General features: G+C 41.1%; 1 protein-coding gene and 1 long non-coding RNA gene across 2 annotated transcripts; both read right to left on the minus strand.

Moving 5' to 3' along the window:
- Positions 1–5029: 5029 nt before the first annotated feature.
- On the minus strand, positions 5030–167356 carry LOC307174848. The gene is made up of 5 exons (XR_013824182.1): positions 165577–167356; positions 162516–162592; positions 161115–161280; positions 28549–28697; positions 5030–5417 (listed from the first exon to the last, which is right to left on the minus strand). It is a non-coding gene; the product is annotated as an uncharacterized lncRNA (long non-coding RNA).
- A 20467-nt stretch (positions 167357–187823) lies between these two features.
- LOC307175489 (uncharacterized protein) lies at positions 187824–220261 on the minus strand (the record flags this gene model as incomplete). Its single annotated transcript, XM_079900597.1, has 5 exons — positions 187824–188381; positions 218333–218430; positions 219590–219927; positions 220064–220124; positions 220254–220261. 4 exons carry the CDS (start codon positions 220259–220261, stop codon positions 218364–218366), a joined length of 474 nt encoding a protein of 157 aa, XP_079756723.1. The 3' UTR covers positions 187824–188381; positions 218333–218363.
- Between the last annotated feature and the right edge of the window lie 68097 nt (positions 220262–288358).

The raw sequence follows: 288358 nt of genomic DNA on the forward strand, positions 1-288358 counted from the left end.
GTTCATGGGAGATAGGAGCATCTTTTATTCTAATAAGAAGACTCTTGGCGGGCTCCTGGCTGGCCACCAGAAAAACTAAGCCATGATGAGAAGCTTGGAACTTACAGCCCCACCCAATCCCATCCTCCAGGGAAGGGAGACCGGCTGGAGATTCAGTTAATAATCAATCCTGCCTCCATGAAAAACTCTAAACTATGGGGTTCAGAGAGCTTCCAGGTTGGTGAACATATGCACATGCTGGGAGGGTGGTGCATTCCAACTACACAGGAACAGAAGCTCTTGGGCTCAGGACCATTGTGGACTCAGCCTATGTACCCCTTCATCTGGCTGTTCCTCTGTATCCTTTGTCATATCCATTATAATAAACTGGTAAACATAAGTGTTTCCCTGAGTTCTGTGAGCCATTACAGCAAATTACTGAACCTGAGGAGGGAGTTGTAGAAACCCCCAAGTTGTAGCCACATCAGACAAAAGTGTAGGTAACCTGGGGACCTACTACTTGTGGCTGGTGTCTGTAGTGGGGGGCAGTCTTCTAGTACTGAGCCCTTAACCTATGGGTTCTGACACAAACTCCAGGTTGGTAGTGTCAGAGCTGAATTAAATTGTTGGACACCCAGTTGGTGTCTGCAGAAACCTGGAAATTTCCTTGGCGTGGAAAACCCACACATTTGGTGTCATAAGTATTGCAAGTAAAGGAACAATTCTCCTTTATTTGCTCTGATAACGTTAATATTTTCAGATGGTTGAGGCACTGCCTGGCTTTAAATAGGTCTTACATCTTAAGATCTCTTACAAGACATGACATTGACTGGGACTCCTTTATATGCTGTTTTCCAAGTAATACTTTTATTCTGAGAGTACAGAATTTGGGCTCTGGCTCTTTTTTTTTTTTTCCTGAACTAATATCAGATTCTCTCCACCCCCTGGTGAAACAGACACTACAACTGATTCAGTTGGGTGCCACGGTTTCTCTTCAAGAAAGCCCATTATGTGGTGATCAACTGGCCAAGTCAATTCATGAAACGTTATGTAGAAGAGGCAAGTCATATATTATTGACCCATTTTCTTACTGAGAAAATAGAGGGAGTCTCAACAGTGGCTTTTTAAAGTTTGTCTCACTCACCTCACAGTTTCAGTTTTCAACTGAAGTTCTCTAGTTTATGCATTAGGCGAAGGTTCTAAAATTATTGCACTCAGCCTAACCAAAGGCATCTGAGCTTATATTTACTGTTGTAAATAGCAATTTAGCAGGGTGATGGTATTTGTTACACACAAGTAATCTGAATTCAGTCAATTTTCTTTGCAAAATTCAGATTACAGTCGGTATTAAATTCTCCACAAGAAATCAAACAAACAGAAGCAATATGTGCTATGAAATGAAAGAAACGCAAACAAGCTCAGAGGCAGTTTGGCTCCGCCAGGTGATGTTATTGAATCTGGCATTGTGAGAAAAGGGTTCAAAGAATACAGACATCCAAGACTATTGGATTTCAACAGAGTGAAGCTGGAAGGATTAAGAGATCTAGCCAACAAGAGACAGAGGGGCAGCCCACAATTATTCTCCCGCACAAGTCGTAAGTGCTATTCCCAGCACGCTGTAGAGGGCCCCCTGAGTAAAACTTCTTTGGATTGGAATTTCTCTAAAAGGAACATCAGTTTTTAGATGGATTTACCAAAGGGGGTGTTATTCAAAGACCTGGGCAGAATATTGTGCTAGCTAAAAAGAGAAATAAAGGCGGGGGAAGAGAGAGGGAGATGGAAGTGTTACAGTGAGAAAACAGGCAGGCAGAATACATTCTGGGAAGACAGATTACAGTCTGTATTCTGTATTCTAGGGCTGAATACATTATGGGAAGCCAGACAAGTTCTTACAGATTTACCAGGGAAATGGGGAAAACGAACACAGGATGCGGGAGTAGGAAGCCCAGTAAATGAGTAAGAAGGTGAGGAAAATATCCAAATGAATCATACACTAAAGCTGGTCTTCATTTCCCTGTGTTTTCTGTATTCTATTCCTAATGGCCTTCCCTTGGTTCCTGAATATGACACAGTTTCTCAGCGCATGGCTGAGCCTTTACTGTTTCCTCAGCCTACAGAATTCTCCCATTCCTACTTATGAGACCAGCAAATGTTATATTCTCATTCACTGGATTTTCGTTTAAATATCATTTCCTCCAGAAAACATTCTTTGATCCACAAGCCCACATTATCCAACAACACTTTCATTTTTTGATACACTTAACACACGTGTAATAATTATTCAATAGCTGAGTTTTCTGAGAGAAAATCTGTGAGTGTAAGGTCCATGTCTACTTTACTGACCACTCTGTCCTCAGTACCTAGAAGGTGCCTGGGTGGTGTTTCGTATTTTCTGGATGACTATACATGAGACTTCATTTGACAACTGTAGTGTATTCAGGTGTATGGTAGCTAGGCTCACAGCAATGCTGCGGTAGTCCTGTCTCTGCTATGCATTCCTTCACTCCCCACTTCACTCTTAACACCTGGTTTAATTAATTAATGGTCGAACCTTGGCAGTCACTGTAAGGTGGCTCACATATTACCTATTTCCAAACCTCTTTTCCTTTCCCTTGCTTTCTATATTAGTCAGCATAGTTAGGTTATGCTGCAATAACAAATAACTCCAAATTTCAGTGATTTAAATAAAAAAGCTTTATTTCCCACCTATGCACGTGTACTACACTGCCAAGCAACTGTGCAGGGCAGCTGTTCCCCATGCTAGGGCTCAGTGACGCAGGGATGCTTTGGTCTTGTGGCAGCCCCAGAGTAAGAAGCAATTCCATGCTCGCAGTGATGTGGGAGGGAGCATAGAGACTCACACGAAAGCCCTTGAGTGCTTTGGCCTGAAAATGACTCATGTTGTATATGCCATGTCGGGAAAAACTATCCACAGGACCACACTTAACTTCACAGGGTAGGGAAGTGTTCCTGGAGGAAGAGGAGAACTGGGTAACAGCAGACATTGGTAACATCAACATCTTCTGCCCAAGAGGCTGGAAAGCTAAATACTCATTTCGCAGCCTCTCCTGCAGCTAAGTGCAACCATGTGACATGGAATAAATTTCTTTCTTGACACCTCACTTTCAAAAGTCCCTGGAGGACTCTAACCTGACTTGGATCAAGTACCCATGCCTGGACAAATTACTACAGTCCTTCAGTTGATCAGCTTGAGTCAGAGGCAACATCATTTCAGCTCCAAGAGGAAAACTATTATCAGCTCAAACAAATTTAGGAATGAATCATCAAAATGCTTTCCCTGACATCCTAGAGCTACTGTGTCAACTTTAGCAGTTGCCTATTAGCTGTAGTTCTTGTCAAGTGAGACAAATCAGCATCTAAATTCCTTTAAGCCTATTCTTCTGTAAGGAAAGTTGAGAAGGTTGGAGTCCAGGATTTACTGGCTAATATAGTACCAGTCTCACTGAGATAACCAGTCCCAAAGAAAGAAAAAAGCCCACAGAAAGAAGCAAAGACTAATGATGATGATGGAGAGAAAAAAGAGAGAAAGAGACCTGAGAGCTTTCAAGCTCAGGGTTCTAAATGATATTGTACAGCACACTATACCCTTCAAATCACATTCCTAGCCATCGTCTGATTTCAAACAATAATTTCAATGAAACAGGCAGGGCAGATATCATTAGTAGAGTATATGGAGGTCTGGAAACATGAGGGCTAGTACCAGATTTGTCACCCATTCATTGTTCAGGCTGAAGCATGTCTGTAAAATAAGGAGTTTGAACTGGACTTGTATGGTGAATATGAATTCAACCTTTGACCTCAAGAACAACTTTCAAAGCCTAGCTCATCCATTCATAGGCTGTAAAACTTCTGGTAAATTTAATTAACTTGCCTAAGTTTCCATTGCCTCATCCAAAAAACTGGGATGAAAACATGTTTTGCACTTTAACAATTAAACAAAACAAAGATAAAGCATCTATTACAATGCTTGACCCACAGTAGATGCTCAATAAACGTTATTTCCCTGCCACTACATTTTTCTTCTCTCAAAGTTTCCTTTCAACCATGAAATTACATTCCCATTTTACAAATGGTTTTATTGAGTCACCAATGGGTTAAGGACTGCTCAAATTAATCTAGCTAGCCAAGGTTTAAAATGGGACCCAGTTCTGAAATGGAATCAGAATCTATGCTTCGAGACTAACAGCCTGGTGTTATTTCCAGAATGCCAAAATCCCCACAATCCCTTCAATTCATCTAGCATTTAACAAGCATGTACTTTGCAAATGCAGATTACTCACCATCCCCAGAGGCACTACAATCCTCCCATTGCCATAATCTCCCCATAGACATGGGATGTTTATAGTATCATATAATTTGAGGATTGAAAGAGATCTTAACAGTAATTTACTTTAACTTCCAACTCAGAGCTGGAATTCCCTTTATAGCATCCCCAATCTGTGGCCAAGCTTCTGTTAGAACATTCCAACACATATGCCATTGATGATGAAAATGCAGTGGCTCTGGTGCCATGGTTTTAGAAGTCAGTCCTCTTTTGGTTGCTGGTATCAGAAATTTAACTCAAACTACCCACATGCCAAACAAACATATCTTCTCATCTACTAATTTCTGGATTTGGACTAGGCTTCAGGTATTTCTCAATCAAGGGGCTTGACTACTGCCATCAGGATCTGATCTGTTTCTTGTCCTATCTCTGAACCAGTTACAATGTCACTGGGATGCAAACCTATGATTTGCCAAGCCCAAGACGCATATCCAATCCTGTTATCAGGGGTAGGCTCAGTGCTTCTAAACCCTAAGATCTGAGGGTGAGAGAGGGGCAGCTCCTCAGGAGAAATCAGGATAATATCACCAAGAACAAGGAGAAATGGAAATTGAGCACGCAAAAACAACAAATTTCACCACAGTGCCATCTAATTCCATACCCTGAGCCAGAAAAGGGAGTTAAGGACACTTTTTTCTAAAACCTTAAAGGTTAAAATAAAGCCAACAGCCGAAACATGCCTTGCATTATACTGTATCTGTTAGGAATTCTTTTGACTGCAAGTATCAAGTAACCAAATACTGGCTTAATATAAGATTCATTTTTCTTACAGAGAAGGTAGGCAATTTTTGGCCTTGATTCAGAAGTTTAGCAGTGTCAGGTCTCTGGGTTGGTGACTCTCAGGTTCTCTTGGTATTTCCTGATGGCAGCAAGGGACTCTAAGTCATACCAACTCTAAGTAACATATCCTTAAAGACAGGAAGCAGGAGCCAGTGTAGAGCAATTCATGTACTTCTTTCTGATCTAGAAGAGAACTCTCCTTCCCAGAAACCTTAAAAATAAAAAGAAATTTCTCTTTACCTCTCATTGTCCTGAACTGGGTCACGTGGCCATGTCCAGCAGCAGTAGATACTGACTTCTTCTTCTCTGGGCTCTAGAGTGGGAGGAAGACAACAAGAGGGGGTCATGGCTTTGAGTATCAACACTGTCTATCACAACTATGTTAGCAAATGTGTTTTTAATTCCTCTTCCTTCCACCCTAGCCAAATAAGGCAACTTCACCTATTCTATCTGAAGAGAATATTTCTTGACCCCATTATCTCAGGATCTCCATAATATTCCAAAAGAGTAATTAGACCTTTTCAAAATAGCAACTGAATTATAAACTCTACAAAAAGAGAAATCAAAACTTATGTTTATATTCCATAGAAACTAGAAAAGTTCCTGGCAAATTGCAGGCAACAAATATTTTAAACGAAACCAAAATGTCCTGCTCAGAGATAGCCATTTGTCGTTAATAGTCAGTATTAATCACAGATCAAAATGTATCTATTTGCTCTGCTAGTACTTTCCCTTTTAGTAGTAGCTGGTGTTAGTTCACACACAGGGAAACATTTTACTGGGTTTTGGTATGTTGGTTTGCTTGTTGTTTCTCTGTTCATCAATAAAGTGGTCTTTCACCAAAACAAATTTCATTAGCCACATGCTCTACTCCAGTGGTTCCCAAACTTTCCATGGACACACTGTGTCAGAATCACCCAGGTAGCTTTTACATACAGATTCCAACTCACTAGCCTCAGAATCTCTGATGCCAGGGGTCCCAGGTGGGGCGTGGTAACGGCATTTTTAAGAAGCTTCTGACTGCAGCTAAATTTGCAACTACTGGACAAACCAACCAAACTAATCAGATCAAACAGACAAAAAGGATTTCTTTTCAGTCACACTTAGCAGCCTGGTGGGCATTCTGTTGTCAATTGTGTGATCAGCAACCCAGTGAAGACTTTAACTATTAAGAGTCCTCAAACAGTTGAAATTCATCTAAAAAGATAGGGAATGTCTTATTACCGGGGCCTTCTTGAGAACGTAATTTTAATGCCTTCCCTGTAGACATTAAAATTTGCCAAGTTGTGTCTTCCCAGAAACCAGTCCAAAGACGATTTACAAACCAAAGTCAGTTACTTCTGGCTCCCCATCAGGAATCGCTCACTCCCACTCCCTATACACACATGATGCATATCAACAACGAGCACTAAAACATCACCTTGCCTCTATGCTCAGTCAGATACATGAAAATTCCTTTTTGGTCTTACTTATCCACTTAGATTTTATGTTTTACCCAATTTTCCTAGTTCAATGGTCTGCAAAATCTTTGAGGTTATCCATCCCTCACAATGCTTTACCCCACCTTAAACTGGAGACCTAGTGACGCAGGATGTCACAGTGAGCTCAGGATCACAATTTCATTCATTTATCCAGCTAACAGAAAGAATGATCTGCCTCAGGTTGCATTATTTTTTCCACCTGCCCAATAAACACAACAATGTACAGCAAAAAAAAAAAGCAAGTGTTTATTACAACATACCTCTAACCCCTTGGGCATTAAGACATAACATTTTTTGTTTTGTCCATTTGAATAAGGCTGTTTTAATCACAGCAGAATTGTCTGTATCGAACGTCTATCTCACTGAAAAGTCAGTATGTGACTCTTTCTATGAAACACACGGGATCTACTAAGAGGAACATCACCCAAGCAAGACAGGCAAATTCCCAGGTTGTCAGGGCAATAGTGTTTTCAGCCTTTGTTTCTTCCTCTTGAACGGGGAACGAAAAGCAGATTGATTTCCCCATTGAACAAATGGTAGGCCTCCACCCAGGGACCCATAGTTCTGGGGAGAAAGCGACTGTCGATAAGGAGGTAAATTCTGGCTCTAGAATGCTCTGTTCACTAGTTCTCCCCACTCCCTCCCACTTTCAATAACTGGAACATCAAAAATAATAATAATTCAGCAACACAATATGGTTAGCAAAATCCAATGTAAATACTTATCTGTCTCAGAGCAAGAAAATAATCTCCCCTCAGTATTTAATATTCCTCACATCTCCCTGGATATTCCTTTGGGCTACTTGTTGAAAGAATAAAGAATCTAGAGGTAAGTGAATGTAACAATTAGGGACCAGGATATATTAAGGAAAACGGGCTCACAGTTCCATGGTTTGAAGAATCTGGGAAGTTGGGCAGATGGGGGAGGGTGACAAAATAACACTTTCTAAATATGCGAAAAGCTACCAAAGTGACATACATGGAATTCTGAGCACAAGGAAATAAGCTGAGTTATAATAAGAGGTATGGAAATTATACATTAGGAAAAATATTACAATATTAATTCATGCTAGCACAGTTATAATTATCTGAGAAAACAGGCTCAGAGACTTGCCCGAGTTCTCACAGGCAGGTACGTGATAAACTTAGGATTTGAGCCCTGGTCTGGCAGACTCCAATATACAGATCCTGTACATAATTTCTCCTTAGAGGGCTGGGTTGGTTTGCAGAGAGACATGGAAAGAAAGAGTAAAAGGTGACCTCAGCTCATTCTCTTTAGTGAAATTGACACTGTGACTTTATTTTAGTCCCCACCCTCCCCCATTCAGGATGGCCATGACTTTGCCACTATTTATAACAATTAGGCTGGACTATCTAGGCCTGCTATGGCCAGGCAAAGGGAAAGTGTGATAGATTGTATTATTGTGAATGTATTATTGTGAAAAAACATTTGCTTCTGCGACCCTGAGGTTGACCTCCTTGCAGGAAGACTATGTATCTTACTCCACTGACATTAGGTTTGGTCATGTGACTTGTGTTATCCCTTCTTGCAGGAGGTCTGTACATCCCCACGCTGTTGAACTCAGGAGTGTCAATGTGAATTTCTTTGGTCAGTGAAATGTGGGCAAAAATAATGCACATCAATTCCAAGTAAGAACTTTTAGAGCTAGCTCATGTTTACCATGTCTCATTTCTTTCTGCCACTGCCTGTCAATGACCCAAAGAGAAGCTGCTCTGTCAGCCTGAGTAGAGAAATGATGACATCAAGTGGAATCAGAGCCAACCCATGATGGACATTCAGTGCAAGCACAAAGTAAATCTTTGTTGCTATAACCACTAAGATTTCATGGTCACTTGTTCCTGCGCCATAACTTCGTGTAACCTAATAAGAAAATATGGTCCCGATTTCTGCATTCCAAGGCTTCCTGAGGGACAGTCCCAAGACCTGAGTGTATGGAGTTAATACAGGATTGTTGGCTACTTCATCACGACTTCTTCACCCAAACCCCTTCTTCCCAGTCCCACAAAATGAGGTCAGGAATTAAAAACACAACTTTTTAATCCATATACAAATGTTTCCATAGGTTCTGTTAAAAAAAAAAACAAAAACCTAATGCAAACACTGCCTAGAATTAGACATAGTCCTAAAAAGCAAGCCCTTTGTAATCAATCAGACATGAATTCTAATCTACTGGTTATCAGATTTGAGATTTGCGGCATAATATTTCCTGTCTCATATTATTTCCTGTCTCTTAAACCATAGTATGCTTATTGGTAAAACAAGGACAATAACAGTATTGTGAGGAGAGGTACTGTGACAACATCACTCAGAATTAGAGAAATGCAAATCAAAACAACAATGAGTTATCACCTCACACCTGCTAGGATGTCTATTACCAAAAAACAAGTGTTGGTGAGGCTGCAGAGAAAAGGGAACCCTTATACACTGTTGATGGGAATGTAAATTGGTACAGCCATTATGGAGAACAGTATGGAGGTTCCTCAGAAAATTAAAAAGAGAACTACCATATGATCCAGCAATTCTACTTCTGGGTAATTATGCAAGGAAAACTAATTCTAAGAGACATCTGCACCCCCATGTTCACTGCAGTGTTATGCACAACGGCCAAGACACGGAAACAACCAAAGTGTCCACTGATGGATGAATGGATAAAGACAATGTGATACACACACACACACACACACACACACACACACACACACACACACACAACTGGATATTATTCAACCATAAAAAAGAAGGAAATCCTGCCATTTGCAACATGGATGGACCTTGAGGGCATTATGCTAAGTGAAATAAGTCAGAGAAGACAAATACTGTATGATCCCACTTACACATGGTATCTAAAAAAGACTGAACTCATAGAAACAGAACAGATTTGTGGTTGCCACTGACAGGCGGTGGGGAGTGGGGGAAGCGGGGGAAGAGGGTCAAAGACACAAACTCTGTTTCTAAGATAAAGAAATTCCGGTTTTCTTTTCTACAGAAAAGTAGGAGAGAAATCAAGAACTTACAGAAGACTGTGAGTAAGTGAAAACGCAAATGTTTTGCATTAACATATCCAGAACAAACACCAATTTCAGGATTCTTCTAAGGGGCATAATTAAATTGATTTTGCATCATCTAAGTAAAATAAGTAAGTCTGTAACATATAGATACTAAACCCCCATTAGCATTTTTGTCCGTTGATAGGAAAGCAATTCACATAAAAACATATCATCAGCAAAACAAGAACCCAACAAACCTAAAGGAAATGTCTAAGAGGCTTTTTAAATCTAAAATGGCCAACCTGCTAATCATATCTATCAGTAATCGTTAACAGAGTGGCAAAATAATACATCCTTGTCAGAATTAAACTGTCATTCAAAATAAGAAATAAAGAATTGCAGGGAAAGCTTCCTGTTTATTAAAACACAACATGTTTTCTGCATAACAAGAAATTGTTCTCTGGTAAAAAGAGGTTGGAAAACAGGTCACTGGTGACTTGTGGCTCAGTTTTTCAGAAATTTTTCTGGAAAATAGCACATCTTTCTCACATAACTTGAGATTTGCAGTATTATAGTGCCATGTCCATTTCATAATTCACCTTTGCTAATACTTGTTTATATAGACAAATAGAAAACAAAGGGGGAAATCATGAATATGCCTATCTCCCAAAGATAACTGCTGTTGACCTTTGGTTTATCATCCCTGGTTTATTATTATCATCGTACTGTTTTATAAGCTATTTAAACTATATTCACTAAAAAGTATTTTATGAACTGTTTCTATATCGATACATCATCATTTTCCATTACTATATGGAAATCTATTATTTAAGTTTAACATAATATATTCAATAAATCTTTTAAAAATATATTTTGGCCACTTCACTGGTTGCTGTGACTATTGTAGTACAGTTATCTTTCCATATATAACTGCTTCCTTCTGATAAGTTCCTCTAAGTGGAATTTTCTATGTCAAAGAGAAAGCACATTTTTAAGGCTTTTGATACAATTTACCAATAGTCCTAAAAAGGCTATACCCATTTACACCCTACAAGCAATATGAGAAATTACTGACATTCTCTCATGCTCTCCAGCACTGGATATTATCACTCCTTTTTAAATTTTGGTTCTTATAACACTTGGGTTTTAATTTCTGAGTAAGTATTTTTCACTTAAAGATTAGGGTGGATCCATACATAAGGTTCATCCCTAAATTCTCTCAGACTTAGTAGCTTATAGTGCAATCATAATTACACGTACTTTTCACAAGAGAGTGCAGTACCAGTCAATGCCCTTCATCATAAGCTTATCAACCTGACATTACTGCTAAGTTGCCTGACCCATTTCTGGGATATCTGACTACAAAGCATATCCCCTGCAGTTTGAATAGACTAGTAGCCAGATTTATGTTCTTCCAGGCCCCTAGGGTAAATTGCTGCTTCACAGAACTAAATGATACCCAGGTATCTATAATTTACTTAGCAGTACCCTGGTGTGTCAGAAGGGTTGAAGCACTCTCCAGCATAAAGTGCTGTAAAAGAAGAATCTCAATCACTCCTGAGATTTAGAAGAGAAGAACTTAACCTTTATGTTTAAGTACATCTGATGTATAAATTAAATGGAAACCAGTTGCAATTATAAATGAGCATTGTGAAATATAAATTGTGAATGTCAGGGCTGAATACCATTTAAATCAACTATGAATATTTCCCATACCTCTAAAGGTATTAACTAAACCCCTTCTTTTACCATGATTAGAGGTTATCAAGCAAAGTTATTACCTTGATTCTGTAATTCTGCAATATCAAAAAGCCCAACTAGGTTTTTGTGACAAAGAAAATAGGAAACGGGAAGCGTGCCCTTTAAATACCAACTCCTAATTGCAAAGATGTGACTATGCAAATCTAATTACATACATTTAAAGATTAGGTATTAATTGAATCTGCCTTGATATAAATTACACAATCAATTCTTTTATTAGAAGTGATCATCACTTTCCATTTTGGCATTTAGTAATAACTGACAAAATATCACAGGTTGTCCCTTGCTCTGAGATTTGCCAAGACGACAATACAGCATGCAGAGAGTAAATATCTTTGTCCTGAACTCTAGGGCCATCAGAATACGTGCTAATCCTTTACTTGAAAGGAATGAAAAAGTGATCATATTAATATGATCTCTTAGTCACTGGGCATTTAAATAGACTCAGAGCTACACATCCTAACTGGTTGACGAGCAGTAAGAAATGATCAGATGGCAGGAGAGGTTCTTTCATATACAACTTACAGAATGTTTTTTGGAGTCTTGTACATCTTTGCTTCTGCCTCATGGACAGCACACAAGCATTTGAGACTTCCTGGCATCCTTCTACATTCTCCTATACCTGTTCTTATAGTATATTTTTGATACCAACTGGGATGGTTAATTTTATGTGTCAACTTGACTGGGCTAAACGAAGCCCAGATAGCTGGGAAAACATTATTTCTGGGTGAGTGTAAAAGTGTTTCTAAAAGAGATAAGCATTTCAATGGTGAACTGAGGAAAGCAGATGGCCCTCCCAAATGTGGGTGGGCATCATCCAATCTATTGAGGGCCCAAAGAGAAAAAAACAGGAGGAGGAAGAACAAATTCACTTTCTCTCTGTTTGAACTAGAACATCCATTTTCTCTTGCCCTCGGACACTGGCAGTCCTGATTCTTGGTCCTTGGGACTTAGATTTAATTATACCAATAGCTTTCCTATTTCTCCAGCTTGCAAATATCAGGCTATAGGACTTCTTGGCGTCCACAGTCACATGAGCCAATTCCTATAGTAATTATCTCTCTTAGATGGATAGATAGATAGAGACATCCTATTGAGATACTGATATATACATATAGAGAGAGGATAGATATAGATACATAGTTACAGATATAGATCCTATTGGTTCTGTTTCTCTGGAATATCCTATCCTAATATACCAACTTACTCCCAGTTCAGCATAATATACTCTACCTTACAAGTAGAAAAGAGCACTCATTATACATACTCATTCTGTGGTGGAAGGTGCAGTGGAAGATACAAAAATGTACAGGCACGTCTGGAACTTGACAGATTTGAATTTTAATTCTGGCTCTGAAATATATTAGCTGTGTGAGACAGCTAAGTTACTTCACCTCTCTAGCTTCATGTTCTGGTCTGTGAAGTCATAAAGCAAACACCACACGATGGGGTGATCAAATAAGATATTTTATGTAAAATGTTTCAGGCACAAAAAAAGGTGTGCTAATGACACCTTCACATTTGTTATTCTCAAGGAGCTTTGATCTGGGGGAGGTTGGATGCTAGAGGGAAAAGCTGGGACATAAGACATGTTCTTAAGTCGAATATGATTGTACTTTAACTCAAATTACACTCAGATGCGCAAAGAGAAAAGATTCTTTGTTTTCTCTAACTGATGATCAGGGTAACATGGAAAAAAAAGGAAAATAAAAGCTAAACTGCCAGTGGTGTTCAGCCCTCTTTAAGGCATGTTGTATGTGGCCGATAGAAGGCTTCCCCTTGAATCTGGGAAGGAGTGCCAATAGCATATTCCCACTGATATGGTATTCATAAGGTTCTCAGGCATCTTCATAACCCCCTTTTGGATGTTATTACCCTCCCCCCCAGTACCTCTTACCCTCCCAGGGTTCCAACCTGAGAAAGAGAAAACAAGGTGACCTAAGTTTGACCTCACTGCCCTACCTCTACTCTGTCTTTTCTCTTTCCAAAATCAGGAGAGAGGAAACTAGCTTTTCTTGCATCATCCTGTCTAGTAGGTTCTCTTTTACATCATGTTCTCCTTTTCCCCTTTCTTTGGGAACTTAATGGTGGATGGCGTAAAGAGAGAGAAGCTGATTTGCCAATAAGGGAATGTAAACAGAAGATATTTAGAAAAGATTTTGGTGCTGCATTAGTAATAATAATAAAAAGTAAAGTGTGATAAGTGCAGTATGCTAAACAGAAATCCAGAGTGCAGAAATCAGTGGTAATTATAGGCACATTGCAAACACTACAAATACAATATCACAGGTATCTAGAACATAGAGACCATCTCTGTCCAGCTTTGAAGATATGTCCTATTCAGAAAGTCCCAAGCTCTAGATACTCATTTCCTATGCCTCTAAGCCCAAACATGCCCTGGCCCACATCCACTTCTTCTGGTAGTGCAGTTTCATTGTGCTTCGATTTATTGTGCTTCCCAAATACTGGGTTTCTTACAGATTGAAAGTTTGTGGCAAACCTGCACTATTTTCCCAACAGCCTTATTTTTTAAATAAGATAGGTACCTTTTTCAGACATAATGCTACTACACATTGAACAGACTACAGTATAGTGTAGACATAACTTTCATATGCACTGGGAAACCAAAAATCTTTGTGTGACTCGCTCTATTGCGATATTCGCTTTATTGCAGTAGTCTGGAACCAAACCCGCAATATCTCTGAAGTATGACTGTCGTTATGAACAATCTTACTTTGTCCCAATCTGCTTCCACCTCTGGTCAGGGTCTCCATTCCCTAGAGTTGCCCTGCAATTCCAGTTCAGGAAAGAGTAGCTCTTGTCTGGAAACTCAGATCCTACAGTTGTTAACAACCAAGTAACTGACTACAGAGATCAACAGCTCTTTTTCTTTCCATAAGATCCTTGACTCTGTTCCCTTTTCTCTTTACCCAGCTATCTTCCATCTCCAACAGATGCCTGTGTTCCCCTACATGTCTGTTAAGCTTGAATTTGCAATCATTCTCTCTACAATTAGATAAAGGTAGATATTGTTGTGAAACGAGAAAGTCAACAACAGCTACAATATTTCACCATTCATTCGTTCATTCAACAAATAGTTATTAAGAGCCTACTCTATGCCAGGCACTGTTTTAGGCAGTTAACAATGTCCTAACCTTCCTGGAGTTTACTTTCTAGGGAAGGAAACAGACAATAAATAAGCGATAAATGATTGATTTATTGACTGATTGATAGATGATTAAGCAGTGTTAAGTGCCATAATGAGAAATATAGGTTTAGGGGAAAGAGAATGCCAGGGTCAGGATGGAGGTGTTGTTTGGTTTTGGACAGAGTGGTCTTGGAAGACCTTTATGATAGGGGACATTGAGCAGAGGCCTGTAAAAGGTACGTAAACAAGTCATGTGGTTATCTTGGGGAACTAGATGCCAGGGAAGGAGGAGCAGTTGCCAAGAATCTCAGGAGGAACAAGTTTGGTTTGTTCTAGAAAGAGAAGGGATATCAATACATCTAGAGCATGTGGAAGAAGCAGGAAAAGTGGAAGGAAATACAGTCAGAGAGATAACTAGGGGGAAACCAGGTAGGTTCTCATAGGCTATGGTAAGGATGTTATTCCAAGTTATATGTCTATTTGGAAAGTTTTGAGCAGATTTGACTTATATTTTTTTTAAATTACTCTAGTTTCCAAATTGAGAGTAGAGAACCAAGAGGCTAATAGTGTAAACAAAAGACAGTTAAGAGGCAGAGCTGGAACTGTCCAGGCAAGAGATGCTTGGGCAGAAGCAGAGCACAGAGGCAACAGTATTTGTTGATCCAGAATGCGAAGGAAAGAGAGAAGTCAAGGTGACTTCTAGGTTTTTGGTCTGAGCAACTAGAAGAGGGAGTTGTCATTTACCAAAAGGGAAGGCTGAGAGAGAAGCAGCTTGGGAAATTCATTTTTTTTAGACATCTTAGTTTAAGATAATCATTTAATATGAAATGGAGACGTTGATGGGCAGGTTGCTGATGTGCAAAGTTCAGAGGTAAAGTCAAGCCACGATATATCTATTTGGGTGTCACAGATGGTATTTCAAGCATAAAAGTACATGAGATCACTGAAAGACTCAGTTATATATACAGAAGTAGAGATCAGAATTCTACATCCAGGGGCATTACAATATTTAGAGATCTGAAAGATGAGGAGAAATTAGCAGAGGACAATGATAAATAGTATCCAGTGAGCTATGAATAAGAGAGTGTCTTAGTATAAATAAAGAAGGTAGTATTATACCAAACATTAGTCATGTTTTTTACTATGGGTAATTACTCTGTCTGGGCTCTGTGACAACATGTAAATGAATTAGACAATGTTACTGTTCTCCAAGGCATTGAATAGATATACTAGTAAGCCCTCTAAAATGGCTACCCATGAGTCTTTCTTCCTAATATTTACATCCTGTGTAATCTCCCTCTCCTTGAGTATGGACTGGACCTAGTGACTTGCTTCTAATGAGTAAAATATGACAAAAGTAAATCTGAGATTAAGTTATAAAAGACAGAGACTTTTATCTTGCTAACCTTCTTTTTCTAGCACTCCTTACTGGCTTCTCCTAATGAAGAGGGCCACTTGGCAAAGAACTGAAGGTGACCTCCAGCCAACCAGCCAGTGAGGAACTAAGACCCTCAGTCCAACAGCCTCTGAGTAAACTGAATTCTTTCAGCAACTATGTGAGTGAACTTGAAAACGGATCCTTCCCTAGATGAATTTTCAGGTAAGACCATAAATTCGAGGTCAATACTTTGCTTGCAGTCTATGAGAGACTATGAAGCAGAGGACCCAGTTAAGCCATGACTAGGTTCCTGATCCCCAGAAACTATGAAATAATGTGTTGTTTTAAGCCACTAAATTCTGGGTGATTTGTTACTCAGCAATAGGTGACAAACACATTAAGGAAAATAAGATAGTACCAATCACTACAGTACAAAGCAACAATTATTGTCTCCCTTCCTCCATCCCTATTTCAGGCATCTATGGTAAACAGTCATAGTAATCTTAGTTTGAATTATATTGTCATTGAGTCAACTTTTCTCTGGTATAGCTGCAGTCTGAGTCCTATCTAAAATGGAAGTATGAAAACAATCAGTGAACAAGTCAGAAAAAAATTTTTTTTGGACAAAAAAGACTTTCTGGCACCTCTGAATTAACGCTGCAGACAATAGCCAAAGACTCTGGCTCTGGTTTAAACACTTTAAATCGTCTCATTTGTTTTGAAACTCCTCTTTTCTCTCCTGCTGACTTTTCAGCTATCCCATCCCCACCTTGGTGACATAACTCTAATTTAAGCTTCTTTCAAAACCCATTATGATTTCCACTTCACTGCCCTTGAATGCTGTTGAACTAAGATACTAGCATAATTAATGGACCACCTTGCTAACACTATTTCTTCTTCACATCACAGAGGAAATGTCCAGTCACATTTCCTTTGGAAATCAAGACTACTAACAGAATTCACTGTCAATTATAAATTAGTTAAGAAATAACAAATAGGCAGACATACAGAAACAGTTAAAAATATTTGTTCACATAATAGGTTTCTAAACAGTTTCCTTTAAAAAAATATTTAAAGGGACAGTGACGGTTAATTTTATGTGTCAACTTGACTGGGCTACGGGGTACCCAGATAGCTGATATTCCTGGGTGTGTCTGGGAGTGTACTTCCAGAAGAGATTAGCATTCTCATCTGTTGATGGGGCATCATCCAATCCACTGAGGATGTGAATAGAACAAAAAGGCAGAGGAAGCGTGAATTTGGTTTTTTGCTTGAGTGGGGACATTCACATTCTCCTGCCCTTGGACACTGGCACTCCAGATTCTCAGGCCTTCAGACTCAGACTAAGACTTAAGCCACTGACTCCCCTGGCTCTCAAATTTCAGACTTGAGCTGAATTACACCACTGGCTTTCCTGGTTCTCCAGTTTGCAGATGGTAGATCATGGGACTTCTAGGCAGATCGTGATTATGTTTCTCTGCGGAAACCTGGCTAATATTTCTTGTTTTTCCAAAACAGTAGACTGATTTAATGCAACTCAATTACTCACTGGAAATAACCATAGAAATTCTGCGTAAAATATAACCAGAAATTATCTTAAGCACACAGCTGAACGAATGACAAACTCCCTCCCCCACACCCTTGGTTAAAACAAGAAGGAACATAAATCCAGCCTGGAAGGGCAGCAGGTTGCTCAATTCCAGGGAGATTTTATTCTAGGTAAGTGGTACTTCTGGAATCAAACTGAGAGATAAGGGCAGAAGGGATACTGTGCCCGAAAATAGGCCCTAGAGACTGAGGGGCTGAGGTTTTAAAGCTCTAGAGAGAGCAAAAGCCATATATACTAGTTTCCTGTGGCTGCTATAACCACAAACTTGGTAGCTGAAAACAACAGAACTTTGTCCTCTCCCAATTCTGAAGGCCAGAAGTCTGAAATCAAGGTGTCAGCAGGGCCACACTGCACTCCCTCAGGAAGCTTTACGGGAGAATCTGTTCCTTGTTTCTTCCAGCGTCTGGTGACTGCAGACTTTCCTTAGCTTACAGACACGTCATTCCAGTCTCTGCTTCCATCTTCACATTTCCTTCTCCTCTGTGTGCCTAAGTCTACTTTTCTGTGTTTCAAATCTCCCTCTGCTTCTCTCATAAGGATACTAGTCAATCAATTTAGAGCCTACCCAGTAATCCAAGACGATCACCTCAAGATCCTAAATTTAACCACATCTGCGAAGACATTTTTCCAAAATAAGGTAATATTTACAGGTTCCAGGGATTAGGATATATACATATCTCTAGGGCCATCATTCAGCCCATTATACTATGGTCTTAACCTACTTGAGACAGGATCTGGAAAGACAACTCTGCTTAAAGTAAGGACCCTCAAAGCATGACCCAATCTTCAAAAAAGAAAAGAGGGATTAGAAAAATTCCCTCCAATAGGCCAAAAACTGACAAGAAAGTTTACTGTATTACTCCAGGCTCTGGGTGGGGAAGAAATAAAAGCTTTCTAAGAGAAATATGAAAAATAGAAATGCCAAAGGTACACCACATGTGGGTGAGATATCCAAATGTATGCTAAGCAGATGGCATGAATTTCAAGCTCAGAAGTTGACATAATTTTTCCAGAACCCATGAAAACCCTGGGTCAGTACTGAAGCAAGTGTAAAATCTCTCTATAAGGGCGTATCCACAACTCAGGGAACACAGAAATTATGTTACTTCAAGGAAACTGGAAGACCTAGGTTCCAGTAGCAAAGGTATGCCTGATCTATGACATTTCTAAGCAATGTGGGCCCTAATTCCCTACTTTTATAACAGAGGCTCTACCATTCCCCCAGGAAAGGCATTCCAGGAACACCATGAGAAATTGGAAGGCTATGGGTAGAAAGATCTCATTTACAGATATACAAACAAAGATACATAATACACATAATGAACAAATATCCCTGCACAGATTCCCTTTAGTCCAACATGTAAAATACAACTGTAAGAGTTGAAACATTCTTCTGAATAACTTAGCCGGTTTGGATACATTCAGACAAGAATGTTCTGTGCCAAAGGAAGCAAGGACAGCAATATAAATGTGAGCATTTGTCACCTTTAAACGTCAACTGAAAAGATTTTTAATATTTAGAAACTCACTGACATTCCCCCTAGAAAGTCATCTCAAAGTACCCTTTAAAAAGTGAATGTGTAATGGAAATTTTCAGTTTCCTATTCACTGCTTCATGCCACCTTGTTTCCTTACTTTTGAAAAATCAATAGAGCCTATTAATCATTTCTTTCAATACCCAGGAGCTTCAGATGCTTTAAAGGTGAACTGCAAAAGTTCAGGAGGGGTATTCAAGGAAGAACGTGCTTGCCATTGTAAAAAACTACCCCATGGGTTACAGATAACCATAGGCGTTGTTAGCTATTAAATGATTATGGCCGTGTTTCCTGCAGCTCCAGGTAGAGACCTCAGCCCTCAACGGTGTCACAATAAACCAAGATGACCCTCAAATAAGAGACAATGAAATAATTGCAAGCTGGATGCTTTAAATAAGGACCTTACTCTCTGAAGCACAGTCCAGGGACAGGAATATTTTAGGGTTTATTGCTGCTACCTTTAATGTTGCTCTCCTTTTTGTTTTGTTCAAGTATTTATAGGTAAGGTGGCACTGTCAGAGTCAGGAGGCAAGGAAAGCGCCACCAGCAGAAGAGTACTGAGTCACGAGAGGCACCCTGACTGGAATGACTTCTTTTCCCAGAGTGAGGGGCTCAGGAAGAACATCTAAGAAAATCTCTGCCGACAGTGCCCACTTTGCAAGGTCCCTGCCTTGCACATATTTATATTGCAATGTATTTAGAATCATTAAACACAGAAAGATCAACTGCAGCTGATGAAGTTACAGTTTTAGACCAGTGACTCTCAAACTTTAGTGTGCATCAGAATCCTCTGGAGGACTTGATAAAACACAGATTGCCGGACCCACGCCTAAAGTTTCCTGTTCAGTCTGTCTGGAGCAGGGCTTGATTCAGTAGGTCTGGGGTGGGGTAACGATTTACATTTCTTTCCGTTTCCCAGGTGGCGCTCCCGAGCCCAGGACCACACTTTGAGAGCCACTGGTTTAAAACAAGAAACTTATGACTAATTATAAATAATTCTTTAGAATATTCCATGTTTTTTCAATAAAACCACCATTTGAATAAAGACTTCAGTGGGGCTCAAGTACCAGGATACTGACGAATAAATGTAGGCAAGGATTATCAAGACAGTAATAACTAACACTGTTCTTATAAACGATGCATTTTCTCTAATCCTCACAGCAACACTTTGAAGTATATATTATTTATCCCATTTTTCAGCTAAAGAAACTGAAGCTCAGATCTTTCTGAGCACAAAACCCATATTTCTTCTACTCCACTTAACTAGTAAGAAATAGCAAGATTATGACCAGTGGCCCTAGCTAAACATTTTAAAAGTCAATTTCCTATTGACAAGGTATTGTTGGTTTCCCCAAGAATAGCACAAAAAGAAATACCAGTACTATATTATACTTAACACTGACTGTTGACAGGCTAAAACAAACAGTTTGCTACCCCTGTATAAAGTTACCCGCAATATGTTGTCTTTTTTCCCCCTCTTCCAATCCTTTTAGTTTTTAAACTTCTAAAACTCCAAGCTTAAAGAAGTCTCCTGGATAATACTAAAGACCCAAACAATATCACAGGCTCAGTCCTGGGGCCCTGTGAAGGATCAGCCTTGTTGGGATAGACCCGATAATTAAGTCTTTATAAAATCTGTGTCCTGCGGTGCTTAGTTCTATCTGAGTCAGTTACAAAAACCTTGCTTGTCTCTATTGGAAGCAGCATCTGCAGGTTCAGGAAGTGAAGTGAAGTCAGCTATAACCAAAGCTTAAAGCTTTTTCTTTCTTCTCACTTATGCTCATGGGCAGGAGCAATCAGAATTACTGACCTCAAGCCAGATTATGGCTAACAACAGCTGTCTTTCTGCAGTGCTAATCAGTAGACATAGATGCACTGTCAGCTCAGGATCGGATGGGGCAGTTGGACACATTCTGAAGAAAATGCGATGGCACAAGTTACACACAGCACAGTGTGGAGAAGGCAGGAAGGACCACAAAGAAAGTGCAAAAGGCACATGTAATAGAACTCCTGTTGGGTTGGAAATTCTCTTATTAGCCTGGGCTTTTGGGGGTAACCCTTAAGAAGTGGCCAGCACTGTAACAAAGCACCATCTTTTGGTAGACGAAGGAAAACAACATGAGAGCAGAAACAGACTCTCCAGTGTGAATTAAGTTATTCAACTGAGAGGGAAATATCACCTCCAACGAGGGCAACCTCAGGTTGTAATTAAGAGTAACTCTCCACGCTGTGGGCTGAGTGACATCTGGTGCCTGTCCTGGAATCCAAACAAGTCATCAGTAAGACACTTTAATTAGTATACAAACTCCACAATCTGTGGTGGTATTGCCTGATATCCAGAATAGGGCAAGAGGCCAGATTTTGAAGTTTGCCCCTTTCTCAAACTTAAAGAGCATGCTACTCCTCCAAAAAAAAAAAAAAAAAAAAAGTTGTAATATTCCCTTTTCTCTTTGGGTAGCATGCCAGATACAGGATTTCACGTCTCAAATAGTTGTTGATCCAATTGATTTCTTCATAAAAGGAGATAAAGGCAAATTATTAGATGGGTTTTCCTCCTGCTACTTATTTGATTTGAAAATGCTTTTGCATCTAAGCCAAAACAGCTCAAGCCTGCCCTCTAGAGCCAGTCTCTTCCTCCATTAAAAAAAACCACCAGTTCCCTCTGAGCCCCTATCACCCTATGCCAGAAAATGGAGACTCCGCCCTATGTCATCCACAGGTGAACAAATTAAGGGCAAAATAATACTTTTTAAATGGAGCTGAGACCCATTTCTAGGGAAATTTTCAGACTGAAGACTGAAGAGATACCATTGAGGAAAATTACACAGGCTAGGAGTCAAGGCACTTGGGTCCTAGGGGCAGCTCTGCCACTCACTATTTACTGTAAACTGATTTATACTAAACCTGCTTTGAAAAGGATTTGAGGCAGCAGCCAATAATTCACTAAATGTGTGTCTTGGACAATGCTTCTCAGCTCTCAGGCCTCAGGCTCCTTATCATTCCATGTGACCGGTTGGAGCATGCTATAAGGCATTTCCGACATTAAATCTCTATGATCATTTATCAGCATCACCAATGGTGATTTGCATATGCTCAGCAATTTGGAATTTAACTTTCACACACATCATCCCTCTGATTTGACCCTTACAACTATCCTAGGTGGCAGCCAGGACAGGTGAGAAAAGAGATAATCAAAAAAGTCAATAACAAGTTATTATTATTTGTTCTGGACTAAAATATTTTAGTGTCTCTTCCAGGTTTACCACTGTACAAATCTATGAAACACAGAGCTAGTTATTCAGCATTAAATCAACCTCTGATATGGTCCTTGCCTTGGTAACTTGTCTAGTGCAAAACTCCCAGTTCCTACAGATGCAGGGACCACTCTTTGCTATCAGCAGAACAGCTGTTACATCTCTCAGGGACAGACCTTCCATTGAGTCTGTGACTTACTCCTGTCACTGCAATCTCCTGAAACCAATTTGTGCCTTTTAGGAAAGAATTCTTCCATTTATCTACCTCTCTCCATCCCCTCTCCAAGTGTCTGTGCTATACTTTCTAAGTAGCTGCCCCTCCCACCCTGACCTCCAGGCTACCGTTCAAAGCCAACTGTTTGTTCCTCTACTCCTCCGCCATCTAAGTATCATTTTCCGCTTTTATAGCCTGTGAGCTTGGTAGAGGTGGCAAAGGCCGATTTTGCTATCACTATGGCAAATATGAAACCAGCAAATCCAGATGTGACCTGGCTGGTGGAACCACATAACAAATGATGGCGCTGACATTAAAGAATGCTTCTACTGGACTTCCCTGGTGGCACATTGGTTAAGAATCTGCCTGCCAATGCAGAGGACACGGGTTCGAGCCCTCGTCCGGGAAGATCCCACATGCCGTGGAGCAACTAAGCCCGAGCGCCAAAACTACTGAGCCTGCGCTCTAGAGCTCATGAGCCACAGCTACTGAGCCCACGTGCCACAACTGCTGAAGCCTGTGTGCCTAGAGCCCGTGCTCCGCAACAAAGAGAAGCCACCGCAATGAGAAACCCACACACCACAATGAAGAGTAGTCCCGGCTCGCCGCAACTAGAGAAAGCCCACGCGCAGCAACGAAGACCCAACACAGCCAAAAATTAATTAAAATAAATAAATAAATAAAAATTTTAAAATAGAAAAAGAATGCTTCTATCTAATGACTAAAACTTCAGAGACTTCAGTTGCTCCAGAGAGGTCCGAGGCCTCTTCTTCGCCAATTTCTCCATATTTCCAACAAAAGAACTTAGATAAGGTATCTGGAGGCAAGTCAAGTCATTCTGGGGTAAACAAAAGAGAAAAAAACAGGGTAACCAAGCCTTAAGCCCATCCCCTATCACAATGGTGTCCCAAATGCCTGGAGCTTTGGACTCAACTGACTCTCACCCCACGAGTTGTCTGATGTTGATAAAAACAAAGCAAATACTGGGACTCTGGATTACTAAAATATTCTTTGCCAGCATTTTAGTCCTCTGAGGAAGCCCCACATTTACCAACGAACAGGCCTACTCTTGGATATTCACCATATAGCTACACACACACATATACAACATTGACAGTTTTTCATCAAGCCCGCAGTATAAGTCACCAGCATGTGCCTCGTGCACATGCAGCCACATCCAGCCACATCCTGCTAGAAACTTAGCAAGAAGCCTGGGAACTGCTAGGATGTCAGGGTCTAACTTGCTCTGGCCAGGAGCAGCCCTTTCTCACCACCGGCACCTCACGTGTTCTTTGAACCTCTCCCAACGAGGGACTTAAACTAATACCAAGGTCTCAGGGTTCCTTTACAACCTGATTATAAAACCTGTACTAACGTTTCCCTGGTCCAACGCTGCTTACTTTCTGAGTGGCCAGCCACATGACTACAACCACCCTTTTTTAGTCCTACCTCCATAGCAATTACCTCTTCTCAAGAAAACCTGGTCCAAGCTAAGTCACAATTTTCGTGGTCTATGGGAGCAGCTTGGAGCCACAACACCCACACGTACGTTTAACATACTGCCGGCATGTTTCTAAAATTCAGTTCCAAGCTGCCACGTCCTGCCTCAAACACTGTCAGAATCCTGTAAAATACGCCCAACCACCTCAACCTGGTATCTAATTCTGTGATCTTCCCAAACCCATCTCATCTACCACTCAATGCCCTGCTGCTTCCCAAACTCTAAGCTTTGGTCATTACGGTTCTCCAGGCATAAGCTGCTCTTTCCTTGGCTCTGCTTGTAAAAGCTTCCTATTGTGAAGTCTCAGCTCAAATGCCTTCTCCTCTAGGAAACCTTTCATAACTGTCATCTACCACTCTTAGTTTATACAGAATTAATACCTCCCTCTTCTGTCCACCCACACCATTTTATCTCTACCATTTCTAAATCTCTTATCACCTGCTGCCCACGCTATAATTATTTGAGAACCTGCCATGTCACCTTTCACTAGATTTGATGATATAAGTGTTGATGTTCACATTTTCCATGGGGTCTAGGACCGTGCCTTACCTGTAGTCCACGTTAATAAACGTGTGCTGAGTTAGGCTATTCCTTCCTGGATATCCTGATTTCTACAAGTTGAGCCTTACTTTTTCTCATATTAATGATGAGTTCTTGAAGAAATGGGCAACATTTTTCAAAAACAGAGGGGAGTTTGGTGCTCTTTTCATTTTTCTAGGTCTTGCCAGGAAACCACTTTTATGAATGGCTCTGAAGGAAGCACTGATGGAAATGCTTAGCACCCAAATATTATTATTAGTCTCCTAGTCCAACCTCTAACATAGTAGAGAGGTTTCATTTCATCATCCCTTGATATTGTCAATGATGGGACACACTACCTTATGCTGCGACTTTAGAAAGTGAAGCTGTAAGTGACCTGAACAATTTTCCTTCATTGCAAGCAAAGGGTAAAAGTGGCTCCTCTCTGAACAGTTAGCCTGAGAATAATTTATGGCAGTTAATTAAACCCAAGCTGATATTTTCTGTTTTTAAAGGGGCAACCAATTATTTACTCATTCATTTCTCTTGATGTGCTTAGGAGCAGTTTTAAGTACACCGTCAAATGTCAAGCAGAGGAGAGTGGCAGCCTGGAATTAAAGCAGCCACTCTGTGCCTTGGGCTCAGATTCTCTTGGTCTGCTGGACACGACGACTTAAAAATGAAACTGTTATGCTCTAATGCTCTACATTTTTTTCAGATTTCATTTTAATAACTTTATTGACATGTCAAGGTAGACAAAGTTGTCAAAGGTGGTATCAAATGTCCAAATAAATCAAAGCTTGATCAATCCTCATTTCCCATTACTTTACTGTCTATTTCTAACACAACCAGGGTGCGTTCACAAATCTGATGCTTTGCAAATGTCAGACAGACTTCCAGTTTCTCCTTGAAGACTCTTTCTATCAAGTTACGGAACAGAAACCTCTGTAATTTTATATCTGGGAGCCTGACTGGTCTTTAAACGCTAGCCTGTAATGAAATTCATTCAATAGTTTGGCTTAGTTTCTCATGCAGTTGTGCATGGAAATTTTATAAAGTTTGGAAATGTGGATGGATGCTTTCCACTCCTACCATCATGGGACCCTGCTAATTAATCACAGCTCCTATATTAGTCAGTGTTCTCTAGAGAAACAGAACCAATAGGAGATATACATGTATAAAGAGATTTACTATAAGGAATTGGCTCACACAATTATGGAGGCAAAAAGTCCTAAGATCATAGGGTGAGACCCAGGGGAGCCAATGGTTTAGTCCCAGTATGAGTCCAAAGGCCTGAGAATCAGGAGAGGTGATGGTGTAGCTCGAGTACTAATCTCCAGACCCAGGAAGAGCCAATGTTTTGTTCGAGTCCAGAACCAGGAAAAAGCTGATGTCCCAATTCAAAGGCAATCAGGCAGGAGGAATTCTCTCTCACTCAGGGGAGGGTCAGCTTTTTTGTTCTACTCAGGCCTTCAACTAACTGAATGTGGTCCACTCACATTAGGGAGGACAATCCACTTTACTCAGTCTGCCAGTTTAAATGTTAATCTCATCCAAAAACACCCTCACAGAAACACCTGGAATAACGCTTGCCCACATATCCAGACACCCCACCGCCCAGTCAAGCTGACATATAAAATTAACCATCACGGCCCGCTTTCCCAAAGAGCCCAGACAGGCTTCGGCATTCATCAGGACTGTGCCCCAGTCAGTCACTCCCCATCCACCAGAGTTGGAACAAGAGCTAAAGCCTATTTGCTACCTAAGAGTCTAGTAAAAAGTCATATTAGGTCACCGTAAAGAATCATAAGAGTGCTGGAGATGGCCAGATCTGTGGTTCATTAAGCTCAATATCCTACTACACAGGCAACTGCCAAGGAAGGACTGAGGGAGGGATCCCTCTTTGACATCAACCTTAAAAGCTCTCTCCCCTTAGTATCTCTCATGGATCTGCAGGTCATTAAATTTACCCAAGGCCATTTTGAACTGTAGTTTTCAGATGAGCAATAACTAAGCCAGCAAAAGCCTTCAGGCATCTGAACGGGCAGGGCAGGCTCTTGGCAACTGACTGACAGACATTTCATTGAGATTTCTTAGCACTCTCAGTGGTCCAAGTTTGAGGCGAACGGTGCTTTCATTTTGTTTGTTTTGCATTTTTATTTACAAAGCCAGTCTCTCTGCATTCATAACTCCCCTTGCAGAGCCTGGACACACATATTTTTGTTCCTTCCTAGTTAACAAACAGGTATTGAGTACCTGCTAGGGGGTGACATACGTTATTTCATTTGTTACTCCCCTGTACACACCACACTCACACACGAAACATGTGAGGCTATCTCAGGATAGCCCCGTGACTCCCTGCCACAGTTACTCTGGTCTTTAATCTTCACTAAATTGTCACTCCCCAGTGAGGACTTCTGAGTCACCATGTCTAAAAGTGCAAATCATCCCACCCATCGCTAATCATTTTTTTCCCTTTCCTGCTTTATTTTTCTCTTCAGCACCATCTAACGTGGTCTCTATTCTACTTATTTTTCTTATTTCTTGTCTTCATCCATCACTAGAATGTAAGGGGGTAGGGATTTTTATCTGTTTTGTTCATTGCTGTATTTCCAGCATCTAAAAGAATGTCTAGCACATAGTAGGCATTTAGCGTAATTGTGGAATAAATGAATGGATAACCACTCTGAGGTAGGTATCATTATTACCATTTTACAGAGAAAGGCAAGTGCAGAGAGATCAAGTAACTTGCTCAAGGTCATAAACACTTCCCCTCATAAATGAAATGACAGGAAAAAAGAGAAGAAAATTACCCTAAAAATACTTCTATTAATTTGGGAACCATTTCAGTTAGTGGACCACAGGTGCCTTGTACTTTTCTTGTATCTAACAAGCAGGTGGAATCTCTGTCCCTGTGCTTAGCATGTGCTCCTGGGTCTGTGTTAAATCTTCAGTGACTAGCAGTGCTATCTCTAATAGCGTGCCTTAACCAAAGGGCACCAGCAAACATATTCCAGGCATGTAAAATCATGTTCATTCCATTCAATTCCATAACAACGACTTGCATTTGTAAAGCTCTTAACGCTTTCTCATCGTGCTTTCATATAGATTTAATTTAACATCACTCTTGTGAAGTCGATTGGCCTGGTGGTATTATCTCCAAGAGAAAACAGAAAATCAAAGCAGCCATGGCTCAAGATGACACATCAAATGACAGACAGCACTGAAGGTGGAATTGGGCAAAGCATGGACTTGAATCAGACAGGCCTGGCATCAAACCCATACCTTGCCTTTTCTAGCTGTGTGACTGAGGGAGGTTAGTTAACCTCTCTGAATCTCTATTTCTTTATCTACAAAATGGGGATCCTAACCCATCACAAGGGGGTGTGGGCAGTAAATGACCTGATGTATGTAATGCAGTGAGCCCAGTGACAGGGACATAAAAGGAATGTCTCAAATGTTCACCCTCATTCCTATCCCTGCCCTGATCCCCATTCTCCTCCTTGCCTCCTAGCCCAATGCTCTTCCAACCAGAACAATTATATAACTCTGGATGGAGATACATTTTTTATGGACTTAGTTTAAAGGCTGGTACACATTTCAGTAAATTTATTAGTAACTCAGAGAATTCAAGACCCATTAGGGTGTTTCACAGTCTACATGCCAGATGTACTTATAGGAGGCCAAAGCATGTGTGATTAGAGTCAGAAGCAGCTACTGACTTTCCCAAATAAAATCTAAGATACTGTGGTTTCACTGAAGGCCTCCTGTGAGAAGTATTTTTCACTATAAAAATGCAGTTCTTTAGTAGCAGGTTACAGTACACTTAATGTGCTCCAAAAGAACTGCATCGAACAGATTCAGTTTGATATTAATTGTTTTCTCATCTTTTACCTACAGTGTTTATATGCACAGTATACCCCTCAATAAAACATGCTTAACAGAGATTTGGTACTACTGCATTGGTGACGATGTTTAGTTAAAAGCATGAAGTTTAGGGCTTCCCTGGTGGTGCAGTGGTTGAGAGTCCGCTTACCGATGCGGGGGACACGGGTTTGTGCCCCGGTCCGGGAAGATCCCACATGCCGTGGAGCGGCTGGGCCCGTGAGCCATGGCCGCTGAGGCTGCATATCCGGAGCCTGTGCTCCGCAATGTGAGAAGCCACAGCAGTGAGAGGCCCGCGTACTGCAAAAAAAAAACAAAAAACATGAAGTTTATTATAAGCACATAATATTATTGGGTGGTAAAAACTGAGGCCATTTCAAAAAGCTCAAAGACTCCCCTGACAGTTTCCGAACTCCGATTCCACTGCTGAATTCCAGGGCATGCCTTTTGTTATCACTATGCACACCACTAGCTACCCACAGTGTATACCTGACATCCACTGACACCTTCGAAAGGGGCTTTGCTATAGTTGGTAACCTTGTGGTCAACAGACAGAACTAAGCTAGTATTTTTACTGTTTCTGGCCACTTTAATGCATCACTCTTAATACAGCAGCATATATAACCCCAAAGGGAACAATTATATTAAGAAAGGAAACAGAAGCCATCAATTGCTTTACGGTTAACCTTAACTTTTGCTTATGAACAGTGACAAGGCTAATCGAGCTTTGTGCTTGACATGACTTCAGGCTGGTTTGCCGAGCACAGCCTGGCTCAGAACACCCTCTCTGTCATTTCTGTGCTCCATCTCAGGTCCACACCCCACCCCATGTGCCTGACCACAACATTTCCTGCCATGACTTTCCCGTTGTTGAGCAGTTTGTTGAGCTTTAAGAACCCTCCTCTTCTCCTGGTCACCTTCCCCCAGGACCTGTCTCTGCTTATGAAAACTTACTCACCTACTTATTCCCTGGGACTTATCTGGCTGGGGCTTTGAGTGTCTTCTTATTGCAATAACCCCTTTAATACAAGTTTTCCTTACTAATGTCCAGACTCCTTTTTTTTTTTTTTTCCCGCTTTGACAACAGTAGTACCTGACTAGTGTCTCCATTCCTGATTGAAAATCTCAGATGGACAGCTTCCTCAAATATGAGCACAGAAGTGAGCAGGAAACACTCACTGCTCTGGTGTTTGGGTTTACATCTTGCATTCACCACCAGGCTCTAAGCTGCCCGAGCACAGAAGCCACACCTGACTTTCTTCATCATTTCACCTTAGCACCTAACACAATGCCAAGTACAGAGTAAATATTCAATTTGTGCTTGTCGAATGAATTAGCAAATTATTTTCAATCAATAATATTTATGTATTGTTTGTCATGTATCAGGCAATGTTCATTGTGCTTGAGATACATCATAAACCAAAGAAGCAAAAATGCCTGCCAGGGTAGAGCTCATACTGTAACAAATATAATAAAGAAAATCCTGTAGTATGGTAAATGATACATACTACGGGAGAGGAGAGAAAACAGAATGAGAAGGAACAGGAATTGGGGCATAGAGATGGAATGAGTTGCCACGTTAAACAGGGTAGCCTGGAGGGAAAAGTGACAATTAAACAAAGACTGGAAGGTGAAGCAGTTAGCTATCCAAAAATCTGGTGGAAAACTGCTCCAGAGAGGAGGAACTGCTGATACAAAGGTCCTAAGGCAAGAGTGTCCTTAATGTATTTGAAGAACAGGAAGGAGACTGGCTGGCACGGATGAAGCAGAGTGGGTGAGAGAGCAGTAGGAGGTGAGACGTAACAAAAGGGTGGCACCCAGAAGGCCTCTGAGATCATTGTAAGATGACAGCTTTTACTCTGAATGATATAGGGAGCTAGTGTAGGTTTTGTGCAGACCAGTGACGTGATCTGACTTGCATTTTCAAAGGATCACCCTGGGGGCTATGTTGAGAATGAACTGGAGGTCAAAAAAAAAAAAGGAAGTATCAGCAGGAAGACTGCTTCAGAGGCTCGCCCAAGCGAGATACGGTGTGGCTCTGGCCAAGGTAACAGCCGCAGAAGTGGAGAAATGTGGTTAGATTCTAGAAAGGGTCTGAAGACAGAAGTAGCATATTCTTAGATGCTCATACCCACATATTAATATGTATATTAACACTGATATTAATATTTATAGATTCATGCTTTTCTTTGTATTTCAACTCGAGAAGAGAAAGGGATAGCATTAATTGGAAATTGCCATAAAATCATGGCTATGCCGATGGGAATGTATTGAGCAGGTAAATATCATCCAAGATGCATGTCAGGGTGGGAGGAAAAGTTTTTACAAAGGTTGAGAACTTCACTACTGAACAATGCACTAAAGGCTCCAGGCATGTGGGCTGAGCTCAACTTCTGCTCTAGCAGCCCAGTTCGGTGAGTTCCTCTAGTTAATCTCCCCGTTTGGATAGGGGTCTCGGCAGTATCCACATTTTAACAAATCAGAGGCTTAACTCCTCCTCCTTTTCTCCTCCTCTCTTGGTAGCCTCCTCTTCCTTGGGGCCCCTCAATATGCTCTGAGCATTTATAATCCCTTATTTGGGATTCATGTGTTGACGTCATTTTCAGTGTTCTATATAAAGGGAGCTCCTCTTTGGAAAATCCAGCCATACATGTTTTAATTTAATAAATATCACAAGCAACTAGAAACACATTTGGGGTGGGGGAGTTCAATGAAATGGCCATGTGGAAGGGGAAAGTAGGAGGTTAGTACAGTAGGGAAAACGCCTTCTTTTTGATATCTCTTCAAAAGGTGCCTGTACCTGGGCTATTCTGTCTTAGGCTCTATTTTGATCCATGCTCAGACCTTTCTGGGCCGGGACGGATACTGGAGAACAGCCTCATGTAGTCTATACATGCAGGGTCTCTTCTTTAAGAAATGAGCTAAAGACACAGACGTAGAGAATGGACTTGAGGACACGGGGAGGGGGAAGGGTAAGCTGGGACGAAGTGAGAGAGTGGCAAGGACATATATACACCACCAAACATAAAACAGATAGCTAGTGGGAAGCAGCCACATAGCACAGGGAGAACAGCTCGGTGCTTTGTGACCACCTAGAGGGGTGGGATAGGGAGGGTGGGAGGGAGATGCAAGAGGGAGGAGATATGGGGATATATATATATATACGTATAGCTGATTCACTCTGTTGTAAAGCAGAAACTAACACACCATTATAAAGCAATTATACTCCAATAAAGATGTTTAAAAAAAAAGAAAGAAAGAAAGAAAGAAATGAGCCAACAGAAGATCTCCAGTTCTGAGATTTATGTTGGTGGGAAATAGTAATGCATTTCAATGAGGAATGAAATATTCCAAAACATCACTTTTTTCATTACACTGAGGTACAAAGTTACTATATTTATTAGATCTTTTAAAAGTCATAAACCATTTAGAGCCATTATCTTACAGACAGATTTAGAAATGTCATACAAGGCTTTCACAGGTATAAATTAATACACAGTCTTCACTTCAAATGAAACTTTTAGGCTACCCAATGAGAACCAAAGTCATATTTTACCAGAACACTACATAGATTTCAAAGTTTCTTAGTTTTTGCCCACTAGAATTGCAATTTTTCACCTAGAATAAAGCATAATTCTTTGACAACAGAGGGGCAGCCAGCTTAGTCTCTCTCTATACTCTTTTATAATGTATGTATGTAGTATGGCCATTTGAAACAAAAGTAAAATTGTATAAATTATAACATTTATACAATTTTATGGTTTATAAAATATTTTCACTTGTATTGTTTCATGGAATCTTTGTGACAACTCTATCATATAGGTATGATTACTCCCATTTTACAAGTTAAGAAACTGAGACTGAGAGAATCTGTGACTTGCTGAAGAGCACGTAAGAGATAATAAGGCACTCCAGTAGAGCCAGGGTAGAACCCAGGTCTGTTGCATTCTCAACCAGTGTCATCAAGTTCTGTAAGCTGATTCAGGATTCAATACACTTATTTTTGTAATAAATATCTTGCAATACATCACGTAAAATACCTCAGCACACTTACTGTGGCTACACTTGGAGCTGAGAGCCTCTAAGAGAGGGAGAAGAGTATTTTCTATTTGTCTCTCCAGGTTTACTCTCCACCCTTCTCCTCTCTGCTCTGCACCCTGGGACACTGAGCTGTGTAGACTGAATCATCAGCCTCCCTTGCCCTCTAGCTTTCCACTGGCTTTGGCCAGTGGGGAGCACAAGAAACCAGAGGGAGGAAAGAGGATGCGGCTGGGTTCCTTTAGCTCCTTCCCTGCAGAGATGCCAAAGATGGACTTTGTCCTTCAAATAGAGACTACAGCTCCTGTCAGGAAGCACTCACAGTCTCTATATACTGATAACCTCTTCAACTAATAACCTTTTCAAGGTTAGGGTAGGTAGAGTATTGGCAGTTACCAGTCCCAGGGTTCTGCATTACCCCTAGTAGATTCTCTACATCCTGGCCCCATTTTCTAAATAATTCCTTCATTAAACTCTCCATAAATTATCCAATTTGAGTGTGCCATCTGTTGCCTGCTGGGACCCTAACTGACACAGGGGGCTCAGCGATTTTGCTATCATAAAAGGGATTAGTGGCTAAATTCCTCTGGAAAATAATTCCTAAGCAAATCCTCCATTAATGAGAAAATCAGGCTGGTGTTGATACAGAGGAAATGAAGACAAACGGAGCACAGTAATATGAGCTTCACAAATGTGGTGGATCCTGCCAGGGTCAGACTGATGGGGCATGGTATTCACCTATGAGATAACCAACTTTAAGAAGAGCAGAGTGACCTGTAAATCCATATCTGCCTCTCTGTCTGGCCTCACTCACATGCCCAGGACAACTGGTCAATGTCTCCCATGAGGAGAGGCAGAGAACCACATGGTAATAATATTTTTAGGAGTAATAATTACAGTAGCTCTCTCACGTACCTCATAACTAACATAATTTATAGAGAGGGAATTTGAGGATCAGAGAGGTTGAGGAACTCAATCATAGTCACACAGCTAGTAGGTAGAAGAGCCAGGGTGTGAGCCTGCTATGAAGGTTATTAGATTGCTGACTGAGCCCGAGTGTACCGCAGAACTCTGGTTTCACAGCTTTGCTCCTGTTTAATGCTTGTTTCTAACACTGCTTCCCACTCTTGGTTGGGTTCTGGGCCCATATTCGCTACTTCCATTCCCCTTATCTCCCAATGTGGCTTCAATCCCTCTCCATTTCCATCATTAGGCCAATGATTAATCCATTAATCCACCATTTCCATCACTGGATACACTCCTCTCACTCTGCTCAGTTGTATTACAATGGCTCTGAAATACAGTACCTGCTTCCTATAGGTTTTGTTTTGGGTTTTGTTTTGTTTTGTTTTTTTTAAGTCTGCATTGTTGAAACTAAATCCCCAGGCTTGAATCATAGTCTTTGAAAATCCATTTTCTTTCCAGAAATTACCCAGGAAAGAATTATACCAAGTAGGAGTCATAGTTAACAAACAGCTTTTTTTTTTTAATTGGGGTATAGTTGCTTTACAATGTTGTGTTAGTTTCTGCTGTATAACAAAGTGAATCAGCTATATGTATATATATATCCCCTCCCTCTTGAACCTCCCTCCCACCCACCCCCATCCTACCCGTCTAGGTCACCACAGAGCACCGAGCAGAGCTCCCACAGCCCTTAATAGCAAAGGCCGAAGCCCTTAAAAAAGCCCAACTCAGTGGCCAGAATTTAGTTGAACTCCTTAAAAACCACCAGTCTTGAAAGTCATCTGCAATTGTTAAGTCCCAGAATTAACAGAGTCCTGAAGATTTAGGGAAGGGTTCATATAAAAAAACAAGGAAGTTCCATACTACTCAGCCATAAAAAAAGAATGAAATAATGCCACTTGCAGTGACATGGATGCAACTAAAGATTATCATACTAGGGGAAGTAAGTCAGAAAGAGAAAGACAAATACCTTATGATATCACTTATATGCGGAATCTAAAATATGGCACAAATGAACCTATCTATGAAACAGAAACAGACTCACAGACATAGAGAACAGACTTGTGGTTGCCAAGGGGGAGGGGGTTAGGAGATGTAAGCTTTTATATATAGAATGGATAAACAACAAGGTCCTACTATATAGCACATAGAACTATATTCAATATCCTATGGTAAACCATAATGGAAAAGAATATTTAAAAAAAGGATGCATGTGTGTACGTATATGTGTGTGTGTGTGTGTGTGTATATATATATATATATGTAACTGAATCACTTTGCTGTACAGCAGAAATTAACACAACATTGTAAATCAACTATACTTCAAAAAAAAATTAAGGAAATTCCAAAACCATCTAAATCTAAATTATTACTTTTCTCACTAGCCTGCTCATCTCTGAAAAAGTACCATTGCTGTTTTCTTTTTTCTTTACTATTTATTTATTAATTTAATTGATTTATAGTTTACATGCAATAATATATACAATCTGAAGTGTACAGATCTGCAAATGACAGATCAACTTTTTATTATGTAACAGAGCACCATTATTTATTTCATTTTATTGGTGGAATACCTCAGTTCAGCTCCTGCAGATTCAATTTTTTATGGAAGCATATATTTTGATTCATCAAGTTTATATAAGTATAAAATATTATTTTCCATAGAAACACACGAACTTGTTGGTTCTTTGTCTTAAGGAGTTTAAAACCTAGATGGAAAATTAAGGTTTATACACAAACATGAGGTTTTTGGAACTCATTTTTTCTTATGAATTACATCACCCAGGTATTAATTTTCTTCCTTGGACAAAGGATAATATGGTTGAAAAAACAAAGGCTCAGAGAGAGTTAAACAAACCTTGGATTTTGTCTTATGATTAGAATCTCAAAATGATTCTAGGGCAAGTTACTTAAACCCCAGTGGCCCTCTGTTTTTCCATTTTAATTTGAATGATATCTAGATTGTAGGATCATTGTGCAGATCACATAATGTATATAATGGTCTATCACAGTGTCCGCCATATGTTAGTGATATATTAATATTAGTCAACACTCATTTTATTCTCTTCTCAGGATTTTTCCACCAGCTGATATCTATTCCCTTGATTTCTCCTCCTTCTTTATTTTTTTTTAATTTTTGTTTTATATTCATTTTTATACAACTTTCAAATAACCACTGAAACTTCCAAAATTGGCAAATAATTTTCTGATATTTGTCAAATATCCTTACTGGGACCTAGAATCACTAGGACTTAGAAATTTGTAAGTGAATAATAAATCCCAGGCTCTGGGATAAATCATTGCAAAAGACACTGTCTTTCTCTATCTGGTTTATTTTACTTAGCAGATGCCCTCAAGATCCAGAGAGTACAAATGTGGTAACCAGGGACTGAGGGGCCAGGGAAATGGGGAGATGTTGGTTAAAAGGTACAAACTTTCATCTACAAGATGAATAAGATCTAAGGCTCTAATGTATAAAATGGTGACTGTAGTTGATAACACTATATTGTATAGTTGAAATGTGCTAAGAAAGTAAAACTTACATGTTCTCACCAAAATAAAAGCATAAATATGTGAGGTGAGGGATGTGCTAATAAACTAGATAGGAGGAATCCTTTCACAATGTATACATATATCAAATCATCACGATGTACACTTTAAATATCTTATAATTTCATTTGTTAATTATGCCTCAATAAAACTGAACAAAACAGACACTGTCTGCCGCAAAGACTGCACTCCTGCACTAGTTAGAGTGCGACATTAACCCAAAAAAGGGGGAAATAACTCTCAGGAGTTTCATACAAGAACTGTATTTTCTTATTTTGATGCTCATATAAACACACACACACAAATTTCCAGACTCCACTCCAGGCCCTTAATCAGAATCCTTCACAGGTTACTGTAATCCCAGTCCTCTAACAACAGAGACACGACCACCTAAAGACAAGGTGGCCATTCTCCCCAAAGATCTCCCATAATCCTTTTCACTGAGAGTTCTCATAGCCTTGTTTGGCAAATCAAGCCCTCGAAAGCAGACACAAAAACATTCCACCTTGCTCCATACACCAGGGGTCTGAAAGAGAAGGTATAGTCAAAAAGTCATTATTAACAGCAGCATCTTGCATCTATCTCTAGCTTTAACCTTTTCATGGATCTTTCATACCTGTTTTCTCACCTGCGCCTCACAATAACCCTAGCTGCCTGGGAGACATTTACACTGGAGTTTTTTCTTTGGGAATTAGAGGCTGAAGTCAGAGAAGAAGACAAAAGCCACCCATAGTCAAAATTACCCTGGAAGACACACTTGAAGACACTTTGTTGAAGACCAGCATACCATCTTTCAATAAATGCGACACAGCATTATGCTGAGCGGGAATGTGAGTGGAAACAACCACACTGTATAATTCTCTCTCCCCCATCCTTCCTCCCTCTTTCTCTCTGTAAAGTTTTAATAAACATGTATGACAGGACTCCACTATGACTCCACTTTACATGTGAGGAAACTGAGGTTATTAATGCCAAGTACTTAGCAGCTGACCTCTTACCACCAGAGAAGAGGGGTGACCATTGGTTAACAGGACCACTCCTTTACCGATCTGGAAAGAGAGGACTTAGCATGGAAGAGCACTCCTATGTGCCAGACATGTCGACATGGATTCATGTTATCTCCTGCTCATAGCAGCTATGTGAAAACAGTGTTATTACCACCATTTCAGAGAGGAGAAAAATGGGGGTATAGAAATATGAGTGGTAGAACCAGGAGTGGAGTCCATGTCTCCCTGAGCTCCTCTGCTACGGCTGTGAATTACTGAGCCAGGAGGACCTCTTAGAAACATACTACAGCATATCTAACACCCAGGCCACTGCCTGACAAGGGTGAGGATAGTTCTGGAACTGCCAATCGGCCAGCTGAGAAGAGTTCCACCACTATTCACTGATTAATAAAAGTCCCTCATGAAATTCTGGGAGATTCCCAGCCCAACACTAGCCATCCTCTCTATAGTTACCCCTACTGTTCAAGGAATTTAAAAATCATGCTCCAGTCCTTCCACCTAAAAAAATGAAATGGTAAATGGCCTAACCATGTCCCTTACTTTGAGAAGCTTCCATAGACGTACTCACTGAAGTTCATAAACTCATAAGTAAACCATACAGTTTTGCTCAAAGTGTGGTGTCCGTACTATACAACTCATAAATGGCATTTTGACACAGTGCCAGCTTCCCAATGCTTCTCATTTTATTCTTGTGACAAAACTAAGCCATGCTCAGTCCCCTCTGATGTATTACCCCATGAATAAAAGATGTTCCCTGACACTAATTCACCCTGCTTCTCTGACTGTCCACCATGCCCTCTGCATTTGTCTGGAGAGTGGGTAAGTTTCAGAGAAGCTATGGGGCCCCAACCCCCGAACTCTCTACTGGTCACACTGTACAGGGGCACCTCACTAAGCAGCTGGGGTTGCGTGCTAATGCAGTATCCCAGGTTCCAGCTAATGGTTGTAGACTTTTTCTTTCTTTTTTCTTTTTGAGAGTTTGCCAGCAGGGAATTCTGGCTTGGCTCTCCCTCAAGTGCAAAGCACCAAAACACCATCGCTAAGAACATTTATGTTACTAAATAAAGACTACTCATGTGAGTGAGAGAAATCCATGATTCCTTTTAAGAAGGTGATTTCCCAAAGCTTGCTAATGAACCAATTAACGAAGGAAGGTTGTCACCAACTTGATTGCTCTGCTTCCTCTACCAAGGCTGAAAGTTCAAAAGAAGTAGTAGAAGGAGAACTGGACTGACAGGACAACCTGGATTTCTACTCGGAGCTCCCCCCTCGAGCTGTATATCTGGGCCAAGATGCTTCATCTCTCTGGTCCTCAGTTTCCCATTTCTAAAAACAGATGGAATAATTTTCAAGTAGTCACAGAATTCTATGACTTATGCTCTCTCCTGGGCTTCATCTTTATGCCGTCCTTTATTCTTGTTAAGATGGTACTGGGGGTCAAATGATACTATATCAAAATACTCTTGGTTCAAGACATGTCATCTGTTCAACAACATATATTTCGAGTTGTTTAATTTCCACCTGCATTTAAATGCACCAAAAAGCCTTCCCATCACTACTGGGGCAAGATGTGGTCAGACTTTAGGTATTGACAGTTAGGGTCAGCAAGAGAATCGATTGGATGAGAAATACCTAAATACACAGAATTTTGCTAACCATCATAACTTATTCTATAACTGAAACATTGCTGTTTTTTTATTCACTGCACTGAAAAGAGTCTTGGGAATAGAGTAAGCAATCTGTGGCATCACTACATTGGGAGGATATCTGCCTTCAAAAGGTGACTCTCTATTCCCTCTCATGCATCTTCTTCATCTCATAATTCCTTCCTGTTTATTTCTCCCAATTTATAGCCAATTCACAAGAAAATTCACTGATAAGATATTTTTTTCAAGATGGCAGAGTCCCCAAATCACATAAGCAAGACATAGAATGTGCTGACAAGGCAACTAGTCCCATGCTGAGCCAAGAATGTACACTCCATAAATACTGATTGGTTGATTGACTGACCTAGTGCTGGGGATCTGCCTTTCATTCCCTGTACCACTGTTCTGAGAAGCCATGCACTTGATGTTTCCCATTCAAATGGCCTGTGTCTCTATCCCCCCAGGCAGTAAAATCCAGGTGACATCATCTGCCTCTAACACGTTCCCCAGAATTTTGCAGGAACTGAAGGGCTCAGGTCTGTGAACTGTTCTGAGCGCTTCAGAAAAAGCCACACCACCCACAGAAGGCCATGTGATTGGGAAATGTTTACGCATGTGAGAGGGCAGCAGTTCCCAGGGACAACCTTAGGAAATCGGAGCGCCAAACATGCACATGAGCAAGAGTGCACCAGAGGAGGTTCATACATTATGGATTTCTGGCCAGTCATTAATAATATATTGTTCAAATTTTAAAATGCAATAACTACTAGGTGCCGTTAGTATTATGCACATAAATATTTTAGAAGCTCCATGTAAATATCCCATAGTTACTTCAGTTAATTGTGATCCAAAGAATATCTGTTGTCAAATCTACACTAAACCAGAGCAGGAGGTCTGGGGAAACATAGGGCTGAATGAACTGAAGAGTAATTACAAGCCATACTTGGAGTATCCCAGATCGATTGCACTATTCTAATCTAGCACTGATTTGAATGACTGCAGAAGACACTGGCTACATTTAAATATTTTCAAAAGGAAGGAGAGAGATTATAAAAAAAGGAGAGGGCTAAATATATCAATTTAGACTCTTTAGCTTGCTCTAAACTGCTAAAGCAAGTAGGTAAAAATGTACTGTAGACCTTTAAGGGGAAAGGCCAGCAATTCCCAGAAAGCAGCCATCCAGAGAGTGCCAGGTGCCACCTCCTCCATGGGTCACCAAGGAGAGGCATGGGATTGATACATTCATCTCAGGCCTTGGTCTTACCCTCAACTTCTTGCTCAGAAACTTAGTTGTTAGTGTTCCAGAGATGATCAGACTCAAAGTTACCAACTCAGGCTAACAAAGCTCCCAAGAAATTATTGAACACAACCAGAATGGCAATTTATAGTTTTACAATAAGAAATATACCTATCAAGCAGACTGAACATTTGTATTGGCCTAGCCAGTACATTCTACTCTTGTATGAAAAGTCAAAATAATAGAAAGTTGCTTGATGATCTAGAACAGGGGTTGGAGAACTCTTTCTGTAAAGGGCCAGAGAGTAAATATATTAGCCTTTATGGGCTGTGACAATCTGTGTCACAGTTACTTAAATAAAAGCCAGATTTGGCCTGCAGTCAGGAGTTGGCAGACTCTTATCTAAAATAAGGAAAGTTGGGGTTTCCCTGGTGGCGCAGTGGTTGAGAGTCCGCCTGCCGATGCAGGGGACACGGGTTCGTGCCCCGGTCCGGGAAGATCCCACATGCCGCGGAGCGGCTGGGCGTGTGAGCCATGGCCGCTGAGTCTGTGCGTCCGGAGCCTGTGCTCCGCAATGGGACTGGCCACAACAGTGAGAGGCCCGCGTACCGCAAAAAATAAATTAATTAATTAATTAATTAAATTAAATAAGGAAAGTTGATGATATGATTTAATGTTAAAGAACAAAAGACTCAAATAGTTTTCTATAGGGATATTACTACTGTGTAGTTTCACTCTTGGAAAAATGTTCAGATAGGCCCTGAGATATTTCCCTGTTTTCCTCTTCTTGGAGATATACGTGGCTGGCAACTTCCTTTTGGAATGTTCTCTTCTTTCTTTAGCAACCTTAATATCACTTATGTTGAAAGTAAATTAAATAACGAACATACATTTTTTAATCTTACAAACAAAATTTTAAAACAAAGCACAAAATAAGAAATAGCTGTGATTCTCTTTACAGTTGTGATGGTATGGTACCTGGAGCCCAGGTAAACCCACACACAGGAAAATACAAAAGGCCCAAAGAAATCTACAAACAGTAAGTGCTGGAGAGGGTGTGGAGAAAAGAGAACCCTCCTACAGTGCTGGTGGGAATATAAATTGGTATAGCCACTATGGAGAACAGTATGGAGGTTCCTTAAAAAACTAAAAATATAGCTACCATGTGATCCTGCAATCCCACTCCTGGGCATGTATCCAGAGAAAACCATAATTCAAAATGATACATGCACCCCAATGTTCATTGCAGCACTATTTACAATAGCCAGGACATGGAACCAACCTAAATGTCCATCAACAGAGGAATGGATGAAAGATGTGGTACATGTATACAATGGAATATTACTCAGCCATAAAAAAGAATGATAATGCCATTTGCAGCAACATGGATGGACCTAGAGATTGTCATATGGTTACCGGGGGTTAAGAAGGGGGAGGGATAAATTGGAAGATTGGGATTGACACATATACACTACTATATATAAAATAGATAACTAATAAGGACCTACTGTATAGCACAGGGAACTCTACTCAATACTCTATAATGACCTATATGGGAAAAGAATCTAAGAAAGATGGGATATATGTATATGTACAACTGATTCACTTTGCTGTACAGCACTAACACAACACTGTAAATCAACTATACTCCAATAAAAGAAAAATGAAAAAGAAAATATCAAAGGCCCCAGTTATAATCTAGGAGGCGTTCACCTCAGGCTGTACCCAGCTTTACTAGGGCTCAGACAACTCATTCCCTCTCGTTTTACTGTGGCCCAAGTGCCAGGGAAATTCCTCCACGGTTTTCCTTCCCCCATGTGTCAGCGCAGTCTTGTGGCTATGAAAAAGGAACTTGGTGAATGACAAGTTACAGCAGTCTTTTATTTTGGTTTGGTTTTGGTTGCAGAAATGGGATCACTGCTCGATCGAGCTTGTCCAGACTTCCTGGGTTTCAGGTTCCCCAGCAGTTGTGGTCCCTGGCACTGTGCTGCCTCTTGGGTCTTTGGGTCTGCCACTGTGCTTTAACCCCTATTTCTCCAGCACTTCAGCATGTGTCATTGCTGAGGCACTCCATCTGCCCTCTACGCTCTCTCAGGGCTAAATGGAAGGAAGCTCTTCCTCTTTTGACATGACACCACTCTCAGTCTGGGAGTCTATAAATGGGCTATGGATGCCCTGACATTACATACCAGATTATGTTTATGTAGACGCATAAGTGCATTTTTCTTTGGAAAAGGTAAACAGCTTTCCACAAATTCTCAAAGGGGTAAATGGCCTCTGAAAACTTGAAATAACGACCACATTGTGATTGATTAAAGTGGAAATGAATCAAGTACAGATTTACTTGCACAAATTCAACTATATGCACTTAGCAGAGAGAGAGAGAGAAACCACAATTTAAATAATCCAGGTAATCCTCGGCCTTTGTACTCAGTGAGCATATACCCGAGGCGTGAGCCTGAGACGCCAACCTAAATCTGCAGTCCTCAATTGGGAATAAATGCTCAATGAAACCATAATATTTCTTCAAAGAACTACAAGAAGTGCATTAAAGAACATTATTCACATATTCTTTCCAAGACCACGATCATGACACTCCTGGAAAGAGGAAAATAATATACACTAGAAATATTAACTTGGCAATTCCATAGAAAACATCTATCATATCACTCCTGGCTGGAAAATACACAGGGTTTCTACTTTTTCTGGACTCAGGATTATTTTACAAACTACAACTAAAAAGTTGGAAGGGGGACAAGGAAGGATGGAAAGACAAGTAGCCTAAATCTGAATGTCAGCGCAAGCTCTCCATCTAGTTACCTCATACCCTTACAGAATCACCAACCCTGCCCTACAAGGTGGAGCCTTTCACAGAACACAAGGCATCCACTCAGGCAAAACCTAAGCTCCAGCAGCCTAATCAAAAATAACACTTGACTCCTGGGGGACCAGCAATGCTTAGTCACCAGAGGGAATAACTACTCTGCAATTTCTCTTCCTAGAGTCATGTCAAGGTTTTTAGATAAAAATCACTTATACTGTGATAGTTTTAATTTAAAGTAGCCTAGAATCCAAACCCTTCCATTCTCAAAGCCAAATCTAAGTCTAGTCTCTTCCATGCAGCCTTTCCTGAACCTTCTAGTCTAGACTGTTCTTTTTTTCTATTCTCTGAACTCCACCAACAGAGAAAATTGGAAGTGAACAGAAGTATTGTTCTCTGAAGAAATGTAAAATTAAATGGCACTAGCTTAGGATAAGCCAGTGGATTCCAAAGGCAAAGTGATGTACTCTAATATCAAATTTCTCTGTAATCTTCAAGCCTCACCTCCCAACCTGGGAGGTAGAGAATTGAATGAAAAGTCAGTTGGTAAAGAAACAAACAGAGCCCCTGTCAGCTGGTCTGCTGATAATACACACTAATAATATTCCAGAGTAAAAAAGGCATGGACATAAATTTTTAATTAAAAAATATATATATATGTAATCTAATGAATGCCTAAGAGTGAAAAGATAATGCATTTGGATGCAGAATAACAGGTGATAACTGACCAGGGGACATCTTGGTCCCCTAAAGGGTGAGGTGCAAACTCGGAAGGACCAGGCAAAGAGGAGGAGATGCTGAAAGGACCCAGGTCTATAGTATGAGGCAGTCCCAGCCACCCACGACAGTGATGGAAGACTCCGAGACAACTGATACAGCAATGAGAGCCACTGCCAGGGCAGTGAGTGGACCTTACCAAGAGGACCTCAGCTGCAGAGGTGGAAGAAGTAGCAGCATGGCTAGGTTGAGAAGGGGCATGGACTTCGATGCCTTGGCTGCAGGGGGCAACATGAATGAGGCTATGAAGCAGAGAACTGAGTACTCTAGTCTCACCCGCACACATGGCCAACAGAGCTCCAGGCGGAGTCTCGTATCTCCGGAATCGAGAACAATGTCTGGTTCATAGTAAGTGCTTAATAAATATTTGAGAAAGGGGAAAAGGGAGGGAGACAGACAGGGAAGGAAAGAAGGAGTTTCGCTAGTGGGGCTCAAAAATCAAAGAATTTGAGTGGTCATGATAGTTACCCATGAACTCTTATTTGCCCTTCCCATGACTGCTTCAGACCAAAATATGCCTATTATACTCCCATGGGATCATAGGACCAAAAGAATTACATCTAGAGAAATAAACAGCAAAATGATAAGTAAATACTGTCTTACTATGTGCAGTCATTAAAGACAGTTATCTATGTACAGTTCAACCTGATGTGGAAAATGTAGGCATAATGAATAGCAAGGAAACTGAACATCTTTGACTCAGCCCATGATGACTCACTTGATTTTTAGGAAAAATTTCTCTCCATTGAGGAGATAGTGTCAGCCTGTTTTGAAGTTCATAGATTAGGAAAGGAAGCAGGGAAGCAGGCATCAAATTATGTCACATGAGTCACCTAAGTTTTTTTTTTTTCAGTGTGAGGTTTACAAATGATAAAACTAATCCATAATGTTTACAAGGTAATACTATACAAAGTTCTATAAAGAGGTAACCATGTCCCCAGCACCTCCATCTAACTCTCACCACTTTTCCCAAAAAGCATAGTATTAATGCTGCTGCACACCTTTTCAGACCTTTATCTTCATTCATCTCAATGCATTCGAGTGTGTGTATGTACGTGTATGTATGTGTATGTGTATCTATCTATCTATCTGTTTGGATTTAGTCGTTTCCTTTTCCCTAAAGAGATTCATCCTCTTAATATACAATCTGTTTTTTTCAACAAACAGTAGATCATAAGCGACCTTACAGTTTAATTCTTTATCTTTCCTTCTAATTCTTTTATGTATCAATATAATCATAAGCGACCTTACGGTTTAATTCTTTATCTTTTCTTCTAATTCTTCTATGTATCAATATATGTATCAATCAACATACAGAGATACAATTTTACATTAATGGTAGTGGTATACAACATTTTCTCTCTTTTGTTCTTTTTATTCTTTTAACCCTTGCCTCTTCCTTCTTTCCTGTTCTCCCTCACCCCACCACCATTCATGAAGACATTCCCCACTGTCCCATGGCTCAAGGAGGAATACTTAGTGGGTGGAAAGTGGACTTTCATGTCCAGTTTGCCTCTTTCATGTCAATCCTGGAACTAGAGGCCAAGTTAAAAAGCCAACCTGTCCTTCTCAGACAGGGACAAAGTCACATGAGCTCTCTGATCCTGTGAGCTGTGAAGACTTTGGTCACTGCCTGCATCAAGGGGACACACCTGTGCACAAAGTACTCAAGGGCTAGGTCAAGTTCAGTACACTAGTCTACCATTAGCTTTAGGACACACTTCGAAGTTCCAAAGGAAGCTGGAAGCCACCCTGTGCATATATAAGCTATAAGGCAACATCAAAAGAAAAGGGGTTCCATGGGAGGGGGTGGTCTCCAATAATAGAAAAGGTTATTTATTTTGTTTACTCATTCAAGTGGACATTGGTGCTGCTTTCAGTGTTGGGTGATCATGAATACAACTGCTGTGAACGTTCAACTATAGAGTTTTGTGTGGATATGTGTATTTGGTTCTCTTGAATGAATACCTAAGAATGGGATTGTTGGGTCATATAGTTAGTATATGTTTTAACCATTTAAGAAACTGCCAATGTTTTCCCAACTGGATGTGCCATTTTGCATTCCTATCAGTAATGTACGAGCATTCCAGTTGTTCTGAATTCTTGTCAGCACTTGATGCTGTCAGTATTTTTTAAATTAACTGTAATAGTTCTGTAGTGGTATCCTATTGGGACTTTAATTTGCATCTCACTAAATACTTTGTACATTTAATCATGTGTTTACTTGCCATTAGGATATTTCTTTACTGAAATATATTCTATAGCTCTCAGTGTATAAGTCCTACAATTTTGATTAAATTTACTCTTAAGTATTTTATGTTCTTTGATGGTATTGTAAATGGAATTGTTCTCTTAATTTCATTTTCACATTGTTCATTGCTAGGGTATAGAAATACAATTGATTCTGTATGTTGAAAAAAAAAAAAGAAAAGGTTATTGGCCCCAAATCATGAATACCTGTTTAAAAGCCAACAGATCATTGAGGTTCCCAGACCACAGCCCGCTTTCACCACTTTTGGCCACAAAAATGAGATGAGAAACGATAAAGTAATGCCAATTGTAATTCAAAATGAAGATCCAATTTATTTATTACTTACTGCAATCATTCAATCATTTCCTTATCATTATATACCTCAAAAAGTCATTTGAATTTCACAGAAGGTATTTCCCAAGTCTCTGCTGCCACCCACAGTTTGAGGTGGAAACAGTGGGATAAAATCCTCAGCAGCGTGCATGAAAATTATGCTCTAAATTGAGCTCTATATGTATTGTCCTATATTTGCATAGCTTTTAATGTATTCATATTGATCCTTACATACACACATGCATACACACACAGCCATTTGGTAGGTGATGAATAAACAGGGTAACACTTGAATTCAATTAAACCCACTCCAGATTTGGCACTTTTCCCATAGCAAGTAAATCAGTATTGTCAAAATTGGACTTGTTGTTTAATTAAGCCTGGGCATTAGTAGTCCCATAGCCTTCAGAGACATCTTTGTGTCTCAGTGACCCAGTTTGTATTGTCAGGGTAAAGAGACAGTACTAAAGAGGATGGAGATGTTGCAAATGAGACCCAATTACAAAGGCTTCTATCTAGAATGAAAATGTTGCAATATTCTTCTCATTGTGGATGAAGATTCTTTTCAGTTGAAGATCAGACTGAAATTGAACACTCCCAATAATTCATGAGGGGGATATCATTACCACCATTTCACAGGTAGGAAATAAAGTTACTAGAAATTAATTACTCACTTTTCTAAATGCTTCCCTCAACTAGCATCAACAAGCAATCATTCAGAGCTTTGTAACTGAGGTTTATTTTTTAAAAATAATAATGCCGGGGGCTTCCCTGGTGGCGCAGTGGTTGAGAGTCCGCCTGCTGATGCAGGGGACACGGGTTCGTGCCCTGGTCTGGGAAGATCCCACATGACGCGGAGCGGCTGGGCCCGTGAGCCATGGCCGCTGAGCCTGCACGTCCAGAGCCTGTGCTCCACAACGGGAGAGGCCACAACAGTGAGAGTCCCGCATACGGAAATAATAATAGTAATAATAATAATGCTGTACATTTTGTCAAATGATAATACCAAGGAAAGATTCCTCTTACAGAATGTATTTTTATATAGAATAACGTTTTTGCAGGAATCTTCTTAACTCTAAGACCCTTAACTCTCTGATAGCAGGTTTCATGCAAACTAACTCATAGCAATTACTTAATGGTGAGTTCCAACTCAGTGACTGAGCAAGCTAAAGCCAACCACGTATCAGTGCACTTTTGTCACTCCCAAATCACTCCAGTGAAAGAAAGACTTGTGTACCCTGTACGTCCAGTTATCACTAGTTAGGAAAATAAACAGTGTCACCCTTATATCAATAGAAAATATTCTGGGATCTCAGTCTCTAACTTAGCAGTAAGTCCAATTCTCCCCTGGGCCTTCCACCCCTGACAGGTTCAGGAATCCCTAGGGTTGTTTACTAATATTCTAGACCCAGGCCTGATTGTCCTTGCTACTTCCGGTGGAGCAGGAACTCACCAAGAGAAGACTCCACCACGCCCACGGCCGCTTGGGGTGCTGGTTGCTCCAGACACTGGCTCCCACCAGGCTGCCACTGCCACTTCCCTCCTTCAGTGCCTGCAGAAAGGGGCTGCTTCACAAGGCAAGTGGTTCTCTGCCAGTGACCACAGCTGTTGCCATCACTTTGGCCTCGGGGCAATTATGTTTCCTGCTTATTTCACCCCATGTATGGCACAGGTTCCTACCCACTAGCTACCAACGACACAAAGAGAAAAACACACACAGGGAGCGTTTTACAATCACCACGCAGGTGCAGACTCATCCTGGAATCCCTCACTACACTTTCCTAAAAGCAGCTCAATCACCAACCTCAGAAATGCTCTAGGAGAACGGTTTTCTCATCCCTGTCTAAAGCCCCAGTGTTAACCTCGCCTTGGGCTGCCTAATACTGAGGATTTCTATTTTAGGCCAACTCCTACCTCCACCAAGGGGTATGAGGAGAAAGACAATGACAATAAGATACCTATGAGACAATCACACGGTAGTCTGACATCAGTTCTTCCCCCAAAACTGATTTATCTGGTCTTAAATGGCATCCTGTATGGGATATTTGCATCGCACACTGGGAGAGAATATACAAAACTCAGGCCAGGAATTTTTCATCCTGTCGTCATTAAGGTTTCAAAACACTGTGGAGTCCAGACTGACCCAGGCCACCAGGTTACAGCATGTCCTTAGCAAGAGAAGTCACACAATGACAGGACAATACCATGAGAGGTTCAACACAGAGGCTCCAGAGCCAGTCCACCTAGGTCTAAATCCTGGCTCTGCCACCTTCCTAGCTCTGTAACTTTAGGCAAATCACTTAATCTCTTTGTGGCTTAGTTAACCCAGTTGCTGAATGGAGAAAATAATGCCTACCTCATAGGGTAATTCTGAAGATTGAAATCAATTAACATGCTTTTTTTAATAGCCATGCCCAACACATAGTAAGCAATCTCTAGATGTCAGTTATTACTATTGTTACCCAAAGGCAGTAAATTAAAAAATAATAAATACATTTTTAAAACCAGTTCTAAAACTAAGCATGGGAAATTCAGGAGGGGGAAAGTCCATAGTATGAAATTGGCTGAAATAATTTCCTGCCTTACAATAATGGAACCCTTTGTATTATCAAGGTTACAAGCAGGGCATGCTGAAGATAGTTCTGCGGGAAGCCAGTGCGTGCAGAAGTTGTGAAAATTGGCTCCAGCCCTGAGGAACTTAGCTTGCCGCATTCCAAGCACTGAGATTCATTGCTGTTTTTCTCCTTTAAGTTAAAATTTTAAATTGGACCATGTCATGTTAACCTAAATCAGAACCTCCACTTTAAAGTTCAGGATTCAATTAGCAGGGACAAGTAATTACTTTTACCTCACTGGCAGGCAATATATTTCAGAGAGAGGAAGTTCATACTTCACCTCTGGCAATGATTCTATGATCTGTTGCTGTGGACCTTGACCCCTACACGCCTGGCCAGATGGCCAGACTGAGCCTTGGCTAGACTCCAGCTGATGCCACCTAGATGACATCTCTTTGGGGAACAGAAACACAGATCTGTTGTCCTCAGCTCTGGGAAGATCCCCCTTTGGAATGCTGGCTAGCAAGATGTACAGAATGTCTTGCTAAGAACTTCTCCATGCAATCCTCAGTAATGATCACCCACTAAACGTTCACATCAATACCTCTGAAGGGGTGTATATGTGTGTGTGTGTATGCGTGTGTGTGTAGATGGTTGTGTTTGACAGCTGAGCCCTGGAGCTGTTGCAAGTGCATCAGACCTGGAGTTAGGGGTCCTGAGTGTGAGTCCTGACTCTGCCACTCGTAACAGTGGAACCTGGAGTTACTCACTTCATTTGTGTTAGCTTTGATGTCCCCAAAGTGTGTATGATGCTCCCTCCTGGATGTGTTCAGTGATTAAACGAGATCAGGTATATGAGAACACTTGGGAAAGTATAAAGCTTGCTATTATTCTATAGGGTCCATTCCAAACAAATATCTAAAAGAATAATTTTTTAGACTCTGCTTATTCCCCCAACACATACACTATATTTCAGGCTATCTGATAACAAGTAGTGCCTTTCATCCCCACATGCCCAAATCTAGCACAGTAATTGAGACATAATAAGAGCTTGATACAAGTTTGCAGAATGAATGAAAAGGCAAACAACTGATCAGAGACAAGTCCAGTCTAGTGAGGGATACAAGCAATTACTTGCCTGTACCAAGATCTTGATTTGGCATCAACCAATACCTCACGCTGAAAGCACAGATAGGATGTGTCTGAGTGGAGATTAAAGAAAAATGAAAAAGGAGCCACAGAAATGCACAATATTGAGCAAACGGTTTAAATTTATATTTAAATCCCATTTTAATATAGCAGAGTACCTAAAGGCAGTGGGGACAATGAAAAAGAGAATGTCTTGTTTTTGTTTAATATCCATCTTAAGTATTTTAGGGACTCATTTGCCTCCCAACCCAAGGCCAACTCCATTAAAGGATAGAAACTGTGAGGCTAAGAGAGGTAAACTGCTTGTCTAATGTCACCCAACCAGATGTCTATCAGGCAGGTCTACCAGACATCAGGACTTTGGACTCTGTGCCAGTGCTCTGGGGCTAAGCGGTGCACCAGGGTGACCATGAAAGGACTCTCAGATTTAAGCTGGCACAAAGCAGCAGCTCTTCAGTCTGGCTTATCCCCAGCTCAGCCCAGTTGGAGACACTGATTCCTGTAGTCAGAGGACTCAAATGCCCTCAGTCTTAGGCTACTGAGAACAGAGCCTATAGTCATGGAGGGGCCCTAGTCCCACCAGCAGAGGCAGTATGGAATTCATCTACACTCCTAAGCCCAGATGACCTAAGAAATGTGGCAGCTGCATGGTCACGGAGCTGTATTCCTCCTTACGCCACCACTGACACTCACTGTCTTGGCTCCCAGAAACTTGGTCTTGACCAGCCCCATCTCCCCAACAGACTGGACCAGCTGTCCTCAGACTGCAAAGAGCACCAGAGATGTCATGGTCTTGCCAGCCCCCAAATCAGATCATAGGAGCCCAGCTCTGTCTTGGTATGTTACTGTGGGGGACTAGAATCAAGGTGCCTTGCTTCTTAATCGTGACTTTCCCACAGTTCAGTGCAGGGGTTCCCAAGCATAGGTGCACATTGGAATCACCTGGAGAGTATTAAAAGCATCTGATATCAGGTTCCTACTCCCAAAGATTCTGATTTAATCTATCTAGGGTGCCGCCAAGGCATCAGAAGTTTCAGAATCTCCCTGAGCTATTCTAATGAGCATCCAAGGATGTAAATGACTGGCTTAGTGCCTAACAAAAGCACCTCTTAGTGCTTGTTTTAAATGTAGATTTCTCAGACCCCATATAATATGATTCCGAAAGCTTTGGCTGGGGCTTGGGAAAATACGTATTTTGAACAAACACAAGCTTTCTAATGCAGGCACCAGGTACATACAAACTACTCAAAGGCCCTATTACACCAAGGGGCAGAAACTGAATTATTTGTAATACCATCTTTATAGAGAATAGGAAAATCTAGGTCAGTCTATGAGCTGAAGAGTACTTAACTGCCTGCAGAAAATTTCATTTGTGAAAGGCCCCACAGACTCTTTACCTGCTTTCTAAATTAAATGTTAAGTTACGTTTGTTTAAAAGCTAAATGTTTTGAGTAGCTATGACTACAGCAAGTCAGTACTTAAAACCTTTTTAACGCTCTTACCCAGCCTCGTGCCGAAATGTCCCATCTGGACCCCACTGCTTTCCGATTCCCAAGGAGGAGGGAGTCCCTCTGCAGCAGCATCATTCTCAGTTCACTCGGTGCACCTGCTGCAAAAAGCAGATAGGCCTCAGCTCCTCCTTCTGGAAGGCAGTGCTGTAGTTAAGGGGAAAATCTCAATTTCAAAGTAGCTGGGGGAAGAATCCTCTTGGTGCAGAATCTGTTCAAGAGAGATCTTCGAAAAGCTGCTGAATGTCCCCAGTTAACAAGGGGCATCATTTGGTGTAAAGCAATTGGTTAAATCTGTCTCTCTGTTTCCCAGTAATATGATAAATGTAGGAGAAGCAAATTTGTCTTGGTACTCCACAATGTGATAAATGACAGGAAACATAATTGTGTAATGCCAATAGCACCAGAAAATTGCAAATCTCCAAATGAAATGTTCCTTTCAATCACATAATCAAGTGACTGACAGGGCATTTGAGATATTACCTAAATTATAGTTAATTTTCTGTAGCGGTTTTTCTGCACCTTGCTTTGCAGCACTGGTGAAAATGTAGGCAGAAATGGAAGTCATTAATTGCATAAAAAGGAGCCTCAATGGCCTGGTTTCTTTCCTTACGCTTCCCACAGCATTAATTCAGCACACTGCACACGTCTGCGGCCATGGATGCCGTGTGGCCCTCACCAGGCAGGTATTATTGGGGACTCCTGGTCACCATGGAGACCGAGGCGGAGTTTGGAATGCTTTTTACCCTGAAAGCGAATAAGAGACAGTGGCATAGCTAGAAATTCTGGGCTTCTGATCAAAACTGCCAGAAAAAGACTGCCATTCCTTATTAATTTTAAAGTACAAAGATCTTCTCCTGTGAGGTAGAGGAGCACTTGGGCTATACTTAAACCTGTGGGAAAAAATTATTATATTAGAAAATGCATCACAAAACCCCTTAATGCTTTGATCGAAGGAAGCAAAAATCTAACTTGAGTTGGCTGAGGCACAAAATGAGAGTTTATTATGAGGATACAAGAATGTTTAAGATCCCCTAAAGGCAAAGATGCAGCAGGGTCTCTGGAACTCAGACAGCAATAGTGCATCGTTTTTACTCACTGATTCTTCTTACACATCTGTTTCTTCCTTATTTCTTAGAAGACCAACATTTTCTGCTACTCATTTGTTAATGTGGCTGGGAGAAAACTGTTGCCCTTACATCTTGGGTTTCCAAATTACACTCTCAGACAATGGAGACTGACTCTTTCATGTCCTTCTTCAAATTCCCAGGGCAGGGATTCTGAATGGTCCAGCTTCGGTTAAGTGGTTACTGTAGATCCGGTTCCTTATTTTCAAGTAGGTGTTGGGTCACATTAATCAAACATGACAGCCAGAGGCCCATTCCTGAGGATGGGGAGTTGGGGCCAGCAGTCAAGGGGGGTCATTTTGAGCTGGGAAAATATCCTCATTAGGGGATTATTACACAATTATCATGTCATCTGAGCCTCACAACCACCTCTGAAAGCTCAGCTCTTATCATGCACGTGTGACAGATAAGGAAATTGAGGCTCAGAGAGGGCACACAGCTAGTAACTATTAAAGCCATAGCTTGAATCTAGGTCTCCTGCTTCCAAATGTTGTGTGAAAAGAAAATAAACAAAGCCAACATTCTCTCTTCCTCTGACTTTACAGTTTGTTTATTGTACTTTTCCTGTCCAGAGTATATCCAAATCCATTCCTTCAACCAATTCTTAATAAACACATGCTTTATGCAAGGCATTAAGGGGAACACAGGGCCTGTCTTCAAGATGTTTAGAATCTATCAGATAGGACATTTAGCGAATTCATCTAAGACCCTCAGGGCTGCCATATAACACAACTCTAGGGGCTGCCGTTCACATTTGAGTCTTGGGAATGGCACCTCCTAGAGTAGTAGTGCATGACTGCACCCTAACCCACCATTTTCCACAGCTAGACTCACTTGTTCCTTTCAAAACGCCCCTTAGTACTTGGTTAATTTCTACAGTTTAGAGTCTAACTGAAATAGAAATTGTAATTTTAGCATTTTCCAGAACCTGGGAGGTCTCTAACACTAAGAATCCCTGGGTCAGTCTGTTCAGGCTGCTATTAAAAAAACCACAGAGTTGGTGGCTTATAAGCAATAGAAATGCATTCCTCACAGGTCTGGAGGCTGGAAGTCCAAGATCAAGTTGCCAGTATGATCACATTCTGGTAAAGGTCTCTCCCTGGTTCGTAACCAGTGCCTTCTTGCTGTGTCTTCGCAAGGTAGAAGAGGCTAGGGATCTCTCTGGAGCCTCTTTTATAAGCCACTAATCCCATTCCACCTTCATGACCTAATCACCCCCCCCCCCCCCCCCCCCGCCGCCCAAGGCCCCACCTCCTTATACCATCATCTTTGGGGATTAGGATTTCAACATATGAATTTGGAGGGACACAGACATTCAGACCATAGCAATCCCTCACTGAAGTAGCTACATTTCTAAGGGAAAAAAATAACCTGCAATAAAAGGGTGCAAGTCTCAGCTGTAATCTCTAGAATGAGTTCTGGGAAGCTCCAAATTCTGGGGGACATGTCCAGTCTTCCAGAAGTTTCCTGGACAATAACTAGTCCTATGGGGAGGAAATCATTAGAGTTGACTGGGATAGCTAGCTAGAGTTGTGGAAACGATGAAAAATTAGAACTGTCAGAGGATTATTTGCAGATCTAGGAGCTAAAGGAACCAGATACAGAGCAAGACAAGGAGGGCATGAGAGCAATAAAAGGCAAGAATGCAGCAGCAGACCGCTCCATAGGGCAGACCTGGGCAGAGGGTAGGGCCTGCGCTGCAGGTCAAATGGGGAAAGAGGACAGAAGAAGAGACTCCACCTTTTACTCCTTCTCTCAGTGTCTCATGGTCTGACCACTGATGTTTCAGTCTAGCATAAAGCAGACGGATCCTTGTGTTAACATCGCTTTCTCCAATGCCTTTTTCTCATTTTCTTAATAATCACCGTATGAGTAAATTACCTTAGTAAAAACTGTCCCAAAAGAACCGCTTTTACACAAGAAGCTTTGTGGAGCATTTGTCCAAGTACATCCCCAACCATATGATTATCCAGACACTAATGAAATCTCACAAACATTTCCCAGGTCGCAAGGGATTAACTGGTCTTTTCTACTACATGTTGAAAATCAGACTACAATTTGCACCTGTTCCACATACAACCCATACTACCAAGACTGACACTGAGTATCAAGGCAAGGAAAGGTCTCCTTGAGATTACATTTGAACTTCATATCAAACTGCCTGCAGACGCTCAAGGAGGAACAGCCTTCCTCAAGCAGAGCACAACAGCAAACCTCTCATTTTATAGTTTTCCCGTGAAAAAGGAAAACTGAAGGCACTTAACTCAAGCCCCGAAGTGCACAGCTAAGGAACACCTGGCACCGTGAATAAATTGCAAAATGTGTCTGTTTTCCTAAAAGAAGAAAAATTTCATTAGATGGTGCACTTCCGAATGTACTGCTGGTAGCGACTGCCTTGCTTAAGACCAACAGTGCTCATTACCAGGCAGTCTGAGAGCCTAAGGGAAGAGACTGAATTGGGTTTTCAAACCATTGACAGTCTCTAGAAAGTCTGCAATGTTTGCTATTTTAAAATTAAGCATCTGGTTGAAAGATCTGTTATTTTATGATTTTTATAACAATTCAAAACTCATGTTTAAATTCATTCTCTCTCCATTAGAGTTTCAAGTTAACTTTACTTTTGATCACAATAACTCCATAAGCCCTGGGCTCAGAAAGCAAAAGAAAAAAATTCCCCCTTAGAATATTCATGGGTCAGTTCAGCCCTTACTTTATAAAACTCCTCCTAGGAAGCAAAACAAACCAGTTATATGGTTTTCCTTTCTACAGTCTGTGGCAGTTGAGCATGACTGTGGGTTTACAGTGCCTCCAAAGATTAAAAACAATCCCACATAAAATGTTCAAATCAAAGTCACAAGCAACCTAATGAGCTGTGAATGTAAATGTCCATGCTTTACTAAGTGAGGTCCCATAAAAGAATTATGTGCCCTAAGTAATTACGTGCAGATGCCAGCTCTCAGAAGTTCGGTTTGGGATGTGTCTCAGCAATGGGGTGTATTATGTTTATCCCTTAATGTCAGATCCGATACTAAGAAGAGGCAACTATTTTATAGAGTAGATCACAAGCTGTTCAATGGGTGAAGCCCTTCATATCCCTGGTTCCCAACAGGGTCTTCACCACCCCATTCAGGACTCTTCCACAGAGAAAATAGTTCATCTGGGAATGCAAAGTTTAACCTCAGTGCACAGTTCCCACAGATTTGAACGGCATTGAAAACAGAGACCATCTACTGTTTCAGTATCACACAATGATGATGGGAAATAGTGTTCAAAACAGGAAAATTGTGACATCATCAGAGTCAGCAGCTCCAAACTTCACACTCAACCGCCAGTGATCCCCCATTGGAATCCCCTCTGCTCAACTGCCGATAGCCAGCCCTTTGCCCTCTTCAAGCAAGCAAGAATCTTCTGTCTACAAACTTCCGTGAAAACTCATTTTCCTTAGCGATGTCTCCTGGCACATCTATCTTTGTCAAATCTTTTAACTTTGATAAACTAAGTAATGTTTATCTCAATCAACATAATTTGCATCTCTTTGGCCAGTCTCAGGGAGACATTTGAGAGTAAAGGAGGGGCTTCTTGTTCCTTAGGTCAGTCTGCTCCTCAGCTTGGTCCTAAAGGTTGACAGGCCTTAGACCATTTAGGGACTGGGTGAGAAATTATGTTTGTGTGCCATTTTACAGGGGATTCCCCTACTCTTCCAAGCCTAATGAACTCCAACCTACAAGTACAGAAGACCTATTTCCTGGCTACTATGTCGATCAGACTTACCCAAGTATCACTGACTTTTTGTATGGTTCCTGCCAATGGACTTCCCAAACCCTGTCCATTAAGTCTAATTTCTCCCCACCAGTATCTTTACTCCAAGAATTTCGGACACTTGTTCATCAGAGCAATCACTGAGATATTCCTTTGGTACTGAATTCACATAATTTCTTCGTAGCAAGGATTTATATCTGTCCCTTGGATCATGCTGCTTTGGAAGCTTCAAGTGGTTACTTTAGTTGATACCTACACACACACACACACACACACACACACACACACACACACACACACACACACACACACACACACACACACACACACACACACACACACACACACACACACACACACACACACACACACACACACACACACACACACACACACACCACGGCCAGAAGTTCTCAATTTCAGCCTCCCCGCACCAGAAGTGGGATTATAGTCACTTCCATCATGCCCCACTGTTAGCTCATTTTTCTAAAGAGAACTAGGATGTTGCTATTCTTCCTCCCCAGGAGAAGTGAAAAAGGTGCGGGTGATCATTCTAGCTACCTGAGTGGTAAATTAACCCTAGGGACTTTCAAAAATTGGTATTCAAATTCTTAAAACAGCCCTCTTTCTTTCAAAACTGTTTTGGTCACTGACATAGAGCTGACTTGTCCACTCAACAACCTTTAGTATCCCCTCCTTATGACATTCAAATAATGCCCAAATCCTTAAACTTGTAGCCAAGGTGCAATAAAATCTAACTCCTGTCTCATCTACCTCTTCAATATTCCCTTTCCATTTCTCACCCACATGAATCCATTGGTCCAATGACTGATCTATGTCCCACAGTGACATCTTTTCCATCCCTTCATTAAACAAAAATTTATTCCTACTTTTGCTTACATTTGCCTTTCCATCAGAATGCCTTCCCCAAAGCATTCTACCTTCATTCAAAACACAGCCCTACTCTCACTTCCTTTCTGGAGCTTTCTTGAACATACCAACCCACAATGCTCATTCTACTAATTAAATCAGTGTGCAACGTAAAACTAAGAATTAGAAGACAGAAGGCCAAACTCAGCCACGTGCCAGCTACGTGAACCAGGGCAACTCACTTATCTTCTCTAAGCCTAAGTTCTCTTCATCTAAAATAAAGGGCTTAGAACTATCTCAAAGATCCATTCCAGTTGTAATCTCAATAAAATCTTTGAACCACATCAAAAACTTCTAGTTACCCATCCATGAATAAACTGCCAGATTCTAGCAAACAATAACCCAGGACACCCAACATGCCCCATGAAATATTTGGGACATGCCTATAATAAAAGAATTATTTGTTGTTTATCTTGGTATCTTGTATTTTATCTGGCAATCCTATGCATAAGTCCATGTTCAATAATCACCAATTGGGACTTCCATGGTACTCCAGTGGTTAAGACTCCGTACTTCCAATGCAAGGGGCGCGGGTTCGAGCCCTGGTTGGGGAACTAAGATCCCACATGCTATGCGGCATGGTCGAAGAAAAAAAAATCAATAATTTAAGCTACCTGGAGGTAGGGGTTTGTTTTACCTATGCCCCAGAGTTTCCGACGGCGTGCCATATACGAGTCTGCTCACAAGTGCTTTGTGATAAATGAGCAGCAACTCCCTCAAACTAAAACTGACTCAGTGAGCGAAAGCTCATAAACATTAAGTGCTTTACCCTCTTCTCAATTAATTTTTTTTAAGAAGAGCCTAAACTAAGCTGTTCCTTTCCAACGGACGTAGCCCTACCTGCTGCTGCCTTTCCTTACACAGATGCCCTGTAAACAAGCTTGTAAAGAAGCTCCAAAACCCGTCCACATAAACCCCTTACTGCTTCCCTTTCCCTCCAGCCATATATACACTGAGAGCAAAAGCAGCTTCTTTACTACCTGCGCTCAGTGTGTTTATGAGACTCTGTATACCTGGCACCTGTAAAAGCCTCCCTGTCCCCACTCCCACACTCTTCTCTCCACTTAGTCAAACGCCATGTCCTATTTCTGCTTCCCATAAAAAGAAGCACATCTCTCCTTCTCCATGGAAGGAAGAATAACACTGCTTTATTCTGTTGTGAGGGAGACCCTCTTATTTTTTAAAATTAAGTCTTGTAGGGTCCTTGTGAACATTAAATCAAAAGAGGACATCAGCAATATGTTGAGAAGGATGGCAGGTGCTGGGTGGCAAACAGAAGCTGGACCAGAAAGAACCCCACAGTAGGAGCTGGGAGGTGGGAGTTAGGCTTGGCTCTGCCACCGTGTCAGGACCTCAGTTTCCTCTTCTGAGAACAAGAAAGCCCAGCCTGATAACCTCTAAGTCCCCTTCAGCTTTAATGTTCTATGGCTTGAAGTAAGATGTACATGGATGCCGACTGAGGATTTAAACTCGGCTAGAGGAAATGAGATAAAGACACCATTTACAGCAAATTGCTCTGATACATAATGAATGCTGCTTCCTCTACAGTGTAACGGAAAAGTACTGCAGAGTCATCCAAATCATTTTACCTCGGCAACAGCCCTGCGTCAAGGAGCAGAGACTCTAATTGTATATTAATTTTTCTCTTGTTTTGATCCAAGGCTGAGGTGTGGCAATTTAAAAGACACAGACAGAAATAAGAGAAAGAGACTGAGGCAGAAAAGAGAGTAAACTCAGTTACTTGGTTGTAGCCTTGGCTGTTTCCCTTGAATTTTCCATTTCATGGTGTTAACTGGCTTCCTAGACAAGCCAACACCTAAGACTTATTTCAACCTGCCCTGAACCCCAGTATGTAGCTGCCACAGGAAAGCAATCCCAGACCAAGAGGTGAATGTAGTTTGACAAGTGCCAATAGAAGAGTGCTCATCAGGATCCTCTCTAGCCATAGGAAGGAAAAGAATTTTTAAAAAATTAGATGGAGGACATTGCACTGAGTTCAAAAAACAACAGCAAACCATCCATGTGCACATTTAAGGAGAGGACACGTGTAGTCAAAATAACTGGATAAATGATGAAAAATCCAACCTACTATCTAAATATCCAGTCTAAACTCAAATGTCTAGATATTTGGGGACATATAGATGTAGCACAAGTTTTTCCACTTTTCACTTGGGTGCTCTGGGAGAAACCACATTAATGGGACAGCACTTGGCAAATCTTACAGGTATTAGAGTTTTCAAATAAGCATTTTATGAAGTGAGAATCAACAGGTCTCACAGCTCTCCAGAGGAGCTGTATGTCATCATCAGCTAAATATCTATTGTTATTGTTTTCTCCACTGAGCATTTGGTAAAATACATTCAATTCTCTTGCAGTTATAATGCCATCATTGAATGGCAGACAGGGACCTCTGGGAGCTTACTATCCAACCCATTGCCCCCAGGCAAGTTCACACTTAAGCTATTTGCAAAAACAGTTATGTCAAATCCTAACCTAAAAGATCCCTCAGTAAAGAAACACAAATTCTCAGAAATATCCACATGAAAGTACTGTATGGACTCTAGGGTCATTTGCATGGATAAACTTCTTGGTGAAAAGTGCTCCATATATTCTGGAGTTCCTTTATGGCCAAGGACACCCTAGACTTGCATTTCCAAAAATGTGTTCCATGCATGTTAGTAGGTACCCAGCCCAAGAAGGTTTCTAAGGACAAATAGGTTTAGGAAACATTGGTTTAAGCAAAATCAAATACATTTCTTTTACTACTGGAACTTTTCAGAATCTTTAAAGGGTTGATGTTTCCCTTTTATCACCATAGATTCCCTTTTACTTGCCACACAATTGACAAACTGAAGTGGTTCTAGCCACTAGCCTCCACCACCATTAACACCACCACCACATTCCCCACCCTACCCAGATATCCTACTCAGATTTCAGATCTCACATCAAACACCTCTTCTTCAGGAAAGCCTTCCCTAACCCCTAGAGGAAGAGTTGACAAACTCCTTATAGCCCATGACCCAAATGCAGTCCACTGCCTGGTTTGTGTAGCCCACAAGCTAAGAATACTTTTTACATTTTTAAGTGGTTGAAAAATATCAAGTGAAGAATAATATTTTGTGACATATAAAAATTACATGGGATTCAAATTTCAGTATCCCTAAAATTGTCCTGGGACACAGCCATGCTCATTTGTTTACATGCTGTCTGTGACGGCTTTCAACTGCAACAGCAGAATTTCCTAGCTGGATTAAAGACCATTTGGCCCACAGAACCGAAAAGATTTACTGTCTGCCTCCTTACAGAAAAAAAGGTGCCAACCCCTACCCTCGACTATATGCTCTCCTAGCACTTTTCATGTATGAAACTTATCTCATATGAAAATTTCACATATAATTGTCTGATCACTTTATTAATAGCTGTCTCCTCATTAAATGGTGAGCTCCACAAGAGGGGGGACCATGACTGTTTTTTTTCCACCCTTTTATCCACAGTGGTTAGCACAGAACCCAGCACATAGTAAATGTTAATTATGTGTTGATGAATGAATAAATAAATACATCCTAAAATTGATATTCCACAAAACACATCTTGGGAAACACTATTCTAAGTACATATCCTCCAGCTGGTAGGCAGAGTAAAGAGACACAGACTTTGCTTGCAGAATATTTCAACAAAATGATGTTACGGAAGGGGTCGAAATTAGCAAAACAAAGGCTTTTTTTTTTTTTTTTGGGTCTTTGAGGCTGCTCCACCCTGAAGAATCTGAAGGAACTATATAGCAACACTCATTAGAGATCTGAATGAGTGGAGTCCTTCAGAATCAAGTGAAGAAACATACCCAGAATCTCAAGGGGGTTGGAACTATCCAGGAAAGAGCTCAGCCCCTCAGAGGCAGCTGAGGAATAGAAAGTATATGAGAATAGAAAGTATGTAAGAAGAGAAGACAAAGGAGAGATGAGTGAGATGAGACCCCCAGACACCCTTATGAGGTACAATCTATAAGGACTAAAAGGAAGTCAACGAGAAAAAGAGATGCGTTCCTCTGGACACCACAGGTATTTGTGATTGTCCAATAGTGAAACTGTTCTATGCGGCAGTGGTCTGCATTGCAGCCTGTCTAGACATAGCAGTCCTAACGGAAGAGCTATGTAATTTCCTTCACGTTCTAGAAGCTGCCCCCTGACTCCTTTCCTGTTTTGATCCAAATCACTGCTTTTCTCATCAGACACTAGTGATGAAGTTTAATGCATGGACTTAAGCATTACCAAGAGCTTAGAGACATGTGTCAGCAAGACGTTGTTTCCCTGAGTTTCAGACCAGCTGCATTCAATAGTTATCTGCTGGCCTGTCTCCCTGATTATAAATGAGAAGACAGGCCTTCCAAGGAAGTATGGAGTAAAACCACCAGTCCTTTCCTGGTTTCAGAAGAATCAGGCTCTTCTCTATTTCGTCACCAACAAAGAACATTTCTCTTCACTGATTCACTGTTGAACAAAACTGTAGTGAATGACTACTACGTACCCGACACCACTGAGCAGAATCACCCCTGAGCTGGTTGAGCTCACAGTGTAATGAAGAAAGCAGACCATAACCAGATAATCACACAAATCAATTACTATTTCCAAACTCTGATGGGAACTATAAAGGCACCCTGGCTGTGTGTAATAGGGCACATGACTTAATTGGGAGGTCAGATATGATATTAGAGCTGAGAGCTAAAGAAATCATTTCTCAAGGACCTGGCAAAAATAAAGTCTTGGGCATGAAACTCTGTGGGATTTTCACCTAGAAATCTTCAGTCATTGACATATGTCAAAGCGACTAAACTGGAAGTGAAGGCAAGCCCTGAAGTAGACTGGCAGCAATGCTCCACGTTGCTAACCCTGAGAACTGGGCTCTCTCACATGATGACATGGCCAGAAGTGATTGGTAGAAACTGTCCCAGTCTTCTTACAAACTTACCTAGGATCATTATGGTCCCCATTTTATAGATGGAAACGTCAAGAAAGAAAGAGGTCAGGTTTCACTAAAGGTTGTAATGAAATTCTTCCTTCTGAAAAGATCAGAGAGATGAGCTATTTGCTCTACAGCCATTTTAGCTGGACCTTGAATCTAGAGGAAATAGATTGGTGGATTAGTTACTTCATCATAAGGTATTAGCAAACAAAGAGGCATTCATTTGGCTTATCTGGAGCTCCCTCTGTGCATAAAGGTCTTCTCTGAGCATTAAGGGAGGAGAAAGTGTACATTTTAAGAGAGCCCTTTCTTTAAAGTCAACAGAATAGGACAGAGGGGAAATTATAAGTAATCAGGGAGGACAGCACTCCCCATTCCAATAAGTCACCAAGAACTAAGGGGTTTATGTGCTCGATGACAGACTGTGACCTCTGAAAGACCAAAAGTAAGTGCAAGCTTTCAGGGAATTTAATCTATTTGAGAAAATACAGCACATACACACAGACACGCGCACATACACACAGACACGCGCACACACACACACACACACACACACTGATCAATACGGCCACAGTGTGGATGAGACAGAAATCATAAATACCGTAAGAGAGGACAGAAAGGTACTAGAGTAGTCAGAAAAGGCTCCATGATAGCAGCTAACTTATTGGGTATTTTGTGTGCATGGTCCAATAACCGCTAACCTTTACTAAGCATAAACTCACAGAGATAATGAGGGAGGTGCTGTTTGAAAGATGAAGAAACCAGGGCTTGAGAAGTCAAGTAATTTGGCCTATGTTTCTCAGCAAGTGTGTGGCAGAGCTCAGAGTAGAAGCTGAGATCCATTCTTAACCCATTAAAGACCCTCCATACCTGTAAAACTGAGTCAAAGAGACTAGTGTGCATGGTTTCCATACCTCTCAAGAGAGCAAGCCTTCTTCATCTCAAGTATCACTGTAACTGTTATCAATAAAGATATTTTTCAGGGCAAAGCCTGGATTCAGTCTGAACTGATACCATGGCCTATGCTTTTAACTTTCATATTATTCTGTCTTTACAAGGAGCAGAGAGAACAGTTGATACTTCGAGAGGTGTAAGAACAAAGGGAAGACATTCTCTTATGTATTCATTCATTCAACAGATATTCTGTGCCTGGAACTGTTCTCAGTGCTGCAGACACATGTATGAACAAGTCTACCGTAGCTCATTTTCTTACAGAGCTTACATTCCGTTGAGGGAGATAGAAAACAAATATAAATAAATATGTAACTAAATTACACAAATAAATGACACCCCAGTGCATGACACATGCTAGATGATGAATAAAGCTGGATAAGGGAATGACAAATGTCAGGGGTAGGGGCATGATCATGCCATTTTAAATAGTGTAGAAATTTAAGCAAAATATAGACAGAAAGCCTCACTAATAAGAGGGGACACCTGCACGGTGTACTAAAGGAAGTAATGAAGTCATGTGGATATCCAGAGGTCACTCCAGGCAGAAGCATTGTCATCTATGGTATTTTAATCCCATTATTCACCTTACTGGGAATCTAAGGATGATCTTTCTCCACCCCTTGAAACTAGGAGAGGTCTTTGGTTGAATGTCCTGGGATGTTCCTTTTGAAGAGATGCATGTCTTTGTGACTCTGGGATAATTGGGTTGTCACTATTCTTTAGACTTGCCAGGAGGAACTCCTTATATGTTCCAGATCTCCAAGGCAGCCTTCAAAATTCTTTTTGCATTCTTCCCCCCAGTCACTTCAGTGCATTTTGGGAGTTCTTCTACATGACCTCCTTATAGAGCAATTTTTTGGCTCAGGGATCACTTTGAGAAGGTTTTAGAAACTATAGACTCTCTCCCCACACCTCCAAAAACATCATGTGACCTAGAAATTATGCATAATGCTACAGAAGGTAATTCTCTTAAACCTATCCGTGGATGCCTCCCAGGGTCTATGGACTTTAAGTTAAGAACCTCTATTACAGAACTTCTTTTGAGGGTCACTCAGCTACTCTTACTCCCAGAAAGAAAGCCCTGTGCTATCTGCAAAGTCCTCATCATTTATTAAAATGTCTTATGCCACAGGGAATTCCAGGTGGCATAGGGACACAGCAAAATAAATGCTAGCTGACATTCCTTACAGTCACATACTCAGACACCAGGCAACTCAGGAACCATCACAGACTAGAACTAAGAGCCCAGAGGTGGTGACCAGGTTAGGACAGTGGCTTTCATGGTGCAACTCGCTGTCCAGGACAAACTTTTGTTACTGAAACTGTGACTGCTTATGCTATTTATGCTTCTGCGTTCTCTGTAAAATGGAATTACTTGAGGGCAGGGGCTGTGCTTCATTTATCCTTATATCCCAAGTGCCAGCAGATTAAAAGTCACCTCGAATTCGTGAAACACAAAAGGGAACAATTATAGGCTCACATAGCCAATCCAAAGAAATTTACGAGTAGGGATGGACTTAGGAACTATCAGAATCAGGGACTTTAATATTTCCTCTTTCTTCATCTCTCTCTCTTTACACACACGCACACACACACACACACACACACACACACGCACACATACACACATCTTTGGGGAGGGGTGTTCCTAATTTTTGACTTTTGTTTCTTAGGTCACCTGTCCCTGTGAGGTAAAAATATGGCCACAGACAGCTCTGGGCTTGTATCTTAACAACTTTATATCTAGAGGGAAAAAAGGAGCTTTGCTTCCAGCTCCTGCCTGAAAAATGCCAGGAAAGGATTTTTTTTTTTTAAACCAGTCTCAGTCACATGTCCATTTGCAGCCCAAGCTCTGCAGCCAGGGAGATGTGAGATGGAGTAATATGGTTGGCCAGTTCTCCTATAACACTTGATGGGAAAAGGGAGGAGATTCCTCCTTAAGGTAGGGATACTGTTACTAGAAGAAGGAGGACAATGGATGGATGCTGCACCGATAAAAGCAATAGCTTTTGCAAATAAAAACAATATTAATAAAAGCTAATTATTTCCCACCACGTGCTAGATATTGTGCTTAAGTGTGTTCCGTGAATTACCTCATTCATCATTCTGCAAGTAGTTGCTGACCAGGTAGCATGAGGCCAGATTATGAACAATCTTGAAACCTAGGCAAAGGAATTCAGTAACATATGGTAAGAAGTAGAGAGCCAATAAGGATTTTGAGGGAGAGAGTTACATAACAAAAACAGCATTTAAGGTTGTTAATGCAGTAGTTTTCCATCTCTGTCACCAGCTCCCAGTGGACTGAACAGGTGTTCGGGAGTCAGTGTGCAAAGCCCTGAGTCTTTAAACTCTGGATGGGATCTGACAGCTTTCTTACCAAACACTTTACTTTATGCCCAAGTTCCCTATGAAGAGTCTTCATTTTCCTGGCCATTAATCCCTAGCAAGGAAAGGGACGAACGATAGTGTTGAACTGAGCAGTATTTGGAGAAACATCACCTGTTAATTCCAGGGCTCAACTACCAGCTCAGGGAAAAGACAAACATTTCCTCTGGCAGATAACTGCAAGCTTCAAAATAAATGTGAAAGCAGTGAGAACATTCTGTTATTTTCCCTCTTAACAAGGCTTGATGAAAGCAGTCTCTACAGAGGCTGCCTAATTGGGCAGAGACCTCATCTCTGAGCAGCACTGGCAGAAGGAACCAAGGGCCGGGTAGTTCCTTTTGTCTGAAGGCTACCCTTTTTTCCAAAGCCAGGGGAGCTGTTTCACCTGCAGTGCCCCCCCCTCAACACACACACCTCCAGGGCCCTTCAGGGGACGCCCATCAAATGGCTGTTCTGAATGTATTATGAACAACTGGCTCCCTACTTTATTTCACTGCACAAGCTCTTTGGTTTTCTAGTTATCCTGCAGGGGAATGCACTGTTTACTTACTACTCCTGAAAATACACAAGGTTTGCTTCCTGCTAATAAAATGCCCTGAGAAACCAGTACCAGTACCTGTAGCCCCTCTGGGGTTATGTGAGGGAGGCTCAGAGGCCAGCTGCATCGTCTGCACCCCAAGAGCACTTTTGCAGATGGGGGACTGAGGACTATGGAGCCAAATGAACTGTCCTCAGTTCTGGATTCAACCTCAGCCAGGCAACTCACCACCCTCCATTCCCCATAGCAACAAACCCCTCTGCTGCCCTCCTCACTGCCTTGAGATAACCCAGGTCCTCCTGAGGCAGCAGGTAGATGGGCCCCAGGCTGAGCGGCTGGAATCTGTCCCCTATGGACAGATACTCCAAGATAAAGATAATGGCAGGGGCAGAGAGGAGCTGAGTCCTGCTCGGATAAAAGATAAAGAGACCACGTATTTCTCATTCTTGAGGTCAAGGAGACCTCCCTGACTACATATGTGCAGAAAGTCTTCTTGATGGTCAAAAGGGAGGGGGCACCACCCCATAACAAGTGTTGTCAACCTTCCCATAGGCCTCTGTGCTGGAATCCATTTTGGCTAAATGATGCGCACGCATATCAGGGAGGGCCCTAGGACAGGTCAGGTGTGGAAAAAGAAGTGAGGTTATTGGGCAAAGGTAAACAAAGACCCAAAAGAACTGCCCAATATAAGTGATCTGATCACCTCTTTGGTGTGCTCATTAGGGAGGATGCCCACACCCTTTCTCTCTGGGTGTATATCTCTGCCTTGCTTCTGCCTTAACTAAATAAATTCTTTCCCTGTGTGCTCTCCCACAGGTTTTGCTGTGTCTGATAATAAACTTTGTACCTGTTTTTACAGTTTTTGCCTCCTTGAAACATTCTTGCTTTCAAACGGGTCAAGAGCCAGAGGAACATTGCTTCTAGCTTCTAGCCCTTGCTGGTCTAGTGCCTAGGAGTCCTGGTTTTCAACCAGGCTACCCAGGTCCAGTGCCTGGGCAGGGAAATAAGACCTTGCTTCAAGCCACTACTTACTGCTGTCTCCACAAGATCACTCCCAAACCTGAGCAGCCACTACATCAACCAGGGACTTGACCAGAGGAATAAAGGGGATGATAATAATAATGCTGATGTATGTATGGGACATTTTTTGTGCCAGATGCATTACATAGATTATCTAATTTTATGCCCACAATAACACTATGATTTTCCCTATTTTAGAGATGAGGACCTGAGGCTTAGAGAGTTTAGGAAACTTTACCTAAAGTTAACATAGCTAGGGACTTCCCTGGCGCAGTGGTGAAGATGCTGCACTCCCAATACAGGGGGCATGGGTTCGATCCCTGGTCAGGGAACTAGATCCCACATGCATGCTGCTACTAAGAGTTCGAGTGCCACAACTAAGGAGCCCATGTGCTGCAACTAAGAAGCTGGTGAGCCGCAACTAAGGAGCCCACCTGCTGCAACTAAGACCCGGCACAACCAAATAAATAAATAAATATTAAAATTTTTTTTAAAAATTGGGGCTTCCCTGGTGGCACAGTGGTTGAGAGTCCGCCTGCCGATGCAGGGGACACGGGTTTGTGCCCTGGTCTGGGAATATCCCACATGCCGCAGAGCGGCTGGGCCCGTGAGCCATGGCCGCTGAGCCTGCATGTCCAGACTCCGCAATGGGAGAGGCCACAACAATGAGAAGCCTGCGTACCGCAAAAAAAAAAATAATAAAATAAAATAAAAAATTGTTTTAAAAAGTTAACATAGCTAATAAGGAGCAGAGCTATTGTCTCTCTGATGGAAGGGAGGGTAGTGCACTCTCTCAACCCCTCCACTACACTGCTGCCCAGGGAGGGAAATTCGTCATCAGGGGGGCTCCACTGTTCCTTCCATCAGTTGATCACTGTTTCCTGAGAGACATCATGATGCAAGCACTGTGCTAAAACAACATTTTTCATGCTCCCTGCTGTTCAAAAAATTCTAATCCAGCTAGGAGACCAGATGTACACACTTGACAATTTAGTAAAAAGACACCAAATCACAATATAGAAGAGGTCGTCAAACACTAGAACAGGCGTGAGTTCTTACCTTGGGATTCATATGAACACAAGGACAAACTTCCTCATTTGGTCCATGAACATATCAACCCAGTCATGATGGACGTACCTGAATACACAGGGTGAGGAGGCAGGAGTCCTTTATGTATTATGCCTATGCTCTTGTGTCCACAGAACTGGATTCTAGGCAACTGAAATGTGGTGCTATGGGAAGTTCCTAAGCCTATAGGAGTCAAGGCAGCTGGCTCTCTCATGAATGAATCCTGGGGATTGAACCCCAGTTTCCTTCTCTATAAAATGCAGGCCTTGGGGTTTGTTTTAGTCTAGGTTCTACCAAAGAAACAGAACCCGTAGGAGATAGTATTAAGAGATCCATTGCAAGGAGTTGATTTATAACAATGTGGGGGCTGGCTAGCAAGTCTGAACTCTATAGGGAAGGCTATCAGGAAAGGCAAGCTGGAACTCTCAGGCACAGGCTGAAGCTGCAGCCCATGGGAGGAATTTCTTCCTCCAGGAAATCTCAATTTTGCCCTTAAGGCCTTTCAACTGATTGAATCAAGCCCACACAAATTATAAAGCCAAATTATTTCAAGCCAACTGATTATGAACATTAATCATATCTACAAAATACCTTCACAGCAACCCCTAGGTTGGTGTTTGCTTGAGTAACTGAGGACTGTAGCCTTGCCAAGTTGACACATAAAACTGACCATCACAGAACGCACTGTCTCTCTGTTTCTTTGCAGCTTTCCCAACGTGCAGATCTAATAGTAACTATCCTGAGCAACAACGTATCATTTTAAGGCCTATATCCAGGCACAGATATACCAAAAGAAGCTCCTCTGAGTTGCTGGCTCAGAGGTTACTAGGTTATAAGGACGCTGGCCTAAAAGGCAAGATGCAAAGATGTGGATCTGGCTACAGCCAGGGCCTCCCTCACTGCCAATCAAGAAAGATTGAGAGGAAACGCGGTTAAACTGGAGCTTTTCTTCCAAAACGCCACTGGCGAACTGTCTGTCCACCATGACTAAACACTAAGCAAGTACTTTTTTCTTTTTTTTTCTTTTTTTTTTTTTTTGCGGTATGCGGGCCTCTCACTGTGTGGCCTCTCCCGTTGCGGAGCACAGGCTCCGGACGCGCAGGCTCAGCGGCCATGGCTCACGGGCCCAGCCGCTCCGCGGCATGTGGGACCTTCCCGGACCGGGGCACGAACCCGTGTCCCCTGCATCGGCAGGCGGACTCTCAACCACCGCGCCACCAGGAAAGCTGTAAGCAAGTACTTTTAACGAGCCAGTCATTTGCTTGAGAAAATCTGGGAGAAAAAAATAATATTAGTGCAGAGACCATTGTGATTCATGGCATTTATCCAGGACTTAGAATCACAGAATTTCAAGCTAGAAAGGATCTTAGAGATAACCTTGTCCTACCCACTCGTGTTACAGATGATGGGACTGAGAAGCAGAGAGATTCATGAATTGCAATGTCAAGAAGCCACTGCGTGTCATAGCCAGAACGAAGGGTCCTAATGCCCAGCCAAAGCTCTTTCCACAACATCTCCCTCCAGCAAGCCAAGGAAATGTACACAGACCTAAAACGCAAGCCTCCTATGTCCTCAGCAAAGCCTGCTGTGGAGCTCTTTACCGCTGGCATATCTGACAGATATCAGTAACTACAAAAGGGTATACTGTTAGCACAAGATGACAAATTCTAAAATTGGCTTGTTTTTACAACTGTCACTTTTTAAGAGGTGAACGACCTTTCTCTGGTTCCTTAGAAACCTCTGGATTTCAGCCAGCTCAACATCCCCACACTTGCTCCCACAATCACTAGTTATGAAAATGTCATTATTCTATTTTGAAGAGGCTAGAGCAGTTATGCTTCCTTTGTAATAATTATGTTTTCTGAAACAGGGGGGAAAGTCATGAAAACCAGAGGTAGAAAAGCTTGCATGGATCAAACATGCTCTCATTGTGCACCGGGGAAAATAAAACAGAAAATACAATGTCAAACCTTATGTCAAAGATGGCATCCCCCTAGCTCTGTGGCTTTATTTTGATCCAGGACTGAGAGAAATATCTTGTTACCCATTTTCAAATAGTGCATCCAACAGCCCTTCACCTGATGAACCACCTAATCTAAGGGACAGAAACAGTTTCCCCTATCCAACACCCAGCTCCAAATTCTCTTCCCTGAACCCTATTAGTTAGGAATCTTTGGTAGCAAGAAACAGAAGTCTGTGGTGAGATTAAGCAAACAAGGAGACAATATGCAGGGTTTAAATTTCAAACATCCTAAATAAGGTGACCATATATTAATCTCTGTGACAGTTTTGCCCTAAAGACAAACCAGTTATGAAAGGTATTTTATTTTTCCCCAGGAAATGACCCTGGGAAGAGAGAGAGAGAGAGAGAGAGAGAGAGAGAGACAGAGACAGAGACAGAGACAGAGACAGACAGAGACAGAGAGAGAGACAGAGAGAGAAAGAGAAAGGAGAAGGAAAGGATTTCTTTTCCCCTGTTCTTGGCTTATGTAAAGGTAAAGAGAAAATGTGGCCAGTCCAAGTAGCTTCAAAGCAATAAAAAGCCTCTTTGGCCAGGCACACTCCTTTGTAAGGAGTATGGCTCCTTTGCTAATGAGGCTCACTGATGACAAAGATAATCGGCAACTGTTGCAAACTGCCATCTGCTATTGGTAACAAGAACTGCTGCTCTAGTTGCACCTCTTGGCACCAAGTGGCCCAGCTTTGACTATCAATGGCGTATTTAACAGAGGTAGAAGCAAGGTAACCATCTTGCCACAGATGAGGAACGATCAGTCAGTTTTTCTTTTTCATTACCTAATGCTTGTAGAGTCTCTTTTATTTAAACGTTGGCACAGCCTATCCTCTGGGTAGTAAGTCAATTGTCTTGAGACGATGCACTAAGTGAGTGAAGAAACTGAGGCAGCCACAGGAATAATAATATTCCTGTGTTGGGGGCCATTTTCAACCCATAGGCTGTGATGCCTCCCAGCAGATCCCAGTGGGGAGGCATATAGAGCAGCAGCTCAGTGCACGACATCTGGTGTCTACAGCCATACTACCTGTACTACCTGAGTTTGTGGCCAGCTCCATAACTCAATCAGGTGTGCGGCTTGTGCAAAAAACTTGACCTATGGACTCCCTGTTCTTCTTATCTGTGAAATAGGAGTAATAAGGGAACCCATCTCAGAGAGCTCTTGTGAAATTTAAATAAGATAAAGAATGCATTTGTTTATTTTTGTTTTTATTTCCATTTCTCTAGGAGGTGGGTCAAAAAGGATCTTGCTGTGATTTATGTCATAGAGTGTTCTGCCTATGTTTTCCTCTAAGGATTTGATAGTTTCTGGCCTTACATTTAGGCCTTTAATCCACTTTGAGCTTATTTTTGTGTATGGTGTTAGGGAGTGATCTAATCTCATACTTTTACATGTACCTGTCATACAGAGTGAAAGAGTCAGAAAGAGAAAGACAAATACCATATGCTTACACATATATATGGAATTTAAGGAAAAAAATGTCATGAAGAACATAGGGGTAAGACGGGAATAAAGATGCAAACCTACTAGAGAATGGACTTGAGGATATGGGGAGGGGGAAGGGTAAGCTGGGACAAAGTGAGAGAGTGGCATGGACATATATACACTACCAAACGTAAGGTAGATAGCTAGTGGGAAGCAGTCACATAGCACAGGGCGATCAGCTCGGTGCTTTGTGACCACCGAGAGGGGTGGGATAGGGAAGGTAGGAGGGAGACGCAAGAGGGAAGAGATATGGGAACATATGTATATGTATAACTGATTCACTTTGTTATAAAGCAGAAACTAACACACCATTGTAAAGCAATTATACTCCAATAAAGATGTAAAAAAAAAAGATAAAGAATGCAAAGCGCACAGTAAACAATAAATATTAACGATTACTTTGGGTCAGAGCTCCCTAACATTCTTCATATCATAACAGACATTTTGAAAAAAAGTTAATTATTTGTATGGTGAATTGGGAAAAGACTAGGCTGCCCATAGCCAAAAAGGGAGTCCCCCAGGGACTGAAGGGCTCTATATGCACCACATCTGCAACCCACTGACTACTGGCCAGCTGAGAAACTCTCCTCTCCACAACGGATGTTTACTTTGTTTTACAGGCAACAGGTCTCTCAAGACACTATCTCAGTCCCCAACTTAAATGCTCTACATTTGCATCCAACACTGTTTTCTCTTCCTCTTAGGCAGTTACATGCCATTATGTTTTTTGACTAATATAAATAGAAATCTTCTTTAAATTGTTCACCCAACATAGCATGTCCAGGCATGGAGTCATCACAAAGTCTTATGGTTAGAATGAAGAAGATGAGGAACAATTCTGAAGTTAAGGACTTCTATCTCACACTCCCCCTTACCATTTTTTTTTTTTTTTTGGCTGCTTTGGGTCTTCATTGCTACGCACGCACTGTCTTCCGTTGCGGCGAGCGAGGGCTACTCTTTGCTGTGGTGCACAGGCTTCTCATTGCAGTGGCTTCTCTTGTTGTGGAGCACGGGATCTGGGCATGCGGGCTCAGTAGTTGTGACTCATGGGCTCTAGAGCACAGGCACAGGAGTTGTGGGGCACGGGCTTAGTTGCTCCGCGGATGTGGGATCTTCCCGGGTCAGGGCTCAAACCCCTGTCCCCTGCAATGGCAGGCAGATTCTTAAGCACTGTGCCACCAGGGAAGTCCCTTCCTACCATTTTTAAGTATATCAAACTGGCCAAGGGGGAGGCTGAACCCAGGAGGACCTGAGGATCAAGTTCACCCATCAAAACTGCAACCTGTCTTCATTCTGCTCAGGCACTGCATCATCTCTCTTCAGACTGGCTTTCTTATCTCATCAGTCACTTGGCAAACATGGCTGCCTTTCCACCTTCAAGTTCACAAAATAAAGTTGCAACTCTCTCTTGATTCCAGTTCCAAATTTCTGGAGAGAGATTCTTTTTTTTTTTTTTTAACATCTTTATTAGAGTATAATTGCTTTACAATGGTGTGTTAGTTTCTGCTTTATAACAAAGTGAATCAGTTATACATCTCTCTTCCCTCTTGCATCTCTCTCCCTCCCACCCTCCCTATCCCATCCCTCTAGGTGGTCACAAAGCACGGAGCTGATCTCCCTGTGCTATGCGGCTGCTTCCCACTACCTATCTATTTTACGTTTGGTAGTGTATATATGTCCATGCCACTCTCTCACTTTGTCCCAGCTTACCCTTCCCCCTCCCCGTGTCCTCAACTCCATTCTCTAGTAGGTCTGCATCTTTATTCCCATCTTGCCCCTAGGTTCCTCTGACTGTTTTTTTCTTCTTTTTTTAGATTCCATATATGTGTTAGCAAACGGTATTTGTTTTTCTCTTTCTGACTTACTTCACTCTGTATGACAGTCTCTAGGTCCATCTACCTCACTACAAATAACTGAGTTTCATTCCTTTTGATGGCTGAACAATATTCCATTGTATATATGTGCCATATCTTCTTTATCCATTCATCTGTTGATGGACACTTAGGTTGCTTCCATGTCCTGGCTATTGTAAAAAGAGCTTCAATGAACATTTTGGTACATGACTCTTTTTGAATTATGGTTTTCCCAGGGTATATGCCCAGTAGTGGGATTGCTGGGTCATATGGTAGTTCTATTTGTAGTTTTTTAAGGAAACTCCATACTGTTCTCCATAGTGGCTGTAACAATTTACACTCCCACCAACAGTGCAAGAGGGTTCCCTTTTCTCCACACACTCTCCAGCATTTATTGTTTGTAGATTTTTTGATGATGGCCATTCTGGCCGGTGTGAGATGATATCTCATTGTAGTTTTGATTTGCATTTCTCTAATGATTAATGATGTTGAACATTCTTTCATGTGTTTGTTGGCAATCTGTATATCTTCTTTGGAGGAATGTCTATTTAGGTCTTCTGCCCATTTTTGGAATGGGATGATCATCTCAATAGATGCAGAGAAAGTTTTTGACAAAATTCAACACCGATTTATGATAAAAACCCTCCTGAAAAAAAAAAAAAGACCTCCAGAAAGTAGGCATAGTGGGAACTTTCCTCAACATAATAAAGGCCATATATGACAAACCCACAGCCAACATCGTCCTCAATGGTGAAAAACTGAAACCATTTCCACTAAGATCAGGAACAAGACAAGGTTGCCCACTCTCACCACTATTATTCAACATAGTTTTGGAAGTTTTAGCCATAGCCATCAGAGAAGAAAAAGAAATAAAAGGAATCCAAATTGGAAGAGAAGAGGTAAAACAGTCACTGTTTGCAGATGACATGATACTATACATAGAGAATCCTAAACATGCTACCAGAAAACTACTAGCGCTAATCAATGCATTTGGTAAAGTAGGATACAAAATTAATGCACAGAAATCTCTGGCATTCCTATACACTTATGATGAAAAATCTGAAAGTGAAATTAAGAAAACACTCCCATATACCACTGCAAGAAAAAGAATAAAATATCTAGGAATAAAGCTACCTAAGGAGACAAAAGACCTGTATGCAGAAAATTATAAGACACTGATGAAAGAAATTAAAGATGATACAAATAGATGGAGAGATATACCATGTTCTTGGATTGGAAGAATCAACATTGTGAAAATGACTCTACTACCCAAAGCAATCTACAGATTCAATGCAATCCCTATCAAACTACCAATGGCATTTTTCACAGAACTAGAACAAAAAATTTCACAATTTGTATGGAAACACAAAAGACCCCAAATAGCCAAAGCAATCTTGAGAAAGAAAAATGGAGCTGGAGGAATCAGGCTCCCTGACTTCAGACTATACTACAAAGCTACAGTAATCAAGACAGTATGGTACTGGCACAAAAACAGAAATACAGATCAATGGAACAGGATAGAAAGCCCACAGATAAACCCACACACATATGGTCACCTTATCTTTGATAAAGGAAGCAAGAATATACAAGGGAGAAAAGACAGCCTCTTCAATAAGTGGTGCTGGGAAAACTGCAGAGCTACATGTAAAAGAATGAAATTAGAACACTCCCTAACACCATACACAAAAATGAACCCAAAATGCATTATAGACCTAAATGTAAGGCCAGACACCATCAAACTCTTAGAGGAAACCATAGGCAGAACACTCTATGACATAAATCACAGCAAGATCCTTTTTGACCCACCTCCTAGAGAAATGGAAATAAAAACAAAAATAAATAAATGGGACCTAAGGAAACTTAAAAGCTTTTGCACAGCAAAGGAAACCATAAACAAAACGAAAAGACAACCCTCAGAATGGGAGAAAATATTTGCAAATGAAGCAACTGACAAAGGATTAATCTCCAAAACATACAAGCAACTCATGCAGCTCAATATCAAAAAAAACAAACAACCCAATCCAAAAATGGAGAGAGATTCTGATTGAACCAGCTGGACTCAGTTGCCCACCTGGTGTAACCAGCATACAAGGGAGCAGGCAAGCTCAATACAGCTTGGCAGCCAGGCCCATTCCCAGGACACAGTGCAGACTTTTGGGGAAAAGGTCATTTCACAGAGAAAGAGAAGGTCATACACGCAATGGCCAAGTCCATTACTTTGTCCAGTATGTTGACTGTCCTGTCATCAGACCTGAAATTCCCACCACAAGTCATTCCTTTAATACTCTAAAGTTCCTTGTTAAAAGTATATTGGTTTTTTCTAGCAGCATAATATTCTAAGATATTTTCAGTCATTCTTGACATGGAATAATAGGAATGTTTTGTCCGAGGTCGGGGACCTGAATGTTTATGGAGTCAAAGGCAACGTATAGGGAGCAGTTCTGAAGTGCAGAGCCTCCTGGGAAGTTGGGAAGCTCTCTGGACACATGTAGGGAAGCTGGGAGTAGAAAATAAAAAGAAGAGGGAGGGAGGTGACAATGAGAAAGGAACTATGAAAATGATCACGTAAACCTCTCTGATAAATTTGTCCACACCAGGGCTGTTCAAGGGTCACGGGACTAAAAGGTGTCTTAAAACTAGCATATACACTAGGGACCCCAGTTCTCTCCAAGAAACTGGCTGAAGTGACAAGTCATAGCACGGTAGAGGGTAAAATTGTTCTGTCCTGAACGGTGGTGAATTTAGCTACAGGATCATAATTTCCAAATGAAAAACTAGAACACATAGTCTGACAAAGAATTTTTGTGCCATTTGAGCATGAACGAGACAGTCTGAAGTATGTCCTTTGGACACAAATATTCCAAATACTCAAATATTGTAAGTTACTAGGTATTTCAATGGTACATGGGAAAATAAACAAATTTGATATGTGCAGAAGATAGAGTCAGTTTAAGAGCTGGAAAGAAAATATTGAATCTGTTCCCAGTTTCAAGGAACAATATAACAAACAGCAATACATTAAGCCAGAAAATTTTTTCAAGGGACTGATTGAGGTTATGGTCTATGGAACTGGAATTCACCTCACACTGTTAGTCAATGAGCCAATATTAATTAAGAGGTTATAGAGTGTTTTACCGTGGGTTTTTTCTTTCCACTGCAATCAGACAATATTAATTTGACTTATGATGAATTAAATGAGTTGCTTTCAAGGTCTCCTGAATTTCTAACATCTTTCAACACTATATGAAGCAAGATCCATCTCCCAACAACCCCCTTGAAAAAAAAAAACCCACAAAAACTGTCATTTCACACCCACCCCCTTGAAAAACACTCACTTAATCTTTGCATTGAACTCATGGTACTCACTTTATCAGTTAAGATTTGGATGCAAGTAACATAAAATAATTTCAGTTTATTTAAGGTGGAAACAGGAAGGTAATAAGAGGCCACTGTGCTGTGTCAAAGAAGCCAATGACAGGTGCTTCAGTCCACTACTACAAACCAGAAAGCTGAAGGGAATTAAGTGTCTCTCACTTTGTCTTGCATCATTCTTCTCTTTCTGCAAATAGATTTTCCCTACAACAGGTAGAAGATGGCCACTCCACAGCTCTTATGGTTACACTCAAAAGATCTGCTCATATTGAACTAAAATATCTTAGTCTTACTTCCAAATTTCTAGGAGAGGGAACCTGATTAACCTGTCTTGACCCAACTCTGGTTCAGTCACCTGTGGCCATCTCCCAATTTCTCCTACCTACACAGCAATCTTATCTCCTGTTTATATTTTGGGTTGTAAGTTCCTTTGGTCTCCTTTTTGCATCTAGCTGACCACTCTACTTTCTATCTTTCAGAAATATCTCACAGATGCCTGTTCCACTGATAGCATTCTTCTTTGTTATCCATTGTTCTTACGGAAGTATCCCCTTTATATCAATTCAAAGGGATTCTGTTAAGAGAAAGTGAACTTGGGTAACCTGCCTGCCATCTAAACACAATCACCCTATTTTTCCTAGCTATTTCTTCTTCCCCTTCTTTGTAACCCTTCTTTTAATCTAACACTATATCAAAGCATAACTTCAAGCATGTCACTTCCCAGATCAAGTCTTCAAAGACTTCCAACGGCTGAGAGTACAAATTCCTTATCCTAATGTTTAAGGCCATTCATGATTTGACCCAAATGACTCTTACTGGAAAACTGACCATTTGCCTTATTGAACCTAATTCTCCCTTCTAGACGAAGTCCCCATTTGCTACTCTTCCCCAAGCAGCCACCACATTCAAGCTTTGCTGCTTCTATAACTTTGCTTGTCTCCTCTCTGCCTTATTGCTCATGCCAATTCTAAGCCCAATGATCATAATCCTACTGACTGTAACATTCTGGAAAAAAACTGACATCCTCTTGAAGCCTTCTTACCCACTCAGGTCAATGTCATATCTCCTTTCTGATAAACCCATATAGCTCTGAACAAATCTTTCTTTTGACATTTATCTCCTCATACCTTTTCTTTGCTGGCTGAGTAACACATTATCTCTCTCATTAAATTGTAAGCAAATGATAGGGCATTTCTTATTCATCTTTTGCATCCCCTATAGCACTTACACATTATATTGTACGTGGTATATACCCAAATAGAATTCAAGAAAGATGGAAGAAGGAAATTAAGCCTTTGTTTAGACTTAATCCCTTTCTTTCTTACATTCTGTCATTACTTCTACTACACTGCATTACCAAATAACTTTATTATAAGCTGTACTTCACTAAGCTTCTCTTACATATTTGGAATCCTTATTTTAACCTTGATAAAACCAAGATCCAGGTGTCTGACTCCTAGAATAGTTGCCTATCCAAAGAAGCATAATTCAGCAACCAAAAATAATTTCAACCTCAAATCCTTGATTGCATTTCTCATAAAGCACAAAAGGGACTAAAATATGTAGTCCACAGCACCCTAAAAAAATATTAAAATTCCTTTGCAGCTACTCAACAGCATCTCTGCTATAATCCCCACATCCTCTTCAAGCTCTTTCACTGCTCAGTTCAATACTGCTTTGCTTCCCTCATCTTCCTCTATCCTGAGCCAGAGGTGGGTCAAGAGGGGTTAATCAGATTCCCTCTCCTAGAAATATGGACGACTAAGATATATTAGTTCAATATGAGCAGATCTTTTGAATGTAAACACATTCTACCTGTCACAGGAGAAGTCTATTTGACAAAAGAGAACTCTCCTCCAGTAAGAAAGAACCCTTCCTCAGAAGGTGAGAAAGACGTGAGCAGGGGAATGGATTGACAATTACAAAATTCTCCTAGCCAAGGTAGCATGAAATGTTGTAACAGCATAAATCTAACATTTAAATAAGACAGCTGTCTAAACGTCTCCCTTATACGTCCTCTTCATCTTTTACCTTTTAGGAAGAACTTTAAAATACATAAATAAGTAGAGAATATCAAAACATGTAAACAAGCACCGAATTTCACAGCTCGTAGGTGTTTCAATGCAGACTGATGGAGATAGGAAAAACACCTTAAAAGAGACAGAAAAGCTCATGGGTTTTTAATATTTTAAAATTTTTATATAAATTAAAAGACCAGGAAGCATTTCAAGTGAGTTCAGCTGGTTCATCTGAAAAGTTCTCCACAGGAAAGCCTGGCTTTTGTTTTTGAGTATCCCAGAGTGTCTGACTGCCTTTGTCCAGAAGCTCTGGCATTACAGACAAAAGCCTGAGATGCTATGATAAATGGCAGGGGACTGAGGTAGCCACATTCCTCCTATCCCCATGCCAGCCCTCCCCTTCCACTGTGGACTCTTCACTGCAAGAAGCCAGCCTCTCAGTCCTTGTCTGCCCTTACACAATTGACCTTTTTCAGCTCATCCAGTTGTCTAATGCACATGCTTTTTGTTTTTTTGTTTTTTTGTGGTACACGGGCCTCTCACTGTTGTGGCCTCTCCTGTTGCGGAGCACAGGTTCCAGACGCACAGGCTCAGTGGCCATGGCTCACGGGCCCAGTCGCTCCGCGGCATGTGGGATCCGCCCAGACCGGGGCACAAACCTGTGTCCCCTGCATCAGCAGGCGGACTCTCAACCACTGCGTCACCAGGGAAGCCCTTTGTTTTTATTTTCATTTGAAGTATTCCCCCCTAAATCCTTTTCATTCTGACATTTTTTTACTTTTAGCATGTTAGTTATTTCCTGCGCTTAATTTTTAATCTCATCTACTTTGGTACTTTTAACTTTTCATCCTATCCCTTATATCTTAATCTTTTATCTCTTTTACTTTCATGATTTTAACCTTTTATCTCATTGGTGTATGGCCTTTCCTCATTTATTTTAAATCTCATCCACTTTATCTTTTTATTATTTTTTTAATGTTTAACATTTCATCTTTATTCGGAGTTTCATTCTTTTGTATTTTTAACTTCTATTTCCTCTAGCCTAATTTTCTTTTTTCTCTGATCTTACTCTCAATTTTTAAATTATGTCTTCTAAATACCTACACTTCTTCATAAAATAATAAAAGTTCCCTTTTCTTCCTCTTCTACCTTTCTATATTTTAAATATTTATTTTCACAATGACTCGTAAGAGGTAAAGCCAAAGTGCTGTTGTCACACACAGGGAAGATCAGAGACTTTCTACTTACTCTTCAACTCCAGACACCCCTCCCAACCTGCTCCCCACCCCCATTACCACCCCGTGGACCCCCTAGTCCTATCTACAATGAGTCTCAGAAAATCTCACCTAGAGAAATAGAAAAACCTATGAGGTAACACTTCTTAGGGCTCTAATTTCTACCCAGTCAGTTCACTTAACTGTCCAGAATTATGTAGATTCTTGTCCCTTGATCTATCTGGGTTATATATGAGGCTCTGTAATTACTGCTGTTGTTGTTTGGTGGGGGTAGGGGAGGGACATTTCTTTGTCTTTTTTTAAATTCATGGAGACGTACAGAGAGGTAGACTAGAGGTAGACACAGAAAATGATGGGCAGAAAGAGTGAACGGGGCAAGAAACTAGGAGAGGGTAAAAAAGCTTTATTAGATTTAGGGCAAAACATGTCAAGAGTATGGCATAAGTGAGTAGACAATGGTAAGCGAGAACCTCCCTTGGAAGAACACACAGTGCAATGCCCTGAACTGCTTCGGTGAAGCCCGGGGCCTCCAAGCTGTGAAGCCTCCTGACCAACCAATAAGCTCAGGATAAGACCCACTGGGAGGACTGGCCGAAGGCGAGCCTCAAATGAGTTATCCTCATGTTGGCCCATCTCTTATCTTAGCAAGGGCATCCAAAGAGCCTCTCAGTGCACCTCCCAGGCTTCCACTTCTTCACTATGCTTCTTAAGAAAAAGTTGGTCTTAGTTGACATTTTCACAAATAGGGATATTTTGTAGAAAGGGACTGTTGTTAATTTGCTAGGACCTGTATAGGGAAAACAGGTCACCCAGAATATCAAAATCTATGAGAAAAGTGAGGCCCAATTCCTCCCAGATCATGGGACTAGTGTCTTCCTCTAGAGCAAATGTTGGGGCATAAGGATATGTCTGCCATTAGACTTCAGGGATCTTTTCTCTGTTTCCTCAAGGAAGAACAGGATGCAATTCTAGAAATTATTTAACTCAGTATTTAAGTCTTAATAATAATGGCAATATTCTTGATTTCATGTATTTCTTTTCTATCAGAATTCCTGCCTTATACCCGCCACTGAAGGGGAATTTTCCCGTCGATGGGCCCTACCTCACTGATGCACAACCTGATTGATTATAACTTCTAACCTGCCTCATGCATTCACAGTCCCAGCCCTTTCCTGAGAAACTGGATCCTCTGACCACACTTGCCAACTGCTTGACGCCATTCTCCATAGCCCTTGAAAATGCTTGATTGGCTGCTTCCTTAGTAAAAAGTCCCAGTTCAGAAAACAAATAGACAACCTATTTCCAGAACCTGTTTATGTATATTCTGCCTTGGCCAAGATGATCTTGGCTTGCCAGAGAAGCAACTTTCAGAGGTAGCATTCAGCACATGCAAAAGATGTATTTCCTTACATCTGGAGTATGTTCTATAATAACTAAAATTCACTTCCTGATCTATTGGAATCACAAGAATAGAAACACTGATGTGTTGACATTTTAGATATTTTAATACTATTCCCCAGGGCTTCCCTGGTGGTCCAGGGGTTAAGACTCTGTGCTTCCAATGCAGGAGGCGTGGGTCTGATCCCTGGCCAGGGAACTAAGATCCCATGTACTGCATTGCCAAACAAACAAACAAATACTATTTCCCTACAAAATCTCTGGATTTCAAAACATTTATCTACCCCATTTACTGCTTTGCAAGTTTTATTTTTCCAGTTAAAGGGGGAAATATTTAACAAAGTACAAGTTCAGGTGATTTGTTGAGTCCACTAATTCAAAGGATCCTAAATTTGTCTTTTCAGCCTGAATTTGGTTTCCTGTCTTGAGGTTCACTATGAGATCTGGTATTTCTTTGATTAACTTTCTGATATCTACTTGACTTGACCCATTTGGGGGGATAAAGAATATCAATACTTTCAGGAAGTCCAATGAAACCCTACCAGAAGCATCATAAAATAGGTAGGTTTCCTTTAGACTTTATTTTAAAGATAGACGTATCAACCTAAATGGAAAACTCCTCACCAATGGTGGCATATGGGTGAAAATTCACCCATCTCTACCCTAGAAGTAAGCATCACAGATGTATCAGAGTCAGTTCTCTCTTTCTATTACCACCTTTACGAATGATGCTATAACCTGAGTGTCAGTTCTTAACGTAAATATCTAGAAGCCATTTGCGTTTTGACAGCAAATATGCAGGGACCTGTACACAGCTGCCTTTATGTACTTTTTCCATTGTGATCATTTTTTTCTTCTCTATTCCATTTTTTACTTCTGTGTTTATTATTTAATTTTATCTTGTATTATTTATGAAAAAGACAAGTCTTATCTAGAACAAGGTAGATAGTGAATAAATAGGGAAACATTCTTTAAAAGTTATGGAAGTATCCTTAGTTGTGGTGTGTGAACACTAAGGAATCAGTAAATACTCTTGAACATGGGAGTTACAGTAGTTATGTGGTTGAAGTAGACCTTGCCATATAGTCAATTCATATGGCTGAGACAGACTGATTATAGGAATACCAGTTATGAAGTGACTGCAGTCCCATAAATAGTGGGTGATGAACAAATGAAGAATAAGGAAGAACTGAAAGATACCACACCAAGGAAGAATCTACCATGCTTGGTGACAATACATTAGGTATACAGAAAACTGGATTATATGAGCTATCACAACTTGGTCAGTATATTTAACCCTTAAAACCTGTTATTTCTTCACCTGCAGAATGGGAGCAACAATAGTCACTTCATAGGGTTTTCCTGAGGATTAAATCAGATAATATATGTAAGCTGCTTAGCATAGTGGTTTTCATGTAGTAAATATTAAATAAATGTTAATTATTATTTGAATATAGATAAAGGGAAAGTAATGAGTGAAGGATAGCTTCTAGGATTTGAGCCAGGGTGACTGAGGAAATGGTGGTGTCACTGACAAAATTAGTTACTCTGGGAAAGAGAAAATCAGTATCATATTGAGATATAGTTAACATATCCCTAGACGCTATGGGCATAAATTTTAAAATAAAATAAAAGGGAGACATTTCATAATACCTCCTGTGTCATAACCATTTCCAACCATTTCCCGCAGGATCTCCACCCATTTCATCTGAACATCACTTTTAGACATGCTTCCCATTTGCCTTGATTTAACAGTTACATAAAGTCCATTTCCATTGGCATCAGCCCACTTAGGTGCATCTGCCCTATTTATTTACATGCTGCTTACTTCCCTTCCCAGGTTATTAATGAAAATGTTAACTAAACCCGTCCCCTATGGCTTAACACCAGACACCTTTTCCCAAAAGGGGGTATGAGTAATTTATCATGGACCTTTTATTTTTCTCCTCTCAAGTCAGTTTCTAGAATCACAATTGGCTTTTTAAACAAAACAATTGGAACTAAATCACAGAGTACATTATAATCACATCTGCCGCATCTATAAATGGCAATTGATATGCAGTAGCTAGCTGTAAAGCCCCAAATTAGAAAGACCAAGAAGGCATAAGATGGTTAAAAAGGAAGTTATGGGGGAAAGTCTGGAATATTCTATACCTTTCAAATGGTGGAATAATGTCTGAATCATTCACTTAATCCCCAAACAAACCAATTAAAGGTTTTACCTCATGACATATTGTAGGTCTGTATTTTCACATATTGAATATCTTATTTCCTTTGTTTTTAGTTTCATGACGTTTTTTGTTAAATGTTTTTATTTTTCTTACTTCCAATAGTTTGCGCAAGTTAAAGATATTTGCTTAAACTAGAAATCATATATATATACACTATTATGACATATATACACTACTATGTATAAAATAGGTAACTAATGAGAACCTACCCTATAGCACAGGGCACTCTACTCAGTGCTCTGTGGTGACCTGACTCGGAAGGAAATACAAAAGAGAGGGGATATATGTATACGTATAGCTGGTTCACTTCGCTGTACAGCAGAAACTAACACAACATTGTAAAGCAACTACACTCCAATAAAAATTAATTTAAAAATATATAGAAATCATCAAGTAACATCCAGGATTTGTGGATCAAGGTACACTCTCCTCTAAAGAGTATATACAACCACAGAGGCGTTTCCCAACCTGGGGAGGAAGAGCTGTCACACTCATAAAATATCGTAAGGGGAAAAAGATGTTTACAAAGAAAATGCACAGCGTCCACTTACAAGCTCACATTTTATTAGCTCTCACCTGCTCCTAGGGATAGTTGTGGCCCCACAATTTAACTTGAATAGCTAAGGTGAGAATAAATGGCCATTTTATTCCTCCTCTAGGCATGTGTATCCTCTGATGGGTACCTCAATGCCCATCCTCAATTTGGCCTGTCCAAATCTTGTCTTCTTCTCAGATTCACAGGGTTCCACAGCTTTAACTTACTCACATTCACCACCGGAAGGTAGTAAGGTGTCAAGAATAGGCTTCCATATCTGAGCTCCATTGCTTACTGGCTCTCTGAGCCTCAACTTCCTCATCTGTAAAATGGAAGTAATGTCTACCTGGCAATAATGTTGAAGGGATTCAGTAAGTCAACTGGCATAAGGCATACCCCAAATTAATTGATAGGGAAAACCAAAGTAAAGAGGTTGGTTATCAGATCACACCAGGAATGGTCTAAAGAAAACAGAAGAGCTTTAACTTTTTTAAGTCATAAATTCTGATGTCCATTGTTTCAGAGTTTCAAGCGACCTGTCATAAGAAAGACTGCAATTTAGGCAGCAAGCAAAAGAGAACTGATAAAATTTTTAAATGAGTCATGGGTTCCATAACTGGTGCTATCGGCCTTCACGTTATTCTAATGAGCCCCTAATGACTTTCTATAACTCAGCCAGCAAGAAAGAAAGACATGCCATACCTCACACCATCAAACCCAGGTTTTAAGGGTAAAATGAAAGCTTCAAATGAAACAAATATTTCTTTCCAGAACCATCAAACAGTCACTTGGTTCAGTGTCTTTTTCAGAGGAAGGCAATTGAGTTGAACTTCTTTTAGGACATTTTGCTGCAGAAAAAAGACATCTTTGGAATTTTATGCAATGAGCTCTATCAGTCAACTTGAGGAGGCATGGAGTTAGCAAAACAAGCTGTAAGAAACAACATATTTGAAATCAGGCTCAGCTCTGCATATATTCCCCTAAATCTTGGTCCCTCTCTCACTGTAGCCCCCCTCTGTTTCTGTGGGGCATCATCTGGGAGAGGCAGAATAATAAAAAGTTTATTAGTCTTTGTACTTCAAATGAATCTCACTTAAAGTTTCTGTGTCCCATCTGTTACATATTCAACATTTCCCTTAACTTCCCTTTAAGCAATTTTGATGTTATTGTATTGCAAAAGTGACCTTCCATGAACAGGAAGATAATACCTCTGAGTTAGTCATCACCTGTTAAATAACCTCTAAAACAGCCATGCAGACTTTACAGATTAGGAAAAGATATGCTCCCCCACCCCATTTAAATTGCCAATAATACACTGCAAGAGGCTCTGTTCCCAGGGAAAGAGGTATTACAAAGCTTTGACGCCTTTCTGACTACCCCAGGGTGAGAAATTACAATTTATCAACAGGGGAGGTTTAAGGGGCAATAAAAGTAGGCCCTTTTCCCTCCTTCTCATAGAATACACTAAAGCAAAAATAAATCTGGGGAGGGGCAGGTCCTGCTGCCAGCAAAGATTTCTGACATTTGAAGAAAGAATTATCTTCACAGAGTTACAGAGTAGATCAAAAGCATAGTCTCAGTTCTAGCTCTAACAACATAAAAACCATTACAATAAATCATTTCTCCATGGAAGAATCTCTTGTATATATGAAGCTGTCAGAAGCCTCCCTTATATACATAAAGGGTACTACACTATACACCAAAAAGGAGTACTATAAAGCTAACTCGAGAATGGGAAAGAAAAATGAACATCTACAACAGAGGTTGGGCAGTTCCTAAACAGCAAAGGTCAGGAAAAATTCATGGAGTAGGACTTTGATTCATTTCTATTCTCTTCATGACTGAGTGTGTCCCAGTAACACCCATCAATAAATGTCCCTCAGTGTTTTATGAGCAGCTCACCTTTGCTGACTTCAGTTTCCATTAGTTTTTAAGATTGAATACTGACTTGTCACAGCTGCATACAATGGAGCCCTGAAGCCCTTTTTGTTTTGGTGCTGGAAGCTTATCTACTTATTTACTTTCAGTGTTCCACAGTTGCTACAAGCACCTCCTTCCTGTTTGGCATATCCAATGTCTGTTCTGCTTGGGACACCACTTCATAAATCTGTAATTAAAGCAACTGCTGGAGGATGTGGCAACCCCAAGGTTGAGGTGCTTTTTGACATGGGTCATATCTCTGCTCTTTTTGCCAAATGATATTGAAATATTCATGTCAAATTAGCATAAGGCACATCCTGTTTTATGAGGAAATGTTGCAGAACAATATCCATAACTGATGCATAAAACACAAGTTTTCTATTTTTATACACAAGAACAGACTCACATATACCAAGGATTTACTACTTGAGGTTCCTCACGTCACTGAAATTTTCCCTGTGGTATCTAGAACACAGCAAACTTAAGTGTTCTGCGGTTTAAATAGTTCAGGTCTTACAATTTGTATACAATATTTCTTAAAAATCATTGTCACTATATAATTTGGTAAGATAGGGCATTTAAAAGGGGATGCTAAAGGAATCTTAATCTACAAGGCTTTTTCTTCCCTCAGTGTTCAGCAGGGTGGAGGGTAGGGTCACACAGGTAGCAGAGTTATGCAAATTGCTCAAGGTTTAGATAGTATATTTGGGCTCAGTATATATCATGAATAGAAATGATATGTGTGATATTGTGATTTATAAGAAGAAATATATATTTGGTCTTTGTCTGAGTTCCTGGCGCAGAGCTCCCACAACTCTTGGGATTTCTTAATCATGAGAGCAGTAAAGGTGTCTGTTGTTAGGTTAATGAGGTGACCCTCAGCACAGTTCTAAGGATGGAGGCTGAAGAGCCAACCTTGCGATTACAGGGTTGAAGTTCCAGCTCACCCCCCTGACCTCCTGGGAGGGGAGAAGGACTGAATCAATCACCAATGGCCAATGATTTAATCAACTGTGCCTTTGTAATGAAGCCTCCATTAAAGAAAACAGAAAAACAGGGTTCAAAGAGCTTCCCGGTTGGTGAACCAGAACACAACCAAGTGCACTGGCCAACTGTATACATCCCTTTCCAACTCCAAGTTTGGCAGCTGTCAAGTTGGGAGCTTGGAATCAGCAGTGGTGAGAGTATTTACACCACAGAAATCATCAAATGCTACAAATCAGGGTTTCCCTCCTCCCTCTCTCCCCTGCCCCAGCCAGTTGTTAAGCACTTAGCAACACACTACCAGTTGGAGGTGACTATGAATGATCTCATCCCGAGTCCCAGACTGGCGCTGCACTGTACAGTTTGCATTTACCCTATAAGTATGGTGTCCTTGGCAAAACTCTACCACCAGGTCCCAGATTCAAATTAAGCTAAATTACACAGCCATGCTAGGAGCCATTACCTCAAGTCTGTTATATGTAGGGCAGCTATACACCCATTTCCCTGTTTATGTCTGTTTCCAGTCTGATTTAGAGTTTATTCCAGAGTTTTCATCTTAGAACAAAAGTAGTATCCTTAATAGCTGTATTTTTTGAAAGTTGAAATGGGTACAATAGATTTCCACTTTGTGCTTCCAGCTTCTGCCATGGACCAGTCTAGTTGTGAGACACATGTGCACTCTAGTTCTCACTCTAACAGGTGTGAAATCTGAATGACGATGTAATACAGAGATAAAACAAAAATTCATAAGCACTTTAACATTTGGTTAAATCTGAAAGCAGTGATATCTCATCTCCTTTTCTGACCCTTTCCAGACAATCCTGTTTCAGGGTTCCGGCAGCGTGCCCACTGACAAAACAAGGTGTGCTCTGCCACTAGCAACCAGGAACTGGTACCTCCTCCTAGCCAAGGTGTCGGCGGCGGGGGGAGAAGCATGTCATGCTGCTGCTGGCAATGTCAGTGGATGGACAACTCCCACGACCTATGGGGAAGTCTGCAAGATGCACAAAGCTGCCAGGCCTTGAGAGGGAGGGTTCAATGGCCAATAGGAGAAATTGTAGCTTAGACATATGAGAAATTGATGCAAAAAATGGAGTCTAAGCAGTCCTGATATAAAGCACATGAAGTCTTCTCAAAGGTTAGTAGTACTCTTAAGATTTGAAAAGTTGATTCAACAAATACAGCTACGTAAAGTATATTTACATACCACTAGGTAAGTCGTGACTTTTCAAAATCAAAAATTATTTAAATTAAGTTTCTCCATTTTCTGTTTCAAATATTCTTGTGCATATAAAAAATAAGTAATGGCTTATTGTGTTGGCTCCATTAGCAGAAGAAAAGCTTTGCACACAGTGACACTAGTTTTATATCCGAATTATCAGGGGCTTCAAATAGAAAATCAATCAACTTAGTTCCATAATGGTTCTCTTTTTTTCATCCAATTCATAGTATCAAAGTAAAGCTTCTTGAAATTTCTTCTGTTGAAAGTGAAACATCTGACATTTTTGCAAATATTACTATAAACTCAGCTCAAAAGTTCATTTGAGGAAAAAAAAGTATTTTGGCAGGGATGATGTAAGCACAAATTTTAGTGTAGCGTAGCATGGCAAAAACAATGTTTTTACTAAATTAAGAAACCTATGGATCAGAGATGTTCTTGGAATTAGTTATGTTGCACAAGTAATTCGTAATTGCCTCCAAATAACCTATAGTTCTACCCATCAAAATAGAAGCTGTATTGCTTCTCTTTTATATACAAAGAGTAACTGAAGTACAAATTTTTGTGATTAAACTCATGTTGAATGAAAAAAAATAAACTTCAGCATGGCAATATATATTTTTTGCTGCTCACCATCAACTGGATTTTAGAAAGCTTTGAGCTTTTAGAAAACCATTTTATAATTCAAATTATGTATACTACAATGATACTGACCCTTTGTAAATAAGTCCTCTATATTTTGTACATATTTTGTCAAAATCAAAGTATTTTAATAAAAAACCTTAAATATTGTACATCAATTATGCTTCAATAAAAAACTTAACAAACAGAGTGTTTACAAATTGCAACAAAGTAAGAGCTTGCAAATATGAAGACGTTAAAATGTTTTTCCTTCAAAGGTAAGGAAGAAATCTAGGAAAGCTCAAATGGAATTGATGATTTAATCTTAAAATTCTATTGTTGTCTTTTACAATACACCATCTTCATAAGTGAAGAATACTTTGATGGCATATTTACTTCCAACTGGATAAATTTTTATTCTGCAACATATTGGAAAGAAATTGATAAGGTATATAGTTTTGCCCTGTTTAAATTTGATGAAACAACCAAAAGGATTACTGAAAGAACTTACTGATGAGGCTTTGGCCTTGTAAAAATATTTGTTAAATAAATGAGCTCTGAATGGAGATCCCCTCCAAAAATAAAAGTATTCACGCTGAATTTTTTACACATTTAAACACAAAAAATTGAAGGAAAAAAAAGTGAGAATGTTTACCATTGAGCTGAATTTGCTCTAGTTTTACCAGGTGTCTCAGCACCTATAGAGCAATTATTTTATTTTATTGATGAAAAATATTACAGTCTATCAGGAAGAGCCCACTGAAGATAGCAACAATTTCAAATTTATTAATCATAAAGTGCAACTTTGAAGAATGTTGCCGGCAGTTTATGAAAAACTAAAATATAATAAGACCATATTGAAAAAAATACATTCTTCAGAAAGATTACAGTGACACAATATTAGAGATAGATAAAGCTAAGAAATGGGTCAAGATACATGCCCATGTATCAGGAATAATTAGACTGCTTATAGTGTTTTTAAATATTCAGATATTTAATTAAGTATTTAATTAAAATTTTGCCTTATTATTCACATATACGTTATTTTTTAAATAGATTTTGAAAGTAGCCTTTGAATGATTCTATTCTATAGATTCACCAATAAAAACAATTCAATGATCAGTAAGTATTTTCAAAGAATATAATTTTAATGATTTTTAGCACATCTCTCACTCTTGAAAACCTCCCAGGCTTTATGATAAATTATATGGTCACTCTAACCATATCCCATCCTAGAAAAAAATAAAAGGAACTTCCTATTCTGGGACCAAGGGTAGAGCAACACAGAGCTCAGACACTAGCACCATTTCCATCTTTTCCTTTTGGTGCATGCTCATACTCAGAGGATTTATTCTTCTTTTAAGCATCCAGCATTCTGAGAGCTCAATGTGGTTGAGACTGTGATGGGCTAGGGTGAACTGGAAATAGGCTAAAAGTAAATTACCGAGGTTATCCATACCAACCACTCAGCAATAGCAGCAGGCAGATTTATTGTGTCAGTCCTCGTTAAAGGCTTACTTTTATTCTTTTATCACTTTATTTTCCTTGGTGAGAGACAAAACAACTGGCTGACCACAATGTTTTCCTTTCCAAATTCCTGTCCTTGCATCTTGTATGATTAAGTATGGTGAATGCTAAAGTAGCCAGGGGTTTTATTTACTCCATCGAATAACTGCTCAATTCAAGGACAAATAAAAGAGGGTAAATGAGCCGTGGTAATTTTCTGCTTTAATATTGCCAAAACAACCAGTGAAAGAATAAGTTCCTTTGAAAAGGTGGAAGTTCTGAGTTTCAGTTCAAAACTTGGGCAAGCTACAGAATTACAGATTATTTCTTGTTAACATTATGTTGAAATCCTAACTCCTGATACCTCAGAATGTGACCTTATTTGGAAATAGGGCCTTTGTAGATGTAATTACCTAGGTTATGAGGTCTTTCTAGAGTAGGGTGGACCCTTAATCCAATATGACTGGTGTCCTTAGAAGAAGAGGAAAATTTGGACACAGATACAGGTAGGGAGAAGGCCTTGTAAAGACAGAGGCAGAGACTGGAGTGATGCAGCTCCAAGCCATCCAAAGAAGCTAGGGCAGAAGCATGGACCAGATTCCCCTTCAGAGCCCTTAGAAGAAACCAACTCTGCTGACACTTTAATTTCAGACTTCTAGACCCGAAAGTTGTGAAACCATAAATGTCTGTTGTTTTAAGCCACTCAGTTTGGGGTGTCTTGTTCAGCATCCCTAGGAACAAATATACTATCTAATTTCTCTACACCTCAGTTCCCTCGTGTGTATAACGGGGGCACTAGTAAATATCCACTCTCAGGCTTATAGTGAAAATTAGTTAATGCTTGGGAAAAGCAGTCTGTGGACTACAGAGCACTAAACCCATGACTCAGATGCTTTTGAAGTTAGAGAGCAGTCTGCAATTCCCATCCTCTGAAATCTTTCGAGGAACATCCATAGCCCGCTGACCCAAAGAGGTCAATCACATCTTCTCTCCTGGGAATTCAGAAGCTCTGGTCATTCTCTGCGGGGCACCTGACCTGAGCCACCCTTTCCCCTGTGCACTGAGAAAAGAGAAAGGTAGTCTGCAGAAAGAAAAGACAAAAGTAAAAGCAGAAGCCCCAGAGAGGCAGAGACATGAGGTCTCTCCAGAGGGAGAGGGAGAGGATGCCTGGAGGCCTTCTCATTCTCGCTTCACATCCCTTCCTCTGAGCTGTGAGTAGTTCATGCCTGACGCATTTCCTGTACTCCTCTGTTGCTCAGAAGAAGTCAGTATCGAGATAAAATATAAATACATACACTGACACTATAATGACGAAATGTAAGAGACAACGAGAGAGAGAGAGGGGGGGGGAGAGAGAGAGAGAGAGAGAGAGAGAGGCTAAAAGACTCATACTTACACTTTTTTTTAAAATAGTTTGATGTAAGTCGTACAAATTCTGGGCTCTATCCCAATGGAATACCACCAAAGCTATCATCATTGCACATAAGTGATATCATTCCTATTGATTTTGAAAATATAACTATATGACCTTTAGTCACAGTATTTAATTTTTTGAGATCTTAATTTCATCATCTATAAAATGGTTGAACAAACTTATATCAGTGGTCCATAAAATTGGGGAGTCTGGAGGCATAGGGGTCTTTAATATGTTCAGTGTTTGGAAATAAGTAGTAAAACTTTCTAATTTATTTGTCACCAACACTTACACGCTAACTAGAACATAAAGTTTCTTTGTGTTTAGCTACTTCTCAGTTTGGTAACAAGTTAGACTGGCAACTCTATGCCTTTGGTTAATTATTCTAATGAATTTCTGATAGATTGAAAGATTTCAAACCATAGAGTTCTCGGTAACAATGGTTACTTCTGATAAGGGAGAAGCTAGAAACCAAAGAAAGAGATTTCTAAGCTATCTTTTGGTTTAATATCCCAAGAGTCTTAAATTTCTAAAATTTGCAAGAAGAAGTCACTTTTTAGAAAAATAGAATAGGACCTAAGCCCTCAAATAGTGCAAAGATGGCAAAGATAAAGGAAGGGCCCAGATGCCTACAACTCAGTGCTGAGAAATGAAAGACTCACAACAATACAAGGTGATTATCACCAAGGAATTATACCCACTGAGAGCTTCTCAGAAGCAACACTCTCCCTCAATGAGTTTTGTATTCTCCTGGGAGCCTAGTGCAGTGTTAGGCACAAAATGTTGCTTAATGATCACTATAAAGTCAAAGGGAATTTTTACACGGAATGCAGGCTACTTGACTTACGTAACTTAATTCAGTGGTTGAAATTAGAACCTGTAGAGAACCAAGTGAATTTAATGAAATCGCATCTGGGCCTGTATCTCTGGTCACCACTCCTTTCAAAGGAAGAAAAGGGAGTAGATTTGGAGTAGATAGGAACACCATTCAGTTTGGAGTCACATTCACAAAGCTCCTGAATTTTAGACATTTGACAGTATCCTCAAATGAGATTAGACATAGTCACTAGATACTCTGACAGGATAAAGAAGACAGCTGCCTTGGATAATTAACAACTTGCATTTATAGGGAGGCTATGCATGTTTGGTGGCAGAAACATACGGAAAATCTCTGTAGTTTCTGCTTAATTTTGTCATGAACCTAAAACTGCTCTTAAAAATAAGGTCTATTAAAACAAACAAACAAAAAGAAGACAATCATCATACAACTTTATAGGCTTGTGTTTCTTTACTGGATTGCCTAATGAGTAATATCTTTATAAATACTGTAATTATCCTAGGAATAGTCAAAAGGGTTGAAAGCAATTATATATAAACACTTCTATTGCAATATCTGTGATTTCCTTAGTTGTTTCTTTTTTTTTTAGTATACCAGTATCCTAGGAAAATAGTGATGGCTCTGTGAGGAGCTTCTCAAAGTCAGGAGAATCATGAAATCAAATTTTCCCAGGCCAGAGATTTGTCCACTGTATGGGCCTAGAACTTAGCACACCTACACAAAGAACATACCAAAGGGGAACAATAGCTTTTTCTCTGAACCCCCAGGGGTTGGCACAGTGCAGGTCACATAGCCACTCTGAAAGTTAGACACATCCTCAGGTCCACAGCCTCCTTCTGAGAAAAGCAGCCACAGAGATAATTTCCGCAAAGGCTACCATCTGTCCTTCATGAGACCATTTCATGGCCAGGGCTGACTGGCCCAGGGGTCAGTCCTGCAAAGCCAGCAGAAGTCCACGGGGTAGCCCACAGGAGAACCTGACCAGAAGGGATGCTCTATACCAGACAGTGAGCAATTAAACCAATGAGATTCTCGGTGAGTTTGAATACTCCCAAAAGACTCTAGCAGATAAGATAAAAATCTCTATAGAAACTATGGAAGGATGAGCTTATTCAGGAATATGGCTGAATCTGAGGCAACAAGAATACGAGTGACTGTTAAACACTGTAGTGGGTTGAATTTTGTCATCTGAAAATTCATATGTTGAAATCCTAACTCTCAGAACCTTGGAATGTGACCTTGATTGGATATAGGGTCCTTACAGCGGCAATCAATTTAAAATCAGGTCATTAGTGTGGGTGTTACTCCAATATGACTGGTCTCCTCACGAAAAGGGGAAAGTTGGAAACAGACACGTACACAGGGAGAAGGCCATGTGAAGATAATGGAAGAGAGTGGAGTGATGTGTCTACATGCCAAGGAATGCCAAAGATTGCCGGCAAAGTACCAGAAGCTGGGGGAGAGACATGGAACAGTCTCTCTCATGGTCCTCACAGGAAGCGACCCTGCCAATACTTTGATTTCAGACTCCTAGCCTGCAGAACTGTGAGATAATGAATTTCTATTGTGTAAGCCACCGGGTTTATGTACTTTGTTAAGGCAGCCCTAGCAAACTAACACAGACACCTAAGCTACTGTTAAACCAGAAACATCTGCTCTGCTCCTTGAGGCCAACTACTTGGCTCCTGAGCAGACTTTCCATCTTCTCTCTTGCTCATGTATCATCACAATAACCCCCATCACTGCGGGTAACCTGAGCTTTTCTGTTCCCTGAAACTTGAACGAATTTAGCTAACTTGGTGGGAGTTCAGCAATGTTTAGGAATGGGTAAATGAAGCAGTTGGAAGCGAAGAAGCTGCTGTTTGGGGATCTTCAAATTTGAGGATCAGGAAATTTGCAACAACTTTCAAGAGAGCTTCAGGGAGTGGCATCCAGCCAGCAACCTCAACCACTTGGCCCAGCTGGAGGATAGCAGGTGAAGTCGGGAAACCCACATCCTGACAAGCTTGCTGCTGGGGGGAGTGACCTGGTCTCCCAGACGCTGGTTGTTCTCATCCAAGCCACTCTCTCTAATAGAACAGCTCCTGAAGGAAATAACAGAGACTAATTTCTACTATTCAGGGTCTGCAGTGCAACAAATACTCAAGAAGCCAGCATTACCTCTGAGGGGAAGCCCTTTGGTTACCCAAAATAGTTGCTTTTAATTCTTTTAGCCTTAGCTCTTCTCCTAAATCTCCTCTCCTACAGCCTGGATTCACTGGATGCCTGGCATGAGGAAGGAACTGGCACATGTCCTGATTCAGCCATCTGTGCCTCCTCTCCCCACCAAAGTGAGAACACATTCAAAATAAATTATTTTGAAAGCACATTCTCTCCATTCAAGTTCCATTTCAAGATCTGACAATAGACAGCACCTCCAGGATTCTCATTCCTGGCAGCAGCTGAATGGGAACGGCTGAACAATGCTCTCAATGCTTGCTCAGAAAGAAAGGAAGACTTGGGATGAAAACAGGTGAAAGCTCTTCCAAGCTTCAGAGAGAGACTGGGCCCAGTGCCGGCGCTGCCTTCTAGGTGGTTCAACTGCATTGCTCATTGGTTGCCGTGAATGGGGCGATTCCAACCCAGCCGTGGACAAGTGAACATGTGACTTTATTGCTGCTAACTCAATGTTTAAATGGAACATTTTTACATTCAAGCCAGTTTTAATTTACTCTACCTTTTACACCTTTACGTTAAATAGGCTTTCCAGAGAAGCATAAGGGAAACCAATAATTTTTGGATACTTTCCTTCTGCTAGACAACATAATGGGCTCACAGTTTATCTCATTCTATCTTCACAAATTCCTATGAGGTTAAGACTTTTATCTTTATCTTAAAGAGGAGTAAACCAGCTCAGAAAGGTTAGATAGCTCAGCTAGGGTCACAGAGGTAGACAGAAAGAGCAAGACTTTAACCTAAGCTTTTACTTTTAGACTCACCCACAGATAGAGGGGCTTTTCAATATCAGAAAAGACAGGTTATTTGGATGCAGTAATTAAAACATCTCCTCTATTATTAATTCTTTACATTTCTGAAATCAATTAGTACCACTCGTCAGAGTGGTGAGGATCAATCATTTCTAGAGCAATCATATAATACTGATCCCTAATTAGCATAAACCCCATATAGACTTGTAGCCAACAAACAACATTTTAGACTAAAGCCTAGGCTAAAAGGACTTCTCTATAATTTCTAAATAATAGTTACAAATTTTGTATTGTTTAATTGAGATGATTAATTACAAAAATAAAATATAAATTTAGTACGGCTTTTAAATTAATTAATCACATTTCATTAAACACAATTAGGTCTACAAACATTCAAAAAATTAGTAGCACTTACATACAAAGACACACTACTTATTCCATCTACACACAAGGATTGGTTCATACCTAGATTCAAGATGCCTTAGAAAAACTCCTTAGCCTCTCCGAGGGACCTCAGCCACTAGGTTAGGAAGCTGCGATCCAGACAAGCCCCCCAGATGGAGAGAGATAAGCCCAAAAGGACAAAATTATGTGCCCAAGGTCAAACAGTAACAAAGACAAGACTAAAATCTAAATTCTCCTACTTGCATTTCAGTGCTTTTTTTCAACTTTGAAAACAGCCCACTCAGTCAATTATTCACCCTCAGTGCTTTTTCTAAAGCATTAACAGTAAGGAGAACAAATGGAGGTATGCAAAAATATAAGTTTATTTTTCTAAAACTGAACATAATGTCTATCTTGAATCCTCATTCCATCAGGGATAACAATGTCAGTTCTGAGTACACTCAGTCAATTTAGGATTTCCTTCTTCTCTAAGAGTTGTACTGGTGCAGGGTGGAGGGGTGGGGGAGACTATACAATGTCAAGGCTTTTGAGGTGTCTGTTTTGTGTCATCCATCCATATATGCCACCCCTGAGATGTAACTCACCCCCTTAGTCCCAAGATGTCATTACCCTTCCACGCTGCATCTACTAAGGCTGGCATCTGTATTGCCACCAGGCCCCTTCATGCTGCCCATGCGGAGTTCCAGTCCTACTTCCCTTTTCCCAGCCCTGAAGACTCCAAGGGCCTGCTGGTTTTCCTGCAACTCTCCTATGTCTCTCTCTAGGTCAGGGCAAAAAAAATGACTGGCCTTTCATGCCTTTTCTTTCACTATTGCTCTGCCCTGGATTCCAGAATTATATTTTGAAATTCAAGAGCAGGAAATTGCTTTTCTTTTCTTTTTCCTTGCATCATTCTTTCTGTGGCCTCTCTTCCTTAAAGCATAAGGAAGATATGTAACTGTGAAAACACACTGGTTAATACTTGAAGATATTGTCATGCGACATTTTTCTCTGTGGTAACTAAAGCAATTACAACTGCGTTAGTATCACTATTAAAATTTCTTCCATTTGAGACTCACCTATTAAATTAATCACTCCCCATGACTGACATAATTTGTAACCAAAAAAAAAAAAAAAAAAAAGAAAGAAAAGAAAAGAAATCATGGAAGATCTCCAAGAGCAATGTATAAGCTCTGCAGTAAAAATGATTTCAAAATAGGTATCCCAGTTCCCCTCACTACAGAAGAGAATGAGACTCATATAGATGTAAACTAAGATCCAGGTCTGTAGTTAATTGTGAAAATGCACAGAATAATAAGTACTCCCCAATTTATTTAAGTTGCAACTTAAACTGCCTGGTTTAATTGGCCTCTAAAAGTTCTGGTCATCTAATATTCTTCCTTCTTGGGTCTGGCATGGCCTGAAATAGTCACCATCAATGGACTAGGTAATAAAAGCCAGTCATTGCTTCCAGAAGACCCCCAGCTAAATGAGATCAAATCCAAATGTCAGCAGACCTTTCTGGTCTCAGGATAAAAGCCAAGTCAAATAACCTCAATTACCCAAATTTTCTGTCCAGGTCTCTACTGCACTCAATGAAATTCTAATCCCCCTTGCCAAGCCCTCACCTCTACCCAAAAAAGAACCTCACAGGTGCTGCAATACCAATCAGCCTTACCCACCACAGTCACCAAGCACTGCCTGCTGTGATGATGAGGTCCCTCAGGAAAGAAAGCTCCCATGCACCAGCCTCCTACAAGTTCCAAAATTCTTGCCATTAATCTCCTTTTGGCTAGAGCACTGAATGTCACTATATTTTAAACAAATGTATAATCTGAAAGTTATACTATTATACAAGTCATTACTAAGCTATGAAAATCCCAGGTGGAATTAAGTTATCTAACTAGCTGCAGTAAAAAAGGAAACCCCTAAACAGAAGGGAAAGAGAGGTAGTGGATCATAAAAGGTAGCAAATTAGGAGCTACAGCAGCAGGCATGGTGGGAACACATAATTGGGAGAAAGCACAAAAGAGAGGTGCAATATTGAGAGGGAGTGGAGTGGAGAGAGAGATGAAGGGAAGATAACATAATATGGGAATTAAATGGTCAAAAAGAAACTTGGCCTAACTCTCTTAAAAGGAAAACAAAGTGACATAACTGGCTTTTCAGGTTAAGCCCAGAGTAAGCATCTCTCTCAAGAAAGGAAGAGAATATTCCCCCTAAATTGAAATCTATCATCAGAATCATCAACTACAAAATGATAAGCAGTTTGGATAATGTAACAAATCTGTGTTTCTGCTAATTCATTTTATCCATAGCTAAGAAAGAAGCTCAAACCTTTAATGAAATGATAAAAAGATGATTGCAAAGGTACCTGAACCTAGACATAATATTTCAGGTGCGTTCATTCTGGTGCAATAAACAGCAGATCTTTTACTTTCCTTGATCTGAACACTGCACACTGATTGTCTTAGTCCATTCAGGCTGTAATAACAAAATGCCATAGACTGGGTGGCTTATAAACAACAGAAATTGATTTGTCACAGTTCTGGAGCCTGAGAAGTCCAAGATAAAAGTGCCAGCACATTTGATGTCTGGTGAGGGCACATTTCCTGGTTCATAGCTGGTGCCTTTTGCTGTGTCCTCACATGGTGGAGGCCCAAGGGAGCTCTCTGTAGTCTTTGTTATAAGGGCACTAACCCCATTCATGAGGACTCCATCCTCAATATTTAATCACCCCCAAAGGCACCACCTCCAAATACGTCACATTGGGGATTTTCAACATATGAATTTTGGGGAGATACAAATATTCAGCTCATGGTAGTAGCCTAAGTTCGTATTTGCTCTCTAAAAAAAGCCTCAAGCCAGCATCTCATACTCAAGTTCTGGTCAACAAAACCCTCAAGACCTTTTCACACCAACTTTTATCTAGCTAGATATCTCCCATCCTGTAGTTAGGCAGTTGTATGTTTATCTGTTGGACTTTTCATTTGAATGTAATTCAACATACTTGCTTCCACTAAATGCAACCCTGCCAGTTTTAGCTCATCATTTCCAACTTGAATTCTATCAGTTCTATATTTCTTAATCTTCTTACATTTGTGTCACCCTAAACTGACCAATGATGTCTTTGAAGTTTACCTAAACAGGATAAAGCAGAGGACAGAGACCAGTGGCACAACACCAAGAACATCTTTTCAGGCTGAAAATAATCAAAATTAACAAGTTAATGATAGCCCTCCCTGCATTATCATCAACTATCCCCAGGGATGATGATGGTGAATATAAAAGTAATGATGATGATGATGGTTATGACTGACGATGATGATCCCTAACATTTATTGATCAGCATATGTGAAGCCCTGTGCCAACTGCTTTAAATGGAATATCTCGTTTAATTCCAGAACAATCATATTAGGTAGTTTTAAATATTATACCCAGTTTACAGTTGAGGAAGTGGAAACAGTCGTAGAGGATTTATACCTCTTGCCAAAGATTATACAGTTAGTAAGTGATGGAGCTGGAATTTTAAAAGCCAGGCCATCTGTCTCCAGAGTCCAATTCTTAACCACGCCATCCTGCCGTTCCCATGTGACACAAGGTTTTATTGGAGCCCTTCTAAAATCAAGATATAAAGGCTGAAGAGGTCGATGGTAGTAAGTAAAAAACAAATAATCTAGAAGAAAGGTCCTTACCCTCCAGTAATTTACAATCCTATTGGAAGGACAAGACTTAGAAAATAAACTAATTTAGAAAAAAAAAAGTTTATTGTCTTGCTAGAAAATGTAAATCAGAACTAAGCATTCCTTTCCAGCTCAATTCTCCAACTTTAAGGTTACAGACTAGAAATGTATAAACTCATACAGAAAAGGATGAAGGATAAAATGAATAGGCCACACCCTGTGAGAATTCAGTGAAGGAGGCTTTCTGACTTCTAGACACCCTGACCCATGGGCTGCTGTCCTCTGTGGAAGGATGAGAGGCATAACTGAAGTCCTTAGCATCCCTCTTACTGAATGTTCACACACTGCCTGGGGATGGAGCTTCTCTCAGAAAAGTCTTGCAGTGCCAGAGTTGCTGGGTTTTCCTCGACTAATATCTGAGGTACCAGTGACTGCAATGCCCAGCCAGTGAACCTTTAAAGACCCGATCAAGCAGAAAAAGATTCTCACTGAAGTCAGTGGCCTGAATTCTTCAAGTCAGATACAGTAACCCCAGAATTAAATTTCATCAAATTCAAAAATCTCATTACCAACCAGATTATCAGGTATTATCTCAATGCCCAAAGATAACAAGTTATTCATGGTCTATCATCCCAATTGTTTTCAGCAATTAAATGAGAGAGTAGCTTCAGAAAGATCCATCTCTATCTCTAATTATGTGACCTGGGGCAGTCAGCACCAGGCCATCTCCAAACTACCGTGAGGGTCACGTGAGATAATGAATGGGAAATTGTCTTGTAACCTGGAAGGTATATAAACAGAGTTATTACTCTCATTAGATGTTCAGGAACAGATTATTACCGATATTAGAAATAACGCCATACAGTATGCAAAGTGCTCCTTAATCAAACCATCCACTTCATGGACCTCTGGGTTACCATCTCATTCCCGCCTCACTTACACTCCCAACACTCCATATCCACATATCCCCCAGGGGACCCAGTGCTTTTTTATGCCTCTGTTCCTTTGTATTAGCAAAGACATGCTACTAAAGAGGCCAAATATTACTGTTAAAGAAATTTAATATTAAAACACACAGGAAACTTTTGGTTTTCATTCATTTCTCATTATCTGACTTTATCCCCTCTAGGCAGAATATCTTAATAACCAAATATTTGCATAATGCCTTTCTTTTTATATTCTTGATTCCAACCAACTGCTTTAGAATATTTCCCCATCCCTTTAACAGCATCGAATCCAATTAACTGATATGTTAATTTTTAGGTAACTTGGGATATTCAGAGCACTTTGCTGAACTATTATAAATCATAAACTAGCAAAGAGGGTAAGGTCTCTGCACAAGAAAACAGCTGATATTTTCTCCTGTTCCCTTCATTAGGAGAGTTATTACAGTAATGGGAGGAGTTGCATTGAGAAAATAATCATTTGGGGGTTTAGGAAATGTTTGTAAAACTCTCTGAATTAGGCTTAGCAGCTCTGTCTAACCTCCTTGGTCTGGTAGATGTCATGTGTTTAATAAAATCTCCCAGTTCTTTGAGACAGAGATCCTTGACCTCTTTTAATATATCCCAGATTCCAAAAAGTCATGACAATTTAAAAGGGCCCTGTACCAGCACATCCTGTCTCTACTGCCTGCAAAGCCTGCTACCCTCTTCTCTACCTGGGAACTCCCATTCTCCCTTGAAGAAGCACCTGAGCCATGGCACCTCTCCTGACACAGCATCATGCAGACAGAGCTCAGGCTTCAATGGCACCGCGACAATTAAAATATTTATCTATTACACCGCTTATAAAATTGTAACTATTTGTATAAATGAATTTTCCATAAGAGTTTGGATGTTGTTTACTCATCTTTCAGCCCAAAGCTTCTAGCACAGTGCCTGGCAACTAACAGCTCAAAAAAATATATATTTGTTCACATGTTGGAAAGAAAGGTTACTAGGCTCTTGAAAAAGGATTATCCTGAGGCATATCTCTTTGATTCACACAGAGCGTGAAAATTTTTAAACGGAAGTCTCATTATTGTTTCAGTATGCCATGCCCTTTTCATGGTAAAATTCCCAGATGCCCTGAAGGCATGGAGAGATTCCCAAACCCTGTGTTTTATCACCTACCTGCATTTTCGTCTGCATATTGTGATGGCTTGGTGGAGATGAAATTGATGAGGAGAAAAAGAGGCAATTGACTGAGTAAAATTACCACTAAAAACTAAGCCTTGAGGATACACTGCAGCACAGCTCTCTTATTCATTGTTAGAGTAAATTACTCATCTCAAGCTCTTTACAGGCTCCAGATATTGCCCTGAAACGGCCAGTTCTCCATTTTTGTCACTCATTGGTACATGGGCCAATTGAGTTTCAGCAAAAAAAAAAAATTGTATATATGTAGGTGTATGTATATGCGTGCGCGCGTGTGTGTGTGTGTGTGTGTTTTCCAAGAGAATCCTTTTTCTACCTCCACCCACTGATGTGTATCTTTAGCACAGGAATAGTTAATAAATTATACTCATCAGATTTAAAAGCTGACAGGCTCACAAAGCCATTCAAACACTGTAATTACTGGTTTGCCCTTCAATTGTCTTCCAAGACTGGGGGCTCTTTGAAGGCAAAAATCAGTGGTGCTAATCTTTATATCCTTTCTGAACACTTTGCCCTGACATACTAAGCCCTTAGAAAATGTACCTAAATAAATTAGAATGTACCTATAGTCAATTCTAATAATAATCGCTAACTTTATTAACAGATATCTGTTCTGAGACGTAATTTCATTCAATTCTCACAACAATCCTCTGAAGTGGGTACTGTGATTGTCTCCATTTTAGAGGTGAAGAAACTGAGAGCTAAAAAAAGTTAAGTAACTGATCCAAAGCTACATAGCTATATAACAGAAATGGGACTAGACTTTACTCCAAAAAGTCTGTTGGTTTCTAAGCTTAGGCATGTAAAACCACTCTCCCATACTACCTCTATAAATCATCCCTAAAGAGATCCAACTCCATATTTTTGTCCCGGTGTTTAGAAACTATAAAAGCCAGGCTAAGCTAACTGCTGTAGCAAACAATAGCCATATTCCAATGGCTTTCATAGTATAGGTTTAACGTCTGAGGCTCTCGGAGAGGGCAGAGCCACAAGATGGAAAGAGCCTTGGAGTTCTCTGCCTGACCTCCTGCATCCGGTCTGCAGAAAGAGGAAGAGATTGGGGTCCATGCAAGAAGTGATGGGCATCGCTTTCACTCACATCCTATTGCCTACACTTCAGTCATATAACCACACCTATTTATAGGGCAGCCAGGAAATGTGCTCCAGCTGTAAGCCCACCTAAAAAAGAAGGAGGCAGATATTGGTAAGCACTAGTAGCCTCTAACTCAGAACACTAGGGGACTCAAGATTCAAGCCCAGGGTCAGAGGACTTTAGAATCAAAGCAGTAGAGACTTTTCTCCTCAATTATCCTACAAACTTTCCATTTTCCCTTCCTTCCTCTAAACCACTCTGACGCTTTAGCAATTGCAGCTTCTCCTACTTCCCTATTCTGATGTTACCTGAAAAAAATATATATTTAAATCTCTAAAATACAGGTGTGTATCAGTTGTATTTTAAGGAAAAAATATTCAATACTTATTTGTCCTAAAGATATATGAGGACATGTCATTCCTATAACATAAAACTGCTTCCCTTCAGGAGGAATTCATTGCCAGATAACTCTTAACAGTAAATTCTCTGAACACACTTGAAATTTTAAATGACACTGTAAACCTTTTATTTACAAAAATTGTATTTGCAATAAATTAGGATCATAGATTTGATAAGGCAGAGTTAATCTATAGTGTACTGAATGCCAAATACAAGTTATAGTTCATTCACTCATTCATTCAATAAATATATACTAAACATCTAGTATATTTTGTTTCATCCTAAACCCAAGGGCCAAAGGCCCAGTCTCAATAGATACAATACAGTTATGTGTGATGGAAAGACGAGATGAGATTGCAGAAGACAACCTGGGGTCAAAAATTTGCACCTGTATTCCTTCCCAGAAAGTGTCCTCAGAACTCAGCAGATCTGGAAGAATATGTTCAAGGTGCGTTAAGTTCTGTCTGTCAGACATGGACAGAGGGCCATTTGATATAATCACAGAGCTTCAGAACGATGAAACTAACTCAAAGAAACTGACCCATTCTCTAACTTTCCTGTAGTCTACAATTGCCCCACCAGATTTGACAACTGGTTCTTACTTCTCTAAGATCCCCAAGACCCGCTATCAAAATTCAAGTGCATCAAGACTGCTGACAGTGTCCTCTCTCTTTCCATGAGTTATAGGTTTTAGAGCCTGCAGAGTCTGACTGCCTGTGTTCAAATCCCAGCTTCTACCACTTACTTCCTCTTGTCACAGCTTTGAGACAATTGAGGAATTTGAGTATGGATTAGGTATTGCTAGATAATGTTAAAGAATTACTTATCATTTTGTTAGACATAATAATAGCATGACACTTTTTTTTATGTCCTTACCCATTAGAGAAGAAATGTTGATATTTGGGATTTGCTTTAAAATATTCTAGTTTTTTTGAAATGGGGGAGGAAGGGAAAGCAGGTGAAACAAGACCGACAGCATGGTAGTAATTTTTCAAGCAGGTGACAGATACATTACACGTTACACGGTTGTTTCTACTAGTCTCTCTACCTTTGGGTAAGTTTGGAAATTCCCAAAATAAAAAATAATTTTAAAAAATTTTAGGGACTTCCCTGGTGGTCCAGTGGTTAAGACTCTGCATGCCCACTGCAGGGGGCATGGGTCTGACCCCTGGTCATGGAACTAAGATCCAGCATACTGAGTGGCACAGCCGAAAAAATAAAAACAAAAAAAAAACTTCAAGATTATCCACAATGACTTCATTCTTAAATTCACTCTATAAATCCCACTCTTTTCCATGTAAACCTAAGCTACTGAGGAGTACATCATTCTAGTGACTTCCAAACATTGCTGATCATCAGAATCATCTGGAAGTTTATATAAATTCTATAAATTCCTAGCGCATATTCCAGATCTATTGAATCAGAATCTCTTAGACTGAGGTCTTGGAATCATGATCTTAAAGCTATCTCCCAGTTAATTCTCATGATTATACCCAGGGTTTAAGAAGCCCTGCATCTTTTACACTTGCCCAATGTTGTTTGAGTCTGCATTGGGTCCTGATACCCAGGACCTCACATACTTGACAATCACCCAGCTCTTCTAGGATAGATTGCTAGCTACCGTTTTTCCTCTAAGGCTTAATTCCAACCTTTTCAAAACTATTTCTCCCTTTACAAAAGTTTTATCTTGTAGCTGTTCCCTTGTAATTCCAAACCAGAGGCAAGCAGCACTCTCATTATCGTAATCACTTCATCAGTCTACATTTTAATGGAAGCATATGTTCAAGCCCTTTTCAAAAACCGAATTACAAAGTGGATTTTAGCACAAACAAGTTAGCACTACTTTAAAACCCATTTCCAGTCATTCTCACATCCTTAGCACAAATCCTTTACAACTTCAGAAGTCATTAAGGAGCAGCTGAAGGTTTTTTGATTGTCAGGAAGGGTTACTGAGATGGATTTGTTGAAGAGATGCTTTATACCATTTCACAATCCTGTCAAAGTTTTATGAGATTTCTAAACTGAAGATAAATACTTTATTTTTAACCATAACAATCTGAAGCTCTAAGAGGGAAAACGAGAAAGTCAAATCGTCCTAAACCTTTGTAAAGAAGATGGAATCGCACACATTCAAGTAGAACTGGCTGTGATTCAAATGAAGGACCTCTGAAATAAAGAGTAACAGCCTCAACTAAAACATGACGATTACATATGTAGAAGGAGGTAACCTTCCCCACTTATTGCTTGATTTAATTTCCTTACTGAGTACAGCTCCATCACTTTCAGTCTGTCAAAAAAAAAAAAATCCTTCTCTTATTAACTCCTTTAATATGATCACAAACCTTGACAAGCAAGCTACTTGAGAAACAGTTTGTAAACTCTCCAAGCTGGAAAGAGCCGTAGGGATTATCTAGTCCAAACTTCTCTTTGGTACAAGAATCCTTTCTCTGGTGTCATTGACAAAGAGAAGCTCAACCAGATTCTGTCTCAAAGTTTTCAAGGAAATAATAAAGACTGACGTTTAGAGAGCACTTTGCAGATAACAAAGCACCTTCAACCATCTTGCTTCATCTAAGTTATATTGTAGATGATGACATGGAGATTTTGAGAGATTAAATTACTTGCTATGATGACAGAGCTAACAAATGGCTGAGCGAAGACTTGAATTAAGTCTTTGGACTACAAATCTGTATTTCTTTTCCCTGCTGTCTCCCTGGCAAGGATCAAGCGAGGTTCTGTTCTTTGCAAGGCATTCCACTACTTTGTTGGACAGCTGTGACCATTTAAAAATTCTTAAAGAGGAAAATCTATCTCTCTATAACTTTTTAAATTTTAACAGAACATTAAATAGTGCTTACTACATGAAAGGCACTATTTGAAGAACTTTCCAAATAGTAACTCATTTAATTCTCATAACAATCATGTGAAAAGGATACTGTTATTATCACCATTTTACAGGTAAGAAAACTAGAGCTACAAGTAAATGGCAGAGATGGTATCTAAGCCAAACTAAATTTGTCTGTTTCCAGAGTCCAGACCCCATCCTGTCTCTCACTTGTATCATGAGGACATCATTCTAGTCTTTGAATCAACACAGAAGAAAACAGCTTTTTTAGTTAAATGATAGCCATGAAAACACTTGAAGATAAGTGTCAAACTCCCTCCCCCAAACCTGTATCAGTCAGGGTTCTATCAGAGAAACTGAATGATATATAGAACAAGGCATTTATTACAAGCGGTTGACTTTCCACAACTGTGGGAGCTAAATATTCTCTGTAATTCTCTTGTACTTAATGCCTGATGCTTGCAGACATATACTCAAGGGCTGAGATTTGATTAATAGTTTTTTTAAAAGGGCATTCATAAGTAAAACTGGCTTTAAAAAAAAGAAAAACTGCAAGTCCATGGCAGTGAAAAATATAATCACCACTAGTAGAGTTTGATGCCATTCCTTTGATTTGTGCTAAGGAACCAGAAATTTACCCACTACTGCTTTTGAGCTATCAACATAGTACAAATATCAACACAGTGAAAAAGGAAAATAGCAGCTTAGTTTTATTATGAAAATAGTCTTGAACTTGCAGATTCCATGCAATGGATTCAGGCACCCAAGGGATTCATGGACAATACTTTACGAACCCATGCTATGTAGTATATCAAGGAAGTTCTGGCATCTCAACTTAATTTAGAGTAGGCTACCCTGGGAACCACTTGGTTCAAGTCAACCAACCAAGAACCACATACACATACATACACATACACACACACACGCATGCGCACGTGCATACGTGCAATTTTTATTAAGACTAAAAAGATCCCCATTGCCCACATTTAATTCAATTGAACTAGCACACAGAATCCCAATTTCAAAACAAAAGGAACTTCAAGCATAGCTCTAAGTTACCTATATTTCCCCAGTGTAGACACAAAGATGTTTTTAGGTGAAAGGGTATCACATCATGTAAAGCAAAAGTTATTATAAGATTAATAACCTCTATTCCTGTTAGAAGACAAAACCCTTCCACAGGTCCTTTGAGAAGTTTTTCCCAGTATCCTCACTATATTCTTGTTGGTTTCAGTCTATCATCTCACCTATCAAAACTATTTTTGTCTCCCAAGGCAACAGAAATAAAACCAAAAATAAACAAATGGGACCTAATCAAACTTACAAGCTTTTGCCAAGCAAAGGGAACCATAAACAAAATGAAAAGACAACCTACAGAATGAGAGAAAATATTTGCAAATGATGCGACCGACAAGGACTTACTTTCCAAAATATACAAACAGTTCATACAACTCAACAACAAAAAGACAAACAACCTTATCCAAAAATGGGCAGAAAACCTAAATAGATATTTCTCCAAAGAAGACATACAGATGGCCAACAGGCACATGAAAAGATGCTCAACATCACTAATTATTAGAGAAATGCAAATCAAATCTACAATGAGGTATCACCTCACACCAGTCAGAATGGCCATAATCAAAAAGTCTACAAAGGGCTTCCCTGGTGGTGCAGTGGTTGAGAGTCCGCCTGCCAATGCAGGGGACACGGGTTCGTGCCCCGGTCCGGGAAGATCTCACATGCCGCGGAGTGGCTGGGCCTGTGAGCCATGGCCGCTGAGCCTGTGCGTCCAGAGCCTGTGCTCCGCAACGGGAGAGGCCACAACAGTGAGAGGCCCGCGTACCACACACACACAAAAAAGTCTACAAATAACAAATGCTGGAGAGGATGTGGAGAAAAGGGAACTCTCCTACACTACTGGCAGGAATGTAAATTGGTGCAGCCGCTGTGGAAAACAGTATAGAGCTCCATCAGAAAACTAAAAATAGAATTACCATATGATCCAGCAATCCCACCCCTGGGCATACATCTGGACAAAACTATAATTCAAAAGGATACGTGCACCCCTATGCTCATAGCAGCACTATTCACAATAGCCAAAACATGGAAAAAACCTAACTGTCCATCGACAGATGAATAGATAAAGAAGATGTGATACATATATACAATGGGATACTACTCAGCCATAAAGAAAGAACAAAATAATGCCATTTTCAGCAACATGGATGCAACTAGAGATGATCATACTAAGTAAGTCAGAAAGAGAAAGACAAATACCATGTGATATCACTTATATGTGACACAAATGAACCTATCTGTGAAAAAGAAACAGAATCAGGTTTCTTTCATGTTCAACATAGAAAACAGACTGGTGGTTACAAAGGGGAAGGGGTTGAGAGAGAGATGGAGTGGGAGGTTGGGGTGAGCAGATGTAAGATTTTACATATAGAATGGATAAACAGCAAGGTCCTACTGTATAGCAGAGAGAACTATATTCAATATCCTAAGATAAACCATATGGAAAAGAATATTTAAAAAAAGAATGTATGTATATGTATAACTGAATCACTTTGCTGTACAGCAGTAATCAACACAACACTATAAATCAACTATCCTTCAATTTAAGAAAAATTAAAAATAAAGATGAGAAGATCGACCAAAAAAGAAAGACTATTTTTACTTTTGACTCTGCCATTCATGCTTGGCTACAGAAGATTCCTGGAAATCCTGACTTACAGACTGGGGGCACTTCTTAGGCATTCATGTGACAATCCTTTCTTTATCTGAGGAGAAAGGTTTAATTAATTGTCACTTGTATTTTGAGATCATGGTATCCCAAAACCTTGACTATTTCACTCCAAAAACTAATTTAATCAAAGCACCAAGAAAACAAATTAAAGCACAAAATGCCACCCAAAATATACCTCTCCTCTATCAGAGAAACTATGCATAGTTGCTACCATAATATTTCTATCAGTGATTATAGGAAACCCATCTCTCAGTGTACCCAATAAAATCAGAAACTGGCTGTCATGAGTCAATCATTTATAAAAGAAGAGCTGCAATTATCTTTCTTCTTGGAAACAGTGACCATGTTGTGACTATGGACATTGGCTACCAACAAACCTCTCTTCTCCTGCATCTTCCGAGGTAGAGGGAGAGAGAGCACAGCATTTACCACTGTCCAAAGTTTGAAAACAAAAGGAAAATACCTCACCAGCAGAGGACTAATAAACTGGTGTAATATCTCATTATTACTTAATAATATGCTAAGGAAAAAATGAACAGGTATTGATTGGAAAGATGTTTTAACTGACTTTGTCTTTTAAGAATCTGAAAAAAAGTTCTTTGCTCAGTGACTTATAAAATCACCAGTTATGTTATAAGGAGTCTCTTTCCATTTTTTCATGATTGACTGATGACAGCTCATAAGCATCACCCCTCCCTCTTCTCCTTCTGACTTACATCTTGGTAAACTGTTAAGAAAGCCCAGGTGTGCCAAAGGGGAAACTGAAACCATACAAATCCCTCCTCGGGCACAAGAAATCTCATGTTAGCCCCTTCCTCTCACCGCAATAAAAACTCTGAGCCAGCCTCCTTTCCTTATTCTTGCAAGCCATTCTGGACCTGTATGGGAGTCCTGCCCTACTCTCCCCACAGACCTCGATTATAATAGACCTAATTCCTGGAAACTATGGATGTGATGAGATATCACTCTTATGATTCTGTCACGTTATATGGCACAAAGAGAGAGAAGAGGAGAGGAGATTTTCTAGGTGGAGCTGATCTAATCACATGAGCTTTTAAAAGCAGAGAAATCTCTCTGGCCAGCGGCAGAAGAGAAGCCACAAGGGGAAGTCAGAGATTTGAAGCACAGGGGAGATTCGACACGCCCTTGATAGCTTCAGGATGAAGAAAGCCACTTGAAAAGGAATGCGGGTGGCTTCTAGTAGCTGTGAGTGGCCCCCACCTGACAGCCAGCAAGGAAATGGGGACCTCAGACATACAACTGCAAGGAACTGGATTCTGCCAACAACCTGAATGAGTTTCCCTGAGCCCCCAGGGAAGAGTCCATTTTGGCCAATGTCTTGTGAGATCATGAGCTGAGAACACAGTCAACCTGATCCAGATTTCTGATCTATAGAACTGCGAGCTAATAAGTGGGTATTGTTTTAAATAACTAAATTTGTGGTAATTACTTATGCAGCAATAAAAATATATATAATGTGCTAAGAATTTAGAGAGAGCTTACCAAAATTGCAAAATAGAGGTTACCCCACTCTTTCAAAGAGGTTAAAATCTAACAGGCTTTCTTACATACTAAGAAAAAGGGAGATGTAACAGGTGCTATAACGACAGGGCAAAAATCTGCTATAGGACAGTGACTCTCAACCAGGGGTGATTTTGCCCCCTGGGGAACACTGGCAATATTTGGAAACATTGCTGGTTGTCACAACTGGGGAGGTGTTGCTGACAACTAGTAGATGGAAGCCACAAACGCTGCTAAACACTCTGCAATGTAGAGGACAGACCCCTCTGTCCCCACCCCTCCACAACAACAAAGAATTATCTGGGGCAAAATGTCAGTAATGTTAAGGTTAAGAAACCCTGCTTTAATCCCACTCCTGGGCATATACCCTGAGAAAACCATAATTCAAAAAGAGTCATGTACCGCAATGCTCACTGCAGCTCTATTTACAATAGCTGGGATATGGAAGCAACCTAAGTGTCCATCATTGGATGAATGAATAAAGAAGATGTGGCACATATATACAATGGAATATTACTCAGCCATAAAAAGAAAAGAAATTGAGATATTTGTAGTGAGGTGGATAGACGTAGAGTCTGTCATACAGAGTGAAGTAAGTCAGAGAGAGAAAAATAAATACCGTATACTAACATATATATATGGAATCTAAGAAAGAAAAAAAAAAGGTCATGAAGAACCTAGGGGTAAGACGGGAATAAAGATGCAAACCTACTAGAGAATGGACTTGAGGATATGGGGAGGGGGAAGGGTAAGCTGGGACAAAGTGAGAGAGTAGCATGGACATATATACACTACCAAACGTAAAATAGATAGCTAGTGGGAAGCAGCCACATAGCACAGGGAGAACAGCTTGGTGCTTTGTGACCACCTAGAGGGGTGCGATAGGGAGGGTGGGAGCTAGGGAGACGCAAGAGGGAAGAGATATGGGAATATATGTATATGTATAACTGATTCACTTTGTTATAAAGCAGAAACTAACACACCATTGTAAAGCAATTATACTCCAATAAAGATGTTAAAAAAAAAAAAAAGAAAGAAAGAAACCCTGCTTTAGGAATAGAGAGGAGAAACTTAACTTCAGCTGAGGGATCTGGGCCAGCTTCTTAGAGGTAATGATATTTGAGCTGGACCATGAAAGGTAAGTAGGATTTTGACAGATAGGGATTCAGAGGGTAAGAAACTGCTCCTGGCGTCCTGGCTTGGGCTTTACAGTAAAGTGCACATAGGCAGAGAAGGCCATTTTATAGAATTGGCAGGTAGTAAGTAGCCACATCCCCATCCCCAGCCCCAGTCCCAAATCCTGACATGGTTTTCATTTCAGTTGATTCCAAGTGCTCCAACTTCCTAATGTGTCACTCAACAAAAACAAAATTAATTGGGGGAACTAACATGCATGACATGATGTTACAATTTATGAAGGAATATGTTCTTCACAATGAGACATGATTCATCACCTCATTGTGTTGACAATAGGAGAGACATATCTATTCACAAATAAGTACAGAAAATTTAATTTTATTGAAATAAATTTGTAGTACTCTGTACTACTCCTTACGCCAATTACCTCAAGGAAATTCTCCAAGGGTACTTCAGCATGCATGAGATGTGCAGGTAAATTCCTGCATGCATTTTAATATAATTCATTAATCTGATATATTTCCCTCTCTTTAGATGCTCCATAGTCTGTCTTACAAGGTGGTCACAGGAACTCAGCGCTCTCCAAATTGAGATCATTCGTGTGCTTACTGTTCACTGTGATAGCTTTCACTACCCACCAGGTTTATTATTAATTTTGCACACCCCTGGTAGTCAAGAACATAGACCTATTGTTAAGTCCAGACAGGAGGAAAAATAAAAAATATTAAAACCCAGTCTCATCTTTGGAACTGAATGTTTGTCAAAGCCATTGCTGGGGGAGAAATGAATCTGTTGCTAACAACATTTTCATTCTGGATAGCCCTAAACATGAGCAGCTGGGCTGAGATTGCCTTTTCAGAGTTCATGAGGGACTTTTACAGCTGTCACATCTAAGCAAGTCTTAAAAACCATTTCTCGAAGCCAGACTTATTTGAGGCAAGCATCTGGTGACAAATGGTGAAAGAATAACAAAACCCTCTGTACTCTGGGTTTCTTGATCTTCATGTTTATTAATGTTCAGCTTCTCCCCACCACCCAACCTCAAAACCATACCACTGGGCTCTACTTAATGCACACTGCTGGAAACAAATAACATAGAAGACAGTCTATGCTTCTCTGCCTGACAAAAATCAACCCTTAGAAAGTTAACATGTCAACTGACAAAGGAATGCAAAGAGCAGATCTGCTCAACTCTCAGTTGGACGGTGGGTACTTTTTAATTGAACCAAAACTCAAGCACTCTTCATTAAATCCCTTTATAATTAATTCTCTGGCAGCCAAGTAAATTATTTTCATAAATTTAAAAGAGTTCAGAACTTCCTTCACAGACAATCAAGATTCCTTTCTTAACCCCAATTTGCTCTCCAGAGCTGCCTAGAGAGAAAACCAAATGCTTCACAGAGCCTGAGAAAACTCTCCCTTTTGTGGCCTGGATAGAACTGGCCAGTCCATGATTCAATGTATCATTTCAGTGATTAACTTCCCTTTTATAGGAGTAGCAAAAAGGAACTGACCTAGTGCCGAGAGGAGGAGGCAAAAAGAACAAGAATGGGACATTCCTTTGAAATCTGCCTTATTTATACAGAATTCTAAGACCTCTATTCATTATATACGATCTATTCACTTCAGAAACAATTCTCAATATTCTCCAGATTAACTTCAAGATGGTGGAGGAGTAAGACGTGGAGATCACGTCTCCCCACAAATACCTCGGAAATACATCTACATGTGGAACAGCTCCTACAGAACACCTACTGAACGCTGGCAGAAGACCTCAGATTTCCTAAAAGGCAAGAAACTCCCCACGTACCTCGGTAGGGCAAAAGAAAAAAACGGAGACAAAAGAATAGGGATCGGACCTGCACCAGTGGAAGGGAGCTGTGCAGGAGGAAAGGTTTCCACACACTAGGAAGGCCCTTCGTGGGCGGAGACTGTGGGTGGTGGAGTGGGGAAGCTTTGGAGCCACGGAGGAGAGCGCAGCAACAGGGGTGCAGAGGGAAAAGCGGAGAGATTTCCACACAGAGGATCGCTGCCGACCAGCACTCACCAGCCTGAGAGGCTTGTCGGCTCACCCTCCGGGACAGGTAGCCGGGAGGGAGTCCAGGAAAAAGTTTGGAACTGCCTAAGAGGCAAGAGACCATTGTTTCAGGGTGTGCGAGCAGAGGGGATTCAGAGCACCGTCTAAACGAGCTCCAGAGAGGGGCACGAGCCGCAGCTATCAGCGCGAACCCCAGAGATGGGCATGAAACATTAAGGCTGCTGCTGAAGCCACCAAGAATCCTGTATGCAAGCACAGGTCACTATTCACACCTCCCCTCCCGGAAGCCTGTGCAGCCCGCCACCGCCAGGGTCCCATGATCCAGGGACAACTTCCCCAGGAGAACACATGGTGCACCTCAGGCTGTTGCAACATCACGCCAGCCTCTGCCGTCGCAGGCTCACCCCGCATTCCGTACCCCTCCCTCCCCCCGGCCTGAGTGAGCCAGAGCCCCCAAATCAGCCGCTACTTTAGCCCCCTCCTGTCTTAGTGGGAACAGATGCCCTCAGGCGACCTACATGCAGAGGCGGGGCCAAATCCAAAGCTGAACCCCAGGAGCTGTGCGAGCAAAGAAGAGAAACTGAAATTTTTCCCAGCAGCCTCAGGAGCAGTGGAGTAAATCTCCACAAACAACCTGATGTACCTGCATCTGTGGACTACCTGAATAGACAATGAATCATTCCAAAATTCAGGCGGTGGACTTTGGGAGCAACTGTAGACTTGGGGTCTGCTTTCTGCATCTAATTTGTTTCTGATTTTATCTTTATCTAGTTTAGAATTTAGAGCTTATTATCATTGGTAGGTTTATTGATTTGGTTGCTCTCTCCCTATAGATTTTTTTCTTCGTTTTTCTCTTTTTGTGAGTGTGTATGTATATGCTTCTTTCCGTGATTTTGTCTATATAGCTCTGCCTTTACCATTTGTCCTAGGGTTCTGTCTGTCCATTTTTTGTTTGTTTTGTTTTTTAGTATAGTTTTTAGCACTTGTTATTGGTGGATTTGTTTTTTGGTTTGGCTGCTCTCTTCCTTTCTTTTTATTACCTTTTAATTTTTTATTTTAATAACTTTATTTTATTTTACTCTTTCTTTCTTTTTTTCTCCCTTTTCTTCTGAGCCATGTAGCTGACAGGGTCTTGTTGCTCTAGCCAGGTGTCAGGCCTGTGCCTCTGAGGTGGGAGAGCCGAGTTCAGGACATTGGTCCACCAGAGACCTCCCGGCTCCACATAATATCAAACGGCAAAAGCTCTCCCAGAGATCTCCATCTCAACACTAAAACCAACCTCCACTCAACAACCAGCAAGCTACAGTGCTGGACACCCTATGCCAAACAACTAGCAAGACAGGAACACAACCCCACCCATTAGCAGAGAAGCTGCCTAAAATCACAAGGTCACAGACACCACAAAACATACCACTGGTCACAGTCTTGCCCACCAGAAAGACAATATCCAGTCTCATCCACCAGAACACAGGCACCAGTCCCCTCCACCGGGAAGCCTACACAACACACTGAACCAACCATAGCCACTGGGGGCAGACACCAAAAACAACAGGAACTACAAACCTGCAGCCTGCAAAAAGAAGACCCCAAACACAGTAAGTTAAGCAAAATGAAAAGACAGTGAAACACACAGCAGATGAATGATCAAGGTAAAAACCCACCAGACCAAACAAGTGAAGAGGAAATAGGCAATGTACCTGAAAAAGAATTCAGTGTAATGATAGGAAAGATGATCCCAAATCTTGGAAACAGAATGGAGAAAATACAAGAAACGTATAACAAGGACCTAGAAGAACTAAAGGGCAAACAAACAATGATAAACAACACAATAAATGAAATTAAAGATTCTCTAGAAGGAATCAACAGCAGAATAACTAAGGCAGAAGAACAGATAAGTGACGTGGAAGATAAAATAGTGGAAATAGCTACCACAGAGCAGAATAACGAAAAAAGAATGAAAAGAATTGAGGACAGTCTCAGAGACCTCTGGGACAACATTACATGCACCAACATTCGAATTCTAGAGGTCCCAGAAGAAGAAGAGAAAAAGAAAGGGACTGAGAAAATATTTGAAGAGATTATAGTTGAAAACTTCCCTAATATGGGAAAGAAAGTAGTCATATCCAGGAAATGCAGAGAGTCCCATACAGGATAAATCCAAGAAGACACACGCCAAGACACATATTAATCAAACTACCAAAAATTAAATACAAGAAAAAATATTAAAAGCAGCAAGGGAGAAACAATAAATAACATAGAAGGGAATCCCCATAAGGTTAACAGCTGATCTTTGAGCAGAAACTCTGCAAGCCAGAAGGGAGTGGCAGGACATATTTAAAGTGATGAAAGGGAAAAACCAACAACCAAGATTACCCAGCAAGGATCTCATTCAGATTTGATGGAGAAATTAAAATCTTTACAGACAAGAAAAAGCTAAGAGAATTCAGCACCACCGAACGGGCTTTACAACAAATGCTAAAGGAACTTCTCTAGGCAGGAAACACAGGAGAAGGAAAAGACCTACAATAACAAACCCAAAACAGTTAAGATAATGGTAATAGGAGCATACATATCGATAACTACCTTAAAGGTAAATGTATTAAATGCTCCAACTAAAAGGCATAGACTGGCTGAAAAGATATGAAAACAAGACCCGTATATATGCTATCTACAAGAGACCCACTTCAGACCTAGGGACACATACAGACTGAAAGTGAGGAGATGAAAAAAGATATTCCATGCAAATGGAAACCAAAAGAAAGCTGGAGTAGCAAGTCTCATGTCAGACAAAATAGACTTTAAAATAAAGACTATTACAAGAGACAAAGAAGGACACTATATAATGATCAAGGGATAGATCCAAGAAGAAGATATAACAATTGTAAATATTTATGTACCCAACATATGAGCACCTCAATACATAAGGCAAATGCTAACAGCCATAAAAGGGGAAATCAACAGTAACACATTCATAGTAGGGGACTTTAACACCCCACTTTCACCAATGGACAGATCATCCAAAATGAAAATAAATAAGGAAACACAAGCTTTAAATGATACATTAAACAAGATGGACTTAATTGATATTTATAAGACATTCCATCCCAAAACAACCAAATACACTTATTCTCAAGTGCTCATGGAACACTCTCCAGGATAGATCATACCTTGGGTCACAAATCAAGCCTTGGTAAATTTAAGAAAATTGAAATTGTATCAAGTATCTTTTCTGACCACAATGCTATCAGACTAGATATCAATTACAGGAAAAAAAACCTGTAAAAAATACAAACACATGGAGGCTAAACAATACACTACTAAATAACCAAGAGATCACTGAAGAAATCAAGGAGGAAATCAAAAAATAGCTAGAAACAAATGACAGTGAAAACATGATGACCCAAAACCTATGGAATGCAGCAAAAGCAGTTCTAAGAGGGAAGTTTATAGGAATACAATCCTAACTCAAGAAACAAGAAACATCTCAAATAAACCACCTAACCTTACATTAGAGAAAGAAGAACAAAAAAACCCCAAAGTTAGCAGAAGGAAAGAAATCATAAAGATCAGATCAGAAATAAATGAAAAAGAAATGAAGGAAACAATAGCAAAGATCAATAAAACTAAATGCTGATTCTTTGAGAAGATAAACAAAATTGATAAACCACTAGCCAGACTCATCAAGAAAAAAAGCGAGAAGACTCAAATCAATAGAATTAGAAATGAAAAAGGAGAAGTAACAACTGACACTGCAGAAATACAAAGGATTAATGAGAGGTTACTACAAGCAACTCTATGCCAATAAAATGGACAACCTGGAAGAAATGGACACATTCTTAGAAATGCACAACCTTCCGAGACTGAAACAGGAAGAAACAGAAAATACTAACAGACCAATCACAAGCACTGCAGTTGAGACTGTGATTAAAGCTCTTCCAAAAAACAAAAGCCCAGGACCAGATGGCTTCACAGGCGAATTCTATCAAACATTTAGAGAAGAGCTAATACCTATCCTCAAAATCTTCCAAAATATAGCAGAGGGAGGAACACTCCCAAACTCATTCTACGAGGCCACCATCACTCTGATACCCAAACCAGACAAAGATGTCACAAAGAAAGAAAACTACAGGCCAATATCACTGAAAAACATACATGCAAAAATCCTCAACAAAATACTAGCAAACAGGATCCAACAGCCCATTAAAAAGGATCATTCACCATGATCAAGTGGGGTTTATCCCAGGAATGCAAGGATTCTTCAATATATGCAAATCAAACAATGTGATACACCATATTAACAAACTGAGGAAGAAAAACCGTATGATCATCTCAATAGATTAAGAAAAAGCTTTCAACAAAATTCAACACCGATTTATGATAAAATCTCTCCATAAAGTTAGCATAGAGGGAACTTACCCCAACATAATAAAAGTCATATATGACAAACCCACAGCCAACATCATTCTTTATGGTGAAAAACTGAAAGCATTTCCTCTAAGATCTGGAACAAGACAAGGGTGCCCACTCTCACCACTATTATTCAACATAGTTTTGGAAGTTTTAGTCATGGCAACAAGAGAAGAAAAAGAAATAAAAGGAATCCAAATTGGAAAAGAAGAAGTAAAACTGTCACTGTTTGCAGATAACATGATAATATACATAGAAGATCCTAAAGATGCCACCAGAAAAGTACTAGAGCTAATCAATGAATTTGGTGAAGTAGCAGGATACAAAATTAATGCACAGAAATTTCTAGCATTCCTATAAAGTAACAATGAAAACTCAGAAGGAGAAATCAAGGAAATACTCCCATTTACCACTGCAACAAAAAGAATAAAATACCTAAGAATAGACCTACCTAAGGAGGCAAAAGACCTGTATGCAGAAAACTATCAGACACTGATGAAAGAAATCAAAGATGATACAAACAGATGGAAAGAGATACCATGTTCTTAGACTGGAAGAATCGACATTGGGAAAATGACTCTACTACCCAAAGCAATCTACAGATTCAATGCCATCCCTATCAAACTACCAAGGGCATTTTTCACCAAAATAGAACAAAATATTTCACAATTTGTATGGAAACACAAAAGACCCTGAATAGCCAAAGCAATCTTGAGAAAGAAAAACGGAGTTGGAGGAATCAGGCTCCCAGACTTCAGACTACAGTACAAAGCTACAGTCATCAAGCCAGTATGGTACTGGCACAAAAACAGAAATACAGATCAATGGAACAGGACAGAAAGCCCAGAGATAAACCCATGCACCTATGGTCACCTTATTTTTGATAAAGGAGTCAAGAAAATGAAGAAAAGACAGCCCCTCAATAAGTGGTGCTGGGAAAACTGGACAGCTACATGTAAAAGAATGAAATTAGAACACTCCCTAACACCATACACAAAAATAAACTCAAAATGCATTAAAGACCTAAATGTAAGGCCACACACTTTAAAACTCTTAGAGGAAAACATAGGAAGAACACTCTATGACATAAGTCACAGCAAGATCCTTTTTGACGCATCTCTTGGAAAAATGGAAATAAAAACAAAAATAGACAAATGGGATGTAATGAAACTTAAAAGCTTTTGCACAGCAAAGGAAACCATAAACAAGACTAAAAGACAACCCTCAGAACAGGAGAAAATATTTGCAAATGAAGCAACTGACAAAGAATTAATCTCCAAAATTTACAAGCAGCTCATGCAGCTCAATATCAACAAAATAAACAACCCAATCCAAAAATGGGCAGAAGACCTAAATAGACATTTCTCCAAAGAAGATATACAGATTGCCAACAAACACATGAAAGGATGCTCAACATCACTAATCATGTGAGAAATGCAAATCAAAACTACAATGACGTATCACCTCACACCCGTCAGAATGGCCATCATCAAAAAATCTACAAACAGTAAATGCTGGAGAGGGTGTGGAGAAAGGGAACCTTCTTGCACTGTTGGTGGGAGTGTAAATTGATACAGCCACTATGGAGAACAGTATGGAGGTTGCTTAAAAAACTAAAAATAGAACTACCATATGACCCAGCAATCCCACTACTGGGCATGTACCCTGAGAAAACCATAATTCAAAAAGAGTCATGTACTACAATGTTCATTGCAGCTCTTTTTACAACAGCCAGGACATGGAAGCAATCTAAGTGTCCATCAACATCAACAAATGAAGGGATAAAGAAGATGTGGCACATATATACAATGGAATATTACTCAGCCATAAAAAGGAATAAAAATTGAGTTATTTGTAGTAAGATGGATGGACCTAGAGCCTGTCATACAGAGTGAAGTAAGTCAGAAAGAGAAAAACAAATACCATATGCTAACACATATATATGGAATCCAAAAAAAAAAAATGGTTCTGAAGAACCTAGGGGCAGGACAGGAATAAAGACACAGAGGTAGAGAATGGACTTGAGTACACAGGGAGGGGGAAGGGTAAGCTGGAACAAAGTGAGAGGCTGGCATGGACATATATACACTACCAAATGTAAAATAGATAGCTAGTGGGAAGCAGCCGCATAGCACAGGGAGATCAGCTCGGTGTTCAGTGACCACCTACAGGGGTGGGAAAGGGAAGGTAAGAGGGAGACGCAAGAGGCAGGAGATATGGGAACATATGTATATGTATAGCTGATTCACTTTGTTATAAAGCAGAAACTAACACACCATTGTAAAGCAATTATACCACAGTAAAGATGTTAAAAAAAAATCAATAAGGGAAGGATTACAGTTTATCACTATCCTTCATAATACACCCAAAGTACAGAAACACTCAGGTCTTAAACTAAGCTTATTTATTAAGGATGTAGAGGAAAGGAAGGAAGTTGTGGCACTGTCTATCCATCCAATGGAGGACTCTTTGCCCCAAGACAATATCATCTTATGGACTGTGCTGAGGTAGCTATAACTAGCAACTGATGCAATATTAGAGAGCCCTCTTGACCCCTGACTTTACCCCTACTGCGATCCTCAGTAGCACCTACACAAAAGAAGCCAAAAAAGCAGAATGCATGTCCCTTTGATTCTCACATGTACCTCAGACTGTAGCCTTTTCTCTGACACTTTTGTCGTTAAAAGCAGAGTTCTGCCCTTCACTCATCCGTCTGCTATGTGAAACCACTACCCCCTCTTTCCTCCTCAACACACAAAGACACACACACACTCTCTCAGGTAACTACATAAGAAACAGGGAAATATTCCTTATTGTTTCAACTACTTTGTCTTATGTAGTATTTTTTAAAAGTAACTTTTTTAAGTAGGAGGGAAAAGGAAAGGGGAGGGGGAAGAGGAGGAAGAGAAGACAAAAGGAGGAGAAGAGGAAGAGGAGGAGAAAAAGGAGACAGCATCACTGATAAGATTTTCTCCAAACACAGTCTTTGAGACCTTGGCCTTGAGGGTGAGATCTATTGGAGGCTCTACCCCAGCCGCTCTGTAGGATGGGCTGCCACTCAGTGGTGTTACCATTTTCCCTCTCTGCCCTTAGAGGTCTGAGCCTCTCTGGAGGCTGCATTCTCCCCACAGTGTCAGCATAAGCTATGGGAAAGATTGCCCCCCTTTGGCTGATGGGTCTCTCTTCCTGAAGTAGGAATTCAGGGTAGTGACACTTTCTTTGTAACAGCTCCAGGGCAACGACAGATCCGGAGAGAACAGTGTTTGCCCAGTGCCTATAGACTCCTGTATACGTTTTGAACAAAAGTCCAATTCACTAATTAAGTTCCTCTGTTGTAACAGAGAGTTTTGCCTGAGGCCTGTTAGGAACAAAAGCTTGTAACTTAGCATGTTTATTGGAAAGTTTTATTGTTTCTTCTTCCACATCCCATCACTAAAACCCAGAAAACAGAAGGAGAGGAAAGAGAAAACAGATGAAGAGAGCTGGAGAAAGGAAACATTTCCTGTGTCAGCAGAGTGTGTGGGTCCGGCACTGGACCAGGTCAGCAGAAGAGAGGACAGTATGGGGCTCAGGCCATCCCTAACCTCCACCGTGAGGGTTCCTGCTGACCTATCTGTGCCATGGGACCCCAAGCCATTTTTCCTGCATTCTAGGCCCCCTACCTGTACAGATGATTCTCACCTAGAACTGCAGAGTTAATTTAACTTGTACAAAGTGCTTAGAACAATGGTCAGCACACACCAATACCAAAGGTAGACCTCTTGTTGTTTTGCAAAGAGTTTCGTTGATTTATATTATTTGTCCCTTTTAAAATTGAGGATTTCACATAAAAATGAGGGTTGCTCACTTTAAAAAATAATTTCTACATCTTAGCTATTGTGAATAATGCTGCAGTGAACATAGGAGTGCAAGTATCTGAGATCCTGATTCCAATTCCTTTGAATAAATACCCCAAAATAGGATTGCTGGATCATATAGCAGTTCCATTTTTAATTTTTTGAGTACCTTCCATACTTTTTTCCATACCATTTCCATAAAATGGTAGCTGCACCATTTTACAATTCCTCCAACAGTATTGGTTCCCTTTCCTCCACGTCTTCAACAACTCTTTTGTTTTTCTTTTTTTTACATAATAATTATTGTAACAGGTGTGCAGTGATACCTCCTTGTGGTTTGTTTTAGCTTTTTTTTTTTTTTTTTTTTTTTTTTGTGGTACGCGGGCCTCTCACTGTCATGGCCTCTCCCGTTGCAGAGCACAGGCTCTGGATGCACAGGCTCAGCGGCCATGGCTCACAGGCCCAGCCGCTCCGCGGCATGTGGGATCCTCCCGGACCGGGGCACGAACCCGTGTCCCCTGCATCGGCAGGCGGACTCTCAACCACTGCGCCACCAGGGAAGCCCTAGTGTCATTCTTTAATTCAGGTCCTTTCCAGCATATGAACAAGGAAATAGCATCAGGGCTACTTGCCACTGAAGTCTCTGCTGCAGCAACTGGGACTGGGGTTGCCATGGGGGAAGGGGGCACTCTACATATCTCCTCAGAGAGTTTGAGCATTCCCAAGAGTAACCTTTCATAAAATTTGGTGTAAAGAAAGAAAAGGAGAGAGTGGGGATTACACAGTATCTTGAATTTCTTCAAAGCTGTTAATTCATGCAGATAATTATTACATATTCATCATATGTCATTTTATTAATTGTTCACATGCTATTTTTCCAGCTAAATTTTAAGCCCTGGTAGTAAGAGAGCATTTTATTTTTATTCCCTGGATCCTTGTAAAATTGCAGGCACACATAATAAGCTCACTCAAGCCTGTCAGAATATGTAAATTAACTAACCTAATAGTTAACCACAAAGCCATATTATTAGTCAGTGCTAAACGGAAGAAGGTGGCTTTGAGCCATGTTGACAACTAGTTTACCAAGAGCATCACTGTTTGACATAAAGTTTCTATAGGGTGTCCAGGGAGGAGGGGGGTGGCTTTGGAACTTTTTTGAGAGGTAGGATAATTAAAGGGAAAAAATATATGTTTAAGTGGTGAAAAGAGGGATAATTAGAAAGAGATATTACTAATGTTCACATATCTAAAGGACCTCGTCTTTACAAGCCCTATTCCAAACCACTCAAGCTGCCCAAGAATGGGACAGCCTCACACAGCCACAGCTGTAGTCACTGGGCTGGTGAGAGCAGAGTCTGGAGAACCCTCTGCCAGAGGTGTCATGAGTCAGGATGGGCAACCTCTAAGGATATGTCCAAATGCAAGCACCTGTGATTCATAGTGGACAAGGTTCAGCATGCTCTCTACACTATGCCCCCCTTAGAATAAAGACACCAGGAAACCAAGCCACAGAGAAGGCATACATGATGGTGAAAGTATGAATGACCCAACTAAATGGTATTAATACAACTACACTCATCAGTGAGAGAACCAGCCTCTTTTCTCAGGCAAAATTCTTTACCCCAACTAAGGGCACAGAAACACTCTGGTCACATCCAGAGCATGAGGTTTTATGCCTGGCTCGCACACACCCAGCTCATGCCTGAGGAGAAAGACTCCTCCTCTTTCCTCACCTCAGGGAACATGCCTCTCAGGCTCTCCTGGGACTCTTTCCAAGTCTCCCTGTGCTTCGATTTCCAAGAGGTCTGGTCTGGTTCAAGCAATGCCATCTATGCTAGCCTCTCGTCTTACTTCTAGTAACATTTCCTGAATTGAAAACCTTTCTAGCATCTACCAAAGGCACTAGGTATGTGAGTATATTCATTTTCAAATGCTGCATGAAAATGCAGATCAAAACTACAATGAGGTATCACCTCACACCAGTCAGAATGGCCATGATAAAAAAGTCTACAGACTGAAGAGGGTGTGGAGAAAAGGGAACCCTGCTACGCTGTTGCTGGAAATATAAATTGGTAGAGCCACTATGGAGAACAGTATGCAGTTTCCTTAAAAAACTAAAAATAGAGCTACCATATGACCCAGCAATCCCACTCCTGGGCATATATCCAGAGAAAACCATAATTTGAAAAGATACATGCACCCTAATGTTTATTGCAGCACTATTTACAATAGCCAGGACATGGAAGCAACCTAAATGTCCATCGAAAGAGGAATGGATAAAGAAGATGTGGTACATATATTCAATGGCATACTGCATATTCCACAGCCATAAAGAAGAATGAAATAATGCCACTTGCAGCAGCACGGATGGACCTAGAGATTGTCATATTGAGTGAAGTAAGTTAGACAGAGGAAGACAAATATCATATGATGTCACATACATGTGGAATCTAAAAAGATGATACAAATGAACTTATTTACAAAACAGAAACAGACTCACAGACTTTAAAAACAAACTTATGGTTACCAAAGGGAAAACACTGTGGGGAGGGATAAATTAGGAGGTTGGGATTAACATATACATACTACTATATGGAAAATAATCAACAAGGACCTATTGCATAGCACAGGGAACTCTACTCAGTATTCTGAAATAACCTATATTGGAAAATAATCTGAAAAAGGAATGGATATATGTATAACTGAATCACTTTGCCACACACCTGAAACACAACACTGTAAATCAACTATACCCCAATATAAAATAAAAATTAAGTTAAAAAAATTTTTTTAATTACCACCACAAACCTAGTGGCTTAAATATTTATTATTTATTCATTTTTATTATGAGTTACTTTTATATTTATTATCGCATGGTTTCCATAGGTCAGAAGCCCAGGCACAGTGGAGCTGAGCTCTCTGCTCAGGGTCTCACAAGGCTGAAATCATGGTCTAATCTGGGGCTCTGGATCCTCTCAGGTTCATTCAAATTGTTGGCTGAATTGTATTCCTTGCAGCTGTAGGACTAAGGTCACATCTTCTGGCTGAATGTCATCTGGGGGCTGCCCTCAGTTCCTAGCTACACAGCCCCTCTAAAGGTGGTCCACAACAAGGCCATTTGCTTTCGTCCAGGCCAGCAGGAGAGTCTGCTGCAGCTTCTCCTCACTTTTACGGACTCGCCGGATTAGGGTGGACCACACAAGATAATGTCTCTTTTGCCATAAAGGGGAGCATAATCACTGACAGTGATAAGCACAACGTATTCACAGGCCCTTCTCAAGGGGAGGGGACGACGCAGGACGTCTACACCAAGGGGTGGGAATCTTGGAGCTATCTTAGAATTCTACCTACAGCAGTGAGAATACCTAAAATGCACTCTGCTTTACCTTCTTTAAATGTTTCCTCATATATTTGCTCATTTTAACAAGTTAGGTAAAAATATAACAAGAAAACTATAAACCTCACCTAAAGGAGAAGGAAAAAGGGCAGAGGTTCAGAAGTTCCCATTTGTACTTTCCTCCCTCCTTTCCGTCAAGACCAAGTGCAGCTTATTTGCTGCAGAGAAATGCACATACCCACTGATCTCACTGAACAAAATGTCATCCAGCATTTCTATTTATTGTTCAATTGATACTGCAGCGTTAAACTGGTAACTTCACCTACAAAATGCTATACTAAATCTGCAGCAGGCTGGCAGCCCAGGGAGAGAACAGCTCAGCTCTTGGAGGTCACCCCAGCCAAGGGTGACCCTGGACCCTGAGCTGGCAATTCCCTGCTCTGCTCACTGCTGAGGCCCAGCTGCACCTCCAGGTTCAGACAGTCTTCCCACACTCCTTCCCACCTTTTCAGAGATTATTTCCACTTCTGGTTAACTCGGATTGTTCCAGCATTTCGCATATGTGGAAACATACAGGATGCACTCCTGTGTGCAAGGCTTCTTTCACTCAGCATTAAATTTCTGTGATTGTTCCCTGTGTCCTGTTATCAGGATCCATTCCTTTTGATAGCTGAGTAGGCTGAATACAGCAAAGTTTGTTTTCCTTTCTCTTAATGGATGAAATATTTCTACTTTGAATAAAGCTGCTATGAATATTTTGGTACAACAAATCTTTTTACGTACATAAGTTTTCATTTCTCTTGAGTAAATATTTAGGGATAAAATGGTTGACTCAGGGTAGTTTCTCATGCAATTTTATGAGAAACTGCATGAACTTTTCTCAAAGTGGTCGTACCATTTTATACTCTTAACTCAGGTTTAGGAGAGTTCCAGCTACTCCATCTCTCCGCTGACATTTAAAGTTATCAGGCTTTTTAAACCCTATCCATTCTGGTGGGTGTATAATGGCATCTTACTGTGGTTTTAATTGTCCTTTTCCTGATGACTAATGCTGAGCATTTTTTATGTGATTATTGGACACTGGTGAATCGTCCTTATAAAAGGATTGTCCGAATGTTTTATCCATATTTTATTGAGTGGCTTGACATTCTATTACTGAGTTATAGGACTTCATATAACCCTCACACTAGTCCTGTGTTAGATACATGCTTTGCAAATATTTTCCCAGTCTGTGTCTTGCCAATTCATTTCCTGAATGAATGAGAAGTTCTCTCTTTTGATGAGAAGAAGTTGGAAGTCTGTCCTCTTTCTTTTAATCTTATCATTTTTAAATACAAGGTTTTTCATTTCAGTGGAGTCACTTTCCTCAGTATTTTATGATTTTTCCCAAGATTATAAATATTATATCCTCTACTTTTTAAAAAAAATACCCTAATTTTGTTTTTAATACCTGGTGTCTTAAATCTATCTAAAATCTACTTTGAGATGGGTTGAAGTTAAGATCTCAGCATTTCCCCAAAATATAGAGCCAAGATCTTAACCACACGTGTTGAGGAATCTGTTATCCTCCCACTTTCCCTTTCTTAGTTTCTCCTTCTATGAATTCTCCTTCAGTCATCTGTTTCCATGGGTCCAGTAACCAAGTATTCATTGATGAGGCCAAAATCGTCGTCTAGGCTAGGATAGCAACTCCATGACCTCTCTCCCTCACCTACACACACACCTGTCATCCAGCTTAATGGCAAATATTTCTAAATATGTACAAAATCTGACCACCACTGCTATCACTGTGTCCAAGCCATCGTTACACCTGATTTGGACTACGGCCTTAGATTCCCTACTGGTCTTCCTGCTCTACTATCATACCGGCAACCAAAACAATCCTATTAAAACTTGTCAGATCATGTCATTCTTTGCTCTAAACCCTCTAAACATTCTCAACACCAAATAAAAGGCAACTTTCTTATGGTAGCCTACAAAGTCCTACATAGCCTGGGAGCCCCCTTTCCTCTCCATCCTCCTCTCTTCCCACTCTCCCATTTCTTGATCCCATTCCTGACCCATTAGATTACTTTCTGCTCCTGAGAACACCAGGCATCCTTCCTCTGGGCTTTGTGGTGCCTAGTCCCAATATCTGGAATGCTTCTCCTTTTTATCTGTGTGGCTCACTCAATTGCCCAAATCCTACCTTTGCACTAAGACTTGTTTTGTCCACCCTTTTAAAAATGAAACTTGGGACTTCCCTGGTGGCACAGTGGTTAAGAATCCACCTACCAATGCAGGGGACATGGGTTCGAGCCCTGGTCCAGGAAGATCCTATATGCCACGGAGCAACTAAGCCCGTGCACCACAACTACTGAGCCCGCGTGCCACAACTACTGAAGCCTGTATGCTCTACCGCCCGCGTGCCGCAACTACTGAGCCCATGTGCCTAGAGCCCATGCTCTGCAACAAGAGAAGTCACCACAATGAGAAGCCTGTGCACTGCAACTAAGACCCAATGCACCCAAAAATTAAAAATTTTTTTTAAAAAATGAAACTTACACTTCTCTCTACTACAATCTCAATCCCTATATATTGCTATAAACTACTTAGCATTTGTTATTGGCTAACCTACCAGATAATTTACTTATATTTATTGTTTATTATTTCTTCCCCTCCCACTAGGATGTAGGCTCTACAAAGGCAGGGATTTTGCCTTTTTTTAATTGATGCTACTACCTAGAGTGGTCCTTAGCACATCCCGGATGCTTAATAAATGTGTTAAATTGATAATGAGTGAATGAATTGCCTTTTGAATATCTGGATCCTCCATAGAAACCTTGCACTATTAAAAATGAACGTATACTATTTTTGTCAAAATTGCTTGTGTCCATTTCACCCACAAAGGATGACTAGAATACAGCTAGTCTTGTTGCAGTTACCTACTTCACCTCCCTCTCCTGTTACCTCCTCACCTTTCCCACTGCCAGGTGACGGCTTCATTGTCTTGTCTTTGCCTGGGTCACTGCAAAGCTTCCTATAAGCTTCTTTGCCTCTGCTCTGGCTCCCATTTAACTCTTCCTTCTCACACAACCACATGGATGTTTCTAAAGTCTACATATTATCTTTTTTTTTCTTGTTGATCACGCTGTGCAGCATGCAGAATCTTAGTTCCCCAACCAAGGGTCGAACCTGTGCCCCCTGCATTGGGAGCTTGATATCCTAACCACTGGACTGCCAGGCAAGTCCCTACATACAATCTTGCCCTTATTTGCTCACAATCCTTTCATGACTGTGCTTACTTTCAGGATAATAGACACATGCCTCATCATGGTATGTTTATCCACGATCTGTCCCTCCTGAATCCTACAGCAGCACCTTCCACCCCCAGATTCAGTCGAACCAGCCACACCTGACTCCTGCCTGGTGCCCCACTGGCTCATGATCTCACTTTCTTCCTGGACTTTTCACATACCATTTATTTGATCTGAAAACTGCCCTTGTCCACCTGGCTGCTTTCTCTTTTTTCTTTAAGGAGCAACTCAAATTTCTTCTACTACAGACCTGGTTTTATGTCCTTCATTCCTGCTCCCATTATTCTAACACTTACCCTTCCAATTGTAATTTTTGGTGTATTCATCTGTCTTCCAATTAAATTGTAAACTCCTCTGGGGCAAGATACTTCTTTTAACTCTCTATCACTAGGGCCTAGGGCAGAGTCTAGTATAAAGTCATAACTGAATAAATGTCTAATAAAATAATATGGATGTTTCTGGGGGCAATGCTTGTACTTTTCTCCTTCCCCCATCATGTTAGGTTCTCCTGTTGTGAAATGCCTTAGAAAAGATTGAATTGTTAGCAATTAAGTCTAGTGGAGACAGCAGAACTCTAAAGTCAGCCAGATTTGGGTGAAAATGTAATTCTTGCAGTTTGATATTTTCGTGGTATAGACAAGAACCAAACTGGTTGGGCTTCCCTGGTGGTGCAGTGGTTAAGAATCCACCTGCCAATGCTGGGGACACGGGTTCGAGCCCTTGTCCAGGAAGATCTCACATACCGTGGAGCAACTAAGCCCGTGCACCACAACTACTGAGCCTGCGCTCTAGAGCCTGCAAGCCACAACTACTGAGCCCACGTGCCACAATTACTGAAACCCGTGCACCTAGAGCCCATGCTCTGCAACAAGAGAAGCTACTGCAATGAGAAGCCTGCGCACCGCAACAAAGAGTAGCCCCCCGTCACCACAACTAGAGAAAGCCCGCACGCAGCAACGAAGACCCAACACAGCCAAAAATAAATAAATAAATGAATGAATAAATGAATGACTGAACCAAACTGGTTATTTTCCCAGATAGGCCCTATCTACTTACTCCCCTGAAAAGGGATATGTTCTGATTTTTTAAGCAGTATAACAACTATAATGTGCAATATGTTTACATTTTCAATCACTGCAGAGTAGGTGTGAGCTCTTCTTGCCTTTATTCACACAGGTCCATGAGACTAGATGCCAGGCCCACCCTCTCTGGGTAAAGTGTGATAACTGACCCAAGCCTAGATTAAAGAAAAAGACACCAAAAGAGACACTGAAACATTTTTACATGACTAAAATTGTAAAGTGTGGTTTCTGAACACACATCAGCAATAGTCTCACCTAACAGTGAGGTCAGATGGTAGGATAGAAGCTCAGAGAGAAGAGGCAAGGGAAAGACACCGTCTGCCTCTCTGTCCTCTGGATCTCATGTTCTCCTGGTTGCCATCCTTTACACTAGAAGCACAGAGGCCAGAAAGTTCAACATCTGAAGTCATCAAATGTGGGCACATCTACTCCCTGTTCACTGGGCCACAGAAAACTTTGCACAGTTAAGTTTGGCCAAACACATCAGCATTCATACACACCAACTCTTCCTCCAAAGTTGAGTCAAACAGCAAAGACACATGAGCAGAGAATGAATTAGCAAGAACAAAGCTTTATATACATAATCTGGGACAAAAAGATAAGGGCCCATTGAGGCAATGAGTAAGGAGAAGGGGCAGCTGTAAGCAGAAGAGGGGTGTCCTACCAGTTCCAAGATGAGATGAAAACTGATCCAGAGCTTGGGTCATTAAGGCTAAAAGTCAAAGCCAGGAAGTGTTCAGTTGATACATACAGAGCTCTCTTCAACTCTCAACAGTGGGACTGACCTGAATGTTGACTTCTGACCAGCTTTATCTGTCCCATACTGTCTGACACACACAAATACCCTGAGGTGTAGGACCTCCAGCTTGCAGTAGGAAGACGGAGAGAGGTTAATTTATTTGACATAACTACAAGGAACTGAGCCTCTTCCCAGCAGAGCAAGTCCATTCATGGAAGCTTTTGCTTCTTAATTGCTGAGATCTGCATCTTGCACTAGGAGAAAATGAAGGTCGGTGGTCCTACACTTTTGTCTCCTGCAAGTGACAAAAATGCCCCAAAGGAAAAGCTGATGCTTGCTGTGACCACATCAGAGCTGTAATTGCTCTGACCAAAGGTAAGAACGGAAGTGCCTCCAAGCACAGGTACTTCCTCAGTAGTGCTGCCCCCCCAAACTCAAAGAGGATACCATGGCTGGATTACCAGGTATTCTCACTGCAGGCAAAAGTAGAAATGTCTTCCTACAAATGTATAACATTGTTCCTCTGACTGTAACAGAAGTGCTTTGACCATGAGCACCCCAGAAACTCAGAATTATAGTGGGAAGGTCCCCAAGCACAAGTTTTGTGCTGTCTTCTTCCACTGTACCACATGGATCCCAGGGACTGTGACTGTATGGGAACATAAGGGCCTACAAGCATAGGTATGGCACTGGCTGCTGCAACTTCTAAGGATGAACTCTGGCCAGGTGTGCCTCAGGTGCTCTGATTATAGGCATGAAGAGAAGTATCTCCAGGCACAAGAATGGTGCTGATCCTGTCCATGTGCTGTGGCCAGGGGGACTCTAGGAGCTCTAACAGAAAGCGCTGAGCAAAGCACTGCCCAACAGAAGCACGGTACTGGTCCCTCCCACTACAATGGATGTGCTCTGGCATGAAGCATCCCAGCCGATGTGGCCACTAGGAGAAACAGAAGTGTAACCTGGCACTTATCTCTTCTCAGTGGTGCTGCCTGGCCCCCAGTAGTCACAGACATGCCTTTGCCAGGCCAGCCGCAAGTGCTCTGATGACAGGCAGGAAGGAAAGTGTCTCTCAGGACAGATTTGCTCTCTGTAGAAGTGGACTCTCCGTTTGCAAGTGGAGTGCTATAAGCCAGCAGAACCCTGTGGCTCAGGTCTAAGTGTCCCCAGCTTAGAGCACTAGCTTCTGCTTGGTCCTGCCCCAAAGCTGAGTGCTCCAGAATGGAGGTGGGGCCTGGGCAGCCACACTCATCCCAAAGCTGCCACTACCCATAAGGGCTGCAGATCCCACAAGAGCAAATGGGTCTGCAATGGTGTTAGCTAACAGCGAGCTACTGTTCCCAGTGCTGGGCATACTGGTAGCGGCTCTAAGCCAGAAGCAGTGGCTGTGCCAGTGGGAAGAATGCCAGGGGTGTCTCCAAAGGCCGGCTGGATGCTGACAGGGATGCCAAAGGTGGAAACTGGGGATGTCAAACCCACAAACCTGGTTGAGTTGTGCTGCCACTGGATGGCTGGGCTGTGGCAGAGGTTAAATTAGGAGCTTGTACTGGGGCTGCCTGGTTTCCAAGAGCTGCCATTGGTGGCTCCAGGCTGCAGTCCATCAGGATCTCCAAATGTGGGCTGAGAGGCACTTCCTGGAACAAATGAGTTTGCAAGTTGCATTTGGGTTGCTGACCAACCCTGCAGGCAAGCTGGTGGAAACTGGGCCTGAGGCAATGCTGCCATTAGGTGACGTTTTCAGAACCAAGGAGCTCCATGGAAAATGGGAAGATGTTTTCACTGGAGACAGGAGACTAGAGATGACAGCATGGGGAGGGGGCATAGTAACCATATCAATTTCATAAGAGTCAAAGGCAGGTCTCGATGCAGACTGTGCAGAGGTGCTGACCCAGGAGTGGAGGCAACTCTAGAGACAGTGATGGGCTGGCAGGTAAAGACTGAGGACCAGTTAAGGTGACTGGATGAGGGGTCTGTATGAAAAAGGGAGGAGAATCCACACATAGGTGTAGGTGACTCATTCTGTAGGAAGCAGATTGAAAGAGAGGACTGAGGAGCTAGGAGGCGTGAGAGGTCAAAACAGAAGATGCAGGGCTTCCCTGGTGGTGCAGTAGTTGAGAGTCCGCCTGCCGATGCAGGGGACACGGGTTCGTGCCCCGGTCTGGGAAGATCCCACAAGTCGCGGAGCGGCTGGTCCCATGAGCCATGGCCGCTGAGCCTGCGTGTCCGGAGCCTGTGCTCTGCAACGGGAGAGGCCACAACAGTGAGAGGCCCGCGTACCACAAAAAAAAAAAAAAAAAAAAAAACAGAAGATGCTGCAGCTATGACTAAGGGGTGGGAATGCAAGGGCCTTCTTTCTCATTACTAAGTGGAACCCCAAAAGTGAGCCTGACCCTAAAAGAAGAAAGAGGGTTGGCATGAACAGCAAAAGAAGAACTAGGAATTGTACATCTCATTTCACAATCAATCTGTGGCGTAAGAAAAGGCAGAGGGGCACACAGGACTGGGGACCTGGCAGGTCGGACAATTCAGGAACTGGTAATGTTTTAGTAACCTGGATCTGCAAGGTGAAAGTGGCTGAGGACAGGCTGACTGGCCTCAGTTCTATCCTCCAAAGCCTTATTAAACCACTGGCGCTCAGCTGTCTTCTCCAAACCCAGATCTTCAGCAATGACTGTACAAGGAAGCTGGGGAGGTGAGGGCAGCTCACCTCCACCCTACAACAGTGGCAGAAGCACAGCAGCAGCACTGGACTTTTCCATTTGCAGGGTCTACAACTGGTAAATGTGGTGAAGAAGTCCTCCTTGACAGGTCTGAAAGCTTCTCTCCCTGTTGTCTTCTTGGACAACAGTGAGCTGGAGAACTGAACCTACGGCCTTCATCAAGCACTGCCTTTGACAACTTCTTGGTTAGCAGAAGCGGAATGAGGCTGGACCAGAGAGCCCTGATGCATCTGTGTCACCCCTCCCAGGAGGCGGGACACCTCCAGCAGGGTGCTATGAGCTGGTCATGGCATGGCCTTTGGTGAAGCAACTCACAGAGGACATGAGGCTTTTCTTAATCTATTTTCTGGGGCTTGGATTGGAGGTTTCCCTTCAGAAACCCAGGACAGCACCTGAAGGAATTGACACTCCATTGGCTTTCAGAGGCCTAAATGCTGATGGTACACTCACACTGCATGGGGCCTCTTCTATGAACATCCTGCCTTTGGTCATTAGTTGTCAGTTCTCCTTCCCTGTGCTCTCCTAGGGCCCTCAGCTCAGTCTCCTTTGAGCAAGGATCTGGGGGATAACCGGATGGCACCAGTCTCATAAAGGTAACTAACGGCTCTTGTGGCCAGTGGTGGAGGGTCCATTTGCTCCCGGAAGGAGGGCTATTTACCATTCCTGGGTGACCGCTAAGTGGAGAACATCTTGGAGATGCGAGCAGACAGTATCAACTTCTTCTGAGTGGTCACAGTTGTGAGGACACAGAGAGAAGGAGCCCGGGGACCGAGTACTGAGCCTGCAGGATGGGATACTATCACTTCCGGGAGCTGTAACTGTACAACAGTGTGCGGGGGAGGTGAAAGCACAGGATTCGCGTGAACTGCCCACGAGGAGGATGGGAGGCGCCAGAGAGCAAAGAGATCCCGGAGGGATGGATGGAGCGCCCAGAGGCAGGATTAACTCACGGGCAATGGGCGAGCAGGGGCAAAGTTTTCGGAGGAAGTTGCCCGAGAAGAGCAGTTTGTGTGCCTTCTGCCCCTGCGACTGGAGCCAAAGTCCAGAGAGGTCGCCTGGCTACCGACTCCTAGGGGAGAGGCAGGCGGCCACGCGCGCGTGATGCTCATGACGCTGCGTTGGAACTCGAGTCAGAGAAAAGGCACGCCGGCGAAGGGCGCCAAAGGGCAAAGGGCGAGCCCAACCGCCCACCAGCTCTCTTCGTTGTGGCTGTTTGGGCCCAGGGGACCCGCGCTCCGGGAGACTGTCCAAGACTACGGAGGCCCAAACCCCACCCAGCTGGCCCTGTCCGGCCGCCTGCAGGCCCCTCGGCGCCTGGCCCGGGCAGCAGCTTTGGAAATCAATGCCTGTGCATCCTCCAGCCCTTTCTTCGGAGTCACTGGGAGTCAGAGCCCGCCCAGAGCCGGAGAGCGGGCTCAACCCACCTCCTGCGCAGGTAGGGGCCGGCTTGCGGGATGGCCAGGTCCGCGGGAATGCCCAGTCTCCTGTGATGACCAGAGTGTCCAGGCGGCCAGGGATAGCTGCAGCCCAGCAAGTGCTAAGGTGGGGACGGACTCCTGAGCAGCACAGGTGCAAGTGCCCTCAGGGTCTTCCTTACGAACCACCACTGCAGACAACCCCGTTTCACCCCCTGCATCGCCAGCCCTGCTCTCCAGTCAGGGCTCTAGACACTGCCTTCTCCAGGGAGCTCTGGAGCGCCTCTCTGTGGCGCGGAGCCCCACGCGCTTCTGCTTGGCAGCCCTGCAAAGGCGAGATCCCAAGCTTCACCAGCTGGGCTGCAAAAGTCACATATAAGAAAATACTATGGCTTTTTATCTATTTAACTTGTATATTGCGTCCTTGCTAAATTCACCTGTTATTTCTGGTAGTTTCTTTGTAAAAGCCTTAGAATTTTTTACATACACAATCATGTTTTCTGTAAATAATGACAGTTTGACTTCCTTTTCAACTTGTATGCCTTTTATTTCTTCTTACCTTCTACGTTTCCTGAAAGTGCCAGCAAAATGCTGAATACATGTGGAGACAGTGGATATCCTTTTACTGTTCCCCACCTTAGGGGAAAAGCATTCAGTTATGCTGTTAGCTTAAGGGTTTTTGTAGAAGCTCTTCATCACATGAAGGAGATTCCCACCAATTCCTACTTTGCAGAGAGATTTTTTTTAAAAGGATGGTGTGAGAGTGGACTAGGTGAGAATGTAAAAGAAGAGGTTAAGGGAGCTTCTGTATCTTTAAGCTGTACGGTGGATTCACGGGTGTTCATTTTTCTGTTATTTTTTAAACTGTACATATATGTGATACATTCTGTTCTGTATGTATATTTTACAATAAAGGCACTTTTTAAGTACTAAGATGTAGTTGATGTGTGAGAATGTTATATACTTATTTTGAAGTAACAAATATGCAATATTTCACTTGTATCCTAATAATTAAATATTAGGCTTTTATAGAAACCCAGCCACACACCGTTTTCATGAGAAAATATTTTGAACTTTAAAAAAAACCTACTGTAAGTTGATACACACATATATGCTCTTTTAATTCCTGAGAACTCTAAAGGTAAGATCAAAGCAAATAGGAAAACATTTCTGATCAGTTAAAGAAGTCCCCTGAAATGTAAATGAATTCTATCCTACAATCACTTGGAAGAAAAAATAACTAGAAAATGGGGAAAAGAAAGCAAGAAAATTACACACAGAGGCTAGGGAACAAAAGACATGCTTCCCTCCAGAAAACATACCAGGTTTTAAAGGTCAATTAAAAAAAAAAAAAGCTGTGTAAAATACTTTTTAATCTCTTTGTTTGAAGGAGTCAAGCGCTACCAGGGTAGCCAAGACTTGAGGGTCTAAACCCTAGTGAGAAAGGGCAAGTGCTAAGAAGCAAGTCTGATGTTAGGCACTACTTTTCCCCTTGACACATTTGCTGATCCATAAGCAGTATATGAGAAGCTAAGCAGAAAGCCATGGTGAACGGGCAGAGGAGTGGGGCAGAGCTTTCAGCATCATCAATGAAGAGAAAACTCTGAAAATTTTCAGGACCTACCAAAGAGGAGGGTCCTTGGTAAACACTCAAGCTTTCATTTGGGATTTCATTTGGGATTTCTTACCAGGAGTAAGGGGCTTAGTTCAGACTACTGTAACAAATTACCATATACTGTGTGTTTTAAACAATGAGCATCTATTTGTCTTGGTTCTGGAGGCTGGAAGTCCAAGATCAGGGTGCCAACAAGGACAGGTTCTTGCTGAAGGCCCTTTTCCTGGCTTACAGACAGCTGTCTTCTGCCTGTGTCCTCACATGGCAGAAAGAGATCTACCTAGCTCTCTGGCCTCTTCTTATAATGGCACCAATTTCATTTGTTAGGGCTCCACCCACGTGACCAAATTACCTCCCAAAGGCCCCACTGCCAAATACTATCATACTGGGGTTAGGGTTTCAACATAGGAATCTTGCAGGGACACAAACATACAGTCCATTACATAAAGGTAACAGGAAACACCTAATCCTTAAAAGGAATGAAGCACAGCTCCAGTCTAGATGAATCTGAGACTAGAATAGGATAAGCTTCCCTATCCTAACTGCCTGCTAGTAACAGAAGTAAATCGTTTCTGGAGGATTTACAGTATCACCAATGAATATCAAATACCTAGGAATAAATCTACTAAAGGTGTGCAAAACTGTAGGAGAGTTGTAGTGAAAGGTTAGACAATAAAGCTTCTAGTAGATACCATTGAAAATCTTTATGATACTGGAAGTATTCCAAACACATGTATAAAAATGTTCATAGCACTATTATTTTTAATATCAAAAAACTGGGAGTGACTCAAATGTCCATAAACAATAGAATGGATAAAGTATGGCATATCCATTCAATAGCATACTGTACTGCAATATATACAGTATACTGTATATATATACTATATATATTGTATATATATACTGCTACATACAACAGCCTGGATGATTTCACAGAGTGTTGAAGGAAAGAATTCAGGCACAAAAGAATACACACTGTATGATTCCATTTGTCTGAAGTTTAAAAATAGACAAAACTTATCTTAAGATGTTAAAAGTTTAGAAGGAGAATGATTAGGAGTGTGAAGCAGCTTTCCAGGGTGCTAGCAATGTTTTATTTCTTAATCTGGGTGATGGTTACACAGGTTTGCTCCTGTGAAAACTGGGAATTCTACTTACTGCTTTTATACTTCTCTGTATGACTGTTATATTTAAACTGAATTAAAGGATAACTGAGAGAGAGGTGAAACATACCTCCTTGAATCAGGTACGGCTCTATGCTACAAGCGACAGAAAAATCTAACTCAAACTGACTTAAAAACTAAAGAAAGTCCAGAGAAGGTATACAGTGGCCAACAAGCACATGAAAAGTGCTCAACATCATTAGTCATTAGGGAAATGCAAATCAAACCACAGCGAGATACCACTCACTAGGATGATGATTCTTAAAAGTCAGACAATAACAAGGGTTGGTGAGAATATATATGGAAAAACTAGAACATTCTCATACATTGATAATGAGAATTTAAAATGATGCAGCCCACTTTGGAAAAGACCTTGGCAGTTTCTCAAAATGTTAAACCTAAGGTTACTACATGATCCAGCAATTCCACTCCTAGGTATGTACCCTAGAGAAATGAAAGCATATATACAAACAAAAAACTTACACACTAATGTTCAAGCATCATTATTCATTAATAGTCAAAAGACGAATATCATGTGATCTCACTTATATGTGGAATCTAAAAAAAGGGTACAGATGAACTTATCTACAGAACAGAAATAGAATTACAGATGCAGAAAACAAACACAGTTACCATGGGGTAGGGGAGGGGAGGGATAAGTTGGGAGATTGGGATTGACATATACACACTGCTAAATATATAAAATAGGGGACCTCCCTGGCAGTCCAGTGGTTAAGACTCCCTGCTTCCAATACAGGGGGCACAGGTTCAATCCCTGGTCAGGGAATTAAGATCCCACATGCTGCATGGCACAGCCAAAAAATAAATTAATTAAAAATAAGATCCTCGTCCACAAGAGGGCAGAGGGCAGAAGCAAGAAAAACTACAATCCCGCAGCCTGTGGAACAAAAACCACATTCACAGAAAGAGAGACAAGATGAAAAGATAGAGGGCTATGTACCAGATGAAGGAACAAGATAAAATCCCAGAAAAACAACTAAATGAAGTGGAGATAGGCAACCTTCCAGAAAAAGAATTCAGAATAATGATAGTAAAGATGATCCAGGACCTCGGAAAAACAATGGAGGCAAAGATCGACAAGATGCAAGAAATGTATAACAAAGACCGAGAAGAATTAAAGAACAAACAGAGATGAACAATACAATAACTGAAATGAAAAGTACACTAGAAGGAAACAATAGCAGAATAACTGAGGTAGAAGAATGGATAAGTGACCTGGAAGACAGAATGGTGGAATTCACTGCTGCGGAACAGAATAAAGAAGAAAGAATGAAAAGAAATGAAGACAGCCTAAGAGACCTCTGGGACAACATTAAACGCAACAACATTCACATTATAGGGGTCCCAGAGGAGAAGAGAGAGAGAAAGGACACGAGAAAATATTTGAAGAGATTATAGTCGAAAACTTCCCTAACATGGGAAAGGAAATAGCAACCCAAGTCCAGGAAGCACAGCGAGTCCCACACAGGATAAACCCAAGGAGAAACACACCGAGATACATAGCATTCAAATTGGCAAAAATTAAAGGCAAAGAAAAATTATTGAAAGCAGCAAGGGAAAAATGACAAATAACGTACAAGGGAACTCCCATAACAGCTGATTTCTCAGCAGAAACTCTACAAGCCAGAAGGGAGTGGCATGATATACTTAAAGTGATGAAAGGGAAGAACCTACAGCCAAGACAACTCTACCCGGCAAGGATCTCACTCAGATTCAATGGAGAAATCAAAAACTTTACAGACAAGCAAAAGCTAAGAGAATTCAGCACCACCAAACCAGCTCTACAACAAATGCTAAAGGAGCTTCTCTAAGTGGGAAACACAAGAGAAGAAAAGGACCTACAAAAACAAACACAAAACAATTAAGAAAATGGTAATAGGAACATACATATTGATAAATTACCTTAAATGTGAATGGATTAAATGCTCCAACCAAAAGACACAGGCTTACTGAATGGATACAAAAACAAGACCCATATATATGCTGTCTACAAGAGACCCACTTCAGACCTAGGGACACATACAGACTGAAAGTGAGGTGATGGAAAAAGATATTCCATGCAAATGGAAATCAAAATAAACCCGGAGTAGCAATACTCATATCAGATAAAACAGACTTTAAAATAAAGAATGTTACAAGAGACAAGGAAGGACACTACATAATGATCAAGAGATCAATCCAAGAAGGAGATATATCAATTATAAATATATATGCACCCAACATAGGAGCACCTCAATACATCAGGCAACTGCTAACAGCTGTAAAAGAGGAAATCGACAGTAACACAATAATAGTGGGGGACTTTAACACCTCACTTACACCAATGCACAGATCATCCAAGATGAAAAAAAATAAGAAAACAGAAGCTTTAAATGACACAATAAACCAGACAGCTTTAATTGATATTTATAGGACATTCCATCCAAAAACAGCAGTTTACACTTTCTTCTCAAGTGCACACGGAACATTCTCCAGGATAGATCACATCTTGGGTCACAAATCAAGCCTCAGTAAATTTAAGAAAACTGAAATCATATCAAGCATCTTTTCTGAGCACAGCACTATATGATTAGAAATGAATTACAGGGGAAAAAATGTAAAAAACACAAACACATGGAGGCTAAATACTACGTTACTAAATAACCAAGAGATCACTGAAGAAATCAGAGGAAATCAAAAAATACCTAGAGGCAAATGACAAAGAAAACACGACGATCCAAAACCTATGGGATACAGCAAAAGCAGTTCTAAGACCGAAGTTTATAGCTATACAAACCTACCCCAAGAAACAAGAAAAATCTCAATTAAACAATTTAACCTTACACCTAAAGGAACTAGAGAAAGAAGAACAAACAAAACCCAAAGTTATCAGAAGGAAAGAAATTATAAAGATCAGAGCAGAAATAACTGAAATAGAAACAAAGAAAACGATAGCAAAGATCAATAAAACTAAAAGCTGGTTCTTTGAGAAGATAAACAAAATTGATAAACCATTAGCCAGACTCATCAAGAAAAAGAGGGAGAGGACTCAAATCGATAAAATTAGAAATGAAAAAGGAGAAGTTACAACAGACACTGCAGAAATACAAAGCATCCTAGGAGACTACTGCAAGCAACTCTATGCCAATAAAATGGACAACCTGGAAGAAATGGACAAATTCTTAGAAAGGTATAACCTTCCAAGACTGAACCAGGAAGAAATAGAAAATATGAACAGACCAATCACAAGGAATGAAATTGAAACTGTGATTAAAAATCTTCCAACAAACAAAAGTCCAGGACCAGATGGCATCAGAGGTGAATTCTATCAAACATTTAGAGAAGAGCTAACACCCGTCCTTCTCAAACTCTTCCAAAAAATTGCAGAGGAAGGGACACTCCCAAACTCATTCTATGAGGCCACTATCACCCTGATACCAAAACCAGACAAAGATACTACAAAAAAAGAAAATTACAGACCAATATCACTGATGAATATAGATGCAAAAATCCTCAACAAAATGCTAGCAAACAGAATCCAACAACACATTAAAAGGATCATACACCATGATCAAGTGGGATTTATCCCAGGGATGGAAGGATTCTTCAATATATGCAAATCAATCAATGTGACACACCATATTAACAAATTGAAGAACAAAAACCATATGATAAAAAATAAATAAATAAAATAAAATAGATAACTAATAAGGACCTACCTTATAACCCAGGAAACTCTACTCAATACTCTGTAATGGCCTATATGGGAAAAGAATCTAAAAAAGTAGATCTATGTATCACTTTGCTGGAAACCTGAAACTAACACACATTGTAAATCAACTATACTCCAATAAAAATAAAAAAAAACAGAAACAAGCCAAATGTCCATCAACATGTGGATAAGTGAAATGTGGTATATCTGTACAATGGAATATTACTGAATAAAAAGGAGTAAAGTCACGATACATACTACAACGTGGATGAACCTTGAAATTATTACACTCCATAAAAGAAGCGAGCTGCAAAAGACAACATATTCATATTTATATGGAAGATCTAGAACAGGTAAATCTACAGAGACAAAGTATATTAGTGGTCATGGTGGTCTAGCGCTGGGAGGCAGCAGGGTGGGGGATTCAGAAGGGAAATTGAGGGAGAATGGAGAGTAACTGCTAATCAAAATGGAGTTTGTTTTTGAAGTAATGAAAATGTCCTAAAATTGATTGTGGTGAAAGTTGCACAATTCTGTGAACATGCTACAAACCATTGCATTGTACAATGTTTTAGAACTATTTAACTACTTAAACTATTTTTTGAACATTTAAGGGTGAATTTTATGATATGTAAATTTAATCAATAAACCTGCTTAAAAAATTAATGAGAATTTAGTGCCTTATGTAATTGAAATATCTAAAGATAAGTTGCTTCAGTGAGAGCTGACCCAGCAGCCAAAATATTATCACCAATACCTGATTTCGTTCTCTCTTATATGCCTTCTGTGGTAGTGGTTTCACCCTCAGACTCCACCTTGTCAGTACCCTAGCAACTCCAGACATGCCCATCTTGTTAGCAAAAAAGCAAGAACCATTCAAGACCTCATACCCTCTTCTCATACCATCCAGAGTCAAAGATTTCTCTTTCTGAGAAGCCCCAGAAAATGTCTGTCTATGTTTTATCAATGTCTCATTGATTCTGTTTGAATTATGTTCCCACTCTATGGTGGGGAAAGGGGGCAAATGGTAGCCTTAAGTCAGTCTGATGCAGGAGGCCCAGAGGTCAATCCTACCCAAACTACATGGCTGAAGGTTGTACAAGGGCAGCTTCCTAAGGGAAATATCAGAAATTATGGGAACTAAAGTTGAGACGTTTACATCAACCCCAATAACACAAACCCAAAAAAAGGAGTCAGAGTTGTTGTGGACTAAAGAATACAAGAAAGGTTTACTTACAACTTGATTTCTCTCAAATATCTGAGTCAAGACTGAGATACTCATGTTAGTAAATATAGCACCTAACACACAGCTGGGTCCATAATAGGTTCTCAATCCATTTTGAGTGAATTAATGAGTAAAAGAGCCAACAACAACAAATTAATAAACTAATGAATGAATAATAGGCTATTTTGGAAAAGAGCCCAGACTCTTTGGATTCTATTTTATCTCCTGCTGCCCTTTCCTTGGTCAGTCTCCATTTGTCAGGTAAAGCATTCAGAAAATAGAAGGAACTGGGGAAAGTGGGGGAGAGTTTCAAATCCCTGTATGTTGGTCCTGAAAAGAGACCTGATGATAAACATTAGAGTTGAAGAATTTTGAATCATTGGCTACAGAAAGGTTGGGAGATATTTAGTTGGTTTCAAACTCCAGGTTAACATAGGAAAGATGCTGGCACTCTGTCGAGGCAAAAATTGACTCTCTTTATAATCCCACTTCCAACACCAATGTAGGCATCAGTTCCAGGGGTTCATGATTTACAAATCTTCCCACCCTGCTTCCAAAGCCAGTCCTTAATTAGTTTCTGACCTATTTGGTACTTTGTAAGTATAGCTGAACATCACCCTAAGTCTAAGTCACCAGGTGTATATTAAACAACATGGAAAGAAAGATCAGAACCATGTCTATCAGTAGTATCTAATCAAGAGTCTGTACACTTACAATTTCCATTTTGAGCTTCACTTCAAAACTGGAAGATAAATTGGACAGGTATTATTAACCCTGTTTTACAGATTAGGAAACCTAGGCCCAGGAAATTTTTGCCCTACTTTTGAATTTGTGAAAAAGCAGGGCCCAGAGCGACTGCCTCCTGACCCCTTTAAATACGAGGTGTTACCACTAAACCACCATCCAGTGTGATGAACATTGAGATGTTTGCCCTAAACTCACAGATGTAATTACAATGGCCTATCCATACTTTTACTTCATTAATAACTAAGAAACATAAAATTACATTGTAAAGATCGCATCAAACATTTCTGTGTGAGAATGCTAGGCATTCAGTAACTACTGATGGATTCATTCATATCAGAAGTGATTGCAAAGTCATGAAACAGACAAAGCCAATTAGTTCCTACCTACCATTCAAATCCACGTCCGTGGACCCTGTAATACCTTCATTTAGCCATTTGAGCTAATCCATGGTCTTTGCAGTAAAAAGACACTGAAACATTTATAAATCTACAGGTACACTATGAGTGAACGTCAAACACTGTATATGATAGATTGTTTTCTTTTTCCTCAAGTACTGAGCAAACTCTGTATTTTTTTTAAAAATTCACTATGTTACTGATAATGGAAAATGCATTTACTTAGCTGGGTAGTTTTAATTAGTTTGCTAGTATTCCAAAGACTTTTGGGCGAATGGGATTGTTTTCTAATACCTGTAATGCATACAAGTATAAAATCAAAATTGACTCCAGCAAAATCTAATTCTAAAAGCCCTAGAGTAAAATCAAGATAAAATGATTTACACCAAAACCACTACATCAAAATAGAAAGAAGTCTGTGAATAGTCCAATAGTGACCACCACTATGATTATCCAAAGAAAGAAAACCAGAGTTTGAGATTTTCTAACAAATCCCACATTCATTACCCTTCTGTTGCTTTTTGCTTGTCCAAAAGGGCTATCATTTCTAAAGCACATCAACTTAACAAGTGTATAATATAATAAAGACTAGTGAGAAACATACAAAAATTAAGAGATGCAAATCCTTGATGAAGGAATTACAGATGTTTTTTCCTTTTTACATTTTTATTTAATGCTGCTATAAGATTGTTATTTAAGAAATAAAAAGCAAGAACAACTACCAGGCTTAGTTGGGGCAGTGTCTCAGCTTTGCAGTAGTACTGGATAGAGAGTTAGGACCATTGCCTTGCAGTGTCAGCTCTGCACTCACCTGTTCTTTGACCTGGGAGGGTTCTCTCCATTTCACAGGGCCTGAACATCTCTAGCAATAAAATATGATAAAGAAAATGACCTATCCTACTTCATATATCAGAATAACATAAAAAGAATTAAAACAAACATGTAGTTATCGAATTCAGTGAAAGAAGGTTTGGCAAGTTGGGCTTTGCTTTTGAAAACACAAGTAAGCAAAGATGAGAGGGGTTGAACAAATTCCATCAACCTAGCTGGACATGCTCTTGTGATACCAATAGCAGGCAATATCTAGAGGCACAAATATTGATGCTCCCTCATCCCCTCCCCCGCAAAAATGCAAGTACTGAAACTTGTCAAATGCCAAATGGTGTTTCTACTAGATAAATGAAAATTATATACAAGTCAAAATTAAGATTTTTGGAGATTGGAGTCAAAAGACCCTGGTTCTACCTCCACTGCCAATTCCAGCTCTCAACTCTGCAGAATTGACAAGTCTCTCAGTTTCCCAATCTGAAAATTAAAGGTAATTGTTAGTGTTACTAGCATCCACTCCCTCAATGGTCTCCATGTTCCTTAGGGTCCACGGTGGCCTGGAGAAGGCAGAGATTGTACTGATTCATAGGATGCCAAGGAAGTGTGCTAAATTCTCCTCTAAACATCACATAGAAAGGAAAATTGTCACCAGATTTCATGCGTCCTAATTTTATATTATCTTCTCAAGTCTTCACCCTTACCTCTATAATCCTATAATCATAACCAAGCCACATTCCACAGTGAAGAGACAAAAGAATTGAGGGTGCTGAGCCTTCCTGGGCCTCATCTCCTTGACAATCCGTAGACCCAAACAATAGTTATGAGGTCATTGTATCTAACCATTCCCTATGTCCCAGAGCCTCAAAATATTTTAAATTCTTGTGTATTCTCCCAGGGTCTAGCATCAAGCATTCTAAATTGTGGATCTAGGAATACTGGGTCCCTTTCAAAAGGGCCATCAAAATACAGAATGTAGAAGATATTCTAGAGCACTTAAGAGCCTCCATCAAAGACCTTTCAAGGCTGAGGATCATGTTGAGTCTTGGTTGGAAACAAAGAAAGCGGGAGATAGAAAAGATTTTAAAGCCTTCTATCCTCCAGTTTGAATATAAAAATCTCCTTATGAGACCGTCTTATTAACAATAACATTAACCCTATGTGTTTCATAAGACGGTGAGGATCAAATTAGATAATGGAGGTAAAAAGTCCCCTTAACACTATTAAATTTTTTAATTATTAATTTACATTAATTAGAGAACATGAAAAACATAGATTATAAGTCACTGAGCAACTTTTCCAGCTGACAAAGGATAAAGTAATATTCTATAATTTTTATCCAGGTACAAATATACACAAACTTACTTTCTGGCTCTAGTAGAAAGTAAAGTTCTTCCAGAGAAGATAGGCTGCAAAGGCGTATAGTAAGCTCTTCATCCACAAACGAGACTATATTACTTATATTCAAACAGAACGATGTCTGATCAGGTTGTCAGTGTAAATATGACTGCAGATAAAATATTTAATCCATCTAAGAGAAAAAATGGTATTCAAGCCTTTTCAGAAGCTCATATAAAGTACAAAAATTATTTTTACAAAAATATTTTATCAATTCCTTAGTGTAAGTCATTAAAGTATCCAAAGGAAATCCATTGACATAAAAAGACTGCTATGTGAGCAAACTGGATTTATTCCAGAAATGCAATGTCACTCACCATATTAACAGAATAAAGAAGAAAAGTCAATGATTCTCATTAGAATTGTAGAAAACACATTTGATAAAAGTCAACATCCTTCATGGTAAAAAAGAAAAAAGATTTTCAGCAAATTAGAAATAAACTTTCTTAATGTGATACACGGTATCTACAGAAAAAAAATGAAGGAAGGATGGGAGGGTGAGAGGGAGGGAGGGAGGGGAATAAAAGGAAAATGAAATAACAGGTACTTTTCAAATGAGGATATCTGAATTGCCAACAACATTAATAAAAGTGTTCAACTTCATTAGTCATCAGGGAAATGCAAATTAATAACTGGTATGACATCACTACACACCCACCAAAATGGCTAAAGTAAAAAGACACAGTAACACCAAGGGCTATAAGGAATGTGGAGCAACTGGAATGTTTATATGCTGGTGGTGTGAATATATAAAACTCAAAATAGATAAAGCTTACCTATAAGCTAGAAACCCTGTTAGAAATCATGATATGGTTGCCTTTGGGGAGAAGACAGTGGGATAAAGCCTGGGAAAGAACCCAGGTTGGGAAGTGTGGGAGCTTTTTGGATGTAGTTCTATCCGTTGGGTATTATCGTATTTCTTGGTGATCTACATGGTGATTATGTAACCGTTTGCTTTGTGATACTTCATCAAGCTGTACACTTAAGAATTGTGCATATCCCTGTAGATATACTTCAATTATTAAACATTTTTATTTAAAAATTGACTCAGGTGTTAAGAACTAGAAAACTGTAGTCATCAAAATCAGTCAGACTATAATGCAGGCTGACCTGAATTTTCTGAAAATCTTGCAATCTTAAGGCATCATTCAACCATTAGGACAATATCCCTTGGCTCACCAGTTCCTTTAAAAGCTTATTCTTATCTTTCATAGCCAAGGCTCCCCAGAATTTTTTTGCCTTTAACAAAGCTAAGAAATCTGGCACCTGTGAAAGTCTGAAGGTCCTTTTCCTCAAATTTTCCTCCAGACCTTGAGCAGTAGAGACAACCAGTGGAGGAGAGAAGGCACTGAAGGACCATTAGATCTCAGCATGGGAAGAGACCCCAGAAGTCATTAGTCTAACCTTACTCCACACACAGAGGCATCCTGCAGCATCACAGCAGGTAGTCACTTAGCCTCTGCTTAAAACATCTTCAAGGTCAGGAAGCTAAGGCGGTCTGTTTCCAGGATGAAGAGCTTTCCATGGCTGCAAATCTCTCCGTGAAAAGCTCCCAGCCTCCCTCTCTTTAACTCACACACTTTGTATACAGAAGAACAAACCCTCTCCAAATAACAGTTTCTCAAATGTAAGAAGCAGATTATCATGTCCTGCGCATAGTTTCTCTGCTCTACGCTAAACATCTCCAGTTCCTCCAGTCCTTCTCACACTAAATTAGGCACTGTCATATTGAGGGAAGAAGGTTTCTTCTTGTTCCTCGAAGCACTTTGGAATCAATTTGACTCAGTTTGTCAGAGATGCAGGTAAAGATAAAATCCAGCTATGGAAGATGATCACAGCCAAGAGCAATTTTGTGCATAGGCAGAGCAGACCGTTGCCTGTTCTACGTGATTTGAAAGGCAGAGAAATTTTCTGTGAATAAAATATTTTCCCCACTTGCCTGCCTTGAAACCTGAAGTTTTCATGTAAGTCACAGTTTTGCATTGAGGCATCAAAGAGTACTATGAAAAAAAATGTTATGGCATGACCAAACACGAACATCAGAAAAGAAACTAGCTCTTGAGATTAGATAGAAGGCTGAGGAAACACACCATGAGGCAGGTTCGTTAGAGGAGAGTGAGAAGGGCAAGAAAGTATCTGGAGAACGAGACAAGCTAAGAGGACAGAGGCAGCTAGGGTGCCAGAGTGCTGGGGTACCTTGGAACTTGGATTAATGAAGGTATACACACCTAAAAAGAAAATGAAACTGAAAATGGGGAAAGAAATGGATAATTTGCCAAGAACAGCTCTTCTCACAGGCATAGACAAGAGATATTCCTTCCATCAGAAACTCCGTGAACTAGTGGGTGACTCAGATGCAGAAGGGAGCTCCTCTCTCTCTCTCTTCCCCCTATGCTCCCCTTCCTTTCCTTTTCGTCCCTATGCAGTTGGCCCACCAAGAACTGTCCCTGCCAGTGAGAGGAGCCAGTGACTGGGTGAGTAAATCACACCAGCCCTAATCTGCATCAGCTGCCCTGAATTAAGTGAGAGTTGGGTGGGGGATTAGGAAGCCCCATTTGAGCTTCTGGTCTAAATGATGTCTTTCAACACGGTTATGTCAAATACATCAGGACCATTGGGAGGATGGGGGCAATTAATAAAGCTGCGTTTTGATCCCATATGACTCAGATTGTTCTTAACTGGCTATTACTCAAATACATAGCAAAGATGGGTAACTGGCACCCTTAACTTCCAACCATAGTACATTGATACGTAAAATTAGTCCTTTTACAAGCTCTTCTCACCATAAACATCGAAGCAAAAGGCTTCTGGGGACAAGCGCTGAATCCAAAGAAGAGACTTTATAAGGCAGAGATTTTAGCCTCTGTGGAAATGATTTCATAGGTAATATATACAGATAGAGAATGCCTAAAATATTCGTGATGAGGTAGGGATAGGAGTCTTGCAATGTGCTCCTGCCTTACAGACCTCTGGGACTAGGCGTCCTAGCCCCATCCCTGGTGGAGATAATGTGTGCTTCAGGGCACTGAATAGTTGTGTTATAGGAAACTATCCATTCTAATCCATTGACATGTAAATACATAGAAATGGAAAATCTGATTCTGTTCATCCCACAAATCCTTTGGTTTGTTACACTCACACCTGGGACCATATGCAAAAAATTAAATTAAGAGCAACTGTTGATTTAATGGTTGATTTGGAATTTTTTTTTGATCAACCACAGCTTTCTTTAGTCAACTCTGTTCTTAAACAGATAATTACACTTCACAATGGGAGACATTAACCGTATCCCTCACCCTCAGTAATGGATCTTGAACTTTGCAAGATTTACAGTTGCTTCCTCCTACTTAAAGACATTCAGCTCAGAAGACTGCAAAGTTAAGTAGAAATGACAATTATCCATCTTTTATTTCACTGAAAGATTTTCAAACCTGAAAAGTAATCAGAAAGGTTTTTCTTTTTTTTTAAGAAAGCAAGAAAACTGGTGCATAAAAATCATATAAATTCAAAACTTTCTATATAGGACATTCAAAATCATTTTGTCACAGTCCAGAGGACAAAGACCAGAATACATTACAATCAGTACTTATCATGCATTTTATATGTATTTTAATATTTACAACAACCTTATAAGTACATTTTCTAAATGAAAAAACTAGGGCTCAGAGAGGTTACATAACTCCCCTTAGGACACACAGATGCTAAGTGAAAAAGGTTGAGGTTCAAACTCAGATCTTATTCCAGAGCTTGCATTCCTAACTCCCATGCGTCTTATTCTTTTCCGCCCTAACCTAAAAGACCTCAGTTACTCTCTATCATATCATCCTTCCTCTTCCTTCCTGGAACTTCTAATCATTTACAATTATCTTCCTTATTAACTTGTTTGTATTCTGTACTCTCCCACTAGAATAAAAGCTCTATGAGGGAAGGGACTTTTTTTTTTTAATCAGATTCACTGCTTCTCCCCAGTCCTAACACTTACTAGTCACTCAATCAAATGTTTGTTGATTTAATAGACATTCTTGCTCAAAAAATTAGGGTAGGAAAGAGAACCAGAACCTACTGTCTCCAAGATCAGTGCTTATGAATGGGCAATGTTCCCCGTTCACCTGAGACTGGCAAGTCTTGCCATACACTTTTTAAAGCCAGTGGTGCCAACATCCCATCTCTTTACATGCCTTCATAACAACGCTCCAACTCTGGCTAAACAGCCTCTGTGTATACAAAACTGTCCCAGGAAGAGCAAGTATACAAAGAAGTATAAACTCTGGTCCCCAATCCTGAGGAGTTCACAGTCAAGCTAGAGAGACAGGAAATATGACTTTAAAAAGCAACTCCCACTGCAAAACAGTCTATTCTAAGTATCCAGTGAGCAGCTGTTCGTGACAAAGTTTATCTTTCTGCAGCAATTTCAGTTCCAGGGAAACCTAAAGTATGGCTAAAGTGAGGAGAAAGGAAGACTCCAATTTGCCAGCTCTGATATCTTTAGCACCTGCTGTTAATCACACACCTGCACTCAGTCGTCATTTAGTGGCTCCTGTGATTGACCATTTCAATCGCTGTGTCTGTAGATCATGGTCCCAGCTGAATATCCAGAGACCACATTCATCAAAAGCATAATTTGGGTGGAACGTGACTGTTTTTCCAAAGTTGGAGGGACGGCATCAGCAAGAAAAATTGGCAGTATTTTTAAAGGAAAGTTGGTTGACTCTGAGCATACTGCACAATGATGTTTATTTTTACTATTAAAAAGAAATTATCAGTTCCTCAGGTGTGGTTACAAAAGTACTGGGATAGCACTGCTATACATAAAATAGATAAACAACAAGGGCCTACTGTATAGCACAGGGAACTAGATTCAATATCTGGTGGTAAACTATAATGAAAAAGAATCTGAAAAAGAATATATATATTCATATATATATGAATCACTTTGCTACATATCTGAAACTAACACAACATGACAAAATCAACTATACTTCATTTTTTTAAAGAAGTACTGGGTATGAAATTCCCAGTGGAATTGGGTATGGCAGTCCAGAAGTTAGGACTCTGTGCTTTCACTGCTGAGGGCCCAGGTTCAATCCCTGGTTGGGGAACTAAGATCTCACAAGCCATGTGGGATAGCCAAAAAAAATTTTTTTTAATAAAGAATTTTTTTTTAATTTAAAGTACTGGGTATTTAATTTTGACCACAAAAAAAAAAAAAAAATAGGCAAGGCACTAACCAAGAATTCAGCAACTATCACCTCCGTAGGATAAGAGCATTCCCAAACCTGAAAAGTAGATCAGTGAGTCAGTTAAGTGATGTCAACCCTACCCTGCAGCCTCAAGGACTGGTCCAAGCCAAGCTCATCAGAGCCCTTCTCCAGTATTTTCTCCTGGAGCAGGAAGGGAAGAATCTTCCTTCCTGCTTTGATTATGAGATGTAGGATGTACCCCAGAGCTTCCTGCAACCATGAGGAAGAGTCTGAGTAAATGAAGCGAACAGAGGGAATCTAGAATATGAGACAGTCAATTCCCCAGTTCCAGCCACAGAAGTTTCCAGAGCTGCCTCTCTCAGTAGCTCTTATGTGAGTGACCCAAGATCCTTCTAATAATTTCCTCCTCCTCCTTTTTTTTTCCCTTAGGCTACTTACACTTGAGTTTCTCTCACTAGCAATACAAAGATTACTAATTACTACAGAAATTAGTATTAAATATAGACTGGGTTTAGTTGATACGAGGTAGAGGAAGTGAGAATCACACTGCTCCCAGCTGGAAAGATGGCAATTCTTACATGAAAACAAAGTAGATATTAACTATTACCTGCTGTATCTTGGCAGACAGAAAATAATATTTTGGTGGCTTGGTAGAAAAATAATAAACAAGACTCAGCCATAAAAAAGACTGAAATCTTGCCATTTGCAACAGCATGGAGAGACCTGAAAGGTATTATGCTTTAATGAAAGAAGTCAGACAGAGAAAGACAAATACTGTATGATATCACTTATATGTGGAATCTGAAAAATAAACAAACGAATGAAAATAACAAAACAGAAACAGACACAGATATAGAGAACTAGTGGTTACCAGTAAGGAAGGGGGCAAGATAGGGGTAGGGGATTAAGAAGTACAAACTACTATGTATAAAATAAATAAGCAGCAAGGATATATGGTACAGCACAGGGAATATAGTCAATATTTTATAATAAATTTAAATGCATAAAATCTATAAAATTTTAAATTTTTTAAATCTATAAAAATATTGAATACTATTGTATATACCTTAAACTAATATGATATTATAAATCAACTATAATTTAAAAAACTTTAAAACTAGAACGTATCAATAGAACACTGACAGGAGGTCAAGAGATGTTATGGGGACTTCGTTTATATCTGTACCAGAAAAATGACTGATAAAACAATTGCTTTAATAAATGATTAAACTTCGAGAGAGAAAAAAAAAAGAAACAAGAGCACACTTGATACTTCTTATGGCCTTTGGTAAGGTCCCTTAAAAGGAAAATAAACCTCAATCTAAGCTGGCATTTCTTAAAATGGATAGGAAATAAGAAGATAGATATATAGTACTTCTAAAACAGAGGCCTTATCTATATGTAGCTACTGATCCAAAGCTGCTAAGGATCAGAAAACCATGCTGCCTGCTAAACTGTTAGAGATGAATTCTGTGTCCTACAGTGAAGTTATTTCACCATCAAGGAGAGGGGATACCCAGGAGTAACCTAGAAATGGGAAAAGCCTGACCACTCAGACCTTTCCGAAACAGCTCCTGCTGTGCACCTGCCCCAAAGAAAAGGCAGTAATTTTTCCCATCATAAAGTGCAAATAACTGGGAAGCAACGAGGGGCCAGAGGGCAGAAGAGCTCTGTTTTCCCGACTCAGCCTATTGCTTCAGTTGCCCTGAGGCAGGGGCCAAGGGAGGAGTTATTAAATAGAGGCCACAGGAGGACTGTCAAAGTCCTTATGGGTATGTTTCTAGAAGACATACATTTCAAAGGCAGCGTGTAGAGCCAAATATTATGAATCAACAAAACTGCTGGTTTGTTATAAGTCAACAGAGCCCATCAAAATGAACTCAACACTGACAGCCAACTAGCTCTTTAAAAGACGTGCTTCGCTAAAGAAATTCTTCAATGAGAAGCCTGCAATTGCTCCACCTCTAAGGCAATTCCTGGGTCTCTGTACAACAATGATAGCAACTGGGCTTCTGGAAGAATATATAGCCTTCCACGAGCTGTCCTCTTGTTTACTGTGGCCATGAAGGAAAATGATCAAGGCAAAGCTTCCTGGGGACAGAATGCCACAGACCTAACAGCAGCCAAGGCAGTGAGTGAAAACTGGATATGCCTTACTAGTCCTATTCAGTGGAGTATGGCATATCCTCTGGAGTTGTCCCACTCATGTTGCTTAGCCTTCTCCCTCTTTTCCAAACTTGAATTCTTAGTGTGGCTACTTTCTTATTCCTGTACTATTGTATCTTAGATGGGTTGGAAATGGTTAAATTAGTCCCAATGGCCACAGCGTTCAGAATCTTGAGGAGCCTTGTCTCCCAAACACCCTGAACTTGTTAGTAAATGCAGTAGTTGGTGATACTTTGAAATACCTCTCTGGACAGAGTTGGGGGTGGGGAGTATACTTGTGATTACATGTGGATTCACTGCCTTATGTAGGCAGCAGCGGAATTTTATACATAGAAAGAAGAGTGTTTCCACAGGCAAAATGGTAATGTCTAAAGGGGTCAATCATGAACCACTCCCAACCATAGATATTGATCCAAGATGGAGCCCAAGCCAAATCCACCAAAGTTATTGTCTAGGTTCTTTCTGTTATGGGGAAGGTTTTTCTTTTTTCTTTGGTTATAATCAGGAAAAGCATGATCTCAGAAAGACAAGGTCCCCACTACCCACTAAGGCACCTTTGTGCAAATAGATAAATGTACCGCGTCCTCAAATCATTTTACTGACTTTTGTTAGAAAAGACACTTGAGTGCCATCTGCTGGAAATTTGCCATAATAAACATACAAATCTTTGATTTCTAAGATATGATTAGTAACCCTTAGATGGAGCAGAACTGTACACTGCATGCAATACATGGCAGCTCTACTGACACCCATGTCCCCTACTACATGGGGAAGTTTGACCCAATGATGTCGGTACCCCAAAAGAAACAGATATGAGACAGACTAAAAAATTCCTGCAGGCTTCAGATCTCTGTTTCTAATTCCGAAAGTCTTCAGAGTTGACCTGATTCTATAACTCTTTCTTCTAGTCTGTAAACAAGTCCAAACTCATTGCAGTATACTCCTTTCTATTAAGCTAGTAGCTGGTTCAAATTGACTTTTTTTGTTCCTTACAACCAGAAGAGTCCTAGGAAATATACCCAGTTTCACTCATTGTCTAGCCATATGAACTTAGCTAAGTCATTTGGCCTCTGTGAGCCTAAGATTCCTCAGCTATAAATTGGGTAACTATTGAAAGAGAAGCATATGAGATAAACACATGTGAAAGCGCTTTTAAAGTACAATATGCCAAGATGGCATTGAAAAGAAGGCGATGATGATAATTCAGACAGACCAAAAGAAGATGCAAAATCTACTCCCATTACTTTTCTACTTTCCTGTCTTTCTTCACAGCATAGGGGAGAATTTTTTTTAATGGAAAAAGAAAGAAAAAGTAGACATAGAGTAGAACTTCACTAATTTAAGTTGGAATCAATAGGCAGAGGAGAAAGATTGATTTGTGACCCTCTGAACCACAGGCTCAGGATTCTGTCCTGCCTTCTTCCAAAAGAAAGAATTGAAGACAGATGATTGTGGAGATAGCAAGCATGGTCTGTAGCCATGAACATTACTCCCCATCTAAAATCGGTAAATTAAAAGATAAAACCTGAGACATCTTGTTTCCATCATCACAATGAGTTTAATCAGCTACCTATTACAGGTGGTCCTTGGCATCTCAAAAAATTGATGAAAAACAGCAATTACTCTCAGAAACAAAAGAGTAAATACAAGTAGCAGCTGTTACTAACGCAGGCCAAAGACCTTCACCTATGCTAACCAAAGACTTTTAATGGAGACAAAAACTGTCAGCTAAACAAGCAATCAGGTTGAAAATAGAGGTCTCAATATAGGGCATTATTTACTAATGTGTTGACCACTGGACAACTTTAAAGGAAACTAAAAGGAAAGGTGGGAGGAATGGATAAATTAAGATTAGGGTTACCATACATATACAAATATATATTAAACACAAATATCAAAAAGACTGACCATATAGCAGGGGAGGTCTAGGGAACACTCTGTAATAATTTACATGGGAAGAGAATCTATATATGAATGGACATATATAATGTACAAATGAACCAGATTGTGTACACCTAGGACAAACAATATTCTAATCATTACCCCGATTACAAAAATTAAAACAACGAACAAGAAGTAATGAAACATAAACTTATGGGGGTTCTTCCTGGCACATTCCATTCTCATTGACAATCTAGGAACAGGACTTCCAGGAAGGCTCTTCTGCCCTAGAAACCAGATTTAGGAATGGAGAAATGCTGTCGCCTTGTGGCCGTTTCACACAACAGCAACTTTAAACCCACTGCTAATGGTCACTTAATATTCACATAATTGCGTGACTGTAAATGAAACCTGCCCTCAAAAAAATTCGTGGTGTTGAAAATAGACCAATAAATTCCAAGGAAGGTTACCTTTCAAGAAGACAATTTCAAGAGGCATATTTTACTCACCTTTTTCCTTTTCTTTCTTTTTTTTTTAAACAAAAAAAGGTCATGGAAAAATACTCAACATCAGGAATTAACAAAGACATGCAAATCCAATCTACAAAAACTTTCAAATCACAACAGTCAGAATGATCATCAGCAAAAAAGTCTAGAAATGATAAATCCTGAAGGGGTCTAGAGAACTGTGTACCCTCTAGCTGCTGGTGAGATGTAAAGTGGTAAGAGCCAATAATGAGAACAGAAAGGAGCTGCGTTTAGAAGTAAAAGTTGAGTTACCATTCGATGCAGCAGGCCCACCGCTGGGCCTATCACCTGAGAAGATCAGAATCGAGAAGACACAGACTGGCAAAGCTCCACTGCAGCCTTATTCACAAGATGCAAGAGATGGAAACAACCGAAATGTCCATCAACAGATGAATGAACGAAGAAGAAGTGGTCAGGGTACACAATGGAATATTAGCTATGGAAAACAATGAAACACTCCTCTTTGCAACACCGGAGATAAGCCTAGAGATATATATCAAAAAGACCGACCTTATAGCAAGGGAGGTCGACGGAACACTCTGTAATAATTGACATGGGAAGAGGATCTGTACATGAAGAGATATATATGTAATGTGCAAATGAGCCAGAGTGTGTACACCTTGGACAAACAACATTCTCATCATTACCCCGATTAAAAAAATTAAAACAATCAACAAGAAGTAATGAGACATAAACATATGGAGGTTTCTCCTGGCACTTTCCATTCTAACTTACAACCTAGGAACACTACTTCCAGAAAGGCTCTGCTGCCCTAGTACCCAGATGGGGGAATGGAGAAATGCTGCCACCTAGTGGCCGTTTCACATAACAGCAGCTTTAAACCCACTGCTAATGGTCACTAAATATTCACCAAACTTGCAGTTCTGTAATGACACCTGCCCTCAAAAAAAAATCCTGGGGACAAAAATCCACCAGAAAATTCAAAAGAGGGCAACCTTTCAACAAGAGAATTTCAAGAAGTATATTGTACTCACACATTTTTCTTAACAGAAAAAAAAATGGCCTGGAAAAATGATAAATGTTAGGAATTTTTAAAGGCATGCAAACCCAAATCACAAAAACCTATCAGCTCACACCAGTCAGAATGGCCATCAGCAAAAATGCTGCAAACAATAAATGCTAAAGGGATTGTGGAGAAATGCGAACCCTCAGTTGTAAGGGGGACGTGGTCAGAGCCACTAATGAAAACACAATGGAGGTGCTTTGAAAAGGTAAACATTGAGCTACCAGTCAATCAAGCATACCCACTGCTGGGCCTATCACCTGAGAAAATGAGAATCAGAAAGTCACAGGCCCGTGCTTCCCTGGTGGCGCAGTGGTTAGAGTCCGCCTGCCGATGCAGGGGACACGAGTTTGTGCCCTAGTCCGGGAGGATCCCACGGGCCGCGGAGCGGCTGGGCCCGTGAGCCATGGCCGCTGAGCCTGCGCGTCCAGAGCCTGTGCCCCGCAACAGGAGGGGCCACAACAGTGAGAGCCCGCGTACCGCAAAAAAAAAAAAAATTACGTTTAACCGAATGAAAAGGTGTAAGGAATGGATGAATTAGGATATGGGGGTTAACAGACATGTGCTAATACATATGAAATATATAATCACAAAATACCTATGGAATACCAAGAAAGGTCTACTCAATACTTTGTAATAACCGACACAGGAAAGGATCCAAATATGAATAGACAGATACATTGATATAATGAACCAGATTCTGTACACTTAGGAGAAACAAAATATTTTTGGTCAAATTTGCTCTGATAATAAAAATTAAATTAAAAAAACAAACAAGAAGTAAGGAGATATAAGCTCTTGGGGGCTTGCCCTGGCACATTCCACTCTAATTTACAGGCTACTAACACGATTTCCAGGAGAGCTCTGTTGCCCAAGAACCCAGAGTTGGAAATGTAGAAATGCTGCCGGCTTGTGGCCGTTTCCTGCAAGAGCAGCTTTAAGCCCACAGCTAATGGTCACTTAACATTCACAAGGACTCAGGGCTGTAAAGGACACCTGCCCTAAAAAATTGTGCTGAGGTAGGGAATGGACAAAAAAATTTGAAACAGGCAAATGTTTCAAGAAGATAGTATGAAGAGGTAAGTTTGACTCACTCTCTTTTTTAAAAAAAGGAAAATGGATAAAAGCTCAACCTCAGGAAGTATTAGACTCATGCAAATCTAATCTACGAAACGTTTTCAACTCACACCTGTCGACTGACGATCAGCAAAAAGTCTACAAACAATGAATACTGAAGGGGTTTTAGAGAACTGTGTACCCTCTAGCTGCTGGTGAGATGTAAAGTGGTAACAACCAATAATGAGATCAGAAAGGAGCTGCCTTTAAAAGTAAAAATTGAGGTACCATTCAATCCAGCAATCACACCACTGGGCCTCTCACTTGAGAAGACCAGCAGCGAGAAGACCCAGGTTGCAAAATCTGCATGCATCCTATTCATAATAGCCAAGACAGTGAAGCTACCAAAATGTCCATCAACAGATGAACGGATAAAGAAGTGGTCCATGTACACAATGGAATATTAGCCATAGAAAACAATGAAACACTGCTCTTTGAGGCACCATAGATGAGCTTGGAGATAATCACAGAACATAAGGTAAGTCAGAAAGCAAAAGACCTATGATATCACTTATAGGCGTTATCTAATAACTAACACAAATGAACATATTTCCACAAAGAAAGACAGACTTAGAAATTAAGTATGCTTATCTAAAAGGAAAGGTGGGCAGAATGGATAAATTAAGATTAGCGTTACGATACGTATACAAATACATATTATATACATATATCAAAAAGACCGACCACGTAGCAAGGGAGGTGTATGGAACACTGTAATATTATACATGGGAAGAGGATCTGTACATGAATAGACATATATAATGTACAAATGAACCAGATTGTGTACACCTAGGCCAAACAATATTCTAATCATTACCCCGATTACAAAAATTTAAAAAAACCAAGAAGAAGTAATGAGACATAAACTTATGGGGGTTTCTCCTGGCACATTACATTCTAATTTACAGCCTACGATCACAACTTCCAGAAAGGCTCTGCTGCCCTAGTAACCAGATTTGGGAATGGAGAAATGCTGCCTCCTTGTGGCCGTTTCCCAAAGCAGCAGCTTTAAACCCAGCGCTAATGGTCACTAAATATTCACCAAACTCGCAGGCTTGTAAATTACACCTGCCCTCCAAAAACATCCTGGAGGCAAAAATCGACGAAAAATTCAAAAGAGGGAAACCTTCCAAGAAGACAATTTCAAGAGGTATATTGTACTCCCACTTCTTTCTTTTTTTTTTTTAACAGAAAAGAAAAAGGTGTGGAAAAATGATGAATTTTAGGAATTTTAAAGACATGCAAACCCAAATTGCGAAAACCTATCAGCTCACAGCAGTCAGAATGGCCATTAGCAAAAATGCACCAAACAATAAATGCTGAAGGGATTGTGGAGAAATGCGTACCCTCGGTTCTAAGGGGGACATGGTAAGAGCCAGTAATGAAAACACAGTGGAGGTGCTTTGAAAAGGGAAACATTGAGCTATTAGTCAATCAGTCACACCCACTGCTGGGCCTATCACCTGAGAAAATGAGCATGAAAAATTCACAGGCTGGCAATTCTGCACTCCAGCAATATTTACCATAGCCAACATCTGGAAGCAATGAAAATGTCCATCAGCAGAGGAATGCACCAAGAAGAAGTGGCCCATGTACACAATGGAATATTACTTCATTAAAAAATATAAATTAAATTTCAAAAACAAACAAAATAAGGAGACATCAGCTTTGGTGGGATTATCCGGGCACATTCCACTCTAATTTATAACTGAGGAACACCACTGGCAGGAAGGTCTGTTTTCCTAGTACCAGCGTGGGGAACGTAGACAGGTTGCCGCCCTCTGGCCGTTACCTCCAAAAGCATCTTTAAAGCCTGTGCTAATGGTCACTTCATGTGAACAAGTACTGCAGGGGTGTAAATGAATCCTGCCCTCAAAATGTCTTGAGGGAGGTAATGGCCAAAAAATTTCAAAATGTGACTCATACTTTAAGAAAGCACTTTGAAGAACTAAGCTGTAATCACAGTTTGAAAAATAGAAAGGACATGCCTTAAAGTTCAATTTCTATGGATTATGAGACACATGCAAATTCACCCACAAAGAGGTATCAGCTCACACCAGTCATAATATCCATCCGCAAGAAAACTACAAACAATAAATGCTGAAGGTGTTGAGAGAAATGCATACCCTCAACTTTAAGTGGGATGTAACCTGGAAAGAGCCACTAATGAGAACAGAATGGAGATACCTTTAAAAGGTAAACATTGAGCTACTATATGATACAGGAGGACCACTCCTGGGCCTATAACATAAGAAGACAGAATTGGAAAGACACAGGTAGACAAATGTGCATTGCAGCAGTATTATAATAGCCAAGACATGGAGGCAACCAGAAAGTCCATCAAGAGGTGAGTGTACAAATAAGAACTGGTACATGTACAGATGGAATACTAGCTAGGGAAAACAATGAAACAATGCCATTTGCATCACCATAGATGAGTCTAGAGGTAATCAGGCAAATTGTTCTAATGCAGACAGTAAAAGACACATATCCTATTATATCACTTATATGTGTTAGCTAAAAATTGATACTAATGAAGATATTTCCACAGAGAAAGGCAATCACAGATTCATTAAACAAACTTATGGTTCACCAAATGGAAAGGTGTGAGGCTTGGATACATTAGGATATTGGGGTTAACAGAGATATAGAAACACATGTGAAATATATAATCACCAGAGACATATGGAATACCAAGAGAAGACTACTCAGCATTGTGTCATAACATACATGGGAAAAGGATCTGAAGAAGAATAGATATATGTATACGTGTGAAAGAACATCTTGCACACTTAGAACAAACAAAACACTGTAATCACATTTGCTGTGATAAAAAAATAAAAATTAAATTAAAAAAAGAACAAGAAGCAATGAGACATAAACTTAAGGGGCTTTTTGCTGGCACACTGCATTCTAATTTACAACCAGAACACGACTTCCATTAAACCTCTGTCATCACTAATACAGCAGCTTTATAAGCAATGTTGAAGGTACCTTAAAACAAGTCTCACTAATTATTGACAGTAACAAGAAAACAAACAAAAGTAAAAATCTCACTGCAAAAAGTATACATAGAATAAGGGTAATAGATCAAACACTTATTAAACTTCTGTAAAGAATAAAAGACAACAGCAGTATGTATTTTTTTTTTAAAGAGAGGGCCCAAATAAATCAGAAATGAAAGAGATGATGTTACAACAGCCACCACAGAAATACAAAGTATCCTAAGATACACACAGGGTAACTCGGGGCTCAGACCGGACAGAGCTCACTCTCCATTCCCCTGTACATGACTTACAGGAGCCTCAGGAACTGAGGATGGGGTCCCTGACAGGAGGCACAAGACAGAAGATGTTAGGCATTAACATGACTGCATTCATCTTAAATGTGCCTGAACTACATTCACACAAGATTATTTTGTCCTCTATGTACATCGCACCTCTAGTCAGAACTGCATCTTTGGCTTCACCACCTCTACTGACAGCATTAGCTTCACCTGCTGTGGACCGTCTCCTGTAGGATATCTACAACCACAAAGCATCGAAGCTTCACAGGACCCAGAGTCTGTGTGACTCCATTCAGAGTCTCAGAGTCTCAACTGCACTCAGAGACTCACAGTCTCAACAGAGACTCCACTCTTGGAGGGCACACACAAAATAGTGTGCACATCAAGACCCAGGGGAAGGAGCAGTGACCCCCGTAGACGAATGACCGGACCTACCTGCTAGTTTTGCAGCGTCTCCTTCAGAGGCGGGGAGTGGCTGTGGCTCACCGTGGGGACAACGACACTGGCAGCAGAAGTTTTGGGAAATACTCCTTGGCATGATCCCTCCCAGAGTCCGCCATTAGCCCCACCAAGAGCAAGGTAGGCTCCAGTGCTGGGTGACCTCAGGCCAAACAAAAAACAGGGAGGGAACTCAGCCCCATGCATCAGCAGACAAGCAGATTAAACTTTTAATTAAAGTTTTATTTAATCCGCAGACAAACAGATTAAAGCTCTGCCCACCAGAGCAACACCCAGCTCAACCCACCACCAGTCCCTCCCATCAGGAAGCTTGCACAAGCCTCTAAGATAGACTCATCCACTGGAGAGCAGACAGCAGAAGCAAGAAGAACTACAATTCTGCAGCCTGTGGAAGGAAAACCACATTCAAAGAAAGACAGACAAAGTGAAAAGGCAGAGGACTTTATACCAGATCAAGGAACAAGATAAAACCCCAGAAAAACAACAAAATGAGGTGGGGATAGCCAACCTTCCAGAAAAAGAATTCACAAAAATGACAGTGAAGATGACCCAAGACCTTGGAAAAAGAATGGAGGCAAAGATCGAGAAGATGCAAGAAATGCTTAACAAAGACCTAGAAGGATTAAGGAACAAACACCTAGAAGAATTAAAGAACAAACAAACAGAGATGAACAATACAATAACTGAAATGAAAAATACACTAGAAGGAATCAGTAGCAGAATAACTGTGGCAGAAGAACGGATAAGTGACCTGAAAGACAGAAAGGTGGAAATCACTGCTGTGGAACAGAATAAAGAAAAAGAATGAAAATAAATGAAGACACCCTAAGAGACCTCTGTGACAACATTAAACACAACAACATTTGCATTATAGGGGTCCCAGACAGAGAAGAGGGAGAGAAAGGACTCGAGAAAATATTTGAAGAGATTATAGTAAAAAAACTTCCCTAGTATGGGAAAAGAAATAGCCACCCAAGTCCAGGAAGCGCAGAGAGTCCCAGGCAGGATAACCAAAGGAGAAAAATGCCGAGACACATAGTAATCAAACTGACAAAAAATTAAAGACAAAGAAAAATTATTGAAAGCAACAAAGGAAAAATGACAAATCACATACAAGGGAACTCCCGTATGGTCATATATGTGTGTGAAAGAACCAAACTCGCAGGCTTGTAAATTACACCTGCCCTGCCAAATGAGAATCAAAAAGTCACCACACCTGTGCCGTGGAGCCACACCAGCCACAGCACGCCAGCCGACTTGGTGCCTGCAGGCCAGCCAGGATGGTCCTGGCCCCGGGCGCTCTTCTGGAAGCTTTCCATTTCCCTGACTGAGGTACCCCTCCTGTCCCGGCCCCCACTGCTTTTTTTCCTTCCTCACCTCTGCCCGGGGAGAACTTCCAGTGGCAGGTATGGGTGACACATCCTCTTCTTTAGCAGGTGGCAGCCCGGCAACTCCTGCAGAAAGTCCAGCAGAGCCCCACTCACACCGGGCCACCCACAAGCCATGGCCCCTCACTCCCTCCCACCAGCCCAGCCCCGACATTGCTGACGGGACAGAGAATATGGCGTCAGGCAGAGCTGCAGGGGCTCTTGCTGCCTGGAGCGGTGCTTATATTGACCTCAACCCAGGCACACCTGGGGAGGGCTGGCTGGCGGTCAGGCTGCCCAGGTCAGCCAATCCTCGCCCCTCAGAGGCTCACAGTTGCAGAAAATGGACCTTGCTGAACTGGCCAGGTCCAAGGAACAGGTGTGGGCTCCTCAGAGTCAGGATAGACGAGGGGCTGCAGCTCCGGCTTGTGTTCTAATCATTTTATCTGGCCCATGAGTGGGAGACAACTTCAAGAAGATCCTCTCCTAATGAGAGGAACCCAGGAGTCAGGGAGAGGAGGGGTGGTGGGTGGAAGCTGCAGTGGAAGTCTCTGGAAAACCCGGTGGAGGGAGGCCGCACAGAGTGATGCCCAGGGTTACAGACCTGTCGGAGCTGCTGTTTGTTAGTTCAAGTCCTGCTCTGAGGTGCTCTGTGTCAGCTCTGAGCGACAGGTGAGCTGGGGGTGCTCTGCAATGAGGGCTATGTGCACGGTTCCTGTGTGCCCAGCCCTGCCGGGGTACCTGCCCAGGGGAGCTCCATATCCTGGGAGGGGCCTGACCACGAGAGCCCCATGGGCTGCTGGGTAGCTGCACAGGTGAGCTCCATATCCTGGGAGGGGCCTGACAACGAGAGCCCCATTGGCTCCTGGGGACCTGCCCAGGTGAGCTCCATATCCTGGAATTGGCCTGACCACGAGAGCCCCGTGGACTGCTGGGGACCTGGTAAAGGATGTCAGGACACTCAGTGAAGCCACCGAGGATATACATCCAGTAGTTCCTAATTCCTACACACTGCTGGTCATTCTACCATCCACCAGGACATGGTATTCTGTATTAAGACTTCAATGATGCCTTCTTCTGTATTCCATTAGTCCCAGAGTCACAAGAAATCCTGGCTTGTGAGTGGCAGGACTCAAAATACAACAAAAATAATACTGCTGGGCCGTCCTGCCCCAAGGGTTCAAAAATTACCACACCATCTTTGGGGAAACATTAGCTAAACACCTAAAAGTTCTACCTCTGGAAAAGGGAACCCTCCTCCAATATGCAGACGACATTCTGATCGCCAGCCCTACTAAGGAGGCCTCTGAACTACCTAGCCAAAAAAGGATAGAAGGTGTCCAAGAAAAAGGCTCAAATATCACAGAATAAGGTGACCTGCCTGGGCTTCATTCTCACAGAAGGTCGGAGAATCCCATCCCAGGAAAGGGAAGAAGCCATTTGCAGCCTTACCCCTTCTAAAACTAGAAGACAGCTCAGGGATTCCTGGGGAGGCCGGGGTTTGCTGCATCTGGATCCTTAACTACAGTCTAATAGCTGGGCCTCTATATGAAGCACTGAAAGGAAAAGATGATGATACTTTCGAATAGAATCCAGAAGCGGCCTTTCAAGAATGGAAAGAGCAGTCAATTCAGACCCTTGCCCTGGAACTCCCTAATTTAGCTAAACCCTTTGACCTTTACATTCCCGGTCAAAGGTGAATTGCCCTTGGAGTATTAGTGCAAAAACTGGGACCACCTGAAATGGAACAACGCAGGAATGCCCTCCAGGTAGGATAAGCTACGGTCACCAAGGGCTTGGCCCGCCGCCCCATCCGGCCAGAATACTGGGGGTATCTAAAAATCTGGAATTCAGCAGCCCGCAAGGCCAGCTCCCTCCTAAGGGAAAAGGACCCCACGTGGTGATCCTAACCACCCACCATGCCCTGAAGTTGCAGGGGTCGCTCCGTGGGCACACTGACCTCGAGTGAGGGGGCCCTCCAGCTCCAACCTCCAGAGAAACAACCGGGGGCAACAGGCCCCCAAGACGACTCGTGTGACCATCACTTGACCTGGAGCTTCTCTCAGAAAACAAAAAGAGTGTGCCCCAAAAGAGCAGACTACTGCTTGCAGGACTTACTGCACCCAGAGGGGACCTAATAAGCTTGGCGGGGGAACCGTATATCACGCTGTCAACATAGAAAAGCCTACAGACACCGCGGTGACGGCAGCCAATGAGACCGGCTGGACTCCTGGCTACTTCAAAAGGCCGTTGACTCAGTAGCCGTCATGGTCCTGCATCACCACCGACCCTGGACTGTCTGGGAGTTGAGCAGGCAGGGCTCCGACACCTGGTGCTGTTTGTACGTTAATTCAGGGGCCTAATTGAAGAAAGCGCAGACTACAAGTCAGAGCATCTAGGCTGGCAGAAACCTTCAGCCTAAGGTGGCCGAACAAATGTGGGGTAGGGTAAAACCGGCCCCCCCCACCCAGCGTCTCTGCGCATCTCTTTCCTGGACCCTTCAAGGTCATTAGAATCTGTAACACTCCCAATGCTGGCGCTCAGGCGACGAGCAGTGAGGCAGGAGGCCTGGGGACAATCAACCTCACCTGGAGGCTGATGGGGAAAAGTTCTGCCCCTCTCCTTGGGTATGAGGACTCCCAACTCAGCACGAAGCAGTTACAGAGGAGGGTTCTGCACCCTTAGGACCCCAAGAATGAGGAACGGGACAAATGGTAGAGGAGGGGTTTATCACCGGCAAGGCCCATTAAAAATTCCTGGGAGATAAAAATAGAATCTAGGCAATAAAATAAAGTCTAACCTTTTTTTCCTTTGTGCTCTAATTTCACGTGCTCCTAGGGTTCCGCATGCAGAGGTCCCACACCCGGCACTTCAGACCCGATTTCCTAGCGCAGAATGGCTGGGTCGACACCTCAGCTCGCGGGGGCCCCATGCAGACTCCGCGACCTAGAGCCTGAGCTGCAGCCAACCCGGCCCTCGAGAGCTCCACCCTCTCCCTCCCGATGATGACGCTGCCGGGATCCGTACACAGCAGCCCCGCCCACAGCCCGCGGGGAAGCGCACGCTCTCACATTTCCATTCTCTGATCAACATATAAAGTTTCCTTTGCTTCTGAACCAAACTCAGTCTCGATCTGTTGGCTCCAATGACACTGGGCAGGGGGACCCTTGTTGGGGCCCACTCTGGAGGATCAGTAACAGAAATTGAGAACATTGTAACTTCAATGAACAGATGTCTGAGCCAAACTGTAATTAACATAGAGCCGTGTATAAGGCTCGGGTAAAATAAGATGTTTCTAACACTTCAATTTGATATTTCCATCACTTTATTATAAGCAAGTTCAGTGAAGAGGTTTGTCTTATTTGTCGGGTCAACATTAGAGAAATGAAGTGATTTCTTTCCAAGGATGTACATCTAATAATCTTGGCTGAAGCTTCAATCTTGTTTTGAATGCTCTTCCATTGAAAATGATACCTCTCTTTCAGCTCCCCCATTTCTGAGAAGTTTAAAATCTTATAATTTATTATTACCAATGGGGAAAGGTGGGAGGAGGGATAAATTAACAGTTTGGGATTAACACATACACATTGCTATGTATAAAATAGATCATCAACAAGGAACTACTGTATAGCACAGGGAACTACACTCAATATTTTGAAATAACCTATAAGGGGAAATAATCTGAAAAAGAACAGATATTTTTATCGACATCATCTATCAACGACAGATAAAATGTAACCTAAGGGAAGCCGATGGTGAGCGCTTCTCACCATGAAGACTTCAATCATCTAAAGTTCGGACTCTGCCTACTTCCCAAGGCCCTTAATGAACATACGTGTAGCCATAGCTTAAAAATTCCCCAGTTTAGGGTTCGGGGAGACACTGATTTGGAAAAATCCCTGGTGTTCTCCTTACATGCACGAGACCCTTCCTACTGGTAAAACATGCATGTCACACCCAGAGGATGGTACACCATTTGATCGGGAAGAGTTTGGAAAACGAATCTCATCTCCTCATCTACTGGTGCTCAGGTTCACCCCTCCAGTATCATTCCTAACAATCTGCCCACATGGGGATGTCAGCACCGTCAACATCCTGTTGTGCACAGTTTGGAATTTGTCCAGAGGATGAAGCGGAAGGATGAGAAACAATGAGAGACAAGTCCTAGGTGTTCGGACAGGCACATGTCACTCTCATTTCCAGGAAGACGAATTGGCCAAAGGCTAGGATTGCCCACGGAAACAGACTAGGGCTTGAGGAAATCCCGCTGTTTTGTGGCCAGTTCCCAAAAACACAAGTTGAAACATGGAACTCAGGGGGACTAAAATTCACGAAACTGCAGTGTTGAAAATGTCTATCGTCGAAAAATGTCTTGAGGTAAGTCAATGAAAAGGACTTGTAAGCAAGGGAGAATGGCAGGAAAGGGATTTGAAGAGGTAGAAAGGACTCGCCATTAAAGCACAAGAAAAGGGGCTGAACATTGCCAACGATGCAGTTGGCCAAAAAGGGCGTATGCGTTTTTTCTGAATATATTCAAGAAAAGGGCATACACCCTTTTTAGCCAACCAAACAGGTGGGCACTGGAAATCAATACTACAAAAGGTATCACTTCGCATCAGTCAGAAGAGCTATCCTCATAAAGTGTAAACACCAGAAATGCAGGACAGGGGGAGGAGAAAAGAGAGCCCTGTGGGCTGATAGTGGAAATGTAAATTGCCAACGGCCACTCTGGAGAAGTGTATTGTGTTTACTAAAACATCTAAAAAATGAGCTACAGAGCAGAGGGCACTTGCACTCATGGGTGTGTATCTTGGGAAAAACAAAAATCCACAGGACACAGTCACCCCAACATTTACCACCTCTCTGTTTAAAAGAGCCTCGACTTGGATATAACCTAAATGTCCCTGGAAGGAAAAAATGGATAAAAGAGATGTGGTACTTATGTAGAGTGGAATATTACTCAGCCCGGAAATCAGTGAAATAAGGCCAGTTGCAGCAACTCCGGAGGAGTTAGGTACTATCATTCTAAGTGACATAAGTCAAAAAGACAAGGACACATATCGTAAGATATCACTTAAAGGTGGAATCAAAAATGGCTACACATCAAATAAATTACAAAACAGAAACTAGTCAAATATGTAGAAAACACACATAAGGCTGCTAAAGGGGAAAGGTGGGGAGGGGTGAGGCATTATCCAGGAGGTTGAAATTAGCAAAGATACCGTTCCCAATACCAAACTGATAATCGGCAAAGCCTACTCGGTAGCTCAAAGAACTGCACTCATCACACTCATCTCGCTGGAAAAGAATATATACGACTGGTAAGAATCTGAAAAAGAATTTATTGATGTCTCTCTGTACGTGAATCACGTGGATGTACAGCAGCAAGAAAGAGAGCATTGAAAATCAGCTGTAACCAATATAATAATAAACTGAAAAAAAAAGACAGTGAGACAGAGAAAAACACTTACAACTTTTGCTCAGGGGCTGTGATGCAACATGGATTAAACAAATCTAGACACACAGCAGGATGAGACATAAGGCTGGAAACTGTTTGTGCTAAGAGAATTAGTGAGGTTGGGTGAGGAAATGCAGACCCTTTAGAGTAATACTGCCTGGTAGTCATTCCATGGGTCCCAAATAAGCAGGTTCAAGGGAATCTTCCTACAGCTAAAACATGCATGGGAAACCCAGAGGACTGTACACTGTGTGATCGGGAAAGGTGTCTATAATGCACCTCATTTTTCATCTCCTGGTGCTCGGGTTCGCCTTCCAGCCATGTTACTAAAAATCTCCCCCTTGGAGAATCAGCGCTTTTAACCTTCTGTTTCCCACAGTTTGCAAATTGTGCGGAGGATGATCGGAACCAATGAGACTAGCTGCAGGTGTTAAGAAAGGCACATGTCACTGTAATTTCCCATCGGGAAGAAGAATTAACCAACGGCTCAGCCTGCCTCCCTGGAACCAGAATAGGGCCTGAAGCAATACTGCGGTTTTGTGGCCAGTTCACAAAAAAGCGAGTTGAAAAATGGAGAACAGGGGCACTGCAATTCACAAACCTGCAGAGTTATAAATGACAACTATCGTCAAAAAATACATTGAGTTAAGGCAACGAAGAGGATTTGAAAGCAAGGCAGAATTGCAGGAAACAGATTTCAAGGGGTAAATTGGATTCGCCTTTAGAGCACATGAAAACTGGCAGAACTTCGACTATGATGCAGTTGGCCAAAAAGAGCGTATGCGGTTTTTTCCTGAATATATTCAGGAAAAAACGCATACGCTCTTTTTGGCCAACCAAGCAAGCGGGCAATTCAAATCCGCACTCCAAAGAAGTCTCACTTCCCACCGGTCAAAAGGGCCATCCGAAAAAAGTGTAAAAACCAGAAATGCAGGACAGGCCATGGAGAACACGGAGCCTTGTTATGCTGATGGGCGGGATGTCAATTGCCAACCGCCACTCTGGAGAACAGTATGCTGTTTCCTACAACATCTAAAAAAGAGATCTACAGAGCAGAGGGCACTTCCACTCACGGGCGTATATCTTAGGAAGACGAAAAATCAAGAAGACACAGGCACGCCAAAGTTTAGGGCTGCTCCGTTAACAAACACCTCAACTTCGGTACACCTTACATATCCTGGGAAAGAGAAAAATGGATAAGGAAGTTGTGGTACTTATGTACAATGGAATATCACTCAGCCATGAAATCAATGTCATAAGCCTAATAGCAGCATAATGAGTGGATTCAGGCACGATGATTCTAAGTGAAATAAGTCACACAGAAAAGAAACTAATCATAAGATATCACTTATAGAGGGAAGGTAAGCATCGCTACACATGAACTGAATTACAAAAGAGAACACAGTCACACATTTAGAAACCACACTTATGCCTGCTTAAGGGGAAAGGTGAGGTGGGATGACGCATAACACAAGAGTTTGAAATTAGCACAGATACCGTTCCATAAACCAAATATACAATAGACAAGACCTACTCCTTGCTCCATGAACTGGACTCAACACCCCCTATTCACTTCAGAAGAATATATCTGACTAGTAAGTATCTTAATTTCTAGGTGTTGATATCTCTCTGTAAGTGAATCAAGTGTGTGTAAAGCAGCATAAACACAGCAGTGAAACTCAGCCAAACAAAATTATAAAAATAAATTTCAACACAAAGACAGTGAAAGAGAGAGAAATTCTTACAAAATTCGTTCAGGGGCTGTGATGCAACCTGGACCGACCACAGCTGGATGAGACATAAGGCCGGACACTCTTGGGGCTGAGCGGATTGGTGAGGTTGGGTGAGCAAAGCCAGAACCTTTAAAGTAATACTGCGCGCTACCCAATCCATGAGTCCCAACTCTCCAGGTTCAAGGGAATCTTCCTACAGCTAAAAGATGCACGGGAAAACCAGAGCATGGAACACAGTGTGATCGGGCAAGGTCTCTAAAACGCACCTCATTCTTCATCTCCTGGTTCTCGTGTTCACCATGCCAGCCACTTTACTAACAATCTCCGCACTTGGAGAATCAGCACCTTTAACCTCCTGTTTCGCACAGTTTGCAATTTGTCTGGAGGATGAATGAGAAGAGTGAAAAACAATGAGAGACTAGCTGTAGGTGTTTGGACAGGCACAAGTCACTCTAATATCCCATCAGGAAGAAGAATTAACCAAAGGCTCAGCCTGCTGCCCTGGACCAGAATAGGGCCTGAAGAAATCCTGCGGTTTTTTCGTCAGTTCACCAAAAAGCGAGTTGAAAAACGGAGCACAGGGGCACTGCAATTCACAAACCTGCAGAATTACAAATGACAACTATCGTCCAAAACTATATTGAGCTAAGGCAACGAAGAGGATTTGAAAGCAAGGCAAAATTGCAGGAAACAGATTTCAAGTGGTTAATTGGACTCGCCTTTAAAGCACATGAAAAGTGGCAGAACTTCGACAATGATGCAGTTGGCTCAAAACAGCAAATGCGTTTTTCCCTGAATATATTCAGGGAAAAACGCATACACCCTTTTTGGCCAACCAAGAAAGCGGGTAAGGCAAATCCGCACTACAAAGAAGTCTCATTACCCACCGGTCAAAAGGGCCATCCGAAAAAAGTGTAAAAACCAGAAATGCAGGACAGGCCATGGAGAACAGGGGGCTTTGTTACGCTGATGCGCCGTTTGTAAATTGCCGAGAGCCACTCTTGAGAACTGTATGGTGTTTCCTAAAACATGGAAAAAACAGAGCTGCAGAGCAGAGGGCACTTAACTAATAGGTGTATATCTTGGGAAGACTAAAAATCAACAAGACACAGGCACCCCAAAATTTACGGCTGCTCCGTTTACAAAAACCTCGAATTCGGTACACCTTCAATATCCCAGGAAAGAGAAAAATGTATAAAGAAGTTGTGGTACTTATGTATAGTGGAATATCACTCAGCCATGAAATCAATATCATAAGGCCAGTAGCAGCATAATGAGTGGATTTAGGTACGATGATTCTAAGTGAAATAAGTCACACAGAAAAGAAACTAATCATAAGATATCACTTACAGAGGGAAGGTAAGCATCGCTACACATGAACTGAATTACAAAACAGAACAAGGTCTCACATTTAGAAAACACACTTATGCCTGCTTAAGGGGAAAGGTGAGGTGGGGTGATGCATAACACAAGAGTTTGAAATTAGCACAGATACCGTTCCATAAGCCAAACATGTAATAGACAGGATGTACTCCTGTCTACACCCCCTATTCACCACAGAGGAATATATCTGATTATTAAGTATCTTAAAGCCTATGTATTGATATCTCTCTGAAAGGGAATTAAGTGTGCGTAAAGCAGCATAAACACAGCAGTGAAACTCAGCTAAACCCCATTATAAAAATAAATTTCAAACACAACACACAAAGACAGTGAAAGAGAGAGAAATTATTACAAAATTCCTTCAGGGGCAGTGATGCAACCTGGACTGACCACATCTACACCCACAGCTGAATGAGACATAAGGCTGGACACTCCTGGGGCTGAGAGGATTTGGTGAGGTTGGGCGAGCAAAGGCAGACACTTTAAGGCAATGCTGCGTACTACCTATTCCATGGTTCCCAGCTCTCCAGGTTTAAGGCCATCTTCCTATAGCTATAAGATGCACGGGAAACCCAGAGGGTGGTACACCGTGTGATCGGGAAAGGTTCCTATAACGCACCTCATTTTTACTCTTTGGGTGCTCGGGTTCACCATTCCAGCCGTTTTTCTAACAATCTCCCCCCTTGGAGTGTCAATGCCTTTAACCTCCTATTTCACACAGCTTGCAATTTGTGCGGAGGATGAACGGGAAGAGTGGGAACCAATGAGAGACTACCTGTAGGTGTTTGGACAGGCACCTGTCACTCTAATTTCTCATCAGGAAAAAGAATTAACCAAAGGCTCAGTCTGCCGCATGGGAACCAGAATACGGCCTGAATCAATCCTGCGGTTTTGCGGCCAGCTCACAAAAAAGGGAGTTGAAAAATTGAGCACAGGGGCACTGCAATTCACAAACTTGCATGGTGATAAATGACAACCATCGTCCAAAAAATGTATTCAGGTAAGGCAAACAAGAGGATTTGAAAGCAATCCAGAATTGCAGGAAACAGACTTCAAGTGGTAAATTGGACTCGCCTTTAAAGCACAGGAAAAGCAGCAGAACTTCGACAATGATGCAGTTGGCCAAAAAGGGCGTATGCGTATTTTTCCTGAATATATTCAGGAAAAATACGCATACGCCCTTTTTGGCCAACCAAGCAAGCGGGCAATGCAAATCTGCACTACACTTCGCACTTGTCAAATGGGCCATGCGAAAAAAGTATAAAAACCAGAAATGCACGATACACCATGGAGAACAGTGAGCCTTGTTACGCTGATGGGTGGAATGTAAATAGCCAACAGCTACTCTGGAGAAATGTATGGTGTTTCCTAAAACATCTAAAAAACAGAGCTGCAGAGCATAGGTCACTTCCACTCATGGGCGTCTAACTTGGGAAAATTAAAAATCAACAAGACACAGACACACCAAAGGTTAGCACTGCTCTGTTTACAAGAACCTCGACTTTGGTACACCTGAAATATCCCAGGAAGAGAAAAATGGATAAAGAAGTTGTGGTACTTATGTACAATGGAATACCACTCAGCCATGAAATCAATGTCATAAGCCTAATAGCAGCATAATGAGTGGATTTAGGTACGATGATTCTAAGGGAAATAAGTCACACAGAAAATTTAACTTATCATAAGATATCACTTATAGAGGGAACGTAAACATGGCTACACATGAACTGAATTACAAAACAGAACAAAGTCCCACATTTAGAAAACACACTCATGCCTGCTTAAGGGGAAAGTTGAGGTGGGGTGATGCATAAAACCAGAGTTTGGAATCAGCACAGATACAGTTCCATAAACCAAATATGTAATAGACAAGACCTACTCCTTTTTCAATGAGCTAGAATCAACACACCCTATTCACTGCAGAGGAATATATCTGACTAGTAATAACCTTAAAACCTATGTATTGATATGTCTCCGTAAGGGAATCAAGTGTGTGTAGAGCGGCATAAAGACAGCAATGAAACTCAGCTAAACCACTTTATAAAAATAAATTTCAAACACAAAACACAAAGACAGAGAAAGAGAGAAAAATTCTTACAAAATTTGTTCAGGGGCTGTGAACCAACCTGGACTGACCATATCTACACTCACAGCTGGATGAGACATAAGCCTGGACACTTGGGGCTGAGAGGATTGGTGAGGTTGGTTGAGCAAATGCAGACACTTTAAGGCAATACTGCGTGCTACCTATTCCATGGTTCCCAGCTCTCCAGGTTTAAGGCAATCTTCCTACAGCTAAAACACGCATGGGAAACCCAGAGGATGGTTATCGTGTGATCGGGAAAGGTTTCTATAACACACCTCATTTTTCCTCTCCTGGTGCCAGGGTTCACCATTCCAGCCGCTTTACTAACAATCTCCCCACTTGGAGAGTCAGCGCCTTTAAACTCCTGTTTCTCAAAGCTTGCAACTTGTGCGGAGGATGAACGGGAAGACAGGGAACAAATGAGAGACTAGCTATATGTGTCTGGATGGGCACATGTCACTCTAACTTCCCATCAGGAAGAAGAATTAACCAAAGGCTCAGCCTGCCGCCCGGGAACCAGAATACGGCCTGAAGCAATCCTGTGGTTTTGCAGCCAGCTCACAGAAAAGCGAGTTGAAAAATGGACCACAGGGGCAGTGCAATTCACAAAACTTCAGAGTTATAAATGACAACTATAGTCCAAAATTATATGGAGGTAAGGCAACGAAGAGGATCTGAAAGCAAGGCAGAATTGCAGGAAACAGATTTCAAGGGGTAAATTGGATTCGCCTTTAGAGCACATGAAAAGCGACAGAATTTCGACAATGATGCAGTTGGCCATAAAGGGCGTATGCGTTTTTTCCTGAATATATTCAGAAAAAAACGCATACGCCCTTTATGGCCAACCACGCAAGCGGGCAAGGCAAACTACACTCCAAAGAAGTCTCACTTCACACTGGTCAAAAGGGCCATCCGTAAAACGTGTAAAAACCAGAAAGGCAGGACAGGCCATGGAGAACAGAGAGCCTTGTTACGCTGATGGGCAGGATGTAAGTTGCCGACAGCCACTCTGGAGAACTGTATGGTGTTTCCTAAAACATGTGAAAAATAGAGCTACAGAGCACAGGGCACTTCCACTCACGGGTGTATATCTTAGGAAGACTAAAAATCAACAAGACACAGGAACCCCAAAGTTTAGGGCTGCTCCTTTTCAAGAACCTAGACTTCGGTACACCTTAAATATCCCATGAAAGAGAAAAATGGATAAAGAAATTCTGGTACTTAGGTACAATGGAATATCCCTCAGCCTTGAAATCAATGTCATAAGACTAGTAGCAACATACTGAGTGGATTTAGGTACGATGATTCTACGTGAAATAAGTCACACAGAAATAGAAACTTATGATAACATATCACTTATAGAGGGAAGGTAAACATGGCTACACATGAACTGTATTACAAAACAGAACAGAGTCACACATTTAGAAAAAACACTTATGCCTGCTTAAGGGGAAAGGTGAGGTGGAGTGATGCATAACACAAGTTTGAAATTACCACAAATACCGTTCCATAAACCACGCATGTAATAGACAAGGCCTACTCCTTGCTCAATGAATTGGACTCAACACCCCCTATTCACCGCAGAGGAATATATCTGACTAGTAGGAATCTTAAAACCTATGTATTGATACCTATCTGTAAGTGAATCAAGTGTGTGTAATGTGGAATAAACACAGCAGTGTAACTCAGCTAAATGCCATTATAAAAATAAATTTCAAACACAAAGACAGTGAAAGAGAAAAATTCTTTCAAAATTCATTCAGGGGCTGTGATGCAACCTGCACTGACCACATCTACACCCACAGCTGGATGAGACATAAGGTCGGACACTCTTGGGGATGAGAGGTTTGTTGAGGTTGGGTGAGCAAAGGCAGACCCTTTAAAGTAATACTGCGTGCTACCCAATGCATGGGTCCCAATTCTTCAGGTTCAAGGAATCTTCTTACAGCTAACAGTGCACGGGAAACCGAGAGGAGGGTACACCGTATGATCGTGAAAGGTCTCTAAAACGCACCTCATTTTTCATATCCTGGTGCTCAGGTTCGCCATTCCAGCCGCTGTACTAACAATTTCCCAACTTAGAGACAAAGTACCTTTAACCTCCTGTTTCCCAGTTTGCAATATGTCCGGAGGATGAACGGGAAGAGTGGGAACCAATCAGAGACTAGCTGTAGGTGTTTGGACAGGCACATGTCACTCAAATATCCCATCAGGAAGAAGAATTAACCAAAGGCTCAGCCTGCCACCCCGGAACTAGAATAGGGCCTGAAGCAATCCTGCTGTTTTGCGGCCAGCTCACAAAAAAGCGAGTTGAAAAATGGAGCACAGAGGCACTGTCGTACACAAACCTGAAGAGTAATAAATGACAAGTATCGTGCAAAAATATATTGAGGTAAGGCAACGAAGAGGATTTGAAACCTAGGCAGAATTGCAGGAAACTGATTTTAAGAGGTAGATTGGAGTTGCCTTTAAAGCACATGAAAAGCTGCAGAACGTCGGCAATGATGCAGTTGGTCAAAAAGGGCGTATGTGTTTTTTCCTGAATATATTCAGGAAAAAAACTCAAAGGCCCTTTTTCGCCAACCAAGCAGGCGGGCAATGCAAATCCGCACTACAAAGAAGTCACACTTTGCACCCGTCAAAAGGGCCACGGGATAAAAGTGTAAAAACCAGAAAGGCAGGACAGGCCATAGAAGAGGGAGCCTTGTTATGCTGATGGGCGGGATGTAAACTGCCAACAGCCACTCTAGAGAAGTGTATGGTGTTTCCTAAAACATCTAAAAAAAGCAGAGCTACAGAGCATAGGGCACTTCCACTCATGGGCGTATATCTTCGGAAAACCAAAAATCGACAGGACTCAGGCACCCCAAAGTTTAGGGCTGCTCTGTTAAGAAGAACCTCGACTTCGGTACACCTTATATATCCCAGGAAAAAGAAAAATGGATAAAGAAGTTGTGGTACTTATGTACAATGGAATATCACTCAGCCGTGTAATCAATGTCATAAGGCTAGTAGCATCATAATGACTGGATTTAGCTATGATGATCCTAAGTGAAATGAGTCACACAGAAAAAGAAGCCTATCATAATAGATCACTTATAGAGGGAATGTAAAAATCGCTACACATGAACTGAATTACAAAACAGAACACAGTCACACATTTAGAAAATACACTTATGCCTGCCTAAGGGGAAATGTGAGGTGGGGTGATGCATAAAAGTAGAGTTTGAAATTAGCACAGATACCGTTCCATAAACCAAATATGTAATAGTGAAGACCTACCCATTGCTCAATGAACTGGACTCAACACACCCTATTCACCGCAGAAGAATATATCTCACTAGTAAGAATCTCAAAAAGTATTTATTGATATCTCTCTGTAAGTGAATATAGTGGGTGTAAAGCGGCATAAACACAGCAGTGGAAATCAGCTAAACCTCATCATAAAAATCAATATATTCAAGAAAAACGCATACGCCCTTTTTGGCCATTCAAACTAGCGTGAAATGCAAATCAGCACTACAAAGAAGTCTCACTTAGCATTCATCAAACGGGCCATCCCGGAAAAGTGTAAAACCAGAAATGCAACACAGGCCATGGAGAAAAGGGAGCCTTGTTACGCTGATGGGCGGGATGTAAATAGCCTACGGCCCCTCTGGAGAAGTGTATGGTGTTTCCTAAAACATCTAAAACACAGAGCTACAGAGCATAGGGCACTTCCACTCTTGGGCATATATCCTGGGAAAACCAAAAATCGACAGGACACAGGCACCCCTACGTTTAGTGCTGCTCTGTTTAGAAATGCCTCGATTTGGGTACAACTTACATGTCCTTGGTAGTAAAAAATGGATAAAGAAGATATGGTACTTATGTACAATGGAATATTACTGAGCAATTAAATCAGTGAAATAAGGCCAGTTGCAGCAACTCGTGGAGACTGAGGTACGATCATTCTAAGTGACATAAGTCAGACATAAAAAGAGACTTATCATAAGGTATCACTTATAGATGGTATCTAAAAATGGCTACACATGAACTCAATTACAAAACAGAAACAGAGTCACACATTTAGGAAACACACTTATGGCTGCTAAAGGAGAACGGTGGGGTGGGGTGATGCATAAACCAGGAGGTTGGAATTAGCATAGATACGGTTCCAGCAACAAAATAGGTAATAGACAGGACCTACTGTATAGCTCAAAGAGCTGGACTCAGCACACTGTTGTCACTGGAAAAGGATATATAAGACTGGTAAGAATCTGTAAAAGAATTTATTGATGTCTCTCTTTAAGTGAATCAAGTGGATAGATGTAGAGCAGGGAGAAACACAGTATTGAAAATCAGCTATACCCCATTATAAAATTAAAGAATAAGAACAAACAAGAAAAAACAGACAGTGAGAGAGAGAGAGAGAAGTTCTTACAAAATTTGTTCAAGGGCTGTGATGCAACCTGGACTGAACACATCTAGACACACAGCTGGATGGGACCTAAGGCTCTACACTCATGGGTCTGAGAGGCTTGGTGAGGATGGGACAGCAAATGCAGCACTTTTAGAGTAATACTGCCTGGCCCCCATTCCATGGGTCCCACATCTCCAGGTGCAGGGAACCCTTCCTACAGCTAAAACATGAATGGGACATCCAGAGGATGGTACACCATCTGTTCTGGAAGAGTTTGGGAAAGTCACCTCATCTCCACTTCTCCTGGTATTCGGGTTCCCCAGCTCCTTTCCTTAGAGTCTCCCCACTTTGGGAAGGCAGCACACTCAACAGGCGGTTTTGCACAGCTTGGAATTTTCCGTGTGAAGAAGAGGAATGGGGGGATGGAATGAGACACAAGCCCTAGATGTTTGGACAGGCATATGCCACTCTAGTTTCCTAATCTGGAAGAAGAATTTTCCTATCCTTCAGGTGCCCCAGTAACCGTAATGGGTCTGTAGAAACCCTGCCCCTTTGTGGCTGCTTCCCTAAACAACAAGTTGAAAACTGGTGCTCAGGGGCACTGCAATTCATAAACATGCAGGTTGTAATTGACACCTCTAATGGAGTCATTTCTTGAGCCAAGTATTCATAAAGGCCTTGTAAGCAAGGCAGAATTGCAGGAAAGGGATTTCAAGAGGTAGTTTGCACTCGCCATTAAAGCACATGCAAAGCTGCTGAACATCTCCAATGATGCAGTTGGCCAAAACGGCCGTATGCGTTATTCCTTAATATATTCAGGAATAACCCTTACTCCATTTTTGGCCAACAAAACAGGCGGGCAATGTAAATTAACACTACAAAGAGGTATCACTTTGCACCAGTCAGAATGGCCAAGCTCACAAAGTGTAAAACCTGAAATGCAGGACAGGGCGTGGAGAAAAGGGAACCCTGACAAGCTGATGGTGGGAATGTAAATTGCTAACAGTCACTGTGGAGAAGTGGGTGGTGATTCCTTAAAAATCTGAAAAACAGCTTCAGAGCATATGGCGCTTCCACTCCTGGGCCTGTATCTTGGAAGAAAACGTAAATTGACAGGACCCAGGCACTCCAAAATTTATGCAGCCCTGTTTACAAGAGCCTCTACTTGGAAGCTACCTAAACGTCCTCGGAAGGAAGAATGGATAAAGAAATTATGCTAGATATGTACAATGGAATATTACTCAGCCATGAAATGAATGGAATAAGGTCATTTGCAGCCACTCGGAAGGACATAGATACATTCATACTAAGTGTCATAAATCAGACAATGATAAATATCATATGATATTACTTATCAGTGGAATCTAACAATTGATACAAAGGTACTATCTTACAACACAGAAACAGAGTCCCAGACTTAGAACACAAACTTTTGTTTGCCAAACTGGAAAGGTGTGTTGGAGGCATAAATCATGAGGTTGGAGTTAGTATATACATATTTACAGAGAGAAAACTTGTAATCAACATGGACCTGCTGTAGAGCACTTGGAACTCTTCTCAAAACCCTTTAGTAACCTCAATGGGAAAATAATTCCATAAAGAATATATAGTCATCTCTGTATAAGTGAATCATGTTGGTGTATATCAAAAATGAACACAGCATGGTAAATCAACTATACTCCATTATAAATTTAAAATTAAATTATAGAAAAGAAAAATGATCACTAAATTCGTTTAGTCGTGGTGAACGAGCTAGTGTCACATCCCTGGACACAGACCCAATTTGGTCCCAAGGCTGGACTGTTGTGGGCCTGAGGACCTCGGGAGGATATGCCAGCTAATTCGACCCCTTGAACATGTAGTACCTGGTCCCCTCTGCATGGTATCACAATCTTCAGATATAAGTGTGCCCTCATACTACTAAACCAACCCTCTGACACCCAAAGGATGGTGGACTCTCTGGTCTGGATGACATTTGGAAAATCACCTGGTCTCAACATATCCTGGTGTTTGGGTTCTGACCTCCCGACTCCTTCGTTAGGGTCATCCCACGCTACAAGACAGCACCCTCAACAGGTGATTTTGTTAGGGGGATGAAGGGTAAGGGGGAAGAAGGAACGGGACAGAAGCCCTTACATGTTTGGTCAGGCACATTCCACTCTAATTTAAAACCCAGGAACAGGACTTTCCCTACATCTAAGGTTGTGTCAGTAACCAGAGAGGGACAGTAGAAATTCCGCCGCCTTCTGTTTCCCGTAACAACAATTCTAAAACTGGACCTTATAGGCACTTCATATTCACAATGCCTGGGGAGCTGTAAATGACAACAGCCCTCAAAAAATGTCTTGGGTGGCTTCCCTGGTGGCGCAGTGGTTGAGAGTCCGCCTGCAGATGCAGGGGACACGGGTTCGTGCCCTGATCCGGGAAGATCCCACATGCTGCAGAGCGGCTGGGCCCGTGAGCCATGGCAGCTGAGCTTGCGCGTCTGGAGCCTGTGCTCCAAAACGGGAGAGGCCACAACAGTGAGAGGCCCGAATACCGCAAAAAAAAAAAAAAAAAAAAAAAAAAATGTCTTGGGGTAGGTAATAGAAATAGACTTCAAAGCAAGGCAACCTTTCAATAACCCTTTTTCAAGGGGTAAATTTTACTCACAGTGTTCAAAAAATAAATAAATAAAGCACATATGAAGATGCTCACCATGGCTTTATGTTAGACAAATGCAAATCAGATGTACAAAGAAGTATCACCTGGAACCACTCAGAAGAGCCATCCTCACAATGTCTAGAAACAAGAAGTGCTTCAGAGGGTGTGGAGAAAAGAGAAACCTACTACTTATTATTTTCTAATCTGCGTTGGGTCTTTGTTGCTGCATGCGGCTTTTCTATAGTTGCAGCAAGTGGCGGCTACTCATCATTGTGGTACGCAGCCTTCTGTTTGCGGTGGCTTCTCTTGTTGTGGAGCACAGGCTCTAGGCACACAGGCTTCAGTAGTTGTGGCACGTGAGCTCAGTAGTTGTGGCTCGTGGGCTCTAGAACGCAGACTCAGTAGTTGTGGCGCACGGGCTTAGTTGCTCTGTGGCATGTGGGATCTTCCTGGGCCAGAGCTCGAACCTGTGTCCCCTGCACTGGCAGGTGGATTCTTAACCACTGCACCACCAATACTACGTTACTGGTGGCAATGCCAATTGGTAACAGCCACTATGGAGCACAGAATGGAGGTTACCAGTGTAAGGGGAGGCAGGAGGGATAAATTGGAAATTGGGAGTGACATATACACACCACTACATATAAAAGAGATAACAAATAAGGGCCTACTGTATAGCACAGGGAACTCTACTCAATACTCTGTAATGACCTGTATGGGAAAGGAATCCAAAAAGGATTGGATATATGTACAACTGCTTCACTCTGCTGTGCAGCAGAAAGTACAGTGTTGTAAATCAACTATACTCCAAAAAAATTGAAATTGAAATGAAATGAAATAAAATAAAATAAAATAAAATAGAGCTACCAGATGATCCAGCAAGTGCACTCCTGTGTGCATATCTGGAGGAAAGCGTAAATCGAAAAGACACATCTTCCCCAATGTTCACTGCAACACTCTTTACAATAGCGAAGACATGGAAGCAACCAAAATGTCCATCAACATGTGAATATAGGTAAAGAATATGTGATACATATATATAATGGAATATGACTCAGCCATAAAATACAAGAAAATAATGCCAATTGCAGTAACATGGATGGACCTAGAGATGATTGTACTAAGTGAAGTAAGTCAGACACAGTAAGACAAATATTGTATGATATCACTTCTAGGTGGAACCTCAAAATTGATACAAATGAACTAACTTGCAAAACAGAGGCAGACTCACAGACTTGGAAAACAAACTTATGGTTACCAAAGGGGAAAGGTGGGGGTTAGGGACAAATCAGGAACTTGGGGGAAACATACGAATACTACTATATAGAACATAGATAAGCAACAAGGACCTACTGTATAGCACAGGGAACTCTACTCAATATTCTGGGAATACCTTTATCAGAAAAGAATCTGAAAAAGAATGAATATATGCATATGTGTAACTGAATCACTTGCTGTGCAGCTGAAATGAACACAACATTGTAAATCAACTATACTCCAATAAAATTTAAATTACAAAACAAAGAAAATCACCTACATTTCAAAAGAAAAAAAGAATTCCCATATATTTTTATGGCTTGATAGCTTACTTTTTTAGTGCTCAATATTATCCCATTCCCAGAATATATTAATACTACATCATTTCATTCACGTATTGGAGGACACCTTAGTTTCATTCACATTTTGGCAATATTGAATTAGGTGCTATAAATATCCATATGCAGGTTTTCGTCTGGAAGCATGTTTTAAACTACTTTCAGTAAATATCCGTGAGAACACTTGCCAGATTGTACAGTAACGGAATGTTCAATATTATAGCAAGTGTCAATCAGACTACCAAAGTGGCTGTATTATTTTTCATTTCCACCGATAACAAATGACATTTCCTATTGTTCCACATCCCCTACAGAATTTGTTCTTGTCATTGTTCACATTTTAGCCATTCTAATGGCGAAAATCGTATCTAATTGTATTGTTAATTTGCTTTTTCATGGCAGCATGTAATCTGGATTATTCTTCTGTATCCTTATATGCATAGTGTCTATTTTCTTTGCTGAGGTGTCCATAAAGTATATTGGTCCACATTTTATTTAGGCTGCTTTCATTTTTTTCTACCCAATCTGTATTTGTTTTATTTATTTTTGTGCCTTATTGCATTAGCAAGGACTTGGAGTAAAATATGGAAAAGGAGTCATGAAAGGGGATATCCTTGCTTTTACCTGAACTTAGTGGAAAAGCTTCATGTTTTTGACCATTAATCATGATGTAAGATAAAAGTTTCCTGTAGATCTCTGTTATCAACTTGAGAAAGCTCCAGTCTATTTCTTTAACTGAGATTTTTTATGAAGAATGGGTGTTAGATTTTTTCAAAGGTCTTCTGAATCTACTGATATACTAATGATTGTCTTTAGGGTGTTGATACGATGGATATAATTATTTGATTTTAGAATGTTGAACCAGCCTTGCATACCTGGGATTATTCCCTCTCATTCATGATATAAAATTCTCTCAAAATATTGTTAGATTCTATTTGTTAATATTTTGTTGAGGATTTTTGCATTGATGTTCCTGAGAGATATTGGTCAGTTTTCTTTACTATTCATATGTTCCTCTAAGTTTGGATGTTGTGGATTTAGTGTCAGACATTCATCTGGGGAGATTCTCAGTCATTTTAAAAAAATATTTTCTGTTCTTTCTTATCTTTATTCTCCTCCTGCTATATCCATTATGTATAGGTCACAGCATTTTCATTGTTCCACAATTATTGATTACTCTGTTCTGTTGGTTTCTTTCCTGCCCCTTTTCTCTTTTCTTTTGAGATTTAAAGGTTTCTCTTGATATGTCTTCAAGCTCACGGATATTTCTCCTCAGCCAGCTCTTTTACTGCTAAAACAAAATACGAGAGACTTGGTATTTTATAAACAACAGAATATTTTTGTTTTCTCATAATTGCTGAGGCTTAAAAGTTCAAGAACAAGTTACCAGGGGGTTCCCTGGTGGCACAGTGGTTAAGAATCTGCCTACCAATAAAGGGGACACGGGTTCAAGCCCTGGTCCGGGAAGATCCCACATGCCATGGAACAACTAAGCCCGTGCACCACAAATACTGAGCCTGTACTCTAGAGCCCACAGGCCACAACTACTGAGCCCGTGTGCCACAACTACTGAAACCCGCACACCTAGAGCCCGTGCTCTGCAACAAGAGGAGCCACCCAATGAGAAGCCCGCACGCTGCAACAAAGACCCGATGCAGCCAAAAATTAATTAATTGATTTTCTAAAAAAAGAACAAGTTGCCAGCTGACTTAGTGTCTGGTGAGGGAACAATATCTGGTTCATAATGTGGGTCTTCTCGCTCGGCAATGAAATCATGTGATGGGCATGTGATCTTCTGTGTGCTACATTTATTAGGTCACTAATCCCATGTTTCAGGTCTCTGGCCTCATGACCTAATCACCTCCCAAAAGCCCCACCTCCTAATACCATCAACATGGAAGCTGGGTTTCAAAATTTTAAAATTAGAGGTACAAAATGTTTACACCGTAACAGGGACCACAGAGTTAACTGATTTTTTCCTTTCATGTTAAAGGTTTGCACATTTATATTTATTAGATAATCCCAAAACCCTTGTTGTTTATTTTTAAGATGCTTTTCCCGTATATGCCAGTACACACCATTGAGTAGAGTTCCCTGTGCTATAAAGCAGGTCCTTACCAATACTTATCTATTTTATATATACTAGTGTGTATAGGTCAGTCCCAATCTCCCAATTTATCCCTTCCCCACTTATCCCCTGGTAACCATAAGTTTGTTTCCTATATCCATGACTCTATTTCTGTTGTGTAAATTAGTTCATTTGTACCTTTCTTTTTCTTTTCTAGATTCCTCATATGAGCAATATCAAATGATATCTGCCTTTCTGTGTCTGACTTGCTTCACTCAGTAGAACAATCTCTAGGTCCATCCATTTTGCTACAAAACCCTTAATTGTTAAGGATAACTCTCAATTTCTTCCAGTATCATCAGCAATTCTTTCTGGCAGACATGGGATAACACTTTCTAAACAGGAATATTGAGACCAAGGCTCCTGAGCTGCAAACAAACATAACATCATTCATATAGTGAAACCTTTGCACATCAAAGGATGAAAGCACTTGGTCTAAATCCCTTTGCACCCACTGCTGACAGAGGGCAGAGGAGTTTGACTCACTAATCTTCCTTACGTGCGCTTCTTCCTAATGGGGTATTCCATCTAAAACTTATAAGAAGCGGGAATGCATCATGGAACACACCAATCTCTACTACAGATTCTGAAGCAGCAAAGAAACAAAAACAAAAACATGATGAATCCATCCAAAGGGTTCTGTCCACAGTGTTACAATAGTTTCCCTCGCACTGTGAACCCGTTTCAAACCCTATCACTTGAACCTACTTTTATTTTTTTCAACAAACATAATGCTAAGCTGCAGTCACACGCTCCAGTAATATTACACTATCCCTTGTGCAAGTATGTAGGGATTTGAGGAGCTATGGGAGGCTATCATGAGAGGTTGCCTAGAGTAATAAGGACATTTCATTTAATGTTGGCTCTTCTCCCTAAGATGTCTGCTGTCCTCTTCTTTTTGTAGCTACTAGCATTGAGAAAGTGACCAAGATAAGGCCCTTCTCTTTTACTGCCCATGAATGCAGCTGTGATTAACCCCACAGACCTTGGTGCTTCCAGAATCCCCTGACCTACTGACCCTCCATGCATGGCATGACATGGATAAGGATGGTGACGTGTATACTTGTATAGAGCACGCTATAAAATTTTCGAGTCTTCCCTTCCTCATAATTCCAAAGAATAGATTTCTTTGGATATCTGCTTAATGCTGCTGGAGTTGGTACCTAAGTTGAGGGAGGTATCAGGGCACACAAAGAGAGAGGGAAACTTCACAGAAAATACAAGCAGATATATTTCTGTGTAGTTTCAAACAGCTTATTTGCTATATCAACCATGGTGACATGTTGACCCTTCCTCTTTCTGCTAGTAGTACAACAAATATAAAGGATATTTAGGCTGCTTGTTTTATCCCCACCTCTCTCAATTGTCCGCATTCACATATAGACAATGAAGGGCCCTTTCTACCATCTTAACCAACACTTGAGAACTAGAAAATGTCCAGATTTTCCCGGGTATTATTTTCATATTCCCCAATCAGGCCTATGAAGGAATCTCACCTATTGTGTTTAATGAAGTCATATCTCTGACAGCATCCCATCATCAACAAAACTGGAAAGAAATTTGAAGGGTCTTAGATTTTACCATATTTGAAATTCCAATATTTTAGCCTGACACGTTTTCAGATTTTAGAAAAACATATTTTAAATGAGACAAAAAATCATTTTTATGACACAAAAAGACAGCAATAGTTTTATAGTTTTATCTGTTCCACTTGCACACAAAAGTCTCATGGGGTCATGTAAGGCAGTCCTGTTGGGTGCTGTGCATGGTGCAAGTATGGATTACAGCTTAGGAATCTTAAGCTTCAGTCACCTGAAACTTTTAAATTAGGATGCAAGCAGTCCTGTCCAACATTTGAGCAGAGCAAGACACTGTCTTTATTTTATTTGTCAGGTAATTAATCTGTCTTTTGCCCCAAGGAGAGAAACAACTGGCACCTTCCATCAATGTGTTGTACAAAACTCTTTGAACACAGAGTGCAAGCAGAGACTGATACAAGGTGTGGAAAAAAAATGAGAGACCCTTGTGGCATTTTCTCCTAACTTATTGCAAACTCCCATTTAAAATGTGGGAATAATCAATCTTCTGAGGAAAAAGGCCCAAGGAAGGTTTTTGCTTCTGTGGAATAATGGGATTGCTAAAGATTTCAGGAGGCAAGACGAATTAGTGAGAATGACCATGAGAAATCAGAGAAAAGTCAGATCCATGGATGAAGTGATGTTTACCTCTGTGAATCAATAAGAAGTAGGAGCAAATGAAAAGAAAGCTGCATACAACATTTTCTGAATAAATGTAACCTTTCAGCTGTCATAGAAAAATGAATACTATGATACAACATATTTAGTTTAGAAAATTAACTTAAATTTAAAGCTTAATAATTAGATTTATTGAAGGAATGAAAACATATTTGTGGTTTAGAATAAATAATGTGTTCTGCTACAGATAAGAAGACTACATAAATAAATAGAAATAAGACTACATAAATAGGAAAATAACAAATTAGATGTTATTAACATTAAAAACTGACACGCATCTAAAGAAAGAGAAGGAGAGACAGAAAGAGAAAACAACTCATAGCAAGCATATATTAAAAGCTCCTAAATAAGAAGTCTTCGGATGTTAAAAAAAAAAGTCTTCAATAAGAAGATAATGTAATAGCAAAAATGGGGAAAATATACCAAAAGATATTTCAAAAAAGAGAGTACAGAATGTTAAGTAAACATATCAAAAGATGCTTGGCTTCTTAGTAGTCAATTAAATGCAAAAAAGTGATACCTGGAATTATCACTCACCAACCAGAAAGTTCAAATGAAAATGACAGGTATAATCAAGTTTCACAAGAATGTGTATAATCCTTGAATCTCATTCATTGCTGCTGAGGATGAAAAATCATACAAATGTTTTTTTTGTTTTTTTTTTTTTTTTGCGCAGTACGTGGACCTCTCACTGTTGTGGCCTCTCCCGATGCGGAGCACAGGCTCCGGACACGCAGTCTCAGCGGCCATGGCTCACGGGCCCAGCTGCTCCGTGGCATGTGGGATCTTCCCGGACCAGGGCACGAACCCGCGTCCCCTGCATCGGCAGGTGGACTCCCAACCACTGCGCCACCAGGGAAGCCCCATACAAATGTTTTGAAAATATTTAGAAATATCTAAAAAGATAAACACATGAAAGCTGTGACTCAAAAATCTTACTACTACATGTATACTGAACAATAATTTATACACACACCACCAAAGCTGAAGTTCTAGAGTTTATATACCAGTGCTATTCTCAATAGACACAAACTGAAAATCACTCATATTGTAATACACATTGGAATAAATTAATTAATAATTAAATATTTACACTATGGAATCCTATGCAACAGTGGCAATGCATGATCACAACAACAGGCAACCATATAGGCATATTCACAAGCAACATAAAATTTAAAAAGCCCAATCCAAAAGTGATTTTTACTATGCCATAACATTTATATAAAATACAAAATACAGGTAACATGATCTTTTTGTTACATACAAGAACAATATTAAACCTTAAGAGGAGTCACCTGAATGCGACCAGGGGGCATCTGAGTATCTGGCAATTTTCTGTGTCTTTATCTAGAAGCTATGTATAGAGTGTATTCAGATTCTGAATTTTCTGAAATTTGTCATTTCCTTACAAACCATGCATGTTTTTGGTTGTTTTTCATACATAACAAAAAGTAAAAACGATAGACTAGGGAAGGTAATTATATCAGCACTTTAATATCCATGCTTTTCAAGGTGGAAGTGAAAGGTATTAAATACTTGACATTGTGATTACTTCTTAAAAGTAAGCTGAAAATTTGAGATTAATAAATAAGACATACTTCTTCATATATAATCCTCAAACAGGAGGGGTAGAAAGGAGTATTATTTTTTTTATTTAATACCGAATCGTTAAGATAGAAAATAATGAAAACAGACTAAAAAAAAAAAAAAGAGCACACTGGACTTCCCTGGTGGCACAGTGGTAAGAATTTGCCTGCCAATGCAGGGGACAGGGATTCAATCCCTGGTCTGGGAAGATCCCACATGCTGCAGAGCAACTAAGCCCGTGTGCCACAACTACTGAGCCTGCGCTCTAGAGCCGGCAAGCAACAACTATTGAGCCTGCGTGACACAACTACTGAAGCCCATGCACCTAGAGCCCATACTCCACAACAAGAGAAACGACCACAAGGAGAAGCCCGTGCACCACGACAATGAGTAACCCCTGCTTGACACAACTAGAGAAATCTTGTGCAGCAACGAAGACCCAACGCAAACAAAAATAAATAAAATTAAATCTTTTGACTTCTGAGATGACTCACTCACATGGCTGTAGGTAAGAGGCCTCAGTTCCTTGCCACATGGATCTCTCCTTAGGGCTGCTTGAGTGTCCTCATGACATGGCATCTGGCTTATCCCAGGATGAGTGATCTAGCAGAAACCAAAGCAGAAGCTGCAATGTCTTTTACAACTTTGGAAGCTGCACTTTGTCATTCCTGCAATTTCTTATTAGTGAAACAGTCAGCCCTTTTCAAGTGCGAGGAGCCACACAGGTACATGAAGACTGGGAGATAATTAGGGGATAGTTGGGGCCATCTTGGAGGCTGGATACCAAAGTGGCTGACTAGCCAAAGACTGAATTTTGTTTTCTTCACTTATGGAGAGAAAATGGTTAGTGAATCTCATTGGTGGTCTTTGAGATGTACCAAAGCTACCTCTTGCTCTCACCGCCAGCCGTGTGGCTGACAGGGTCTTGGTGCTCTGGCCGGGTGTCAGGCCTGTGCCTCTCAGTTCGGAGAGCTGAGTTCAGGACATTGGTCTACCAGAGGCCTCCGGCACCTTGTAATATCAAACGGCGAAAGCCTCCCAGAGATATCCGTCTCAACGCTAAGACCCAGCTCCACTCAGAGACCAGCAAGATCCAGTGCTGGACATCCCATGCCAAACAACTAGCAAGACAGGAACGCAGGCCCACCCATTAGCAGAGAGGCTGCCTAAAATCATAATAAGGCCACAGACACCCCAAAACACAACACCGGATGCGGACCTGTCCACCAGAAAGACAAGATCCAGACACACCCACCAGAACACAGGCACCAGTCCCCTCCACCAGAAAGCCTACACAACCCACTGAACCAACCTTAGCCACTGGGGGCAGACACCAAAAACAACGGGAACTACGAATCTGAAGCCTGCGAAAAGGACACCCCAAACACAGTCCCCAAAGCCAAATGAGAAGACACAGAAACACACAGCAGATGAAGGAGCAAGGCAAAATCCCACCAGAACAAACAAATGTTGAGGAAATAGGCAGTCTACTGGAAAAAGAATTCAGAGTAATGATAGTAAAGATGATCCCAAATCTTGGAACTGGAATGGAGAATATACAAGAAACGTTTAACAAGGACCTAGAAGGACTAAAGAGCAAACAAACCATGATGAACAACACAACAAATGGAATTAAAAATTCTCTAGAAGGAAACAATAGCAGAATAACGGAGGCAGAAGAATGGATAAATGACCTGGAAGATAAAATAGTGGAAATAACTACTGCAGAGCAGAATAAAGAAAAAAGAATGAAAAGAATTGAGGAAAATCTGAGACACCTCTGGGACAACATTAAACACACCAACATTCTAATATAGGGGTCGCAGAAGTAGAAGAGAAAAAGAAAGAGACTGAGAAAATATTTGAAGAAATAATAGTTGAAAACTTCCCTAATATGGGAAAGGAAATCATTAATCAAGTCCAGGAAGGGCAGAGAGTCCCATACAAGATACACCCAAGGAGAAACATGCCAAAACATATATTAATCAAACTATTCAAAATTAAATACAAATAAAAATATTAAAAGCAGCAAGGGAAAAACAACAAATAACATACAAGGAAATCCCCATAAGGTTTACAGCTGATCTTTCAGCAGAAACTCTGCAAGCCAGAAGGGAATGGCAGGACATATTTAAAGTGATGAAAGGGGAACAGCTACAACCAAGATTACTCGACCCAGCAAGGATCTCATTCAGATTTGACAGAGAAATTAAAACCTTTACAGACAAGCAAAAGCTAAGAGAATTCAGCACCGCCAAACCAGCTTTACAACAAATGCTAAAGGAACTCCTCTAGGCAGGAAACACAAGAGAAGGAAAAGACCTACAATAACAAACCCAAAACAATTAAGAAAATGGTAATAAGAACATACATATCAATAATTACCTTAAATGCAAATGGATTAAATGCTCCAACCAAAAGACATAGACTGGCTGAATGGATCCAAAAACATGACCAGTAAATATACGGTCTACAAGAGACCCACTTCAGACCTAGGGACACATACAGACTGGAAGATAGGGGATGGAATAACATATTCCATGCAAATGGAAATCAAAAGAAAGCTAGGGTACAATTCTCATATCAGACAAAAAAAGACTTTAAAATACAGACTATTACAGGAGACAGAGAAGGACACTACATTGATCAAGGGATCAACCCAAGAAGAACTTATAACAATTGCACATATTTATGCACCCAACAAAGGAGCACCTCAATACATAAGGCAAATGCTAACAGCCATAAAAGGGGAATTCGACAGTAGCACAATCATAGTAGGGGACTTTAGCACTCCTCTTTCACCAATGAACAGATCATCCAAAATGAAAATAAATAAGGAAACACAAGCTTTAAATGATACATTAAACAAGATGGGCTTAATTGATATTTATAGGACATTCCATCCAAAAACAACAGAATACACTTTTTCTCAAGTGCTCGTGGAACATTCTCCAGGATAGATCATATCTTGGGTCACAAAAAAAGCCTTGGTAAATTTAAGAAAATTGAAATCGTATCAAGTATCTTTTCCGACCACAATGCTATCAGACTAGATATCAATTACAGGAAAAGATCTGTAAAAAATACAAACACATGGACGCTAAACAATACACTACTTAATAACCAAGACATCACTGAAGAAAGCAAAGAGGAAATAAAGAAATACCTAGAAACAAATGACAATGAAGACCCAAAACCTATGGGATGCAGCAAAAGCAGTTCTAAGAGGGAGGTTTATAGCACTACAATCCTACCTCAAGAAACAAGAAACATCTCAAATAAACAAGCTAACCACACACCTAAAGCAATTAGAGAAAGAAAGAAAAAAAACCCCGAAGTCAGCAGAGGAAAGAAATCATAAAGATCAGATCAGAAATAAATGAAAAAGAAATGAAGGAAACAACAGCAAAGATCAAAAAAACTAAAAGCTGGTTCTCTGAGAAGATAAACAAAATTGATAAATCATTAGCCAGACTCATCAAGAAATAAAGGGAGAAGACTCAAATCAATAGAATTACAAATGAAAAAAGAGAAGTAAAACTGACACTGCAGAAATACAAAGGATCATGAGAGATTGCTGCAAGCAACTATATGCCAATAAAATGGACAACCTGGAAGAAATGGACAAATTTTTACAAAAGCACAAGCTTCCAAGACTGAAACAGGAAGAAATAGAAACTATAAACAAACCAATCCCAAGCACTGAAATTGAGACTGTGATTAAAAATCTTCCAACAAACAAAAGCCCAGGACCAGACGGCTTCACAGGCAAATTCTATCAAGCATTTAGAGAATAGTTAACACCTATCCTTCTCAAACTCTTCCAAAATATAGCAGAGGGAGGCTCTCCCAAACTTATTCTATGAGACCACCATCTCCCTGATATCAAAACCAGACAAAGATGTCACAAAGAAAGAAGACTATAGGCCAATATCACTGATGAACATAGATGCAAAAATCCACAGCAAAACACTAGCAAACAGAATCCAATAGCGCATTAAAAGGATCATACACCAAGATCAAGTGGGGTTTATCCCAGGGATGCAAGGATTCTTCAATACATGCAAATCAATGTGATACACCATATTAAAAAACTGAAGGATAGGGCTTGGCTGGTGGCGCAGTGGTTGAGAGTCTGCCTGCCGATGCAGGGGACACGGGTTTGTGCCCCGGTCCGGGAAGATCCCACGTGCTGCAGAGCGGCTGGGCCCATGAGCCATGGCCGCTGAGCCTGCACGTCCGGAGCCTGTGCTCCACAACGGGAGAGGCCACAACAGTGAGAGGCCCGCGTACTGCAAAAAAAAAGAAAAAAGGAAAAAAAACCCTGAAAGATAAAAACCATATGGTCATCTCAATAGATGCAGAAAAAGCTTTCGACAATATTAAACACCCATTTATGATAAAAAAAAAAAAGCCTCCAGAATGTAGGCATAGAGGGAACTTTCCTCAACATAATAAAGGCCATATATGACAAACCCACAGCCAACATCGTTCTCAATGGTGAAAAAGTGAAAGCATTTACACCAAGATCAGGAACAAGACAAGGATGCCCACTCTCACCACTATTATTCAACACTCTTGGAAATTTTAGCTACAGCAACCAGAGAAGAAAAAGAAATAAAAGGAATTCAAATCGGAAAAGAAGTTAAGCTCTCACTGTTTGCAGATGACATAATACTATACATAGAGAATCCTAAAAATGCTACCAGAAACCTACTAGAGTTAATCAATGAATGTGGTAAGGTTACAATATACAAAATTAATGTACAGATATCTCTTTCATTCCTATACGCTAAAGATGAAAAATCTGAAAGAGAAATTAAGGAAACACTCCCATTTACCACTGCAACAAAAAGAATAAAATACCTCGGAATAAACCTACCTCAGGAGACAAAAGTCGTTTACTCAACAAACTAAAAGACACTGATGAAAGAAATCAAAGATGACACAAACAGATAGAGAAATATACCATGTTCTTGGATTGGAAGAATCAACATTGTGAAAATGACTATACTACCCAAAGCAATCTACAGATTCAATGCAATCCCTATGAAACTACCAATGGCATTTTTCAGAGAACTGGAACAAAAAATTTCACAATTTGTATGGAAACACAAAAGACCCTGAACAGCCAAAGCAATCTTGAGAAGAAAAACAGAGCTGGAGGAATCAGGCTCCTTGACTTCAGACAATAGTACCAAGTTACAGTAGTGAGGACAGTATGGTACTGGCACAAAAACAGAAATATAGATCAATGTAACAGGAGGGAAAGCCCAGAGATAAACCCATACACATATGGTCACCTTATTTTTGATAAAGGAGGCAAGAATATACAATGGAGAAATCACAGCCTCTTCAATAAGTGGTGCTGGGAAAACTGGACAGCTACAGGTAAAAGAATGAAATTAAAAGACTCCCTAACACCATACACAAAAATAAACTCAAAATGGATTAAAGACTTAAATGTAAGGCCAGACACTATAAAACTCTTAGAGGAAACCATAGGCCGAACACTCCATGGCATCAATCACAGCAAGATCCTTTTTGACCCACCTCCTAGAGAAATGGAAATAAAAACAAAAATAAACAAATGAGACCTAATGAGACTTAAAAGCTTTTGCACAGCAAAGGAAAACGTAAACAAGATGAAAAGACAACCCTCAGAATGGGAGAAAATATTTGCCAACGAAGCAACTGACAAAGGATTACTCTCCAAACTTTACAAGCAGCGCATGCAGATTGATATCAAAAAAACAAACAACCCAATCCATAAATGGGCAGAAGACCTAAATAGACATTTCTCCAAAGAAGATATACAGATTGCCAACAAACACATGAAAGAGTGCTCAACGTCATTGATCATTAGAGAAATGCAAATCAAAATTACAATGAGGTATCACCACACAGAGGTAAGAATGGCCATCATCAAAAAAATCTACAAACAATAAATGCTGCAGAGGTGTGGAGAAAAGGGAACCCTCTTGCACCGTTGGTGGGAGTGTAAATTGATACAGCCACTATTGAGAACAGTATGGCGGTTCCTTAAAAACCTAAAAATAGAACTACCACTACCATATGACACAGCAATCCCACTACTGGGCATATACCTGGAGAAAACCATAATTCAAAAAGAGTCATGTTCCACAATGTTCATTGCAGCTCTATTTGCAATAGCCAGGACATGGAAGCAACCTAAGTGTCCATCAACTGATCAATGGATAAAGAAGTTGTTGCACATCTTCAATATGTAATGGAATATTACTCAGCCATAAAAAGAAATGAAATTGTGTTATTTGTAGTGAGGTGGATGGACCTAGAGTCTGTCATACAGAGTGAAGTAAGTCAGAAAGAGAAAAACAAATACTGTATGCTAACACATATATATGGAATCTAAAAAAATAGGAAAAAATATGGTTCGGACGAACCTAAGGGCAGGACTGGAATAAAGACACAAACATAGAGAATGGACTTGAGGACATGGGGAGGGGGAAGGGTAAGCTGGGACGAAGTGAGAGAGTGGCATGGACTTATATATACTACCAAATGTAAAATAGATAGCTAGTAAGAAACAGCTGCATAGCACAGGGAGATCAGCTCAGTGCTTTGTGACCACTTACAGGGGTGGGATAGGGAGGGTGGGAGGGAGATGCAAGAGGGAGGAGATATGTCAATATATGTATATGTACAGCTTGTTCACTTTGTTATAAAGCAGAAACTAACACACCATTGTAAAGCAATTATAGTCCAATAAGATGATATAAATAAATAAATAAAAAATAATTTATTCCCCTCCAATTAGATCTTTTTAAAAAATAAATAAAACAGAGCACTCAATAACATCGTAACTCTAAACCTAAGTATTTTCAGTACTATAGTAAATGTAACTGGATTAATATCTTCTATTAAAGTGTAATTTTTTATATTATGTGCAACTACATTTTTTCACAATATACAGGTAAAATAAAAGAATTACGTTAGAAAGGAGAAAACATTCCATGTATTTAAAAACAATAAAACAGTAAGCATATAATATCTTGCTTATAATAACCATATAATAAGCATCTTAGATAAAGTAGTCTTTAAGTTCAGAACAATTTGTCATTACTGTAATTAGTATTATTATCCCAATTTCTTAAAAATATTTCAATACTTTTTCTATTTGAAAAAATATTTTAATATTTTTTTCTTCACTCTTTTGTTGTCTAATACATGGTAAGTATTTAGGTGCTAACATAACCTAAAAATATATGTTCCTTTTTTACAGCCGAACAAAACTGAATCAAGAAGCAATAGATAACTTGAACATACTGATCACTAAAAGCAAAATAGAATCTGTAATTTAAAAAAACTCCCTACCAACAAAAGTCCAGGATCAGATGGTTTCACAGGCAAATTCTACCAAATATACAAAGCAAAACTTACCCTGATTCTTCTCAAACTCTTCGAAAAGATTGAAGAGTAAGGAATACTTCCAAAGACATTCTATGAAGCCACCATCACCCTGATATCAAAAACAGATGGGGGGCACTTCCCTGGTGTCACAGTGGTTAAGAATCCATCTGCCAATGCAGGGAACATAGGTTCGAGCCCTAGTCTGGGAAGATCCCACATGCCTCGGAGCAGCTAAGCCTGTGTGCCAAAACTACTGAGCCTGCACTCTACAGCCCAGGAGCCACAACTACTGAGCCTGATAGCCACATCTGTTGAAGCCCGCGTACCTAGAGCCCATGCTCTGCAACAAAAGAAGCCACTGCAATGAAAAGCCTCCACACCACAATGAAGAGTAGCCCCCGTTCACCACAACCAGAGAGAGCCCGTGCACAGCAATGGACACCCAATGCATCCAAAAATAAAGAAAGAAAGAAATTTACTAAACAAACAAACAAAAACAGATGGGGACTCTTCTGGTGGTCCAGCAGTTAAGATTTCGCCTTCCAGTGCGGGGTGTGGGGGCAGGTTCAATCCCTGATGGTGGAGCTAAGATCCCACATGCCTCACAAACAAGAAACGAAAACATAAAACAGAAGCAATATTGGAACAAATTCAATAAAGACTTTAAAAAAAACAAACACACAGAGAAAGACACTACCAAAAAAAAATTGCAGGCCAATATCTTTGATAAATATAGATGCAAAAATTCTCAACTGAATATTAGAAAACCAAATCCGACAACACATAAGAGGATCATACACCATGAACAAATGTGATTCACCCACGGGTCACAAAGTTGTTTCAACATGTGCAAATCAATCAACATGATACACCCCATCAACAAAGGAAAAACACAAAACAAATGATCATCTCAATAGATTCCAAAAAAGCATTTGAAAAATTTCAACATCCATTCATGATAAAAACACCTACCAGGGCTTCCCTGGTGGCGCAGTGGTTGAGAGTCCGCCTGCTGATGCAGGGCACATGGGTTCGTGCCCCGGTCCGGGAAGATCCCACATGCCGCGGGGCGGCTGGGCCCGTGAGCCATGGTCGCTAAGCCTGCGCGTCCGAGGCCTGTGCTCCGCAACGGGAGAGGTCACAACAGTGAGAGGCCCGCGTACCGCAAAAAACAAAACAAAACAAAACAACACTTACCAAGGTGGGTATAGAGGAAACATATCTCAACATAATAAAAGCTATTTATGACAAACCCACAGCCAATATAATACTCAATGTTCATAGACTGAAAGCCTTCCCCCTAAAATCTGGAACAAGACAAGGATGCCCACTCTCACCTCTTCTCTTCAACATAGTATTGGAAGTCCTAGCCACAACAATCAGACAAGAAAAAGAAATAAAATCTAACCACATTGGAAGGGAAGAGGTAAAGTTGTCATTATATGCAGATGACATGATAATATATATAAAGGAAACCCTAAAAGTTCCACACAAAAACTACTAGAACTGATAAACAAATTCAGCAAAGTAGCAGGATACAAGATTAACATACATAAATTGGTTGCATTTCTTGGTTTTTCTTTTCTTTTTCTAAATTTATTTTGGCTGCATTGGGTCCTCATTGCTGTGCACGGGCTTTCTCTAGTTGTGGCCAGTGGGGGCTAGTCTTCGTTGTGGTGCGCAGGCTTCTCATTGCAGTGGCTTCTCTTGTTGCAGAGCACGGGCTCTAGGCACGCGGGCTTAAGTAGTTGTGGCACACGGGCTCAGTAGTTGTGGCTCACGGGCTCTAGTGTGCAGGCTAAGTACTTGTGGCACACAGGTCTAGTTGCTCCACGGCATGTGAGATCTTCCTGCACCAGGGCTGAAACCCATGTCCCCTGTATTGTCAGGCAGATTCTCAACCATGGAGCCACCAGGGCAGTCCCTGGTTGCATTTCTTTACACTAACAATGAAATACCAGAAAGAAAATGTAAACAAGCAATCCTTTTAAAAATGGCATCAAAAAATAAAATACTTAGGAATAAACCTCACCAAGGAGGTGAAAGATTTATATGTTGAGAACTACAAAACATTAGTAAAGGAAACTGAAGATGATTCAGAGAAATGGAAAGACATCCCACACTCTTGGATGGGAAGAATTAATACTGTTAAAATGGCTATACTACCCAAAGCAATCTACAGATTTAATGTGATGCCTATCAAATTGCCCATGACATTTTCCCCAGAACTAGAACAAATAATCCTAAAATGTATCTGGAACCATAAAAAGTCAGAACTGTCAACACAATCCTGAGGAAGAACAAAGCAGGAGGCATAACCCTCCTAAACTTCAGACAATACTACAAAGTTACAGTAATCAAAACCGCATGGTATTGGCACAGAAAGAGATACATGAATCCATGGAATGGAATAGAGAGCCCAGAAATAAACCCCCACACCTATGGTCGATTAACCTTCGACAAGGGAGGCAAGAATATACAATGGGGAAAAGATAGTCTCTTCAGCAAGTGATGTTTTGAAAGTTGGACAGCCGTATTCAAATCAGTGAAGTCAGAACATACCCTCACACCATACACAAAAATAAACTCAAAACGGCTTACATGCTTAAATATAAGATAGGACACCTTAAAACTCCTAGAAGAGAACATAAGCAAAACATTCTCTGACATAAATCATACCACAGTTTTCCTAGGTAGTTCTCCCTAGGCAGTACAAATACAGTAAGTCACCTACATACGAACCTTCAAGTTGCAAACTTTCAAAGATGCAAACGTCCATTCCCATGTCCAATCATGTAAGTTAGTTCACGTGTCTGGCATACATTGTCATGTGCGTGCATCCTCTATAAGTGGTTGTGCTTTTGTGTACTTTACAGTACTGTATAGAGTACAGTAGTACGGTACCTTTATTTCAAGCCCAAGATGTCTGGAAGCAACCGTGAAAGCAGCGGTGATGTAGCTGCTACTGTTAAGAAGGGCCAAGCGATAATAACGGAAACAAAAGTGAAAGTAATTGAGAGAGTGGAGCAAGGCAAAAAGATGTTAGACATCGCTCATTCTTATAACATGAATCATTCAATCATTGGCACGAATCTAAAGAACAAGGACAAGATCATGGAACATGTGAAATCTGCTGTGCTGACGATGTTGACAAAATATCGAAGCAGCATGGAAAAGTGATGGAGGAGAGGGAGAAACTTCTCAGTGTGCAGATGCAGGACCAACGTCAGTGCTGAGTCCTGCTCAGCTTAATAAATGTGCTGATTCAAGAGAAAGCTAAAAGCCTTTATGAAGACTTGAAGAAGAAAAACGGCAAAGAATCAGAGGGCACATCTTTTAATGCCAGCCATGGCTGCTTTCATCGGTTCAAGGCTAGAGCCAACCTTCACAACGTAAAAGTAAGTGGAGAGGCAGCAAGTGCAGATAGGTTAGCTGTCCGGGAACTTCCGGAAACACTTTGAGAAATTATTGATAATGGTGTGTATTTACCCAATCAGGTTTTTAATGTGGATGAGACATAACTGTACTGGAAGAGGATGCCAGACCGAAGTTACACCAGTAAGGAGGAAAAGTTGATGCTGGGCTGTAAAGCAGCAAAGGATAGGTTAACTGTTGTTTGGTGGCAATGCTTCCGGTGAATTGAAGCTGAAGCCTCTCTTAGTTTATCATTCAGAGAACCCAAGAACCCTTAAAAACATAGCCAAGGGCTCTCTTCCTGTTGCATGGAAGTGTAACCCCAAATCCTGGATGACACAGGCCACGTTCCAGGACTGGTTTTGCCACCACTTTATCCCAGATGTAGAGAAATATTGCTTGGAGAAGGATGTTCCAGCAAAACATTCTTTTGCTGCTCAACAATGCTGTGGGCCACCCCCCATCCATGGATGACTTTCAGCCCAACGTCAAAGTAGTGCATCTGTCACCGAATACTTTGTTGCTCATCCAACCTATGGACCAGGGAGTTAGAGCGACTTTCAAGAAGTATTATTTATGTCACACTTTTTGTCAGGCAGTAAAGGTAAGTGACAAATCAGGAACAACCTAGGGACAGCTTTGGAAGGACTATAACATCTACAAGACCATAAAAACATTGACTTTGCATGGTGTGAGCGTATGGTGGTCACCATGAATGGGGTTTGGAAGAACCTTTGCCCACAGTTTGTTCATGATTTTTGTGGATTTGAGAAGGTAGATCAGAAGTCCAAAGAGGTCCTGAGCAACGTAGTGACCCTCAGAGAGAAGCTGGAGCTAGATCTGCAAGAGGACAATTTCATTGAAGTCCTTGCTGTGCAACATGAGGACCTTACTGATGGAATTGGAGGCCAAGACAAAGGACGAAGAGGGACAGGAGGAAGAAGAAGTAACTGAAGAACTGAAGAGATTCACGACACAGGAAATGGCAAGGGAATCTTCTTTATTTGAGGAAGCAATGTTAGTTTTTGAGGCACAGGACCCGAACCTAGAATGGTACCCAAAGGTGGCAGCAGCCATTCAGAATGAAATCCAGTGCTACCTTGTCATCTATGAAGAGAAAAAAAGAGCTACTACCCAGACATCAATGGATCATTTTTTCAAGAGGGTAGATAGAATTAAATCCAGCAAGGAACCAGAACTTGTGTCATCAACGTCAGTTATGAGTGAAATGGCAGCTTTCCCTCTGTCTCCTACTGCTGATAATCCTTCACCTCTGCCTTCTCCCACCTCCTCTCCCTCCTCTAATCAGTAACTCTTCTCGCCTGTTCCCTCGATGCCAGCCCGAGTACCCAGCTGTTGTACTGTATTACTGTACTTTTCAAGTTACTGTACTATAAGATTAAAAATGTTTTCTTTATTTTTGTGTTTGTTTTTTATGTGTTGTTTGTGTGAAGAGTATTATAAACCTATTACGGGACAATACCATATAGCCGACTGTGTAAGTTGGGTACCTAGGCTAACTTTGTTGGACTTACAAACAAGTTGAACTTACAAACGCACTCTTGGAACAGAACTTGTTCATATGTAGGGGACTTACTGTAAAAGCAAAAAAGAAACAGGAACTAATCAAACTTATAAGCTGTTGCACAGCAAAGGAAACCATAATCAAAATGAAAATACAACCTATGGACTGGGAGAAAATATTACCAAATGATGAGACTGACAAGGGCTTAATTTCCAAACTATACAAACAGCTCATACAACTCAATAACAAAATAACAAATAACTCAATGGAAAAATGGGTAGAAGACCTAAATAAACATTTCTCCAAAGAAGACATACAGATAGCCAATAGGCACATGAAAAGATGCCCATCATCACTAATTATTAGAGAAATGCAAATCCAAATTACAATGAGGTATCACTTCACACTGATCAGAATGGCAATCATTAAAAAAATCTACAATTAACAAATGCTGGATGGGGTATAGAGAAAAGGGAACCCTTCTACACTGTTGGTGGCCATGTAAGTTGGTGCAGCCACTATGGAAAACAGTATGGAGGTTCCCCAAAAAAACTATAAAGAGAGTTGCCATATAATCTAGCAATCCCACTTGTGGACATATATCTAGACAAAACTATAATTCAAAAAGATACATAAAACCCTATGTTCATAGCAGCACTATTTATAATAGCCAAGACATGGAAACAACCTAAATGTTCATTGAAAAATGAATGTATAAAGGTGTGGTATACGTATACAACAGATATTACTCAGACATTAAAAAGAATGAAATAATGCCATTTGCAGCAACATGGATGGACCTAGAGATAATGATACTAAGTGAAGTAAGTCAGAAAGAGAAAGACAAATACCATATAATATCACTTATATGTGGAATCGAAAACAGGACACAAATGAACATGTCAGCGAAACAGAAACAAACACACAGATATAGAAAACAGAGCTGTGGTTGCCAAGGAGAGAGTGATGGAAAGATTGGGAATTTTGGAATAGCAGAAGCAAACTATTCTACATAGGATGCACAAACCACAAAGACCTACTGTATAGCAGAGGAAACTATATTCAATATCCTGTGATAAACGATAATGGAAAAGAATATATATATATATATATATATATATATATATATATATATATATAAAGCTGAATCACTTTGCTGCACAGCAGAAATTAATACAACAATGTATAAAGGCTGCAGAGGGTGTGGAGAAAAGGGAACCCTCCTGCACTGTTGGTGGGAATGTAAACTGATACAGCCACTATGGAGAAAAGTATGGAGGTTCCTTAAAAGCTAAAAATAGAACTACCATATGACCCAGCAATCCCACTACTGGGCATATACCCGGAGAAAACCATAATTCAAAAAGATACATGTACCACAGTGTTCACGGTAGCACTATTTACCATAGCCAGGACATAGAAGCAACCTAAATGTCCATCGACAGATGAATATATAAAGAAGATGTGACCCATTATATACAATGGAGTATTACTCAGCCATAAAAAAGAACAAAATTGAGTTATTTGTAGTGAGGTGGTTGGACCTAGAGTCTGTCATACAGAGTGAAGTAAGTCAGAAAGAGAAAAACAAATACCGTACGCAAACACATATGTATGTGGAATCTAGAAAAATGGTACTGACGAACCTAGTGACAGGGCAGGAATAAAGACACAGATGTAGAGAACGGACTTAAGGACACAGGGCGGAAGGGGAGACAGGGACGTAGCGAGAGAGTAGCACTGACATATATACACTACCAAATGTAAAAGAGCTAGTGGTAAGCTGCCGCATAGCACAGGGAGATCAGCTCGGTGCTTTATGTCCCCCACAGGGGTGGGATAGGGTGTGTGGGAGGGAGTCTCAAGAGGGGGGCATATGGGGATATATGTGTACATATAGGTGATTCACTTTGTTGTAAAGCAGAAACTAATACAGTGTTATAGAGCAATTATACTCCAATAAACATGTATTTAAAAAACCCACAACATTGTAAATCAACTACACTAGAAAATATTTCTTAAGTGCAAAAGGTTTTTTGAATGTAAGTTTTATTGTGTGTGTGTACCACAGGTTCAATATATATGAATTATGTCAAATTGATTACGTTGTTTTTCAAAATAAAGAATTTTTGATATTCTACATCAGCTTCATAATATAAATGCAGAAAAATTATATTATTTTTTCCTAAAGTTCAGAAATAGCCATTTTGCTCATTCGGTATACTATAAACCACTAACCGTTAAAAAGGGATTCGTGACCTCTTCTTTCCAAAGAAATATTTCTGCACTCACACAGCTTTAATAGAATGTTCCACCATGAACTGACTTCCCACTTAGAGACATGAGATTTTCATCCTGAAATCTCTGTCTTGCAAAAATATCCAATTATCATCCTAGCAATACAGAAAAGAAATGCTTTTTTCCAGATCTCAAATTCCATACAACTGTATCAAGACATCATGTATGGTTCTTTTTAACACACACAGAATGTATTTTATTTTTCCAAGAGAAAAATCAACTGACACCAAGCATTGTAAATGGATGACCACAACAAAAGCAACAATGATTGCAATTACCAAACACGAAACACACTCATACTATGTCATAATATTGACATTCAGTCCAGGAATCCTCCACTGTAACAGCTCATTTACTTTGCAGTGAAAGACATCATGTATTTTTAAATTATCAGCACTCACCTGAGATCTTCAAAAATCAACAAAAACATAATTCTGTGTTCTCCTTCATTTATTCTGGTTCTAAGTGGTCATTTCTAAATGAAAGTATTTAAGTATGTTAACGTCATCTTATAACATCATATTTCAAATGACTACCGTCTCTCCAAAGATGAAATATGAGGAACTCATAATTAGGCTCTCCAAAGTATTACTCTCTGAATCTGCATCACCCTTCTGCTGAACTCCACACTGTTCATTATTCTCTGAGAATATTATTTTTCTTGTATGGCCATCACATGCTCTTTCATTTCATGAAGTTTTTTCCTACAATTTTATGCCTAGTTTATTTATGAGAATATGCATTATTTCAGATTGATACTTATAGACACACAGACTTCTCTATAATTCCCTGAGAGTTTCAAGAACTCCTTTTTTTTTAATACCTACATTCTGAAGCTCTCCACAAAGCATTACTAAAATTGCATTTACGTAAGTATCTACATAGTAATCACACATTAGTGCATTTACAATTGTATTATGCTTTATTGCTAACTTTGGAGCATAAATGTAGCTGTCTTATTTATCACCCTCTTGGAAATCACTTTAATATTTGCACTGAGGGCTTGAAAGAGAATGGATAAATAAAAACCTGAAGAATGTGAAAATACAATTTTTATATTTCTCATAAAATTAGGTGATTATCTAACCTTTATCCAGAAAAAAAGAAGAGCCCAGATACTCTGCAGGCATGATACTCGAGAATGTGTGGTCTTCCAGCAGGAAAACATGCAGTAATCCATGTGGCAGAGTTTACCTGTGACCAGCTGGGGTTAGTCACCTATGCATTCCGTACATGCAACATATCAGGAGTGGAAAAAGCGAATTTGTCAGTTGTGGCAATAACTATAATGAAGATTTGTAGTAGGTCATGCTCATATATTCAACACAGGTGCAATCAAAATTTTGCTCCATTCTGGTAGCTCTAAGTCTGTATCTGTTACCTTGTCTTTAACTAGGAAATGTCAGAGCTGACTTACAAAAAAACTTTAAAAAGTGTTTTGTTTGTTTGTTTGCTTTAATTACAGTCACGGTGAGTAAGACATAGCTCAGAACAGCTAATGTGACTTAGTGATTCTCTCATCAGGAAATACAGTTTCTACTTCCCTGTTTATTCTCCACATCCTGTAGTAAGGTAAGTTTCAAGGAAAGATAAATCTACAGGGTGAAAAAGAAAAGAAAACTTACATGTGTTGACAAGATCATTCTGACAGGTTTTACCACGTATGTCAGTGTTTCTGGCGATGGACACAAGCCAGAGCTCCCTACTCTGACATTGTCACTGATGTCATTCCCCTTGATCCTCAGTTTGAAAGTGGATAAAAATGTTTTCTTCTTTAAGAAATTAAATGAAGAATGCTTTCTAGACATGATCCTCTAATGATTTTCAGTCAGTGGTCATCAAGAGAGGAAAAGCACAGAATCTCATCCCCACAGAAGGGTGACATTCAGTCAGGTAAGAAAATTCTCCCCAAAATCAGAGCTTCATCTTTAACGTGCAATCAGAGGCTTTCACAGGTTCTTCATCACTCTGCACTCAGCCCTACCATATGGGATTGGCTCTGAGAATCTCACATCAGACGACTGACACACATTTCATAGTACACTGATCTGGTACCAGATCCTGCCTCTCTTAGTGATCTCCCGCAGGGATATTGCAATATTCTAGGATATTTCCTGGAGCCCTCTACTCTATACAGGTACACTTCCAAGTAGAAACAGAAGCTTTGATTCTCACTGGGACCCCTGCTCTGTCCAACCAACCTCTCTAGAAATATGATGTTCTAATCTCTCCTGATTAGAACATTTCAAGGTCTCTCCCTGTGCTAATTTAGTAAAGGTGAAAGAGAAACAAGAAAGAGCAAACTATGCAGGGAGCAATATATAAGATTCCTTTACTTAATGTATTTATCTGATATACCCAAATATTGAGAAATATAGATTCATTTCATAACGGTCAAGAAAAGAGGAGGAGGAACCTCCATGCCAACAGTATATATAAAATGGAATCAATATTGCATAAGCTCCAGCTTAAGCTTAGCTACGAGGTACTAACTCTTCTCATAAAGAAGCAATAGTTCTCCATCATCTGAAGCACACTGAGGACTCAAGACAGCTGGACACTGAGGGTGTAGTCTCCTCACTCGAATTCTGTACCTGACTCACAGAGCAATGAAATATTCCCAAAGAATTATTAAGGATGAGGTGGGGAGCCGAAATAAAAAAGATGAATCCACAGTCTGCCCTACCATCTGTTCTGCTGGATATTACCACCATCTTGGTCCAATATGACCTTCCCACTTTTCTCTGGGCCTCCCTACTGTCCACCTCCATCCTCTCATTATATCCTGCCTACACTTGGAAACGACTCTAGTTTTCCCACTTATCTTTATCAACAAGTAATCCAAAGAGCAACTATGTATATCGCTCCTTAGAAACCTCAGGTCTGACTCAGTACTACATGACCTTCGAAGTCCAACGCTTTCCTAATTCCCTTTATTATTTTTTTTCTAATTTCCATGTACTTACACTCTCAGGACCTCCACTCTTCTCAGGTTCCTTCGTCTTCCCTGCAAAATCTGTCAACCTAGACATAGACTTGAGTACCACCCTCTAATTATCTCCTAGGGAATCCAGTTTTTAAAAAAGCCTCAGCAAGCCTTATGGACTTTATTAAAGACTCTTTAAGATAACCCATGGGAGATAGCAGTACACCCACAGGTATCTATTTAATACACCCTCAGAGTAATTTTTTTTCTTTTTTATAAAGTCTCTTCTGTCCAATGAAGACTCTCAGCTCTTCTTCTTCAACATATGCAGTGTCTCACCCTTCTGATTACTCTCTGCTCTATCCCAGGGCCACTCCCTTTCCTGATATGACATTCTTTCCCAATTTTGTACGTTAGTAAAATCAAATAACATAAAATATAACATGTTAATTATTATAAAGTGCACCGTTCAGTGATATTAAATACATTCATATTATTGGGCGATGAACATCACCATTTATCTAATTTTTTTCTACGTTTTAAAACTGTAACTCTATATCCTTTACAAATAACTTTCCTTTCTGCTCCATAACCACCTGAAAAGCATCATTACCCTCCCAATTTCTATGGTTTTGACTACACTAAGTACCCCATATAATTGAAATAAGTAGTTGTATTGTTATGACTCACTAAAAGTCAGAAAAATGGCATTTTGGTAGCTAAATTTCCTCAAGAGTCATCCATGTTGTAGCATATTCCTAGATCTTTTCCTTCTTAACACTGAATAATATTGTCTTATATGGGTATACCACACATTCCTTATCCAGGAACTAGTGGATGAACACTTAGGTTGCTTTCATATTTTAGCTACTGTGATTATTACTGCTCTAAACACTGGAGTACAAATACTTCTTTAAGACCCTGATTTCAATTCCTTTGGGTATACCTCATAGTAAAATTCCTGGATCATGTAGTAATTCTATTTGTCAATATCTGAAACATTGCCATACTCTTTTGCAAAGCAGCTGTATCATTCTACATTCCCACTGACATAGCACAATGCTTCCAACTCCCTCACATCCTCACCAATACTTGTTTTCTGCTTGTGTATGTGTGTGTGCGCTTGTGGGTGTATGCATGCACACAAATATATAAACATGCATTTAGTGATATGGACCATCTATTCAAGTGCTCAGTCATTTGTACATCTTTTTGAAGAACCATCTATTCAAGTCTTTTATCCATGTTTGAATCAGGGTGTTTGCTTTTTGTTGAGTTGTAGGAGTCTCTGTATATTCTGAATAGAAATCGCTTGTCAGATAGATGGCTTTCAAATATTTTCTCCCATCTTGTGGGTTGCCATTTTATTCTGTTTACATTTCTTTGATACACATTTTTTTAAATTATGTACTGCAAATTGTTTATTTTTTTGTTAGCTGTTTTGTTGTTCCTTCGTTTCATATTGAGGAAAACACTGCCAAATCCAATGTCATGAAGCTCTTGTCCTGTGTCTTCTTCTAAGACTTTTTATTTTATTACGTCTTATATTTAGTTTCTTGATACGTTTTCATTAATTTTTGCATATGATGTTAGGTAAGGGTCCATCTTCCTTCTTTTGCATGTTGACAACAATACTTCTCAGCACCATTTGTTGAAAATACTATCCTTTCTACTTTGAAAAGTCTTGGCCACTTGTCAAAAATCATTTGGCCATATATCAGGGTTTATTTCTGGGTGTTCTATTCTATTCTATTGGTCTTGAATAAGAGAGAAAATAGTATAACCTATCCAGGTTGATGAAGAACATAAAGAGAAGACCAGGACTGAGAACTAGGAGGGAAATATAAAACAGCAGGGAGTAATAGACAGTGTGAGAGAAGATCTTGTATTTGCAAGTTCATGGAAATATGATCATGTTAAACCACTAAACGCCTGACTTTGAACAATACGGTAAATGTGCTAGCAAGAAACATAACACTTACCCATCTCTGGGAAATATAGTATGGGCATAAAGATAAACTACACACAAATACATTAAAAAGGGAAGGGTTTTCATGGTGTGAGAATATTGTGGGATTTGAAATACAATTTACTTCTGTTCTACCATTCTCTCTAAAATTTATCAAAGTGTATATACAAGCAATTCCAATTCTGGTAATGTGCTTGACAGGTTTATATATGAACTTCAGCAGACCAGTAAATGTACATTCATAGTAGGACTGTTCCCTAATCCAAAAAACAACACACAAAAACTGGAAAGACCAGAGTTCACTTCGTCAACACACATACAGATGCAGTGATGGTGAACGGTCCAAAAACAGAAGGTGAGCATGGGTGCAAGAGGTTAATCCCCAGGCTGGGGTGGGGTGCAGAGTTTGAGGGTAACACAGGTAGAAAAGACTTTTGTCCTATCCTTGATTTTTGAGGTATTGAAATTCACAGGTCACTACCTTCATTTCAAAATGAATGAATGCACCATTCAATTTTTTAAAACAGGAGAAGTAAACATGAGTGATAATAAATTTCAAACTGTTGCTAATCAAATAAGATACTAAGAAAAATTAAATGATATGATTTAAGAATGAAGTGGAGAGATTGTCCAAGATGGTAGCATTCAAAGACCCAGAGCTTGATGCCTCTCATGGGCACACCAAAGTCACAACAGCAATGGATGCAACAGGCCGGGACCTACCATAAAAGATGTTTTAGAGCTCAAGATATAAGGAAGGCACCTCGGCAAGACAGGAAGGAAGGGCAAAATCTCAATAGAGTCAAGACCCATACCACCAGGTGGGTGGCCCACAAATGGGAGAATAATTACAATTTCTGAGGTGCTCCCAGGTAGCAAGGGGTATGAACCCAACATCAGGCTCCCAAGCCCAGGGATCCTGGGCTGGAAAGAAGAGTTCTAGAAAGTTGGGCTTTGAAGACCAGTAGTGCTTATTTTCCAGAGAGACAGAGGGTTGTGGGAAATAGAGATTCCACACTTAAAAGATACTCTCAGGGCTTCCCTGGTGGCGCAGTGGTTGAGAGTCTGCCTGCCGATGCAGGGGACACAGGTTCGTGCCCCGGTCCGGGAGGATCCCACATGCCACGGGGCGGCTGGGCCCGTGAGCCACGGCCGCTGAGCCTGCACGTCCGGAGCCTGTGCTCTGCAACATGAGAGGTGCGCGTACTGCAAAAAAAAAAGAAAAAATGCTTACAAAATCCCACATGACCCAAGAATCGGAACAGAAGCAGTCATTTGAAAGGATCCTGGGTCACACCTACCTCCTGATCTTCGAGTCTCCCAGAGAGGCAAGAGGCAACTACAGCACAACCTCAGGGACATAGACACTGGCACCAGCCACTTGGGGGAGCTCCTTCTACCTCGTGGCCACTGGTACCAGCAAGCATAATTTCAGAATCCTCCCTCTATGTTTTTAGACTCAGGACCTAGCCCTACCCATTTCCACAAGACTATAGACACAAGTACTAGGATGCTGCAGGCCAAGCAACTAATTGAGCATGGGCATAGCCCCACCCACCAGCAAACAGCCTGCCTTCAGACCCTCTCAATGCACAGCTGCCCCTGGACATGGGCCCAGCCACCGAAAGCCCCAGGACCAGCCTCCACACCTCAGTGGACAGGCACCAGCCCCAGAGTCCCTGGCCCCTCTGACAAGTGAGCCTGCTCTGGCCTTGGAATCAGCCTCACCGTCAGCAGGTGATTACTGCACAGGGACTGGATGGAGCTTGGACCTACCCAACAGCAAACCTGCTCTAGCAGTGGTATCAGCCTCATACACCAACAGGCACACAGCAGCTCCAGCAATACCACAGCCCAGCAGCCTGTGTGACCAGAACACTCACTTGCAGGCCAGAAGCAGCCATGGACTCAGCTGGGTCCTGCCCCTGCCCAGCAGAATGCCAACACAAGATTAGGGATACCCCAGACCCTGCAGATAGCTGTGCCAGGAACGGTGATCCAACACCAACTCTGCGACTCCTGGGCCCTGCAGCCAGAACTCAGGACCTGTGTCTTCCTCCCAGTGGCCAGCATAGCCCCAGGACCAGCGACTGGGCACTAGCCCTGATATCACCTGGACTGCAATTCTACCCATAAGTGAACCAGCACTAGATCTGGTGTCCCCCAGAGTTGTGCAGCCAGCTGCCTTATGATGTAGCCTCACCAAGCAGCACAGACAGCCTCCGTACAAGGCAGAGTCTGGCAAACAAGCACTCTGGGGGCAGCCAAGCCTACCAGACCACCCCCAGTAGTCAGCCCTCCACAACAGAAGAGCCCAAGCAGCCCACATAGGGGGTACACCTAGAACACATAGCTCTGGTGACCAGGGGACAGTGAGCTGCTGGGACACATAGGACCTCTCCTACAAAAGGCCACTTCTCCAAGGTCAGGAAGTGTAATGAACCTACTACATACATAGCAATAAAAACAGCAAGTTAAGAAAAACGAGGTGACACAGAAACATGATCCAAATGAAGGAACAAGATAAGAACTCAGAAGAAGATCTAAGTGAAGTGGAGATAGCCCATCTCCTCAACAAAGAGTTCAAGGTAATGACTATAAAGTTGATCAAAGGACTCAGGAGAAGAATGGACGACCAGAGCAAGAAGTGAGAATTTTTTTCAAAAAAGAGTTAGACCATTAAAGAACAACAAAACAGAGATGAGGAATACAATAACTGAAATGAAAAATACACAGAAGGAAACTACTGTAGACTAAATGATACAGAGGAATGAATCAGAAACCTGAAGGACAGAGTACAGGCAATCACTGAAGATGAACGGTAAAACAATAGATTAAAATGAAATGAGGAAAGTTGAACAGACTTGTGAAACAACATCAAGTGTACTAATATTTGCCTTATACTGGTCCCAGAAGCAAAAAGCAAAGAGAAAGCAGTGTAGAACATACCTGAAGACATAAGAGCTGAAAACTTCCATAACCTGGGAAGGAAAACAGACATCCAAGTCCAGTAAACACAGTAAGGCCAAAACAGGATCAATCCAAAGAGGACCACGTCAAGACTCATTGTAATTAAAATGGCAAAGAAATAAAGATAAAAAGACACTATTAAAAGGAGCAAAGGAAAAGCAACAAGTTACAAACGTGGGAACTTGCATAAAGTTATCAGCTGACTTTTCAGGATAACCTCTGCATGCCAGAAGGGAGTGGCATGGTATATTTAAAGTCATGAAAGGGAAAAACCTATAACCAAAAATACTCTACCCAGCAAGGCTCTCCTTCACATTTGATGGTGAGATCTAAAGTTTTACAGAGAAGCAAAACTAAAAGAGCTCGGCATCGCCAAACCAGCTTTATGAGAAATCTTAAAGGGGTTTTTCTCAGTGAAAAAGAAAAGGCCACGACTGAAACATAAAAATTAGGAAAGGAAACTTACTAAAGGAAAAACCTCGTTGGATAAGGCAAATATTCAACAAAGGCAGGAAATCAACCATGTACACAGCTAATAGGAAGCATGAAAGAAAACAATAATAAAATCATCTATATTCACAATAAGAAGTTAAGGGACACACAAAACAAGTAGATGTAAAATATAAGGTCAAATTCAGTAACTGTGGGGGAGCAGACTAACAATGCAGGGTTGTTAGTATCCATGTGAAATTAAGAGCTCAGCAACTTAAATAATCACACACACACACACACACACACACACACACACACACACACACACACACACACACACACACACACACACCTGAAAGAAATCCAAACATAATATTAAAGATAGTCCTCACATCACAGATGCAGGGAATAAAAGGGGAAGAAAGGAACACTGAAGAAATTAAAGAGGGATTCTAAAAATACCCAAGACAAATGAAAATGAACACACAATGATCCAAAATCTATGGGACACAGCCAACGCAGTTCACAGGGGGAAGTTATAGTGATACAAGCTTATTCTTAGGAAACAAGAAAAATATCAAATAAACAACCTAACATTACACCTGAAGGAATTAGAAAAAGAAGAAAAAACAAACCTCAAAGCTGTCAGAAAGAAAAAAATTAAGAAAACAATACCATATGCAATCTCACCAAAAAGAATAAGATACCTAGGAACAAACACACCTAAGCAGGTAAAAGACATGTACTCAGAAATCTATCAGCCATTGGTGAAAGAAGTTGAAGGCAACAGAAAAAGATGGGGAAATATAACAGGTGCATGGGCTGGAAGAATTAATACTGTTAAAATAACCACACTACCAAAGACAATCTACAGATTTAATGCAATCCCTATCAGAATACCAAAACATTTTCACAGAACTTGAAAAAGTAAATTTAAAATTTGTATAGAAACACAAAGACCCCAAATAGCCAAACAGTCTTGAGAAAGAACAGAGCTGGAGGCATCACGCACCTTGACTTCAGATTATACTGCAAAGGGACAGTCATCAAAGAGAATCGGACCGGAGCAAAAACAGACACAAAGATCACTGGAATAGAATAGAGATCCCAGAAATAAGCCCACACACTTATATTTAATTGATTTATGACAAAACAGGCAATATGGAGAAAAAACTGTCTCTTCAAGAAGTGGTACTGGGAAAACTGGTCAGCTACATGGAAAAGAATAAAATTAGAGTATTTTAGCGCACCATATATAAAATAAATGCAAAACTGAGTAAAGACCTAAAGGTAGGGCCATAAAACCCCTAGAGGAAAATACAGAACATTCTGCAACATAAATGATAGCAACAGTTTTGGGTTCAGTCTACTAAGGCAAATGAAACAAAAGCAAAAATAAACAAATGGGACTTCACTAAACTTAAAAGATTTTGCACAGCAAAGGAAACCAGAGACAAAATGAAAAGACAACCTGCTGAAGGAGAGACAATATTTGCACATGGTAAGAGGTTAACACCAAAAAGATGACCAAGCAAGGGTTCATATCTAAACTACAGAAACGGCACATACAACTCAATATCAGAACAACACCCAAAATCTTTTTTTAAAAAATGAGAAGACCTAAATAGACATTTTTCCAAGGAAAAAATACAGATAGACAGCCAGAACTCACAAAGATGCTAAACATAGCTAATCGGCAATAAAATGCAAATCAAAACAATGAGATATATCACCTCAGTCTTGTCAGAATGGCTGTCATCAAAAAGGTCACAAATAACAAAGGTTAGTGAGGATGTGGAGAAAGGGAAACTCTTGTACACTCTTGATGTGAATGTGAAGTAGTGCAGCTACTGTGGAAAGCAGAATGGAGGTTCCACAGAAAACTACAAAGAGAACTACCATAATACCCAGCAATTTCACTCTTGGGTATATCAGAAGAAAACAAAAACACTATTTTAAAAAAATAACTGCACACCAATGTTCATAACAGTGTCATTTGCCATAGCCAAGATACAGAGTCAAACTAAGTGTTCATCAATAGGTTAGGGGATAAAAAAGATTTTTTATGATGACTTCAGCAAAAAATGAAATTTTGCCATTTGCAAGAACATGGATGGACTTGGAGGGTATTATGCTTAGTAAAATAAGCCACAGAGAAAACAAGCCTGGTAGGTTATCACTTACACGTGGCATCTAAAAAATTGAATACAACAACAACAACAACAAAACAGACTCACAGATTAAAGAACAGACTAGTAGTTACCAGCTGGGAGAGACAGGGTGGAGGAGCAAAATAGTGGTAGGAGATTCTGAGGAATAATCCACTATGTATAAAATCAATAATCTACAGTGACATACTGTATAGCATGGGGAATAGAGCCACTCTTTTATAATAAGCGTAAATGGAGAACAACCTAAACATTTATGAATCACTATGTTGTACCTCTGAAACTAATATAATAATGCAAATTAACTATAGATCAATAAAATATAAAGTAAGAAACAATAAAGGGGAGACACAGATTATTAGATAGAAATCAATTAAATAAACACAAGTTTTGGAAATCAAGGAATTAAAAAACAACGCGTAAGACTCAACATTGGCATTTAAACTGTACGATCTATTCATTTAAAAGAAATCATTTAAGTGGTGAAAAATGGTACCCATTCTCACAATTTTGTATATCTAGGATAAATTATCATCTACAAAAATGTTACAAATATTCACTCAAAAAGAAAGAGAAAATTTGGATTAACCCATTTTAGTATACAAATTTAATATCAAAGTCTCTATGTAACATGGATTTGAATAAGTTCTGTTAGCCACTTCTAGTTTCTTCGTGATGTAAAATCTTTTAAAGCATAAAAATCAGCCTTTCTACGTTATTCCATTAGACATACATAGAAGTTAAAAGAAACGAGAAGACAGAACAATCAACCAGGAATGTGAATTTACTGAGAAACAGTCATTCGTTCTCCCTCCTCCTTTTCTTTTCCTCCTTTTCCAGGTCTCTTTCGGTTCCAATCAAGAGAAGTCTTGAGAATTCTGAGAATATTTCTTTGAGGGCTTCAAATCACCATACCTACATCCTCTGCCACAACTACACACACGGGAACAAAAATAAACCTCTGCTATCTACTCATGTAGGAGGGATGCATGCAAAATAAAATCCTACATGGAGACCAACAGGTGAGTTTTCTACCTGTTCTTTATAATGTCCTTCCATTATAGTAAATCCCACACATTACGAGGCAGAAGGGGTTATGTGAGCTCTTCCTTGAAGTCAAAAACTTGCATTCATTTCAAGTACCTGGTGATCATAGGGTACAGCCAGGGAAGGTGCCATCCCCCTTGGGGGGAGGGTCGGTGAATGGGCTCCCGCAACCATGCACCTCCTGATGTACAGATTCTGGAGAAACAAAGGGCGGTCACACCGCAGTCAGCCTGTCAGGCTGTCGGGCCACTGGGCAACCCCACCAACCTCGAAGTGCCCCACCAGTTGCTGAAAGCAAAACTCTGTCCCCCCTGTGAAGCCAGGCAATCTGGGCCAGAGAGTCAGAGGAGACCGGTAATCGACTCCTCCTCTCTGCTCACCTCCTTGGGGGTACAGCAACCCCATCTCCAAACCCAACTCTGATCCTGGAGTGCCAAAGTGGGAGTGCATGTGGGCTCTGCCGGTGCTTCAGCACCCTCTGGGAAGCCCCCTAGTTTGAATATGATTTGAGTTTGATCCTGTGAAACCATCAGAACTTCGCACCAGACATAAATGAGGAGATTCTGGCCTTTATTAGTATGCATGGTGAACACGATTGTCCTGGCTGTACTTGCCAACCCTCCTATTTTACCTGCCTACTTTTATCCACCTTCCTCCCTGTGAGTACCTTTGACCAACCCTGAGCTCAGACTCCTGACCTATTACAGTGACTTTGTCAGTCTTTCTTTAAAATGGACAGGTAGGGCTTTCCTGGGGGCGCAGTGGTTGAGAGTCCGCCTGCAACGTGGGGGACACGGGTTCGTGCCCCGGTCCGAGAGGATCCTACATGCCGCGGAGCAGCTAGGCCCGTGAGCCATGGCCGCTGAGCCTGGGCTCCGCAACGGGAGAGACCACAACAGTGAGAGGCCCGCGTACGGCAAACAAACAAACAAACAAAAAAAAACACAACAGGTAATAAAATGAATTTCACCTAGAAGCAGCAGCTCAGTAAGGGAAATAAAATCATCAGAAGTTATCTAATCACAGCCACAGCCATCCAGGGCTCTGTCTCATCTGCTGGGGCACAAGAATGGGACCTTCCTAAACTTGAAGGGCATCCAATCAAATAAGTAAAGGTGTCGCTCACCTCTGGCTCTTGGAGGCATTACTAGGCAGTCTACCCAGTGTATACTAACTGCAAAACACTCTCATGGTTTTGAGACACGTGTGTTCCAGGAAAGCTTTTTGGGGTGCATGCGGAAGGTTTCTTTGCTACATCAAGCAAAAAATAAATCACCAAGCTCTTTGAGCACAGGGGTTCTTAACAGGGAAATGGAAGGAAGGAATGGGCTGAAAAGAAGATCTCCTCTGAAGTGAAGGTCATTTTTCCAAAAGAGTAGGATTTAGTCTCAGTTTAAGGAGAACACTTTTAAATAGGTGGGACAGCTCCAAACTGCAGTTTAGGGAACGAGTGCTTCAAGAGAACAGTGCTTTAAAAGTCCTGGCAAGGCAGCAAGAGGATGAAGAGTTGGTTTTGCATAGTTTTGAACACAGGAGTAAAGAAACAGAGATATCTCTGATTAAAAGGCCCTGATATCCTATGGCACCAATGGGTCAGTTGCAGGGGCCAGGGGGTGTGGGAGGCGATATTTCTCTCTCAACGTCTCCCAGGGCAGCCACCCCTCCCGACCCCACCCCCCTACTCCCCTCACCCTTCCTCCCTCCACTGTTGGGTCCCCAGGGACACCACTTCTTAAGCTGGAGCACTCAGGCACCATCTCTGCAGTCTGGATTCTTCCTGGAACCTGGCCAAGTTCTGGGACAGGAAGCCAGGTCTGCAAGGCCGCTGGGGTGCAGTCGGACCTGGAGGCCTGGAGGGGAACTGGAGCCCTGAAGCCCACCCACGTCCTTGAAGCCGAGGGAGGAACACATCCTCCTAACAGTACTTCTCAGGGGTCAGCGTGCTTCCCACCCGATGGTGATCCATACTCACTTGAGGCAGCAAGGACTGCCTCTAACTGGCCCCCTCGATTCCGCCTTAAGGGTCCTCGCACATATGTGAGAGCACAGGCCCCGGATCTCTTTAGTCAGCTGAGGCCAGTGCTGCCGGAGTCCCTCCAGTCCCATCCCCCAGCCCCTCCCTCTGGGACTGTATCTAATGGAAGAAAGAGCACAGAGGAATTGACTGAATCGAGGGACCTGGGAGCCTGGCTATGAGTTTGAAGACCGAGAACCTAAGGCGCAATTACATACTATTGGAAACTCTTGTGGGGTGTGTGGGGGGAGGTTAGGAGGCTGAGAGGATGAGTCGACCTGGTGAGTCCAGCCCCAGGACACCACACAGCCCCGCACCCCCTTCCCTGCCATCAGACAAGGGACTCTGCACTTCCTCCTCCCTGATTCTCCTCCAGAAGAGCAGGCGGCCCCCCTCTGAGGGCAGCGGCAAGACAACGGACCAAGTCCCCCCTGCACTAAGGCGCTACTGGAAGCTCTTCCTGAACAGCAGTGCTGGCTTGGAGAGAACCCGTGCACCGCCAAAGTTGGTCTCGTCCTGCAGCCGAGGGACGCAGGGTTTAAGTCAGCTGCCCTGGCTTTAAATCAGTCAGCCCCCCCTTTAAGTCAGGTGACCTGACTTTAAATCACTGTGTGCCCCTCAAGCCTGCAACTTCAAAAGTTGGGAACTTCACTTTGATCTCAGCACCTCACATAGCTGAATGCACACTGTAGTCACCCCCCGAGCCTGGCTTAGAGGCAGGATATAAGGTAAGGGGATGGGCGTGCACTCATGGTGATGAGGGTGTACTTCATGCACCAGAAGGGTCTAGGTACTCTGGGGTACAGCGAGCAGTGCACGATACAGCAGCTCCCTGGCAAAGCTGGTGATGCACAGGGAGAGCAGGCACACCCATGCATGCAGAGGGTCCAGGACGGGAGCTGGAGCACAGCCAGCCGGGAGGGTGTGAAAGCGGAGGATCTGAGCCTTGAGAAAGGCAGACACAGAGGATGGATGAGAAACAAAGACCGGATGAAATATGGATTTGAAAAACACGCGCTGCTCCTGAAATTGGGGTGGGGGGCACCCCAGATTTGAGTCTTCTTACTCCCCAGTACCTAGTGCTTTGGCATTTGCCCAATCACTTATAAGATTTACTGATAATATCTAACCCATAGAATACTGCATTTGTAGTGGTATTGCGTGTTAATGTTTCTATAGTGGAATAATCTTTTCTACAAGAAAAATGTACACTATCTGAAATAAATTAAAACCCCTCTTTATAAAGTACTATATGGGACTTCCCTGGTGGCGCAGTGGTTAAGAATATGCCTGCCAACGCAGGGGACATGGGTTCGAGCCCTGGGCAGGGAAGATCCCACATGCCGCGGAGCAGCTATGCCCAAGCGCCACAACTACTGAGCCTGCAGGCCACAACTACTGAAGCCCACGTGCCTAGAGCCGGTGCTCCACAACAAGCGCAGCAAGAGAAGCCACTGCAATGGGAAGCCCGCGCACCGCAACAAAGAGCGGCCCCCGCTCGCCGCAACTAGAGAAAGCCCGCGCGTAGCAACGAAGACCCAACACAGCCAAAAATTAATTCATTTTTTAAAAAAAGTACTATATCCTTCTGTACAACTTCTCTGGGAAGAACAGAGAGATAGCGTGGGAGAGTGAGAAAGACCAATATTTAGTGCACGTCTCTCATGCAGGTGCTCTGCTGGCTCAGATACATTTATCCTCACTTTACAAAGGAGGAAATAAGCTCAGGGAGGTTTAGTAACTTTCCCAAAGCCAAACAGCTATTGAGTGGCAGAACCAAGATCTGAACCAAGTCTGTTACCTTCAAAGCCTAAGTCCTCATCACAACAAAACTCAATTAATATTTACATTTAGCGAATTACTTTGCAACCTGGGGAGTTCTTGGCACAATCCTGAATAAGAGTGAGAAAGAAAGAAATAGCACTGTTCCTACAGTCAACCAAAATTTTTGGAGCAGCTGCTAGATGCCTGGCCCTTTTTGGGGTTCAGCAGTGATCACGACAGGAAGAGTCCTGCTTTCATGAACCATGTAGTGGGGAGGAGAGACGGGTGCAACTTGGGTGAGGGATTTCACCTTGCTGGGCCTCTGTTTTCTCATCTGGAAAATGGGATGGGTGTTCCTCGTTTTCTGGGATTGTCCAGCCCTCACATTCTCTGATTCCATAAGAAGCATTTGTTTTCCTGTTTCTTTAAAATTCATTCAGGCCGTGAGCCGTGATGAACGTTGTTAGCTGCTCCCCAAGTCACTCTATTCCCACCCTTTTCCTGTGATCAGGTCTTTCCCGAAACATGACTCACAATCAGTCAAGTCACAGAACCTAAGGGGCACCCAGCAGAAAAATTCCAACCCTTGCTTCCCAGGAGCTCTGAGGTCTACCTGCCAGGTAAACTTAACTCACCTGGCACAAGGTGGCCATCCCTGGTTTCCCATCAACATGATCTCAGGCACAAACCTCCTTGTTTTTCCATTTTGTCTTTAAGTTCCTTGTTGAAACAACTGTACAAATATGACAAAGATAGAAAATCAGGCATCTTCTGCCCCCAGTGCCTACTAATAAATGATTTTCTGCCACTTAAATGATAAAGATAGAACATTTCAACATTCTGCTGCCCTTATTATTTGTCATTTTTGTTGATATTTCTATTGAATACATCTTTCAATATTTTAACAATGGAACGTTTATTTAGGTTGTTCCAGACCCAGCCTTTAGTGGTAAAGGTTTTGTTGTTATATCTCTATTAAGTTTCCTTTAAAAATCATTATCCTAGTTAAATGGATTAAGTCAATTTTATAGGCATTTATATTATGATACTGATGAAATTAGTACATAGAGGGCAGTAGTACAAGTTGATTGGATTTGAGAACCTCTATTAGCACAGTTAAGTATAAATATTATCTATATGTAAACCAAAGTACAGGCTGAGTGAGATTCTCGGACACTTTTTCACTGTCTGCCCCTCAAGCCTGTGAGAAATGGAATATTTCTTGCCATCTCAGTAAACAAAGGATGTCACAGTCATCAGCACTTGCAGCCCTCCAGTGTGAGCCGCGGGCCCTGAGGAGCTCAGGATATGCAAATACAGAATGCAGGCCCCAGAGAGCTGAGGTGCATATCAAAGGAAGGATTTCAGTGAGCCCAGACTCTGGCATCTTCGCATACAAAGAAAAGCGCTACATTCCTCACGTCGGGAGAGCTGGTTTTCCTTAGTTAACAATCACCTTTTGATGTTCCGCATTACCTGCGCCAGTCCCCTGACCTGTACCCTCCCCCCACCCTCCCCGTACTTTAGCTCAGGGAGGAAGGAGCGCAGACGGACTCGGCTGAATAAGGGGCCTGCGAGCCTCGAGAGGAGTTTTCAGCCGCTTTCCCCGCAGTCAGGAGGAGGGGCGCTGACGCTGCAGCCGGACCCTGCGCCTCCCTTGCCCCGTTTCCCCTCAGGACGCTCAGGCCGAACCCCTCCCCACGCCCCCCAGGCCCTGCGAGCCAGGCCGAGGGCAGGGGTGAGAGGAGGGACCCAAGTTCCCCGGGACCAGACACTGGGGGCCGCTCTTTCTACACAGCAGCGGCGGGTGGCAGCGAACGCCTGCCCCTCAGAAGCTGGTCTTGCGCTGCCGCCCGGGAACCGGACCAGGCGGAGGGTCGGCGCCTACTTACCCGGCCCGCCGTCCGCACGACTGTCGCGGCTTCGGCCGCCCGGGCCCCTCCAGAGCCGGCAGCCTCAGTGAGGCCGCCCTCCCCTCGGGCTCCGGGGCAGGTCCGTGACGGCGGAGGGAAGAGACCCCGAGCCGGGAGTTCCAGCTCTGCGGAAACGCGGGCTCCGTTCTGGGCGCAGGGGGTGGGACCGCTCTGCCCAGAGGCCTTCCGGGAGGGAGGGGGGCGCCGGGGGAGGGAGCCGCCGGGAGCGCAGGGCCCCAACAGGGGTCCTGGAGGGGCGGCCCGGCCTGGGGGGCCCCGCCCACTGTGACCGCAGTCCAGACCTTTTTCCTGGAATCCTACACAAAAATGTTAGAAAGATACACGGTCTATAGTAAATATTCACAAATGATTGTTGCTGCTGTGCTTACTATCCTAATAAAGGTGTAAAATCCATAAAACACTTTAAGTTCAAAATTAAATATGAATTTTTACCTTTCTAATTATGTCTCTGCTATTCACAATTGTCGTTAATGAATCAGAGACTGTGGCATCACTAGTTAAAAATGAGCTTGTTAAAAAAATAGAACTCAGGCCCACCGGACCTACTGAATCACAATCTGCACTTCTACAATCTCCCCAGTGTACTTGTGTACCCATGAATAGCTGAAAGGTACATTTCTACCTCGACATGTCTTTTCTGTCTGAGAAATACACACATCTTATCCAATTTGATATAAAAAAACACTCAAAATGCATATGCCTGTGTTAAAACCATCATTTTATCATTTCTTTCCAGATAAGTATAGTCTCTATATTGGTTTTGTGGATCACATGCCACACTCTTTTCTTGTAGTTAGAAATAAGGTAGAGAAAGTTACTTTGTAAAATATATCTATATATCTATCTATATCTATATATATATAGATATATAGATATATATATATTAGTGGATAATTGAAGACACTCTTCTAAATTAAAACCAGTTCTCTGGTTCTCCTAACTTGCTGTTTTCTTCTTGGGTCACATTATGAACTCTTCCCGCGGCCACGTGGCATGGGTACTTTTAATTTCAGGGACTGCTGCCATTCCAGGATATGGCCATAGATTTCTCTCAAGAGGAGTGAGAATGCCTGGACCAAGATCAGTGGAAATTGTACGGGGATGTGATGTCAGAGAAGTTTAGGAACCTGCTCTCCTTGGGTGAGGATACCTTCCTTCCAGAATTCCTTATCCAACCACAGGGTTTAGAGTCCTTCATTTGTAGAATGTCTCCTGGAATCTTCTGCTTCCTACAATAGGGTTCCAGATTGCAACGTTTCAGGAAACATTGGGAGTTTGTGGGTATAATTTATCTTATTCTTTTAAAATTGCAGCCTCCCTCAGCCGCATAGCACGGGGAGAGCAGCTCGGTGCTTTGTGACCACCTAGAGGGGTGGGACAGGGAGGGTGTGAGGGAGGGAGATGCAAGAGGGAAGAAATATGGGAACATATGCATAAGTATAACTGATTCACTTTGTTATAAAGCAGAAAATAACACAGCATTGTAAAGCAATTATACCCCAATAAAGATGTTAAAAAAATAATAAAAAATAAATAAAATTGCAGCCTCCCTTTTAATATACTTTGTAACTGCTTGGGATGTGTCTATATGAACTGTGTACTATATGCTTCTGTTATAGTCCTTACAATATTTTATTGTCTTATTTTCTGTAACAATTTTCCATGGATTCTTTGGGCTTAAGGTATATTAAAAGGAAGACTGCGATTCTGGGACTTTCCTGGTGAGGCAGTGGTTAAGAATTCGCCTGCCAATGCAGGGGACACGGGTTTGATCCCCGGTCCGGGAAGATCCCACGTGCCACGGGGCAACTAAGCCAGTGGGCCAAAACTACCGAAGCCGGTGCGCCTTGAGCCCGTGCACCATTTATTTTTTGGAGAATAAAACCACCTCTGAGTGATCAAAATTTAGACCAGCTAGTCAAAATGCTTTATCACCTGTTCTTCTAAAACACTGATCAACGGAACAAGTTGTACTAGGGATAACAGTGTAATTGTATTCTGGAGTTCATATCGGCAACATGGTTTATGACCCTGATGCTGGATCACGACATTTCAATGGTATAACTGCTATTAATTGTCTGTTTGTTCAACGATTAAAGTCTCACGTGATCTGAGTTCAGACTGGAGTCGTCCTGGTTGCTTACTGTCTATGGCAGATTTCTTCCAGTATGAAAGGACAAGAGCAATACGGCTTACTTTACAAAATGTCTGCAAACTAAACGATGATACAATCTACATTCAATTAATTTATACATACCCTACTGTAGAACCGGGTTTGTTACGGTGGCAGTGCCCGGTAATTATGTAAAACTGAAACCTTTATCTGCACTGGTTCAAGTCCTCTTCCTAAGAATATGTGTATAATCAACATTCTTTCACAAATGACCCAATTTAATTCACCATAGCATTCCTCATATTAACTAAATGGAAAATCCTAGGCTATATACAGATCCAGAAAGGGCCCCAAATCATCAGCCCCCATGGATTATTGCAACCCATTGCTGAGGCATTTAAATTTCTTATTAAAGAACCACTATGTCCATCAACATCATCAATTTATATATTATTGCCACAATGCTAGCCTTAGCCCTCGCTCTCACAACATGAATCCCCCTTCCCATATCGTATCCACTAATTAATATAAATGTAGGCATATTATTTATATTAGCCATATCACAGCTAGCCATTTATTCCATCCTCAGGTCTGGATGGGCTTCACATTCAAAATACTCACCCACTGGAGCTCTAGGGACAGTAGCACACACAATCTCATAGGAAGTAATGTAGCAGTTATTCTATTCCCAGTCTTACTGATAAATGTATCATTTCCACTTTCAACAGTAATTATTACACGAGAACACCTATGACTAATTTTATCCTGACCCCTACCGATAATTTGATTATCTCCACAGTAGCAGAAATCCAATGAAGCCCCACTTGATTTAACAGAAGTAGAATCAAAACCTGTATATGTCTTCAATGTAGAAAATGTAGCAGGCTCATTGACCCCGTCCTTCCTAGAGAATATGTCAATTTCCTTATAATAAACATGTCCTCAACAAACTATTTTTAGGAGCATTTGACAATCCCTAGGTGCCAGAATTATATACAGCCCAAGTCATCATTAAAACACATCTAACAGGGGCTTCCCTGGTGGTGTAGTGGTTGAGAGTCTGCCTGCTAATGCTGGGGACATGGGTTCGAGCCCTGGTCTGGGAAGATCCCACATGCCATAGAGCAACTAGGCCCGTGAGCCACAACTACTGAGCCTGCGCATCTGGAGCCTGTGCTCCTCAACAAGAGAGGCTGCGATAGTCAGAGGCCCGCGCACCACGATGAAGATTGGCCCCCCGCTTGCCAGAACTAGAGAAAGCCCTCGCACAGAAACGAAGACCCAACACAGCCAAAAATAAATAAATAAATAAATTTATATATTAAAAAAAAAACAAGAAAAGGAAATAAAAAGTGTAGAGATTGGAAAAAGAAAAATGTCCCTATTTGCAGATGACATTACTATCTACATAGAATATCTCAAGGAATCTCAAAAAAAAAAAAACACATCTAACAATCTCCTTTCTATGAATTTGAGCATACTACCCAGAAGTTTGATATGATCAACATATACATCTCTTATAAAAAGTTTTTTTACTAACATTAGCCCTATGTATATGAGAGTTTTCACTACTTGTCATCATACCAGGCAACCCACCACAAACTTAAGAAATATGTCTGACAAAAGAGTTACTTTGATAGAGTAAATCATAGAGATTTCAATGCTCTTATTCCTGGAATTGAATTCTTCCTAAGAATTTTCCATTCTCCATTTACCACATCACAGCACATGCTGTATAGTAAGGTTCTCTAAGTAAGCTTCAGGCCCATACCCCCAAAATGTTGTCGTATATCCTTCCTGTACTAATAAACTCTCATTGTTTTTACTATCATTCTACTGACCATTTTCCCAGGAAATATAATTGTATAACAAACTAACACTGGTTAATGGTATCCCCATTCTTTCTAATAAAAAACACGAACCCATAAGCTACAGAAGCATCCAACAAATATTTCCTAAAACAATCCACCACATCAACACTACTTATAATGGCTATTATCATTAATCTAATATACTCTGGTCAAAGAACACAAAGAATAACAAAAATCTTTAAGCCAGCAGCATCCACCCTCATGACAATCACCCTTGTCACAAAAGTAGGACTTTCCCCATTTCACTTCTGAGTGCCTGAAGTCACACAAGGCATCCCATGAACAGCAGGCCTGATGCTATCAGCCTGACAAAATTGCACCCCTATCAGTTTTATATCACATGTCACCATCCATCAAGCTAAATATACTATTAATCATAGTGATATTATAAATCATAGCTGGAGGCTGAGGCAGACTTAGCCATACTCACCTGGAAAAAATTACACCCTCCTCATCAATTGCCCATTAGGATGAATAACAACTATTATAATGTATATTCAGATTATAACAATCCTAAACATACTAATTTATATCATAACAACACTATCTTCTTATTTATGCCCAGATCATGTACTACAAGAGTATCATTATCACACACATGAGATAAAACACCTCCCATCACAATCCTTTTCCTCAGCATTATAATATCATTAGGACATCACCCATCACTATCAGGGTTTTTACCCAAATGAATAATTATCCAAGAGATAATAAAAATGACAATGTCATTCTACCAACACTAATAGCCATCATAGCAGTCCTCAGCATATATTTTTACTTGCAGCTAACATACTCCACATCAGTAACTATATTCTCTTCATGAAACAACACAAAAACAAAACAATTTGAACATACAAAGAAATAACCTTCCCATCATTACCAATCATAATACCCACACGATTACTACACATAACACCCATTCTGTCAGTGCTGGACTAGGAATTTAGGTTAGTTCAGACCAAGAGCTTTCAAAACCCTAAACAAGTAAAATTTACTTAATTCCTAAAAATAAGGATTGCAAGACTTTATCCTACATCAATTGAATGTAAAGCAAACATTGTAATTTAGCCAAATCTTTATGAGATTGATGAGTTTTAACCCCAGGAAACTTTAGTTAACAGGCAAATCCTCTAGTCAACTGGCTTCAGTCTACTTCTCCTTCATTTGAGAAAGAAAAAAAAGGCAGGAAAATCACCGGCATAATTGAAGCTGCTTCTCTGAAGTTACAATTCAATTTGTTGATTCACCAGAGGGTTTACCAGAAAGAGGGCTCAATCTCTGTCTTTAGATTTACAGTCAAATGCTAACTAAGTCATTTTACCTCTGTTCATACACTGCTGATTATTTTCAACAAATCACAAAGATATCGGCATTTTATATTTACTATTTGGTGCTTGAACGGGAGTAGCAGGCAGCACCTTAAGTATATTAATCCAGGCTGAGCTTTGCTAACCTGGAGCACTACTTGGAGATGTCCAAATCTGTAAGGGAGTCATAACAGTCCCTGCACTTGTAACAATTTTCTTTATAGTTGTACCCGTTATGACTGCAGGGTTTGAAAACTGACTTGGGCCACTAATAACTCGGACACCTGAGGTAGCATTTCCCCAAAAAGATGATGTAAACTTTTGACTACTACCCCCATCATTCTTACTCCTACTCATATCACAAATAGTAGAAGCTGGCTCCGGTACCAGTGGAACCGTATATTCAGCTCTAGCCTGCAATCTGGCCCACGCGGGAGCCTCTTTTGACCTAACCATTTTCTCCTTACATTTAGCAGGTGTCTCTTCAATTCTTGGTATTATTACTTTTATTACTATAGTCTTTCATACAAAACCAGCAGTCATATCCCAATACCAAACACCACTACTAGTTTAATCTTCCCCAACTATAGCCATATTACTATAATAACCAATGTCAGTCCGAGCAGCCAGAATGGCCATACTGTTAAGAGATAGAAATCTAAACACTACTTTCTTTGACCCTTAGGAGGAGACTGAATCCTATACCAACACCTATTTTGATTCTTTGGTCACCCTGAAGTCTGTATTCATGGCCTACCAGGGTTTGTTATAAACTCGCATATCATTACATACTATTTAGGACAAAAAGTGCCTTTCAGCTATTTGGGAATAGTATGAGTCATGTCTACTGGCTTTTTAGGATTTCTCTTGTGGGCCCATCATATGTTTACCATAGGGATAGCTGTCAACTCAGGAGCATACTTTGCATCAGCTACCGTAATTACTTCTATCCTTACAGGAGTAAAAGTATCTAGCTGATTAGCAACTCTTTCTTTAATTTTTTTTTTTTGGCTGCGTTGGGTCTTGGTTGCTGCACGTGGGCTTTCTCTGCTTGCGATGAGCGGCAGCTACTCTTCGTTGTGATGCGCAGCCTTTTCATTGCAGTGGCTTCTCTTGTTGCAGAGCACGGCCTCTAGGAGCGTGGGCTTCAGTAGTCGTGGGTTGCGGGCTCTAGAGTGCAGGCTCAGTAGTTGCGTCGTATGGGCTTTTTGCTCCGCGGCACGTGGAATCTTCCCAAACGAGGGCTCGAACCCATGTCCCCTGCATTCGCAGGCGAATTCTTAACCACTGTGTCACCAGGGAAGTTCCTGGTTAGCAACTGTTCACAGAGGTTATATTATATGACCTCCCACTATATTATGAGTTTTACGCTTTAGTTTTTCTTTTTACAGTAGGTAGTTTGACAGGAATCATCTTAGCCAACTCATCCCCAGACATTGTCCTCCAGGATACATACTATGTAGTAGCACACTTCCATGACCTAATGTTCATGGGAGCAGTCTTCACTATTATAGGAGGCTTCCTACACTGATTCCCACTATTCTCAGGTTATACAGTTAACTCAGCATGAGCAAAAATTCACTTTCCAAGTATATTTGTAGTAGTAAATATGACTTCCTGCAGCACTTTCTTGGCCTCTCAGTGATGTCACTACGTTAGTCTGAGTACCCTGAGGCACACACAACATGAAGTATTTTGTCTTTAGGCTCATTCATCTCAGTAGCAGCAGTAATGCTAATAATCTTCGTACTTTGAAAAGGATTTGCATCTAAACAAGAAGTCTTAGCAGTGAAACTGCTACTCCTAACCTAGAATGGTTACACGAATGCCCTCCACCATATCCTATGTTTCAAGATCCTACCTATGTAAATGTAAAATAAGGAAGGACTCAAGTCCTTTTCAACAAGTTTCAAGCCAACACCATAACAATTATGTCTTTCTCAATAAATGAGATAAAAGTAAAAAGTGATGTAGATTTGTCAAAGTTAAATCATAGTTTAAAATCCTGTATATCACTAAGGTATATCAATTTCATCTAGGCTCTCAAGACACAACATCACTGATTGCGGATGAACTTTTACGTTTTCATCATCACACAATAGTGATTTTTAAAATAAGTTCTCTAGTCCTCTATATTATTTCACTAATATTGACATCTAAACTAACTCATATATGTACAATAGATGCACAGGTAGAGAAAATGTGAACAATTTACCAGCCATTATTGTAATCTTAGCTGCTCTACCATCATTGTGAATCCTTTACATGATACATGAAATCAATAACTCTTCCCAAACCATAAAAAACTATGGGTCAGTAACGATACTGAAGCTACAAATACACAGATTATGAAGATTTAAATGTTGACTCCTCTGTAATCCCCACATCAGAGCTAAAACCAGGAGAATAATGACTAATAGAAATCAACAACCGAGTAGTTAGAGATAGTCATTGAATATTAGTTAATTTCATCTGAAATTGTTGTACACTCCTGAGCTGTTCCTTCTCAGGCCTAAAATGAGCTGCTATCCCAGGACGCCTAAATTAAAGAATCCTAATACCAACAGAACCAGGCCTATGTTGTGGACAAGAGAGCTCATTTTCCTGAGTTCAAAGACAGGACAGAGGGATATGGCTGAGATATGGGGTGAATCTGGAATCATCCCATGGGGATGCACTCTCCAAGCTCCAGGATAGGAATGGGGCCTCTAGGGTCCCAAAACACCCACCATGCCCTCCCAAGCAGCATCTTGGCAACATTCCCTGTCAGTGATGAGGCAGCCCTAGCACTTGTCACGCCCCGATGTTGTGTCCTACGTGGGCCCCATGCTCTTGGGACCACACCCCGCACTCTGCAGGTCCATGCTACAGGGTCCTTCGTGCCTCTGGAGTAGAGACCACACAGCAAGCAGTTCCCTCCCCAACCAGCAGGAGGAGGGGAGGAGAGCAGGGGCACCAGGGGAATCTCACTTAGACAACAACACCCCAGGGGTGAGAGCGGGACCAGTGATGATGCAGATGAGGCACAGACCAAGAGGTGGAACCAGAGGACCCAGAAGGCAGCTGGTCAGGTCCTGGCTCATCTGCACCCCTTTGTCCCTCATACACCCCCTTCCTCATACACCCTCTCCTTAAATGCAGATGCTTCAGATGCAAACAGGTAGAACTTCAGACTGAAAGTCAACTCTTCCAAAGTGACCCATCAGCAAACACTGCAGGATTCCACTACAGTGGGTGCCCTGGAGTCGACAACTCAGGGACCAAAGTGGATATCGGTGCCAGGGGCAGTGGGAGGGAATGGGGAGTGAGACTTTCATGGTTGTGGAATTTTGGTTTTGCAAGATGAAAAGTTCTAGGAATGGTGGTGACGGCTCCACGAGAAAGTAAATAGATCTGATGCCTCAGAAACGTGCACTTAAAATGGTGACGATGGTAAAGGGTATGTGACGTGTGTTTTATTTCACTTAAAATAAATTCTTAAAATAATGTCTTGTGAATCGAGATTCCATTTCGACTCCCCTTCATCACAAATGTTGGAGGCCCAGACACAGTTCCCTACCTTAGGGGCCATCACTGTACCCTCACAGAGCACGTGGGAGACCATTCTTAGGGGGGGGGCTAGTCTGTGCTCACCTGACCTCTGTCCAGGGGGACCCAGGCAGTGGTGACCCCCATATATTAGACTTATGATATGTGATGATATTAATATGATACAACCAAGTGTTGTTACTCACCAGAACACAGAGCAGCAACCCACTCAAACATGCCTGACCTCATGTGAATGTGACAAGATTTAGAGAAGAAAATGAACCACAGGTTAATCAGGGCAACACCCTTAATGCAGAGGTTGGAAATCTCAAAGGGGACAGGACACACGGCAGGCAAAGAGCACATACGCGGTCTCCCCGTACATGTGATCCTGACCCATGCAGATGTGGTGAGACCCACACAGTCCCCACACCCTGTACCTGGGGTCACACATCCACACTCACCAGGGTGACCCACCTCCCCAGACTCTGCCTCTAAAGTCACACGTTCTCTCTCAACAGGTGACCCCTCCTACCCAGACACCTCCACCTGGGTCAAATGTCCACGGTCCCAGGGTGACCTCACCTCCCCAGACCCTGCACCTGTTGTCACACGTCCCCTTGGCCAGGACACCATGGCTCTGCTGGTGGCTTCCCTACTGTGGAAACAAGCTGGGTCCCTGGGACCTCCTGGGTTGAGAAAAAGTGTAAGGTGGGTCTCCTCTCCCCACATTTGTCCCAGAGAAGTCCTGCTCTTTTCCCTTTGGTTCTGTGTGATTTTAACTGTTTTTAAAGCTTTCATGCTAGAGTTGAACACATGACCTTGGTTCTGGCAGGCTCAGTCCTTTCTCGTCCCACTTACATGTTGAGAAAACTCACAGAACAGCAGGGCTGAAAGCCGAGGGGTAGCTCTGGACTCTGCTGAGTAGGGACAGTAGACTGGAAGGAGAGCTCAACAGCATCCTCAGCTGTTACCCATCGGCCTTTTGCCCGATTTGCATGCCCTGCAATCAATTCACCAGCTAAACCTGCCTCCCTACGCACCATGCACTTGCTGGTGAATTGGAATTATTGCCAGGTGGCCCTCCTGCAGATTCTCCACAAGCCCCAGGGAAGGTGAACCTTGCAGGGATTAAGACTAAGGCCCCGACAATAGCACTGACACTTGGGAGGACCAGGTAACCACACTCAGAAGAGAGGCTGTTACGTAGACAAGCCCACCTCAACTCCAGACCCCAGACATCTAACCACTGACCTTCAGATGCAGGCATGGAGCTTCCCAGTACTGAGGCCAGGCTGGGTTTCTACCCAGGTTCCCATAGTCCTAGCATACACAGAACATGGTCAGGTCTAAATCTTCTTATTATAGACAACACATGGTCAGCTCTAAACATAATCAGTAGACAGGACATGCAGAGGTCTAAATCTACCATGTAGACAGAGCTTGATCATGTTTAAACTAGCTTAGGACTGATCTCACAGGAGGTACAGGTCACACACATGGGTCTCTCATCTTTGGACACCCACATCAGGAAAGTGAACAAAATCTTTGTCATTAAACATCTCAACAGGCAAAACAGAAATGTTACCTATATCTCTGGCCACCTGATGGTCAGGATCCACGGGTGAGCCACGAACTTAGAGTGCAGCCCAGTCTGCTGCCAGGACAGACAAGAAGTGGCCTTATTCCAGCCTCCCAGGCTTCCAGAAGGAGGCGGCTGCACTGGAAGCCCAGGCAGGACAGTTCTGCATGGTCCGGTACGGGAGATCCGGTCTGTCCATTCTGCTGTGGCCAATTCCGGGCAGGGCGCTCAGGGCTGCTGAGAGCCCTGCACTCAGGTCTTGCTTCCCTGCAGCATGTGTGTGTGTGTGTGCGTGTGTGTGTTTGTGTGTGTGTAGAGGGGGCAGTGGCTGACGGCTCCCATGGCTCCCATCCCGGGCACCGCGCTGTCTTCCAGGGGAGGCACGGGGAGAGCTAGGGGCACAGAAGCTGTTGGAGAGGAGAACCCACCACGGAACTCCTTGCACACTGGCTCGCCCCACCTGGTGACCCGCCTGCCCATCGTGGGCCGCATGTCACACCCCAGTCCCCACCCCCGAGGGCAGGGAGCCTGCTCTTTCAAAAGCACAAGGTCTCACATGAAGGAGACCCAGCGGGGACTGTCACACTCCCATTCCTGATGCTGAGTTTGGGAGAATGAACCCCCTTGACTGGGCGATGGGACTCTGTGAGGAAAGAGGTGGCGGCTCCATCCAAGTTGGGGCCTGGCTGAGAGATGGGAACACAGGAGCCAAGTGCAGGACCTGGAGGGCAGGCCAACAGGAGGGGCACCCCCAGCCTTGGCCGGGCTCTCCAACTGTGACATTGTAGCTTTAGGGGATCTGGGGAAGGTGACTGAATGTAATGGGGTCTAAACTGGACCCTGAATGGGGCTTAAAGAAGGTGTGAAGGATGTTACTGAGACAGTGACAGTCATTGGAAGACAGACTCTGTGTCAGGACATCCTGCTCCATCCATTTAAATCCCTGAGATCTGTGACCTTTACGTGGCTATGCAGGATTGCTAGAGCAGCTGCATGTGGATATATCTGCAAGTGGTTCCAGCAAACACACAATTGTGCACACAGGGAGGCACAGCAAACACACAAACATATGTAGGTGCACAGCACAAATATATTCACACACTAGCATATGAACACACATGCACGCATATGCCCATGCACACACTAACGTGAGCAAGTGCACACTAACGTGTGCAAGTGCACATACCTATGCACATGCACAGCATATGTATGCAAATAGGCACATGCACACGCATGTACATAGCACACACACAGGGAATAAAGTCTATCCAGTGAATTCCCTATCCAGTGAATCCATAAAGCATTAATTCCTGAACACAAGTGAAGCTGACATGTATTTTTCCCTTTTGTTAGCTTTGATGTTTTTCACAATAAAACGTTTAAGAAAAAGGTTAATGGCAAATGACTTTTGATTCATCGGACTTTCTGACGTTATTCCACAAATATTATGACAGGAGAAATGAATGTAGATATTACATGTGTCCACTAATGGATGAATGGAGAAGAAAAACATGGTCCATCAATACAAGGGAATGTTATTCAGCCTAAAAAGGAAGGCAATTCTGACACAGGCTGCAGCAGGGATGAATCTTGAGGGCATTATGCTCAGTGATGTAAGCTTGACACAAAAAAACAAACAGTGCTTGATCCACTCATACAAGGCCCCTAGAGCAGTCGGAAACATAGAGACAGAAAGTAGGATGTTGAGTACCAGGGGCTGAGGGAGGGACAATGGGGACTGAGTGTTTAATGGGGACTGTTTCAATTTTGCAAGATGAACAAGTTCTGGAGGACGATGGTGGTCAGGTTTGTACAGCAGTGCGAATTACTTCTTGACCCTGAAATGTGCACTTAAAAATGGTTAAGATAGTAAATTTTATGTTTTGTGTACTTGACCACAATTTTCAAAACTTTTTTAATAACAACAGGAAGTAGTCCATGAATACCACAAGATGCACAACTTCACTAACAACCGAGGGATTAAAACCATAAGAAAACTACTGTGCACATACCTACCAGAATGGCAGACATGAAGACACAGTATCAAATATCAGCAAGATGTGGAGCAATGGAAAGCCTTGTGCAAAGCGGGGGGTGCAACCACTTCTGAAACAATCGGGCCTCACAGAGCAAAGTCCATGCACACAGACCCACAGTGTTCCTCCCAGATGAACACAAACCCCCAAGCCCTGCACCAGGACACACGGACATGGACTCTGCAGTCACAGGAGCCAAACATGAAAGAACCTGAAGGCCATCACAAGAGGATGCAGAAATGAACCATGCACGCTCCTATGAAGGAATACTCCACAACAATGGAGTACAATTTGTTTAAAGGTAGTAAAACTATAAAAATTATTTTTAAAAAAACCATATTCACAAGATGGAAGAATCTCTAATTCTGGCACCTAGGGATTGTCAAATGCTCCTAAAAATAGTTTGTTGTGGAAATGTTTATTATAAGGAAATTGACATATTCTCTAGGAAGGGCGGGGTGAATGGGCCTGCTACATTTTCTACATTGAAGACATATACAGGTTTTGATTCTACTTCTGTTAAATCAAGTGGGGCTTCATTGGATTTCTGCTACTGTGGAGATAATCAAATTATCGGTAGGGGTCAGGATAAAATTAGTCATAGGTGTTCTCGTGTAATAATTACTGTTGAAAGTGGAAATGATGCATTTATCAGTAAGACTGGGAATAGAATAACTGCTACATTACTTCCTATGAGATTGTGTGTGCTACTGTCCCTAGAGCTCCAGTGGGTGAGTATTTTGAATGTGAAGCCCATCCAGACCTGAGGATGGAATAAATGGCTAGGTGTGATATGGCTAATATAAATAATATGCCTACATTTATATTAATTAGTGGATACGATATGGGAAGGGGGATTCATGTTGTGAGAGCGAGGGCTAAGGCTAGCATTGTGGCAATAATATATAAATTGATGATGTTGATGGACATAGTGGTTCTTTAATAAGAAATTTAAATGCCTCAGCAATGGGTTGCAATAATCCATGGGGGCTGATGATTTGGGGCCCTTTCTGGATCTGTATATAGCCTAGGATTTTCCATTTAGTTAATATGAGGAATGCTATGGTGAATTAAATTGGGTCATTTGTGAAAGAATGTTGATTATACACATATTCTTAGGAAGAGGACTTGAACCAGTGCAGATAAAGGTTTCAGTTTTACATAATTACCGGGCACTGCCACCGTAACAAACCCGGTTCTACAGTAGGGTATGTATAAATTAATTGAATGTAGATTGTATCATCGTTTAGTTTGCAGACATTTTGTAAAGTAAGCCGTATTGCTCTTGTCCTTTCATACTGGAAGAAATCTGCCATAGACAGTAAGCAACCAGGATGACTCCAGTCTGAACTCAGATCACGTGAGACTTTAATCGTTGAACAAACAGACAATTAATAGCAGTTATACCATTGAAATGTTGTGATTCAGCATCAAGGTCATAAACCATATTGCCGATATGAACTCCAGAATACAATTACACTGTTATCCCTAGTACAACTTGTTCCGTTGATCAGTGTTTTAGAAGAACAGGTGATAAAGCATTTTGACTAGCTGGTCTAAATTTTGATCACTCAGAGGTGGTTTTATTCTCCAAAAAATAAATGGTGCACGGGCTGAAGGCGCACTGGCTTCGGTAGTTTTGGCCCACTGGCTTAGTTGCTCCGTGGCACGTGGGATCTTCCCGGACCGGGGATCAAACCCGTGTCCCCTGCATTGGCAGGCGAATTCTTAACCACTGCATCACCAGGGAAGTCCCAGAATTGCAGTCTTCCTTTTAATATACCTTAAGCCCAAAGAATCCATGGAAAATTGTTACAGAAAATAAGACAATAAAATATTGTAAGGACTATAACAGAAGCATATAGTACACAGTTCATATAGACACATCCCAAGCAGTTACAAAGTATATTAAAAGGGAGGCTGCAATTTTATTTATTTTTTATTATTTTTTTAACATCTTTATTGGAGTATAATTGCTTTACAATGCTGTGTTGTTTTCTGCTTTATAACAAAGTGAATCAGTTATACTTATGCATATGTTCCCATATTTCTTCCCTCTTGCATCTCCCTCCCTCGCACCCTCCCTGTCCCACCCCTCTAGGTGGTCACAAAGCACCGAGCTGCTCTCCCCGTGCTATGCGGCTGAAGGAGGCTGCAATTTTAAAAGAATAAGATAAATTATACCCACAAACTCCCAGTGTTTCCTGAAACGTTGCAATCTGGAACCCTATTGTAGGAAGCAGAAGATTCCAGGAGACATTCTACAAATGAAGGACTCTAAACCCTGTGGTTGGATAAGGAATTCTGGAAGGAAGGTATCCTCACCCAAGGAGAGCAGGTTCCTAAACTTCTCTGACATCACATCCCCGTACAATTTCCACTGATCTTGGTCCAGGCATTCTCAACTCCTCTTGAGAGAAATCTATGGCCATATCCTGGAATGGCAGCAGTCCCTGAAATTAAAAGTACCCATGCCACGTGGCCGCGGGAAGAGTTCATAATGTGACCCAAGAAGAAAACAGCAAGTTAGGAGAACCAGAGAACTGGTTTTAATTTAGAAGAGTGTCTTCAATTATCCACTAATATATATATATATATATCTCTATATATATCTCTATATATATCTATATATATATCTATATATATATAGATATAGATAGATATATAGATATAGTTTACAAAGTAACTTTCTCTACCTTATTTCTAACTACAAGAAAAGAGTGTGGCATGTGATCCACAAAACCGATATAGAGACTATACTTATCTGGAAAGAAATGATAAAATGATGGTTTTAACACAGGCATATGCATTTTGAGTGTTTTTTTATATCAAATTGGATAAGATGTGTGTATTTCTCAGACAGAAAAGACATGTCGAGGTAGAAATGTACCTTTCAGCTATTCATGGGTACACAAGTACACTGGGGAGATTGTAGAAGTGCAGATTGTGATTCAGTAGGTCCGGTGGGCCTGAGTTCTATTTTTTTAACAAGCTCATTTTTAACTAGTGATGCCACAGTCTCTGATTCATTAACGACAATTGTGAATAGCAGAGACATAATTAGAAAGGTAAAAATTCATATTTAATTTTGAACTTAAAGTGTTTTATGGGTTTTACACCTTTATTAGGATAGTAAGCACAGCAGCAACAATCATTTGTGAATATTTACTATAGACCGTGTATCTTTCTAACATTTTTGTGTAGGATTCCAGGAAAAAGGTCTGGACTGCGGTCACAGTGGGCGGGGCCCCCCAGGCCGGGCCGCCCCTCCAGGACCCCTGTTGGGGCCCTGCGCTCCCGGCGGCTCCCTCCCCCGGCGCCCCCCTCCCTCCCGGAAGGCCTCTGGGCAGAGCGGTCCCACCCCCTGCGCCCAGAACGGAGCCCGCGTTTCCGCAGAGCTGGAACTCCCGGCTCGGGGTCTCTTCCCTCCGCCGTCACGGACCTGCCCCGGAGCCCGAGGGGAGGGCGGCCTCACTGAGGCTGCCGGCTCTGGAGGGGCCCGGGCGGCCGAAGCCGCGACAGTCGTGCGGACGGCGGGCCGGTAAGTAGGCGCCGACCCTCCGCCTGGTCCGGTTCCCGGGCGGCAGCGCAAGACCAGCTTCTGAGGGGCAGGCGTTCGCTGCCACCCGCCGCTGCTGTGTAGAAAGAGCGGCCCCCAGCGTCTGGTCCCGGGGAACTTGGGTCCCTCCTCTCACCCCTGCCCTCGGCCTGGCTCGCAGGGCCTGGGGGGCGTGGGGAGGGGTTCGGCCTGAGCGTCCTGAGGGGAAACGGGGCAAGGGAGGCGCAGGGTCCGGCTGCAGCGTCAGCGCCCCTCCTCCTGACTGCGGGGAAAGCGGCTGAAAACTCCTCTCGAGGCTCGGAGGCCCCTTATTCAGCCGAGTCCGTCTGCGCTCCTTCCTCCCTGAGCTAAAGTACGGGGAGGGGGTGGGGGGAGGGTACAGGTCAGGGGACTGGCGCAGGTAATGCGGAACATCAAAAGGTGATTGTTAACTAAGGAAAACCAGCTCTCCCGACGTGAGGAATGTAGCGCTTTTCTTTGTATGCGAAGATGCCAGAGTCTGGGCTCACTGAAATCCTTCCTTTGATATGCACCTCAGCTCTCTGGGGCCTGCATTCTGTATTTGCATATCCTGAGCTCCTCAGGGCCCGCGGCTCACACTGGAGGGCTGCAAGTGCTGATGACTGTGACATCCTTTGTTTACTGAGATGGCAAGAAATATTCCATTTCTCACAGGCTTGAGGGGCAGACAGTGAAAAAGTGTCCGAGAATCTCACTCAGCCTGTACTTTGGTTTACATATAGATAATATTTATACTTAACTGTGCTAATAGAGGTTCTCAAATCCAATCAACTTGTACTACTGCCCTCTATGTACTAATTTCATCAGTATCATAAGATAAATGCCTATAAAACTGACTTAATCCATTTAACTAGGATAATGATTTTTAAAGGAAACTTAATAGAGATATAACAACAAAACCTTTACCACTAAAGGCTGGGTCTGGAACAACCTAAATAAATGTTCCATTGTTAAAATATTGAAAGATGTATTCAATAGAAATATCAACAAAAATGACAAATAATAAGGGCAGCAGAATGTTGAAATGTTCTATCTTTATCATTTAAGTGGCAGAAAATCATTTATTAGTAGGCACTGGGGGCAGAAGATGCCTGATTTTCTATCTTTGTCATATTTGTACAGTTGTTTCAACAAGGAACTTAAAGACAAAATGGAAAAACAAGGAGGTTTGTGCCTGAGATCATGTTGATGGGAAACCAGGGATGGCCACCTTGTGCCAGGTGAGTTAAGTTTACCTGGCAGGTAGACCGCAGAGCTCCTGAGAAGCAAGGGTTGGAATTTTTCTGCTGGGTGTCCCTTAGGTTCTGTGACTTGACTGATTGTGAGTCATGTTTCGGGAAAGACCTGATCACAGGAAAAGGGTGGGAATAGAGTGACTTGGGGAGCAGCTAACAACGTTCATCACGGCTCACGGCCTGAATGAATTTTAAAGAAACAGGAAAACAAATGCTTCTTATGGAATCAGAGAATGTGAGGGCTGGACAATCCCAGAAAACGAGGAACACCCATCCCATTTTCCAGATGAGAAAACAGAGGCCCAGCAAGGTGAAATCCCTCACCCAAGTTGCACCCGTCTCTCCTCCCCACTACATGGTTCATGAAAGCAGGACTCTTCCTGTCGTGATCACTGCTGAACCCCAAAAAGGGCCAGGCATCTAGCAGCTGCTCCAAAAATTTTGGTTGACTGTAGGAACAGTGCTATTTCTTTCTTTCTCACTCTTATTCAGGATTGTGCCAAGAACTCCCCAGGTTGCAAAGTAATTCGCTAAATGTAAATATTAATTGAGTTTTGTTGTGATGAGGACTTAGGCTTTGAAGGTAACAGACTTGGTTCAGATCTTGGTTCTGCCACTCAATAGCTGTTTGGCTTTGGGAAAGTTACTAAACCTCCCTGAGCTTATTTCCTCCTTTGTAAAGTGAGGATAAATGTATCTGAGCCAGCAGAGCACCTGCATGAGAGACGTGCACTAAATATTGGTCTTTCTCACTCTCCCACGCTATCTCTCTGTTCTTCCCAGAGAAGTTGTACAGAAGGATATTGTACTTTTTTTAAAAAATGAATTAATTTTTGGCTGTGTTGGGTCTTCGTTGCTACGCGCGGGCTTTCTCTAGTTGCGGCGAGCGGGGGCCGCTCTTTGTTGCGGTGTGCGGGCTTCCCATTGCAGTGGCTTCTCTTGCTGCGCTTGTTGTGGAGCACCGGCTCTAGGCACGTGGGCTTCAGTAGTTGTGGCCTGCAGGCTCAGTAGTCGTGGCGCTTGGGCATAGCTGCTCCGCGGCATGTGGGATCTTCCCTGCCCAGGGCTCGAACCCATGTCCCCTGCGTTGGCAGGCATATTCTTAACCACTGCGCCACCAGGGAAGTCCCATATAGTACTTTATAAAGAGGGGTTTTAATTTATTTCAGATAGTGTACATTTTTCTTGTAGAAAAGATTATTCCACTATAGAAACATTAACACGCAATACCACTACAAATGCAGTATTCTATGGGTTAGATATTATCAGTAAATCTTATAAGTGATTGGGCAAATGCCAAAGCACTAGGTACTGGGGAGTAAGAAGACTCAAATCTGGGGTGCCCCCCACCCCAATTTCAAGAGCAGCGCGTGTTTTTCAAATCCATATTTCATCCGGTCTTTGTTTCTCATCCATCCTCTGTGTCTGCCTTTCTCAAGAAGGCTCAGATCCTCCGCTTTCACACCCTCCCGGCTGGCTGTGCCCCAGCTCCCGCCCTGGAACCTCTGCATGCATGGGTGTGCCTGCTCTCCCTGTGCATCACCAGCTTTGCCAGGGAGCTGCTGTATCGTGCACTGCTCGCTGTACCCCAGAGTGCCTAGACCCTTCTGGTGCATGAAGTACACCCTCATCACCATGAGTGCATGCCCATCCCCTTACCTTATATCCTGCCTCTAAGCCAGGCTTGGGGGGTGACTACAGTGTGCATTCAGCTATGTGAGGTGCTGGGATCAAAGTGAAGTTCCCAACTTTTGAAGTTGCAGGCTTGAGGGGCACACAGTGATTTAAAGTCAGGTCACCTGACTTAAAGGGGGGGCTGACTGATTTAAAGCCAGGGCAGCTGACTTAAACCCTGCGTCCCTCGGCTGCAGGACGAGACCAACTTTGGCGGTGCACGGGTTCCTTCCGCATGCACCCCAAAAAGCTTTCCTGGAACACACGTGTCTCAAAACCATGACAGTGTTTTGCAGTTAGTATACACTGGGTAGACTGCCTAGTAATGCCTCCAAGAGCCAGAGGTGAGCGACACCTTTACTTATTTGATTGGATGCCCTTCAAGTTTAGGAAGGTCCCATTCTTGTGCCCCAGCAGATGAGACAGAGCCCTGGATGGCTGTGGCTGTGATTAGATAACTTCTGATGATTTTATTTCCCTTACTGAGCTGCTGCTTCTAGGTGACATTCATTTTATTACCTGTTGTGGTTTTTTTTGTTTGTTTGTTTGTTTGTTTGCCGTACGCGGGCCTCTCACTGTTGTGGTCTCTCCCGTTGCGGAGCCCAGGCTCAGCGGCCATGGCTCACGGGCCTAGCTGCTCCGCGGCATGTAGGATCCTCTCGGACCGGGGCACGAACCCGTGTCCCCCACGTTGCAGGCGGACTCTCAACCACTGCGCCCCCAGGAAAGCCCTACCTGTCCATTTTAAAGAAAGACTGACAAAGTCACTGTAATAGGTCAGGAGTCTGAGCTCAGGGTTGGTCAAAGGTACTCACAGGGAGGAGGGTGGATAAAAGTAGGCAGGTAAAATAGGAGGGTTGGCAAGTACAGCCGGGACAATCGTGTTCACCATGCATACTAATAAAGGCCAGAATCTCCTCATTTATGTCTGGTGCGAAGTTCTGATGGTTTCACGGGATCAAACTCAAATCATATTCAAACTAGGGGGCTTCCCAGAGGGTGCTGAAGCACCGGCAGAGCCCACATGCACTCCCACTTTGGCACTCCAGGATCAGAGTTGGGTTTGGAGATGGGGTTGCTGTACCCCCAAGGAGGTGAGCAGAGAGGAGGAGTCGATTACCGGTCTCCTCTGACTCTCTGGCCCAGATTGCCTGGCTTCACAGGGGGGACAGAGTTTTGCTTTCAGCAACTGGTGGGGCACTTCGAGGTTGGTGGGGTTGCCCAGTGGCCCGACAGCCTGACAGGCTGACTGCGGTGTGACCGCCCTTTGTTTCTCCAGAATCTGTACATCAGGAGGTGCATGGTTGCGGGAGCCCATTCACCGACCCTCCCCCCAAGGGGGATGGCACCTTCCCTGGCTGTACCCTATGATCACCAGGTACTTGAAATGAATGCAAGTTTTTGACTTCAAGGAAGAGCTCACATAACCCCTTCTGCCTCGTAATGTGTGGGATTTACTATAATGGAAGGACATTATAAAGAACAGGTAGAAAACTCACCTGTTGGTCTCCATGTAGGATTTTATTTTGCATGAATCCCTCCTACATGAGTAGATAGCAGAGGTTTATTTTTGTTCCCGTGTGTGTAGTTGTGGCAGAGGATGTAGGTATGGTGATTTGAAGCCCTCAAAGAAATATTCTCAGAATTCTCAAGACTTCTCTTGATTGGAACCGAAAGAGACCTGGAAAAGGAGGAAAAGAAAAGGAGGAGGGAGAACGAATGACTGTTTCTCAGTAAATTCACATTCCTGGTTGATTGTTCTGTCTTCTCGTTTCTTTTAACTTCTATGTATGTCTAATGGAATAACGTAGAAAGGCTGATTTTTATGCTTTAAAAGATTTTACATCACGAAGAAACTAGAAGTGGCTAACAGAACTTATTCAAATCCATGTTACATAGAGACTTTGATATTAAATTTGTATACTAAAATGGGTTAATCCAAATTTTCTCTTTCTTTTTGAGTGAATATTTGTAACATTTTTGTAGATGATAATTTATCCTAGATATACAAAATTGTGAGAATGGGTACCATTTTTCACCACTTAAATGATTTCTTTTAAATGAATAGATCGTACAGTTTAAATGCCAATGTTGAGTCTTACGCGTTGTTTTTTAATTCCTTGATTTCCAAAACTTGTGTTTATTTAATTGATTTCTATCTAATAATCTGTGTCTCCCCTTTATTGTTTCTTACTTTATATTTTATTGATCTATGGTTAATTTGCATTATTATATTAGTTTCAGAGGTACAACATAGTGATTCATAAATGTTTAGGTTGTTCTCCATTTACGCTTATTATAAAAGAGTGGCTCTATTCCCCATGCTATACAGTACGTCACTGTAGATTATTGATTTTATACATAGTGGATTATTCCTCAGAATCTCCTACCACTATTTTGCTCCTCCACCCTGTCTCTCCCTGCTGGTAACTACTAGTCTGTTCTTTAATCCGGGAGTCTGTTTTGTTGTTGTTGTTGTTGTATTCAATTTTTTAGATGCCACGTGTAAGTGATAACCTACCAGGCTTGTTTTCTCTGTGGCTTATTTTACTAAGCATAATACCCTCCAAGTCCATCCATGTTCTTGCAAATGGCAAAATTTCATTTTTTGCTGAAGTCATCATAAAAAATCTTTTTTATCCCCTAACCTATTGATGAACACTTAGTTTGACTCTGTATCTTGGCTATGGCAAATGACACTGTTATGAACATTGGTGTGCAGTTATTTTTTTAAAATAGTGTTTTTGTTTTCTTCTGATATACCCAAGAGTGAAATTGCTGGGTATTATGGTAGTTCTCTTTTTAGTTTTCTGTGGAACCTCCATTCTGCTTTCCACAGTAGCTGCACTACTTCACATTCACATCAAGAGTGTACAAGAGTTTCCCTTTCTCCACATCCTCACTAGCCTTTGTTATTTGTGACCTTTTTGATGACAGCCATTCTGACAAGACTGAGGTGATATATCTCATTGTTTTGATTTGCATTTTATTGCCGATTAGCTATGTTTAGCATCTTTGTGAGTTCTGGCTGTCTATCTGTATTTTTTCCTTGGAAAAATGTCTATTTAGGTCTTCTCATTTTTTAAAAAAAGATTTTGGGTGTTGTTCTGATATTGAGTTGTATGTGCTGTTTCTGTAGTTTAGATATGAACCCTTGCTTGGTCATCTTTTTGGTGTTAACCTCTTACCATGTGCAAATATTGTCTCTCCTTCAGCAGGTTGTCTTTTCATTTTGTCTCTGGTTTCCTTTGCTGTGCAAAATCTTTTAAGTTTAGTGAAGTCCCATTTGTTTATTTTTGCTTTTGTTTCATTTGCCTTAGTAGACCGAACCCAAAACTGTTGCTATCATTTATGTTGCAGAATGTTCTGTATTTTCCTCTAGGGGTTTTATGGCCCTACCTTTAGGTCTTTACTCAGTTTTGCATTTATTTTATATATGGTGCGCTAAAATACTCTAATTTTATTCTTTTCCATGTAGCTGACCAGTTTTCCCAGTACCACTTCTTGAAGAGACAGTTTTTTCTCCATATTGCCTGTTTTGTCATAAATCAATTAAATATAAGTGTGTGGGCTTATTTCTGGGATCTCTATTCTATTCCAGTGATCTTTGTGTCTGTTTTTGCTCCGGTCCGATTCTCTTTGATGACTGTCCCTTTGCAGTATAATCTGAAGTCAAGGTGCGTGATGCCTCCAGCTCTGTTCTTTCTCAAGACTGTTTGGCTATTTGGGGTCTTTGTGTTTCTATACAAATTTTAAATTTACTTTTTCAAGTTCTGTGAAAATGCTTTGGTATTCTGATAGGGATTGCATTAAATCTGTAGATTGTCTTTGGTAGTGTGGTTACTTTAACAGTATTAACTCTTCCAGTCCATGCACCTGCTATATTTCCCCATCATTTTCTGTTGCCTTCAACTTCTTTCACCAATGGCTGATAGATTTCTGAGTACATGTCTTTTACCTGCTTAGGTGTGTTTGTTCCTAGGTATCGTATTCTTTTTGGTGAGATTGCATATGGTATTGTTTTCTTAATTGTTTTTCTTTCTGACAGCTTTGAGTTTTGTTTTTTCTTCTTTTTCTAATTCCTTCAGGTGTAATGTTAGGTTGTTTATTTGATATTTTTCTTGTTTCCTAAGAATAAGCTTGTATCACTATAACTTCCCCCTGTGAACTGCGTTGGCTGTGTCCCATAGATTTTGGATCCTTGTGTGTTCATTTTCATTTGTCTTGGGTATTTTTAGAATCCCTCTTTAATTTCTTCAGTGTTCCTTTCTTCCCCTTTTATTCCCTTCATCTGTGATGTGAGGACTATCTTTAATATTATGTTTGGATTTCTTTCAGTTGTGTGTGTGTGTGTGTGTGTGTGTGTGTGTGTGTGTGTGATTATTTAAGTTGCTGAGCTCTTAATTTCACATGGATACTAACAACCCTGCATTGTTAGTCTGCTCCCCCACAGTTACTGAATTTGACCTTATATTTTACATCTACTTGTTTTGTGTGTCCCTTAACTTCTTATTGTGAATATAGATGATTTTATTATTGTTTTCTTTCATGCTTCCTATTAGCTGTGTACATGGTTGATTTCCTGCCTTTGTTGAATATTTGCCTTATCCAACGAGGTTTTTCCTTGAGTAAGTTTCCTTTCCTAATTTTTATGTTTCAGTCGTGGCCTTTTCTTTTTCACTGAGAAAAGCCCCTTTAAGATTTCTCATAAAGCTGGTTTGGCGATGCTGAGCTCTTTTAGTTTTGCTTCTCTGTAAAACTTTAGATCTCACCATCAAATGTGAAGGAGAGCCTTGCTGGGTAGAGTATTTTTGGTTATAGGTTTTTCCCTTTCATGACTTTAAATATACCATGCCACTCCCTTCTGGCATGCAGAGGTTATCCTGAAAAGTCAGCTGATAACTTTATGCAAGTTCCCACGTTTGTAACTTGTTGCTTTTCCTTTGCTCCTTTTAATAGTGTCTTTTATCTTTATTTCTTTGCCATTTTAATTACAATGAGTCTTGACGTGGTCCTCTTTGGATTGATCCTGTTTTGGCCTTACTGTGTTTACTGGACTTGGATGTCTGTTTTCCTTCCCAGGTTATGGAAGTTTTCAGCTCTTATGTCTTCAGGTATGTTCTACACTGCTTTCTCTTTGCTTTTTGCTTCTGGGACCAGTATAAGGCAAATATTAGTACACTTGATGTTGTTTCACAAGTCTGTTCAACTTTCCTCATTTCATTTTAATCTATTGTTTTACCGTTCATCTTCAGTGATTGCCTGTACTCTGTCCTTCAGGTTTCTGATTCATTCCTCTGTATCATTTAGTCTACAGTAGTTTCCTTCTGTGTATTTTTCATTTCAGTTATAGTATTCCTCATCTCTGTTTTGTTGTTCTTTAATGGTCTAACTCTTTTTTGAAAAAAATTCTCACTTCTTGCTCTGGTCGTCCATTCTTCTCCTGAGTCCTTTGATCAACTTTATAGTCATTACCTTGAACTCTTTGTTGAGGAGATGGGCTATCTCCACTTCACTTAGATCTTCTTCTGAGTTCTTATCTTGTTCCTTCATTTGGATCGTGTTTCTGTGTCACCTCGTTTTTCTTAACTTGCTGTTTTTATTGCTATGTATGTAGTAGGTTCATTACACTTCCTGACCTTGCAGAAGTGGCCTTTTGTAGGAGAGGTCCTATGTGTCCCAGCAGCCCACTGTCCCCTGGTCACCAGAGCTATGTGTTCTAGGTGTACCCCCTATGTGGGCTGCTTGGGCTCTTCTGTTGTGGAGGGCTGACTACTGTGGGTGGTCTGGTAGGCTTGGCTGCCCCCAGAGTGCTTGTTTGCCAGACTCTGCCTTGTATGGAGGCTGTCTGTGCTGCTTGGTGAGGCTACATCATAAGGCAGCTGGCTGCACAACTCTGGGGGACACCAGATCTAGTGCTGGTTCACTTATGGGTAGAATTGCAGTCCAGGTGATATCAGGGCTAGTGCCCAGTCGCTGGTCCTGGGGCTATGCTGGCCACTGGGAGGAAGACACAGGTCCTGAGTTCTGGCTGCAGGACCCAGGAGTCGCAGAGTTGGTGTTGGATCACCGTTCCTGGCACAGCTATCTGCAGGGTCTGGGGTATCCCTAATCTTGTGTTGGCATTCTGCTGGGCAGGGGCAGGACCCAGCTGAGTCCATGGCTGCTTCTGGCCTGCAAGTGAGTGTTCTGGTCACACAGGCTGCTGGGCTGTGGTATTCCTGGAGCTGCTGTGTGCCTGTTGGTGTATGAGGCTGATCCCACTGCTAGAGCAGGTTTGCTGTTGGGTAGGTCCAAGCTCCATCCAGTCCCTGTGCAGTAATCACCTGCTGACGGTGAGGCTGATTCCAAGGCCAGAGCAGGCTCACTTGTCAGAGGGGCCAGGGACTCTGGGGCTGGTGCCTGTCCACTGAGGTGTGGAGGCTGGTCCTGGGGCTTTCGGTGGCTGGGCCCATGTCCAGGGGCAGCTGTGCATTGAGAGGGTCTGAAGGCAGGCTGTTTGCTGGTGGGTGGGGCTATGCCCATGCTCAATTAGTTGCTTGGCCTGCAGCATCCTAGTACTTGTGTCTATAGTCTTGTGGAAATGGGTAGGGCTAGGTCCTGAGTCTAAAAAGATAGAGGGAGGATTCTGAAATTATGCTTGCTGGGACCAGTGGCCACGAGGTAGAAGGAGCTCCCCCAAGTGGCTGCTGCCAGTGTCTATGTCCCTGAGGTTGTGCTGTAGTTGCCTCTTGCCTCTCTGGGAGACTCGAAGATCAGGAGGTAGGTGTGACCCAGGATCCTTTCAAATGACTGCTTCTGTTCCGATTCTTGGGTCATGTGGGATTTTGTAAGCATTTTTTCTTTTTTTTTTTGCAGTACGCACACCTCTCATGTTGCAGAGCACAGGCTCCGGACGTGCAGGCTCAGCGGCCGTGGCTCACGGGCCCAGCCGCCCCGTGGCATGTGGGATCCTCCCGGACCGGGGCACGAACCCGTGTCCCCTGCATCGGCAGGCGGACTCTCAACCACTGCGCCACCAGGGAAGCCCTGTGAGCATCTTTTAAGTGTGGAATCTCTATTTCCCACAACCCTCTGTCTCTCTGGAAAATAAGCACTACTGGTCTTCAAAGCCCAACTTTCTAGAACTCTTCTTTCCAGCCCAGGATCCCTGGGCTTGGGAGCCTGATGTTGGGTTCATACCCCTTGCTACCTGGGAGCACCTCAGAAATTGTAATTATTCTCCCATTTGTGGGCCACCCACCTGGTGGTATGGGTCTTGACTCTATTGAGATTTTGCCCTTCCTTCCTGTCTTGCCGAGGTGCCTTCCTTATATCTTGAGCTCTAAAACATCTTTTATGGTAGGTCCCGGCCTGTTGCATCCATTGCTGTTGTGACTTTGGTGTGCCCATGAGAGGCATCAAGCTCTGGGTCTTTTAATGCTACCATCTTGGACAATCTCTCCACTTCATTCTTAAATCATATCATTTAATTTTTCTTAGTATCTTATTTGATTAGCAACAGTTTGAAATTTATTATCACTCATGTTTACTTCTCCTGTTTTAAAAAATTGAATGGTGCATTCATTCATTTTGAAATGAAGGTAGTGACCTGTGAATTTCAATACCTCAAAAATCAAGGATAGGACAAAAGTCTTTTCTACCTGTGTTACCCTCAAACTCTGCACCCCACCCCAGCCTGGGGATTAACCTCTTGCACCCATGCTCACCTTCTGTTTTTGGACCGTTCACCATCACTGCATCTGTATGTGTGTTGACGAAGTGAACTCTGGTCTTTCCAGTTTTTGTGTGTTGTTTTTTGGATTAGGGAACAGTCCTACTATGAATGTACATTTACTGGTCTGCTGAAGTTCATATATAAACCTGTCAAGCACATTACCAGAATTGGAATTGCTTGTATATACACTTTGATAAATTTTAGAGAGAATGGTAGAACAGAAGTAAATTGTATTTCAAATCCCACAATATTCTCACACCATGAAAACCCTTCCCTTTTTAATGTATTTGTGTGTAGTTTATCTTTATGCCCATACTATATTTCCCAGAGATGGGTAAGTGTTATGTTTCTTGCTAGCACATTTACCGTATTGTTCAAAGTCAGGCGTTTAGTGGTTTAACATGATCATATTTCCATGAACTTGGAGGTACAAGATCTTCTCTCACACTGTCTATTACTCCCTGCTGTTTTATATTTCCCTCCTAGTTCTCAGTCCTGGTCTTCTCTTTATGTTCTTCATCAACCTGGATAGGTTATACTATTTTCTCTCTTATTCAAGACCAATAGAATAGAATAGAACACCCAGAAATAAACCCTGATATATGGCCAAATGATTTTTGACAAGTGGCCAAGACTTTTCAAAGTAGAACGGATAGTATTTTCAACAAATGGTGCTGAGAAGTATTGTTGTCAACATGCAAAAGAAGGAAGATGGACCCTTACCTAACATCATATGCAAAAATTAATGAAAACGTATCAAGAAACTAAATATAAGACCTAATAAAATAAAAAGTCTTAGAAGAAGACACAGGACAAGAGCTTCATGACATTGGATTTGGCAGTGTTTTCCTCAATATGAAACGAAGGAACAACAAAGGTACAGCTAACAAAAAAATAAACAATTTGCAGTACATAATTTAAAAAAATGTGTATCAAAGAAATGTAAACAGAATAAAATGGCAACCCACAAGATGGGAGAAAATATTTGAAAGCCATCTATCTGACAAGGGATTTCTATTCAGAATATACAGAGACTCCTACAACTCAACAAAAAGCAAACACCCTGATTCAAACATGGATGAAAGACTTGAATAGATGGTTCTTCAAAAAGATGTACAAATGACTGAGCACTTGAATAGATGGTCCATATCACTAAATGCATGTTTATATATTTGTGTGCATGCATACACCCACAAGCGCACACACACATACACAAGCAGAAAACAAGTATTGGTGAGGATGTGAGGGAGTTGGAAGCATTGTGCTATGTCAGTGGGAATGTAGAATGATACAGCTGCTTTGCAAAAGAGTATGGCAATGTTTCAGATATTGACAAATAGAATTACTACATGATCCAGGAATTTTACTATGAGGTATACCCAAAGGAATTGAAATCAGGGTCTTAAAGAAGTATTTGTACTCCAGTGTTTAGAGCAGTAATAATCACAGTAGCTAAAATATGAAAGCAACCTAAGTGTTCATCCACTAGTTCCTGCATAAGGAATGTGTGGTATACCCATATAAGACAATATTATTCAGTGTTAAGAAGGAAAAGATCTAGGAATATGCTACAACATGGATGACTCTTGAGGAAATTTAGCTACCAAAATGCCATTTTTCTGACTTTTAGTGAGTCATAACAATACAACTACTTATTTCAATTATATGGGGTACTTAGTGTAGTCAAAACCATAGAAATTGGGAGGGTAATGATGCTTTTCAGGTGGTTATGGAGCAGAAAGGAAAGTTATTTGTAAAGGATATAGAGTTACAGTTTTAAAACGTAGAAAAAAATTAGATAAATGGTGATGTTCATCGCCCAATAATATGAATGTATTTAATATCACTGAACGGTGCACTTTATAATAATTAACATGTTATATTTTATGTTATTTGATTTTACTAACGTACAAAATTGGGAAAGAATGTAATATCAGGAAAGGGAGTGGCCCTGGGATAGAGCAGAGAGTAATCAGAAGGGTGAGACACTGCATATGTTGAAGAAGAAGAGCTGAGAGTCTTCATTGGACAGAAGAGACTTTATAAAAAAGAAAAAAAATTACTCTGAGGGTGTATTAAATAGATACTTGTGGGTGTACTGCTATCTCCCATGGGTTATCTTAAAGAGTCTTTAATAAAGTCCATAAGGCTTGCTGAGGCTTTTTTAAAAACTGGATTCCCTAGGAGATAATTAGAGGGTGGTACTTAAGTCTATGTCTAGGTTGACAGATTTTGCAGGGAAGACGAAGGAACCTGAGAAGAGTGGAGGTCCTGAGAGTGTAAGTACATGGAAATTAGAAAAAAAATAATAAAGGGAATTAGGAAAGCGTTGGACTTCGAAGGTCATGTAGTACTGAGTCAGACCTGAGGTTTCTAAGGAGCGATATACACAGTTGCTCTTTGGATTACTTGTTGATAAAGATAAGTGGGAAAACTAGAGTCGTTTCCAAGTGTAGGCAGGATATAATGAGAGGATGGAGGTGGACAGTAGGGAGGCCCAGAGAAAAGTGGGAAGGTCATATTGGACCAAGATGGTGGTAATATCCAGCAGAACAGATGGTAGGGCAGACTGTGGATTCATCTTTTTTATTTCGGCTCCCCACCTCATCCTTAATAATTCTTTGGGAATATTTCATTGCTCTGTGAGTCAGGTACAGAATTCGAGTGAGGAGACTACACCCTCAGTGTCCAGCTGTCTTGAGTCCTCAGTGTGCTTCAGATGATGGAGAACTATTGCTTCTTTATGAGAAGAGTTAGTACCTCGTAGCTAAGCTTAAGCTGGAGCTTATGCAATATTGATTCCATTTTATATATACTGTTGGCATGGAGGTTCCTCCTCCTCTTTTCTTGACCGTTATGAAATGAATCTATATTTCTCAATATTTGGGTATATCAGATAAATACATTAAGTAAAGGAATCTTATATATTGCTCCCTGCATAGTTTGCTCTTTCTTGTTTCTCTTTCACCTTTACTAAATTAGCACAGGGAGAGACCTTGAAATGTTCTAATCAGGAGAGATTAGAACATCATATTTCTAGAGAGGTTGGTTGGACAGAGCAGGGGTCCCAGTGAGAATCAAAGCTTCTGTTTCCACTTGGAAGTGTACCTGTATAGAGTAGAGGGCTCCAGGAAATATCCTAGAATATTGCAATATCCCTGCGGGAGATCACTAAGAGAGGCAGGATCTGGTACCAGATCAGTGTACTATGAAATGTGTGTCAGTCGTCTGATGTGAGATTCTCAGAGCCAATCCCATATGGTAGGGCTGAGTGCAGAGTGATGAAGAACCTGTGAAAGCCTCTGATTGCATGTTAAAGATGAAGCTCTGATTTTGGGGAGAATTTTCTTACCTGACTGAATGTCACCCTTCTGTGGGGATGAGATTCTGTGCTTTTCCTCTCTTGATGACCACTGACTGAAAATCATTAGAGGATCATGTCTAGAAAGCATACTTTATTTAATTTCTTAAAGAAGAAGACATTTTTATCCACTTTCAAACTGAGGATCAAGGGGAATGACATCAGTGACAATGTCAGAGTAGGGAGCTCTGGCTTGTGTCCATCGCCAGAAACACTGACATACGTGGTAAAACCTGTCAGAATGATCTTGTCAACACATGTAAGTTTTCTTTTCTTTTTCACCCTGTAGATTTATCTTTCATTGAAACTTAACTTACTACAGGATGTGGAGAATAAACAGGGAAGTAGAAACTGTATTTCCTGATGAGAGAATCACTAAGTCACATTAGCTGTTCTGAGCTATGTCTTACTCACCGTGACTGTAATTAAAACAAACAAACAAACAAAACACTTTTTAAAGTTTTTTTGTAAGTCAGTTCTGACATTTCCTAGTTAAAGACAAGGTAACAGATACAGACTTAGATCTACCAGAATGGAGCAAAATTTTGATCGTACCTGTGTTGAATATATGAGCATGACCTACTACAAATCTTCATTATACTTATTGCCACAACTGACAAGTTCGCTTTTTCCACTCCTGATAATGTTGCATGTACGGAATGCATAGGTCACTAACCCCAGCTGGTCACAGGTAAACTCTGCCACATGGATTACTGCATGTTTTCCTGCTGGAAGACCACACATTCTCGAGTATCATGCCTGCAGAGTATCTGGGCTCTTCTTTTTTTCTGGATAAAGGTTAGATAATCACCTAATTTTATGAGAAATATAAAAATTGTATTTTCACATTCTTCAGGTTTTTATTTATCCATTCTCTTTCAAGCCCTAAGTGCAAATATTAAAGTGATTTCCAAGAGGGTGGTAAATAAGACAGCTACATTCATGCTCCAAAGTTAGCAATAAAGCATAATACAATTGTAAGTGCACTAATGTGTGATTACTATGTGGATACTTACGTAAATGCAATTTTAGTAATGCTTTGTGGAGAGCTTCAGAATCTAGGTATTAAAAAGGAGTTCTTGAAACTCTCAGGGAATTATAGAGAAGTCTTTGTGTCTCTAAGTATCAATCTGAAATAATGCATATTCTCATAAATAAACTAGGCATAAAATTGTAGGAAAAAACTTCATGAAATGAAAGAGCATGTGATGGCCATACAAGAAAAATAATATTCTCAGAGAATAATGAACAGTGTGGAGTTCAGCAGAAGGGTAATGCAGATTCAGAGAGTAATACTTTGGAGAGCCTAATTATGAGTTCCTCATATTTCATCTTTGGAGAGACGGTAGTCATTTGAAATATGATGTTATAAGATGACGTTAACATACTTAAATACTTTCGTTTAGAAATGACCACTTAGAACCAGAATAAATGAAGGAGAACACAGAATTATGTTTTTGTTGATTTTTGAAGATCTCAGGTGAGTGCTGATAATTTAAAAATACATGATGTCTTTCACTGCAAAGTAAAGGAGCTGTTACAGTGGAGGATTCCTGGACTGAATGTCAATATTATGACATAGTATGAGTGTGTTTCGTGTTTGGTAATTGCAATCATTGTTGCTTTTGTTGTGGTCATCCATTTACAATGCTTGGTGTCAGTTGATTTTTCTCTTGGAAAAATAAAATACATTCTGTGTGTGTTAAAAAAAACCATACATGATGTCTTGATACAGTTGTATGGAATTTGAGATCTGGAAAAAAGCATTTCTTTTCTGTATTGCTAGGATGATAATTGGATATTTTTGCAAGACAGAGATTTCAGGATGAAAATCTCCTGTCTCTAAGTGGGAAGTCAGTTAATGGTGGAACATTCTATTAAAGCTGTGTGAGTGCAGAAATATTTCTTTGGAAGGAAGAGGTCACGAATCCCTTTTTAACAGTTAGTGGTTTATAGTATACCGAATGAGCAAAATGGCTATTTCTGAACTTTAGGAAAAAATAATACAATTTTTCTGCATTTATATTATGAAGCTGATGTAGAATATCAAAAATTCTTTATTTTGAAAAACAACGTAATCAATTTGACATAATTCATATATATTGAACCTGTGGTACACACACACAATAAAACTTACATTCAAAAAACCTTTTGCACTTAAGAAATATTTTCTAGTGTAGTTGATTTACAATGTTGTGGGTTTTTTAAATACATGTTTATTGGAGTATAATTGCTCTATAACACTGTATTAGTTTCTGCTTTACAACAAAGTGAATCACCTATATGTACACATATATCCCCATATGCCCCCCTCTTGAGACTCCCTCCCACACACCCTATCCCACCCCTGTGGGGGACATAAAGCACCGAGCTGATCTCCCTGTGCTATGCGGCAGCTTACCACTAGCTCTTTTACATTTGGTAGTGTATATATGTCAGTGCTACTCTCTCGCTACGTCCCTGTCTCCCCTTCCGCCCTGTGTCCTTAAGTCCGTTCTCTACATCTGTGTCTTTATTCCTGCCCTGTCACTAGGTTCGTCAGTACCATTTTTCTAGATTCCACATACATATGTGTTTGCGTACGGTATTTGTTTTTCTCTTTCTGACTTACTTCACTCTGTATGACAGACTCTAGGTCCAACCACCTCACTACAAATAACTCAATTTTGTTCTTTTTTATGGCTGAGTAATACTCCATTGTATATAATGGGTCACATCTTCTTTATATATTCATCTGTCGATGGACATTTAGGTTGCTTCTATGTCCTGGCTATGGTAAATAGTGCTACCGTGAACACTGTGGTACATGTATCTTTTTGAATTATGGTTTTCTCCGGGTATATGCCCAGTAGTGGGATTGCTGGGTCATATGGTAGTTCTATTTTTAGCTTTTAAGGAACCTCCATACTTTTCTCCATAGTGGCTGTATCAGTTTACATTCCCACCAACAGTGCAGGAGGGTTCCCTTTTCTCCACACCCTCTGCAGCCTTTATACATTGTTGTATTAATTTCTGCTGTGCAGCAAAGTGATTCAGCTTTATATATATATATATATATATATATATATATATATATATTCTTTTCCATTATCGTTTATCACAGGATATTGAATATAGTTTCCTCTGCTATACAGTAGGTCTTTGTGGTTTGTGCATCCTATGTAGAATAGTTTGCTTCTGCTATTCCAAAATTCCCAATCTTTCCATCACTCTCTCCTTGGCAACCACAGCTCTGTTTTCTATATCTGTGTGTTTGTTTCTGTTTCGCTGACATGTTCATTTGTGTCCTGTTTTCGATTCCACATATAAGTGATATTATATGGTATTTGTCTTTCTCTTTCTGACTTACTTCACTTAGTATCATTATCTCTAGGTCCATCCATGTTGCTGCAAATGGCATTATTTCATTCTTTTTAATGTCTGAGTAATATCTGTTGTATACGTATACCACACCTTTATACATTCATTTTTCAATGAACATTTAGGTTGTTTCCATGTCTTGGCTATTATAAATAGTGCTGCTATGAACATAGGGTTTTATGTATCTTTTTGAATTATAGTTTTGTCTAGATATATGTCCACAAGTGGGATTGCTAGATTATATGGCAACTCTCTTTATAGTTTTTTTGGGGAACCTCCATACTGTTTTCCATAGTGGCTGCACCAACTTACATGGCCACCAACAGTGTAGAAGGGTTCCCTTTTCTCTATACCCCATCCAGCATTTGTTAATTGTAGATTTTTTTAATGATTGCCATTCTGATCAGTGTGAAGTGATACCTCATTGTAATTTGGATTTGCATTTCTCTAATAATTAGTGATGATGGGCATCTTTTCATGTGCCTATTGGCTATCTGTATGTCTTCTTTGGAGAAATATTTATTTAGGTCTTCTACCCATTTTTCCATTGAGTTATTTGTTATTTTGTTATTGAGTTGTATGAGCTGTTTGTATAGTTTGGAAATTAAGCCCTTGTCAGTCTCATCATTTGGTAATATTTTCTCCCAGTCCATAGGTTGTATTTTCATTTTGATTATGGTTTCCTTTGCTGTGCAACAGCTTATAAGTTTGATTAGTTCCTGTTTCTTTTTTGCTTTTACAGTAAGTCCCCTACATATGAACAAGTTCTGTTCCAAGAGTGCGTTTGTAAGTTCAACTTGTTTGTAAGTCCAACAAAGTTAGCCTAGGTACCCAACTTACACAGTCGGCTATATGGTATTGTCCCGTAATAGGTTTATAATACTCTTCACACAAACAACACATAAAAAACAAACACAAAAATAAAGAAAACATTTTTAATCTTATAGTACAGTAACTTGAAAAGCACAGTAATACAGTACAACAGCTGGGATACTCGGGCTGGCATCGAGGGAACAGGCGAGAAGAGTTACTGATTAGAGGAGGGAGAGGAGGTGGGAGAAGGCAGAGGTGAAGGATTATCAGCAGTAGGAGACAGAGGGAAAGCTGCCATTTCACTCATAACTGACGTTGATGACACAAGTTCTGGTTCCTTGCTGGATTTAATTCTATCTACCCTCTTGAAAAAATGATCCATTGATGTCTGGGTAGTAGCTCTTTTTTTCTCTTCATAGATGACAAGGTAGCACTGGATTTCATTCTGAATGGCTGCTGCCACCTTTGGGTACCATTCTAGGTTCGGTGCTTCCGAACTAACAGTGCTTCCTCAAATAAAGAAGATTCCCTTGCCATTTCCTGTGTCTAACAGTGCTTCCTCAAATAAAGAAGATTCCCTTGCCATTTCCTGTGTCGTGAATCTCTTCAGTTCTTCAGTTACTTCTTCTTCCTCCTGTCCCTCTTCATCCGTTCTCTGGGCCTCCAGTTCCATCAGTAAGGTCCTCATGTTGCACAGCAAGGACTTCAATGAAATTGTCCTCTTGCAGATCTAGCTCCAGCTTCTCTCTGAGGGTCACTACATTGCTCAGGACCTCTTTGGACTTCTGATCTACCTTCTCAAATCCACAAAAATCATGAACAAACTGTGGGCAAAGGTTCTTCCAAACCCCATTCATGGTGACCACCATACGCTCACACCATGCAAAGTCAATGTTTTTATGGTCTTGTAGATGTTATAGTCCTTCCAAAGCTGTCCCTAGGTTGTTCCTGATTTGTCACTTACCTTTACTGCCTGACAAAAAGTGTGACATAAATAATACTTCTTGAAAGTCGCTCTAACTCCCTGGTCCATAGGTTGGATGAGCAACGAAGTATTCGGTGACAGATGCACTACTTTGACGTTGGGCTGAAAGTCATCCATGGATGGGGGGTGGCCCACAGCATTGTTGAGCAGCAAAAGAATGTTTTGCTGGAACGTCCTTCTCCAAGCAATATTTCTCTACATCTGGGATAAAGTGGTGGCAAAACCAGTCCTGGAACGTGGCCTGTGTCATCCAGGATATGGGGTTACGCTTCCACGCAACAGGAAGAGAGCCCTTGGCTATGTTTTTAAGGGCTCTTGGGTTCTCCGAATGATAAACTAAGAGAGGCTTCAGCTTCAATTCACCGGAAGCATTGCCACCAAACAACAGTTAGCCTATCCTTTGCTGCTTTACAGCCCAGCATCAACTTTTCCTCCTTACTGGTGTAACTTCGGTCTGGCATCCTCTTCCAGTACAGTTGTGTCTCATCCACATTAAAAACCTGGTTGGGTAAGTACACACCATTATCAATAATTTCTCAAAGTGTTTCCGGAAGTTCCCGGACAGCTAACCTATCTGCACTTGCTGCCTCTCCACTTACTTTTACGTTGTGAAGGTTGGCTCTAGCCTTGAACCGATGAAAGCAGCCATGGCTGGCATTAAAAGATGTGCCCTCTGATTCTTTGCCGTTTTTCTTCTTCAAGTCTTCATAAAGGCTTTTAGCTTTCTCTTGAATCAGCATTAAGCTGAGCAGGACTCAGCACTGACGTTGATCCTGCATCTGCACACTGAGAAGTTTCTCCCTCTCCTCCATCACTTTTCCATGCTTCTTCGATATTTTGTCAACATCGTCAGCACAGCAGGTTTCACATGTTCCATGATCTTGTCCTTGTTCTTTAGATTCGTGCCAATGATTGAATGATTCATGTTATAAGAATGAGCGATGTCTAACATCTTTTTGCCTCGCTCCACTCTCTCAATTACTTTCACTTTTGTTTCCGTTATTATCGCTTGGCCCTTCTTAACAGTAGCAGCTACATCACCGCTGCTTTTACGGTTGCTTCCAGACATCTTGGGCTTGAAATAAAGGTACCGTACTACTGTACTCTATACAGTACTGTAAAGTACACAAAAGCACAACCACTTATAGAGGATGCACGCACATGACAATGTATGCCAGACACGTGAACTAACTTACATGATTGGACATGGGAATGGACGTTTGCATCTTTGAAAGTTTGCAACTTGAAGGTTCGTATGTAGGTGACTTACTGTATTTGTACTGCCTAGGGAGAACTACCTAGGAAAACTGTGGTATGATTTATGTCAGAGAATGTTTTGCTTATGTTCTCTTCTAGGAGTTTTAAGGTGTCCTATCTTATATTTAAGCATGTAAGCCATTTTGAGTTTATTTTTGTGTATGGTGTGAGGGTATGTTCTGACTTCACTGATTTGAATACGGCTGTCCAACTTTCAAAACATCACTTGCTGAAGAGACTATCTTTTCCCCATTGTATATTCTTGCCTCCCTTGTCGAAGGTTAATCGACCATAGGTGTGGGGGTTTATTTCTGGGCTCTCTATTCCATTCCATGGATTCATGTATCTCTTTCTGTGCCAATACCATGCGGTTTTGATTACTGTAACTTTGTAGTGTTGTCTGAAGTTTAGGAGGGTTATGCCTCCTGCTTTGTTCTTCCTCAGGATTGTGTTGACAGTTCTGACTTTTTATGGTTCCAGATACATTTTAGGATTATTTGTTCTAGTTCTGGGGAAAATGTCATGGGCAATTTGATAGGCATCACATTAAATCTGTAGATTGCTTTGGGTAGTATAGCCATTTTAACAGTATTAATTCTTCCCATCCAAGAGCGTGGGATGTCTTTCCATTTCTCTGAATCATCTTCAGTTTCCTTTACTAATGTTTTGTAGTTCTCAACATATAAATCTTTCACCTCCTTGGTGAGGTTTATTCCTAAGTATTTAATTTTTTGATGCCATTTTTAAAAGGATTGCTTGTTTACATTTCCTTTCTGGTATTTCATTGTTAGTGTAAAGAAATGCAACCAGGGACTGCCCTGGTGGCTCCATGGTTGAGAATCTGCCTGACAATACAGGGGACATGGGTTTCAGCCCTGGTGCAGGAAGATCTCACATGCCGTGGAGCAACTAGACCTGTGTGCCACGAGTACTTAGCCTGCACACTAGAGCCCGTGAGCCACAACTACTGAGCCCGTGTGCCACAACTACTTAAGCCCGCGTGCCTAGAGCCCGTGCTCTGCAACAAGAGAAGCCACTGCAATGAGAAGCCTGCGCACCACAACAAAGACTAGCCCCCACTGGCCACAACTAGAGAAAGCCCGTGCACAGCAATGAGGACCCAATGCAGCCAAAATAAATTTAGAAAAAGAAAAGAAAAACCAAGAAATGCAACCAATTTATGTATGTTAATCTTGTATCCTGCTACTTTGCTGAATTTGTTTATCAGTTCTAGTAGTTTTTGTGTGGAACTTTTAGGGTTTCCTTTATATATATTATCATGTCATCTGCATATAATGACAACTTTACCTCTTCCCTTCCAATGTGGTTAGATTTTATTTCTTTTTCTTGTCTGATTGTTGTGGCTAGGACTTCCAATACTATGTTGAAGAGAAGAGGTGAGAGTGGGCATCCTTGTCTTGTTCCAGATTTTAGGGGGAAGGCTTTCAGTCTATGAACATTGAGTATTATATTGGCTGTGGGTTTGTCATAAATAGCTTTTATTATGTTGAGATATGTTTCCTCTATACCCACCTTGGTAAGTGTTGTTTTGTTTTGTTTTGTTTTGTTTTTTGCGGTACGCGGGCCTCTCACTGTTGTGACCTCTCCCGTTGTGGAGCACAGGCTCCGGACGTGCAGGCTCAGCGGCCATGGCTCATGGGCCCAGCCGCTCTGCAGCACGTGGGATCTTCCCGGACCAGGGCACAAACCCGTGTCCCCTGCATCGGCAGGCAGACTCTCAACAACTGCGCCACCAGCCAAGCCCTATCCTTCAGTTTTTTAATATGGTGTATCACATTGATTTGCATGTATTGAAGAATCCTTGCATCCCTGGGATAAACCCCACTTGATCTTGGTGTATGATCCTTTTAATGCGCTCTTGGATTCTGTTTGCTAGTATTTTGCTGTGGATTTTTGCATCTATGTTCATCAGTGATATTGGTCTGTAGTCTTCTTTCTTTGTGACATCTTTGTCTGGTTTTGATATCAGGAAGATGGTGGTCTCATAGAATAAGTTTGGGAGAGCCTCCCTCTGCTATATTTTGGAAGAGTTTGAGAAGGATAGGTGTTAACTATTCTCTAAATGCTTGATAGAATTTGCCTGTGAAGCCGTCTGGTCCTGGACTTTTGTTTGTTGGAAGATTTTTAATCACAGTCTCAATTTCAGTGCTTGGGATTGGTTTGTTTATAGTTTCTATTTCTTCCTGTTTCAGTCTTGGAAGCTTGTGCTTTTCTAAAAATTTGTCCATTTCTTCCAGGTTGTCCATTTTATTGGCATATAGTTGCTTGCAGCAATCTCTCATGATCCTTTGTATTTCTGCAGTGTCAGTTTTACTTCCCTTTTTTCATTTGTAATTCTATTGATTTGAGTCTTCTCCCTTTATTTCTTGATGAGTCTGGCTAATGATTTATCAATTTTGTTTATCTTCTCAGAGAACCAGCTTTTAGTTTTTTTGATCTTTGCTGTTGTTTCCTTCATTTCTTTTTCATTTATTTCTTTTTTTTTAACATCTTTATTGGGGTATAATTGCTTTACAATGGTGTGTTAGTTTCTGCTTTATAACAAAGTGAATCAGTCATACATAAACATATGTTCCCATATGTCTTCCCTGTTGCGTCTCCCTCCCTCCCACCCTCCCTATCCCACCCCTCCAGGCTGTCAGAAAGCACCGAGCCAATATCCCTGTGCCATGCGGCTGCTTCCCACTAGCTATCTACCTTACTACGTTTGTTAGTGTGTATATGTCCATGACTCTCTCTCGCCCTGTCACAGCTCACCCTTCCCCCTCCCCATAACCTCAAGTCCGTTCTCTAGGAGGTCTGCGTCTTTATTCCTGCTTTACCCCTAGGTTCTTCATGACATTTTTTCTGATCTGATCTTTATGATTTCTTTCCTCTGCTGACTTTGGGTTTTTTTTTTCTTTCCTTCTCTAATTGCTTTAGGTGTGTGGTTAGCTTGTTTATTTGAGATGTTTCTTGTTTCTTGAGGTAGGATTGTAGTGCTATAAACCTCCCTCTTAGAACTGTTTTTGCTGCATCCCATAGGTTTTGGGTCTTCATGTTTTCATTGTCATTTGTTTCTAGGTATTTCTTTATTTCCTCTTTGATTTCTTCAGTGATGTCTTGGTTATTAAGTAGTGTATTGTTTAGCGTCCATGTGTTTGTATTTTTTACAGATCTTTCCCTGTAATTGATATCTAGTCTGATAGCATTGTGGTCGGAAAAGATACTTGATACGATTTCAATTTTCTTAAATTTACCAAGGCTTTTTTTGTGACCCAAGATATGATCTATCCTGGAGAATGTTCCACGAGCACTTGAGAAAAATTGTATTCTGTTGTTTTTGGATGGAATGTCCTATAAATATCAATTAAGCCCATCTTGTTTAATGTATCATTTAAAGCTTGTGTTTCCTTATTTATTTTCATTTTGGATGATCTGTTCATTGGTGAAAGAGGAGTGCTAAAGTCCCCTACTATGATTGTGCTACTGTCGAATTCCCCTTTTATGGCTGTTAGCATTTGCCTTATGTATTGAGGTGCTCCTTTGTTGGGTGCATAAATATGTGCAATTGTTATAAGTTCTTCTTGGGTTGATCCCTTGATCAATGTAGTGTCCTTCTCTGTCTCCTGTAATAGTCTGTATTTTAAAGTCTTTTTTTGTCTGATATGAGAATTGTACCCTAGCTTTCTTTTGATTTCCATTTGCATGGAATATGTTATTCCATCCCCTATCTTCCAGTCTGTATGTGTCCCTAGGTCTGAAGTGGGTCTCTTGTAGACCGTATATTTACTGGTCATGTTTTTGGATCCATTCAGCCAGTCTATGTCTTTTGGTTGGAGCATTTAATCCATTTGCATTTAAGGTAATTATTGATATGTATGTTCTTATTACCATTTTCTTAATTGTTTTGGGTTTGTTATTGTAGGTCTTTTCCTTCTCTTGTGTTTCCTGCCTAGAGGAGTTCCTTTAGCATTTGTTGTAAAGCTGGTTTGGCGGTGCTGAATTCTCTTAGCTTTTGCTTGTCTGTAAAGGTTTTAATTTCTCTGTCAAATCTGAATGAGATCCTTGCTGGGTCGAGTAATCTTGGTTGTAGCTGTTCCCCTTTCATCACTTTAAATATGTCCTGCCATTCCCTTCTGGCTTGCAGAGTTTCTGCTGAAAGATCAGCTGTAAACCTTATGGGGATTTCCTTGTATGTTATTTGTTGTTTTTCCCTTGCTGCTTTTAATATTTTTATTTGTATTTAATTTTGAATAGTTTGATTAATATATGTTTTGGCATGTTTCTCCTTGGGTGTATCTTGTATGGGACTCTCTGCCCTTCCTGGACTTGATTAATGATTTCCTTTCCCATATTAGGGAAGTTTTCAACTATTATTTCTTCAAATATTTTCTCAGTCTCTTTCTTTTTCTCTTCTACTTCTGCGACCCCTATATTAGAATGTTGGTGTGTTTAATGTTGTCCCAGAGGTGTCTCAGATTTTCCTCAATTCTTTTCATTCTTTTTTCTTTATTCTGCTCTGCAGTAGTTATTTCCACTATTTTATCTTCCAGGTCATTTATCCATTCTTCTGCCTCCGTTATTCTGCTATTGTTTCCTTCTAGAGAATTTTTAATTCCATTTGTTGTGTTGTTCATCATTGTTTGTTTGCTCTTTAGTCCTTCTAGGTCCTTGTTAAACGTTTCTTGTATATTCTCCATTCCAGTTCCAAGATTTGGGATCATCTTTACTATCATTACTCTGAATTCTTTTTCCAGTAGACTGCCTATTTCCTCAACATTTGTTTGTTCTGGTGGGATTTTGCCTTGCTCCTTCATCTGCTGTGTGTTTCTGTGTCTTCTCATTTGGCTTTGGGGACTGTGTTTGGGGTGTCCTTTTCGCAGGCTTCAGATTCGTAGTTCCCGTTGTTTTTGGTGTCTGCCCCCAGTGGCTAAGGTTGGTTCAGTGGGTTGTGTAGGCTTTCTGGTGGAGGGGACTGGTGCCTGTGTTCTGGTGGGTGTGTCTGGATCTTGTCTTTCTGGTGGACAGGTCCGCATCCGGTGTTGTGTTTTGGGGTGTCTGTGGCCTTATTATGATTTTAGGCAGCCTCTCTGCTAATGGGTGGGCCTGCGTTCCTGTCTTGCTAGTTGTTTGGCATGGGATGTCCAGCACTGGATCTTGCTGGTCTCTGAGTGGAGCTGGGTCTTAGCGTTGAGACGGATATCTCTGGGAGGCTTTCGCCGTTTGATATTACAAGGTGCCGGAGGCCTCTGGTAGACCAATGTCCTGAACTCAGCTCTCCGAACTGAGAGGCACAGGCCTGACACCCGGCCAGAGCACCAAGACCCTGTCAGCCACACGGCTGGCGGTGAGAGCAAGAGGTAGCTTTGGTACATCTCAAAGACCACCAATGAGATTCACTAACCATTTTCTCTCCATAAGTGAAGAAAACAAAATTCAGTCTTTGGCTAGTCAGCCACTTTGGTATCCAGCCTCCAAGATGGCCCCAACTATCCCCTAATTATCTCCCAGTCTTCATGTACCTGTGTGGCTCCTCGCACTTGAAAAGGGCTGACTGTTTCACTAATAAGAAATTGCAGGAATGACAAAGTGCAGCTTCCAAAGTTGTAAAAGACATTGCAGCTTCTGCTTTGGTTTCTGCTAGATCACTCATCCTGGGATAAGCCAGATGCCATGTCATGAGGACACTCAAGCAGCCCTAAGGAGAGATCCATGTGGCAAGGAACTGAGGCCTCTTACCTACAGCCATGTGAGTGAGTCATCTCAGAAGTCAAAAGATTTAATTTTATTTATTTTTGTTTGCGTTGGGTCTTCGTTGCTGCACAAGATTTCTCTAGTTGTGTCAAGCAGGGGTTACTCATTGTCGTGGTGCACGGGCTTCTCCTTGTGGTCGTTTCTCTTGTTGTGGAGTATGGGCTCTAGGTGCATGGGCTTCAGTAGTTGTGTCACGCAGGCTCAATAGTTGTTGCTTGCTGGCTCTAGAGCGCAGGCTCAGTAGTTGTGGCACACGGGCTTAGTTGCTCTGCAGCATGTGGGATCTTCCCAGACCAGGGATTGAATCCCTGTCCCCTGCATTGGCAGGCAAATTCTTACCACTGTGCCACCAGGGAAGTCCAGTGTGCTCTTTTTTTTTTTTTTTAGTCTGTTTTCATTATTTTCTATCTTAACGATTCGGTATTAAATAAAAAAAATAATACTCCTTTCTACCCCTCCTGTTTGAGGATTATATATGAAGAAGTATGTCTTATTTATTAATCTCAAAATTTCAGCTTACTTTTAAGAAGTAATCACAATGTCAAGTATTTAATACCTTTCACTTCCACCTTGAAAAGCATGGATATTAAAGTGCTGATATAATTACCTTCCCTAGTCTATCGTTTTTACTTTTTGTTATGTATGAAAAACAACCAAAAACATGCATGGTTTGTAAGGAAATGACAAATTTCAGAAAATTCAGAATCTGAATACACTCTATACATAGCTTCTAGATAAAGACACAGAAAATTGCCAGATACTCAGATGCCCCCTGGTCGCATTCAGGTGACTCCTCTTAAGGTTTAATATTGTTCTTGTATGTAACAAAAAGATCATGTTACCTGTATTTTGTATTTTATATAAATGTTATGGCATAGTAAAAATCACTTTTGGATTGGGCTTTTTAAATTTTATGTTGCTTGTGAATATGCCTATATGGTTGCCTGTTGTTGTGATCATGCATTGCCACTGTTGCATAGGATTCCATAGTGTAAATATTTAATTATTAATTAATTTATTCCAATGTGTATTACAATATGAGTGATTTTCAGTTTGTGTCTATTGAGAATAGCACTGGTATATAAACTCTAGAACTTCAGCTTTGGTGGTGTGTGTATAAATTATTGTTCAGTATACATGTAGTAGTAAGATTTTTGAGTCACAGCTTTCATGTGTTTATCTTTTTAGATATTTCTAAATATTTTCAAAACATTTGTATGGGGCTTCCCTGGTGGCGCAGTGGTTGGGAGTCCACCTGCCGATGCAGGGGACGCGGGTTCGTGCCCTGGTCCGGGAAGATCCCACATGCCACGGAGCAGCTGGGCCCGTGAGCCATGGCCGCTGAGACTGCGTGTCCGGAGCCTGTGCTCCGCATCGGGAGAGGCCACAACAGTGAGAGGTCCACGTACTGCGCAAAAAAAAAAAAAAAACAAAAAAAACATTTGTATGATTTTTCATCCTCAGCAGCAATGAATGAGATTCAAGGATTATACACATTCTTGTGAAACTTGATTATACCTGTCATTTTCATTTGAACTTTCTGGTTGGTGAGTGATAATTCCAGGTATCACTTTTTTGCATTTAATTGACTACTAAGAAGCCAAGCATCTTTTGATATGTTTACTTAACATTCTGTACTCTCTTTTTTGAAATATCTTTTGGTATATTTTCCCCATTTTTGCTATTACATTATCTTCTTATTGAAGACTTTTTTTTTTAACATCCGAAGACTTCTTATTTAGGAGCTTTTAATATATGCTTGCTATGAGTTGTTTTCTCTTTCTGTCTCTCCTTCTCTTTCTTTAGATGCGTGTCAGTTTTTAATGTTAATAACATCTAATTTGTTATTTTCCTATTTATGTAGTCTTATTTCTATTTATTTATGTAGTCTTCTTATCTGTAGCAGAACACATTATTTATTCTAAACCACAAATATGTTTTCATTCCTTCAATAAATCTAATTATTAAGCTTTAAATTTAAGTTAATTTTCTAAACTAAATATGTTGTATCATAGTATTCATTTTTCTATGACAGCTGAAAGGTTACATTTATTCAGAAAATGTTGTATGCAGCTTTCTTTTCATTTGCTCCTACTTCTTATTGATTCACAGAGGTAAACATCACTTCATCCATGGATCTGACTTTTCTCTGATTTCTCATGGTCATTCTCACTAATTCGTCTTGCCTCCTGAAATCTTTAGCAATCCCATTATTCCACAGAAGCAAAAACCTTCCTTGGGCCTTTTTCCTCAGAAGATTGATTATTCCCACATTTTAAATGGGAGTTTGCAATAAGTTAGGAGAAAATGCCACAAGGGTCTCTCATTTTTTTTCCACACCTTGTATCAGTCTCTGCTTGCAGTCTGTGTTCAAAGAGTTTTGTACAACACATTGATGGAAGGTGCCAGTTGTTTCTCTCCTTGGGGCAAAAGACAGATTAATTACCTGACAAATAAAATAAAGACAGTGTCTTGCTCTGCTCAAATGTTGGACAGGACTGCTTGCATCCTAATTGAAAAGTTTCAGGTGACTGAAGCTTAAGATTCCTAAGCTGTAATCCATACTTGCACCATGCACAGCACCCAACAGGACTGCCTTACATGACCCCATGAGACTTTTGTGTGCAAGTGGAACAGATAAAACTATAAAACTATTGCTGTCTTTTTGTGTCATAAAAATGATTTTTTGTCTCATTTAAAATATGTTTTTCTAAAATCTGAAAACGTGTCAGGCTAAAATATTGGAATTTCAAATATGGTAAAATCTAAGACCCTTCAAATTTCTTTCCAGTTTTGTTGATGATGGGATGCTGTCAGAGATATGACTTCATTAAACACAATAGGTGAGATTCCTTCATAGGCCTGATTGGGGAATATGAAAATAATACCCGGGAAAATCTGGACATTTTCTAGTTCTCAAGTGTTGGTTAAGATGGTAGAAAGGGCCCTTCATTCTCTATATGTGAATGCGGACAATTGAGAGAGGTGGGGATAAAACAAGCAGCCTAAATATCCTTTATATTTGTTGTACTACTAGCAGAAAGAGGAAAGGTCAACATGTCACCATGGTTGATATAGCAAATAAGCTGTTTGAAACTACACAGAAATATATCTGCTTGTATTTTCTGTGAAGTTTCCCTCTCTCTTTGTGTGCCCTGATACCTCCCTCAACTTAGGTACCAACTCCAGCAGCATTAAGCAGATATCCAAAGAAATCTATTCTTTGGAATTATGAGGAAGGGAAGACTCGAAAATTTTATAGCGTGCTCTATACAAGTATACACGTCACCATCCTTATCCATGTCATGCCATGCATGGAGGGTCAGTAGGTCAGGGGATTCTGGAAGCACCAAAGTCTGTGGGGTTAATCACAGCTGCATTCATGGGCAGTAAAAGAGAAGGGCCTTATCTTGGTCACTTTCTCAATGCTAGTAGCTACAAAAAGAAGAGGACAGCAGACATCTTAGGGAGAAGAGCCAACATTAAATGAAATGTCCTTATTACTCTAGGCAACCTCTCATGATAGCCTCCCATAGCTCCTCAAATCCCTACATACTTGCACAAGGGATAGTGTAATATTACTGGAGCGTGTGACTGCAGCTTAGCATTATGTTTGTTGAAAAAAATAAAAGTAGGTTCAAGTGATAGGGTTTGAAACGGGTTCACAGTGCGAGGGAAACTATTGTAACACTGTGGACGGAACCCTTTGGATGGATTCATCATGTTTTTGTTTTTGTTTCTTTGCTGCTTCAGAATCTGTAGTAGAGATTGGTGTGTTCCATGATGCATTCCCGCTTCTTATAAGTTTTAGATGGAATACCCCATTAGGAAGAAGCGCACGTAAGGAAGATTAGTGAGTCAAACTCCTCTGCCCTCTGTCAGCAGTGGGTGCAAAGGGATTTAGACCAAGTGCTTTCATCCTTTGATGTGCAAAGTTTTCACTATATGAATGATGTTATGTTTGTTTGCAGCTCAGGAGCCTTGGTCTCAATATTCCTGTTTAGAAAGTGTTATCCCATGTCTGCCAGAAAGAATTGCTGATGATACTGGAAGAAATTGAGAGTTATCCTTAACAATTAAGGGTTTTGTAGCAAAATGGATGGACCTAGAGATTGTTCTACTGAGTGAAGCAAGTCAGACACAGAAAGGCAGATATCATTTGATATTGCTCATATGAGGAATCTAGAAAAGAAAAAGAAAGGTACAAATGAACTAATTTACACAACAGAAATAGAGTCATGGATATAGGAAACAAACTTATGGTTACCAGGGGATAAGTGGGGAAGGGATAAATTGGGAGATTGGGACTGACCTATACACACTAGTATATATAAAATAGATAAGTATTGGTAAGGACCTGCTTTATAGCACAGGGAACTCTACTCAATGGTGTGTACTGGCATATACGGGAAAAGCATCTTAAAAATAAACAACAAGGGTTTTGGGATTATCTAATAAATATAAATGTGCAAACCTTTAACATGAAAGGAAAAAATCAGTTAACTCTGTGGTCCCTGTTACGGTGTAAACATTTTGTACCTCTAATTTTAAAATTTTGAAACCCAGCTTCCATGTTGATGGTATTAGGAGGTGGGGCTTTTGGGAGGTGATTAGGTCATGAGGCCAGAGACCTGAAACATGGGATTAGTGACCTAATAAATGTAGCACACAGAAGATCACATGCCCATCACATGATTTCATTGCCGAGCGAGAAGACCCACATTATGAACCAGATATTGTTCCCTCACCAGACACTAAGTCAGCTGGCAACTTGTTCTTTTTTTAGAAAATCAATTAATTAATTTTTGGCTGCATCGGGTCTTTGTTGCAGCGTGCGGGCTTCTCATTGGGTGGCTCCTCTTGTTGCAGAGCACGGGCTCTAGGTGTGCGGGTTTCAGTAGTTGTGGCACACGGGCTCAGTAGTTGTGGCCTGTGGGCTCTAGAGTACAGGCTCAGTATTTGTGGTGCACGGGCTTAGTTGTTCCATGGCATGTGGGATCTTCCCGGACCAGGGCTTGAACCCGTGTCCCCTTTATTGGTAGGCAGGTTCTTAACCACTGTGCCACCAGGGAACCCCCTGGTAACTTGTTCTTGAACTTTTAAGCCTCAGCAATTATGAGAAAACAAAAATATTCTGTTGTTTATAAAATACCAAGTCTCTCGTATTTTGTTTTAGCAGTAAAAGAGCTGGCTGAGGAGAAATATCCGTGAGCTTGAAGACATATCAAGAGAAACCTTTAAATCTCAAAAGAAAAGAGAAAAGGGGCAGGAAAGAAACCAACAGAACAGAGTAATCAATAATTGTGGAACAATGAAAATGCTGTGACCTATACATAATGGATATAGCAGGAGGAGAATAAAGATAAGAAAGAACAGAAAATATTTTTTTAAAATGACTGAGAATCTCCCCAGATGAATGTCTGACACTAAATCCACAACATCCAAACTTAGAGGAACATATGAATAGTAAAGAAAACTGACCAATATCTCTCAGGAACATCAATGCAAAAATCCTCAACAAAATATTAACAAATAGAATCTAACAATATTTTGAGAGAATTTTATATCATGAATGAGAGGGAATAATCCCAGGTATGCAAGGCTGGTTCAACATTCTAAAATCAAATAATTATATCCATCGTATCAACACCCTAAAGACAATCATTAGTATATCAGTAGATTCAGAAGACCTTTGAAAAAATCTAACACCCATTCTTCATAAAAAATCTCAGTTAAAGAAATAGACTGGAGCTTTCTCAAGTTGATAACAGAGATCTACAGGAAACTTTTATCTTACATCATGATTAATGGTCAAAAACATGAAGCTTTTCCACTAAGTTCAGGTAAAAGCAAGGATATCCCCTTTCATGACTCCTTTTCCATATTTTACTCCAAGTCCTTGCTAATGCAATAAGGCACAAAAATAAATAAAACAAATACAGATTGGGTAGAAAAAAATGAAAGCAGCCTAAATAAAATGTGGACCAATATACTTTATGGACACCTCAGCAAAGAAAATAGACACTATGCATATAAGGATACAGAAGAATAATCCAGATTACATGCTGCCATGAAAAAGCAAATTAACAATACATTTAGATACGATTTTCGCCATTAGAATGGCTAAAATGTGAACAATGACAAGAACAAATTCTGTAGGGGATGTGGAACAATAGGAAATGTCATTTGTTATCGGTGGAAATGAAAAATAATACAGCCACTTTGGTAGTCTGATTGACACTTGCTATAATATTGAACATTCCGTTACTGTACAATCTGGCAAGTGTTCTCACGGATATTTACTGAAAGTAGTTTAAAACATGCTTCCAGACGAAAACCTGCATATGGATATTTATAGCACCTAATTCAATATTGCCAAAATGTGAATGAAACTAAGGTGTCCTCCAATACGTGAATGAAATGATGTAGTATTAATATATTCTGGGAATGGGATAATATTGAGCACTAAAAAAGTAAGCTATCAAGCCATAAAAATATATGGGAATTCTTTTTTTCTTTTGAAATGTAGGTGATTTTCTTTGTTTTGTAATTTAAATTTTATTGGAGTATAGTTGATTTACAATGTTGTGTTCATTTCAGCTGCACAGCAAGTGATTCAGTTACACATATGCATATATTCATTCTTTTTCAGATTCTTTTCTGATAAAGGTATTCCCAGAATATTGAGTAGAGTTCCCTGTGCTATACAGTAGGTCCTTGTTGCTTATCTATGTTCTATATAGTAGTATTCGTATGTTTCCCCCAAGTTCCTGATTTGTCCCTACCCCCCACCTTTCCCCTTGGTAACCATAAGTTTGTTTTCCAAGTCTGTGAGTCTGCCTCTGTTTTGTAAGTTAGTTCATTTGTATCAATTTTGAGGTTCCACCTAGAAGTGATATCATACAATATTTGTCTTACTGTGTCTGACTTACTTCACTTAGTACAATCATCTCTAGGTCCATCCATGTTACTGCAATTGGCATTATTTTCTTCTATTTTATGGCTGAGTCATATTCCATTATATATATGTATCACATATTCTTTACCTATATTCACATGTTGATGGACATTTTGGTTGCTTCCATGTCTTCGCTATTGTAAAGAGTGTTGCAGTGAACATTGGGGAAGATGTGTCTTTTCGATTTATGCTTTCCTCCAGATATGCACACAGGAGTGCACTTGCTGGATCATCTGGTAGCTCTATTTTATTTTATTTTATTTCATTTCATTTCAATTTCACGTTTTTTGGAGTATAGTTGATTTACAACACTGTGTTACTTTCTGCTGCACAGCAGAGTGAAGCAGTTGTACATATATCCAATCCTTTTTGGATTCCTTTCCCATACAGGTCATTACAGAGTATTGAGTAGAGTTCCCTGTGCTATACAGTAGGCCCTTATTTGTTATCTCTTTTATATATAGTGGTGTGTATATGTCACTCCCAATTTCCAATTTATCCCTCCTGCCTCCCCTTACACTGGTAACCTCCATTCTGTGCTCCATAGTGGCTGTTACCAATTGGCATTGCCACCAGTAACGTAGTATTGGTGGTGCAGTGGTTAAGAATCCGCTTGCCAGTGCAGGGGACACAGGTTCGAGCCCTGGCCCAGGAAGATCCCACATGCCACAGAGCAACTAAGCCCGTGCACCACAACTACTGAGTCTGCGTTCTAGAGCCCACGAGCCACAACTACTGAGCTCACGTGCCACAACTACTGAAGCCTGTGTGCCTAGAGCCTGTGCTCCACAGCAAGAGAAGCCACCGCAAACAGAAGGCTGCGTACCACAACGATGAGTAGCCACCGCTTGCTGCAACTATAGAAAAGCCGCATGCAGCAACAAAGACCCAACGCAGATTAGAAAATAATAACTAGTAGGTTTCTCTTTTCTCCACACCCTCTGAAGCACTTCTTGTTTCTAGACATTGTGAGGATGGCTCTTCTGAGTGGTTCCAGGTGATACTTCTTTGTACATCTGATTTGCATTTGTCTAACATAAAGCCATGGTGAGCATATTCATATGTGCTTTATTTATTGTTTTTGAACACTGAGTAAAATTTACCCCTTCAAAAAGGGTTATTGAAAGGTTGCCTTGCCTTGAAGTCTATTTCAATTACCTACCCCAAGACATTTGTTGAGGGCTGTTGTCATTTACAGCTCCCCAGGCATTGTGAATATGAAGTGCCTATAAGGTGCAGTTTTAGAATTGTTGTTATGAAAAACAGAAGGCGGCGGGATTTCTACTGTCCCTCTCTGGTTACTGACACAACCTTACATGTAGGGAAAGTCCTGTTCCTGGCTTTTAAATTAGAGTGGAATGTGCCTGACCAAACATGTAAGGGCTTCTGTCCCATTCCTTCGTCCCCCTTACCCTTCATCCCCCGAACAAGTATAAGCCCCTGAAAAATCACCTGTTGAGGGTGCTGTCTTGTAGAGTGGGATGACCCTAATGAAGGAGTCGGGAGGTCGGAACCCAAACACCAGGATATGTTGAGACCAGGTGATTTTCCAAATGTCATCCAGACCAGAGAGTCCACCATCCTTTGGGTGTCAGAGGGTTGGTTTAGTAGTATGAGGGCACACTTAGATCTGGAGATTGTGATCCCATGCAGAAGGGGCCAGGTACTACATGTTCAAGGAGTCAAATTAGCTGGCATATCCTCCCGAGGTCCTCAGGCCCACAACAGTCCAGCCTTGGGACCAAACTGGGTCTGTTTCCAGGGATGTGACACTAGCTCGTTCACCGCGACTAAACAAATTTAGTGATCATTTTTCTTTTCTATAATTTAATTTTAAATTTATAATGGAGTATAGTTGATTTACCATGTTGTGTTCGTTTTTGATATACACCAACATGATTCATTTATACAGAGATGAGTATATATTCTTTTTGGAATTATTTTCCCATTGAGGTTACTAAAGGGTGTTTAGAAGAGTTGCAAGTGCTCTACAGCAGGTCCATGTTGATTACAAGTTTTCTCTCTGTAAATATGTATATACTAACTCCAACCTCATGATTTATGCCTCCAACACCCCTTTCCAGTTTGGTAACCATAAGTTTGTGTTCTAAGTCTGGGACTCTGTTTCTGTGTTGTAAGATAGTACCTTTGTATCAATTGTTAGATTCCACCGATAAGTTATATCATATGATATTTATCATTGTCTGATTTATGACACTTAGTATGAATGTATCTATGTCCTTCCGAGTGGCTGCAAATGACCTTATTCCATTCATTTCATGGCTGAGTAATATTCCATTGTACATATCTAGCATAATTTCTTTATCCATTCTTCCTTCCGAGGACGTTTAGGTAGCTTCCAAGTAGAGGCTCTTGTAAACAGGGCTGCATAAATTTTGGAGTGCCTGGGTCCTGTCAATTTATGTTTTTTCCAAGATACAGGCCCAGGAGTGGAAGTGCCATATGCTCTGAAGCTCTGTTTTTTAGATTTTTAAGGAATCACCACCCACTTCTCCACAGTGGCTGTTAGCAATTTACATTCCCACCATCAGCTTGTCAGGGTTCCCTTTTCTCCACGCCTTGTCCTGCATTTCAGGTTTTACACTTTGTGAGCTTGGCCATTCTGACTGGTGCGAAGTGATACCTCTTTGTAGTATTAATTTACATTGCCCGCCTGTTTTTTTGGCCAAAAATGGAGTAAGGGTTTTTCCTGAATATATTAAGGAATAACGCATACGGCCTTTTTGGCCAACTACACCATTGGCGATGTTCAGCAGCTTTGCATGTGCTTTAATGGCGAGTGCAAACTACCTCTTGAAATCCCTTTCCTGCAATTCTGCCTTGCTTACAAGGCCTTTACGAATACTTGGCTCAAGAAATGACTCCATTAGAGGTGTCAATTACAACCCTGCATGTTTGTGAATTGCAGGGCCCATGAGCGCCATTTTTCAACTTGTTGTTTAGGGAAGCAGCTACAAAGGGGCAGGGTTTCTACAGACCCACTCTGGTTACTGGAGCACCTGAAGGAAAGGGAAATTCTTCTTCCAGATTAGGAAACTAGAGTGGCATATGCCTGTCCAAACATCTAGGGTTTGGGTCTCATTCCATCCCCCCATTCCCCTTCTTCACATGGAAAATTCCAAGCTAATCTCTCATTCGTTCCCCCTCTCCCCGTTCATCCTGCACAGAAATTGCAAACTGTTAGAAACAGGAGGTTATAGGCGCTGATTCTCCAAGTGGGGAGATTGTTAATAAAGTGGCTGGATTGGCAAACCCGAGCACCAGGAGATGAAAAATGAGGTGCATTATAGACACCTTTCCCGATCACACAGTGTGCAGTCCTCTGGGTTTCCCATGCATGTTTTTGCTGTAGGAAGATTTACTTGAACCTGCAGATTTGGGACCCATAGAATGGGTACCAGGCAGTATTACTTTAAAGGGTCTGCATTTCCTCACCCAACCTCACTAATTCTCTTAGCGCGAACAGTTTCCAGCCTTATGTTCCATACTGCTGTGTGTCTAGATTTGTTTAATCCATGTTGCATCACAGCCCCTGAGCAAAAGTTGTAAGTGTTTTTCTCTGTCTCACTGTCTTTTTTTTTCAGTTTATTATTATATTGGTTACAGCTGATTTTCAATGCTCTCTTTCTTGCTGCTGTACATCCACGTGATTCACGTACAGAGAGACATCAATAAATTCTTTTTCAGATTCTTACCAGTCGTATATATTCTTTTCCAGTGAGATGAGTGTGCTGAGTGCAGTTCTTTGAGCTACCGAGTAGGCCTTGTCGATTATCAGTTTGGTATTTGGAACGGTATCTTTGCTAATTTCAACCTCCTGGATAATGCCTCACCCCTCCCCACCTTTCCCTGTTAGCAGCCTTATGTGTGTGTTCTGCATATTTGACTATGTTTCTGTTTTGTAATTTATTTGATGTGTAGCCATTTTTGATTCCACCTTTAAGTGATATCTTATGATATGTGTTCTTTTCTTTTTGACTTATGTCACTTAGAATGATCGTACGTAACTCCTCCAGAGTTGTTGCAACTGGCCTTATTATATTGATTTCTGGGCTGAGCAATATTCCACTCTACATAAGTACCACATCTCATTTATCCATGTTTTCCTTCCAGGGACATGTAAGTTATATCCAAGTCGAGGCTCTTTTAAACAGAGAGGCGGTAAAGTTTGGGGTGCCTGTGTCCTGTCGAGTTTTGTTTTCCCAAGATATATGCCCATGAGTGCAAGTGCCCTATGCTCTGTAGCTCATTTTTTGGATGTTTTAGTAAACACAATACACTTCTCCAGAGTGGCCATTGGCAATTTACATTTCCACTATCACCCTCACAGAGCTCCCTTTTCTCCTCACCCTGTCCTGCATTTCTGGTGTTTACACTTTATGAGGATGGCTCTTCTGACTGATGTGAAGTGATACCTTTTGTAGTATTGATTTCCAGTGCCCACCTGTTTGGTTGGCTGAAAAGGGTGATGGCCTTTTCTTGAATATATTCAGAGAAAACGCATACGCCCTTTTTGGCCAACTGCATCATTGTCGATATTTAGCCCCTTTTCTTGTGCTTTAATGGTGAGTCTTTTCTACCTCTTCAAATCCCTTTCCTGCCATTCTCCCTTGCTTACAAGTCCTTTTCGGTGACTTACCTCAAGACATTTTTAGAGGATAGATATTTTCAACTCTTCAGTTTCGTGAATTTCAGTGCCCCTAAGTTCCATTTTTCAACTTGTGTTTTTGGGAACTGGCCACAAAACAGCGGGATTTCCTCAAGCCCTATTCTGTTTCCATGGGCAATCCTAGCCTGTGGCCAATTCGTCTTCCTGATTGGAAATGAGAGTGACATGTGCCTGTCCGAACACCTAGGACTTGTCTCTCATTGTTTCTCATCCTTACGCTTCATCCTCTGGACAAATTCCAAATTGTGCGCAACAGGATGTTGACTATGCTGACATCCCCAAGTGGGGAGATTGTTAGGAAAGATGCTGGAGGGGTGAACCCGAGCACCAGGAGATGAGGAAACGAGATGCCTTTTCCAAACTCTTCCCGATCAAACAGTGTACCATCCTCTGGGTGCGACAGGCATGTGTTACAAGTAGGAAGGGTCCCGTGCATGTAAGGAGAACACCAGGGATTTTTCCAAATCAGTTTCTCCCCGAAACCCAAACTGGGGAATTTTTAAGCTACGCTACACATATATTCATTAAGGGCCTTGGGAGGTAGGCAGAGTCCGAACTTTAGATGATTGAAGTCTTCAGGGTAAGAAGCGCTCACCATCGGCTTCCCTTAGGTTACATTTTATCTGTCGTTGATAGATGATGTCAATAAAAATATCTATTCTTTTTCAGATTATTTCCCCTTATAGGTTATTGCAAAATATTGAGTGTAGTTTCCTGTGCTATACAGTAGTTCCTTGTTGATGATCTATTTTATACATAGCAATGTGTATGTGTTAATCCCAAACTGTTAATTTATCCCTCCTCCCACCTTTCCCCTTTGGTAATAATAAATTCTAAGATTTTATACTTCTCAGAAATGGGGGAGCTGAAAGAGAGGTATCACTTTCAATGGAAAAACATTCAAAACAAGATTGTAGCTTCAGCCAAGATTATTAGATGTACATCCTTGGAAAGAAATCACTTCATTTCTCTAATGTTGACCCGACAAAAAAGACAAACCTCTTCACTGAACTTGCTTATAATAAAGTGATGGAAATATCAAATTGAAGTGTTAGAAACATCTTATTTTACCCGAGCCTTATACACGGCTCTATGTTAATTACAGTTTGGCTCAGACATCTGTTCATTGAAGTTACAACGTTCTCAGTTTCTGTTACTGATCCTCCAGAGTGGGCCCCAACAAGGGTCCCCCTGCCCAGTGTCATTGGAGCCAACAGATCGAGACTGAGTTTGGTTCAGAAGCAAAGAAAACTTTATATGTTGATCATAGAATGGAAAGGTGAGAGCGTGCGCTTCCCCGCGGGCTGTGGGCGGGGCTGCTGTGTACGGATCCCGGCAGCGTCATCATCGGGAGGGAGGGGGCAGAACTCTTGAGGGCCGGGCTGGCTGCAGCTCAGGCTCTAGGTCGCGGAGTCTGCATGGGGCCCCCGCGAGCTGAGGTGTCGACCCAGCCATTCTGCACTAGGAAATCGGGTCTGAAGTGCCGGGTGTGGGACCTCTGCATGCGGAACCCTAGGAGCACGTGAAATTAGAGCACAAAGGAAAAAAAGGTTGGACTTTATTTTATTGCCCAGATTCTATTTTTATCTCCCAGGAATTTTTAATGGGCTTTGCCGGTGACAAACCCCTCCTCTGCCTTTTTTCCCATTCCTCATTCTTGGGGTGCTGAGTGTGCAAACCCCTCTTCTGTAACTGCTTCGTGCTTAGTTGGGAGTCCTCATACCCGGGGAGGAGGGGCAGAACTTTTCCCCATCAGCCTCCAGGTGAGATTGATTGTCCCTAGGCCTCCTGCCTCACTTCTTGTCCGCCTGAGCATCAGCATTGGAAGTGTTATAGATTCTAATGACCTTTAAGGGTCCAGGAAAGAGAGGCGCAGAGACGCTTGGGGGGTCGGTTTTACCCCGACCCACATTTGTTCGGCCACCTTAGGCTGATTGTTTCTTCCAGCCTATATGCACTGACCAGTAGTCTGCGCTTTCTTCAATTAGGCCCCTGAATTAACGTACAAACAGCACCAGATGTCAGAGCCCTGCCTGCTCAACTCCCAGACAGTCCAGGGTCGGTGGTGATGCAGGACCATGACGGCCACTGAGTCAACGGCCTTTTGAAGTAGCCAGGAGTCCAGCCGGTCTCATTGGCTGCCGTCACCGTGGTGTCTGTAGGCTTTTCTGTGGTGACAGCATGGTATATTGTTTCCCCGCCAAGCTTATTAGCTCCCCTCTGGGTGCAGTAAGTCCTGCAAGCAGTAGTCTGCTTTTTTGGGGCACACTCTTGTTTTTTTTCTGAGAGAAACTCCAGGTCAAGTGATGGTCACACGAGTCGTCATGGGGCCTGTTGTCCCCGGTTGTTTCTCTGGAGGTTGGAGTTGGAGGGCCATGTCACTCGAGGTCAGTGTGCCCACAGAGCGACCCCTGCAACTTCAGGGCATGGTCGGTGGTTAGGATCACCACATTGGGTCCGTTTCCCTTAGTAGGGAGCTGGCCTTGTGGGCTGCTGATTTCCAGATTTTTAGATGCCCCCAGTATCCTGGCCAGATGGGGCAGTGGGCCAAGCCCTTGGTGACCATAGTTTATCCTACTTGGAGGGCGTTCTTGCGTTGTTCCATTTCAAGTGGTCCCAGTTTTTGCACTAATACTCCAAGGGCGATTCACCTTTGACTGGGAATATAAAAGTCAAAGGGTTTAGCTAAATTAGGGAGTTCCAGGGCAAAGGTCTGAATTGACTGCTCTTTCCATTCTTCGAAAGGCCACTTCTGGATTCTAATCAAAAGGATCATCATCTTTTCCTTTCAGTGTTTCATATAGAGGCCCAGCTATTAGACTGTAGTTAGGGATCCAGATGCAGCAAACCCGGGCCTCCCCAGGAACCCCTAAGCTGTCTTCTAGTATTAGAAGGGGTAAGGCTGCAAATGGCTTCTTCCCTTTCCTGGGATTGGCTTCTCTGACCTGCTGTGAGAATGAAGCCCAGGCAGGTCACCTTAGTCTGTGATATTTGAGCCTTTTTCTTGGACACCTTCTATCCTTTTTTGGCTAGGTAGGTCAGAGGTCTCCTTAGTAGGGCTGGCAATCAGAATGTCGTCTGCATATTGAAGGAGGGTTCCGTTTTCCAGAGGTAGAACTTTTAGGTCTTTATCTAACGTTTTCCCAAAGATGGTGTGGGAAATTTTGAACCCTTGGGGCAGGACGGCCCAGCAGTATTGTTTTTGTTGTATGTTGAGTCCTGGCCCTCAGAAGCCAAAATTTCTTGTGACTCTGGGACTAATGGAATACAGAAGGCGGCATCATTGAAGTCTAATACAAAATACCATGTCCTGGTGGTTGGTAGAATGACCAGCAAGGTGTAGGAATTAGGAACTACTGGATGTATATCCTTGGTGGCTTCACTGACTGTCCTGACATGCTTTACCAGGTCCCCAGCAGTCCACGGCGCTCTCGTGGTCAGGCCAATCCCAGGATATGGAGCTCACCTGGGCAGGTCCCCAGCAGCCAACGGGACTCTCGTGGTCACGCCCCTCCCAGGGTATGGAGCTCACCTGTGCATCTACCCAGCAGCCAACGGGACTCTCGTGGTCACGCCTCTCCCAGGGTATGGAGCTCACCTGTGCATCTACCCAGCAGCCCATGGGGCACTTGTGATCAGGTCCCTCCCAGGTTACGGAGCTCCCCTGGGCTGGTACCCTGGCAGGGCTGGGCACACAGGAACCGTGCACATAGCCCTCATTGCAGAGCACCCCCAGCTCACCTGTCACTCAGAGCTGACACAGAGCACCGCAGAGCAGGACTTGAACTAACAAACAGCAGCTCCGACAGGTCTGTGACCCTGGGCATCACTCTGTGCGGCCTCCCTCCGCCTGATCTTCCAGAGACTTCCACTGCAGCCGGGGCACCAGGCCTCTGTCTCCACCAACCACCCCTCCTCTCCCTGACTCCTGGGCTCCTCTCATTAGGAGAGGATCTTCTTGAAGTTGTCTCCCACTCATGGACCAGATAAAATGATTAGGAAACAAGCCAGAGCTGCAGCCCCTCGTCTATCCTGACTCTGAGGAGCCCACACCTGTTCCTTGGACCTGGCCAGTTCAGCAAGGTCCATTTTCTGCATCTGTGAGCCTCTGAGGGGTGAGGATTGGCTGCCGGCCAGCCCTCCCCAGGTGTGCCTGGGTTGAGGTCAATATGAGCACCACTCCAGGCAGCAAGAGCCCCTGCAGCTGTGCCTGACGCCATATTCTCTGCCCTGTCAGCAGTCTCGGGAATGGGCTGGTGGGAGGGAGTGTGGGGCCACGGCTTTGTGGGTGGCCCGGTGTGAGTGGGGCGCTGCTGGACTTTCTGCAGGAGTTGCCGGGCTGCCACCTGCTGAAGAAGAGGATATGTCACCCATACCTGCCACTGGACGTTCTCCCCGGGCAGAGGTGAGGAAGGAAAAAAGCAGTGGGGGCCGGGACACGAGGGGTACCTCAGGCAGGGAAATGGAAAGCTTCTAGAAGAGCGCCTGGGGCCAGGACCATCCTGGCTGGCCTGCAGGCACCAAGTCAGCTGGCGTGCTGTCACTGGTGTGGCTCCACGGCCCTTCCTCTAGGCTTTTGAGTCCTTGCACACATTCAGGTGTTTTACCTGGGATGGGTGGGAACAGTTCAGCAGCAGCTGGCCTGGGGCTCAGCTCACGTTTACTCACAGACGCCTCGGCGCGGTCCCCCAGCTTTGCAATGAGGACGCTCCTTGCGAGGGTGCTGCTGGCTGCATGGGAGACGATTCCCCACCTCTGACCAACTTCAGAACTGTTTATCACTGGAGCAAGTGCCCTGATAGGGTTTTCCTCTGTATGACCGGTGGGCTCTGTTTTTTCTCTTTTTTCTTTTTTGGCTCAAGGTAGGTTTTATTCCTCTTCTTGTATTTATAGATATAAGCATGGAAATAATTCATTCATATAAGTATGTCTATGGGAAGGAAAGAACTTTTTTTCTGTTTTTTTAAAAAATATTATTTATTTTAATTTAATTTTATTTATATTTTTATACAGCAGGTTCTTATTGGTTATCTATTTTATACATATAAGTGTATATATGTCAATCCCAGTCTCCCAATTCATCCCACCACCACCAGTCTGCCATTTTCCCCCCTTGGTGTCCATACATTTGTTCTCTACATTTGTGTCTCTATTTCTGCCTTGCAAATTGGTTCATCTGTACCGTTTTTCTAGGTTCCACATGTATGCTTTAATATACGATATTTGTTTGTCTCTTTCTGACTTACTTCACTCTGTATGACAGTCTCTAGATCTATCCACGTCTCTACAAATGACCCAATTTCATTCCTTTATATGGCTGAGTAATATTCCATTTTATATATGTACCACATCTTTTCCATTCGTCTGTCTATGGGCATTTAGGTTGCTTCCATGACCTGGCTATTGTAAATAGTGCTGCAATACTGCAATGAACATTGTGGTGAATGTGTCTTTTTGAATTATGGTTTTCTCTGGGTATGTGCCCAGTAGTGGGATTGCTGGGTCATATGGTAATTCTATTTTTAGTTTCTTAAGGAACCTCCATACTGTTCTCCATAGTGACTGTATCAATTTACATTCCCACAAATAGTGCAAGAGGGTTCCCTTTTCTCCACACCGTCTCCGGCATTTGTTGTTTGTAGATTATCTGATGATGCCCATTCTAACTGGTGTGAGGTGATACCTCATTGTAGTTCTGGTTTATATTTCTCTAATAATTACTGATGTAGAGCAGCTTTTCATGTGCTTCTTGGCCATCTGTATGTCTTCTTGGGACAAATGTCTATTTAGGTCATCTGCCCATTTTCGGATTGAGTTGTTTGCTTTTTTACTGTGGAGCTCCATGAGCTGTTTATATATATTGGAGATTAATCCTTTGTCCGTTGATCAGTTTGTAAATATTTTCTCCCATTCGGAGGGTTGTCTTTTCGTCTTGTTTGCAGTTTCCTTTGCTTTGCAAAAGCTTTTAGGTTTCATTTGGTCCCATTTGTTTATTTTTGTTTTTTATTCCATTACTCTAAGAGGTGGATCAAAAGAGATCTTGCTGTGATTTATGTCTGAGTATTCTTCCTATGTTTTCCTCTAAGAGTTTTATAGTGTCCGGTCTTACATTTCTGTCTCTAATCCATTTTGAGTTTATTTTTGTGTATGGTGTTAGGGAGTGTTCTAATTTCATTCCTTTACATGTAGCTGTCCAGTTTTCCCAGCACCACTTATTGAAGAGACTGTCTTTTCTCCATTATATATCCTTGCTTCCTTTGTCATAGATCAGTGAACCATAGGTGTGTAGGTTTATCTCTGGGCTTTCTGGTTTTTTTCTTTTACATCTTTATTGGAGTATAATAGCTTTACAATTGTGTGTTAGTTTTTGCTGTATAAAAGAGTGAATCAGCTATATGTATACATATATCCCCATATCCCCTCCCTCTTGCATCTCCCTCCCACCCACCCTATCCCACCCCTCTAGGTGGTCACAAAGCACCGAGCTGATCTCCCTGTGCTATGTGGCTGCTTCCCAGTAGCTATCGATTTTACATTTGGTAGTGTATATATGTCCATGCCACTCTCTCACTTTGTCCCAGCTTACCCTTCCCCCTCCCTATATCCTCAAGTCCTTCTCAAGTCCTTCTACGTCTGTGTCCTTAATCTTTTCCTGCCCCTAGGTTCTTCATAAACTTGTTTTTTTAGATTCCATATATATGTGTTAGCATACGGTATTTCTTTTTCTCTTTCTGACTTACTTCACTCTGTAGGACAGAGTCTAGATCCACCCACCTCACTACAAATAACTCAATTTCGTTTCTTTTTATGGATGAGTAATATTCCATTGTATATATGTGCCACATATTCTTTATCCATTCATCTGTCGATGGACACTTAGGTTGCTTCCATGTCCTGGCGATTGTAAATAGAGCTACAATGAACATTGTGGTACATTACTCTTTTTGAATTATGGTTTTCTCAGGGTAAATGTCCAGTAGTGGGATTGGTGGGTCGTATGGTAGTTCTATTTTTAGTTTTTAAGGAACCTCCATACTGTTCTCCCTAGTGGCTATATCAATTTCCATTCCCACCAACAGTGCAAGAGGGTTCCCTTTTCTCCAATAAATGTCTCTCCAGCATTTATTGTTTGTAGATTTGTGTGTGTGTGTGGTACACGGGCCTCTCACTGTTGTGGCCTCTCCCGTTGCGGAGCACAGGCTCCGGTGCGCAGGCTCAGCGGCCTTGGCTCACGGGCCCAGCCGCTCTGCAGTATGTGAGATCTTCCCGGACCGGGGCACGAACCCGTGTCCCCTGTGTCGGCAGGCGGACTCTCAATCACTGCGCCACCAGGAAAGCCCTGTTTGTAGATTTTTTGATGATGGCCATTCTGATTGGTGTGAGGTGATACCTCACTGTAGTTTTGATTTCCATTTCTCTAATGATTAGTGATGTTCAGCGTCCTTTCATGTGTTTGTTGGCAACCTGTATATCTTCTTTGGAGAAATGTCTATTTAGGTCTTCTGCCTGTTTTTGGATTGGGTTTTTTGATTTTGTGATATTGAGCTACATGAGCTGCTTTTTGGAGATTAATCCTTTGACATTTGCTTCATTTGAAAATATTTTCTCGCTCGGTGCTTTGTGACCGCCTAGACGGTGGGATAGGGAGAGTGGGAGGGAGGGAGACGCAAGAGGGAAGAGATATGGGAACATAAGTGTATGTATAACTGATTCACTTTGTTATAAAGCAGAAACTAACACACCATTGTAAAGCAATTATACTCCAATAAAGATGTAAAGAAAAAAAAGAAAATATTTTGTCCCATTCTGATGGTTGTCTTTTTGTCTTGTTTATGTTTTCCTTTGTTGTGCAAAAGATTTTAAGTTTCATTAGGTCCCATTTTTATTTTTGTTTTTCTTTCCATTTCTCTAGGAGGTGGGGCAAAAAGCATCTTGCTGTGATTTATGTCATAGAGTGTTCTGCTTATGTTTTCCTCTAAGAGTTTTACAGTGTCTGGTCTTACATTTAGGTCTCTAATCCATTTTGAATTTATTTATGTGTATGGTGTTAGGGAGTGTTCTAATTTCATTATTTTACATGTAGCTGTCCAGTTTTCCCAGCACCACTTACTGAAGACACTGTCTTTTCTACATGTATACCCTTGCCTCCTTTGTCATAAATTAGTTAACCATAGGTACGTGGGTTTATCTCTGTGCCTTCTGTCCTGTTCTATTGATCTATATTTCTGTTTTTGGGTCAGAACCATATTGTCTTGATTACTGTAGCTTTGTAGTATAGTCTGAAGTCTGGAAGTCTCATTCCTCCAGCTCTTTTTTTTTTTTCTCTCAAGACTGCTTTTGCTCTCCGGGGTCTCTTGTGTCTCCCTACAAATTTTAAGAATTTTTGTTCGAGTTCTGTAGAAGATGCCACCAGTAATTTGATAGAGATCGCATTGAATCTGTAGATTGCTTGGGTAGCATCGTCATTTCCACAATATTGATTCTTCTAATCCAAGAACACGGTATATGTCTCCATCTGTTTATATCATCTTTGATTTCTTTCATTTCTTATAGTTTTCTGAGTCTTTTACTTCTTTTGGTAGGTTTATTCCTAGGTATTTTATTCTTTTTGTTGCAGTGGTAGTGGGATTGTTTCCTTAATTACTCTTTCTCTTCCAGGTTGTCCATTTTATTGGCATAGAGTTGCTTGTAGTAGTCTCTTATGATGCTTTGTATTTCTGTGGTGTCTGTTGTAACTTCTCCTTTTTCATCTCTAATTTTATTGATTTGAGTCCTCTCCCTCTTTTTCTTGAGTCTGGCTAAAGGTTTATCATTTTTGTTTATCTTCTCAAAGAACCAGTTTTTAGTTTTATTGATCTTTGCTATTGTTTTCTTTGTTTCTATTTCATTTATTTCTGCTCTGATCTTTATGATTTCTTTCCTTCTACTAACTTTGGGTTTTGTTCTTCTTTCTCTAGTTCCTCTAGGTGTAAGGTTAGATTGTTTACTTGAGATTTTTCTTCTTTCTTGAGGTAGGCTTGTATTGCTATAAACTTCCCTCTTAGAACTGCTTTTGCTGCATCCCATAGGTTTTGGATCATCGTGTATTTGTTGCCATTTGTCTCTAGGTAGTGTTTGATTTCCTCTTTTATTTCTTCAGTGATCTCTTGGTTATTTAATATCATATTCTTTAGCCTCCAAGTGTTTGTGTTTTTTATGTTTTTTTTTTACCTGTAATTGATTTCTAATCTCATAGCATTGTGGTCAGAACAGATGCTTGATATGATTTCAGTTTTCTTAAATTTACTGAGGCTTTATTTGTGACAAAAGCTGTGATCTATCCTGGAGAATGTTCCATGTGCAGTTGAGAAGAACATGTAATCTGGTGTTTTTGGATGGAATGTCGTATAAATATTAATTAAATCTATCTGGTCTATTGTGTCATTTAAAGCTTGTGTTTCCTTATTAATTTTCTGTCTGGATGATCTCCATTGGTGTAAGTGAGGTGTTAAAGTCCCCCGCTATTATTGTGTTACTGTTGATTTCCTCTTTTACAGCTGTTAGCGGTTGCCTTATATATTGAGGTGCTCCTATGTTGGGTACATATATATTTATAATTGTTATATCTTCTTCTTGGATTGATCCCTTGATCATTATGTAGTGTCCTTCCTTGTCTCTTGTAACATTCTTTATATTAAAGTCTATTTAATCTGATATGAGTATTGCTACTCCAGCTTTCTTTTGATTTTCATTTGCATGGAATGTATTTTTCCATCCCCTCACTTTCAGTCTGTATGTGTCCCTAGGTCTGAAATGGATCTCTTGTAGGCAGCATATATATGAGTCTTGATTTTGTATCCATTCAGCGAGCCTGCGTCTTTTGGTTGGAGCATTTAATCCATTCACGTTTAAGGTAATTATCAATATGTATGTTCCTATTACTATTTTCTTAATTGTTATGGGTTTGTCTTGGTGGGTCCTTTTCTTCTCTTATGTTTCCCACTTAGAGAAGTTCCTTTAGCATTTGTTGTAGAGCTGGTTTCATGGTGCTGAATTCTCTTAGCTTTGGTTTGTCTGTAAAACTTTTGATTTCTCCATTGAATCTGAATGAGATACTTGCTGGGTTGAGTACTCTTGGTTGCAGGTTCTTCCCTTTCATCACTTTAAATTTATCATGCCACTCCCTTCTGGTTTGTACATTTTCTGTGGAGAAATCAGCTGTTAAACTTACGGGAGTTCCCTTGTATGTGATTTGTCATTTTTCCCTTGCTGCTTTCAATAATTTTTCTTTGTCTTTAATTTTTGTCAGTTTGATTACTATGTGTCTCGGCATTTTTCTCCTTTGGTTTATCCTGCTTGGGACTCTCTGTGCTTCCTGGACTTCGGTGGCTATTTCTTTTCCCATACTAGGGAAGTTTTTGACTATAATCTCTTCAAATATTTTCTTGAGTCCTTTCTCTCCCTCTTCTCCGTCTAAGACCCCTATAATCCGAATGTTGTGTTTAATGTTGTCCCAGAGGTCTCTTAGGGTGTCTTCATTTATTTTCATTCTTTTTCTTTATTCTGTTCCACGGCAGTGATTTCCACCTTTCTGTCTTCCGGGTCACTTATCCATTCTTCTGCCACAGTTATTCTGCTACTGATTCCTTCTAGTGTATTTTTCATTTCAGTTATTGTATTGTTCATCTCTGTTAGTTTGTTCTTTAATTCTTCTAGGTGTTTGTTCCTTAATTCTTCTAGGTCTTTGTTAAGCATTTCTTGCATCTTCTCGATCTTTGCCTCCATTCATTTTCCAAGGTCATGGATCATCTTCACTATCATTATTCTGAATTCTTTTTCTGGAAGGTTGCCTATCCCCACCTCATTTCATTGTTTTACTGGGGTTTTATCTTGTTCCTTGATCTGGTATAAAGTCCTCTGCGTTTTCATTTTGTCTATCTTTCTGTGAATGTGGTTTTCCTTCCACAGGCTGCAGAATTGTAGTTCTTCTTGCTTCTGCTGTCTGCTCTCCAGTGGATGAGTCTATCTTAGAGGCTTGTGCAAGCTTCCTGATGGGAGGGACTGGTGGTGGGTTGAGCTGGGTGCTGCTCTGGTGGGCAGAGCTTTAATCTGTTTGTCTGCGGATTAAATAAAACTTTAATTAAAAGTTTAATCTGCTTGTCTGCTGATGCATGGGCTGAGTTCCCTCCCTGTTCGTTGTTTGGCCTGAGGTCACCCAGCACTGGAGCCTACCTTGCTCTTGGTGGGGCTAATGGCAGACTCTGGGAGCGATCATGCCAAGGAGTATTTCCTAAAACTTCTGCTGCCAGTGTCGTTGTCCCCACGGTGAGCCACAGCCACTCCCCACCTCTGCAGGAGGCCCTCTAAAACTAGCAGATAAGTCTGGTCATTCGTCTACGGGGTCACTGCTCCTTCCCCTGGGTCCTGATATGTGCACTACTTTGTGTGTGCCCTCCAAGAGTGGAGTCTCTGTTGAGACTGTGAGTCTCTGAGTGCAGTTGAGACTCTGAGACTCTGAATGGAGTCACACAGACTCTGGGTCCTGTAAAGCTTTGTGGTTCTAGATATTCTATAGGAGACGGTCCACAGCAGGTGAAGCTAATACTGTCAGTAGAGGTGGTGAAGCCAAAGATCTGCAGTTCCGACTAGAGGTGTGATGTACATAGAGGACAAACTAATCTCGTGTGAATGTAGTTCAGGCACGTTTAAGATGAATGCAGTCATGTTAATGCCTAACATCTTCTATCTTGTGCCTCTCCTCAGGGACCCCATCCTCAGTTCCTGAGGCTCCAGTAAGTCATGTACAGGTGAATGGAGAGTGGGCTCTGTCCAGTCTGAGCCCCGAGTTAACCTGTGTGTATCTTAGGGTACTATGTATTTCTGTGGTGTCTGTTGTAACGTCATCTCTTACATTTCCAATTTATTTGGGCCCTCTCTTTAAAAAAAAAAACAGACTACTGTTGTCCTTTATTCTTTACAGAAGTTTAATAAGTGCTTGACCTACTACCCTTACTCTGTGTATACTTATTGCAGTGAGATTTTTACTTTTGTTTGTTTTCTTGTTAATATCAATAATTAATGAGACTTCTTTTAAGCTACCTTCAACATTGCTTATAAAGCTGTTTTATTATTGATGACAGAGCTTTAATGCAAGTCGTGCTCCAGTTGTAAATTAGAATGCGATGCACAAGCAAAAACCCCCTGAAATTTATGTCTCATTGCTTGTTCTTTTTAATTTAATTTTTATTTTTTATCAGAGCAAATTTGATTACAATGTTTTGTTTGTTCTAAGTGTGCAATATGTGGTTCTTTCACACGTATACATATATCTATTCTTCTTCAGATCCTTTTCCCATGTATGTTATGACACAATGCTGAGTAGTCTTCTCTTGGTATTCCGTATGTCTCCGGTGATTATATATTTCACATGTGTTTCTATATCTATGTTAACCTCATTATCCTAATGTATCCAGTCCTCACACCTTTCCATTTGGTGAACCATAAGTGTGTTTAATGAATCCGTGATTGCCTTTCTCTGTGGAAATATCTTCATTAGTATCAATTTTTAGCTAACACATATAAGTGATATAATAGGATATGTGTCTTTTACTGTCTGACTTAGAACAATTTGCCTGATTACCTCTAGACTCATCTATGGTGCTGCAAATGGCATTGTTTCATTTTTTTCAATAGCTAGTATTCCATCTGTACATGTAGCCGTTCTTATTTGTCCACTCACCTCGTGATGGACTTTTTGGTTGCCTCCATGTCTTGGCTATTCAAATACTGCTGCAATGCACATTTGTCTGCTTTTGTCTTTCCAATTCTGTCTTCTTAGGTTATAGGTCCAGGAGTGGTCCTCCTGTATCATATAGTAGCTCAATGTTTACCTTTTAAAGGCATCTCCATTCTGTTCTCATTAGTGGCTCTTTCCGGGTTACATCCCACTTAAAGTTCAGGGTATGCAATTCTCCCAACACATTCAGCATTTATTGCTTGTAGTTTTCTTGCTGATACATATTATGGCTGGTGTGATCTGATACCTCTTTGTGGTTGAATTGGCATGTGTCTCATAATCCGTTGAAGTTGAGCTTTAAGGCATGTCCTTTTTATTTTTCAAACAGTGATTACAGCTTAGTTCTTCAAAGTGTTTTCTTAAAGTATGAGTCACATTTTGAAATTTTTTGGCCATTACCTCCCTCAAGACATTTTGAGGGCAGGATTCATTTACAGCCCTGCAGTACTTGTTCACATGAAGTGACCATTAGCACAGGCTTTAAAGCTGCTTTTGAAGGTAATGACCAGAGGGTGGCAGCCTTTCTACGTTGCCCACACTGGTGCTAGGGAAACAGACCTTCTGGCCAGTGGTGTTCCTCGGTTATAAATTAGAGTGGAATGTGGCCGAATAAACCCACCAATGCTGATGTGCTTTATTTTGTTTGTTTTTGAAATTTAATTTATATTTTTTATTGAAGTAATATTCCATTTTGTACATGGACCACTTCTTGGTGCATTCCTCTGTTGATGGACATTTTCGTTGCTTCCAAATGTTGGCTATGGTAAATATTGCTGGAGTGCCGGATTGCCAGCCTGTGACTCTTTGATGCTCACTTTCTCAGGTGATAGGCCCAGCAGTGGGTGTGACTGATTGACTAGTAGCTCAATGTTTCCGTTTTCAAAGCACCTCCATTGTGTTTCATTGGCGGCCCTTACCACGTCCACCTTAGAACTGAGGGTACGCATTTCTCCACAATCCCTTCAGCATTTATTGTTTGCCGCATTTTTGCTAATGGCCGTTCTGACTGCTGTGAATTGATAGGTTTTAGTAATTTGGGTTTGCATGTCTTAAAAATTCCTAAAATTCATCATTTTTCCATGGTTTTTTCTTTTCTATTAAGAAAAAAAAGAAAAAAGTGGGAGTACAATATACCTTTTGAAATTGTCTTCTTGGAAGGTTGCCATCTTTTGAATTTTTGTCGATTTTTGCCCCCAGGATATTTTTTGGAGGGCAGGTGTAATTTACAAGGCTGCGAGTTTGGTGAATATTTATTGACCACTAGCACTGGGTTTAAAACTGCTGTTTTGGGAAACGGCCTCAAGGAGACAGCATTTCTCCATTCCCAAATCTGGTTACTAGGGCAACAGAGGCTTTCTGGAAGTCATGTTCCTAGGCTGTAAATTAGAGTGGAATGTGCCAGGAGAAACCCCCATGAGTTTATGTCTCATTACTTCTTCTTGGTTTTTTAAATTTTTTAAATCGGGGTAATGAGTAGAATATTGTTTGTCCTAGGTGTACACAGTCTGGTTTATTTGTACATTATATGTGTCTATTCATGTACAGATCCTCTTTCCATGTAAAATATTACAGAGTGTTCCATACACTTCCCTTGCTATATGGTCAGTCTTTTGATATATGTATATAATATGTATTTGTATACGTATCGTAACGCTCTTCTTAATTTATCCATTCCGCCTACCTTTCCTTTTAGATAAGCATAGTGTTTTTCTCATTCTGTGAGTGTCTTTCTCTGTGGAAATACGTTCATATGTGTCAGTTATTAGATAACGCCTATAAGTGATATCATAGGATATAGGTCTTTTGCTTTCCGACTTACCCCATGTTCTGTGATTATCTCCAAGCTCACCTATTGTGCCTCAAAGAGCAGTGTTTAATCGTTTTCCATGGCTAATATTCCATTGTGTACATGGACCACTTCTTTATCCATTCATTTGTTGATGGACATTTTGGAAGCTTCACTGTCTTGGCTATTGTGAATAGGATGCAGTGCAGATTTTGCAACCTGGGTCTTCTCGCTTCTGGTCTTCTCAAGTGAGAGGCCCAGTGGTGTGATTGCTGGATTGAATGGTACCTCAATTTTTACTTTTAAAGGCAACTCCTTTCTGTTCTCATTATTGGTTGTTAC

The sequence above is a fragment of the Stenella coeruleoalba genome (genome assembly GCF_951394435.1).
Source record: "Stenella coeruleoalba genome assembly, chromosome: 16".
NCBI classification, from domain to species: Eukaryota; Metazoa; Chordata; class Mammalia; order Artiodactyla; family Delphinidae; genus Stenella; species Stenella coeruleoalba.